The 288,358-nt window shown below is 70.2% G+C and overlaps 1 protein-coding gene across 1 annotated transcript in view; it reads left to right on the top strand.

Annotated features, from left to right (window-relative positions):
* Nucleotides 1–280,470: 280,470 nt before the first annotated feature.
* Nucleotides 280,471–288,358, top strand: part of LOC139275513 (cell adhesion molecule 2-like) — a 414,901-nt gene continuing 407,013 nt past the window's right edge. Inside the window, exons 1-2 of the mRNA XM_070892683.1 lie at nt 280,471–280,906; nt 281,091–281,243. Of these exons, the coding sequence (XP_070748784.1) occupies nt 280,471–280,906; nt 281,091–281,243 (589 nt within the window). The remainder of the gene's footprint in view (nt 280,907–281,090; nt 281,244–288,358) is intronic.

Raw genomic sequence — 288,358 nt, 5'->3', positions numbered from 1 at the left:
GCGCTCTCCCTCTCCCGAGACGCCTCACGTACCCTCTCCCAGGACAGTCCGCGCTCCCTCTCCCGGGACATCGCCCGCTCCCTCTCCTGGGACACCGCACGCTCCCTCTCCCGGGACACCGCCCGCTCCCCGTCCCGGGACGCCGCGCGATCCCTCTCCTGGGACACCGCCCGCTCACTCTCCTGGGACACTGCCCGCTCCTCCTCCCGGGACACTGTGCGAGCCCTCTCCCGGGACACCGTCTGCTCCCTCCCCCGGGACACCGCGCGATACTCTCCCGGGACACCGCCCGCTCCATCTCCCGGGACACCGCACGCTCCCTCTCCCGGGACACCCCGTGCTCCCTCCCGCGGGACACCGCCCGCTCCCCCTCCTGGGACACCGTGCGATATTTCTCCCGGGACACCGTGCGATCCCTCTCCCGGGACACCGCCCGCTCCCTCCCCCGGGACACCGCCCGCTCCCCCTCCTGGGACACCGTCTGCTTCCTCTCCCGGTACACCCGCCCGCTCCCTCTCCCGGGACACCGCCCGCTCCCTCTCCCGGGACACCATGCGATCCCTCTCCCAGGACACCCCGCGCTCCCTCTCTCGGGACACCCTGTGCTCCCTCTCCCGGTACACCCGCCCGCTCCCTCCCCCGGGACACCGTCCGCTCCCCCTCCCGGGACACCGCACGATACTCTCCCGGGACACCGCCCGCTCTCTGTCCCGGGACACCGCCCGCTCCCTCCACCGGGACACCGCCCGCTCCCACTCCCGGGACACCGCACGATACTCTCCCGGGACACCGCCCGCTCCTTCTCCCGGGACACCGCCCCCTCCCTCTCCCGGGACACCGCCCGCTCTCTCCCAGGACACCGCTCGTTCCCTCTTCCGGGACACCGCGCGATCCTTCTCCCGGAACACCGTCCGCTCCCTCTCCCGGGACACCCTGCACTCCCTCTCCCGGGACACCGCTCGCTGCATCTCCCGGAACTTCGCGCTCTCCCTCTCCCGAGACGCCTCATGTACCCTCTCCCAGGACAGCCCGCGCTCCCTCTCCCGGGACACCGCCCACTCCGTCTCCCGGCACACCACCCGCTCCCTCCACCGGGACAAAGCCCGCTCCCAATTCCGGGACACCGTGCGATCCCTCTCCCGGGACACCCTGCGCTCCCTCTCCCGGGACACCGCCCGCTCCCTCCCCCGGGACACCGCCCGCTCCCCCTCCTGGGACACCGTCTGCTTCCTCTCCCGGTACACCCGCCCGCTCCCTCTCCCGGGACACCGCTCGCTGCATCTCCCGGAACTTCGCGCTCTCCCTCTCCCGAGACGCCTCACGTACCCTCTCCCAGGACAGTCCGCGCTCCCTCTCCCGGGACATCGCCCGCTCCCTCTCCTGGGACACCGCACGCTCCCTCTCCCGGGACACCGCCCGCTCCCCGTCCCGGGACGCCGCGCGATCCCTCTCCTGGGACACCGCCCGCTCACTCTCCTGGGACACTGCCCGCTCCCTCTCCCGGGACAAAGCCCGCTCCCCCTCCTAGGACACCGTCTGCTTCCTCTCCCGGGACACCCTGCGCTCCCTCTCCCGGGACACCTCCCGCTCCCTCCACCGGGACAAAGCCCGCTCCCCCTCCTGGGACACCGTCTGCTTCCTCTCCCGGGACACCCTGCGCTCCCTCTCCCGGGACACCGCCCGCTCCCTCCCCCGGGACACCGCCCGCTCCCCCTCCTGGGACACCGTCTGCTTCCTCTCCCGGTACACCCGCCCGCTCCCTCTCCCGGGACACCGCCCGCTCCCTCTCCCGGGACACCCTGCACTCCCTCTCCCGGGACACCGCTCGCTGCATCTCCCGGAACTTCGCGCTCTCCCTCTCCCGAGACGCCTCACGTACCCTCTCCCGGGACACCGCCCGCTCCCTCTCCCGGGACACCGCACGCTCCCTCTCCCGGGACACCCCGCGCTCCCTCCCGCGGGACACCGCCCGGTCCCCCTCCTGGGACACCGTGTGATCCCTCTCCCGGGACATCGCGCGATCCCTCTCCCGGGACATCGCGCGATCCCTCCCCTGGGACACCGCGCTATCCCCCTCCTGGGACACTGCCCGCTCCCTCTCCCGGGACACCGCCCCCTCCCTCTCCCGGGACATCGCGCGATCCCTCCCCTGGGACACCGCGCGATCTTTCTCCCGGGACATCCTGCGCTCCCTCTCCCGGGACACCGCCCCCTCCCTCTCCCGGGACACCGCCCACTCTCTCCCCGGACACCGCATGCTCCCTCTTCCGGGACACCACCCGCTCCCTCTCCCAGGACATCGCGCGCTCCCTCTCCATCTCGCGGGGTCCGCCCGCTACCTCTCCTTTTCCCGGGACAACCCCGATCCCTTTCCCGGGACACCGTCCGCTTCCTCTCCCGGTACACCCGCCCACTCGCTCTCACGGGACACCGCCTGCTCCCTCTCCCGGGACTCCGCGCGATACTTTTCCCGGGACACCACCCGCTCTCTCCCAGGACACCGCTCGTTCCCTCTTCCGGGACACCGTGCGATCCTTCTCCCGGAACACCGCCCGCTCCCTCTCCCAGGACACCCTGCACTCCCTCTCCCGGGACACCGCTCGCTGCATCTCCCGGAACTTCGCGCTCTCCCTCTCCCGAGACGCCTCACGTACCCTCTCCCAGGACAGTCCGCGCTCCCTCTCCCGGGACATTGCCCGCTCCCTCTCCTGGGACACCGCACGCTCCATCTCCCGGGACACCGCCCGCTCCCCGTCCCGGGACGTCGCCCGAACCCTCTCCTGGGACACCGCCCGCTCGCTCTCCCGGGACACCGCCCGCTCCCCCTCCCGGGACACCGCGCGATGCTTCTCCCGGGACACCGTGCGATTCCTCTCCCGTGACACCGCCCGCTCCTTCTTTCGGGACACAGCCCTCTCTCTCCCCGGACACCGCATGCTCCCTCTTCCGGGACACCGCCCGCTCCCTCTCCCAGGACACCCTGCACTCCCTCTCCCGGGACACCGCTCGCTGCATCTCCCGGAACTTCGCGCTCTCCCTCTCCCGAGACGCCTCACGTACCCTCTCACAGGACAGTCCGCGCTCCCTCTCCCGGGACATCGCCCGCTCCCCGTCCCGGGACGCCGCGCGATCCCTCTCCTGGGACACCGCCCGCTCACTCTCCTGGGACACTGCCCGCTCCTCCTCCCGGGACAGTGTGCGAGCCCTCTCCCGGGACACCTTCTGCTCCCTCCCCCGGGACACCGCGCGATACTCTCCCGGGACACCGCCCGCTCCCTCTCCCGGGACACCGCACGCTCCCTCTCCCGGGACACCCCGCGCTCCCTCCCGCGGGACACCGCCCGCTCCCCCTCCTGGGACACCGTGCGATATCTCTCCCGGGACACCGTGCGATCCCTCTTCCGGGACATCGCGCGATCCCTCCCCTGGGACACCGCGCTATCCCCCTCCTGGGACACTGCCCGCTCCCTCTCCCGGGACACCGCCCCCTCCCTCTCCCGGGACATCGCGCGATCCCTCCCCTGGGACACCGCGCGATCTTTCTCCCGGGACATCCTGCGCTCCCTCTCCCGGGACACCGCCCCCTCCCTCTCCCGGGACACCGCCCTCTCTCTCCCCGGACACCGCATGCTCCCTCTTCCGGGACACCACCCGCTCCCACTCCCAGGACATCGCGCGCTCCCTCTCCATCTCGCGGGGTCCGCCCGCTACCTCTCCTTTTCCCGGGACAACCCCGATCCCTTTCCCGGGACACCGTCCGCTTCCTATCCCGGTACACCCGCCCGCTCCCTCCCCCGGGACACCGTCCGCTCCCCGTCCCGGGACACCGCACGATACTCTCCCGGGACACCGCCCGCTCTCTCTCCCGGGACACCGCCCGCTCCCTCCACTCCCGGGACACCGCACGATACTCTCCCGGGACACCGCCCGCTCCTTCTCCCGGGACACCGCCCCCTCCCTCTCCCGGGACACCGCCCGCTCTCTCCCAGGACACCGCTCGTTCCCTCTTCCGGGACACCGCGCGATCCTTCTCCCGGAATACCGCCCGCTCCCTCTCCCGGGACACCCTGCACTCCCTCTCCCGGGACACCGCTCGCTGCATCTCCCGGAACTTCGCGCTCTCCCTCTCCCGAGACGCCTCACGTACCCTCTCCCAGGACAGCCCGCGCTCCCTCTCCCGGGACACCGCCCACTCCGTCTCCCGGGACAACACCCGCTCCCTCCACCGGGACAAAGCCCGCTCCCAATTCCGGGACACCGTCCGCTCCCTCTCCCGGGACACCGCCCGCTCCCTCCCCCGGGACACCGCCCGCTCCCCCTCCTGGGACACCGTCTGCTTCCTCTCCCGGTACACCCGCCCGCTCCCTCTCCCGGGACACCGCCCGCTCCCTCTCCCGGGACACCCTGCACTCCCTCTCCCGGGTCACCGCTCGCTGCATCTCCCGGAACTTCGCGCTCTCCCTCTCCCGAGACGCCTCACGTACCCTCTCCCAGGACAGTCCGCGCTCCCTCTCCCGGGACATCGCCCGCTCCCTCTCCTGGGACACCGCACGCTCCCTCTCCCGGGACACCGCCCGCTCCCCGTCCCGGGACGCCGCGCGATCCCTCTCCTGGGACACCGCCCGCTCACTCTCCTGGGACACTGCCCGCTCCTCCTCCCGGGACACTGTGCGAGCCCTCTCCCGGGACACCGTCTGCTCCCTCCCCCGGGACACCGCGCGATACTCTCCCGGGACACCGCCCGCTCCATCTCCCGGGACACCGCACGCTCCCTCTCCCGGGACACCCCGTGCTCCCTCCCGCGGGACACCGCCCGCTCCCCCTCCTGGGACACCGTGCGATATTTCTCCCGGGACACCGTGCGATCCCTCTCCCGGGACATCGCGCGATCCCTCCCCTGGGACACCGCGCTATCCCCCTCCTGGGACACTGCCCGCTCCCTCTCCCGGGACACCGCCCCCTCCCTCTCCCGGGACATCGCGCGATCCCTCCCCTGGATCACCGCGCGATCTTTCTCCCGGGACATCCTGCGCTCCCTCTCCCGGGACCCCGTCCGGTCCCTCTCCCGGGACACCGCCCTCTCTCTCCCCGGACACCGCATGCTCCCTCTTCCGGGACACCACCCGCTCCCTCTCCCAGGACATCGCGCGCAACCTCTCCATCTCGCGGGGTCCGCCCGCTACCTCTCCTTTTCCCGGGACAACCCCGATCCCTTTCCCGGGACACCGTCCACTTCCTCTCCCGGTACACCCGCCCACTCGCTCTCACGGGACACCGCCTGCTCCCTCTCCCGGGACTCCGCGCGATACTTTTCCCGGGACACCGCCCGCTCTCTCTCCAGGATACCGCTCGTTCCCTCTTCCGGGACACCGCGCGATCCTTCTCCCGGAACACCGCCCACTCCCTCTCCCAGGACACTCTGCACTCCCTCTCCCGGGACACCGCTCGCTGCAACTCCCGGAACTTCGCGCTCTCCCTCTCCCGAGACGCCTCACGTACCCTCTCCCAGGACAGTCCGCGCTCCCTCTCCCGGGACATCGCCCGCTCCCTCTCCAGGGACACCGCACGCTCCCTCTCCCGGGGCACCGCCCGCTCCCCGTCCCGGGACGCCGCCCGCTCCCCCTCCCGGGACACCGCGCGATGCTTCTCCCGGGACACCGTGCGATTCCTCTCCCGTGACACCGCCCGCTCCCTCTCCCGGGACACCGCCCGCACCCCATCCCGGGACACCGTGCGATACTTCTCCCGGGACATCGCCCGCTCCCTCCCCCGGGACACAGCCCGCTCCCCATCCCGGGACACCGCGCGATTCTTCTCCCGGGACACCATGCGATCCTTCTCCCGGGACACCCCGCGCTCCTTCTCCCGGGACACCGCCCCCTCCCTCTCCCGGGACACCGCCCGCCCTCTCCCGGGACACCGCTCTTTCCCTCTTCCGGGACACCGCGCGATCCTTCTCCCGGAACACCGCCCGCTCCCTCTCCCGGGACACCCTGCACTCCCTCTCCTGGGACACCGCTCGCTGCATCTCCCGGAACTTCGCGCTCTTCCTCTCCCGAGACGCCTCATGTACCCTCTCCCAGGACAGCCCGCGCTCCCTCTCCTGGGACACCGCCCGCTCCCTCTCCTGGGACACCCCGCGCTCCCTCTCCCGGGACACCCCGCGCTCCTTCTCCCGGGACACCATGCGATCCCTCTCCCTGGACACCCCCCGCTCCCTCTTCCGGGACACCGCCCGCTCCCTCCCCCGGGACACCGCCCGCTCCCCCTCCCGGGACACCGCGCGATACTTCTCCCGGGACACCGCCCGCTCCCTCCCCCGGGACCCCGTCCGCTCCCCCTCCCGGGACACCGCGCGATACTTCTCCCGGGACACCGCCCGCTCCCTCCCCCGGGACCCCGTCCGCTCCATCTCCCGGGACACCGCGCGATACTTCTCCCGGGACACCGCCCGCTCCCTCCCCCGGGACACCGTCCGCTCCCCATCCCGGGACCCCGCGCGATACTTCTCCCAGGACATCGCCCGCTCCCTCTCCTGGGACACCGCCCGCTCCCCCTCCCGGAACACCGTGCGATACTTTTTCCGGGACACCATGCAATCCCTCTCCCAGGCCACCACCCGCTCCCTCCACCGGGACACCCCGCGATCCCTTTCCAGGGACACCGCCCGCTCCCCGTCCTGGGACACCGCGCGATCCCACTCCCGGGACAGCGCACGCTACCTCTCCCGGGACACCGCCCGCTCCCTCTCCCGGGACACCGCATGCTCCCTCTCCTGGGACACCACGCGCTCCCTCCCGCGGGACACCGCGCGATACTCTCCCGGGACACCGCCCGCTCCCCCTCCTGGGACACCGTGCGATATCTCTCCCGGGACACCGTGCGATCCCTCTCACGGGACATCGCGCGATCCCTCCCCTGGGACACCGTGCGATCCCCCTCCTGGGACATCGTGCGATATCTCTCCTGGGACACCGCCCCCTTCCTCTCCCGGGACATCGCGCGATCCCTCCCCTGGGACACCGCGCGATCCTTCTTCTGGGACATTCTGCGCTCCCTCTCCCGGGACACCGCCCGCTCCCTCTCCCGGAGCACCGCCTGCTCCCCCTCCCGGACACCGCTCGCTCCCTATCCTGGGACGCCAGTCACTCCCTCTCCCGGGATACCGCCCGCTCCCCCTCCCGTGACACCGCGCGATACTTCTCCCGGGACACCATGCGATCCCTCTCCCGGGACACCGCCCGCTCCCTCTCCCGGGACACCGCTCGCTGCATCTCCCGGAACTTCGCGCTCTCCCTCTCCCGAGACGCCTCACGTACCCTCTCCCAGGACAGTCCGCGCTCCCTCTCCCGGGACATCGCCCGCTCCCTCTCCTGGGACACCGCACGCTCCCTCTCCCGGGACACCGCCCGCTCCCCGTCCCGGGACGCCGCGCGATCCCTCTCCTGGGACACCGCCCGCTCACTCTCCTGGGACACTGCCCGCTCCCTCTCCCGGGACAAAGCCCGCTCCCCCTCCTGGGACACCGTCTGCTTCCTCTCCCGGGACACCCTGCGCTCCCTCTCCCGGGACACCTCCCGCTCCCTCCACCGGGACAAAGCCCGCTCCCCCTCCTGGGACACCGTCTGCTTCCTCTCCCGGGACACCCTGCGCTCCCTCTCCCGGGACACCGCCCGCTCCCTCCCCCGGGACACCGCCCGCTCCCCCTCCTGGGACACCGTCTGCTTCCTCTCCCGGTACACCCGCCCGCTCCCTCTCCCGGGACACCGCCCGCTCCCTCTCCCGGGACACCCTGCACTCCCTCTCCCGGGACACCGCTCGCTGCATCTCCCGGAACTTCGCGCTCTCCCTCTCCCGAGACGCCTCACGTACCCTCTCCCGGGACACCGCCCGCTCCCTCTCCCGGGACACCGCACGCTCCCTCTCCCGGGACACCCCGCGCTCCCTCCCGCGGGACACCGCCCGCTCCCCCTCCTGGGACACCGTGTGATCCCTCTCCCGGAACATCGCGCGATCCCTCTCCCGGGACATCGCGCGATCCCTCCCCTGGGACACCGCGCTATCCCCCTCCTGGGACACTGCCCGCTCCCTCTCCCGGGACACCGCCCCCTCCCTCTCCCGGGACATCGCGCGATCCCTCCCCTGGGACACCGCGCGATCTTTCTCCCGGGACATCCTGCGCTCCCTCTCCCGGGACACCGCCCCCTCCCTCTCCCGGGACACCGCCCACTCTCTCCCCGGACACCGCATGCTCCCTCTTCCGGGACACCACCCGCTCCCTCTCCCAGGACATCGCGCGCTCCCTCTCCATCTCGCGGGGTCCGCCCGCTACCTCTCCTTTTCCCGGGACAACCCCGATCCCTTTCCCGGGACACCGTCCGCTTCCTCTCCCGGTACACCCGCCCACTCGCTCTCACGGGACACCGCCTGCTCCCTCTCCCGGGACTCCGCGCGATACTTTTCCCGGGACACCACCCGCTCTCTCCCAGGACACCGCTCGTTCCCTCTTCCGGGACACCGTGCGATCCTTCTCCCGGAACACCGCCCGCTCCCTCTCCCAGGACACCCTGCACTCCCTCTCCCGGGACACCGCTCGCTGCATCTCCCGGAACTTCGCGCTCTCCCTCTCCCGAGACGCCTCACGTACCCTCTCCCAGGACAGTCCGCGCTCCCTCTCCCGGGACATTGCCCGCTCCCTCTCCTGGGACACCGCACGCTCCATCTCCCGGGACACCGCCCGCTCCCCGTCCCGGGACGCCGCCCGAACCCTCTCCTGGGACACCGCCCGCTCGCTCTCCCGGGACACCGCCCGCTCCCCCTCCCGGGACACCGCGCGATGCTTCTCCCGGGACACCGTGCGATTCCTCTCCCGTGACACCGCCCGCTCCTTCTTTCGGGACACAGCCCTCTCTCTCCCCGGACACCGCATGCTCCCTCTTCCGGGACACCGCCCGCTCCCTCTCCCAGGACACCCTGCACTCCCTCTCCCGGGACACCGCTCGCTGCATCTCCCGGAACTTCGCGCTCTCCCTCTCCCGAGACGCCTCACGTACCCTCTCACAGGACAGTCCGCGCTCCCTCTCCCGGGACATCGCCCGCTCCCCGTCCCGGGACGCCGCGCGATCCCTCTCCTGGGACACCGCCCGCTCACTCTCCTGGGACACTGCCCGCTCCTCCTCCCGGGACAGTGTGCGAGCCCTCTCCCGGGACACCTTCTGCTCCCTCCCCCGGGACACCGCGCGATACTCTCCCGGGACACCGCCCGCTCCCTCTCCCGGGACACCGCACGCTCCCTCTCCCGGGACACCCCGCGCTCCCTCCCGCGGGACACCGCCCGCTCCCCCTCCTGGGACACCGTGCGATATCTCTCCCGGGACACCGTGCGATCCCTCTTCCGGGACATCGCGCGATCCCTCCCCTGGGACACCGCGCTATCCCCCTCCTGGGACACTGCCCGCTCCCTCTCCCGGGACACCGCCCCCTCCCTCTCCCGGGACATCGCGCGATCCCTCCCCTGGGACACCGCGCGATCTTTCTCCCGGGACATCCTGCGCTCCCTCTCCCGGGACACCGCCCCCTCCCTCTCCCGGGACACCGCCCTCTCTCTCCCCGGACACCGCATGCTCCCTCTTCCGGGACACCACCCGCTCCCACTCCCAGGACATCGCGCGCTCCCTCTCCATCTCGCGGGGTCCGCCCGCTACCTCTCCTTTTCCCGGGACAACCCCGATCCCTTTCCCGGGACACCGTCCGCTTCCTATCCCGGTACACCCGCCCGCTCCCTCCCCCGGGACACCGTCCGCTCCCCGTCCCGGGACACCGCACGATACTCTCCCGGGACACCGCCCGCTCTCTCTCCCGGGACACCGCCCGCTCCCTCCACCGGGACACCGCCCGCTCCCACTCCCGGGACACCGCACGATACTCTCCCGGGACACCGCCCGCTCCTTCTCCCGGGACACCGCCCCCTCCCTCTCCCGGGACACCGCCCGCTCTCTCCCAGGACACCGCTCGTTCCCTCTTCCGGGACACCGCGCGATCCTTCTCCCGGAACACCGCCCGCTCCCTCTCCCGGGACACCCTGCACTCCCTCTCCCGGGACACCGCTCGCTGCATCTCCCGGAACTTCGCGCTCTCCCTCTCCCGAGACGCCTCACGTACCCTCTCCCAGGACAGCCCGCGCTCCCTCTCCCGGGACACCGCCCACTCCGTCTCCCGGGACAACACCCGCTCCCTCCACCGGGACAAAGCCCGCTCCCAATTCCGGGACACCGTCCGCTCCCTCTCCCGGGACACCGCCCGCTCCCTCCCCCGGGACACCGCCCGCTCCCCCTCCTGGGACACCGTCTGCTTCCTCTCCCGGTACACCCGCCCGCTCCCTCTCCCGGGACACCGCCCGCTCCCTCTCCCGGGACACCCTGCACTCCCTCTCCCGGGTCACCGCTCGCTGCATCTCCCGGAACTTCGCGCTCTCCCTCTCCCGAGACGCCTCACGTACCCTCTCCCAGGACAGTCCGCGCTCCCTCTCCCGGGACATCGCCCGCTCCCTCTCCTGGGACACCGCACGCTCCCTCTCCCGGGACACCGCCCGCTCCCCGTCCCGGGACGCCGCGCGATCCCTCTCCTGGGACACCGCCCGCTCACTCTCCTGGGACACTGCCCGCTCCTCCTCCCGGGACACTGTGCGAGCCCTCTCCCGGGACACCGTCTGCTCCCTCCCCCGGGACACCGCGCGATACTCTCCCGGGACACCGCCCGCTCCATCTCCCGGGACACCGCACGCTCCCTCTCCCGGGACACCCCGTGCTCCCTCCCGCGGGACACCGCCCGCTCCCCCTCCTGGGACACCGTGCGATATTTCTCCCGGGACACCGTGCGATCCCTCTCCCGGGACACCGCCCGCTCCCTCCCCCGGGACACCGCCCGCTCCCCCTCCTGGGACACCGTCTGCTTCCTCTCCCGGTACACCCGCCCGCTCCCTCTCCCGGGACACCGCCCGCTCCCTCTCCCGGGACACCCTGCACTCCCTCTCCCGGGTCACCGCTCGCTGCATCTCCCGGAACTTCGCGCTCTCCCTCTCCCGAGACGCCTCACGTACCCTCTCCCAGGACAGTCCGCGCTCCCTCTCCCGGGACATCGCCCGCTCCCTCTCCTGGGACACCGCACGCTCCCTCTCCCGGGACACCGCCCGCTCCCCGTCCCGGGACGCCGCGCGATCCCTCTCCTGGGACACCGCCCGCTCACTCTCCTGGGACACTGCCCGCTCCTCCTCCCGGGACACTGTGCGAGCCCTCTCCCGGGACACCGTCTGCTCCCTCCCCCGGGACACCGCGCGATACTCTCCCGGGACACCGCCCGCTCCATCTCCCGGGACACCGCACGCTCCCTCTCCCGGGACACCCCGTGCTCCCTCCCGCGGGACACCGCCCGCTCCCCCTCCTGGGACACCGTGCGATATTTCTCCCGGGACACCGTGCGATCCCTCTCCCGGGACATCGCGCGATCCCTCCCCTGGGACACCGCGCTATCCCCCTCCTGGGACACTGCCCGCTCCCTCTCCCGGGACACCGCCCCCTCCCTCTCCCGGGACATCGCGCGATCCCTCCCCTGGATCACCGCGCGATCTTTCTCCCGGGACATCCTGCGCTCCCTCTCCCGGGACCCCGTCCTGTCCCTCTCCCGGGACACCGCCCTCTCTCTCCCCGGACACCGCATGCTCCCTCTTCCGGGACACCACCCGCTCCCTCTCCCAGGACATCGCGCGCAACCTCTCCATCTCGCGGGGTCCGCCCGCTACCTCTCCTTTTCCCGGGACAACCCCGATCCCTTTCCCGGGACACCGTCCACTTCCTCTCCCGGTACACCCGCCCACTCGCTCTCACGGGACACCGCCTGCTCCCTCTCCCGGGACTCCGCGCGATACTTTTCCCGGGACACCGCCCGCTCTCTCCCAGGATACCGCTCGTTCCCTCTTCCGGGACACCGCGCGATCCTTCTCCCGGAACACCGCCCACTCCCTCTCCCAGGACACTCTGCACTCCCTCTCCCGGGACACCGCTCGCTGCAACTCCCGGAACTTCGCGCTCTCCCTCTCCCGAGACGCCTCACGTACCCTCTCCCAGGACAGTCCGCGCTCCCTCTCCCGGGACATCGCCCGCTCCCTCTCCAGGGACACCGCACGCTCCCTCTCCCGGGGCACCGCCCGCTCCCCCTCCCGGGACACAACGCGATGCTTCTCCCGGGACACCGTGCGATTCCTCTCCCGTGACACCGCCCGCTCCCTCTCCCGGTACACCGCCCGCACCCCATCCCGGGACACCGTGCGATACTTCTCCCGGGACATCGCCCGCTCCCTCCCCCGGGACACAGCCCGCTCCCCATCCCGGGACACCGCGCGATTCTTCTCCCGGGACACCATGCGATCCTTCTCCCGGGACACCCCGCGCTCCTTCTCCCGGGACACCGCCCCCTCCCTCTCCCGGGACACCGCCCGCCCTCTCCCGGGACACCGCTCTTTCCCTCTTCCGGGACACCGCGCGATCCTTCTCCCGGAACACCGCCCGCTCCCTCTCCCGGGACACCCTGCACTCCCTCTCCTGGGACACCGCTCGCTGCATCTCCCGGAACTTCGCGCTCTTCCTCTCCCGAGACGCCTCATGTACCCTCTCCCAGGACAGCCCGCGCTCCCTCTCCTGGGACACCGCCCGCTCCCTCTCCTGGGACACCCCGCGCTCCCTCTCCCGGGACACCCCGCGCTCCTTCTCCCGGGACACCATGCGATCCCTCTCCCTGGACACCCCCCGCTCCCTCTTCCGGGACACCGCCCGCTCCCTCCCCCGGGACACCGCCGGCTCCCCCTCCCGGGACACCGCGCGATACTTCTCCCGGGACACCGCCCGCTCCCTCCCCCGGGACCCCGTCCGCTCCCCCTCCCGGGACACCGCGCGATACTTCTCCCGGGACACCGCCCGCTCCCTCCCCCGGGACACCGTCCGCTCCCCATCCCGGAACCCCGCGCGATACTTCTCCCAGGACATCGCCCGCTCCCTCTCCTGGGACACCGCCCGCTCCCCCTCCCGGAACACCGTGCGATACTTTTTCCGGGACACCATGCAATCCCTCTCCCAGGCCACCACCCGCTCCCTCCACCGGGACACCCCGCGATCCCTTTCCAGGGACACCGCCCGCTCCCCGTCCTGGGACACCGCGCGATCCCACTCCCGGGACAGCGCACGCTACCTCTCCCGGGACACCGCCCGCTCCCTCTCCCGGGACACCGCATGCTCCCTCTCCTGGGACACCCCGCGCTCCCTCCCGCGGGACACCGCGCGATACTCTCCCGGGACACCGCCCGCTCCCCCTCCTGGGACACCGTGCGATATCTCTCCCGGGACACCGTGCGATCCCTCTCACGGGACATCGCGCGATCCCTCCCCTGGGACACCGTGCGATCCCCCTCCTGGGACATCGTGCGATATCTCTCCTGGGACACCGCCCCCTTCCTCTCCCGGGACATCGCGCGATCCCTCCCCTGGGGCACCGCGCGATCCTTCTCCCGGGACATTCTGCGCTCCCTCTCCCGGGACACCGCCCGCTCCCTCTCCCGGAGCACCGCCTGCTCCCCCTCCCGGACACCGCTCGCTCCCTATCCTGGGACGCCAGTCACTCCCTCTCCCGGGACACCGCCCGCTCCCTCTCCCGGGACACGGCCCGCTCCCTCTCCCGGGACACCGCGCGATAATTCTCCCGGGACATCGCCCGCTCCCTCTCCCGGGACACCGCCCGCTCCCAATTCCGGGACACCGTGCGATCCCTCTCCCGGGACACCCTGCGCTTCCTCTCCTGGGACACCGCCCGCTCCCTCTCCCGGGACACCACCCACTCCCTCCCCCCGGGACACCGCCCGCTCCCCCTCCTGGGACACCGTCTGCTTCCTCTCCCGATACACCCGCCCGCTCCCTCTCCCGGGACACGGCCTGCTCCCTCTCCCGGGACACCGCTCGCTCCCTATCCCGGGACGCCAGTCACTCCCTCTCCCGGGATACCGCTCGCTCCCTCTCCTGGGACACCGCCGGCTCCCCCTCCCGGGACACCGCGCAATACTTCTCCCGGGACACCATGCGATCCCTCTCCCGGGACACCCCGCGCTCCCTCTCCCGGGACACCATGCGATCCCTCTCCCGGGACGCCGCGCGATACTTCTCCCGGGACACCGCCCGCTCCCTCCCCCGGGACACCCCGCGATCCCTTTCCCGGGACACCGCCCGCTCCCCGTCCTGGGACACCGTGCGATCCAACTCCCGGGACACCGCATGCTACCTCTCCCGGGACACTGCCTGCTCACTCTCCTGGGACACTGCCCGCTCCTCCTCCCGGGACACTGTGCGATCCCTCTCCCGGGACACCGTCCGCTCCCTCCCCCGGGACACCGCGCGATACTCTCCCGGGACACCGCCCGCTCCCTCTACTGGGACACCGCATGCTTCCTCTCCCGGGACACCCCGCGCTCCCTCCCGCGGGACACCGCGCGATACTCTCCCGGGACACCGCCCGCTCCCCCTCCTGGGACACCGTGTGATCCCTCTCACGGGACATCGCGCGATCCCTCCCCTGGGACACCGCGCGATCCCCCTCCTGGGACACCGTGCGATATCTCTCCTGGGACACCGCCCCCTCCCTCTCCCGGGATATCGCGCGATCCCTCCCCTGGGACACCGCGCGATCCTTCTCCCGGGACATTCTGCGCTCCCTCTCCCGGGACACCGCCCGCTCCCAATTCCGGGACACCGTGCGATACTTCTCCTGGGACACCATGCGATCCCTCTCCCGGGACACCGCGCGATCCCTCTCCCTGGACATCCTGCGCTCCCTCTCCCGGGACACCGCCCGCTCCCTCTCCTTTTCCCGGGACACCCCGCGATCCCTTTCCCAGGACACTGTCCGCTTCCTCTCCCGGGACACCGCCCGCTCTCTCTCCCAAGACACCGCGCGCTCCCTCTCCATCTCGCGGGGGAGCGCCCGCTACTCTCCTTTTCCCGGGACACCCCGCGATCCCTTTCCCGGGACACCGTCCGCTTCCTCTCCCGGTACACCCGCCCACTCCCTCTCCCGGGACACCGCCTGCTCCCTCTCCTGGGACACCCCGCGCTCCCTCTCCCGCGTCATTTTGTGCTCCCTCTCCGTCTCCTGGGACACCGTGTGATCCCTCTACCGGAACACCGCGCGATCCCTCTCCCGGGTCACCGCCCGCTCCCTGTCCCGGGATACCGCTCGGTCCCTCTCCCGGGACACCCCGCGCTCCCTCGCCATCTCGCGGGACACCGCCCGCTACCTATCCTTTTCCCGGACAACCCGCGATCCCTTTCCCGGGACACCGCCCGCTCCCTCCCCCGGGACACCGCCCGCTCCCCCTCCCGGGACACCGCGCGATACTTCTCCCGGGACACCGCCCGCTCCCTCCCCCGAGACCCCGTCCGCTCCCCCTCCCGGGACACCGCGCGATACTTCTCCCGGGACACCGCCCGCTCCCTCTCCCGGGACACAGCCCGCTCCCTCCACCGGGGCACCGCCCGCTCCCACTCCCGGGACAAGGTGCGATCCCTCTCCCGGGACACCCTGCGCTCCCTCTCCCGGGACACCCTGCGCTCCCTCTCCCGGGACACTGCCCGCTCCCTCCCCCGGGACACCGCCCGCTCCCTCCCCCGGACACCGCCCGCTCCCTCCCCCGGGACACCGCCCGCTCCCCCTCCTGGGACACTGTCTGCTTCCTCTCCCGGTACACTCGCCCGCTCCCTCTCCTGGGACACTGCCCGCTCCCTCCACCGGGACACCACCCGCTCCCACTCCCGGGACACCTTGCGATCCCTCAACCGGGACACCCTGCGCTCCGCCTCCCGGGACACCAGGCGATACTTCTCCCGGGACACCATGCGATCCCTCTCCTGGGACACCCCGCGCTCCCTCTCCCGGTACACCGCCCGCTCCTTCCCCGGGACACCGCCCGCTCCCTCCCCTAGGACACCGTCCGCTCCCCTTCCCGGGACACTGCCCGCTCCCTCTCCTGGGACACCGCCCGCTCCCTCTCCTGGGTCACTGTCCGCTCCCTCCACCGGGACACCACCCGCTCCCACTCCCGGGACACCTTGCGATCCCTCTGCCGGGACACCCTGCGCTCCCTCTCCTGGGACACCGCCTGCTCCCTCCCCCGGGACACCGGCCGTTCCCTCTCTCGGGACACCCCACGATCCCTCTCCATCTCGCGGGACACCGCCCGCTACCTCTCCTTTTCCCGGGACACCCGCGATCCCTTTCCCGGCACACTGCCCGCTCCCCATCCTGAGACACCGCGCGATCCCTCTCCCGGGACACCGCCCGCTCCCCCTCCTGGGACAACGTCCGCTTCCTCTCCTGGGACACCGCCCGCTCCCTCCACCGGGACACCGCCCGCTCCCCCTCCTGCAACAACGTCCGCTTCCTCTCCCGGTACACCCGCCCACTCCCTCTCCCGGAACACCGCCTGCTCCCTCTCCCGGGACACCGCTCGCTCCCTATCCCGGGACGCCTGTCGCTCCCTCTCCCGGGATACCGCTCGCTCCCTCTCCTGGGACACCGCCCGCTCCCTCTCCCGGGTCACCTCCTGCTCCCTATCCTTCTCCCGGGACACCGCCCACTGCCGGGATACCCCGAGCTTCCTCACCCTCTCCTGGGACAACGCGCGCTCACTCTCCCGTGACACCGCGCGTTCTCTCTCAGGAAACCCCGCGCTCCCTCTCCTGGGAAACCGCTCGCTCTCTCTCCCCGGACACCATCTATTCCCTATCACTCTCCCGGGACACCACCTGCTCCCTCTCCCGGGACACCACGCGCTCCCTCTCCTGGGACACCGCCTGCTCCCCGTCCCGGGACACTGCGCGATCCCTCTCCCGGACACCTCGTGCTCTCTCTCCACCTCGCGGGATACCGCCCGCTACCTCTCCATCTCCCGGGACACCCCGTGACCCCTCTCCCGGGACACCGTCCGCACCCTCTCCCGGTACACCGGCCGCTCCCTCTCCCGGGACATCGCACCCTCCCTCTCCCGGGACTGTGCCCACTCCCTCTCCCGGGACTCCGCCCACTCCCTCTCCCGAGACTCCGCCCGCTCCCTCTCCTGGTACAATGTCCGCTCCCCCTCCAGGGACGTCGCGATCTTCTCGCGGGACGACACCCTCTCCCTCTCCCGTGACGCCTCGCGCACCCTCTCCCGGAATTCCGACTATGTTCCCTCTCCCGCGACCGCCTTTGCTCCCTCTCCCGGGACCCCGAGCGATCCCTCTCCCGGGACACCGCCTGCTCCCACTCCCGGGACACCGCTCGCTCCCTATCCCGGGACGCCAGTCGCTCCCTCTCCCGGAATACCGCTCGCTCCCTCTCCTGGGACACCGCCCGCTCCCCCTCCCGGAACACCGCGATACTTTTCCCGGGACACCGCCCGCTCCTCCTCCCGGGACACCGTGCGATCCCTCCCCCGGGACACCGCGCGATACTCTCCTGGGACACCCCGCGCTCCCTCCCGCGGGACACCACCCGCTCCCCCTCCTGGGACACCGTGCGATCCCTCTCCCGGGACACCGCCCCCTCCCTCTCCCGGGACACCGTGCGATCCCTCTCCCGGGACACCGTGCGATCCCTCTCCCGGGACACCGCGCGATCCCCCTCCCGGGACATCGCGCGATCCCTCCCCTGGGACACCGCGCGATCCTTCTCCCGGGACATTCTGCGCTCCCTCTCCCGGGACACCGCCCCCTCCCTCAACCGGGACACCGCCCTCTCTCTCCCCGGACACTGCATGTTCCCTCTTCCGGGACACCGCCCGCTCCCACTCCCGGGACACCTTGCGATCCCACTCCCGGGACACCTTGCGCTCCCTCTCCCGGGACAGCGCCTGCTCCCTCCCCCGGGACACCGGCCGTTCCCTCCATCGGGACACCCCGCGATCCCTCTCCATCTCGCGGGACAACGCCCGCTACCTCTTCTTTTCCCGGGACACCCGCGATCCCTTTCCCGGCACACCGCCCGCTCCCCATCCTGGGACACCGCGCGATCCCTCTCCCGGGACACCGCCTGCTCCCTCTCCCGGGACACCGCCCGCTCCCTCTCCTGGGACACCGCCCGCTCCCTCCACCGGGACACCGCCCGCTCCCCCTCCTGCAACAACGTCCGCTTCCTCTCCCGGTACACCCGCCCACTCCCTCTCCCGGAACACCGCCTGCTCCCTCTCCCGGGACACCGCTCGCTCCCTATCCCGGGCCGCCAGTCGCTCCCTCTCCCGGGATACCGCTCGCTCCCTCTCCTGGGACACCGCCCGCTCTCTCTCCTGGGTCACCTCCCGCTCCCTATCATTTTCCCGGGACACCGCCCACTGCCGGGATACCCCGAGCTTCCTCACCCTCTCCTGGGACAACGCGCGCTCACTCTCCCGGAACACCCCACGCTCCTGTCTCCTGGGACACCCCGCGCTCCCTCTCCCGGGACCTCGAGCGATCCATCTCCCGGGACACCGCCTGCTCCCTCTCCCGGGACACCGCTCGCTCCCTATCCCGGGACGCGAGTCGCTCCCTCTTCCGGAATACCGCTCGGTTTCTCTCCTGGGACACCGCCCGCTCCCCCTCCCGGTACGCCGCGCGATCCCTCTCCCAGGACACCGCCCGCTCTCTCTCCCGGGACACCGCCCGCTCCCTCTCCCGGGACACCGCCCGCTCCCCCTCCCGGGGCACCGCCCGCTCTCTCTCCCGGGACACCGCCCGCTCTCTCTCCCGGGACACCGCCCGCTCCCTTTCCCGGGACACCGCCCGCTCCCCCTCCCGGGGCACCGCGCGATGCTTCTCCCTGGACACCATGCGATCCCTCTCCCGGGACACCGCCCGCTCCCCATCCCGGGACAACGCGCGATACTTCTCCCGGGACACCGCCCGCTCCCACCCCCGGGACACAGCCCGCTCCCCGTCCCGGGACACCGCCCGCTCCCCATCCCGGGACACCGCCCGCTCCCACCCCCGGGACACAGCCCGCTCCCCGTCCCGGGACACCGCCCACTCCCCCTCCTGGGACACCGTGCGATATCTCTCCCAGGACACCGCGCGATCCTTCTCCCGGGACATCCTGCGCTCCCTCTCCCGGGACACTGCCCCCTCCCTCTCCCGGGACACCGCCCTCTCTCTCCCCGGACACCGCATGCTCCCTCTTCCGGGACACCGCCCGCTCCCTCTCCCAGGACATCGCGCGCTCCCTCTCCATCTCGCGGGGTCCGCCCGCTACCTCTCCTTTTCCCGGGACAACCCCGATCCCTTTCCCGGGACACCGCCTGCTCCCTCTCCCGGGACTCAGCGCGATACTTTTCCCGGGATACCTCCCGCTCCCTCCCCCGGGACACCGTCCGCTCCCCCTCCCGGGACACCGCACGATACTCTCCCGGGACACCGCCCGCTCCCTCTCCCGGGACACCGCCCGCTCCCTCCACCGGGACACCGCCCGCTCCCACTCCCGGGACACCGCACGATACTCTCCCGGGACACCGACGGCTCCTTCTCCCGGGACACGGCCACATCCCTCTCCTGGGACACCGCCCGCCCTCTCCCGGGACACCGCTCTTTCCCTCTTCCGGGACACCGCGCGATCCTTCTCCCGGAACACCGCCCGCTCCCTCTCCCGGGACACCCTGCACTCCCTCTCCCGGGACACCGCTCGCTGCATCTCCCGGAACTTCGCGCTCTCCCTCTCCCGAGACGCCTCACGTACCCTCTCCCAGGACAGCCCGCGCTCCCTCTCCCGGGACACCGCCCGCTCCCTCCCCTGGGACACCGCGCGATCCTTCTCCCGGGACATTCTGCGCTCCCTCTCCCGGGACACCGCCCCCTCCCTCAACCGGGACACCGCCCTCTCTCTCCCCAGACACTGCATGTTCCCTCTTCCGGGACACCGCCCGCTCCCACTCCCGGGACACCTTGCGATCCCACTCCCGGGACACCTTGCGCTCCCTCTCCCGGGACAGCGCCTGCTCCCTCCCCCGGGACACCGGCCGTTCCCTCCATCGGGACACCCCGCGATCCCTCTCCATCTCACGGGACAACGCCCGCTACCTCTTCTTTTCCCGGGACACCCGCGATCCCTTTCCCGGCACACCGCCCGCTCCCCATCCTGGGACACCGCGCGATCCCTCTCCCGGGACACCGCCTGCTCCCTCTCCCGGGACACCGCCCGCTCCCTCTCCTGGGACACCGCCCGCTCCCTCCACCGGGACACCGCCCGCTCCCCCTCCTGCAACAACGTCCGCTTCCTCTCCCGGTACACCCGCCCACTCCCTCTCCCGGAACACCGCCTGCTCCCTCTCCCGGGACACCGCTCGCTCCCTATCCCGGGCCGCCAGTCGCTCCCTCTCCCGGGATACCGCTCGCTCCCTCTCCTGGGACACCGCCCGCTCTCTCTCCTGGGTCACCTCCCGCTCCCTATCATTTTCCCGGGACACCGCCCACTGCCGGGATACCCCGAGCTTCCTCACCCTCTCCTGGGACAACGCGCGCTCACTCTCCCGGAACACCCCACGCTCCTGTCTCCTGGGAGACCCCGCGCTCCCTCTCCCGGGACCTCGAGCGATCCATCTCCCGGGACACCGCCTGCTCCCTCTCCCGGGACACCGCTCGCTCCCTATCCCGGGACGCGAGTCGCTCCCTCTTCCGGAATACCGCTCGGTTTCTCTCCTGGGACACCGCCCGCTCCCCCTCCCGGTACGCCGCGCGATCCCTCTCCCAGGACACCGCCCGCTCTCTCTCCCGGGACACCGCCCGCTCCCTCTCCCGGGACACCGCCCGCACCCCCTCCCGGGGCACCGCCCGCTCTCTCTCCCGGGACACCGCCCGCTCCCTTTCCCGGGACACCGCCCGCTCCCCCTCCCGGGGCACCGCGCGATGCTTCTCCCTGGACACCATGCGATCCCTCTCCCGGGACACCGCCCGCTCCCCATCCCGGGACAACGCGCGATACTTCTCCCGGGACACCGCCCGCTCCCACCCCCGGGACACAGCCCGCTCCCCGTCCCGGGACACCGCCCGCTCCCCATCCCGGGACACCGCGCGATACTTCTCCCGGGACACCCCGCGCTCCCTCTCCCGGGACACCATGCGATCCCTCTCCCAGGACACCTCGCGCTCCCTCTCCCGGGACACCCCGCGCTCCCTCTTCTGGGACACCGCCCGCTCCCTCCCCCGGGACCCCGTCAGCTCCCCCTCCCGGGACACCGCGCGATACTTCTCCCGGGACACCGCCCGCTCCCTCCCCCAGGACACCCCGCGATCCCTTTCCCGGGACACCGCCCGCTCCCCGTCCTGGGACACCGCGCGATCCCACTCCCGGGACACCGCACGCTCCCTCTCCCGGGACACCGCCCGCTCACTCTCCTGGGACACTGCCCGCTCCTCCTCCCGGGACACTGTGCGATCTCTCTCTCGGGACACTGTCCGCTCCCTCCCCCGGGACACCGCCCGCTCCCTCTCCCGGGACACCGCACGCTCCCTCTCCCGGGACACCCCGCGCTCCCTCCCGCGGGACACCGCCCACTCCCCCTCCTGGGACACCGTGCGATATCTCTCCCGGGACACCGTGCGATCCCTCTCCCGGGACATCGCGCGATCCCTCACCTGGGACACTGCCCGCTCCATCTCCCAGGACACCGCCCCCTCCCTCTCCCGGGACATCGCGCGATCCCTCCCCTGGGACACCGCGCGATCCTTCTCCTGGGACATCCTGCGCTCCCTCTCCCGGGACACTGCCCCCTCCCTCTCCCGGGACACCGCCCTCTCTCTCCCCGGACACCGCATGCTCCCTCTTCCGGGACACCGCCCGCTCCCTCTCCCAGGACATCGCGCGCTCCCTCTCCATCTCGCGGGGTCCGCCCGCTACCTCTCCTTTTCCCGGGACAACCCCGATCCCTTTCCCGGGACACCGCCTGCTCCCTCTCCCGGGACTCAGCGCGATACTTTTCCCGGGATACCTCCCGCTCCCTCCCCCGGGACACCGTCCGCTCCCCCTCCCGGGACACCGCACGATACTCTCCCGGGACACCGCCCGCTCCCTCTCCCGGGACACCGCCCGCTCCCTCCACCGGGACACCGCTCTTTCCCTCTTCCGGGACACCGCGCGATCCTTCTCCCGGAACACCGCCCGCTCCCTCTCCCGGGACACCCTGCACTCCCTCTCCCGGGACACCGCTCGCTGCATCTCCCGGAACTTCGCGCTCTCCCTCTCCCGAGACGCCTCACGTACCCTCTCCCAGGACAGCCCGCGCTCCCTCTCCCGGGACACCGCCCGCTCCCTCTCCTGGGACACCCCGCGCTCCCTCTCCCGGGACACCCCGCGCTCCTTCTCCCGGGACACCATGCGATCCCTCTCCCTGGACACCCCGCACTCCCTCTTCCGGGACACCGCCCGCTCCCTCCCCCGGGACACCGCCCGCTCCCCCTCCCGGGACACCGCGCGATACTTCTCCCGGGACACCGCCCGCTCTCTCCCCCGGGACCCCGTCCGCTCCCCCTCCCGGGACACCGCGCGATACTTCTCCCGGGACACCGCCCGCTCCCTCCCCCGGGACACCGTCCGCTCCCCATCCCGGGACCCCGCGCGATACTTCTCCCAGGACATCGCCCGCTCCCTCTCCCGGGACACCGCCCGCTCCCCCTCCCGGAACACCGCGCGATACTTTTTCCGGGACACCATGCGATCCCTCTCCCAGGCCACCACCCGCTCCCTCCCCCGGGACACCCCGCGATCCCTTTCCCGGGACACCGCCCGCTCCCCGTCCTGGGACACCGCGCGATCCCACTCCCGGGACAGCGCACGCTACCTCTCCCGGTACACCGCCCGCTCCCTCTCCCGGGACACCGCATGCTCACTCTCCTGGGACACCCCGCGCTCCCTCCCGCGGGACACCGCGCGATACTCTCCCGGGACACCGCCCGCTCCCCCTCCTGGGACACCGTGCGATATCTCTCCCGGGACACCGTGCGATCCCTCTCACGGGACATCACGCGATCCCTCCCCTGGGACACCGCGCGATCCCCCTCCTGGGACACCGTGCGATATCTCTCCTGGTACACCGCTCCCTCCCTCTCCCGGGACATCGCGCGATCCCTCCCCTGGGACACCGCGCGATCCTTCTCCCGGGACATTCTGCGCTCCCTCTCCCGGGACACCGCCCGCTCCCTCTCCCGGGGCACCGCCTGCTCCCCCTCCCGGACACCGCTCGCTCCCTATCCTGGGATGCCAGTCACTCCCTCTCCCGGGATACCGCCCGCTCCCCCTCCCGGGACACCGCGCGATACTTCTCCCGGGACACCATGCGATCCTTCTCCCGGGACACCCCGCACTCCCTCTTCCGGGATACCGCCCGCTCCCCCTTCCGGGACACCGCGCGATACTTCTCCCGGGACACCGCCCGCTCCCTCGCCCGGGACACCGTCCGCTCCCCATCCCGGGACCCCGCGCGATACTTCTCCCGGGACACCATGCGATCCTTCTCCCGGGACACCCCGCGCTCCTTCTCCCGGGACACCGCCCCCTCCCTCTCCCGGGACACCGCCGCCCTCTCCCGGGACACCGCTCTTTCCCTCTTCCGGGACACCGCGCGATCCTTCTCCCGGAACACCGCCCGCTCCCTCTCCCGGGACACCCTGCACTCCCTCTCCTGGGACACCGCTCGCTGCATCTCCCGGAACTTCGCGCTCTCCCTCTCCCGAGACGCCTCACGTACCCTCTCCCAGGACAGCCCGCGCTCCCTCTCCTGGGACACCGCCCGCTCCCTCTCCTGGGACACCCCGCGCTCCCTCTCCCGGGACACCCCGCGCTCCTTCTCCCGGGACACCATGCGATCCCTCTCCTGGGACACCCCGCGCTCCCTCTCCCGGGACACCCCGCGCTCCTTCTCCCGGGACACCATGCGATCCCTCTCCCTGGACACCCCCCGCTCCCTCTTCCGGGACACCGCCCGCTCCCTCCCCCGGGACACCGCCCGCTCCCCCTCCCGGGACACCGCGCGATACTTCTCCCGGGACACCGCCCGCTCCCTCCCCCGGGACCCCGTCCGCTCCCCCTCCCGGGACACCGCGCGATACTTCTCCCGGGACACCGCCCGCTCCCTCCCCCGGGACCCCGTCCGCTCCATCTCCCGGGACACCGCGCGATACTTCTCCCGGGACACCGCCCGCTCCCTCCCCCGGGACCCCGTCCGCTCCATCTCCCGGGACACCGCGCGATACTTCTCCCGGGACACCGCCCGCTCCCTCCCCCGGGACACCATCCGCTCCCCATCCCGGGACCCCGCGCGATACTTCTCCCAGGACATCGCCCGCTCCCTCTCCTGGGACACCGCCCGCTCCCCCTCCCGGAACACCGTGCGATACTTTTTCCGGGACACCATGCAATCCCTCTCCCAGGCCACCACCCGCTCCCTCCACCGGGACACCCCGCGATCCCTTTCCAGGGACACCGCCCGCTCCCCGTCCTGGGACACCGCGCGATCCCACTCCCGGGACAGCGCACGCTACCTCTCCCGGGACACCGCCCGCTCCCTCTCCCGGGACACCGCATGCTCCCTCTCCTGGGACACCACGCGCTCCCTCCCGCGGGACACCGCGCGATACTCTCCCGGGACACCGCCCGCTCCCCCTCCTGGGACACCGTGCGATATCTCTCCCGGGACACCGTGCGATCCCTCTCACGGGACATCGCGCGATCCCTCCCCTGGGACACCGTGCGATCCCCCTCCTGGGACATCGTGCGATATCTCTCCTGGGACACCGCCCCCTTCCTCTCCCGGGACATCGCGCGATCCCTCCCCTGGGACACCGCGCGATCCTTCTCCCGGGACATTCTGCGCTCCCTCTCCCGGGACACCGCCCGCTCCCTCTCCCGGAGCACCGCCTGCTCCCCCTCCCGGACACCGCTCGCTCCCTATCCTGGGACGCCAGTCACTCCCTCTCCCGGGATACCGCCCGCTCCCCCTCCCGTGACACCGCGCGATACTTCTCCCGGGACACCATGCGATCCCTCTCCCGGGACACCGCCCGCTCCCTCTCCCGGGACACGGCCCGCTCCCTCTCCCGGGACACCGCGCGATAATTCTCCTGGGACATCGCCCGCTCCCTCTCCCGGGACACCGCCCGCTCCCAATTCCGGGACACCGTGCGATCCCTCTCCCGGGACACCCTGCGCTTCCTCTCCCGGGACACCGCCCGCTCCCTCTCCCGGGACACCACCCACTCCCTCCCCCGGGACACCGCCCGCTCCCCCTCCTGGGACACCGTCTGCTTCCTCTCCCGATACACCCGCCCGCTCCCTCTCCCGGGACACGGCCTGCTCCCTCTCCCGGGACACCGCTCGCTCCCTATCCCGGGACGCCAGTCACTCCCTCTCCCGGGATACCGCTCGCTCCCTCTCCTGGGACACCGCCGGCTCCCCCTCCCGGGACACCGCGCAATACTTCTCCCGGGACACCATGCGATCCCTCTCCCGGGACACCCCGCGCTCCCTCTCCCGGGACACCATGCGATCCCTCTCCCGGGACGCCGCGCGATACTTCTCCCGGGACACCGCCCGCTCCCTCCCCCGGGACACCCCGCGATCCCTTTCCCGGGACACCGCCCGCTCCCCGTCCTGGGACACCGTGCGATCCAACTCCCGGGACACCGCATGCTACCTCTCCCGGGACACTGCCTGCTCACTCTCCTGGGACACTGCCCGCTCCTCCTCCCGGGACACTGTGCGATCCCTCTCCCGGGACACCGTCCGCTCCCTCCCCCGGGACACCGCGCGATACTCTCCCGGGACACCGCCCGCTCCCTCTACTGGGACACCGCATGCTTCCTCTCCCGGGACAGCCCGCGCTCCCTCCCGCGGGACACCGCGCGATACTCTCCCGGGACACCGCCCGCTCCCCCTCCTGGGACACCGTGTGATCCCTCTCACGGGACATCGCGCGATCCCTCCCCTGGGACACCGCGCGATCCCCCTCCTGGGACACCGTGCGATATCTCTCCTGGGACACCGCCCCCTCCCTCTCCCGGGATATCGCGCGATCCCTCCCCTGGGACACCGCGCGATCCTTCTCCCGGGACATTCTGCGCTCCCTCTCCCGGGACACCGCCCGCTCCCAATTCCGGGACACCGTGCGATACTTCTCCTGGGACACCATGCGATCCCTCTCCCGGGACACCGCGCGATCCCTCTCCCTGGACATCCTGCGCTCCCTCTCCCGGGACACCGCCCGCTCCCTCTCCTTTTCCCGGGACACCCCGCGATCCCTTTCCCAGGACACTGTCCGCTTCCTCTCCCGGGACACCGCCCGCTCTCTCTCCCAAGACACCGCGCGCTCCCTCTCCATCTCGCGGGGGAGCGCCCGCTACTCTCCTTTTCCCGGGACACCCCGCGATCCCTTTCCCGGGACACCGTCCGCTTCCTCTCCCGGTACACCCGCCCACTCCCTCTCCCGGGACACCGCCTGCTCCCTCTCCTGGGACACCCCGCGCTCCCTCTCCCGCGTCATTTTGTGCTCCCTCTCCGTCTCCTGGGACACCGTGTGATCCCTCTACCGGAACACCGCGCGATCCCTCTCCCGGGTCACCGCCCGCTCCCTGTCCCGGGATACCGCTCGGTCCCTCTCCCGGGACACCCCGCGCTTCCTCTCCATCTCGCGGGACACCGCCCGCTACCTATCCTTTTCCCGGGACAACCCGCGATCCCTTTCCCGGGACACCGCCCGCTCCCTCCCCCGGGACACCGCCCGCTCCCCCTCCCGGGACACCGCGCGATACTTCTCCCGGGACACCGCCCGCTCCCTCCCCCGAGACCCCGTCCGCTCCCCCTCCCGGGACACCGCGCGATACTTCTCCCGGGACACCGCCCGCTCCCTCTCCCGGGACACAGCCCGCTCCCTCCACCGGGGCACCGCCCGCTCCCACTCCCGGGACAAGGTGCGATCCCTCTCCCGGGACACCCTGCGCTCCCTCTCCCGGGACACCCTGCGCTCCCTCTCCCGGGACACTGCCCGCTCCCTCCCCCGGGACACCGCCCGCTCCCTCCCCCGGACACCGCCCGCTCCCTCCCCCGGGACACCGCCCGCTCCCCCTCCTGGGACACTGTCTGCTTCCTCTCCCGGTACACTCGCCCGCTCCCTCTCCTGGGACACTGCCCGCTCCCTCCACCGGGACACCACCCGCTCCCACTCCCGGGACACCTTGCGATCCCTCAACCGGGACACCCTGCGCTCCGCCTCCCGGGACACCGCGCGATACTTCTCCCGGGACACCATGCGATCCCTCTCCTGGGACACCCCGCGCTCCCTCTCCCGGTACACCGCCCGCTCCTTCCCCGGGACACCGCCCGCTCCCTCCCCTAGGACACCGTCCGCTCCCCTTCCCGGGACACTGCCCGCTCCCTCTCCTGGGACACCGCCCGCTCCCTCTCCTGGGTCACTGTCCGCTCCCTCCACCGGGACACCACCCGCTCCCACTCCCGGGACACCTTGCGATCCCTCTGCCGGGACACCCTGCGCTCCCTCTCCTGGGACACCGCCTGCTCCCTCCCCCGGGACACCGGCCGTTCCCTCTCTCGGGACACCCCACGATCCCTCTCCATCTCGCGGGACACCGCCCGCTACCTCTCCTTTTCCCGGGACACCCGCGATCCCTTTCCCGGCACACTGCCCGCTCCCCATCCTGAGACACCGCGCGATCCCTCTCCCGGGACACCGCCCGCTCCCCCTCCTGGGACAACGTCCGCTTCCTCTCCTGGGACACCGCCCGCTCCCTCCACCGGGACACCGCCCGCTCCCCCTCCTGCAACAACGTCCGCTTCCTCTCCCGGTACACCCGCCCACTCCCTCTCCCGGAACACCGCCTGCTCCCTCTCCCGGGACACCGCTCGCTCCCTATCCCGGGACGCCTGTCGCTCCCTCTCCCGGGATACCGCTCGCTCCCTCTCCTGGGACACCGCCCGCACCCTCTCCCGGGTCACCTCCTGCTCCCTATCCTTCTCCCGGGACACCGCCCACTGCCGGGATACCCCGAGCTTCCTCACCCTCTCCTGGGACAACGCGCGCTCACTCTCCCGTGACACCGCGCGTTCTCTCTCAGGAAACCCCGCGCTCCCTCTCCTGGGAAACCGCTCGCTCTCTCTCCCCGGACACCATCTATTCCCTATCACTCTCCCGGGACACCACCTGCTCCCTCTCCCGGGACACCACGCGCTCCCTCTCCTGGGACACCGCCTGCTCCCCGTCCCGGGACACTGCGCGATCCCTCTCCCGGACACCTCGTGCTCTCTCTCCACCTCGCGGGATACCGCCCGCTACCTCTCCATCTCCCGGGACACCCCGTGACCCCTCTCCCGGGACACCGTCCGCACCCTCTCCCGGTACACCGGCCGCTCCCTCTCCCGGGACATCGCACCCTCCCTCTCCCGGGACTGTGCCCACTCCCTCTCCCGGGACTCCGCCCACTCCCTCTCCCGAGACTCCGCCCGCTCCCTCTCCTGGTACAATGTCCGCTCCCCCTCCAGGGACGTCGCGATCTTCTCGCGGGACGACACCCTCTCCCTCTCCCGTGACGCCTCGCGCACCCTCTCCCGGAATTCCGACTATGTTCCCTCTCCCGCGACCGCCTTTGCTCCCTCTCCCGGGACTCCGAGCGATCCCTCTCCCGGGACACCGCCTGCTCCCACTCCCGGGACACCGCTCGCTCCCTATCCCGGGACGCCAGTCGCTCCCTCTCCCGGAATACCGCTCGCTCCCTCTCCTGGGACACCGCCCGCTCCCCCTCCCGGAACACCGCGATACTTTTCCCGGGACACCGCCCGCTCCTCCTCCCGGGACACCGTGCGATCCCTCCCCCGGGACACCGCGCGATACTCTCCTGGGACACCCCGCGCTCCCTCCCGCGGGACACCACCCGCTCCCCCTCCTGGGACACCGTGCGATCCCTCTCCCGGGACACCGCCCCCTCCCTCTCCCGGGACACCGCGCGATCCCTCTCCCGGGACACCGCGCGATCCCTCTCCCGGGACATCCTGCGCTCCCTCTCCCGGGACACCGCCCGCTCCCTCTCCTTTTCCCGGGACACCCTGCGATCCCTTTCCCAGGACACTGTCCGCTTCCTCTCCCAGGACACCGCCCGCTCCCTCTCCCAGGACACCGCGCGCTCCCTCTCCATCTCGCGGGGGACCGCCCGCTACTCTCGTTTTCCCGGGACACCCCGCGATCCCTTTCCCGGGACACCGTCCGCTTCCTCTCCCGGTACACCCGACCACTCCCTCTCCCGGGACACCGCCTGCTCCCTCTCCTGGGACACCCCGCGCTCCCTCTCCCGCGTCATTTTGTGCTCCCTCTCCGTCTCCTGGGACACCGTGTGATCCCTCTACCGGAACACCGCGCGATCCCTCTCCCGGGTCACCGCCCGCTCCCTGTCCCGGGATACCGCTCGGTCCCTCTCCCGGGACACCCCGCGCTCCCTCTCCATCTCGCGGGACACCGCCCACTACCTCTCCTTTTCCCGGGACACCCCGCGCTCCCTCTCCCGGAACCCCGCCCGCTCCCTCCCCCGGGACACCGCCCGCTCCACCTCCCGGGTCACCGCGCGATACTTCTCCCGGGACACCGCCCGCTCCCTCCCCCGGGACCCCATCCACTCCCCCTCCCGGGACACCGCGCGATACTTCTCCCGGGACACCACCCGCTCCCTCTCCCGGGACACAGCCCGCTCCCTCCACCGGGGCACCGCCCGCTCCCACTCCCGGGACACCGCGCGATCCCTCTCCCGGGTCACCGCCCGCTCCCTGTCCCGGGATACCGCTCGGTCCCTCTCCGGGGACACCCCGCGCTCCCTCTCCATCTCGCGGGACACCGCCCGCTACCTCTCCTTTTCCCGGGACACCCCGCGCTCCCTCTCCCGGAACCCCGCCCGCTCCCTCCCACGGGACACCGCCCGCTCCACCTCCCGGGTCACCGCGCGATACTTCTCCCGGGACACCGCCCGCTCCCTCCCCCGGGACCCCGTCCACTCCCCCTCCCGGGACACCGCGCGATACTTCTCCCGGGACACCGCCCGCTCCCTCCCCCGGGACACCGCCCGCTCCCTCCCCCGGACACCGCCCGCTCCCTCCCCCGGGACACCGCCCGCTCCCCCTCCTGGGACACTGTCTGCTTCCTCTCCCGGTACACTCGCCCGCTCCCTCTCCTGGGACACTGCCCGCTCCCTCCACCGGGACACCACCCGCTCCCACTCCCGGGACACCTTGCGATCCCTCTACCGGGACACCCTGCGCTCCGCCTCCCGGGACACCGCGCGATACTTCTCCCGGGACACCATGCGAACCCTCTCCTGGGACACCCCGCGCTCCCTCTCCCGGTACACCGCCCGCTCCTTCCCCGGGACACCGCCCGCTCCCTCCCCCAGGACACCGTCCGCTCCCCTTCCCGGGACACTGCCCGCTCCCTCTCCTGGGACACCGCCCGCTCCCTCTCCTGGGTCACTGTCCGCTCCCTCCACCGGGATACCACCCGCTCCCACTCCCGGGACACCTTGCGATCCCTCTGCCGGGACACCCTGCGCTCCCTCTCCTGGGACACCGCCTGCTCCCTCCCCCGGGACACCGGCCGTTCCCTCTCCCGGGACACCCCACGATCCCTCTCCATCTCGCGGGACACCGCCCGCTACCTCTCCTTTTCCCGGGACACCCGCGATCCCTTTCCCGGCACACTGCCCGCTCCCCATCCTGAGACACCGCGCGATCCCTCTCCCGGGACACCGCCCGCTCCCCCTCCTGGGACAACGTCCGCTTCCTCTCCTGGGACACCGCCCACTCCCCCTCCTGCAACAACGTCCGCTTCCTCTCCTGGTACACCCGCCCACTCCCTCTCCCGGAACACCGCCTGCTCCCTCTCCCGGGACACCGCTCGCTCCCTATCCCGGGACGCCTGTCGCTCCCTCTCCCGGGATACCGCTCGCTCCCTCTCCTGGGACACCGCCCGCTCCCTCTCCCGGGTCACCTCCTGCTCCCTATCCTTCTCCCGGGACACCGCCCACTGCCGGGATACCCCGAGCTTCCTCACCCTCTCCTGGGACAACGCGCGCTCACTCTCCCGTGACACCGCGCGTTCTCTCTCTCAGGAAACCCCGCGCTCCCTCTCCTGGGAAACCGCTCGCTCTCTCTCCCCGGACACCATCTATTCCCTATCACTCTCCCGGGACACCACCTGCTCCCTCTCCCGGGACACCACGCGCTCCCTCTCCTGGGACACCGCCTGCTCCCCGTCCTGGGACACTGCGCGATCCCTCTCCCGGACACCTCGTGCTCTCTCTCCATCTCGCGGGACACCGCCCGCTACCTCTCCATCTCCCGGGACACCCCGCGACCCCTCTCCCGGGACACCGTCCGCACCCTCTCCCGGTACACCGGCCGCTCCCTCTCCCGGGACATCGCACCCTCCCTCTCCCGGGACTGTGCCCACTCCCTCTCCCGGGACTCCGCCCACTCCCTCTCCCGAGACTCCGCCCGCTCCCTCTCCTGGTACAATGTCCGCTCCCCCTCCAGGGACGTCGCGATCTTCTCGCGGGACGACACCCTCTCCCTCTCCCGTGACGCCTCGCGCACCCTCTCCCGGAATTCCGACTATGTTCCCTCTCCCGCGACCGCCTTTGCTCCCTCTCCCGGGACCCCGAGCGATCCCTCTCCCGGGAAACCGCCTGCTCCCACTCCCGGGACACCGCTCGCTCCCTATCCCGGGACGCCAGTCGCTCCCTCTCCCGGAATACCGCTCGCTCCCTCTCCTGGGACACCGCCCGCTCCCCCTCCCGGAACACCGCGATACTTTTCCCGGGACACCGCCCGCTCCCCCTCCTGGGACACCGTGCGATCCCTCTCCCGGGACACCGCCCCCTCCCTCTCCCGGGACACCGCGCGATCCCTCTCCCGGGACACCGCGCGATCCCTCTCCCGGGACATCCTGCGCTCCCTCTCCCGGGACACCGCCCGCTCCCTCTCCTTTTCCCGGGACACCCTGCGATCCCTTTCCCAGGACACTGTCCGCTTCCTCTCCCGGGACACCGCCCGCTCCCTCTCCCAGGACACCGCGCGCTCCCTCTTCATCTCGCGGGGGACCGCCCGCTACTCTCCTTTTCCCGGGACACCCCGCGATCCCTTTCCCGGGACACCGTCCGCTTCCTCTCCCGGTACACCCGACCACTCCCTCTCCCGGGACACCGCCTGCTCCCTCTCCTGGGACACCCCGCGCTCCCTCTCCCGCGTCATTTTGTGCTCCCTCTCCGTCTCCTGGGACACCGTGTGATCCCTCTACCGGAACACCGCGCGATCCCTCTCCCGAGTCACCGCCCGCTCCCTGTCCCGGGATACCGCTCGGTCCCTCTCCCGGGACACCCCGCGCTCCCTCTCCATCTCGCGGGACACCGCCCGCTACCTCTCCTTTTCCCGGGACACCCCGCGCTCCCTCTCCCGGAACCCCGCCCGCTCCCTCCCCCGGGACACCGCCCGCTCCACCTCCCGGGTCACCGCGCGATACTTCTCCCGGGACACCGCCCGCTCCCTCCCCCGGGACCCCGTCCACTCCCCCTCCCGGGACACCGCGCGATACTTCTCCCGGGACACCACCCGCTCCCTCTCCCGGGACACAGCCCGCTCCCTCCACCGGGGCACCGCCCGCTCCCACTCCCGGGACACCGTGCGATCCCTCTCCCAGGACACCCTGCGCTCCCTCTCCCGGGACACCGCCCGCTCCCTCCCCCGGGACACCGCCCGCTCCCTCCCCCGGACACCGCCCGCTCCCTCCCCCGGGACACCGCCCGCTCCCCCTCCTGGGACACTGTCTGCTTCCTCTCCCGGTACACTCGCCCGCTCCCTCTCCTGGGACACTGCCCGCTCCCTCCACCGGGACACCACCCGCTCCCACTCCCGGGACACCTTGCGATCCCTCAACCGGGACACCCTGCGCTCCGCCTCCCGGGACACCGCGCGATACTTCTCCCGGGACACCATGCGATCCCTCTCCTGGGACACCCCGCGCTCCCTCTCCCGGTACACCGCCCGCTCCTTCCCCGGGACACCGCCCGCTCCCTCCCCTAGGACACCGTCCGCTCCCCTTCCCGGGACACTGCCCGCTCCCTCTCCTGGGACACCGCCCGCTCCCTCTCCTGGGTCACTGTCCGCTCCCTCCACCGGGACACCACCCGCTCCCACTCCCGGGACACCTTGCGATCCCTCTGCCGGGACACCCTGCGCTCCCTCTCCTGGGACACCGCCTGCTCCCTCCCCCGGGACACCGGCCGTTCCCTCTCTCGGGACACCCCACGATCCCTCTCCATCTCGCGGGACACCGCCCGCTACCTCTCCTTTTCCCGGGACACCCGCGATCCCTTTCCCGGCACACTGCCCGCTCCCCATCCTGAGACACCGCGCGATCCCTCTCCCGGGACACCGCCCGCTCCCCCTCCTGGGACAACGTCCGCTTCCTCTCCTGGGACACCGCCCGCTCCCTCCACCGGGACACCGCCCGCTCCCCCTCCTGCAACAACGTCCGCTTCCTCTCCCGGTACACCCGCCCACTCCCTCTCCCGGAACACCGCCTGCTCCCTCTCCCGGGACACCGCTCGCTCCCTATCCCGGGACGCCTGTCGCTCCCTCTCCCGGGATACCGCTCGCTCCCTCTCCTGGGACACCGCCCGCACCCTCTCCCGGGTCACCTCCTGCTCCCTATCCTTCTCCCGGGACACCGCCCACTGCCGGGATACCCCGAGCTTCCTCACCCTCTCCTGGGACAACGCGCGCTCACTCTCCCGTGACACCGCGCGTTCTCTCTCAGGAAACCCCGCGCTCCCTCTCCTGGGAAACCGCTCGCTCTCTCTCCCCGGACACCATCTATTCCCTATCACTCTCCCGGGACACCACCTGCTCCCTCTCCCGGGACACCACGCGCTCCCTCTCCTGGGACACCGCCTGCTCCCCGTCCTGGGACACTGCGCGATCCCTCTCCCGGACACCTCGTGCTCTCTCTCCACCTCGCGGGATACCGCCCGCTACCTCTCCATCTCCCGGGACACCCCGTGACCCCTCTCCCGGGACACCGTCCGCACCCTCTCCCGGTACACCGGCCGCTCCCTCTCCCGGGACATCGCACCCTCCCTCTCCCGGGACTGTGCCCACTCCCTCTCCCGGGACTCCGCCCACTCCCTCTCCCGAGACTCCGCCCGCTCCCTCTCCTGGTACAATGTCCGCTCCCCCTCCAGGGACGTCGCGATCTTCTCGCGGGACGACACCCTCTCCCTCTCCCGTGACGCCTCGCGCACCCTCTCCCGGAATTCCGACTATGTTCCCTCTCCCGCGACCGCCTTTGCTCCCTCTCCCGGGACTCCGAGCGATCCCTCTCCCGGGACACCGCCTGCTCCCACTCCCGGGACACCGCTCGCTCCCTATCCCGGGACGCCAGTCGCTCCCTCTCCCGGAATACCGCTCGCTCCCTCTCCTGGGACACCGCCCGCTCCCCCTCCCGGAACACCGCGATACTTTTCCCGGGACACCGCCCGCTCCTCCTCCCGGGACACCGTGCGATCCCTCCCCCGGGACACCGCGCGATACTCTCCTGGGACACCCCGCGCTCCCTCCCGCGGGACACCACCCGCTCCCCCTCCTGGGACACCGTGCGATCCCTCTCCCGGGACACCGCCCCCTCCCTCTCCCGGGACACCGCGCGATCCCTCTCCCGGGACACCGCGCGATCCCTCTCCCGGGACATCCTGCGCTCCCTCTCCCGGGACACCGCCCGCTCCCTCTCCTTTTCCCGGGACACCCTGCGATCCCTTTCCCAGGACACTGTCCGCTTCCTCTCCCAGGACACCGCCCGCTCCCTCTCCCAGGACACCGCGCGCTCCCTCTCCATCTCGCGGGGGACCGCCCGCTACTCTCGTTTTCCCGGGACACCCCGCGATCCCTTTCCCGGGACACCGTCCGCTTCCTCTCCCGGTACACCCGACCACTCCCTCTCCCGGGACACCGCCTGCTCCCTCTCCTGGGACACCCCGCGCTCCCTCTCCCGCGTCATTTTGTGCTCCCTCTCCGTCTCCTGGGACACCGTGTGATCCCTCTACCGGAACACCGCGCGATCCCTCTCCCGGGTCACCGCCCGCTCCCTGTCCCGGGATACCGCTCGGTCCCTCTCCCGGGACACCCCGCGCTCCCTCTCCATCTCGCGGGACACCGCCCACTACCTCTCCTTTTCCCGGGACACCCCGCGCTCCCTCTCCCGGAACCCCGCCCGCTCCCTCCCCCGGGACACCGCCCGCTCCACCTCCCGGGTCACCGCGCGATACTTCTCCCGGGACACCGCCCGCTCCCTCCCCCGGGACCCCATCCACTCCCCCTCCCGGGACACCGCGCGATACTTCTCCCGGGACACCACCCGCTCCCTCTCCCGGGACACAGCCCGCTCCCTCCACCGGGGCACCGCCCGCTCCCACTCCCGGGACACCGCGCGATCCCTCTCCCGGGTCACCGCCCGCTCCCTGTCCCGGGATACCGCTCGGTCCCTCTCCGGGGACACCCCGCGCTCCCTCTCCATCTCGCGGGACACCGCCCGCTACCTCTCCTTTTCCCGGGACACCCCGCGCTCCCTCTCCCGGAACCCCGCCCGCTCCCTCCCACGGGACACCGCCCGCTCCACCTCCCGGGTCACCGCGCGATATTTCTCCCGGGACACCGCCCGCTCCCTCCCCCGGGACCCCGTCCACTCCCCCTCCCGGGACACCGCGCGATACTTCTCCCGGGACACCGCCCGCTCCCTCCCCCGGGACACCGCCCGCTCCCTCCCCCGGACACCGCCCGCTCCCTCCCCCGGGACACCGCCCGCTCCCCCTCCTGGGACACTGTCTGCTTCCTCTCCCGGTACACTCGCCCGCTCCCTCTCCTGGGACACTGCCCGCTCCCTCCACCGGGACACCACCCGCTCCCACTCCCGGGACACCTTGCGATCCCTCTACCGGGACACCCTGCGCTCCGCCTCCCGGGACACCGCGCGATACTTCTCCCGGGACACCATGCGAACCCTCTCCTGGGACACCCCGCGCTCCCTCTCCCGGTACACCGCCCGCTCCTTCCCCGGGACACCGCCCGCTCCCTCCCCCAGGACACCGTCCGCTCCCCTTCCCGGGACACTGCCCGCTCCCTCTCCTGGGACACCGCCCGCTCCCTCTCCTGGGTCACTGTCCGCTCCCTCCACCGGGATACCACCCGCTCCCACTCCCGGGACACCTTGCGATCCCTCTGCCGGGACACCCTGCGCTCCCTCTCCTGGGACACCGCCTGCTCCCTCCCCCGGGACACCGGCCGTTCCCTCTCCCGGGACACCCCACGATCCCTCTCCATCTCGCGGGACACCGCCCGCTACCTCTCCTTTTCCCGGGACACCCGCGATCCCTTTCCCGGCACACTGCCCGCTCCCCATCCTGAGACACCGCGCGATCCCTCTCCCGGGACACCGCCCGCTCCCCCTCCTGGGACAACGTCCGCTTCCTCTCCTGGGACACCGCCCACTCCCCCTCCTGCAACAACGTCCGCTTCCTCTCCTGGTACACCCGCCCACTCCCTCTCCCGGAACACCGCCTGCTCCCTCTCCCGGGACACCGCTCGCTCCCTATCCCGGGACGCCTGTCGCTCCCTCTCCTGGGACACCGCCCGCTCCCTCTCCCGGGTCACCTCCTGCTCCCTATCCTTCTCCCGGGACACCGCCCACTGCCGGGATACCCCGAGCTTCCTCACCCTCTCCTGGGACAACGCGCGCTCACTCTCCCGTGACACCGCGCGTTCTCTCTCTCAGGAAACCCCGCGCTCCCTCTCCTGGGAAACCGCTCGCTCTCTCTCCCCGGACACCATCTATTCCCTATCACTCTCCCGGGACACCACCTGCTCCCTCTCCCGGGACACCACGCGCTCCCTCTCCTGGGACACCGCCTGCTCCCCGTCCTGGGACACTGCGCGATCCCTCTCCCGGACACCTCGTGCTCTCTCTCCATCTCGCGGGACACCGCCCGCTACCTCTCCATCTCCCGGGACACCCCGCGACCCCTCTCCCGGGACACCGTCCGCACCCTCTCCCGGTACACCGGCCGCTCCCTCTCCCGGGACATCGCACCCTCCCTCTCCCGGGACTGTGCCCACTCCCTCTCCCGGGACTCCGCCCACTCCCTCTCCCGAGACTCCGCCCGCTCCCTCTCCTGGTACAATGTCCGCTCCCCCTCCAGGGACGTCGCGATCTTCTCGCGGGACGACACCCTCTCCCTCTCCCGTGACGCCTCGCGCACCCTCTCCCGGAATTCCGACTATGTTCCCTCTCCCGCGACCGCCTTTGCTCCCTCTCCCGGGACCCCGAGCGATCCCTCTCCCGGGAAACCGCCTGCTCCCACTCCCGGGACACCGCTCGCTCCCTATCCCGGGACGCCAGTCGCTCCCTCTCCCGGAATACCGCTCGCTCCCTCTCCTGGGACACCGCCCGCTCCCCCTCCCGGAACACCGCGATACTTTTCCCGGGACACCGCCCGCTCCCCCTCCTGGGACACCGTGCGATCCCTCTCCCGGGACACCGCCCCCTCCCTCTCCCGGGACACCGCGCGATCCCTCTCCCGGGACACCGCGCGATCCCTCTCCCGGGACATCCTGCGCTCCCTCTCCCGGGACACCGCCCGCTCCCTCTCCTTTTCCCGGGACACCCTGCGATCCCTTTCCCAGGACACTGTCCGCTTCCTCTCCCGGGACACCGCCCGCTCCCTCTCCCAGGACACCGCGCGCTCCCTCTTCATCTCGCGGGGGACCGCCCGCTACTCTCCTTTTCCCGGGACACCCCGCGATCCCTTTCCCGGGACACCGTCCGCTTCCTCTCCCGGTACACCCGACCACTCCCTCTCCCGGGACACCGCCTGCTCCCTCTCCTGGGACACCCCGCGCTCCCTCTCCCGCGTCATTTTGTGCTCCCTCTCCGTCTCCTGGGACACCGTGTGATCCCTCTACCGGAACACCGCGCGATCCCTCTCCCGAGTCACCGCCCGCTCCCTGTCCCGGGATACCGCTCGGTCCCTCTCCCGGGACACCCCGCGCTCCCTCTCCATCTCGCGGGACACCGCCCGCTACCTCTCCTTTTCCCGGGACACCCCGCGCTCCCTCTCCCGGAACCCCGCCCGCTCCCTCCCCCGGGACACCGCCCGCTCCACCTCCCGGGTCACCGCGCGATACTTCTCCCGGGACACCGCCCGCTCCCTCCCCCGGGACCCCGTCCACTCCCCCTCCCGGGACACCGCGCGATACTTCTCCCGGGACACCACCCGCTCCCTCTCCCGGGACACAGCCCGCTCCCTCCACCGGGGCACCGCCCGCTCCCACTCCCGGGACACCGTGCGATCCCTCTCCCAGGACACCCTGCGCTCCCTCTCCCGGGACACCGCCCGCTCCCTCCCCCGGGACACCGCCCGCTCCCTCCCCCGGACACCGCCCGCTCCCTCCCCCGGGACACCGCCCGCTCCCCCTCCTGGGACACTGTCTGCTTCCTCTCCCGGTACACTCGCCCGCTCCCTCTCCTGGGACACTGCCCGCTCCCTCCACCGGGACACCACCCGCTCCCACTCCCGGGACACCTTGCGATCCCTCAACCGGGACACCCTGCGCTCCCTCTCCCGGGACACCGCCTGCTCCCTCCCCCGGGACACCGGCCGTTCCCTCTCCCGGGATACCCCGCGATCCCTCTCCATCTCGCGGAACACCGCCCGCTACCTCTCCTTTTCCCGGGACACCCGCGATCCCTTTCCCGGCACACCGCCCGCTCCCCGTCCTGGGACACCGCGCGATCCCTCTCCCGGGACACCGCCTGCTCCCTCTCCCAGGACACCGCCCGCTCCCTCTCCTGGGACACCGCCCGCTCCCTCCACCGGGACACCGCCCGCTCCCCCTCCTGGGACAACGTCCACTTCCTCTCCCAGTACACCCGTCCACTCCCTCTCCCGGAACACCGCCCGCTCCCTCTCCCGTGACACCGCGCGCTCTCTCTCTCAGGAAACCCCGCGCTCCTTCTCCCGGGACACCATCTGTTCCCTGTCACTCTCCCGGGACACCGCCTGCTCCCTCTCCCGGGACACCACGCGCTCCCTCTCCCAGGACACCGCTCGCTCTCTCTACCAGGACACCGCTCGCTCCCTCTCCCGGGACACCGCATGCTTCCTCTCCCCGGACACCATCTGTTCCCTGTCACTCTCCTGTGACACCGCGCGCTCTCTCTCTCAGGAAACCTCGCGCTCCTTCTCCCGGGACACCATCTGTTCCCTGTCACTCTCCCGGAACACCGCCTGCTCCCTGTCCCGGGACACCACGCGCTCCCTCTCCCGGAACCCCGCCCGCTCCCTCCCCCGGGAAACCGCTCGCTCCCTCTCCCAGGACACCGCTCGCTCTCTCTACCGGGACACCGCCCGCTCCCACTCCCGGGACACCGCGCGCTCCCTCTCCCGGGACACCGCCCGCTCCCTCCACCGGGACACCGCCCGCACCCACTCCGGGGACACTGTGCGATCCCTCTCCCGGGACCCCTGCGCTCCCTCTCCCGGGACACCGCCCGCTCCCTCCCCCGGGACACCGCCCGGTCGCTCTCCCGGGACACCCCGCGCTCCCTCTCCATCTTGCGGGACACCGCCCGCGACCTCTCCTTTTCCCGGGACACCCCGCGATCCCTTTCCCGGGACACCGCCCACTCCCTCTCCTGGGACACCGCCCGCTCCCCCTCACGGGACACCGCACGATACTTCTCCCGGGACACCATGCGATCCCTCTCCCGGGACACCCCGCGCTCCCTCTCCCGGGACACCGCGCGATACTTCTCCCGGGACACCGCCCGCTTCCTCCCCCGGGACACCGTCCACTCCCCCTCCCGGGACACCGCGCGATGCTTCTCCCGGGACACAGCCCGCTCCCTCTACCGCGCCACCGTGCGTTTCCTCTCCCGGGACACCCTGCGCTCCCTCTCCCGGGACACCCTGCGCTCCCTCTCCCGGGACACCGCCCGCTCCCTCTCCCGGGACCCCGAGCGATCCCTCTCCCAGGACCCCACGCGATCCCTCTCCCGGGACCCCGCGCTCACTCTCCCGGGACACTGCCCGCTACCTCTCCTCCCGGGACACCGCCCGCCACCTCTCCTGGGATTCCCTGTGCATCCTGTCCCGCGACACCGCCCGCTCCCTCTCCCGGGACACCGCGTGCTCCCTCTCCCGGGACACCCCGCGCTCACTCTCCCGGGACACCGCCTGCTCCCTTTCCCGGGACACCCTGTTCCCCCTCTCCCGGGATGCTCTGCGCTTCCACTCCCGGGACACCGCCCACTCCCTCTCCCGGGACACCACACCCTCCCCCTCACGGGACACGGCCCGCTCTCTGTCCCGGGACACCGCCCGCTCCCTCTCCCGGGACACCGCTCGCTCCCTCTCCCGGGACACCGCTCGCTCCCTCTCCCGGGACACTGCGCGATCCCTCTCCCGGGACACCGCCCGCTCCCTCTCCCGGGACACCGCGCGATCCCTCTCCCGGGACACCGCCCGCTCCCTCTCCCGGGACACCGCCCCCTCCCTCTCCCGGGATATCGCGCGATCCCTCCCCTGGGACACCGCGCGATCCTTCTCCCGGGACATTCTGCGCTCCCTCTCCCGGGACACCGCCCGCTCCCAATTCCGGGACACCGTGCGATACTTCTCCTGGGACACCATGCGATCCCTCTCCCGGGACACCGCGCGATCCCTCTCCCTGGACATCCTGCGCTCCCTCTCCCGGGACACCGCCCGCTCCCTCTCCTTTTCCCGGGACACCCCGCGATCCCTTTCCCAGGACACTGTCCGCTTCCTCTCCCGGGACACCGCCCGCTCTCTCTCCCAAGACACCGCGCGCTCCCTCTCCATCTCGCGGGGGAGCGCCCGCTACTCTCCTTTTCCCGGGACACCCCGCGATCCCTTTCCCGGGACACCGTCCGCTTCCTCTCCCGGTACACCCGCCCACTCCCTCTCCCGGGACACCGCCTGCTCCCTCTCCTGGGACACCTCGCGCTCCCTCTCCCGCGTCATTTTGTTCTCCCTCTCCGTCTCCTGGGACACCGTGTGATCCCTCTACCGGAACACCGCGCGATCCCTCTCCCGGGTCACCGCCCGCTCCCTGTCCCGGGATACCGCTCGGTCCCTCTCCCGGGACACCCCGCGCTCCCTCTCCATCTCGCGGGACACCGCCCGCTACCTATCCTTTTCCCGGGACAACCCGCGATCCCTTTCCCGGGACACCGCCCGCTCCCTCCCCCGGGACACCGCCCGCTCCCCCTCCCGGGACACCGCGCGATACTTCTCCCGGGACACCGCCCGCTCCCTCCCCCGAGACCCCGTCCGCTCCCCCTCCCGGGACACCGCGCGATACTTCTCCCGGGACACCGCCCGCTCCCTCTCCCGGGACACAGCCCGCTCCCTCCACCGGGGCACCGCCCGCTCCCACTCCCGGGACAAGGTGCGATCCCTCTCCCGGGACACCCTGCGCTCCCTCTCCCGGGACACCCTGCGCTCCCTCTCCCGGGACACTGCCGGCTCCCTCCCCCGGGACACCGCCCGCTCCCTCCCCCGGACACCGCCCGCTCCCTCCCCCGGGACACCGCCCGCTCCCCCTCCTGGGACACTGTCTGCTTCCTCTCCCGGTACACTCGCCCGCTCCCTCTCCTGGGACACTGCCCGCTCCCTCCACCGGGACACCACCCGCTCCCACTCCCGGGACACCTTGCGATCCCTCAACCGGGACACCCTGCGCTCCCTCTCCCGGGACACCCTGCGCTCCCTCTCCTGGGACACCGCCTGCTCCCTCCCCCGGGACACCGGCCGTTCCCTCTCTCGGGACACCCCACGATCCCTCTCCATCTCGCGGGACACCGCCCGCTACCTCTCCTTTTCCCGGAACACCCGCGATCCCTTTCCCGGCACACTGCCCGCTCCCCATCCTGAGACACCGCGCGATCCCTCTCCCGGGACACCGCCCGCTCCCTCTCCTTTTCCCGGGACACCCCGCGATCCCTTTCCCAGGACACTGTCCGCTTCCTCTCCCGGGACACCGCCCGCTCTCTCTCCCAAGACACCGCGCGCTCCCTCTCCATCTCGCGGGGGAGCGCCCGCTACTCTCCTTTTCCCGGGACACCCCGCGATCCCTTTCCCGGGACACCGTCCGCTTCCTCTCCCGGTACACCCGCCCACTCCCTCTCCCGGGACACCGCCTGCTCCCTCTCCTGGGACACCCCGCGCTCCCTCTCCCGCGTCATTTTGTGCTCCCTCTCCGTCTCCTGGGACACCGTGTGATCCCTCTACCGGAACACCGCGCGATCCCTCTCCCGGGTCACCGCCCGCTCCCTGTCCCGGGATACCGCTCGGTCCCTCTCCCGGGACACCCCGCGCTTCCTCTCCATCTCGCGGGACACCGCCCGCTACCTATCCTTTTCCCGGGACAACCCGCGATCCCTTTCCCGGGACACCGCCCGCTCCCTCCCCCGGGACACCGCCCGCTCCCCCTCCCGGGACACCGCGCGATACTTCTCCCGGGACACCGCCCGCTCCCTCCCCCGAGACCCCGTCCGCTCCCCCTCCCGGGACACCGCGCGATACTTCTCCCGGGACACCGCCCGCTCCCTCTCCCGGGACACAGCCCGCTCCCTCCACCGGGGCACCGCCCGCTCCCACTCCCGGGACAAGGTGCGATCCCTCTCCCGGGACACCCTGCGCTCCCTCTCCCGGGACACCCTGCGCTCCCTCTCCCGGGACACTGCCCGCTCCCTCCCCCGGGACACCGCCCGCTCCCTCCCCCGGACACCGCCCGCTCCCTCCCCCGGGACACCGCCCGCTCCCCCTCCTGGGACACTGTCTGCTTCCTCTCCCGGTACACTCGCCCGCTCCCTCTCCTGGGACACTGCCCGCTCCCTCCACCGGGACACCACCCGCTCCCACTCCCGGGACACCTTGCGATCCCTCAACCGGGACACCCTGCGCTCCGCCTCCCGGGACACCGCGCGATACTTCTCCCGGGACACCATGCGATCCCTCTCCTGGGACACCCCGCGCTCCCTCTCCCGGTACACCGCCCGCTCCTTCCCCGGGACACCGCCCGCTCCCTCCCCTAGGACACCGTCCGCTCCCCTTCCCGGGACACTGCCCGCTCCCTCTCCTGGGACACCGCCCGCTCCCTCTCCTGGGTCACTGTCCGCTCCCTCCACCGGGACACCACCCGCTCCCACTCCCGGGACACCTTGCGATCCCTCTGCCGGGACACCCTGCGCTCCCTCTCCTGGGACACCGCCTGCTCCCTCCCCCGGGACACCGGCCGTTCCCTCTCTCGGGACACCCCACGATCCCTCTCCATCTCGCGGGACACCGCCCGCTACCTCTCCTTTTCCCGGGACACCCGCGATCCCTTTCCCGGCACACTGCCCGCTCCCCATCCTGAGACACCGCGCGATCCCTCTCCCGGGACACCGCCCGCTCCCCCTCCTGGGACAACGTCCGCTTCCTCTCCTGGGACACCGCCCGCTCCCTCCACCGGGACACCGCCCGCTCCCCCTCCTGCAACAACGTCCGCTTCCTCTCCCGGTACACCCGCCCACTCCCTCTCCCGGAACACCGCCTGCTCCCTCTCCCGGGACACCGCTCGCTCCCTATCCCGGGACGCCTGTCGCTCCCTCTCCCGGGATACCGCTCGCTCCCTCTCCTGGGACACCGCCCGCTCCCTCTCCCGGGTCACCTCCTGCTCCCTATCCTTCTCCCGGGACACCGCCCACTGCCGGGATACCCCGAGCTTCCTCACCCTCTCCTGGGACAACGCGCGCTCACTCTCCCGTGACACCGCGCGTTCTCTCTCAGGAAACCCCGCGCTCCCTCTCCTGGGAAACCGCTCGCTCTCTCTCCCCGGACACCATCTATTCCCTATCACTCTCCCGGGACACCACCTGCTCCCTCTCCCGGGACACCACGCGCTCCCTCTCCTGGGACACCGCCTGCTCCCCGTCCCGGGACACTGCGCGATCCCTCTCCCGGACACCTCGTGCTCTCTCTCCACCTCGCGGGATACCGCCCGCTACCTCTCCATCTCCCGGGACACCCCGTGACCCCTCTCCCGGGACACCGTCCGCACCCTCTCCCGGTACACCGGCCGCTCCCTCTCCCGGGACATCGCACCCTCCCTCTCCCGGGACTGTGCCCACTCCCTCTCCCGGGACTCCGCCCACTCCCTCTCCCGAGACTCCGCCCGCTCCCTCTCCTGGTACAATGTCCGCTCCCCCTCCAGGGACGTCGCGATCTTCTCGCGGGACGACACCCTCTCCCTCTCCCGTGACGCCTCGCGCACCCTCTCCCGGAATTCCGACTATGTTCCCTCTCCCGCGACCGCCTTTGCTCCCTCTCCCGGGACCCCGAGCGATCCCTCTCCCGGGACACCGCCTGCTCCCACTCCCGGGACACCGCTCGCTCCCTATCCCGGGACGCCAGTCGCTCCCTCTCCCGGAATACCGCTCGCTCCCTCTCCTGGGACACCGCCCGCTCCCCCTCCCGGAACACCGCGATACTTTTCCCGGGACACCGCCCGCTCCTCCTCCCGGGACACCGTGCGATCCCTCCCCCGGGACACCGCGCGATACTCTCCTGGGACACCCCGCGCTCCCTCCCGCGGGACACCACCCGCTCCCCCTTCTGGGACACCGTGCGATCCCTCTCCCGGGACACCGCCCCCTCCCTCTCCCGGGACAGCGCGCGATCCCTCTCCCGGGACACCGCGCGATCCCTCTCCCGGGACATCCTGCGCTCCCTCTCCCGGGACACCGCCCGCTCCCTCTCCTTTTCCCGGGACACCCTGCGATCCCTTTCCCAGGACACTGTCCGCTTCCTCTCCCAGGACACCGCCCGCTCCCTCTCCCAGGACACCGCGCGCTCCCTCTCCATCTCGCGGGGGACCGCCCGCTACTCTCGTTTTCCCGGGACACCCCGCGATCCCTTTCCCGGGACACCGTCCGCTTCCTCTCCCGGTACACCCGACCACTCCCTCTCCCGGGACACCGCCTGCTCCCTCTCCTGGGACACCCCGCGCTCCCTCTCCCGCGTCATTTTGTGCTCCCTCTCCGTCTCCTGGGACACCGTGTGATCCCTCTACCGGAACACCGCGCGATCCCTCTCCCGGGTCACCGCCCGCTCCCTGTCCCGGGATACCGCTCGGTCCCTCTCCCGGGACACCCCGCGCTCCCTCTCCATCTCGCGGGACACCGCCCACTACCTCTCCTTTTCCCGGGACACCCCGCGCTCCCTCTCCCGGAACCCCGCCCGCTCCCTCCCCCGGGACACCGCCCGCTCCACCTCCCGGGTCACCGCGCGATACTTCTCCCGGGACACCGCCCGCTCCCTCCCCCGGGACCCCGTCCACTCCCCCTCCCGGGACACCGCGCGATACTTCTCCCGGGACACCACCCGCTCCCTCTCCCGGGACACAGCCCGCTCCCTCCACCGGGGCACCGCCCGCTCCCACTCCCGGGACACCGCGCGATCCCTCTCCCGGGTCACCGCCCGCTCCCTGTCCCGGGATACCGCTCGGTCCCTCTCCGGGGACACCCCGCGCTCCCTCTCCATCTCGCGGGACACCGCCCGCTACCTCTCCTTTTCCCGGGACACCCCGCGCTCCCTCTCCCGGAACCCCGCCCGCTCCCTCCCACGGGACACCGCCCGCTCCACCTCCCGGGTCACCGCGCGATACTTCTCCCGGGACACCGCCCGCTCCCTCCCCCGGGACCCCGTCCACTCCCCCTTCCGGGACACCGCGCGATACTTCTCCCGGGACACCGCCCGCTCCCTCCCCCGGGACACCGCCCGCTCCCTCCCCCGGACACCGCCCGCTCCCTCCCCCGGGACACCGCCCGCTCCCCCTCCTGGGACACTGTCTGCTTCCTCTCCCGGTACACTCGCCCGCTCCCTCTCCTGGGACACTGCCCGCTCCCTCCACCGGGACACCACCCGCTCCCACTCCCGGGACACCTTGCGATCCCTCTACCGGGACACCCTGCGCTCCGCCTCCCGGGACACCGCGCGATACTTCTCCCGGGACACCATGCGAACCCTCTCCTGGGACACCCCGCGCTCCCTCTCCCGGTACGCCGCCCGCTCCTTCCCCGGGACACCGCCCGCTCCCTCCCCCAGGACACCGTCCGCTCCCCTTCCCGGGACACTGCCCGCTCCCTCTCCTGGGACACCGCCCGCTCCCTCTCCTGGGTCACTGTCCGCTCCCTCCACCGGGATACCACCCGCTCCCACTCCCGGGACACCTTGCGATCCCTCTGCCGGGACACCCTGCGCTCCCTCTCCTGGGACACCGCCTGCTCCCTCCCCCGGGACACCGGCCGTTCCCTCTCCCGGGACACCCCACGATCCCTCTCCATCTCGCGGGACACCGCCCGCTACCTCTCCTTTTCCCGGGACACCCGCGATCCCTTTCCCGGCACACTGCCCGCTCCCCATCCTGAGACACCGCGCGATCCCTCTCCCGGGACACCGCCCGCTCCCCCTCCTGGGACAACGTCCGCTTCCTCTCCTGGGACACCGCCCACTCCCCCTCCTGCAACAACGTCCGCTTCCTCTCCTGGTACACCCGCCCACTCCCTCTCCCGGAACACCGCCTGCTCCCTCTCCCGGGACACCGCTCGCTCCCTATCCCGGGACGCCTGTCGCTCCCTCTCCCGGGATACCGCTCGCTCCCTCTCCTGGGACACCGCCCGCTCCCTCTCCCGGGTCACCTCCTGCTCCCTATCCTTCTCCCGGGACACCGCCCACTGCCGGGATACCCCGAGCTTCCTCACCCTCTCCTGGGACAACGCGCGCTCACTCTCCCGTGACACCGCGCGTTCTCTCTCTCAGGAAACCCCGCGCTCCCTCTCCTGGGAAACCGCTCGCTCTCTCTCCCCGGACACCATCTATTCCCTATCACTCTCCCGGGACACCACCTGCTCCCTCTCCCGGGACACCACGCGCTCCCTCTCCTGGGACACCGCCTGCTCCCCGTCCTGGGACACTGCGCGATCCCTCTCCCGGACACCTCGTGCTCTCTCTCCATCTCGCGGGACACCGCCCGCTACCTCTCCATCTCCCGGGACACCCCGCGACCCCTCTCCCGGGACACCGTCCGCACCCTCTCCCGGTACACCGGCCGCTCCCTCTCCCGGGACATCGCACCCTCCCTCTCCCGGGACTGTGCCCACTCCCTCTCCCGGGACTCCGCCCACTCCCTCTCCCGAGACTCCGCCCGCTCCCTCTCCTGGTACAATGTCCGCTCCCCCTCCAGGGACGTCGCGATCTTCTCGCGGGACGACACCCTCTCCCTCTCCCGTGACGCCTCGCGCACCCTCTCCCGGAATTCCGACTATGTTCCCTCTCCCGCGACCGCCTTTGCTCCCTCTCCCGGGACCCCGAGCGATCCCTCTCCCGGGAAACCGCCTGCTCTCACTCCCGGGACACCGCTCGCTCCCTATCCCGGGACGCCAGTCGCTCCCTCTCCCGGAATACCGCTCGCTCCCTCTCCTGGGACACCGCCCGCTCCCCCTCCCGGAACACCGCGATACTTTTCCCGGGACACCGCCCGCTCCCCCTCCTGGGACACCGTGCGATCCCTCTCCCGGGACACCGCCCCCTCCCTCTCCCGGGACACCGCGCGATCCCTCTCCCGGGACACCGCGCGATCCCTCTCCCGGGACATCCTGCGCTCCCTCTCCCGGGACACCGCCCGCTCCCTCTCCTTTTCCCGGGACACCCTGCGATCCCTTTCCCAGGACACTGTCCGCTTCCTCTCCCGGGACACCGCCCGCTCCCTCTCCCAGGACACCGCGCGCTCCCTCTTCATCTCGCGGGGGACCGCCCGCTACTCTCCTTTTCCCGGGACACCCCGCGATCCCTTTCCCGGGACACCGTCCGCTTCCTCTCCCGGTACACCCGACCACTCCCTCTCCCGGGACACCGCCTGCTCCCTCTCCTGGGACACCCCGCGCTCCCTCTCCCGCGTCATTTTGTGCTCCCTCTCCGTCTCCTGGGACACCGTGTGATCCCTCTACCGGAACACCGCGCGATCCCTCTCCCGAGTCACCACCCGCTCCCTGTCCCGGGATACCGCTCGGTCCCTCTCCCGGGACACCCCGCGCTCCCTCTCCATCTCGCGGGACACCGCCCGCTACCTCTCCTTTTCCCGGGACACCCCGCGCTCCCTCTCCCGGAACCCCGCCCGCTCCCTCCCCCGGGACACCGCCCGCTCCACCTCCCGGGTCACCGCGCGATACTTCTCCCGGGACACCGCCCGCTCCCTCCCCCGGGACCCCGTCCACTCCCCCTCCCGGGACACCGCGCGATACTTCTCCCGGGACACCACCCGCTCCCTCTCCCGGGACACAGCCCGCTCCCTCCACCGGGGCACCGCCCGCTCCCACTCCCGGGACACCGTGCGATCCCTCTCCCAGGACACCCTGCGCTCCCTCTCCCGGGACACCGCCCGCTCCCTCCCCCGGGACACCGCCCGCTCCCTCCCCCGGACACCGCCCGCTCCCTCCCCCGGGACACCGCCCGCTCCCCCTCCTGGGACACTGTCTGCTTCCTCTCCCGGTACACTCGCCCGCTCCCTCTCCTGGGACACTGCCCGCTCCCTCCACCGGGACACCACCCGCTCCCACTCCCGGGACACCTTGCGATCCCTCAACCGGGACACCCTGCGCTCCCTCTCCCGGGACACCGCCTGCTCCCTCCCCCGGGACACCGGCCGTTCCCTCTCCCGGGATACCCCGTGATCCCTCTCCATCTCGCGGAACACCGCCCGCTACCTCTCCTTTTCCCGGGACACCCGCGATCCCTTTCCCGGCACACCGCCCGCTCCCCGTCCTGGGACACCGCGCGATCCCTCTCCCGGGACACCGCCTGCTCCCTCTCCCAGGACACCGCCCGCTCCCTCTCCTGGGACACCGCCCGCTCCCTCCACCGGGACACCGCCCGCTCCCCCTCCTGGGACAACGTCCACTTCCTCTCCCAGTACACCCGTCCACTCCCTCTCCCGGAACACCGCCCGCTCCCTCTCCCGTGACACCGCGCTCTCTCTCTCTCAGGAAACCCCGCGCTCCTTCTCCCGGGACACCATCTGTTCCCTGTCACTCTCCCGGGACACCGCCTGCTCCCTCTCCCGGGACACCACGCGCTCCCTCTCCCAGGACACCGCTCGCTCTCTCTACCAGGACACCGCTCGCTCCCTCTCCCGGGACACCGCATGCTCCCTCTCCCCGGACACCATCTGTTCCCTGTCACTCTCCTGTGACACCGCGCGCTCTCTCTCTCAGGAAACCTCGCGCTCCTTCTCCCGGGACACCATCTGTTCCCTGTCACTCTCCCGGAACACCGCCTGCTCCCTGTCCCGGGACACCACGCGCTCCCTCTCCCGGAACCCCGCCCGCTCCCTCCCCCGGGAAACCGCTCGCTCCCTCTCCCAGGACACCGCTCGCTCTCTCTACCGGGACACCGCCCGCTCCCACTCCCGGGACACCGCGCGCTCCCTCTCCCGGGACACCGCCCGCTCCCTCCACCGGGACACCGCCCGCACCCACTCCGGGGACACTGTGCGATCCCTCTCCCGGGACCCCTGCGCTCCCTCTCCCGGGACACCGCCCGCTCCCTCCCCCGGGACACCGCCCGGTCGCTCTCCCGGGACACCCCGCGCTCCCTCTCCATCTTGCGGGACACCGCCCGCGACCTCTCCTTTTCCCGGGACACCCCGCGATCCCTTTCCCGGGACACCGCCCGCTCCCTCTCCTGGGACACCGCCCGCTCCCCCTCACGGGACACCGCACGATACTTCTCCCGGGACACCATGCGATCCCTCTCCCGGGACACCCCGCGCTCCCTCTCCCGGGACACCGCGCGATACTTCTCCCGGGACACCGCCCGCTTCCTCCCCCGGGACACCGTCCACTCCCCCTCCCGGGACACCGCGCGATGCTTCTCCCGGGACACAGCCCGCTCCCTCTACCGCGCCACCGTGCGTTTCCTCTCCCGGGACACCCTGCGCTCCCTCTCCCGGGACACCCTGCGCTCCCTCTCCCGGGACACCGCCCGCTCCCTCTCCCGGGACCCCGAGCGATCCCTCTCCCAGGACCCCACGCGATCCCTCTCCCGGGACCCCGCGCTCACTCTCCCGGGACACTGCCCGCTACCTCTCCTCCCGGGACACCGCCCGCCACCTCTCCTGGGACACACGTGCCCCCTCTCCTGGGACACCCTGCGCATCCTGTCCCGCGACACCACCCGCTCCCTCTCCCGGGACACCGCGTGCTCCCTCTCCCGGGACACCCCGCGCTCACTCTCCCGGGACACCGCCTGCTCCCTTTCCCGGGACACTCTGTTCCCCCTCTCCCGGGATGCTCTGCGCTTCCACTCCCGGGACACCGCCCACTCCCTCTCCCGGGACACCACACCCTCCCCCTCACGGGACACGGCCCGCTCTCTGTCCCGGGACACCGCCCGCTCCCTCTCCCGGGACACCGCTCGCTCCCTCTCCCGGGACACCGCTCGCTCCCTCTCCCGGGACACTGCGCGATCCCTCTCCCGGGACACCGCCCGCTCCCTCTCCCGGGACACCGCGCGATCCCTCTCCCGGGACACCGCCCGCTCCCTCTCCCGGGACACCGCCCCCTCCCTCTCCCGGGATATCGCGCGATCCCTCCCCTGGGACACCGCGCGATCCTTCTCCCGGGACATTCTGCGCTCCCTCTCCCGGGACACCGCCCGCTCCCAATTCCGGGACACCGTGCGATACTTCTCCTGGGACACCATGCGATCCCTCTCCCGGGACACCGCGCGATCCCTCTCCCTGGACATCCTGCGCTCCCTCTCCCGGGACACCGCCCGCTCCCTCTCCTTTTCCCGGGACACCCCGCGATCCCTTTCCCAGGACACTGTCCGCTTCCTCTCCCGGGACACCGCCCGCTCTCTCTCCCAAGACACCGCGCGCTCCCTCTCCATCTCGCGGGGGAGCGCCCGCTACTCTCCTTTTCCCGGGACACCCCGCGATCCCTTTCCCGGGACACCGTCCGCTTCCTCTCCCGGTACACCCGCCCACTCCCTCTCCCGGGACACCGCCTGCTCCCTCTCCTGGGACACCTCGCGCTCCCTCTCCCGCGTCATTTTGTTCTCCCTCTCCGTCTCCTGGGACACCGTGTGATCCCTCTACCGGAACACCGCGCGATCCCTCTCCCGGGTCACCGCCCGCTCCCTGTCCCGGGATACCGCTCGGTCCCTCTCCCGGGACACCCCGCGCTCCCTCTCCATCTCGCGGGACACCGCCCGCTACCTATCCTTTTCCCGGGACAACCCGCGATCCCTTTCCCGGGACACCGCCCGCTCCCTCCCCCGGGACACCGCCCGCTCCCCCTCCCGGGACACCGCGCGATACTTCTCCCGGGACACCGCCCGCTCCCTCCCCCGAGACCCCATCCGCTCCCCCTCCCGGGACACCGCGCGATACTTCTCCCGGGACACCGCCCGCTCCCTCTCCCGGGACACAGCCCGCTCCCTCCACCGGGGCACCGCCCGCTCCCACTCCCGGGACAAGGTGCGATCCCTCTCCCGGGACACCCTGCGCTCCCTCTCCCGGGACACCCTGCGCTCCCTCTCCCGGGACACTGCCGGCTCCCTCCACCGGGACACCGCCCGCTCCCTCCCCCGGACACCGCCCGCTCCCTCCCCCGGGACACCGCCCGCTCCCCCTCCTGGGACACTGTCTGCTTCCTCTCCCGGTACACTCGCCCGCTCCCTCTCCTGGGACACTGCCCGCTCCCTCCACCGGGACACCACCCGCTCCCACTCCCGGGACACCTTGCGATCCCTCAACCGGGACACCCTGCGCTCCGCCTCCCGGGACACCGCGCGATACTTCTCCCGGGACACCATGCGATCCCTCTCCTGGGACACCCCGCGCTCCCTCTCCCGGTACACCGCCCGCTCCTTCCCCGGGACACCGCCCGCTCCCTCCCCTAGGACACCGTCCGCTCCCCTTCCCGGGACACTGCCCGCTCCCTCTCCTGGGACACCGCCCACTCCCTCTCCTGGGTCACTGTCCGCTCCCTCCACCGGGACACCACCCGCTCCCACTCCCGGGACACCTTGCGATCCCTCTGCCGGGACACCCTGCGCTCCCTCTCCTGGGACACCGCCTGCTCCCTCCCCCGGGACACCGGCCGTTCCCTCTCTCGGGACACCCCACGATCCCTCTCCATCTCGCGGGACACCGCCCGCTACCTCTCCTTTTCCCGGGACACCCGCGATCCCTTTCCCGGCACACTGCCCGCTCCCCATCCTGAGACACCGCGCGATCCCTCTCCCGGGACACCGCCCGCTCCCCCTCCTGGGACAACGTCCGCTTCCTCTCCTGGGACACCGCCCGCTCCCTCCACCGGGACACCGCCCGCTCCCCCTCCTGCAACAACGTCCGCTTCCTCTCCCGGTACACCCGCCCACTCCCTCTCCCGGAACACCGCCTGCTCCCTCTCCCGGGACACCGCTCGCTCCCTATCCCGGGACGCCTGTCGCTCCCTCTCCCGGGATACCGCTCGCTCCCTCTCCTGGGACACCGCCCGCTCCCTCTCCCGGGTCACCTCCTGCTCCCTATCCTTCTCCCGGGACACCGCCCACTGCCGGGATACCCCGAGCTTCCTCACCCTCTCCTGGGACAACGCGCGCTCACTCTCCCGTGACACCGCGCGTTCTCTCTCAGGAAACCCCGCGCTCCCTCTCCTGGGAAACCGCTCGCTCTCTCTCCCCGGACACCATCTATTCCCTATCACTCTCCCGGGACACCACCTGCTCCCTCTCCCGGGACACCACGAGCTCCCTCTCCTGGGACACCGCCTGCTCCCCGTCCCGGGACACTGCGCGATCCCTCTCCCGGACACCTCGTGCTCTCTCTCCACCTCGCGGGATACCGCCCGCTACCTCTCCATCTCCCGGGACACCCCGTGACCCCTCTCCCGGGACACCGTCCGCACCCTCTCCCGGTACACCGGCCGCTCCCTCTCCCGGGACATCGCACCCTCCCTCTCCCGGGACTGTGCCCACTCCCTCTCCCGGGACTCCGCCCACTCCCTCTCCCGAGACTCCGCCCGCTCCCTCTCCTGGTACAATGTCCGCTCCCCCTCCAGGGACGTCGCGATCTTCTCGCGGGACGACACCCTCTCCCTCTCCCGTGACGCCTCGCGCACCCTCTCCCGGAATTCCGACTATGTTCCCTCTCCCGCGACCGCCTTTGCTCCCTCTCCCGGGACCCCGAGCGATCCCTCTCCCGGGACACCGCCTGCTCCCACTCCCGGGACACCGCTCGCTCCCTATCCCGGGACGCCAGTCGCTCCCTCTCCCGGAATACCGCTCGCTCCCTCTCCTGGGACACCGCCCGCTCCCCCTCCCGGAACACCGCGATACTTTTCCCGGGACACCGCCCGCTCCTCCTCCCGGGACACCGTGCGATCCCTCCCCCGGGACACCGCGCGATACTCTCCTGGGACACCCCGCGCTCCCTCCCGCGGGACACCACCCGCTCCCCCTCCTGGGACACCGTGCGATCCCTCTCCCGGGACACCGCCCCCTCCCTCTCCCGGGACACCGCGCGATCCCTCTCCCGGGACACCGCGCGATCCCTCTCCCGGGACATCCTGCGCTCCCTCTCCCGGGACACCGCCCGCTCCCTCTCCTTTTCCCGGGACACCCTGCGATCCCTTTCCCAGGACACTGTCCGCTTCCTCTCCCGGGACACCGCCCGCTCCCTCTCCCAGGACACCGCGCGCTCCCTCTCCATCTCGCGGGGGACCGCCCGCTACTCTCGTTTTCCCGGGACACCCCGCGATCCCTTTCCCGGGACACCGTCCGCTTCCTCTCCCGGTACACCCGACCACTCCCTCTCCCGGGACACCGCCTGCTCCCTCTCCTGGGACACCCCGCGCTCCCTCTCCCGCGTCATTTTGTGCTCCCTCTCCGTCTCCTGGGACACCGTGTGATCCCTCTACCGGAACACCGCGCGATCCCTCTCCCGGGTCACCGCCCGCTCCCTGTCCCGGGATACCGCTCGGTCCCTCTCCCGGGACACCCCGCGCTCCCTCTCCATCTCGCGGGACACCGCCCGCTACCTCTCCTTTTCCCGGGACACCCCGCGCTCCCTCTCCCGGAACCCCGCCCGCTCCCTCCCCCGGGACACCGCCCGCTCCACCTCCCGGGTCACCGCGCGATACTTCTCCCGGGACACCGCCCGCTCCCTCCCCCGGGACCCCGTCCACTCCCCCTCCCGGGACACCGCGCGATACTTCTCCCGGGACACCACCCGCTCCCTCTCCCGGGACACAGCCCGCTCCCTCCACCGGGGCACCGCCCGCTCCCACTCCCGGGACACCGCGCGATCCCTCTCCCGGGTCACCGCCCGCTCCCTGTCCCGGGATACCGCTCGGTCCCTCTCCGGGGACACCCCGCGCTCCCTCTCCATCTCGCGGGACACCGCCCGCTACCTCTCCTTTTCCCGGGACACCCCGCGCTCCCTCTCCCGGAACCCCGCCCGCTCCCTCCCACGGGACACCGCCCGCTCCACCTCCCGGGTCACCGCGCGATACTTCTCCCGGGACACCGCCCGCTCCCTCCCCCGGGACCCCGTCCACTCCCCCTCCCGGGACACCGCGCGATACTTCTCCCGGGACACCGCCCGCTCCCTCCCCCGGGACACCGCCCGCTCCCTCCCCCGGACACCGCCCGCTCCCTCCCCCGGGACACCGCCCGCTCCCCCTCCTGGGACACTGTCTGCTTCCTCTCCCGGTACACTCGCCCGCTCCCTCTCCTGGGACACTGCCCGCTCCCTCCACCGGGACACCACCCGCTCCCACTCCCGGGACACCTTGTGATCCCTCTACCGGGACACCCTGCGCTCCGCCTCCCGGGACACCGCGCGATACTTCTCCCGGGACACCATGCGAACCCTCTCCTGGGACACCCCGCGCTCCCTCTCCCAGGACACCGTCCGCTCCCCTTCCCGGGACACTGCCCGCTCCCTCCACCGGGACACCACCCGCTCCCACTCCCGGGACACATTGCGATCCCTCTACCGGGACACCCTGCGCTCCCTCTCCTGGGACACCGCCTGCTCCCTCCCCCGGGACACCGGCCGTTCCCTCTCCCGGGACACCCCACGATCCCTCTCCATCTCGCGGGACACCGCCCGCTACCTCTCCTTTTCCCGGGACACCCGCGATCCCTTTCCCGGCACACTGCCCGCTCCCCATCCTGAGACACCGCGCGATCCCTCTCCCGGGACACCGCCCGCTCCCCCTCCTGGGACAACGTCCGCTTCCTCTCCTGGGACACCGCCCACTCCCCCTCCTGCAACAACGTCCGCTTCCTCTCCTGGTACACCCGCCCACTCCCTCTCCCGGAACACCGCCTGCTCCCTCTCCCGGGACACCGCTCGCTCCCTATCCCGGGACGCCTGTCGCTCCCTCTCCCGGGATACCGCTCGCTCCCTCTCCTGGGACACCGCCCGCTCCCTCTCCCGGGTCACCTCCTGCTCCCTATCCTTCTCCCGGGACACCGCCCATTGCCGGGATACCCCGAGCTTCCTCACCCTCTCCTGGGACAACGCGCGCTCACTCTCCCGTGACACCGCGCGTTCTCTCTCTCAGGAAACCCCGCGCTCCCTCTCCTGGGAAACCGCTCGCTCTCTCTCCCCGGACACCATCTATTCCCTATCACTCTCCCGGGACACCACCTGCTCCCTCTCCCGGGACACCACGCGCTCCCTCTCCTGGGACACCGCCTGCTCCCCGTCCTGGGACACTGCGCGATCCCTCTCCCGGACACCTCGTGCTCTCTCTCCATCTCGCGGGACACCGCCCGCTACCTCTCCATCTCCCGGGACACCCCGCGACCCCTCTCCCGGGACACCGTCCGCACCCTCTCCCGGTACACCGGCCGCTCCCTCTCCCGGGACATCGCACCCTCCCTCTCCCGGGACTGTGCCCACTCCCTCTCCCGGGACTCCGCACACTCCCTCTCCCGAGACTCCGCCCGCTCCCTCTCCTGGTACAATGTCCGCTCCCCCTCCAGGGACGTCGCGATCTTCTCGCGGGACGACACCCTCTCCCTCTCCCGTGACGCCTCGCGCACCCTCTCCCGGAATTCCGACTATGTTCCCTCTCCCGCGACCGCCTTTGCTCCCTCTCCCGGGACCCCGAGCGATCCCTCTCCCGGGAAACCGCCTGCTCCCACTCCCGGGACACCGCTCGCTCCCTATCCCGGGACGCCAGTCGCTCCCTCTCCCGGAATACCGCTCGCTCCCTCTCCTGGGACACCGCCCGCTCCCCCTCCCGGAACACCGCGATACTTTTCCCGGGACACCGCCCGCTCCCCCTCCTGGGACACCGTGCGATCCCTCTCCCGGGACACCGCCCCCTCCCTCTCCCGGGACACCGCGCGATCCCTCTCCCGGGACACCGCGCGATCCCTCTCCCGGGACATCCTGCGCTCCCTCTCCCGGGACACCGCCCGCTCCCTCTCCTTTTCCCGGGACACCCTGCGATCCCTTTCCCAGGACACTGTCCGCTTCCTCTCGCGTGGACCGCCCGCTACTCTCCTTTTCCCGGGACACCCCGCGATCCCTTTCCCGGGACACCGTCCGCTTCCTCTCCCGGTACACCCGACCACTCCCTCTCCCGGGACACCGCCTGCTCCCTCTCCTGGGACACCCCGCGCTCCCTCTCCCGCGTCATTTTGTGATCCCTCTCCGTCTCCTGGGACACCGTGTGATCCCTCTACCGGAACACCGCGCGATCCCTCTCCCGGGTCACCGCCCGCTCCCTGTCCCGGGATACCGCTCGGTCCCTCTCCCGGGACACCCCGCGCTCCCTCTCCATCTCGCGGGACACCGCCCGCTACCTCTCCTTTTCCCGGGACACCCCGCGCTCCCTCTCCCGGAACCCCGCCCGCTCCCTCCCCCGGGACACCGCCCGCTCCACCTCCCGGGTCACCGCGCGATACTTCTCCCGGGACACCGCCCGCTCCCTCCCCCGGGACCCCGTCCACTCCCCCTCCCGGGACACCGCGCGATACTTCTCCCGGGACACCACCCGCTCCCTCTCCCGGGACACAGCCCGCTCCCTCCACCGGGGCACCGCCCGCTCCCACTCCCGGGACACCGCGCGATCCCTCTCCCGGGTCACCGCCCGCTCCCTGTCCCGGGATACCGCTCGGTCCCTCTCCGGGGACACCCCGCGCTCCCTCTCCATCTCGCGGGACACCGCCCGCTACCTCTCCTTTTCCCGGGACACCCCGCGCTCCCTCTCCCGGAACCCCGCCCGCTCCCTCCCACGGGACACCGCCCGCTCCACCTCCCGGGTCACCGCGCGATACTTCTCCCGGGACACCGCCCGCTCCCTCCCCCGGGACCCCGTCCACTCCCCCTCCCGGGACACCGCGCGATACTTCTCCCGGGACACCGCCCGCTCCCTCCCCCGGGACACCGCCCGCTCCCTCCCCCGGACACCGCCCGCTCCCTCCCCCGGGACACCGCCCGCTCCCCCTCCTGGGACACTGTCTGCTTCCTCTCCCGGTACACTCGCCCGCTCCCTCTCCTGGGACACTGCCCGCTCCCTCCACCGGGACACCACCCGCTCCCACTCCCGGGACACCTTGCGATCCCTCTACCGGGACACCCTGCGCTCCGCCTCCCGGGACACCGCGCGATACTTCTCCCGGGACACCATGCGAACCCTCTCCTGGGACACCCCGCGCTCCCTCTCCCAGGACACCGTCCGCTCCCCTTCCCGGGACACTGCCCGCTCCCTCCACCGGGACACCACCCGCTCCCACTCCCGGGACACCTTGCGATCCCTCTACCGGGACACCCTGCGCTCCCTCTCCTGGGACACCGCCTGCTCCCTCCCCCGGGACACCGGCCGTTCCCTCTCCCGGGACACCCCACGATCCCTCTCCATCTCGCGGGACACCGCCCGCTACCTCTCCTTTTCCCGGGACACCCGCGATCCCTTTCCCGGCACACTGCCCGCTCCCCATCCTGAGACACCGCGCGATCCCTCTCCCGGGACACCGCCCGCTCCCCCTCCTGGGACAACGTCCGCTTCCTCTCCTGGGACACCGCCCACTCCCCCTCCTGCAACAACGTCCGCTTCCTCTCCTGGTACACCCGCCCACTCCCTCTCCCGGAACACCGCCTGCTCCCTCTCCCGGGACACCGCTCGCTCCCTATCCCGGGACGCCTGTCGCTCCCTCTCCCGGGATACCGCTCGCTCCCTCTCCTGGGACACCGCCCGCTCCCTCTCCCGGGTCACCTCCTGCTCCCTATCCTTCTCCCGGGACACCGCCCATTGCCGGGATACCCCGAGCTTCCTCACCCTCTCCTGGGACAACGCGCGCTCACTCTCCCGTGACACCGCGCGTTCTCTCTCTCAGGAAACCCCGCGCTCCCTCTCCTGGGAAACCGCTCGCTCTCTCTCCCCGGACACCATCTATTCCCTATCACTCTCCCGGGACACCACCTGCTCCCTCTCCCGGGACACCACGCGCTCCCTCTCCTGGGACACCGCCTGCTCCCCGTCCTGGGACACTGCGCGATCCCTCTCCCGGACACCTCGTGCTCTCTCTCCATCTCGCGGGACACCGCCCGCTACCTCTCCATCTCCCGGGACACCCCGCGACCCCTCTCCCGGGACACCGTCCGCACCCTCTCCCGGTACACCGGCCGCTCCCTCTCCCGGGACATCGCACCCTCCCTCTCCCGGGACTGTGCCCACTCCCTCTCCCGGGACTCCGCACACTCCCTCTCCCGAGACTCCGCCCGCTCCCTCTCCTGGTACAATGTCCGCTCCCCCTCCAGGGACGTCGCGATCTTCTCGCGGGACGACACCCTCTCCCTCTCCCGTGACGCCTCGCGCACCCTCTCCCGGAATTCCGACTATGTTCCCTCTCCCGCGACCGCCTTTGCTCCCTCTCCCGGGACCCCGAGCGATCCCTCTCCCGGGAAACCGCCTGCTCCCACTCCCGGGACACCGCTCGCTCCCTATCCCGGGACGCCAGTCGCTCCCTCTCCCGCAATACCGCTCGCTCCCTCTCCTGGGACACCGCCCGCTCCCCCTCCCGGAACACCGCGATACTTTTCCCGGGACACCGCCCGCTCCCCCTCCTGGGACACCGTGCGATCCCTCTCCCGGGACACCGCCCCCTCCCTCTCCCGGGACACCGCGCGATCCCTCTCCCGGGACACCGCGCGATCCCTCTCCCGGGACATCCTGCGCTCCCTCTCCCGGGACACCGCCCGCTCCCTCTCCTTTTCCCGGGACACCCTGCGATCCCTTTCCCAGGACACTGTCCGCTTCCTCTCGCGGGGGACCGCCCGCTACTCTCCTTTTCCCGGGACACCCCGCGATCCCTTTCCCGGGACACCGTCCGCTTCCTCTCCCGGTACACCCGACCACTCCCTCTCCCGGGACACCGCCTGCTCCCTCTCCTGGGACACCCCGCGCTCCCTCTCCCGCGTCATTTTGTGCTCCCTCTCCGTCTCCTGGGACACCGTGTGATCCCTCTACCGGAACACCGCGCGATCCCTCTCCCGAGTCACCGCCCGCTCCCTGTCCCGGGATACCGCTCGGTCCCTCTCCCGGGACACCCCGCGCTCCCTCTCCATCTCGCGGGACACCGCCCGCTACCTCTCCTTTTCCCGGGACACCCCGCGCTCCCTCTCCCGGAACCCCGCCCGCTCCCTCCCCCGGGACACCGCCCGCTCCACCTCCCGGGTCACCGCGCGATACTTCTCCCGGGACACCGCCCGCTCCCTCCCCCGGGACCCCGTCCACTCCCCCTCCCGGGACACCGCGCGATACTTCTCCCGGGACACCACCCGCTCCCTCTCCCGGGACACAGCCCGCTCCCTCCACCGGGGCACCGCCCGCTCCCACTCCCGGGACACCGTGCGATCCCTCTCCCAGGACACCCTGCGCTCCCTCTCCCGGGACACCGCCCGCTCCCTCCCCCGGGACACCGCCCGCTCCCTCCCCCGGACACCGCCCGCTCCCTCCCCCGGGACACCGCCCGCTCCCCCTCCTGGGACACTGTCTGCTTCCTCTCCCGGTACACTCGCCCGCTCCCTCTCCTGGGACACTGCCCGCTCCCTCCACCGGGACACCACCCGCTCCCACTCCCGGGACACCTTGCGATCCCTCAACCGGGACACCCTGCGCTCCCTCTCCCGGGACACCGCCTGCTCCCTCCCCCGGGACACCGGCCGTTCCCTCTCCCGGGATACCCCGCGATCCCTCTCCATCTCGCGGAACACCGCCCGCTACCTCTCCTTTTCCCGGGACACCCGCGATCCCTTTCCCGGCACACCGCCCGCTCCCCGTCCTGGGACACCGCGCGATCCCTCTCCCGGGACACCGCCTGCTCCCTCTCCCAGGACACCGCCCGCTCCCTCTCCTGGGACACCGCCCGCTCCCTCCACCGGGACACCGCCCGCTCCCCCTCCTGGGACAACGTCCACTTCCTCTCCCAGTACACCCGTCCACTCCCTCTCCCGGAACACCGCCCGCTCCCTCTCCCGTGACACCGCGCTCTCTCTCTCTCAGGAAACCCCGCGCTCCTTCTCCCGGGACACCATCTGTTCCCTGTCACTCTCCCGGGACACCGCCTGCTCCCTCTCCCGGGACACCACGCGCTCCCTCTCCCAGGACACCGCTCGCTCTCTCTACCAGGACACCGCTCGCTCCCTCTCCCGGGACACCGCATGCTCCCTCTCCCCGGACACCATCTGTTCCCTGTCACTCTCCTGTGACACCGCGCGCTCTCTCTCTCAGGAAACCTCGCGCTCCTTCTCCCGGGACACCATCTGTTCCCTGTCACTCTCCCGGAACACCGCCTGCTCCCTGTCCCGGGACACCACGCGCTCCCTCTCCCGGAACCCCGCCCGCTCCCTCCCCCGGGAAACCGCTCGCTCCCTCTCCCAGGACACCGCTCGCTCTCTCTACCGGGACACCGCCCGCTCCCACTCCCGGGACACCGCGCGCTCCCTCTCCCGGGACACCGCCCGCTCCCTCCACCGGGACACCGCCCGCACCCACTCCGGGGACACTGTGCGATCCCTCTCCCGGGACCCCTGCGCTCCCTCTCCCGGGACACCGCCCGCTCCCTCCCCCGGGACACCGCCCGGTCGCTCTCCCGGGACACCCCGCGCTCCCTCTCCATCTTGCGGGACACCGCCCGCGACCTCTCCTTTTCCCGGGACACCCCGCGATCCCTTTCCCGGGACACCGCCCGCTCCCTCTCCTGGGACACCGCCCGCTCCCCCTCCCGGGACACCGCACGATACTTCTCCCGGGACACCATGCGATCCCTCTCCCGGGACACCCCGCGCTCCCTCTCCCGGGACACCGCGCGATACTTCTCCCGGGACACCCCGCGCTCCCTCTCCCGGGACACCGTGCGATGCTTCTCCCAGGACACCGCCCGCTTCCTCCCCCGGGACACCGTCCACTCCCCCTCCCGGGACACCGCGCGATGCTTCTCCCGGGACACAGCCCGCTCCCTCTACCGCGCCACCGTGCGTTTCCTCTCCCGGGACACCCTGCGCTCCCTCTCCCGGGACACCCTGCGCTCCCTCTCCCGGGACACCGCCCGCTCCCTCTCCCGGGACCCCGAGCGATCCCTCTCCCAGGACCCCACGCGATCCCTCTCCCGGGACCCCGCGCTCACTCTCCCGGGACACTGCCCGCTACCTCTCCTCCCGGGACACCGCCCGCCACCTCTCCTGGGACACCCGTGCCCCCTCTCCTGGGACACCCTGCGCATCCTGTCCCGCGACACCGCCCGCTCCCTCTCCCGGGACACCGCGTGCTCCCTCTCCCGGGACACCCCGCGCTCACTCTCCCGGGACACCGCCTGCTCCCTTTCCCGGGACACCCTGTTCCCCCTCTCCCGGGATGCTCTGCGCTTCCACTCCCGGGACACCGCCCACTCCCTCTCCCGGGACACCACACCCTCCCCCTCACGGGACACGGCCCGCTCTCTGTCCCGGGACACCGCCCGCTCCCTCTCCCGGGACACCGCTCGCTCCCTCTCCCGGGACACCGCTCGCTCCCTCTCCCGGGACACTGCGCGATCCCTCTCCCGGGACACCGCCCGCTCCCTCTCCCGGGACACCGCGCGATCCCTCTCCCGGGACACCGCCCGCTCCCTCTCCCGGGACACCGCCCGCTCCCTTTCCCGGGACACCCTGTTCCCCCTCTCCCGCGACACCAACTGCTACTTCTCACTGTCCCGGGATACACCGAGCTCCCTCTCCCGGGAAACTCCAGGATCCCTCTCCCGGGTCAATGCCCGCTCTCTCTACCTCACGCGGGACATCGCCCGCTCCCTCACCTAAGCCCAGACAACGCGAGCTCCTTTTCCTGGGACACCGCCCATTGTCTCTTGCTGAACACTGCGCGCTTCCTCTCCCGGGACACCGCTCGCTCCCTCTCCCGGGTCGCCAGTCGCACCCTATCCTTCTCCCGGGACACCGCCCACTCCCTCTCCCTCTCTCGGGACACCGCACACTCCCTCTCCTGGGACACCCTGAGCTCCCTCACCCTCTCCTGGGACAACGCGCGCTCACTCTCCCGTGACACCGCGCTCTCTCTCTCAGGAAACCCCGTGCTCCCTCTCCCGGGAAACCGCTCGTTCCCTCTCCCAGGACACCGCTCGCTCTCTCTACCAGGACACCGTTCGCTCTCTCTCCCGGGACGCCGCATGCTCCCTCTCTCCGGACACCATCCGCTTCCTGTCACTCTCCCGGGACACCGCCTGCTCCCTCTCCCAGGACACCACGCGCTCCCTCTCCTGGGACACTGGCTGCTCCCTCTCCCTGGACAGCGCGCTCTCCCTCCCCTGGGACACCGCCCACTCCCTCTCCCGGGACACCGCCCGCTCCCTCTCCCGGGACATCACCCGATCCCTCTCCCGGGCCACCACCCGCTCCCTCTCCCGGGACACCGCGCGCGCTCTCCCGCGACACCAAACGCTACTTCTCACTGTCCCGGTACACACCGCACTCCCTCTCCCGGAAAACTCCACGATTCCTCTCCCGGGTAAACGCACGCTCCCTCTCCCTCTCGCGGGACACCGCCTGCTCCCTCACCTCCACCCGGACAACGCGCACTCCCTTTCCCGGGACACCGGCCACTGTCTCTTGCTGAACACCACGCGCTCCCTCTCCCGGGACACCGCGCGCGCCCTCTCCCGGGATATCGTTCGCTCCCTCTCCTGGGACACCGCCTGCTCCCTCTCCCAGGTCACCCCGAGCTTCCTCACCCTCTCTCAGGAAACCCCGCGCTCCCTCTCCCGGGAAACCGCTCGCTCCCTCTCCCAGGACACCGCTCGCTCTCTCTACCGGGACACCGCCCGCTCACTCTCCCGGGACACCACGCGCTCCCTCTCCCGGGACACCGCGTGCGCCCTCTCCCAGGACACCGCTCGCTCCCTATCCCGGGACGCCAGTCGCTCCCTCTCCCGGGATACCGCTCGCTCCCTCTCCTGGTACACCGCCTGCTCCCTCTCCCGGATCACTTCCCGCTCCCTATCCTTCTCCCGGGACACCGCCCACTCCCTCTCCCGGGACACCCCGAGCACCCTCACCCTCTCCTGGAACAAAGCGCGCTCACTCTCCCGTGACACCGCGCGCTCTCTCTCTCAGGAAACCCCGTGCTCCCTCTCCCGGGAAACCGCTCGCTCCCTCTCCCAGGACACCGCTCGCTCTCTCTCTCGGGACGCCGCATGCTCCCTCACCCCGGACACCATCTGTTCCCTGTCACTCTCCCGGGACACCGCCTGCTCCCTCTCCCGGGACACCACGCGCTCCCTCTCCCAGGACACTGCCCACTCACTCTCCTGGGACACCACGTGCTTCCTCTCCCAGGACACGGCCCGCTCCCTCTCCCGGGATATCACTCGCTCCCTCTCCTGGGACACTGCCCGCTCCCTATCCTTCTCCCGGGACACTGCCCACTCCCTCTGCCGGGACACCCCGAGCTTCCTCACCCTCTCCCAGGACACGGCACGCTCCCTGTCCCGGGACACCGCACGCTCCCTCTCCCGGAACACCGCGCACTCCCTCTCCCGGGACACCACCCAATCCTGCTCCCGGGACACCGCTCGCTCACTCTCCCGTGATACCGCGCGCTCTCTCTCTCAGGAAACCCCGCGCTCCCTCTCCCGGGAAACCGCTCGCTCCCTCTCCCAGGACACCGCTCGCTCTCTCTACCGGGACACCGCCCGCTCCCTATCCTTCTCCCGGGACACCGCCCACTCCCTCTGCCGGGACACCCCGAGCTTCCTCACCCTCTCCCAGGACACGGCACGCTCCCTGTCCCGGGACACCGCACGCTCCCTCTCCCGGAACACCGCGCACTCCCTCTCCCGGGACACCACCCAATCCTGCTCCCGGGACACCGCTCGCTCCCTCTCCCGGGACGCCGCATGCTCCCTCTCTCCGGACACCATCCGCTTCCTGTCACTCTCCCGGGAAACCGCTCGCTCCCTCTCCCAGGACACCACGCGCTCCCTCTTCCGGGACACCGCCTGCTCCCCCTCCCGGGACACCACGTGCTCCCTCTCACAGGACACGGCCCGCTCCCTCTCCCGGGAAAACGCTCACTCCCTCTCCTGGGACACCGCACGCTCCCTATCCTTCTCCCGGGACACCGCCCACTCCCTCTGCCGGGACACCCCGAGCTTCCTCACCCTCTCCCAGGACACGGCCCGCTCCCTCTCCCGGGACACCACCCAATCCTGCTCCCGGGACACCGCACACTTCTTCTCCCGGGACACAGTCCGATCCCTCTCCCGGGACACCGCCCGTTTCCTCTCCCAGTACAACGCCCGCTCACTCTCCCGGGACAATACGCACTCCCTCTCCCGGGACGCCAGTCGATCCCTATCCTTCTCCCGGGACACCGCCCACTCCCTCTCCCGGGACACCGCCCGCTCCCTCTCCCGGGACACCGCCCGATCCCTCTCCCGGGCCACCATCCGCTCCCTCTCCCGGGACACCGCACGCTCTCTCTCCCGCGACACCAACTGCTACTTCTCACTGTCCCGGTACACACCGCGCTTCGTCTCCCGGGAAACTCCATGATCCCTCTCCCTGGTCAATGCCCGCTCTCTCTCCCTCTCGCGGGACATCGCCCGCTCCATCACCGTCGCCCGGACAACGCGCGCTCCCTTTCCCGGGACACCGGCCACTGTCTCTTGCTGAACACCACGCGCTCCCTCTCCCGGGACACCGTGCGCGCCCTCTCCCGGGACACCGCTCGCTCCGTATCCCGGGACGCCAGTCGCTCCCTCTCCCGGGCTACCGCTCGCTCCCTCTCCTGGGACACCGCCCGCTCCCTCTCCCGGGACGCCAGTCGCTCCCTCTCCCGGGATATCGCTCGCTCCATCTCCTGGGACACCTCCCACTCCCTATCCTTCTCCCAGGACACCGCCCACTCCCTCTGCCGGGACACCCGAGCTTCCTCACCCTCTCCTGGGACAACGCGTGCTCACTCTCCCGTGACATCGCGCACTCTCTCGCTCAGGAAACCCCGTGCTCCCTCTCCCGGGAAACCGCTCGTTCCCTCTCCCAGGACACCGCTCGCTCTCTCTACCAGGACACCGTTCGCTCTCTCTCCCGGGACGCCGCATGCTCCCTCTCTCCGGACACCATCCGCTTCCTGTCACTCTCCCGGGACACCGCCTGCTCCCTCTCCCAGGACACCACGCGCTCCCTCTCCTGGGACACTGGCTGCTCCCTCTCCCTGGACAGCGCGCTCTCCCTCCCCTGGGACACCGCCCACTCCCTCTCCCGGGACACCGCCCGCTCCCTCTCCCGGGACATCACCCGATCCCTCTCCCGGGCCACCACCCGCTCCCTCTCCCGGGACACCGCGCGCGCTCTCCCGCGACACCAAACGCTACTTCTCACTGTCCCGGTACACACCGCACTCCCTCTCCCGGAAAACTCCACGATTCCTCTCCCGGGTAAACGCACACTCCCTCTCCCTCTCGCGGGACACCGCCTGCTCCCTCACCTCCACCCGGACAACGCGCACTCCCTTTCCCGGGACACCGGCCACTGTCTCTTGCTGAACACCACGCGCTCCCTCTCCCGGGACACCGCGCGCGCCCTCTCCCGGGATATCGTTCGCTCCCTCTCCTGGGACACCGCCTGCTCCCTCTCCCAGGTCACCCCGAGCTTCCTCACCCTCTCTCAGGAAACCCCGCGCTCCCTCTCCCGGGAAACCGCTCGCTCCCTCTCCCAGGACACCGCTCGCTCTCTCTACCGGGACACCGCCCGCTCACTCTCCCGGGACACCACGCGCTCCCTCTCCCGGGACACCGCGTGCGCCCTCTCCCAGGACACCGCTCGCTCCCTATCCCGGGACGCCAGTCGCTCCCTCTCCCGGGATACCGCTCGCTCCCTCTCCTGGTACACCGCCTGCTCCCTCTCCCGGATCACCTCCCGCTCCCTATCCTTCTCCCGGGACACCGCCCACTCCCTCTCCCGGGACACCCCGAGCACCCTCACCCTCTCCTGGAACAAAGCGCGCTCACTCTCCCGTGACACCGCGCGCTCTCTCTCTCAGGAAACCCCGTGCTCCCTCTCCCGGGAAACCGCTCGCTCCCTCTCCCAGGACACCGCTCGCTCTCTCTCTCGGGACGCCGCATGCTCCCTCACCCCGGACACCATCTGTTCCCTGTCACTCTCCCGGGACACCGCCTGCTCCCTCTCCCGGGACACCACGCGCTCCCTCTCCCAGGACACTGCCCACTCACTCTCCTGGGACACCACGTGCTTCCTCTCCCAGGACACGGCCCGCTCCCTCTCCCGGGATATCACTCGCTCCCTCTCCTGGGACACCGCCCGCTCCCTATCCTTCTCCCGGGACACCGCCCACTCCCTCTGCCGGGACACCCCGAGCTTCCTCACCCTCTCCCAGGACACGGCACGCTCCCTGTCCCGGGACACCGCACGCTCCCTCTCCCGGAACACCGCGCACTCCCTCTCCCGGGACACCACCCAATCCTGCTCCCGGGACACCGCTCGCTCACTCTCCCGTGATACCGCGCGCTCTCTCTCTCAGGAAACCCCGCGCTCCCTCTCCCGGGAAACCGCTCGCTCCCTCTCCCAGGACACCACTCGCTCTCTCTACCGGGACACCGCCCGCTCCCTATCCTTCTCCCGGGACACCGCCCACTCCCTCTGCCGGGACACCCCGAGCTTCCTCACCCTCTCCCAGGACACGGCACGCTCCCTGTCCCGGGACACCGCACGCTCCCTCTCCCGGAACACCGCGCACTCCCTCTCCCGGGATACCACCCAATCCTGCTCCCGGGACACCGCTCGCTCCCTCTCCCGGGACGCCGCATGCTCCCTCTCTCCGGACACCATCCGCTTCCTGTCACTCTCCCGGGAAACCGCTCGCTCCCTCTCCCAGGACACCACGCGCTCCCTCTTCCGGGACACCGCCTGCTCCCCCTCCCGGGACACCACGTGCTCCCTCTCACAGGACACGGCCCGCTCCCTCTCCCGGGAAAACGCTCACTCCCTCTCCTGGGACACCGCACGCTCCCTATCCTTCTCCCGGGACACCGCCCACTCCCTCTGCCGGGACACCCCGAGCTTCCTCACCCTCTCCCAGGACACGGCCCGCTCACTCTCCCGGGACAATACGCACTCCCTCTCCCGGGACGCCAGTCGCTCCCTATCCTTCTCCCGGGACACCGCCCACTCCCTCTCCCGGGACACCGCCCGCTCCCTCTCCCGGGACACCGCCCGATCCCTCTCCCGGGCCACCATCCGCTCCCTCTCCCGGGACACCGCACGCTCTCTCTCCCGCGACACCAACTGCTACTTCTCACTGTCCCGGTACACACCGCGCTTCGTCTCCCGGGAAACTCCATGATCCCTCTCCCTGGTCAATGCCCGCTCTCTCTCCCTCTCGCGGGACATCGCCCGCTCCATCACCGTCGCCCGGACAACGCGCGCTCCCTTTCCCGGGACACCGGCCACTGTCTCTTGCTGAACACCACGCGCTCCCTCTCCCGGGACACCGTGCGCGCCCTCTCCCGGGACACCGCTCGCTCCGTATCCCGGGACGCCAGTCGCTCCCTCTCCCGGGCTACCGCTCGCTCCCTCTCCTGGGACACCGCCCGCTCCCTCTCCCGGGACGCCAGTCGCTCCCTCTCCCGGGATATCGCTCGCTCCATCTCCTGGGACACCTCCCACTCCCTATCCTTCTCCCAGGACACCGCCCACTCCCTCTGCCGGGACACCCGAGCTTCCTCACCCTCTCCTGGGACAACGCGTGCTCACTCTCCCGTGACATCGCGCACTCTCTCGCTCAGGAAACCCCGTGCTCCCTCTCCCGGGAAACCGCTCGCTCCCTCTCCCAGGACACCGCTCGCTCCCTCTCCCGGGACGCCGCATGCTCCCTCTCTCCGGACACCATCCGCTTCTTGTCACTCTCCCGGGACACCGCTCGCTCCGTATCCCGGGACGCCAGTCGCTCCCTCTCCCGGGCTACCGCTCGCTCCCTCTCCTGGGACACCGCCCGCTCCCTCTCCCGGGACGCCAGTCGCTCCCTCTCCCGGGATATCGCTCGCTCCATCTCCTGGGACACCGCCCGCTCCCTCTCCCGGGTCACCTCCCACTCCCTATCCTTCTCCCAGGACACTGCCCACTCCCTCTGTCGGGACACCCGAGCTTCCTCACCCTCTCCTGGGACAACGCGTGCTCACTCTCCCGTGACATCGCGCGCTCTCTCTCTCAGGAAACCCCGTGCTCCCTCTCCCAGGACACGGCCCGCTCCCTCTCCCGGAACACCGCCCTTTTCCTCTCCCGGGACCAGGCCCACTCCCTCTCTCTCTCCCGGGACAATGCCTGCTCCGTCTCCCGGGACACCGCCCCACCCATCTCCCGGGTCACCGCCCGCTTCCACTCCCGGCACACCGCCCGCTCCCTGACCCTCTCCCCAGACACTTCCCGCTTCCTCTCCCTGGACACCGCCCGCTTCTTCTCCAGGGACACCCCGCGCTCCCTCTCACAGGACACCGCGCGATCCCTCTCCCGGGACACCGCGCGATCCCTCTCCCGGGGCACCGCCCGCTCCCTCTCCTGGGACACTGGCCGCTCCCTCTCCCAGGACACCGCGCATTCCCTGTCCCGGGACACCGCGCGATCCTTCTCCCGGGACACCCCGTGCTCACTCTCAGGGGACACCCTGTGCTCCCTCTCCCAGGACACCGCTCGGTCCCTCTCCCGGGACACCGTGCTCTCCCTCTCATGGGACACCGTGCGCTCCCTCTCCCGGAACACCGCGCGCTCCCTCTCCCAGGACACCGCACACAGTTCTTCTCCCGGGACACCGCCCGATCCCACTCCCGGGACACCGCACACTTCTTCTCCCGGGACACAGCCCAATTCCTCTCCCGGGACACACCGCGCTCTCTCTCTCAGGAAACCCCGCGCTCCCTCTCCTGGGAAACCGCTTGCTCCCTCTCCCAGGACACCGCTCGCTCTCTCCACCGGGACACCGCTCACTCCCTCTCCCGGGACGCCGCACGCTCCCTCTCCCCGGTCGCCATCCACTCCCTGTCACTCTCCCGGGACACCGCTGCTCCCTCTCCCAGGACACCACGCGCTCCCTCTCCCGGGACACCGCCCGCTCTCTCTCCCAGGAATACCGCCCGCCCCCTCTCCCAGTGTGATATATCCACAGAGCACAGCACACACAGCTTCCTAACATGGCAGGCAGCTCTCTCGGAAGTCTCCAGAAATCTGCCTCGTTCTGTTTATTATTAACCCTGCACTTACAGTACACAATACGTCCACATCCACAGTGTGGAGCTACAAACATTACACGCTTACAGACATTACGCTTCTCCCTCCTTAATGTAGAAGCCATCATAACAAACATCATACATAACTCTCATGTTGATACATAACACAGGATATAAACTTTTTTTTTCCCATATTTACAAATTTAACTTTACCACTTGTTTTCTGTTTCGAAGAGGATAACTTCGGTCTCGAACAGAACCTTCCAAACATGGTGTCGAATCTAAACTCATTCAAGGCTCATCCTGAGGAACATTTTCCTCCACGGAATTTCCTTGATTTTCATTTGAACTCACTCTAACTTCAGGCTCTTTTTTTTCCTGACTCGGACTCAGACTTTCATTCTGATTCTCTCCTGGATTTGCTTCCAGTACATTGGATTTAGGATTTGCTACTGGTATATCAAAACTATCTGATGAGTCAAAAATAATTGAATCATTCCCACCTTCAACTCCTTCCATGTCTGTAGGTAAAATATGATCAAGATGAACAAACCGAACCTGTCCATTATCAAACATCTTTACCAAATATGTGCGAGGACCACATATCTTCACCACTCTTCCTAGTAACCATTTTAACCATTTATGGTGGTGGTTCTTCACTCTCACCTTCTGGTTTAATTTCACACTTCTCTCTTTTACTCTACCTCTATCATGATTCTCTTTCTGTCTTAATTGTGTCTCTTCTGCGGACTGTGCCACATTTGGCTTTAACAACGAGAATCTGGTTCGTGGCTGTCGTTTGAGAAACAACTCTGCTGGTGTTCTACCAGTAGTTGTATGAGGAGTATTTCGAAATGTAATCAAACAATTAGCTAATCTGTGATCAAATGACAACTGTCGTTTCCTTGGATTTGGATCGAACATTTGTTTTATGAGGGCACGTTTTACAATTTGTACAGTGCGCTCTGCTGCACCATTCGAAGCAGGATGGTATGGTGGAACCTTGGTATGTTTCACACCATTTTTGCTCGTGAATTGTGCAAATTCTTCTGAACGAAAGTGTGGTCCATTATCCAAAACAATTTCTTCAGGGAGGCCAAATGCAGAAAATAATTTTCGTAAAATGTCCAATGTTTTACTTGTTGTTATTTTCCACATTGGAAACATCTCAACCCACTTCGAATGGCTATCAATCACAATGAATAATTGTTGTCCTTCTAACTCAGCAAAATCAATATGTAGCCTTTGCCATACCCTGGGAGGCCATTTCCATGGCTGTAATGGTACTGGTGGTGGTTGCTTGCTTACCGATTGACATGTTGTACACTGACTCACGATGTACTCTATATCTTTATCAAGACCTGACCAGCATAAATAACTGTGTGCAAAACTCTTGGTCAAGCACATTCCCAGGTGCTGGTCATTGAGGTCTCCTAATAATTTGGACCTGAATTTATTTGGTATAACCACTCTTGCACCCCACATGATACAATCTTTATCGACTGATAATTCATTCCTATGAATGAAGAATGGATGTGTATCTCTGTCTGTTACCTGGTTTGGCCATCCATTTGTAATATAATCATACACCGTTGACATCACTGGGTCACGTTTGGTTGCTCTACCAATCTCTTCAGCTGTGACTGGCAGTTCACCAATGTATGAAAAATGAAACACTTCTTCCCTATCGGGTGTAACTTGTGATGGGGAAGGCAATCTAGACATTGCATCAGCATTACTGTGATCAGCTGATCATCTGTATTCAATATCATATGTATATGCTGACAAAAGCAAAGCCCATCTCTGCATCCGCTCTGCAGCTAATGGTGGAACTGGGGACTTTGGATGGAGGATTGCTGTTAGGGGCTTAAGGTCCATAACGATGGTAAACTTACGACCATACAAGTATTTGTGAAACTTCTTGACCCCAAAAATTAATGCCAAAGCTTCCCTTTCAATTTGCGCAGAATTACTCTCACTGGCACTGAGAGTGTGTGAAGCAAAAGCAATTGGTCTCTCCTCCCCACTACGTGATACATGAGAAATTACGGAGAGGCATCACATGCTAACGTAATCTCCTTAGGTATGCCATAACGAACTAACATGGTGCTCTCTACCAATTTGCTTTTACACTCCTTGAATGCTGTATCGCATTCTTTTGACCACTTCCAATGGACCTGTTTTTTCAAAAGTTCATTCAGTGGATGTAATAGTGTAGCCAAATTTGGTAGGAACTTCCCATAATAGTTCAAAAGACCCAAGAATGAATGAAGTTCAGTGACATTCCTGGGAGTGGGTGCATTTCTAATTGCATCCAATTTTTCCACGGTTGGATATAAACCATCTTTGTCTACTCTGTACCCTAAGCACTCCACTGAGTTTTTAAATAACACACTTACGAGCAGACACTCGTACTCTGTGCTTCTCTAGCCGTTTGAGGGCTTAATTCAATATGTTATTATGAATTTGCCTATTTGGTGCTGAAATTAGTATATCATCCAAATAACATACTACCCCTTCAATATCTTGCAAAATCTGGTTCATCATTCCTTGGAACATGGCAGGGGCGGAAGACACTCCAAGCGGTAGCTTATTAAATTGATATAGGCCTAGATGAGTATTTAGTCAAACATGACTTGGACTCCTCATCTAGTTCATGCTGTAAGTAGGCATTCGTTAGATCCAGTTTTGAGAAGATCTGACCACCTGTCAGTGTTGTGAACAAATCTTCTATATTTGGCAATATATTGGGAACATTACCCTCCAGAACCTGGTTTACGGTTACTTTATAACCACTACACAATCTTACCTTATCATCGGACTTAGGTGCAACAACAATGGGTGTAGCCCAATTACATTGATCTATCTTCCAAATAATGTTCTCAGTCTCTAGTCTTTTGAGTTCTTGCTCAACTTTCTCCTCGAGTGCATATGGTACGGAACGTGGCTTGTAGTAAATCGATCTAGCGTCCTTCTGTACCCTGACACTCGCCTTGAAGCCTTGGATCGGACTGCCCGTTTCGCAGAACACCTTCGGATACTTCTTGATAACCTCATCCGTTGATGAAAATCTCACTTCCACACAGAAAATCTTACTCCAATCCAGCTTCAGTGAGCTCAACCAATTTCTTCCTAGTAAGGCAGGCTTGTCTCCTTTCACTACTATTAGAGGCAAGTTCTGAAATTGATCTTTATACTTCAACGGTACGGTGATACGACCTACCACAGGAATTTTCTCTCCCGAGTAGCCTCGCAGCTCTATCTTGGATTTCTCCAGTTGAAAATCACGCAATTTGTCGCGGTATAGTGACTCCAGTACTACACTCACGGGTGCACCCGTGTCAATTTCAATTGGTATCTTGAATCCCCCAACATCTATGTGGATTTTGCTGCTTCCCGAATCGCTGTCCGTTAACCTCGTGCTCCTGATGACGTGTAACTCTAACATCTCCTCGTCCTGTTGTTGTTCTTCCATGCTATGTAGTCACTTGGGATTTCTAATCATAGCTTTGAACGCTGGACTCATAGCTTTAAAAGCTGGTTTACCCTTCAGTCGGCATGCCTTCGCAAGATGCCCAGTCTTCCTGCAGAAGAAACACTCTGCCTTCACGTCTGGACAACTTTGAGCAATGTGTTGTCCCAGGCACCTATAGCATAACTTCGACGCTCTGTTAGAATTTCCAGTTTCTGAGACTTTGGGCCCCCACTGTCTTTTACCTTGAACCTGCAGGTGATTTACCTCGGTTGACTGACGACCGTAATCATTATTTAATTCTCGGGAATATTGTTCGGCCATGCCCATCGATCTCGCTGTCTGACAAGCAATCTCAAAAGTCAAGTCATCCGTCATCAATAGCTTCCTTCTGATCGCATCATTTTTCACCCCACAAACAAACCGATCCCGTAATGCTCGGTTTTGAAAGTTTCCAAAATTACAGTGCATCAATAGCTTTTTTAATGCTACGATGTAATCACTGATACTTTCATCAAGCTTTTGATTCCGAATCCCGAAACGATAGCTTTCAGCAATTTCTAACGGTTTGGGGATACAGTGCTGCTCCAGCTTTGTTAAAATCTCTTTAAGCGTTGTGTCCTTTGGCTCGTCAGGCACAAGCAGATTTACAAAAGTGTCATTTAATATCGGACCTGCCTCCGAAAAGAAGATCGCTTTCTTACGTTCCAACACAGACCGGTTCTGGACTGCATTGTCTGGAACTTCGATTATGTTATTTGCAGTGAAATACATTTCTCGACGATCCATATACGCTTTAAAACATTCCCGGTCTTGTCTATATTCACCCAAATGTCCCAATATACCTGCCATTTTAATCTCTAGCTGTTCACGCCGTGTGCTGTATTTTACCTCAGATTTTTGTAGCTTTTTTCAAAGACAGAAACTTCCAAAGTCTTCTGTCGGCTGGCTGAATCCTTCACCAACAAAATTTAAACTTTAAATCATCCGAAAAATCCCATTCTCGTCGCCAAATGTGATATTTTCACAGAGCACAGCAGACACAGCTTCCTAACATGGCAGGCAGCTCTCTCGGAAGTCTCCAGAAATCTGCCTCATTCTGTTTATTATTAACCCAGCACTTGCAGTACACAATACGGCCACATCCACAGTGTGGCGCTACAAACATTACAAACTTACAGACATTACACCCAGGACACCGTTCGCTCCCTCTCTCGGGCACCGCCCGCTCCCTCTCCCGGGACACAGCCCGCTCCTTCTCCCGGGACACCGCCCGCTCCCTCTCCCGGGACACAGCATGCTCCCTCTCCCGGGACATGGCCCGCTCCTTCTCCCATGACCCGGCCCGCTCCCTCTCCTGGGCCATGGCCCGCTCCTTCTCCCGGGCCACGGCCTGCTCCCTCTCGCGGGACATCGCCCGCTCCCTCTCCTGGGACACCGCGCGCTCCCCCTCCCAGGACACCGCCTGCTCCTTCACCCTCTCCCGGGACACGGGCGCTCCCGCTCCCGGGACATCCCGCGCTCCCTCTCCCTGGAAATACCGCACTCCCTCTCCCGGGACACCGCCCGCTGCCTCTCCTGGGACACCCCGCGCTCCCCCTCCCGGGACACTGCTCGCTTCCTCTGCTTTGACACCACCCGCTCGCTCTCCGGGGACACCGCCCGCCCCCTCTCCCGGGATACGGCCTCTCCTTCTCCCGGGACACCGTGCGCTCCCTCTCCCGGGATACAGCCTGCTCCATCTCCCAGAACACCCAGCGCTCCCCCACCCCGGACGCACGTGCTCCCGCTCCATCTCCCGGGACAACCTGCGCTACTTCTCCCGGGACACACCGCGCTCCCTCTCCTGCGACACGGCCCGCACCCTCTCCCGGGACACCGCGCTCCCTCTCCTGGGACACTGCGTGCTCCCTCTCCTGGGACACTGCCCGCTTTCACTCCCGGGACACGGCCCGCTCCCTCTTCCTCTCCCGAGACACCCCGCGCTACCTCTCCCGGGACAGCGTCCACTCCCTCTCCCGGGACACGGCCTCTCCCTCTCCAGGGACACCGCCTGCTCCCTCATCCTCTCCCGGGACACGGCCGCTCCCGCTCCTGGGACATCCCGCGCTCCCACTCCCTGGAATCGCCGCACTCCCTCTACCGGTACACCGCCCGCTCCCTCTCTCGAGACACCGCCCACTCCCTCTGCCGGGACAAGGCCTCTCGCACTCCCGGGACACCACCCGATCCCTCTCACGGGAGACGGCCACTCCCTCTCCCGGAAACCCCGCGCTCCCTCTCCCAGGACACCCCGCGCTCCCTCACTCCGGACGCACGTGCTCACGCTCATCTACTGGGACAACCTGCGCTCCTTCTCCTGGGACACGGCCTGTACCCTCTCCCAGGACAACCCGTGCTCCCTCACTCCGGACGCACGTGCTCCCGTTCCATCTACTGGGACAACCTGCGCTCCTTCTCCTGGGACACCGCCCGCTCCCTCTCCTGGGAGATGGCCGCTCTCTCTCTCCTGGGACACCCCGCGCTCTCTCTCCCGGGTCACGGCGCGCTCCCTGTCTCGGAGCACCGCCCGCTCCCTCTCCCGGGAAACATCGGCTCCTTCTCCCAGGACACGGCCCGCTCCTTCTCCCGGGACACCGCCCGGACCCTCTCCTGAGAGGCGATACCTCCCTCTCCCGGGACACAGCCCACTCCTTCTCCCGGAACACCGCCCGCTCCCTCTCCCGGAACACGGCCCGCTCCCTCTCCCGGGACACGGCCCGCTCCCTCTCCAGGGACACGACCTGCTCCCTCTCCAGGGACACCGCCCGCTCCCTCTCCGGGTACACCGCGCACTCCCCCTCCCGGGACACCGCCCGCTCGCTCTCCCTTCCGGGACACCGCCCGCTCCCTCTCCCGGGACACCATGCGCTCTCTCTCCCGGGACAATGCCCGCTCCCTGTCGCGGGAAACCCCGCGCTCCCTCTCCCAAGACACACCGCGCTCCTTCTCCCGGGACACACCGCGCTCCCTCTCCCAAGACACTCCGCGCTACTTCTCCCGGGACACACCGCGCTCCCTCTCCCAAGACACACCGCGCTCCTTCTCCCGGGACACACCGCGCTCCCTCTCCCAAGACACACCGCGCTCCCTCTCCCGGAAAACGCCCCGCGCGCTCTCCTGGGACACCGCGCGCTCTCTCTCCCGGGACACCTCCCGATAACTCTCCCAGGACACGACCTGATCCCTCTCCCGGGACATGGCCCGCTCCTTCTCCCGGGACACGACCCACTCCCTCTCCCGGGACACCGCCTGCTCCCTCTCCCGGGACACAGCCCGCTCCTTCTCCCGGGACACCGCCCGCTCCCTCTCCCGGGACATGGCCCTCTTCTTCTCCCGGGACCCGGCCCGCTCCCTCTCATGGGCCACGCCCCGCTCCCCCTCCCTGGACACACTGCGCTCCCTCTCCCCGTACACCGCCCGCTCCCTCTCCTGGGATACCCCGTGCTCCTCCTCCCAGGACACCGCCTGCTCCTTCACCCTCTCCCGGGACACGGGCGCTCCCCCTCCCGGGACATCACGCGCTCCCTCTCCCTGGAAACACCGCACTCCCTCTCCCGGGACACCGCCCGCTGCCTCTCCTGGGACACCCCGCGCTCCCCCTCCCGGGACACAGCTCGCTTCTTCTGCTGGGACACCACCCGCTCGATCTCCGGGGACACCGCCCGCTCCCTCTCCCGGGACACGGCCTTTCCCTCTCCCGGGACATGGCCTCTCCCTCTCCCGGGACACATCGCGCTCCCTCTCCCGGGATACCACCCGCTCCCTCTCCCAGGACACCAAGTGCTCCCTCACCCCGACTGCACGTGCTCCCGTTCCATCTCCCGGGACACGGCGCGCTCCCTCTCCTGCGACACACCGCGCTCGCTCTCCTGGGACACTCCGTGCTACCTGTCCCGCGACACACTGCACTCCCTCTCCAGCGACGCCGCACGCTCCCTCTCCGGGGACACCACACGCTCCACCTCGCGGGTCAGCGCCCGCTCGCTCTCTCTCTCCCGGGACACCGCCTACTCCCTCTCCCACTCCCGGGACGCGCCCCGTTCCCTCTCCCGGGACACCACGCACTCCCTCTCCTGGGACACCACCCGCTCCCTCTCCCGGGACACCTCCTTCTCCCTCTCCCGGGACACCGCACGCTCCCTCTCCCGGGACACCGCACGCTCCCTCTCCCGGGACAATGGTGCTCCCTCTCCCGGGACACCGCCCGCTTCCTCTCCCGCGACACCGCACGCTCCCTCTCCCGGGACACCGCCCGATCCCTCTCCCGGGAGTCAGCCCGCTCCTTCTCTCGGGACACCGCCCGCTCCCTCTCTCGGGAGACGGCCGCTCCCTCTCCCGGGACACCGCCTGCTCCCTCTCCCGGGACACAGCCCGCTCCTTCTCCCGGGACACCGCCCGCTCCCTCTCCCGGGACATGGCCCTCTTCTTCTCCCGGGACCCGGCCCGCTCCCTCTCATGGGCCACGCCCCGCTCCCCCTCCCTGGACACACTGCGCTCCCTCTCCCCGTACACCGCCCGCTCCCTCTCCTGGGATACCCCGTGCTCCTCCTCCCAGGACACCGCCTGCTCCTTCACCCTCTCCCGGGACACGGGCGCTCCCCCTCCCGGGACATCACGCGCTCCCTCTCCCTGGAAACACCGCACTCCCTCTCCCGGGACACCGCCCGCTGCCTCTCCTGGGACACCCCGCGCTCCCCCTCCCGGGACACAGCTCGCTTCTTCTGCTGGGACACCACCCGCTCGTTCACCGGGGACACCGCCCGCTCCCTCTCCCGGGACACGGCCTTTCCCTCTCCCGGGACATGGCCTCTCCCTCTCCCGGGACACATCGCGCTCCCTCTCCCGGGATACCACCCGCTCCCTCTCCCAGGACACCAAGTGCTCCCTCACCCCGACTGCACGTGCTCCCGTTCCATCTCCCGGGACACGGCGCGCTCCCTCTCCTGCGACACACCGCGCTCGCTCTCCTGGGACACTCCGTGCTACCTGTCCCGCGACACACTGCACTCCCTCTCCAGCGACGCCGCACGCTCCCTCTCCGGGGACACCACACGCTCCACCTCGCGGGTCAGCGCCCGCTCGCTCTCTCTCTCCCGGGACACCGCCTACTCCCTCTCCCACTCCCGGGACGCGCCCCGTTCCCTCTCCCGGGACACCACGCACTCCCTCTCCTGGGACACCACCCGCTCCCTCTCCCGGGACACCTCCTTCTCCCTCTCCCGGGACACCGCACGCTCCCTCTCCCGGGACACCGCACGCTCCCTCTCCCGGGACAATGGTGCTCCCTCTCCCGGGACACCGCCCGCTTCCTCTCCCGCGACACCGCACGCTCCCTCTCCCGGGACACCGCCCGATCCCTCTCCCGGGAGTCAGCCCGCTCCTTCTCTCGGGACACCGCCCGCTCCCTCTCTCGGGAGACGGCCGCTCCCTCTCCCGGGACACCGCCCGCTCCCTCGCCCGGGACACGGCGCGCTCCCTCTCCCGGGACACGGCCAGCTCCATTTCCCGGGACACGGTCCACTCCCTCGCCCGGGTCACCGCCCGCTCCCCCTCCTGGCACACAGCCAGCTCCCTCTCCCGGGACACCGCTCGCTCCCTCTTCCGGGACACCGTGCACTTCCTCGCCCGGGGCACTGCCCGCTCCCTTTCCTGGGACAACGCCCGTTTCCTGTCGCGGGACACCCCGCGCTCCCTCTCCCGGGACACCGCCCGATCCCGCTCCCGGGAGTCAGCCCTCTCCTTCTCTCGGGACACCACCCGCTCCCTCTCTCGGGACACGGCGCGCTCCCTCTCTCAGGACACGGCCAGCTCCATTTCCCGGGACACGGCCCGCTCCCTCTCCCAGGACACCGCCCGCTCGTTCTCCAGGGACACGGCCCGTTCCCTCTCCCGGGACAGGGCCTGATCCCTCTCCCGGGACACACCGCGCTCCCTCTCCCGGGACACTCCGTGCTCCCTGTCCCGCGACACACTGCACTCCCTCTCCCGCGATGCCGCACGCTCCCTCTCCGGGGACACCGCACGCTCCACCTCCCGGGACACTGCCCGCTCGCTCTCTCTCTCCCGGGACATCGCCTACTCCCTCTCCCACTCCCGGGACATGCCTCACTCCCTCTCCCGGGACACCACGTGCTCCTTCTCCCAGGACACCGCCTGCTCCCTCTCGCGGGACAACGCCCGCTCGCTCTCTCTCTCCCGGGACACCGCCTACTCCCTCTCCCTCTCCCGGGACGCGCCCCGCTTCCTCTCCCAGGACACCATGCGCTCCCTCTCCCGGGACACCACCCGCTCCCTCTCCCGGGACACCTCCTTCTCCTTCTCCCGGGACATCGCACGCTCCCTCTGCCGGGACACCGCACGCTCCCTCTCCCGCGACACTGCGCGCTCCCTCTCCCGGGACACCGCCCGATCCCTCTCCCGGGAGTCAGCCCTCTCCTTCTCTCGGGACACCGCCCGCTCCCTCTCCCGGTACACGGCGCGCTCCCTCTCTCGGGACACGGCCAGCTCCATTTCCCGGGACACGGCCCGCTCCCTCTCCCAGGACACCGCCCGCTCGCTCTCCAGGGACACGGCCCGTTCCCTCTCCCGGGACAGGGCCTGAGCCCTCTCTCGTGACACCGCGCTCCCTCTCCCGGGACACTCCGTGCTCCCTGTCCCGCGACACACTGCACTCGCTCTCCCGCAACGCCGCACGCTCCCTCTCCGGGGACACCGCACGCTCCACCTCCCGGGACACCGCCCGCTCGCTCTCTCTCTCCCAGGACACCGCCTACTCCCTCTCCCACTCCCGGGACACGCCCCACTCCCTCTCCCGGGACACCACGTGCTCCTTCTCCCAGGACACCACCCGCTCCCTCTCCCGGGACAACGCCCGCTCGCTCTCTCCCGGGACACCGCCCGCTCGCTCTCTCCCGGGACAACGCCCGCTCGCTCTCTCCCAGGACACCGCCTACTCCCTCTCCCACACCCGGGACGCGGCCCGCTTCCTCTCCCAGGACACCATGCGCTCCCTCTCCCGGGACACCATCCGCTCCCTCTCCCGGGGCATCCCGCGCTCCCTCTCCCGGGACACCGTGCGCTCTCTCTTCTGGGACAATGCCCGCTCCCTGTCGCGGGAAACCCCGCGCTCCCTCTCCCAAGACACACTGCGCTCCTTCTCCCGGGACACACTGCGCTCCCTCTCCCAAGACACTCCGCGCTACTTCTCCCGGGACACACCGCGCTCCCTCTCCCAAGACGAACCGCGCTCCTTCTCCCGGGACACGGCCAGCTCCATTTCCCGGGACACGGCCCACTCCCTCTCCCGGGACACCGTGCGCTTCCTCGCCCGGAGCACTGCCCGCTCCCTTTCCTGGGACAACGCCCGTTTCCTGTCGCGGGACACCCCGCGCTCCCTCTCCCGAGACACAGCGCGCTCCCTCTCCCGGGACACACCGCGCTCCCTCTCACGGGACACTCCGTGCTCCCTGTTCCGGGACACACTGCACTCCCTCTCCCGCGACGCCGCACGCTCCGACTCCGGGGACACCGCACGCTCCACCTCCCGGAACACCGCCCGCTCGCTCTCTCTCTCCCGGGACACCGCCTACTCCCTCTCCCACTCCCGGGACACGGCCCACTCCCTCTCCCGGGACACCACGCGCTCCTTCTCCCAGGACACCGCCCGCTCCCTCGCCCGGGACAACGCCCGCTCGCTCTCTCTCTCCCGGGACACCGCCTGCTCTCTGTCCCACACCCGGGACACGCCCCGCTTCCTCTCCCAGGACACCATGCGCTCCCACTCCCGGGACACCACCCGCTCCCTCTCCCGGGACACCTCCTTCTCCTTCTCCCGGGACATCGCACGCTGCCTCTGCCGGGACACCGCACGCTCCCTCTCCCGCACACCGCGCGCTCCCTCTCCCGGGACACCGCCCGATCCCGCTCCCAGGAGTCAGCCCTCTCCTTCTCTCGGTACACCGCCCACTCCCTCTCCCGGGACACGGCGCGCTCCCTATCTCGGGACACGGCCAGCTCCATTTCCCGGGACACGGCCCGCTCCCTCTCCCAGGACACCGCCTGATCCCTCTCCCGGGACACACTGCGCTCCCTCTCCCGGGACACTCCGTGCTCCCTGTCCCACGACACAGTGCACTCCCCCTCCCGCGACACCGCACGCTCCCTCTCCGGGGACACCGCACGCTCCACCTCCCGGGACACCGCCTGCTCGCTCTCTCTCTCCCAGGACACCGCCTACTCCCTCTCCCACTCCCGGGACACGCCCCACTCCCTCTCCCGGGACACCACGCGCTCCTTCTCCCAGGACACCGCCCGCTCCCTCTCCCGGGACAACGCCCGCTCGCTCTCTCTCTCCCGGGACACCGCCTACTCCCTCCCCCACACCCGGGACGCACCCCGCTTCCTCTCCCAGGACACCAAGCGCTTCCTCGCCCGGGGCACTGCCCGCTCCCTTTCCTGGGACAACATCGTTTCCTGTCGCGGGACACCCCGCGCTCCCTCTCCCGAGACACAGCGCGCTCCCTCTCCCGGGACACACCGCGCTCCCTCTCACGGGACACTCCGTGCTCCCTGTTCCGGGACACACTGCACTCCCTTTCCCGCGACGCCGCACGCTCCCACTCCGGGGACACCGCACGCTCCACCTCCCGGAACACCGCCCGCTCGCTCTCTCTCTCCCGGGACACCGCCTACTCCCTCTCCCACTCCCGGGACACGGCCCACTCCCTCTCCCGGGACACCACGCGCTCCTTCTCCCAGGACACCGCCCGCTCCCTCTCCCGGGACAACGCCCGCTCGCTCTCTCTCTCCCGGAACACCGCCTACTCCCTCTCCCACACCCGGGACGCGCCCCGCTTCCTCTCCCAGGACACCATGCGCTCCCTCTCCCGAGACACCACCCGCTCCCTCTCCCGGGACAACGCCCGCTCGCTCTCTCTCTCCCGGGACACCGCCTGCTCTCTCTCCCACACCCGGGACGCGCCCCGCTTCCTCTCCCAGGACACCATGCGCTCCCTCTCCCGAGACACCACCCGCTCCCTCTCCCGGGACACCTCCTTCTCCTTCTCCCGGGACATCGCACGCTCCCTCTGCCGGGACACCGCACGCTCCCTCTCCCGCGACACCGCGCGCTCCCTCTCCCGGGACACCGCCCGATCCCTCTCCCGGGAGTCAGCCCTCTCCTCTCGGTACACCGCCCACTCCCTCTCCCGGGACACGGCGCGCTCCCTCTCTCGGGACACGGCCAGCTCCATTTCCCGGGACACGGCCCGCTCCCTCTCCCAGGACACCGCCCGCTCGCTCTCCAGGGACACGGCCTGTTCCCTCTCCCGGGACAGGGCCTGATCCCTCTCCCGGGACACACCGCGCTCCCTCTCCCGGGACACTCCATGCTCCCTGTCCCGCGACACACTGCACTCCCTCTCCCGCGACGCCGCACGCTCCCTCTCCAGGGACACCGCACGCTCCACCTCCCGGGACACCGCCCGCTCGCTCTCTCTCCCCCAGGACACCGCCTACTCCCTTTCCCACTCCCGGGACACGCCCCACTCCCTCTCCCGGGACACCACGCGCTCCTTCTCCCAGGACACCGCCCGCTCCCTCTCCCGGGACAACGCTCGCTCGCTCTCTCCCGGGACACCGCCTACTCCCTCTCCCACACCCGGGACGCGCCCCGCTTCCTCTCCCAAGACACCATGCGCTCCCTCTCCCGGGACACCATCCGCTCCCTCTCCCGGGACACCTCCTTCTCCTTCTCCCGGGACATCGCACGCTCCCCCTGCCGGGACACCGCACGCTCCCTCTCCCGCGACACCGCGCGCTCCCTCTCCCGGGACACCGCCATATCCCTCTCCCGGGAGTCAGCCCTCTCCTTCTCTCGGGACACCGCCCGCTCCCTCTCCCGGGACACGGCGCGGTCCCTCTCCCGGGACACGGCCAGCTCCATTTCCCGGGACACGGCCCGCTCCCTCTCCCAGGACACCGCCCGCTCGCTCTCCAGGGACACGGCCCATTCCCTCTCCCGGGACAACGTCCGCTCCCTCTCCCTGGGACAACGCTCGCTCGCTCTCTCCCGGGACACCGCCTACTCCCTCTCCCACACCCGGGACGCGCCCCGCTTCCTCTCCCAAGACACCATGCGCTCCCTCTCCCGGGACACCATCCGCTCCCTCTCCCGGGACACCTCCTTCTCCTTCTCCCGGGACATCGCACGCTCCCCCTGCCGGGACACCGCACGCTCCCTCTCCCGCGACACCGCGCGCTCCCTCTCCCGGGACACCGCCATATCCCTCTCCCGGGAGTCAGCCCTCTCCTTCTCTCGGGACACCGCCCGCTCCCTCTCCCGGGACACGGCGCGGTCCCTCTCCCGGGACACGGCCAGCTCCATTTCCCGGGACACGGCCCGCTCCCTCTCCCAGGACACCGCCCGCTCGCTCTCCAGGGACACGGCCCATTCCCTCTCCCGGGACAACGTCCGCTCCCTCTCCCTGGGACAACGCTCGCTCGCTCTCTCCCGGGACACCGCCTACTCCCTCTCCCACACCCGGGACGCGCCCCGCTTCCTCTCCCAAGACACCATGCGCTCCCTCTCCCGGGACACCATCCGCTCCCTCTCCCGGGACACCTCCTTCTCCTTCTCCCGGGACATCGCACGCTCCCCCTGCCGGGACACCGCACGCTCCCTCTCCCGCGACACCGCGCGCTCCCTCTCCCGGGACACCGCCATATCCCTCTCCCGGGAGTCAGCCCTCTCCTTCTCTCGGGACACCGCCCGCTCCCTCTCCCGGGACACGGCGCGGTCCCTCTCCCGGGACACGGCCAGCTCCATTTCCCGGGACACGGCCCGCTCCCTCTCCCAGGACACCGCCCGCTCGCTCTCCAGGGACACGGCCCATTCCCTCTCCCGGGACAACGTCCGCTCCCTCTCCCTGGGACACCGCCCGCTCCCTCTCCCGGGACATGGCCCGCTCCCTCTCCCGGGACACCGCCCGCTCCCTCTCCCGGGACACCACCCACTCGTTCTCCCGGGACCCGGCCCGCTCCCTCTCCTGGGCCACGGCCCGCTCCACCTCCCTGGACACACTGCGCTCCCTCTCCCCGGACACCGCCCGCTCCCTCTCCTGGGATACCCCGTGCTCCCCCTCCCAGGACACCGCCTGCTCCTTCACCCTCTCCCGGGACACGGGCGCTCCCCCTCCCGGGACATCTCGCGCTCCCTCTCCCTGGAAACACCGCACTCCCTCTTCCGGGACACCGCCCGCTGCCTCTCCTGGGACACCCCGCGCTCCCCCTCCCGGGACACAGCTCGCTTCCTCTGCTGGGACACCACCCGCTCGTTCTCCGGGGACACCGCCCGCTCCCTCTCCCGGGACACGGCGCGCTCCCTCTCCCGGGACACAGCCAGCTCCATTTCCCGGGACACGGCCCGCTCCCTCTCCCAGGACACCGCCCGCTCGCTCTCCAGGGACACGGCCAGCTCCATTTCCCGGGACAACGTCCGCTCCCACTCCCGGAACAACGTCCGCTCCCTCTCCTGGGACACCGCGCACGACTTCTCCCGGGACACCGCCCGCTCCCTCTCCCGGGACATGGCCCGCTCCTTCTCCCGGGACATCGCCCGTTTCTTCTCCTGGATACACCGCGCTCCCTCTCCCGGGACACCGCCTGCTCCTTCACCCTCTCTCAGGACACGGCCGCTCCCGCTCCCGGGGCATCCCGCGCTCCCGGGGCATCCCGCGCTCCCGGGACATCCCGCGCTCCCTCTCCCGGGACACCGCCCGCTCCCTCTCCCGGGACACCACCCACTCGCTCTCCCGGGACACAGCCTCTCCCTCTCCCAGGACACCGCCCGCTCCCTCTCCCGGGACACTGCCCACTCCCTCTCCCGGGACACGGCCTGATCCTTCTGCCGGGACACTGCCGGCTCCCTCTCCCGGCAGACAGCACCCTCCTTTTTCCAGGACACCACTCGCTCCCTCTCCGACACAGCCCTCTCCTTCTCCCGGGACACCGCCCGCTCGCTCTCCAGGGACACGGCCCGTTCCCTCTCCCGGGACAACGTCCGCTCCCTCTCCCGGGACACCGCCCGCTCCCTCTCCCGGGACACAGCCCGCGATTTCTCCCGGGACACCGCCCGCTCCCTCTCCCGGGACATGGCCCGCTCCTTCTCCCGGGTCATCGCCCGTTCCCTCTCCTGGGACACCGCGCACTCCCTCTCCCTGGATACACCGCGCTCCCTCTCCCGGGACACCGCCTGCTCCTTCACCCTCTCTCAGGACACGGCCGCTCCCGCTCCCAGGGCATCCCGTGCTCCCGGGACATCCCGCGCTCCCTCTCCCGGGACACCGCCCGCTCCCTCTCCCGGGACACCACCCACTCGCTCTCCCGGGACACAGCCTCTCCCTCTCCCGGGACACCACCCGCTCCCTCTCCCGGGACACTGCCCACTCCCTCTCCCGGGACAGGGCCTGATCCCTCTCCCGGGACACGGCCTGATCCCTCTCCCGGGACACGGCCTGATCCCTCTCCCGGTACACGGCCTGATCCTTCTCCCGGGACACTGCCGGCTCCCTCTCCCGGCACACAGCACCCTCCTTCTTCCTGGACACCACTCACTCCCTCTCCCGGGACACAGCCCTCTCCTTCTCCCGGGACACCGCCCGCTCGCTCTCCAGGGACACGGCCCGTTCCCTCTCCAGGGACAACGTCCGCTCCCTCTCCCGGGACACCGCCCGCTCCCTCTCCCGGGACACAGCCCGCGACTTCTCCCGGGACACCGCCTGCTCCCTCTCCCGGGACATGGCCCGCTCCTTCTCCCGGGACATCGCACGTTCCCTCTCCTGGGACACCGCGCGCTCCCTCTCCCTGGATACACCGCGCTCCCTCTCCCAAGACACTCCGCGCTACTTCTCCCGGGACACACCGCGCTCCCTCTCCCAAGACGAACCGCGCTCCTTCTCCCGGGACACGGCCAGCTCCATTTCCCGGGACACGGCCCACTCCCTCGCCCGGGACACCGTCCGCTCCCCATCCTGGCACACAGCCTGCTCCCTCTCCCGGGACACCGCTCGCTCCCTCTCCCGGGACACCGTGCGCTTCCTCGCCCGGAGCACTGCCCGCTCCCTTTCCTGGGACAACGCCCGTTTCCTGTCGCGGGACACCCCGCGCTCCCTCTCCCGAGACACAGCGCGCTCCCTCTCCCGGGACACACCGCGCTCCCTCTCACGGGACACTCCGTGCTCCCTGTTCCGGGACACACTGCACTCCCTTTCCCGCGACGCCGCACGCTCCCACTCCGGGGACACCGCACGCTCCACCTCCCGGAACACCGCCCGCTCGCTCTCTCTCTCCCGGGACACCGCCTACTCCCTCTCCCACTCCCGGGACACGGCCCACTCCCTCTCCCGGGACACCACGCGCTCCTTCTCCCAGGACACCGCCCGCTCCCTCTCCCGGGACAACGCCCGCTCGCTCTCACTCTCTCGGGACACCGCCTACTCTCTGTCCCACACCCGGGACACGCCACGCTTCCTCTCCCAGGACACCATGCGCTCCCACTCCCGGGACACCACCCGCTCCCTCTCCCGGGACACCTCCTTCTCCTTCTCCCAGGACATCGCACGCTCCCTCTGCCGGGACACCGCACGCTCCCTCTCCCGCGACACCGCGCGCTCCCTCTCCCGGGACACCGCCCGATCCCGCTCCCGGGAGTCAGCCCTCTCCTTCTCTCGGGACACCGCCCGCTCCCTCTCCCAGGACACGGCGCGCTCCCTATCTCGGGACACGGCCAGCTCCATTTCCCGGGACACGGCCCGCTCCCTCTCCCAGGACACCGCCTGATTCCTCTCCCGGGACAAACCGCGCTCCCTCTCCCGGGACACTCCGTGCTCCCTGTCCCACGACACACTGCAATCCCCCTCCCGCGACGCCGCACGCTCCCTCTCCGGGGACACCGCACGCTCCACCTCCCGGGACACCGCCTGCTCGCTCTCTCTCTCCCAGGACACCGCCTACTCCCTCTCCCACTCCCGGGACACGCCCCACTCCCTCTCCCGGGACACCACGTGCTCCTTCTCCCAGGACACCGCCCACTCCCTCTCCCGGGACAACGCCCGCTCGCTCTCTCTCTCCCGGGACACCGCCTACTCTCTGTCCCACACCCGGGACACGCCCCGCTTCCTCTCCCAGGACACCATGCGCTCCCACTCCCGGGACACCACCTGCTCCCTCTCCCGGGACACCTCCTTCTCCTTCTCCCGGGACATTGCACGCTCCCTCTGCCGGGACACCGCACGCTCCCTCTCCCGCACACCGCGCGCTCCCTCTCCCGGGACACCGCCCGATCCCGCTCCCGGGAGTCAGCCCTCTCCTTCTCTCGGGACACCGCCCGCTCCCTCTCCCAGGACACGGCGCGCTCCCTCTCTCGGGACACGGCCAGCTCCATTTCCCGGGACACGGCCCGCTCCCTCTCCCAGGACACCGCCTGATTCCTCTCCCGGGACACACCGCGCTCCCTCTCCCGGGACACTCCGTGCTCCCTGTCCCACGACACACTGCACTCCCCCTCCCGCGACGCCGCACGCTCCCTCTCCGGGGACACCGCACGCTCCTTCACCCTCTCCCGGGACACGGGCGCTCCCCCTCCCGGGACATCCCGCGCTCCCTCTCCCTGGAAACACCGCACTCCCTCTCCTGGGACACCGCCCGCTGTCTCTCCTGGGACACCCCGCGCTCCCCCTCCCGGGACACAGCTCGCTTCCTCTGCTGGGACACCACCCGCTCGTTCTCCGGGGACACCGCCCGCTCCCTCTCCCGGGACACGGCCTTTCCCTCTCCCGGGACACCGCGCGCTCCCTCTCCCGGGATACTGCCTGCTCCATCTCCCAGGACACCCCGCGCTCCCTCACCCCGAACGCACGTGCTCCCACTCCATCTCCCGGGACAACCTGTGCTCCTTCTCCCGGGACACACCGCGCTCCCTCTCCTGCGACACGGCCCGCACCCTCTCCCGGGACACCGCGCTCCCTCTCCTGGGACACTGCCCGCTCTCACTCCCGGGACACGGCCCGCTCCCTCTCCCTCTCCCGAGACACCCCGCGCTACCTCTCCCAGGACAGCGTCCACTCCCTCTCCCGGAACACGGCCTCTCCGTCTCCGGGGACACCGCCCACTCCCTCTCCCGGGACAACGCCCGCTCGCTCTCTCTCTCCCAGGACACCGCCTACTCCCTCTCCCACTCCCGGGACACGCCCCACTCCCTCTCCCGGGACACCCCGCGCTCCTTCTCCCAGGACACCGCCCGCTCCCTCTCCCGGGACAACGCCCGCTCGCTCTCTCTCACCCGGGACACCGCCTGCTCTCACTCCCACACCCGGGAAGCGCCCCGCTTCCTCTCCCAGGACACCATGCGCTCCCTCTCCCGAGACACCACCCGCTCCCTCTCCCGGGACACCTCCTTCTCCTTCTCCCAGGACATCGCACGCTCCCTCTGCCGGGACACCGCACGCTCCCTCTCCCGCGACACCGCGCGCTCCCTCTCCCGGGACACCGCCCGCTCCCTCTCCCGGGACACGGCGCGCTCCCTCTCTCGGGACATGGCCAGCTCCATTTCCCGGGACACGGCCCACTCCCTCTCCCAGGACACCGCCCGCTCGCTCTCCAGGGACACGGCCCGTTCCCTCTCCCGGGACAGGGGCTGATCCCTCTCCCGGGACAAACCGCGCTCCCTCTCCCGGGACACTCCGTGCTCCCTGTCCCGCGACACACTGCACTCCCTCTCCCGCGACGCCGCACGCTCCCTCTCCGGGGACACCGCACGCTCCACCTCCCGGGACACCGCCCGCTCGCTCTCTCTCTCCCAGGACACCGCCTACTCCCTCTCCCACTCCCGGGACACGCCCCACTCCCTCTCCCGGGACACCACGCGCTCCTTCTCCCAGGACACCGCCCGCTCCCTCTCCCGGGACAACGCCCGCTCGCTCTCTCTCTCCCGGGACACCGCCTACTCTCTCTCCCACACCCGGGACACGCCCCGCTTCCTCTCCCAGGACACCACTCGCTCCCTCTCCCGGGACAACGCCCACTCGCTCTCTCTCTCCCGGGACACCGCCTACTCCCTCTCCCACACCCGGGACGCGCCCCGCTTCCTCTCCCAGGACACCATGCGCTTCCTCGCCCGGGGCACTGCCCGCTCCCTTTCCTGGGACAACGCCCGTTTCCTGTCGCGGGACACCCCGCGCTCCCTCTCCCGAGACACAGCGCGCTCCCTCTCCCGGGACACACCGCGCTCCCTCTCCCGGGACACTCCGTGCTCCCTGTTCCGGGACACACTGCACTCCCTCTCCCGGGACACCGCCCGCTCGCTCTCTCTCTCGCGGGACACCGCCTACTCCCTCTCCCACTCCCGGGACACGCCCCACTTCCTCTCCCGGGTCACCACGCGCTCCTTCTCCCAGGACACCGCCCGCTCCCTCTCCCGGGACAACGCCCGCTCGCTCTCTCTCTCCCGGGACACCGCCTACTCCCTCTCCCACACCCGGGACGCGCCCCGCTTCCTCTCCCAGGACACCATGCGCTCCCTCTCCCGGGACACCACCCGCTCCCTCTCCCGGGACACTTCCTTCTCCTTCTCCCGGGACATCGCACGCTCCCTCTGCCGGGACACCGCCCGCTCGCTCTCCAGGGACACGGCCCGTTCCCTCTCCCGGGACAGGGGCTGATCCCTCTCCGGGGACACCGCACGCTCCACCTCCCGGGACACCGCCCGCTCGCTCTCTCTCTCCCAGGACACCGCCTACTCCCTCTCCCACTCCCGGGACACGCCCCACTCCCTCTCCCGGGACACCACGTGCTCCTTCTCCCAGGACACCACCCGCTCCCTCTCCCGGGACACCGCCCGCTCCCTCTCCCGGGACACTGCCAACTCCCTCTCCCGGGACAGAGCCTGATCCCTCTCCCGGGACATGGCCTGATCCTTCTCCCGGGACACTGCCGGCTCCCTCTCCCGGGAGACAGCACCCTCCTTCTTCCAGGACACCACTCGCTCCCTCTCCCGGGACACAGCCCTCTCCTTCTCCCGGGACACCGCCCGCTCGCTCTCCAGGAACACGGCCCGTTCCCTCTCCCGGGACACAGCCCGCGACTTCTCCCGGGACACCGCAAGCTCCCTCTCCCGGGACATGGCCCGCTCCTTCTCCCGGGACATCGCCCGTTCCCTCTCCTGGGACACTGCGCGCTCCCTCTCCCTGGATACACCGCGCTCCCTCTCCCGGGACACCGCCTGCTCCTTCACCCTCTCTCAGGACACGGCCGCTCCCGCTCCCGGGGCATGCCGCGCTCCCGGGACATCCCGCGCTACCTCTCCCGGGACACCGCCCGCTCCCTCCCCCGGGACACCGCCCGCTCCCTCTCCCGGGACACCACCCACTCGCTCTCCTGGGACACAGCCTCTCCCTCTCCCGGGACACCGCCCACTCCCTCTCCCGGGACAGGGCCTGATCCCTCTCCCGGGACACGGCCTGATCCTTCTCCCGGGACACTGCCGGCTCCCTCTCCCGGCACACAGCACCCTCCTTCTTCCAGGACACCACTCGCTCCCTCTCCCGGGACACAGCCCTCTCCTTCTCCCAGGACACCGCCCGCTCGCTCTCCAGGGACACGGCCCGTTCCCTCTCCCGGGACAACGTCCGCTCCCTCTCCCGGGACACCGCCCGCTCCCTCTCCCGGGACATGGCCCGCTCCTTCTCCCGGGACATCGCCCGTTCCCTCTCCTGGGACACCGCGCGCTCCCTCTCCCTGGATACACCGCGCTCCCTCTCCCGGGACACCGCCTGCTCCTTCACCCTCTCTCAGGACATGGCCACTCCCGCTCCCGGGGCATCCCGCGCTCCCGGGACATCCAGCGCTCCCTCTCCCGGGACACCGCCCGCTCCCTCTCCCGGGACACCACCCACTCGCTCTCCCGGGACACAGCCTCTCCCTCTCCCGGGACACTGCCCACTCCCTCTCCCGGGACAGGGCCTGATCCCTCTCCCGGGACGAGGCCTGATCCCTCTCCCGGGACACGGCCTGATCCTTCTCCCGGGACACCGCCCGCTCGCTCTCCAGGGACACGGCCCGTTCCCTCTCCCGGGACAACGTCCGCTCCCTCTCCCGGGACACCGCCTACTCCCTCTCCCACTCCCGGGACACGTCCCACTCCCTCTCCCGGGACACCCCGCGCTCCCTCTCCCGGGACACCACTCGCTCCCTCTCCCGGGACACAGCCCTCTCCTTCTCCCGGGACACCGCCCGCTCGCTCTCCAGGAACACGGCCCGTTCCCTCTCCCGGGACACAGCCCGCGACTTCTCCCGGGACACCGCAAGCTCCCTCTCCCGGGACATGGCCCGCTCCTTCTCCCGGGACATCGCCCGTTCCCTCTCCTGGGACACTGCGCGCTCCCTCTCCCTGGATACACCGCGCTCCCTCTCCCGGGACACCGCCTGCTCCTTCACCCTCTCTCAGGACACGGCCGCTCCCGCTCCCGGGGCACGCCGCGCTCCCGGGACATCCCGCGCTACCTCTCCCGGGACACCGCCCGCTCCCTCTCCCGGGACACCGCCCGCTCCCTCTCCCGGGACACCACCCACTCGCTCTCCTGGGACACAGCCTCTCCCTCTCCCGGGACACCGCCCACTCCCTCTCCCGGGACAGGGCCTGATCCCTCTCCCGGGACACGGCCTGATCCTTCTCCCGGGACACTGCCGGCTCCCTCTCCCGGCACACAGCACCCTCCTTCTTCCAGGACACCACTCGCTCCCTCTCCCGGGACACAGCCCTCTCCTTCTCCCAGGACACCGCCCGCTCGCTCTCCAGGGACACGGCCCGTTCCCTCTCCCGGGACAACGTCCGCTCCCTCTCCCGGGACACCGCCCGCTCCCTCTCCCGGGACATGGCCCGCTCCTTCTCCCGGGACATCGCCCGTTCCCTCTCCTGGGACACCGCGCGCTCCCTCTCCCTGGATACACCGCGCTCCCTCTCCCGGGACACCGCCTGCTCCTTCACCCTCTCTCAGGACATGGCCACTCCCGCTCCCGGGGCATCCCGCGCTCCCGGAACATCCAGCGCTCCCTCTCCCGGGACACCGCCCGCTCCCTCTCCCGGGACACCACCCACTCGCTCTCCCGGGACACAGCCTCTCCCTCTCCCGGGACACTGCCCACTCCCTCTCCCGGGACAGGGCCTGATCCCTCTCCCGGGACACTCCCTCTCCCACTCCCGGGACACGTCCCACTCCCTCTCCCGGGACACCCCGCGCTCCCTCTCCCGGGACACCACCCGCTCCCTCTCCCGGGACACCTCCTTCTCCTTCTCCCGGGACATCGCACGCTCCCTCTGCCGGGACACCGCACGCTCCCTCTCCCGCGACACCGCGCGCTCCCTCTCCCGGGACACCGCCCGATCCCGATCCCGCTCCTGGGAGTCAGCCCTCTCCTTCTCTCGGGACACCGCCCGCTCCCTCTCCCGGGACACGGCGCGCTCCCTCTCTCGGGACACAGTCAGCTCCATTTCCCGGGACACGGCCCGCTCCCTCTCCCAGGACACCGCCCGCTCGCTCTCCAGGGACACGGCCCGTTACCTCTCCCGGGACAGGGCCTGATCCCTCTCCCGGGACACACCGCGCTCCCTCTCCCGGGACACTCCGTGCTCCCTGTCCCGCGACACACTGCACTCCCTCTCCCGCGACGCCGCACGCTCCCTCTCCGGGGACACTGCACGCTCCACCTCCCGGGACACCGCCCGCTCGCTCTCTCTCTCCCAGGACACCGCCTACTCCCTCTCCCACTCCCGGGACACGCCCCACTCCCTCTCCCGGGACACCACGTGCTCCTTCTCCCAGGACACCACCCGCTCCCTCTCCCGGGACACCACCCGCTCCCTCTCCCGGGACAACGCCCGCTCGCTCTCTCTCTCCCGGGACACCGCCTACTCCCTCTCCCACACCCGGGACGCGCCCCGCTTCCTCTCCCAGGACACCACTCGCTCCCTCTCCCGGGACACAGCCCTCTCCTTCTCCCGGGACACCGCCCGCTCGCTCTCCAGGAACACGGCCCGTTCCCTCTGCCGGGACAGGGCCTGATCCCTCTCCCGGGACACACCGCGCTCCCTCTCCCGGGACACTCCGTGCTCCCTATCCCGCGACACACTGCACTCCCTCTCCCGCGACGCCGCACGCTCCCTCTCCGGGGACACCGCACGCTCCACCTCCCGGGACACCGCCCGCTCGCTCTCTCTCTCCCAGGACACCGCCTACTCCCTCTCCCACTCCCGGGACATGCCCCACTCCCTCTCCCGGGACACCACGCGCTCCTTCTCCCAGGACACCACCCGCTCCCTCTTACGGGACAACGCCCGCTCGCTCTCTCTCTCCCGGGACACCGCCTACTCCCTCTCCCACACCCGGGACGCGCCCCGCTTCCTCTCCCAGGACACCACTCGCTCCCTCTCCCGGGACACAGCCCTCTCCTTCTCCCGGGACACCGCCCGCTCGCTCTCCAGGAACACGGCCCGTTCCCTCTCCCGGGACAACGTCCGCTCCCTCTCCCGGGACACCGCCCGCTCCCTCTCCCGGGACATGGCCCACTCCCTCTCCCGGGACACAGCCCGCTCCTTCTCCCGGGACACCGCCCGCTCCCTCTCCCGAGACATGGCCCGCTTCTTCTCTCGGGACCCGGCCCGCTCCCTATCCTGGGCCACGGCCCGCTCCCCCTCCCTGGACACACTGCGCTCCCTCTCCTCGGACACCGCCCGCTCCCTCTCCTGGGATACCCCGTGCTCCCCCTCCCAGTACTCCGCCTGCTCCTTCACGCTCTCCCGGGACACGGGCGCTCCTCCTCCCGGGACATCCCGCGCTCCCTCTCCCTGGAAACACCGCACTCCCTCTCCTGGGACACCGCCCGCTGTCTCTCCTGGGAAACCCCGCGCTCCCCCTCCCGGGACACAGCTCGCTTCCTCTGCTGGGACACCACCCGCTCGTTCTCCGGGGACACCGCCCGCTCCCTCTCCCGGGACACGGCCTCTCCCTCTCCCGGGACACCGCGCGCTCCCTCTCCCGGGATACTGCCTGCTCCATCTCCCAGGACACCCCGCGCTCCCTCACCCCGAACGCACGTGCTCCCACTCCATCTCCCGGGATAACCTGTGCTCCTTCTCCCGGGACACACCGCGCTCCCTCTCCTGCGACACGGCCCGCACCCTCTCCCGGGACACCGCGCTCCCTCTCCTGGGACACTGCGTGCTCCCTCTCCTGGGACACTGCCCGCTCTCACTCCCGGGACACGGCCTGCTCCCTCTCCCTCTCCCGAGACACCCCGCGCTACCTCTCCCAGGACAGCGTCCACTCCCTCTCCCGGAACACGGCCTCTCCGTCTCCGGGGACACCGCCCACTCCCTCTCCCGGGACAACGCCCGCTCGCTCTCTCTCTCCCAGGACACCGCCTACTCCCTCTCCCACTCCCGGGACACGCCCCACTCCCTCTCCCGGGACACCCCGCGCTCCTTCTCCCAGGACACCGCCCGCTCCCTCTCCCGGGACAACGCCCGCTCGCTCTCTCTCACCCGGGACACCGCCTGCTCTCACTCCCACACCCGGGAAGCGCCCCGCTTCCTCTCCCAGGACACCATGCGCTCCCTCTCCCGAGACACCACCCGCTCCCTCTCCCGGGACACCTCCTTCTCCTTCTCCCAGGACATCGCACGCTCCCTCTGCCGGGACACCGCACGCTCCCTCTCCCGCGACACCGCGCGCTCCCTCTCCCGGGACACCGCCCGCTCCCTCTCCCGGGACACGGCGCGCTCCCTCTCTCGGGACATGGCCAGCTCCATTTCCCGGGACACGGCCCACTCCCTCTCCCAGGACACCGCCCGCTCGCTCTCCAGGGACACGGCCCGTTCCCTCTCCCGGGACAGGGGCTGATCCCTCTCCCGGGACAAACCGTGCTCCCTCTCCCGGGACACTCCGTGCTCCCTGTCCCGCGACACACTGCACTCCCTCTCCCGCGACGCCGCACGCTCCCTCTCCGGGGACACCGCACGCTCCACCTCCCGGGACACCGCCCGCTCGCTCTCTCTCTCCCAGGACACCGCCTACTCCCTCTCCCACTCCCGGGACACGCCCCACTCCCTCTCCCGGGACACCACGTGCTCCTTCTCCCAGGACACCACCCGCTCCCTCTCCCGGGACACCGCCCGCTCCCTCTCCCGGGACACTGCCCACTCCCTCTCCCGGGACAGGGCCTGATCCCTCTCCCGGGACATGGCCTGATCCCTCTCCCGGGACACGGCCTGATCCTTCTCCCGGGACACTGCCGGCTCCCTCTCCCGGGAGACAGCACCCTCCTTCTTCCAGGACACCACTCGCTCCCTCTCCCGGGACACAGCCCTCTCCTTCTCCCGGGACACCGCCCGCTCGCTGTCCAGGAACACGGCCCGTTCCCTCTCCCGGGACAACGTCCGCTCCCTCTCCCGGGACACCGCCCGCTCCCTCTCCCGGGACATGGCCCACTCCCTCTCCCGGGACACAGCCCGCTCCTTCTCCCGGGACACCGCCCGCTCCCTCTCCCGAGACATGGCCCGCTTCTTCTCTCGGGATCCGGCCCGCTCCCTCCCCTGGGCCACGGCCTGCTCCCCCTCCCTGGACACACTGCGCTCCCTCTCCCCGGACACCGCCCGCTCCCTCTCCTGGGATACCCCGTGCTCCCCCTCCCAGTACTCCGCCTGCTCCTTCACCCTCTCCCGGGACACGTGCGCTCCCCCTCCCGGGACATCCCGCGCTCCCTCTCCCTGGAAACACCGCACTCCCTCTCCCGGGACACCGCCCGCTGTCTCTCCTGGGACACCCCGCGCCTCCCCTCCCGGGACACAGTTCGCTTCCTCTGCTGGGACACCACCCGCTCGTTCTCCGGGGACACCGCCCGCTCCCTCTCCCGGGACACGGCCTCTCCCTCTCCCGGGACACCGCGCGCTCCCTCTCCCGGGATACTGCCTGCTCCATCTCCCAGGACACCCCGCGCTCCCTCACCCCGAACGCACGTGCTCCCACTCCATCTCCCGGGACAACCTGTGCTCCTTCTCCCGGGACACACCGCGCTCCCTCTCCTGCGACACGGCCCGCACCCTCTCCCGGGACCCCGCGCTCCCTCTCCTGGGACACTGCGTGCTCCCTCTCCTGGGACACTCCCCGCTACCTCTCCCGGGACATCGCACGCTCTCTCTCCCGGGACACCGCGCGATCCCTCTCCCGGAACACCACTCGATCCCTCCCCTGGGACATTGTGCGATCCTTCTCCCGTAACACCACCCACTCCCTCTCCTGGGATACCGCCCGCTCCCTCTCCCAATACAGCGCCCGCCCCCTCTCCCGGGACACCCAGCGCACCCTCTCCCGGGATACCGCCCGCTCCCTCTCCCGGTACAACGCTGCCTCACTCTCCCGGAACACCGCCCACTCTCTCCCGGGACACCGCAAGCTCCCTCTTCCTGGACACCGCCAGCTCACTCTCCCAGGACACGCTCGCTCCCTCTCCATCTCGCGGGAAACCGCCCGCTACCTCTCCTCTTCCCGTACACCCTGCAATCCCTTTCCCGGGACACCATCTGCTCCCTCTCCCGGGACACCGCCCGCTCCCTCTCCCGGGACTCCGCCCGCTCCCTCTCCCGGGACACCACCCGCTCCCTCTCCAGGGACACCACTCGATCCCTCCCCTGGGACACTGAGCGATCCTTCTCCCAGGACACTGCCCGCTCCATCTCCTGGGACACCGCCCACTCCCTCTCCCTGGATACACCGCGCTCCCTCTCCCGGGACACCGCCTGCTCCTTCACCCTCTCTCAGGACATGGCCGCTCCCGCTCCCGGGGCATCCGCGCTCCCGGGACATCCCGCGCTCCCTCTCTCGGGACACCGCCCGCTCCCTCTCCCGGGACACCACCCACTCGCTCTCCCGGGACACAGCCTCTCCCTCTCCCGGGACACCGCCAGCTCCCTCTCCCGGGACACTGCCCACTCTTTCTCCCGGGACAGGGCCTGATCCCTCTCCCGGGACACGGCCTGATCCCTCTCCCGGGACACGACCTGATCCTTCTCCCGGGACACTGCCGGCTCCCTCTCCCGGCACACAGCACCCTCCTTCTTCCAGGACACCACTCGCTCCCTCTCCCGGGACACAGCCCTCTCCTTCTCCCGGGACACCGCCCGCTCCCTCTCCAGGGACACGGCCCGCTCCCTCGCCCAGGACACACCGCGCTCCCTCTCCCAGGACACTGCCCGCTCCCCCTCCTGGCACACAGCCTGCTCCCTCTCCCGGGACACCGCTCGCTCCCTCTCCCGGGACACCGTGCGCTTCCTCACCTGGGGCACCGCCCGCTCCCTTTCCCGGGACAACGCTCGTTTCCTGTCGCGGGACACCATGTGCTCCCTCTCCCGAGACACAGCGCGCTCCCTCTCCCGGGACACAGCGCGCTCCCTCTCCCGGGACACTCCGTGCTCCCTGTTCCGGGCCACATTGCACTCCCTTTCCCGCGACGCCGCACGCTCCCTCTCCGGGGACACCGCACGCTCCACCTCCCGGGACACCGCCCGCTCGCTCTCTCTCTCCCGGGACACCGCCTACTGCCTCTCCCTCTCCCGGGACACCACGCGCTCCTTCTCCCGGAACACCACTCGCTCACTCTCCCGGGACACCTCCCGCTCCCTCTCCCGGGACATCGTACGCTCCCTCTCCCGGGACAGCACCGCTCCCTCTCCGAGGACACCGTCCGCTCCTTCTCCCGGGACACCCCGCACTGCCTCTCCCGGGACGTCATCTGCTCCCACTCCCGGGACAACACCCACTCCCCCTCCCGGGACAATGCTCGCTCCCTCTGCCGGGACACCACCCGCTCCCTCTCCCGGGTCACGGCCATTCCCTCTCCCAGGACACTCCGCGCTCCCTCACCCCGGACGCACGTGCTCCCACTCCATCTCCCGGGACAACCTGCGCTCCTTCTCCCGATACACCTCCCGCTCCCTCTCCCGGGACACACCGCGATCCCTCTCCCGGGACACCCCGCACTGCCTCTCCCGGGACGTCATCTACTCCCCCTCCCTCTACCAGGACACAGCGTGTTCCCTCTCCCAGTACACCGCCCGCTCCTTCTCCTGGGACACGGCCCGCTCCTTCTCCCAGGACACATGCCCGCTTCCTCTCCTGGGAGGCGGCCCCTCCCTCTCCCGGGACACGGCCCGCGACTTCTCCCGCGACACCGCCCGCTCCCTCTCTCAGGACATGGCCCGCTCCTTCTCCCGGGACATCGCCCGTTCCCTCTCCCGGGACACTGCCCACTCCCTCTCTCGGGACAGGGCCTGAACCCTCTCCCGGGACACGGCCTGATCCCTCTCCCGGGACACGGCCTGATCCTTCTCCCGGGACACTGCCGGCTCCCTCTCCCGGCACACATCACCCTCCTTCTTCCAGGACACCACTCGCTCCCTCTCCCGGGACAACGTCCGCTCCCTCTCCAGGGACACCGCCCGATCCCTCTCCCGGGAGTCAGCCCTCTCCTTCTCCCGGGACACCGCCCGCTCCCTCTCCCGGGACACGGCGCGCTCCCTCTCTCGGGACACGGCCAGCTCCATTTCCCGGGACACGGCCCGCTCCCTCTCCCAGGACACCGCCCGCTCGCTCTCCAGGGACACGGCCCGTTCCGTCTCCCGGGACACTCCGTGCTCCCTGTCCCGCGACACACTGCACTCCCTCTCCCGCGATGCCGCATGCTCCCTCTCCGGGGACACCGCACACTCCACCTCCCGGGACACCGCCCGCTCGCTCTCTCTCTCCCAGGACACCGCCTACTCCCTCTCCCACTCCCGGGACACGCCCCACTCCCTCTCCCGGGACACCACGTGCTCCTTCTCCCAGGACACCACCCGTTCCCTCTCCCGGGACTCCGCCCGCTCCCTCTCCCGGGACACTGCCCACTCCCTCTCCCGGGACAGGGCCTGATCCCTCTCCCGGGACACGGCCTGATCCCTCTCCCGGGACACGGCCTGATCCTTCTCCCGGGACACTGCCAGCTCCCTCTCCCGGGAGACAGCACCCTCCTTCTTCCAGGACACCACTCGCTCCCTCTCCCGGGACACAGCCCTCTCCTTCTCCCGGGACACCGCCCGCTCGCTCTCCAGGAACACGGCCCGTTCCCTCTCCCGGGACAACGTCCGCTCCCTCTCCCGGGACATGGCCCGCTCCTTCTCCCGGGACATCGCCCGTTCCCTCTCCTGGGACACCGCGCACTCCCTCTCCCTGGATACACCGCGCTCCCTCTCCCGGGACACCGCCTGCTCCTTCACTCTCTCTCAGGACACGGCCGCTCCCGCTCCCGGGGCATACCGCGCTCCCGGGACATCCCGCGCTCCCTCTCCCGGGACACCGCCCGCTCCCTCTCCCGGGACACCACCCACTCGCTCTCCCGGGACACAGCCTCTCCCTCTCCCGGGACACCGCCCGCTCCCTCTCCCGGGACACTGCCCACTCCCTCTCCCGGGACACGGCCTGATCCCTCTCCCGGGACACGGCCTGATCCTTCTCCCAGGACACTGCCGGCTCCCTCTCCCGGCACACAGCACCCTCCTTCTTCCAGGACACCACTCGCTCCCTCTCCCGGGACACAGCCCTCTCTTTCTCCCGGGACACCGCCCGCTCGCTCTCCAGGGACACGGCCCGTTCCCTCTCCCGGGACAACGTCCGCTCCCTCTCCCGGGACACAGCCCGCGACTTCTCCCGGGACACCGCAAGCTCCCTCTCCCGCGACACCGCGCGCTCCCTCTCTCGGGACACCGCCCGATCCCTCTGCCGGGAGTCAGCCCTCTCCTTCTCTCGGGACACCGCCCGCTCCCTCTCCCGGGACACGGCGCGCTCCCTCTCTCGGGACACGGCCAGCTCCATTTCCCGGGACACGGCCCGCTCCATCTCCCATGACACCGCCTGCTCGCTCTCCAGGGACACGGCCCGTTCCCTCTCCCGGGACAGGGGCTGATCCCTCTCCCGGGACACACCGCGCTCCCTCTCCCGGGACACTCCGTGCTCCCTGTCCCGCGACACACTGCACTCCCTCTCCCGCAACGCCGCACGCTCCCTCTCCAGGGACACCGCACGCTCCACCTCCCGGGACACCGCCCGCTCGCTCTCTCTCTCCCAGGACACCGCCTACTCCCTCTCCCACTCCCGGGACACGCCCCACTCCCTCTCCCGGGACACCACATGCTCCTTCTCCCAGGACACCAACCGCTCCCTCTCCCGGGACACCGCCCGCTCCCTCTCCCGGGACACTGCCAACTCCCTCTCCCGGGACAGGGCCTGATCCCTCTCCCGGGACACGGCCTGATCCTTCTCCCGGGACACTGCCGGCTCCCTCTCCCGGGAGACAGCACCCTCCTTCTTCCAGGAACCACTCGCTCCCTCTCCCGGGACACAGCCCTCTCCTTCTCCCGGGACACCGCCCGCTCGCTCTCCAGGAACACGGCCCGTTCCCTCTCCCGGGACACAGCCCGCGACTTCTCCCGGGACACCGCAAGCTCCCTCTCCCGGGACATGGCCCGCTCCTTCTCCCGGGACATCGCCCGTTCCCTCTCCTGGGACACCGCGCGCTCCCTCTCCCTGGATACACCGCGCTCCCTCTCCCGGGACACCGCCTGCTCCTTCACCCTCTCTCAGGACACGGCCGCTCCCGCTCCCGGGGCATGCCGCGCTCCCGGGACATCCCGCGCTCCCTCTCCCGGGACACCGCCCGCTCCCTCTCCCGGGACACCACCCACTCGCTCTCCCGGGACACAGCCTCTCCCTCTCCCGGGACACCGCCCACTCCCTCTCCCGGGACAGGGCCTGATCCCTCTCCCGGGACAGGGCCTGATCCTTCTCCCGGGACACTGCCGGCTCCCTCTCCCGGCACACAGCACCCTCCTTCTTCCAGGACACCACTCGCTCCCTCTCCCGGGACACAGCCCTCTCCTTCTCCCAGGACACCGCCCGCTCGCTCTCCAGGGACACGGCCCGTTCCCTCTCCCGGGACAACGTCCGCTCCCTCTCCCGGGACACCGCCCGCTCCCTCTCCCGGGACATGGCCCGCTCCTTCTCCCGGGACATCGCCCGTTCCCTCTCCTGGGACACCGCGCACTCCCTCTCCCTGGATACACCGCGCTCCCTCTCCCGGGACACCGCCTGCTCCTTCACCCTCTCTCAGGACATGGCCACTCCCGCTCCCGGGGCATCCCGCGCTCCCGGGACATCCAGCGCTCCCTCTCCCGGGACACCGCCCGCTCCCTCTTCCGGGACACCACCCACTCGCTCTCCCGGGACACAGCCTCTCCCTCTCCCGGGACACCGCCCGCTCCCTCTCCCGGGACAGGGCCTGATCCCTCTCCCGGGACGAGGCCTGATCCCTCTCCCGGGACACGGCCTGATCCTTCTCTAGGGACACCGCCCGCTCGCTCTCCAGGGACACGGCCCGTTCCCTATCCCGGGACAACGTCCGCTCCCTCTCCCGGGACACCGCCTACTCCCTCTCCCACTCCCGGGACACGTCCCACTCCCTCTCCCGGGACACCCCGCGCTCCTTCTCCCAGGACACCGCCCGCTCCCTCTCCCGGGACAACGCCCGCTCGCTCTCTCTCTCCCGGGACACCGCCTACTCTCTCTCCAACACCCGGGAAGCGCCCCGCTTCCTCTCCCAGGACACCATGCGCTCCCTCTCCCGAGACACCACCCGCTCCCTCTCCCGGGACACCTCCTTCTCCTTCTCCCGGGACATCGCACGCTCCCTCTGCCGGGACACCGCACGCTCCCTCTCCCGCGACACCGCGCGCTCCCTCTCCCGGGACACCGCCCGATCCCGATCCCGCTCCTGGGAGTCAGCCCTCTCCTTCTCTCGGGACACCGCCCGCTCCCTCTCCCGGGACACGGCGCGCTCCCTCTCTCGGGACACAGCCAGCTCCATTTCTCGGGACACGGCCCGCTCCCTCTCCCAGGACACCGCCCGCTCGCTCTCCAGGGACACGGCCCGTTCCCTCTCCCGGGACAGGGCCTGATCCCTCTCCCGGGACACACCGCGCTCCCTCTCCCGGGACACTCCGTGCTCCCTGTCCCGTGACACACTGCACTCCCTCTCCCGCGACGCCGCACGCTCCCTCTCCAGGGACACCGCACGCTCCTTCTCCCAGGACACCGCCCGCTCCCTCTCCCGGGACAACGCCCGCTCGCTCTCTCTCTCCCGGGACACCGCCTACTCTCTCTCCCACACCCGGGAAGCGCCCCGCTTCCTCTCCCAGGACACCATGCGCTCCCTCTCCCGGGACACCACCCGCTCCCTCTCCCGGGACACCTCCTTCTCCTTCTCCCGGGACATCGCACGCTCCCTCTGCCGGGACACCGCACGCTCCCTCTCCCGCGACACCGCGCGCTCCCTCTCCCGGGACACCGCCCGATCCCTCTCCCGGGAGTCAGCCCTCTCCTTCTCTCGGGACACCGCCCGCTCCCTCTCCCGGGACACGGCGCGCTCCCTCTCTCGGGACACGGCCAGCTCCATTTCCCGGGACACGGCCCGCTCCCTCTCTCGGGACACGGCCAGCTCCATTTCCCGGGACACGGCGCGCTCCCTCTCTCGGGACACGGCCAGCTCCATTTCCCGGGACACGGCCCGCTCCCTCTCCCAGGACACCGCCCGCTCGCTCTCCAGGGACACGGCCCGTTCCCTCTCCCGGAACAGGGCCTGATCCCTCTCCCGGGACACACCGCGCTCCCTCTCCCGGGACACTCCGTGCTCCCTGTCCCGCGACACACTGCACTCCCTCTCCCGCGACGCCGCACGCTCCCTCTCCGGGGACACCGCACGCTCCACCTCCCGGGACACCGCCCGCTCGCTCTCTCTCTCCCAGGACACCGCCTACTCCCTCTCCCACTCCCGGGACACGCCCCACTCCCTCTCCCGGGACACCACGTGCTCCTTCTCCCAGGACACCGCCCGCTCCCTCTCCCGGGACACCGCCCGCTCCCTCTCCCGGGACAACGCCCACTCGCTCTCTCTCTCCCGGGATACCGCCTACTCCCTCCCCCACACCCGGGACGCACCCCGCTTCCTCTCCCAGGACACCATGCGCTTCCTCGCCCGGGGCACTGCCCGCTCCCTTTCCTGGGACAACGCCCGTTTCCTGTCGCGGGACACCCCGCGCTCCCTCTCCCGAGACACAGCGCGCTCCCTCTCCCGGGACACACCGCGCTCCCTCTCCCGGGACACTCCGTGCTCCCTGTTCCGGGACACACTGCACTCCCTCTCCCGGGACACCGCCCGCTCGCTCTCTCTCTCGCGGGACACCGCATACTCCCTCTCCCACTCCCGGGACACGCCCCACTCCCTCTACCGGGTCACCACGCGCTCCTTCTCCCAGGACACCGCCCGCTCGCTCTCCCGGGACAACGCCCGCTCGCTCTCTCTCTCCCAGGACACCGCCCGCTCGCTCTCCCGGGACAACGCCCGCTCGCTCTCTCTCTCCCAGGACACCGCCCGCTCGCTCTCCCGGGACAACGCCCGCTCGCTCTCTCTCTCCCGGGACACCGCCTACTCCCTCTCCCACACCCGGGACGCGCCCCGCTTCCTCTCCCAGGACACAACCCGCTCCCTCTCCCGGGACACCTCCTTCTCCTTCTCCCGGGACATCGCACGCTCCCTCTGGCGGGACACCGCACGCTCCCTCTCCCGCGACACCGCGCGCTCCCTCTCCCGGGACACCGCCCGATCCCTCTCCCGGGAGTCAGCCCTCTCCTTCTCTCGGGACACCGCCTGCTCCCTCTCCCGGGACACGGCGCGCTCCCTCTCTCGGGACACGGCCAGCTCCATTTCCCGGGACAAGGCCCACTCACTCTCCCATGACACCGCCCGCTCGCTCTCCAGGGACACGGCCCGTTCCCTCTCCCGGGACAGGGGCTGATCCCTCTCCCGGGACACACCGCGCTCCCTCTCCCGGGACACTCCGTGCTCCCTGTCCCGCGACACACTGCACTCCCTCTCCCGCGACGCCGCACGCTCCCTCTCCAGGGACACCGCACGCTCCTTCTCCCAGGACACCGCCCGCTCCCTCTCCCGGGACAACGCCCGCTCGCTCTCTCTCTCCCGGGACACCGCCTACTCTCTCTCCCACACCCGGGAAGCGCCCCGCTTCCTCTCCCAGGACACCATGCGCTCCCTCTCCCGGGACACCACCCGCTCCCTCTCCCGGGACACCTCCTTCTCCTTCTCCCGGGACATCGCACGCTCCCTCTGCCGGGACACCGCACGCTCCCTCTCCCGCGACACCGCGCGCTCCCTCTCCCGGGACACCGCCCGATCCCTCTCCCGGGAGTCAGCCCTCTCCTTCTCTCGGGACACCGCCCGCTCCCTCTCCCGGGACACGGCGCGCTCCCTCTCTCGGGACACGGCCAGCTCCATTTCCCGGGACACGGCCCGCTCCCTCTCTCGGGACACGGCCAGCTCCATTTCCCGGGACACGGCGCGCTCCCTCTCTCGGGACACGGCCAGCTCCATTTCCCGGGACACGGCCCGCTCCCTCTCCCAGGACACCGCCCGCTCGCTCTCCAGGGACACGGCCCGTTCCCTCTCCCGGAACAGGGCCTGATCCCTCTCCCGGGACACACCGCGCTCCCTCTCCCGGGACACTCCGTGCTCCCTGTCCCGCGACACACTGCACTCCCTCTCCCGCGACGCCGCACGCTCCCTCTCCGGGGACACCGCACGCTCCACCTCCCGGGACACCGCCCGCTCGCTCTCTCTCTCCCAGGACACCGCCTACTCCCTCTCCCACTCCCGGGACACGCCCCACTCCCTCTCCCGGGACACCACGTGCTCCTTCTCCCAGGACACCGCCCGCTCCCTCTCCCGGGACACCGCCCGCTCCCTCTCCCGGGACAACGCCCACTCGCTCTCTCTCTCCCGGGATACCGCCTACTCCCTCCCCCACACCCGGGACGCACCCCGCTTCCTCTCCCAGGACACCATGCGCTTCCTCGCCCGGGGCACTGCCCGCTCCCTTTCCTGGGACAACGCCCGTTTCCTGTCGCGGGACACCCCGCGCTCCCTCTCCCGAGACACAGCGCGCTCCCTCTCCCGGGACACACCGCGCTCCCTCTCCCGGGACACTCCGTGCTCCCTGTTCCGGGACACACTGCACTCCCTCTCCCGGGACACCGCCCGCTCGCTCTCTCTCTCGCGGGACACCGCATACTCCCTCTCCCACTCCCGGGACACGCCCCACTCCCTCTCCCGGGTCACCACGCGCTCCTTCTCCCAGGACACCGCCCGCTCGCTCTCCCGGGACAACGCCCGCTCGCTCTCTCTCTCCCGGGACACCGCCCGCTCGCTCTCCCGGGACAACGCCCGCTCGCTCTCTCTCTCCCAGGACACCGCCCGCTCGCTCTCCCGGGACAACGCCCGCTCGCTCTCTCTCTCCCGGGACACCGCCTACTCCCTCTCCCACACCCGGGACGCGCCCCGCTTCCTCTCCCAGGACACAACCCGCTCCCTCTCCCGGGACACCTCCTTCTCCTTCTCCCGGGACATCGCACGCTCCCTCTGGCGGGACACCGCACGCTCCCTCTCCCGCGACACCGCGCGCTCCCTCTCCCGGGACACCGCCCGATCCCTCTCCCGGGAGTCAGCCCTCTTCTTCTCTCGGGACACCGCCTGCTCCCTCTCCCGGGACACGGCGCGCTCCCTCTCTCGGGACACGGCCAGCTCCATTTCCCGGGACAAGGCCCACTCACTCTCCCATGACACCGCCCGCTCGCTCTCCAGGGACACGGCCCGTTCCCTCTCCCGGGACAGGGGCTGATCCCTCTCCCGGGACACACCGCGCTCCCTCTCCCGGGACACTCCGTGCTCCCTGTCCCGCGACACACTGCACTCCCTCTCCCGCGACGCCGCACGCTCCCTCTCCGGGGACACCGCACGCTCCACCTCCCGGGACACCGCCCGCTCGCTCTCTCTCTCCCAGGACACCGCCTACTCCCTCTCCCACTCCCGGGACACGCCCCACTCCCTCTCCCGGGACACCACGTGCTCCTTCTCCCAGGACACCACCCGCTCCCTCTCCCGGGACACCGCCCGCTCCCTCTCCAGGGACACTGCCAACTCCCTCTCCCGGGACAGGGCCTGATCCCTCTCCCGGGACACGGCCTGATCCTTCTCCCGGGACACTGCCTTCTCCCTCTCCCGGGAGACAGCACCCTCCTTCTTCCAGGACACCACTCGCTCCCTCTCCCGGGACACAGCCCTCTCCTTCTCCCGGGACACCGCCCGCTCGCTCTCCAGGAACACGGCCCGTTCCCTCTCCCGGGACACAGCCCGCGACTTCTCCCGGGACACCGCAAGCTCCCTCTCCCGGGACATGGCCCGCTCCTTCTCCCGGGACATCGCCCGTTCCCTCTCCTGGGACACCGCCTGCTCCTTCACCCTCTCTCAGGACACGGCCGCTCCCGCTCCCGGGGCATGCCGCGCTCCCGGGACATCCCGCGCTACCTCTCCCGGGACACCGCCCGCTCCCTCTCCCGAGACACCGCCCGCTCCCTCTCCCGGGACACCACCCACTCGCTCTCCTGGGACACAGCCTCTCCCTCTCCCGGGACACCGCCCACTCCCTCTCCCGGGACAGGGCCTGATCCCTCTCCCGGGACACGGCCTGATCCTTCTCCCGGGACACTGCCGGCTCCCTCTCCCGGCACACAGCACCCTCCTTCTTCCAGGACACCACTCGCTCCCTCTCCCGGGACACAGCCCTCTCCTTCTCCCAGGACACCGCCCGCTCGCTCTCCAGGGACACGGCCCGTTCCCTCTCCCGGGACAACGTCCGCTCCCTCTCCCGGGACACCGCCCGCTCCCTCTCCCGGGACATGGCCCGCTCCTTCTCCCGGGACATCGCCCGTTCCCTCTCCTGGGACACCGCGCGCTCCCTCTCCCTGGATACACCGCGCTCCCTCTCCCGGGACACCGCCTGCTCCTTCACCCTCTCTCAGGACATGGCCACTCCCGCTCCCGGGGCATCCCGCGCTCCCGGGACATCCAGCGCTACCTCTCCCGGGACACCGCCCGCTCCCTCTCCCGGGACACCACCCACTCGCTCTCCCGGGACACAGCCTCTCCCTCTCCCGGGACACTGCCCACTCCCTCTCCCGGGACAGGGCCTGATCCCTCTCCCGGGACGAGGCCTGATCCCTCTCCCGGGACACGGCCTGATCCTTCTCCCGGGACACCGCCCGCTCGCTCTCCAGGGACACGGCCCGTTCCCTCTCCCGGGACAACGTCCGCTCCCTCTCCCGGGACACCGCCTACTCCCTCTCCCACTCCCAGGACACGTCCCACTCCCTCTCCCGGGACACCCTGCGCTCCCTCTCCCGGGACACCACCCGCTCCCTCTCCCGGGACACCTCCTTCTCCTTCTCCCGGGACATCGCACGCTCCCTCTGCCGGGACACCGCACGCTCCCTCTCCCGCGACACCGCGCGCTCCCTCTCCCGGGACACCGCCCGATCCCGATCCCGCTCCTGGGAGTCAGCCCTCTCCTTCTCTCGGGACACCGCCCGCTCCCTCTCCCGGGACACGGCGCGCTCCCTCTCTCGGGACACAGTCAGCTCCATTTCCCGGGACACGGCCCGCTCCCTCTCCCAGGACACCGCCCGCTCGCTCTCCAGGGACACGGCCCGTTACCTCTCCCGGGACAGGGACTGATCCCTCTCCCGGGACACACCGCGCTCCCTCTCCCGGGACACTCCGTGCTCCCTGTCCCGCGACACACTGCACTCCCTCTCCCGCGACGCCGCACGCTCCCTCTCCGGAGACACCGCACGCTCCACCTCCCGGGACACCGCCCGCTCGCTCTCTCTCTCCCAGGACACCGCCTACTCCCTCTCCCACTCCCGGGACACGCCCCACTCCCTCTCCCGGGACACCACGTGCTCCTTCTCCCAGGACACCACCCGCTCCCTCTCCCGGGACACCACCCGCTCCCTCTCCCGGGACAACGCCCGCTCGCTCTCTCTCTCCCGGGACACCGCCTACTCCCTCTCCCACACCCGGGACGCGCACCGCTTCCTCTCCCAGGACACCACTCGCTCCCTCTCCCGGGACACTGCCCTCTCCTTCTCCCGGGACACCGCCCGCTCGCTCTCCAGGAACACGGCCCGTTCCCTCTGCCGGGACAGGGCCTGATCACTCTCCCGGGACACAGCCCGCTCCCTCTCCCGGGACACTCCGTGCTCCCTATCCCGCGACACACTGCACTCCCTCTCCCGCGACGCCGCACGCTCCCTCTCCAGGGACACCGCACGCTCCACCTCCCGGGACACCGCCCGCTCGCTCTCTCTCTCCCAGGACACCGCCTACTCCCTCTCCCACTCCCGGGACATGCCCCACTCCCTCTCCCGGGACACCACGTGCTCCTTCTCCCAGGACACCGCCCGCTCCCTCTCCCGGGACAACGCCCGCTCGCTCTCTCTCTCCCGGGACACCGCCTACTCCCTCTCCCACACCCGGGACGCGCCCCGCTTCCTCTCCCAGGACACCACTCGCTCCCTCTCCCGGGACACAGCCCTCTCCTTCTTCGGGACACCGCCCGCTCGCTCTCCAGGAACACGGTCCGTTCCCTCTCCCGGGACAACGTCCGCTCCCTCTCCCGGGACACCGCCCGCTCCCTCTCCCGGGACATGGCCCACTCCCTCTCCCGGGACACAGCCCGCTCCTTCTCCCGGGACACCGCCCGCTCCCTCTCCCGAGACATGGCCCGCTTCTTCTCTCGGGACCCGGCCCGCTCCCTATCCTGGGCCACACCCGCTCCCCCTCCCTGGACACACTGCGCTCCCTCTCCTCGGACACCGCCCGCTCCCTCTCCTGGGATACCCCGTGCTCCCCCTCCCAGTACTCCGCCTGCTCCTTCACGCTCTCCCGGGACACGGGCGCTCCTCCTCCCGGGACATCCCGCGCTCCCTCTCCCTGGAAACACCGCACTCCCTCTCCTGGGACACCGCCCGCTGTCTCTCCTGGGACACCCCGCGCTCCCCCTCCCGGGACACAGCTCGCTTCCTCTGCTGGGACACCACCCGCTCGTTCTCCGGGGACACCGCCCGCTCCCTCTCCCGGGACACGGCCTCTCCCTCTCCCGGGACACCGCGCGCTCCCTCTCCCGGGATACTGCCTGCTCCATCTCCCAGGACACCCCGCGCTCCCTCACCCCGAACGCACGTGCTCCCACTCCATCTCCCGGGATAACCTGTGCTCCTTCTCCCGGGACACACCGCGCTCCCTCTCCTGCGACACGGCCCGCACCCTCTCCCGGGACACCGCGCTCCCTCTCCTGGGACACTGCGTGCTCCCTCTCCTGGGACACTGCCCGCTCTCACTCCCGGGACACGGCCTGCTCCCTCTCCCTCTCCCGAGACACCCCGCGCTACCTCTCCCAGGACAGCGTCCACTCCCTCTCCCACTCCCGGGACACGCCCCACTCCCTCTCCCGGGACACCCCGCGCTCCTTCTCCCAGGACACCGCCCGCTCCCTCTCCCGGGACAACGCCCGCTCGCTCTCTCTCACCCGGGACACCGCCTGCTCTCTCTCCCACACCCGGGAAGCGCCCCGCTTCCTCTCCCAGGACACCATGCGCTCCCTCTCCCGAGACACCACCCGCTCCCTCTCCCGGGACACCTCCTTCTCCTTCTCCCAGGACATCGCACGCTCCCTCTGCCGGGACACCGCACGCTCCCTCTCCCGCGACACCGCGCGCTCCCTCTCCCGGGACACCGCCCGCTCCCTCTCCCGGGACACGGCGCGCTCCCTCTCTCGGGACACGGCCAGCTCCATTTCCCGGGACACGGCCCACTCCCTCTCCCAGGACACCGCCCGCTCGCTCTCCAGGGACACGGCCCGTTCCCTCTCCCGGGACAGGGGCTGATCCCTCTCCCGGGACAAACCGCGCTCCCTCTCCCGGGACACTCCGTGCTCCCTGTCCCGCGACACACTGCACTCCCTCTCCCGCGACGCCGCACGCTCCCTCTCCGGGGACACCGCACGCTCCACCTCCCGGGACACCGCCCGCTCGCTCTCTCTCTCCCAGGACACCGCCTACTCCCTCTCCCACTCCCGGGACACGCCCCACTCCCTCTCCCGGGACACCACGTGCTCCTTCTCCCAGGACACCACCCGCTCCCTCTCCCGGGACACCGCCCGCTCCCTCTCCAGGGACACTGCCAACTCCCTCTCCCGGGACAGGGCCTGATCCCTCTCCCGGGACACGGCCTGATCCTTCTCCCGGGACACTGCCTTCTCCCTCTCCCGGGAGACAGCACCCTCCTTCTTCCAGGACACCACTCGCTCCCTCTCCCGGGACACAGCCCTCTCCTTCTCCCGGGACACCGCCCGCTCGCTCTCCAGGAACACGGCCCGTTCCCTCTCCCGGGACACAGCCCGCGACTTCTCCCGGGACACCGCAAGCTCCCTCTCCCGGGACATGGCCCGCTCCTTCTCCCGGGACATCGCCCGTTCCCTCTCCTGGGACACCGCCTGCTCCTTCACCCTCTCTCAGGACACGGCCGCTCCCGCTCCCGGGGCATGCCGCGCTCCCGGGACATCCCGCGCTACCTCTCCCGGGACACCGCCCGCTCCCTCTCCCGAGACACCGCCCGCTCCCTCTCCCGGGACACCACCCACTCGCTCTCCTGGGACACAGCCTCTCCCTCTCCCGGGACACCGCCCACTCCCTCTCCCGGGACAGGGCCTGATCCCTCTCCCGGGACACGGCCTGATCCTTCTCCCGGGACACTGCCGGCTCCCTCTCCCGGCACACAGCACCCTCCTTCTTCCAGGACACCACTCGCTCCCTCTCCCGGGACACAGCCCTCTCCTTCTCCCAGGACACCGCCCGCTCGCTCTCCAGGGACACGGCCCGTTCCCTCTCCCGGGACAACGTCCGCTCCCTCTCCCGGGACACCGCCCGCTCCCTCTCCCGGGACATGGCCCGCTCCTTCTCCCGGGACATCGCCCGTTCCCTCTCCTGGGACACCGCGCGCTCCCTCTCCCTGGATACACCGCGCTCCCTCTCCCGGGACACCGCCTGCTCCTTCACCCTCTCTCAGGACATGGCCACTCCCGCTCCCGGGGCATCCCGCGCTCCCGGGACATCCAGCGCTACCTCTCCCGGGACACCGCCCGCTCCCTCTCCCGGGACACCACCCACTCGCTCTCCCGGGACACAGCCTCTCCCTCTCCCGGGACACTGCCCACTCCCTCTCCCGGGACAGGGCCTGATCCCTCTCCCGGGACGAGGCCTGATCCCTCTCCCGGGACACGGCCTGATCCTTCTCCCGGGACACCGCCCGCTCGCTCTCCAGGGACACGGCCCGTTCCCTCTCCCGGGACAACGTCCGCTCCCTCTCCCGGGACACCGCCTACTCCCTCTCCCACTCCCAGGACACGTCCCACTCCCTCTCCCGGGACACCCTGCGCTCCCTCTCCCGGGACACCACCCGCTCCCTCTCCCGGGACACCTCCTTCTCCTTCTCCCGGGACATCGCACGCTCCCTCTGCCGGGACACCGCACGCTCCCTCTCCCGCGACACCGCGCGCTCCCTCTCCCGGGACACCGCCCGATCCCGATCCCGCTCCTGGGAGTCAGCCCTCTCCTTCTCTCGGGACACCGCCCGCTCCCTCTCCCGGGACACGGCGCGCTCCCTCTCTCGGGACACAGTCAGCTCCATTTCCCGGGACACGGCCCGCTCCCTCTCCCAGGACACCGCCCGCTCGCTCTCCAGGGACACGGCCCGTTACCTCTCCCGGGACAGGGCCTGATCCCTCTCCCGGGACACACCGCGCTCCCTCTCCCGGGACACTCCGTGCTCCCTGTCCCGCGACACACTGCACTCCCTCTCCCGCGACGCCGCACGCTCCCTCTCCGGAGACACCGCACGCTCCACCTCCCGGGACACCGCCCGCTCGCTCTCTCTCTCCCAGGACACCGCCTACTCCCTCTCCCACTCCCGGGACACGCCCCACTCCCTCTCCCGGGACACCACGTGCTCCTTCTCCCAGGACACCACCCGCTCCCTCTCCCGGGACACCACCCGCTCCCTCTCCCGGGACAACGCCCGCTCGCTCTCTCTCTCCCGGGACACCGCCTACTCCCTCTCCCACACCCGGGACGCGCACCGCTTCCTCTCCCAGGACACCACTCGCTCCCTCTCCCGGGACACTGCCCTCTCCTTCTCCCGGGACACCGCCCGCTCGCTCTCCAGGAACACGGCCCGTTCCCTCTGCCGGGACAGGGCCTGATCACTCTCCCGGGACACAGCCCGCTCCCTCTCCCGGGACACTCCGTGCTCCCTATCCCGCGACACACTGCACTCCCTCTCCCGCGACGCCGCACGCTCCCTCTCCAGGGACACCGCACGCTCCACCTCCCGGGACACCGCCCGCTCGCTCTCTCTCTCCCAGGACACCGCCTACTCCCTCTCCCACTCCCGGGACATGCCCCACTCCCTCTCCCGGGACACCACGTGCTCCTTCTCCCAGGACACCGCCCGCTCCCTCTCCCGGGACAACGCCCGCTCGCTCTCTCTCTCCCGGGACACCGCCTACTCCCTCTCCCACACCCGGGACGCGCCCCGCTTCCTCTCCCAGGACACCACTCGCTCCCTCTCCCGGGACACAGCCCTCTCCTTCTTCGGGACACCGCCCGCTCGCTCTCCAGGAACACGGTCCGTTCCCTCTCCCGGGACAACGTCCGCTCCCTCTCCCGGGACACCGCCCGCTCCCTCTCCCGGGACATGGCCCACTCCCTCTCCCGGGACACAGCCCGCTCCTTCTCCCGGGACACCGCCCGCTCCCTCTCCCGAGACATGGCCCGCTTCTTCTCTCGGGACCCGGCCCGCTCCCTATCCTGGGCCACACCCGCTCCCCCTCCCTGGACACACTGCGCTCCCTCTCCTCGGACACCGCCCGCTCCCTCTCCTGGGATACCCCGTGCTCCCCCTCCCAGTACTCCGCCTGCTCCTTCACGCTCTCCCGGGACACGGGCGCTCCTCCTCCCGGGACATCCCGCGCTCCCTCTCCCTGGAAACACCGCACTCCCTCTCCTGGGACACCGCCCGCTGTCTCTCCTGGGACACCCCGCGCTCCCCCTCCCGGGACACAGCTCGCTTCCTCTGCTGGGACACCACCCGCTCGTTCTCCGGGGACACCGCCCGCTCCCTCTCCCGGGACACGGCCTCTCCCTCTCCCGGGACACCGCGCGCTCCCTCTCCCGGGATACTGCCTGCTCCATCTCCCAGGACACCCCGCGCTCCCTCACCCCGAACGCACGTGCTCCCACTCCATCTCCCGGGATAACCTGTGCTCCTTCTCCCGGGACACACCGCGCTCCCTCTCCTGCGACACGGCCCGCACCCTCTCCCGGGACACCGCGCTCCCTCTCCTGGGACACTGCGTGCTCCCTCTCCTGGGACACTGCCCGCTCTCACTCCCGGGACACGGCCTGCTCCCTCTCCCTCTCCCGAGACACCCCGCGCTACCTCTCCCAGGACAGCGTCCACTCCCTCTCCCACTCCCGGGACACGCCCCACTCCCTCTCCCGGGACACCCCGCGCTCCTTCTCCCAGGACACCGCCCGCTCCCTCTCCCGGGACAACGCCCGCTCGCTCTCTCTCACCCGGGACACCGCCTGCTCTCTCTCCCACACCCGGGAAGCGCCCCGCTTCCTCTCCCAGGACACCATGCGCTCCCTCTCCCGAGACACCACCCGCTCCCTCTCCCGGGACACCTCCTTCTCCTTCTCCCAGGACATCGCACGCTCCCTCTGCCGGGACACCGCACGCTCCCTCTCCCGCGACACCGCGCGCTCCCTCTCCCGGGACACCGCCCGCTCCCTCTCCCGGGACACGGCGCGCTCCCTCTCTCGGGACACGGCCAGCTCCATTTCCCGGGACACGGCCCACTCCCTCTCCCAGGACACCGCCCGCTCGCTCTCCAGGGACACGGCCCGTTCCCTCTCCCGGGACAGGGGCTGATCCCTCTCCCGGGACAAACCGCGCTCCCTCTCCCGGGACACTCCGTGCTCCCTGTCCCGCGACACACTGCACTCCCTCTCCCGCGACGCCGCACGCTCCCTCTCCGGGGACACCGCACGCTCCACCTCCCGGGACACCGCCCGCTCGCTCTCTCTCTCCCAGGACACCGCCTACTCCCTCTCCCACTCCCGGGACACGCCCCACTCCCTCTCCCGGGACACCACGTGCTCCTTCTCCCAGGACACCACCCGCTCCCTCTCCCGGGACACCGCCCGCTCCCTCTCCCGGGACACTGCCCACTCCCTCTCCCGGGACAGGGCCTGATCCCTCTCCCGGGACATGGCCTGATCCCTCTCCCGGGACACGGCCTGATCCTTCTCCCGGGACACTGCCGGCTCCCTCTCCCGGGAGACAGCACCCTCCTTCTTCCAGGACACCACTCGCTCCCTCTCCCGGGACACAGCCCTCTCCTTCTCCCGGGACACCGCCCGCTCGCTCTCCAGGAACACGGCCCGTTCCCTCTCCCGGGACAACGTCCGCTCCCTCTCCCGGGACACCGCCCGCTCCCTCTCCCGGGACATGGCCCACTCCCTCTCCCGGGACACAGCCCGCTCCTTCTCCCGGGACACCGCCCGCTCCCTCTCCCCGGACACCGCCCGCTCCCTCTCCTGGGATACCCCGTGCTCCCCCTCCCAGTAATCCGCCTGCTCCTTCACCCTCTCCCGGGACACGTGCGCTCCCCCTCCCGGGACATCCCGCGCTCCCTCTCCCTGGAAACACCGCACTCCCTCTCCCGGGACACCGCCCGCTGTCTCTCCTGGGACACCCCGCACCCCCCCTCCCGGGACACAGTTCGCTTCCTCTGCTGGGACACCACCCGCTCGTTCTCCGGGGACACCGCCCGCTCCCTCTCCCGGGACACGGCCTCTCCCTCTCCCGGGACACCGCGCGCTCCCTCTCCCGGGATACTGCCTGCTCCATCTCCCAGGACACCCCGCGCTCCCTCACCCCGAACGCACATGCTCCCACTCCATCTCCCGGGACAACCTGTGCTCCTTCTCCCGGGACACACCGCGCTCCCTCTCCTGCGACACGGCCCGCACCCTCTCCCGGGACCCCGCGCTCCCTCTCCTGGGACACTGCGTGCTCCCTCTCCTGGGACACTCCCCGCTACCTCTCCCGGGACATCGCACGCTCTCTCTCCCGGGACACCGCGCGATCCCTCTCCCGGAACACCACTCGATCCCTCCCCTGGGACATTGTGCGATCCTTCTCCCGTAACACCACCCACTCCCTCTCCTGGGATACCGCCCGCTCCCTCTCCCAATACAGCGCCCGCCCCCTCTCCCGGGACACCCAGCGCACCCTCTCCCGGGATACCGCCCGCTCCCTCTCCCGGTACAACGCTGCCTCACTCTCCCGGAACACCGCCCACTCTCTCCCGGGACACCGCAAGCTCCCTCTTCCTGGACACCGCCCGCTCACTCTCCCAGGACACGCTCGCTCCCTCTCCATCTCGCGGGAAACCGCCCGCTACCTCTCCTCTTCCCGTACACCCTGCAATCCCTTTCCCGGGACACCATCTGCTCCCTCTCCCGGGACACCGCCCGCTCCCTCTCCCGGGACTCCGCCCGCTCCCTCTCCCGGGACACCACCCGCTCCCTCTCCAGGGACACCACTCGATCCCTCCCCTGGGACACTGAGCGATCCTTCTCCCAGGACACTGCCCGCTCCATCTCCTGGGACACCGCCCACTCCCTCTCCCTGGATACACCGCGCTCCCTCTCCCGGGACACCGCCTGCTCCTTCACCCTCTCTCAGGACATGGCCGCTCCCGCTCCCGGGGCATCCGCGCTCCCGGGACATCCCGCGCTCCCTCTCTCGGGACACCGCCCGCTCCCTCTCCCGGGACACCACCCACTCGCTCTCCCGGGACACAGCCTCTCCCTCTCCCGGGACACCGCCAGCTCCCTCTCCCGGGACACTGCCCACTCTTTCTCCCGGGACAGGGCCTGATCCCTCTCCCGGGACACGGCCTGATCCCTCTCCCGGGACACGGCCTGATCCTTCTCCCGGGACACTGCCGGCTCCCTCTCCCGGCACACAGCACCCTCCTTCTTCCAGGACACCACCCGCTCCCTCTCCCGGGACACAGCCCTCTCCTTCTCCCGGGACACCGCCCGCTCCCTCTCCAGGGACACGGCCCGCTCCCTCGCCCAGGACACACCGCGCTCCCTCTCCCAGGACACTGCCCGCTCCCCCTCCTGGCACACAGCCTGCTCCCTCTCCCGGGACACCGCTCGCTCCCTCTCCCGGGACACCGTGCGCTTCCTCACCTGGGGCACCGCCCGCTCCCTTTCCCGGGACAACGCTCGTTTCCTGTCGCGGGACACCACGTGCTCCCTCTCCCGAGACACAGCGCGCTCCCTCTCCCGGGACACAGCGCGCTCCCTCTCCCGGGACACTCCGTGCTCCCTGTTCCGGGCCACATTGCACTCCCTTTCCCGCGACGCCGCACGCTCCCTCTCCGGGGACACCGCACGCTCCACCTCCCGGGACACCGCCCGCTCGCTCTCTCTCTCCCGGGACACCGCCTACTGCCTCTCCCTCTCCCGGGACACCACGCGCTCCTTCTCCCGGAACACCACTCGCTCACTCTCCCGGGACACCTCCCGCTCCCTCTCCCGGGACATCGTACGCTCCCTCTCCCGGGACAGCACCGCTCCCTCTCCGAGGACACCGTCCGCTCCTTCTCCCGGGACACCCCGCACTGCCTCTCCCGGGACGTCATCTGCTCCCACTCCCAGGACAACACCAACTCCCCCTCCCGGGACAATGCTCGCTCCCTCTGCCGGGACACCACCCGCTCCCTCTCCCGGGTCACGGCCATTCCCTCTCCCAGGACACTCCGCGCTCCCTCACCCCGGACGCACGTGCTCCCACTCCATCTCCCGGGACAACCTGCGCTCCTTCTCCCGATACACCTCCCGCTCCCTCTCCCGGGACACACCGCGATCCCTCTCCCGGGACACCCCGCACTGCCTCTCCCGGGACGTCATCTACTCCCCCTCCCTCTACCAGGACACAGCGTGTTCCCTCTCCCAGTACACCGCCCGCTCCTTCTCCTGGGACACGGCCCGCTCCTTCTCCCAGGACACATGCCCGCTTCCTCTCCTGGGAGGCGGCCCCTCCCTCTCCCGGGACACGGCCCGCGACTTCTCCCGCGACACCGCCCGCTCCCTCTCTCAGGACATGGCCCGCTCCTTCTCCCGGGACATCGCCCGTTCCCTCTCCCGGGACACTGCCCACTCCCTCTCTCGGGACAGGGCCTGAACCCTCTCCCGGGACACGGCCTGATCCCTCTCCCGGGACACGGCCTGATCCTTCTCCCGGGACACTGCCGGCTCCCTCTCCCGGCACACATCACCCTCCTTCTTCCAGGACACCACTCGCTCCCTCTCCCGGGACAACGTCCGCTCCCTCTCCAGGGACACCGCCCGATCCCTCTCCCGGGAGTCAGCCCTCTCCTTCTCCCGGGACACCGCCCGCTCCCTCTCCCGGGACACGGCGCGCTCCCTCTCTCGGGACACGGCCAGCTCCATTTCCCGGGACACGGCCCGCTCCCTCTCCCAGGACACCGCCCGCTCGCTCTCCAGGGACACGGCCCGTTCCCTCTCCCGGGATACTCCGTGCTCCCTGTCCCGCGACACACTGCACTCCCTCTCCCGCGATGCCGCATGCTCCCTCTCCGGGGACACCGCACACTCCACCTCCCGGGACACCGCCCGCTCGCTCTCTCTCTCCCAGGACACCGCCTACTCCCTCTCCCACTCCCGGGACACGCCCCACTCCCTCTCCCGGGACACCACGTGCTCCTTCTCCCAGGACACCACCCGCTCCCTCTCCCGGGACTCCGCCCGCTCCCTCTCCCGGGACACTGCCCACTCCCTCTCCCGGGACAGGGCCTGATCCCTCTCCCGGGACACGGCCTGATCACTCTCCCGGGACACGGCCTGATCCTTCTCCCGGGACACTGCCAGCTCCCTCTCCCGGGAGACAGCACCCTCCTTCTTCCAGGACACCACTCGCTCCCTCTCCCGGGACACAGCCCTCTCCTTCTCCCGGGACACCGCCCGCTCGCTCTCCAGGAACACGGCCCGTTCCCTCTCCCGGGACAACGTCCGCTCCCTCTCCCGGGACACCGCCCGCTCCCTCTCCCGGGACACAGCTCGCGACTTCTCCCGGGACACCGCCCGCTCCCTCTCCCGGGACATGGCCCGCTCCTTCTCCCGGGACATCGCCCGTTCCCTCTCCTGGGACACCGCGCACTCCCTCTCCCTGGATACACCGCGCTCCCTCTCCCGGGACACCGCCTGCTCCTTCACTCTCTCTCAGGACACGGCCGCTCCCGCTCCCGGGGCATACCGCGCTCCCGGGACATCCCGCGCTCCCTCTCCCGGGACACCGCCCGCTCCCTCTCCCGGGACACCACCCATTCGCTCTCCCGGGACACAGCCTCTCCCTCTCCCGGGACACCGCCCGCTCCCTCTCCCGGGACACTGCCCACTCCCTCTCCCGGGACACGGCCTGATCCCTCTCCCGGGACACGGCCTGATCCCTCTCCCGGGACACGGCCTGATCCTTCTCCCAGGACACTGCCGGCTCCCTCTCCCGGCACACAGCACCCTCCTTCTTCCAGGACACCACTCGCTCCCTCTCCCGGGACACAGCCCTCTCTTTCTCCCGGGACACCGCCCGCTCGCTCTCCAGGGACACGGCCCGTTCCCTCTCCCGGGACAACGTCCGCTCCCTCTCCCGGGACACAGCCCGCGACTTCTCCCGGGACACCGCAAGCTCCCTCTCCCGCGACACCGCGCGCTCCCTCTCCCGGGACACCGCCCGATCCCTCTGCCGGGAGTCAGCCCTCTCCTTCTCTCGGGACACCGCCCGCTCCCTCTCCCGGGACACGGCGCGCTCCCTCTCTCGGGACACGGCCAGCTCCATTTCCCGGGACACGGCCCGCTCCCTCTCCCATGACACCGCCTGCTCGCTCTCCAGGGACACGGCCCGTTCCCTCTCCCGGGACAGGGGCTGATCCCTCTCCCGGGACACACCGCGCTCCCTCTCCCGGGACACTCCGTGCTCCCTGTCCCGCGACACACTGCACTCCCTCTCCCGCGACGCCGCACGCTCCCTCTCCGGGGACACCGCACGCTCCACCTCCCGGGACACCGCCCGCTCGCTCTCTCTCTCCCAGGACACCGCCTACTCCCTCTCCCACTCCCGGGACACGCCCCACTCCCTCTCCCGGGACACCACATGCTCCTTCTCCCAGGACACCACCCGCTCCCTCTCCCGGGACACCGCCCGCTCCCTCTCCCGGGACACTGCCAACTCCCTCTCCCGGGACAGGGCCTGATCCCTCTCCCGGGACTCGGCCTGATCCTTCTCCCGGGACACTGCCGGCTCCCTCTCCCGGGAGACAGCACCCTCCTTCTTCCAGGAACCACTCGCTCCCTCTCCCGGGACACAGCCCTCTCCTTCTCCCGGGACACCGCCCGCTCGCTCTCCAGGAACACGGCCCGTTCCCTCTCCCGGGACACAGCCCGCGACTTCTCCCGGGACACCGCAAGCTCCCTCTCCCGGGACATGGCCCGCTCCTTCTCCCGGGACATCGCCCGTTCCCTCTCCTGGGACACCGCGCGCTCCCTCTCCCTGGATACACCGCGCTCCCTCTCCCGGGACACCGCCTGCTCCTTCACCCTCTCTCAGGACACGGCCGCTCCCGCTCCCGGGGCATGCCGCGCTCCCGGGACATCCCGCGCTCCCTCTCCCGGGACACCGCCCGCTCCCTCTCCCGGGACACCACCCACTCGCTCTCCCGGGACACAGCCTCTCCCTCTCCCGGGACACCGCCCACTCCCTCTCCCGGGACAGGGCCTGATCCCTCTCCCGGGACACGGCCTGATCCTTCTCCCGGGACACTGCCGGCTCCCTCTCCCGGCACACAGCACCCTCCTTCTTCCAGGACACCACTCGCTCCCTCTCCCGGGACACAGCCCTCTCCTTCTCCCAGGACACCGCCCGCTCGCTCTCCAGGGACACGGCCCGTTCCCTCTCCCGGGACAACGTCCGCTCCCTCTCCCGGGACACCGCCCGCTCCCTCTCCCGGGACATGGCCCGCTCCTTCTCCCGGGACATCGCCCGTTCCCTCTCCTGGGACACCGCGCACTCCCTCTCCCTGGATACACCGCGCTCCCTTTCCCGGGACACCGCCTGCTCCTTCACCCTCTCTCAGGACATGGCCACTCCCGCTCCCGGGGCATCCCGCGCTCCCGGGACATCCAGCGCTCCCTCTCCCGGGACACCGCCCGCTCCCTCTTCCGGGACACCACCCACTCGCTCTCCCGGGACACAGCCTCTCCCTCTCCCGGGACACCGCCCGCTCCCTCTCCCGGGACAGGGCCTGATCCCTCTCCCGGGACGAGGCCTGATCCCTCTCCCGGGACACGGCCTGATCCTTCTCCCGGGACACCGCCCGCTCGCTCTCCAGGGACACGGCCCGTTCCCTATCCCGGGACAACGTCCGCTCCCTCTCCCGGGACACCGCCTACTCCCTCTCCCACTCCCGGGACACGTCCCACTCCCTCTCCCGGGACACCCCGCGTTCCTTCTCCCAGGACACCGCCCGCTCCCTCTCCCGGGACAACGCCCGCTCGCTCTCTCTCTCCCGGGACACCGCCTGCTCTCTCTCCAACACCCGGGAAGCGCCCCGCTTCCTCTCCCAGGACACCATGCGCTCCCTCTCCCGAGACACCACCCGCTCCCTCTCCCGGGACACCTCCTTCTCCTTCTCCCGGGACATCGCACGCTCCCTCTGCCGGGACACCGCACGCTCCCTCTCCCGCGACACCGCGCGCTCCCTCTCCCGGGACACCGCCCGATCCCGATCCCGCTCCTGGGAGTCAGCCCTCTCCTTCTCTCGGGACACCGCCCGCTCCCTCTCCCGGGACACGGCGCGCTCCCTCTCTCGGGACACAGCCAGCTCCATTTCCCGGGACACGGCCCGCTCCCTCTCCCAGGACACCGCCCGCTCGCTCTCCAGGGACACGGCCCGTTCCCTCTCCCGGGACAGGGCCTGATCCCTCTCCCGGGACACACCGCGCTCCCTCTCCCGGGACACTCCGTGCTCCCTGTCCCGCGACACACTGCACTCCCTCTCCCGCGACGCCGCACGCTCCCTCTCCAGGGACACCGCACGCTCCTTCTCCCAGGACACCGCCCGCTCCCTCTCCCGGGACAACGCCCGCTCGCTCTCTCTCTCCCGGGACACCGCCTACTCTCTCTCCCACACCCGGGAAGCGCCCCGCTTCCTCTCCCAGGACACCATGCGCTCCCTCTCCCGGGACACCACCCGCTCCCTCTCCCGGGACACCTCCTTCTCCTTCTCCCGGGACATCGCACGCTCCCTCTGCCGGGACACCGCACGCTCCCTCTCCCGCGACACCGCGCGCTCCCTCTCCCGGGACACCGCCCGATCCCTCTCCCGGGAGTCAGCCCTCTCCTTCTCTCGGGACACCGCCCGCTCCCTCTCCCGGGACACGGCGCGCTCCCTCTCTCGGGACACGGCCAGCTCCATTTCCCGGGACACGGCCCGCTCCCTCTCTCGGGACACGGCCAGCTCCATTTCCCGGGACACGGCGCGCTCCCTCTCTCGGGACACGGCCAGCTCCATTTCCCGGGACACGGCCCGCTCCCTCTCCCAGGACACCGCCCGCTCGCTCTCCAGGGACACGGCCCGTTCCCTCTCCCGGAACAGGGCCTGATCCCTCTCCCGGGACACACCGCGCTCCCTCTCCCGGGACACTCCGTGCTCCCTGTCCCGCGACACACTGCACTCCCTCTCCCGCGACGCCGCACGCTCCCTCTCCGGGGACACCGCACGCTCCACCTCCCGGGACACCGCCCGCTCGCTCTCTCTCTCCCAGGACACCGCCTACTCCCTCTCCCACTCCCGGGACACGCCCCACTCCCTCTCCCGGGACACCACGTGCTCCTTCTCCCAGGACACCGCCCGCTCCCTCTCCCGGGACACCGCCCGCTCCCTCTCCCGGGACAACGCCCACTCGCTCTCTCTCTCCCGGGACACCGCCTACTCCCTCTCCCACACCCGGGACGCGCCCCGCTTCCTCTCCCAGGACACCACTCGCTCCCTCTCCCGGGACACAGCCCTCTCCTTCTCCCGGGACACCGCCCGCTCGCTCTCCAGGAACACGGCCCGTTCCCTCTCCCGGGACAACGTCCGCTCCCTCTCCCGGGACACCGCGCGCTCCCTCTCCCTGGATACACCGCGCTCCCTCTCCCGGGACACCGCCTGCTCCTTCACCCTCTCTCAGGACACGGCCGCTCCCGCTCCCGGGGCATGCCGCGCTCCCGGGACATCCCGCGCTCCCTCTCCCGGGACACCGCCCGCTCCCTCTCCCGGGACACCACCCACTCGCTCTCCCGGGACACAGCCTCTCCCTCTCCCGGGACACCGCCCACTCCCTCTCCCGGGACAGGGCCTGATCCCTCTCCCGGGACACGGCCTGATCCTTCTCCCGGGACACTGCCGGCTCCCTCTCCCGGCACACAGCACCCTCCTTCTTCCAGGACACCACTCGCTCCCTCTCCCGGGACACAGCCCTCTCCTTCTCCCAGGACACCGCCCGCTCGCTCTCCAGGGACACGGCCCGATCCCTCTCCCGGGACAACGTCCGCTCCCTCTCCCGGGACACCGCCCGCTCCCTCTCCCGGGACATGGCCCGCTCCTTCTCCCGGGACATCGCCCGTTCCCTCTCCTGGGACACCGCGCGCTCCCTCTCCCTGGATACACCGCGCTCCCTCTCCCGGGACACCGCCTGCTCCTTCACCCTCTCTCAGGACATGGCCACTCCCGCTCCCGGGGCATCCCGCGCTCCCGGGACATCCAGCGCTCCCTCTCCCGGGACACCGCCTGCTCCCTCTCCCAGGAAACCACCCACTCGCTCTCCCGGGACACAGCCTCTCCCTCTCCCGGGACACCGCCCGCTCCCTCTCCCGGGACACTGCCCACTCCCTCTCCCGGGACAGGGCCTGATCCCTCTCCCGGGACGAGGCCTGATCCCTCTCCCGGGACACGGCCTGATCCTTCTCCCGGGACACCGCCCGCTCGCTCTCCAGGGACACGGCCCGTTCCCTATCCCGGGACAACGTCCGCTCCCTCTCCCGGGACACCGCCTACTCCCTCTCCCACTCCCGGGACACGTCCCACTCCCTCTCCCGGGACACCCCGCGCTCCTTCTCCCAGGACACCGCCCGCTCCCTCTCCCGGGACAACGCCCGCTCGCTCTCTCTCTCCCGGGACACCGCCTACTCTCTCTCCCACACCCGGGAAGCGCCCCGCTTCCTCTCCCAGGACACCATGCGCTCCCTCTCCCGAGACACCACCCGCTCCCTCTCCCGGGACACCTCCTTCTCCTTCTCCCGGGACATCGCACGCTCCCTCTGCCGGGACACCGCACGCTCCCTCTCCCGCGACACCGCGCGCTCCCTCTCCCGGGACACCGCCCGATCCCGATCCCGCTCCTGGGAGTCAGCCCTCTCCTTCTCTCGGGACACCGCCCGCTCCCTCTCCCGGGACACGGTGCGCTCCCTCTCTCGGGACACAGCCAGCTCCATTTCCCGGGACACGGCCCGCTCCCTCTCCCAGGACACCGCCCGCTCGCTCTCCAGGGACACGGCCCGTTCCCTCTCCCGGGACAGGGCCTGATCCCTCTCCCGGGACACACCGCGCTCCCTCTCCCGGGACACTCCGTGCTCCCTGTCCCGCGACACACTGCACTCCCTCTCCCGCGACGCCGCACGCTCCCTCTCCAGGGACACCGCACGCTCCACCTCCCGGGACACCGCCCGCTCGCTCTCTCTCTCCCAGGACACCGCCTACTCCCTCTCCCACTCCCAGGACATGCCCCACTCCCTCTCCCGGGACACCACGCGCTCCTTCTCCCAGGACACCAGCCGCTCCCTCTCCCGGGACAACGCCCGCTCGCTCTCTCTCTCCCGGGACACCGCCTACTCCCTCTCCCACACCCGGGACGCGCCCCGCTTCCTCTCCCAGGACAACGTCCGCTCCCTCTCCCGGGACACCGCCCGCTCCCTCTCCCGGGACATGGCCCACTCCCTCTCCCGGGACACAGCCCGCTCCTTCTCCCGGGACACCGCCCGCTCCCTCTCCCGAGACATGACCCGCTTCTTCTCTCGGGATCCGGCCCGCTCCCTCCCCTGGGCCACGGCCTGCTCCCCCTCCCTGGACACACTGCGCTCCTTCTCCCGGGACACCGCCCGCTCGCTCTCCAGGAACACGGCCCGTTCCCTCTCCCGGGACAACGTCCGCTCCCTCTCCCGGGACACCGACCGCTCCCTCTCCCGGGATATGGCCCACTCCCTCTCCCGGGACACAGCCCGCTCCTTCTCCCGGGACAACGCCCGCTCACTCTCTCTCTCCCAGGACACCGCCTACTCCCTCTCCCACTCCCGGGACACGCCCCACTCCCTCTCCCGGGACACCCCGCGCTCCTTCTCCCAGGACACCGCCCGCTCCCTCTCCCGGGACAACGCCCGCTCGCTCTCTCTCACCCGGGACACCGCCTGCTCTCTCTCCCACACCCGGGAAGCGCCCCGCTTCCTCTCCCAGGACACCATGCGCTCCCTCTCCCGAGACACCACCCGCTCCCTCTCCCGGGACACCTCCTTCTCCTTCTCCCGGGACATCGCACGCTCCATCTGCCGGGACACCGCACGTTCCCTCTCCCGCGACACCGCGCGCTCCCTCTCCCGGGACACCGCCCGCTCCCTCTCCCGGGACACGGCGCGCTCCCTCTCTCGGGACACGGCCAGCTCCATTTCCCGGGACACGGCCCACTCCCTCTCCCAGGACACCGCCCGCTCGCTCTCCAGGGACACGGCCCGTTCCCTCTCCCGCGACAGGGGCTGATCCCTCTCCCGGGACACACCGCGCTCCCTCTCCCGGGACACTCCGTGCTCCCTGTCCCGCGACACACTGCACTCCCTCTCCCGCGACGCCGCACGCTCCCTCTCCGGGGACACCGCACGCTCCACCTCCCGGGACACCGCCCGCTCGCTCTCTCTCTCCCAGGACACCGCCTACTCCCTCTCCCACTCCCGGGACACGCCCCACTCCCTCTCCCGGGACACCACGTGCTCCTTCTCCCAGGACACCACCCGCTCCCTCTCCCGGGACACCGCCCGCTCCCTCTCCCGGGACACTGCCCACTCCCTCTCCCGGGACAGGGCCTGATCCCTCTCCCGGGACATGGCCTGATCCCTCTCCCGGGACACGGCCTGATCCTTCTCCCGGGACACTGCCGGCTCCCTCTCCCGGGAGACAGCACCCTCCTTCTTCCAGGACACCACTCGCTCGCTCTCCAGGAACACGGCCCGTTCCCTCTCCCGGGACAACGTCCGCTCCCTCTCCCGGGACACCGCCCGCTCCCTCTCCCGGGACATGGCCCACTCCCTCTCCCGGGACACAGCCCGCTCCTTCTCCCGGGACACCGCCCGCTCCCTCTCCCGAGACATGACCCGCTTCTTCTCTCGGGATCCGGCCCGCTCCCTCCCCTGGGCCACGGCCTGCTCCCCCTCCCTGGACACACTGCGCTCCCTCTTCCCGGACACCGCCCGCTCCCTCTCCTGGGATACCCCGTGCTCCCCCTCCCAGTACTCCGCCTGCTCCTTCACCCTCTCCCGGGACACGGGCGCTCCTCCTCCCGGGACATCCCGCGCTCCCTCTCCCTGGAAACACCGCACTCCCTCTCCCGGGAGACCGCCCGCTGTCTCTCCTGGGACACCCCGCGCTCCCCCTCCCGGGACACAGCTCGCTTCCTCTGCTGGGACACCACCCGCTCGTTCTCCGGGGACACCGCCCGCTCCCTCTCCCGGGACACGGCCTCTCCCTCTCCCGGGACACCACGCGCTCCCTCTCCCGGGATACTGCCTGCTCCATCTCCCAGGACACCCCGCGCTCCCTCACCCCGAACGCACGTGCTCCCACTCCATCTCCCGGGACAACCTGTGCTCCTTCTCCCGGGACACACCGCGCTCCCTCTCCTGCGACACGGCCCGCACCCTCTCCCGGGACACCGTGCTCCCTCTCCTGGGACACTGCGTGCTCCCTCTCCTGGGACACTGCCCGCTCTCACTCCCGGGACATGGCCCGCTCCCTCTCCCTCTCCCGAGACACCCCGCGCTACCTCTCCCAGGACAGCGTCCACTCCCTCTCCCGGAACACGGCCTCTCCGTCTCCGGGGACACCGCCCACTCCCTCTCCCGGGACAACGCCCGCTCGCTCTCTCTCTCCCGGGACACCGCCTACTCCCTCTCCCACTCCCGGGACACGCCCCACTCCCTTTCCCGGGACACCCCGCGCTCCTTCTCCCAGGACACCGCCCGCTCCCTCTCCCGGGACAACGCCCGCTCGCTCTCTCTCACCCGGGACACCGCCTGCTCTCTCTCCCACACCCGGGAAGCGCCCCGCTTCCTCTCCCAGGACACCATGCGCTCCCTCTCCCGAGACACCACCCGCTCCCTCTCCCGGGACACCTCCTTCTCCTTCTCCCAGGACATCGCACGCTCCCTCTGCCGGGACACCGCACGCTCCCTCTCCCGCGACACCGCGCGCTCCCTCTCCCGGGACACCGCCCGCTCCCTCTCCCGGGACACGGCGCGCTCCCTCTCTCGGGACACGGCCAGCTCCATTTCCCGGGACACGGCCCACTCCCTCTCCCAGGACACCGCCCGCTCGCTCTCCAGGGACACGGCCCGTTCCCTCTCCCGGGACAGGGGCTGATCCCTCTCCCGGGACAAACCGCGCTCCCTCTCCCGGGACACTCCGTGCTCCCTGTCCCGCGACACACTGCACTCCCTCTCCCGCGACGCCGCACGCTCCCTCTCCGGGGACACCGCACGCTCCACCTCCCGGGACACCGCCCGCTCGCTCTCTCTCTCCCAGGACACCGCCTACTCCCTCTCCCACTCCCGGGACACGCCCCACTCCCTCTCCCGGGACACCACGTGCTCCTTCTCCCAGGACACCACCCGCTCCCTCTCCCGGGACACCGCCCGCTCCCTCTCCCGGGACACTGCCCACTCCCTCTCCCGGGACAGGGCCTGATCCCTCTCCCGGGACATGGCCTGATCCCTCTCCCGGGACACGGCCTGATCCTTCTCCCGGGACACTGCCGGCTCCCTCTCCCGGGAGACAGCACCCTCCTTCTTCCAGGACACCACTCGCTCCCTCTCCCGGGACACAGCCCTCTCCTTCTCCCGGGACACCGCCCGCTCGCTCTCCAGGAACACGGCCCGTTCCCTCTCCCGGGACAACGTCCGCTCCCTCTCCCGGGACACCGCCCGCTCCCTCTCCCGGGACATGGCCCACTCCCTCTCCCGGGACACAGCCCGCTCCTTCTCCCGGGACACCGCCCGCTCCCTCTCCCCGGACACCGCCCGCTCCCTCTCCTGGGATACCCCGTGCTCCCCCTCCCAGTAATCCGCCTGCTCCTTCACCCTCTCCCGGGACACGTGCGCTCCCCCTCCCGGGACATCCCGCGCTCCCTCTCCCTGGAAACACCGCACTCCCTCTCCCGGGACACCGCCCGCTGTCTCTCCTGGGACACCCCGCACCCCCCCTCCCGGGACACAGTTCGCTTCCTCTGCTGGGACACCACCCGCTCGTTCTCCGGGGACACCGCCCGCTCCCTCTCCCGGGACACGGCCTCTCCCTCTCCCGGGACACCGCGCGCTCCCTCTCCCGGGATACTGCCTGCTCCATCTCCCAGGACACCCCGCGCTCCCTCACCCCGAACGCACATGCTCCCACTCCATCTCCCGGGACAACCTGTGCTCCTTCTCCCGGGACACACCGCGCTCCCTCTCCTGCGACACGGCCCGCACCCTCTCCCGGGACCCCGCGCTCCCTCTCCTGGGACACTGCGTGCTCCCTCTCCTGGGACACTCCCCGCTACCTCTCCCGGGACATCGCACGCTCTCTCTCCCGGGACACCGCGCGATCCCTCTCCCGGAACACCACTTGATCCCTCCCCTGGGACATTGTGCGATCCTTCTCCCGTAACACCACCCACTCCCTCTCCTGGGATACCGCCCGCTCCCTCTCCCAATACAGCGCCCGCCCCCTCTCCCGGGACACCCAGCGCACCCTCTCCCGGGATACCGCCCGCTCCCTCTCCCGGTACAACGCTGCCTCACTCTCCCGGAACACCGCCCACTCTCTCCCGGGACACCGCAAGCTCCCTCTTCCTGGACACCGCCCGCTCACTCTCCCAGGACACGCTCGCTCCCTCTCCATCTCGCGGGAAACCGCCCGCTACCTCTCCTCTTCCCGTACACCCTGCAATCCCTTTCCCGGGACACCATCTGCTCCCTCTCCCGGGACACCGCCCGCTCCCTCTCCCGGGACTCCGCCCGCTCCCTCTCCCGGGACACCACCCGCTCCCTCTCCAGGGACACCACTCGATCCCTCCCCTGGGACACTGAGCGATCCTTCTCCCAGGACACTGCCCGCTCCATCTCCTGGGACACCGCCCACTCCCTCTCCCTGGATACACCGCGCTCCCTCTCCCGGGACACCGCCTGCTCCTTCACCCTCTCTCAGGACATGGCCGCTCCCGCTCCCGGGGCATCCGCGCTCCCGGGACATCCCGCGCTCCCTCTCTCGGGACACCGCCCGCTCCCTCTCCCGGGACACCACCCACTCGCTCTCCCGGGACACAGCCTCTCCCTCTCCCGGGACACCGCCAGCTCCCTCTCCCGGGACACTGCCCACTCTTTCTCCCGGGACAGGGCCTGATCCCTCTCCCGGGACACGGCCTGATCCCTCTCCCGGGACACGGCCTGATCCTTCTCCCGGGACACTGCCGGCTCCCTCTCCCGGCACACAGCACCCTCCTTCTTCCAGGACACCACCCGCTCCCTCTCCCGGGACACAGCCCTCTCCTTCTCCCGGGACACCGCCCGCTCCCTCTCCAGGGACACGGCCCGCTCCCTCGCCCAGGACACACCGCGCTCCCTCTCCCAGGACACTGCCCGCTCCCCCTCCTGGCACACAGCCTGCTCCCTCTCCCGGGACACCGCTCGCTCCCTCTCCCGGGACACCGTGCGCTTCCTCACCTGGGGCACCGCCCGCTCCCTTTCCCGGGACAACGCTCGTTTCCTGTCGCGGGACACCACGTGCTCCCTCTCCCGAGACACAGCGTGCTCCCTCTCCCGGGACACAGCGCGCTCCCTCTCCCGGGACACTCCGTGCTCCCTGTTCCGGGCCACATTGCACTCCCTTTCCCGCGACGCCGCACGCTCCCTCTCCGGGGACACCGCACGCTCCACCTCCCGGGACACCGCCCGCTCGCTCTCTCTCTCCCGGGACACCGCCTACTGCCTCTCCCTCTCCCGGGACACCACGCGCTCCTTCTCCCGGAACACCACTCGCTCACTCTCCCGGGACACCTCCCGCTCCCTCTCCCGGGACATCGTACGCTCCCTCTCCCGGGACAGCACCGCTCCCTCTCCGAGGACACCGTCCGCTCCTTCTCCCGGGACACCCCGCACTGCCTCTCCCGGGACGTCATCTGCTCCCACTCCCAGGACAACACCAACTCCCCCTCCCGGGACAATGCTCGCTCCCTCTGCCGGGACACCACCCGCTCCCTCTCCCGGGTCACGGCCATTCCCTCTCCCAGGACACTCCGCGCTCCCTCACCCCGGACGCACGTGCTCCCACTCCATCTCCCGGGACAACCTGCGCTCCTTCTCCCGATACACCTCCCGCTCCCTCTCCCGGGACACACCGCGATCCCTCTCCCGGGACACCCCGCACTGCCTCTCCCGGGACGTCATCTACTCCCCCTCCCTCTACCAGGACACAGCGTGTTCCCTCTCCCAGTACACCGCCCGCTCCTTCTCCTGGGACACGGCCCGCTCCTTCTCCCAGGACACATGCCCGCTTCCTCTCCTGGGAGGCGGCCCCTCCCTCTCCCGGGACACGGCCCGCGACTTCTCCCGCGACACCGCCCGCTCCCTCTCTCAGGACATGGCCCGCTCCTTCTCCCGGGACATCGCCCGTTCCCTCTCCCGGGACACTGCCCACTCCCTCTCTCGGGACAGGGCCTGAACCCTCTCCCGGGACACGGCCTGATCCCTCTCCCGGGACACGGCCTGATCCTTCTCCCGGGACACTGCCGGCTCCCTCTCCCGGCACACATCACCCTCCTTCTTCCAGGACACCACTCGCTCCCTCTCCCGGGACAACGTCCGCTCCCTCTCCAGGGACACCGCCCGATCCCTCTCCCGGGAGTCAGCCCTCTCCTTCTCCCGGGACACCGCCCGCTCCCTCTCCCGGGACACGGCGCGCTCCCTCTCTCGGGACACGGCCAGCTCCATTTCCCGGGACACGGCCCGCTCCCTCTCCCAGGACACCGCCCGCTCGCTCTCCAGGGACACGGCCCGTTCCCTCTCCCGGGATACTCCGTGCTCCCTGTCCCGCGACACACTGCACTCCCTCTCCCGCGATGCCGCATGCTCCCTCTCCGGGGACACCGCACACTCCACCTCCCGGGACACCGCCCGCTCGCTCTCTCTCTCCCAGGACACCGCCTACTCCCTCTCCCACTCCCGGGACACGCCCCACTCCCTCTCCCGGGACACCACGTGCTCCTTCTCCCAGGACACCACCCGCTCCCTCTCCCGGGACTCCGCCCGCTCCCTCTCCCGGGACACTGCCCACTCCCTCTCCCGGGACAGGGCCTGATCCCTCTCCCGGGACACGGCCTGATCACTCTCCCGGGACACGGCCTGATCCTTCTCCCGGGACACTGCCAGCTCCCTCTCCCGGGAGACAGCACCCTCCTTCTTCCAGGACACCACTCGCTCCCTCTCCCGGGACACAGCCCTCTCCTTCTCCCGGGACACCGCCCGCTCGCTCTCCAGGAACACGGCCCGTTCCCTCTCCCGGGACAACGTCCGCTCCCTCTCCCGGGACACCGCCCGCTCCCTCTCCCGGGACACAGCTCGCGACTTCTCCCGGGACACCGCCCGCTCCCTCTCCCGGGACATGGCCCGCTCCTTCTCCCGGGACATCGCCCGTTCCCTCTCCTGGGACACCGCGCACTCCCTCTCCCTGGATACACCGCGCTCCCTCTCCCGGGACACCGCCTGCTCCTTCACTCTCTCTCAGGACACGGCCGCTCCCGCTCCCGGGGCATACCGCGCTCCCGGGACATCCCGCGCTCCCTCTCCCGGGACACCGCCCGCTCCCTCTCCCGGGACACCACCCATTCGCTCTCCCGGGACACAGCCTCTCCCTCTCCCGGGACACCGCCCGCTCCCTCTCCCGGGACACTGCCCACTCCCTCTCCCGGGACACGGCCTGATCCCTCTCCCGGGACACGGCCTGATCCCTCTCCCGGGACACGGCCTGATCCTTCTCCCAGGACACTGCCGGCTCCCTCTCCCGGCACACAGCACCCTCCTTCTTCCAGGACACCACTCGCTCCCTCTCCCGGGACACAGCCCTCTCTTTCTCCCGGGACACCGCCCGCTCGCTCTCCAGGGACACGGCCCGTTCCCTCTCCCGGGACAACGTCCGCTCCCTCTCCCGGGACACAGCCCGCGACTTCTCCCGGGACACCGCAAGCTCCCTCTCCCGCGACACCGCGCGCTCCCTCTCCCGGGACACCGCCCGATCCCTCTGCCGGGAGTCAGCCCTCTCCTTCTCTCGGGACACCGCCCGCTCCCTCTCCCGGGACACGGCGCGCTCCCTCTCTCGGGACACGGCCAGCTCCATTTCCCGGGACACGGCCCGCTCCCTCTCCCATGACACCGCCTGCTCGCTCTCCAGGGACACGGCCCGTTCCCTCTCCCGGGACAGGGGCTGATCCCTCTCCCGGGACACACCGCGCTCCCTCTCCCGGGACACTCCGTGCTCCCTGTCCCGCGACACACTGCACTCCCTCTCCCGCGACGCCGCACGCTCCCTCTCCGGGGACACCGCACGCTCCACCTCCCGGGACACCGCCCGCTCGCTCTCTCTCTCCCAGGACACCGCCTACTCCCTCTCCCACTCCCGGGACACGCCCCACTCCCTCTCCCGGGACACCACATGCTCCTTCTCCCAGGACACCACCCGCTCCCTCTCCCGGGACACCGCCCGCTCCCTCTCCCGGGACACTGCCAACTCCCTCTCCCGGGACAGGGCCTGATCCCTCTCCCGGGACTCGGCCTGATCCTTCTCCCGGGACACTGCCGGCTCCCTCTCCCGGGAGACAGCACCCTCCTTCTTCCAGGAACCACTCGCTCCCTCTCCCGGGACACAGCCCTCTCCTTCTCCCGGGACACCGCCCGCTCGCTCTCCAGGAACACGGCCCGTTCCCTCTCCCGGGACACAGCCCGCGACTTCTCCCGGGACACCGCAAGCTCCCTCTCCCGGGACATGGCCCGCTCCTTCTCCCGGGACATCGCCCGTTCCCTCTCCTGGGACACCGCGCGCTCCCTCTCCCTGGATACACCGCGCTCCCTCTCCCGGGACACCGCCTGCTCCTTCACCCTCTCTCAGGACACGGCCGCTCCCGCTCCCGGGGCATGCCGCGCTCCCGGGACATCCCGCGCTCCCTCTCCCGGGACACCGCCCGCTCCCTCTCCCGGGACACCACCCACTCGCTCTCCCGGGACACAGCCTCTCCCTCTCCCGGGACACCGCCCACTCCCTCTCCCGGGACAGGGCCTGATCCCTCTCCCGGGACACGGCCTGATCCTTCTCCCGGGACACTGCCGGCTCCCTCTCCCGGCACACAGCACCCTCCTTCTTCCAGGACACCACTCGCTCCCTCTCCCGGGACACAGCCCTCTCCTTCTCCCAGGACACCGCCCGCTCGCTCTCCAGGGACACGGCCCGTTCCCTCTCCCGGGACAACGTCCGCTCCCTCTCCCGGGACACCGCCCGCTCCCTCTCCCGGGACATGGCCCGCTCCTTCTCCCGGGACATCGCCCGTTCCCTCTCCTGGACACCGCGCACTCCCTCTCCCTGGATACACCGCGCTCCCTTTCCCGGGACACCGCCTGCTCCTTCACCCTCTCTCAGGACATGGCCACTCCCGCTCCCGGGCATCCCGCGCTCCGGGACATCCAGCGCTCCCTCTCCCGGGACACCGCCCGCTCCCTCTTCCGGGACACCACCCACTCGCTCTCCCGGGACACAGCCTCTCCCTCTCCCGGGACACCGCCCGCTCCCTCTCCCGGACAGGGCCTGATCCCTCTCCCCGGGACGAGGCCTGATCCCTCTCCCGGGACACGGCCTGATCCTTCTCCGGGACACCGCCCGCTCGCTCTCCAGGGACACGGCCCGTTCCCTATCCCCGGGACAACGTCCGCTCCCTCTCCCGGGACACCGCCTACTCCCTCTCCCACTCCCGGGACACGTCCCACTCCCTCTCCCGGGACACCCCGCGTTCCTTCTCCCAGGACACCGCCCGCTCCCTCTCCCGGGACAACGCCCGCTCGCTCTCTCTCTCCCGGGACACCGCCTGCTCTCTCTCCAACACCCGGGGAAGCGCCCCGCTTCCTCTCCCAGGACACCATGCGCTCCCTCTCCCGAGACACCACCCGCTCCCTCTCCCGGGACACCTCCTTCTCCTTCTCCCGGGACATCGCACGCTCCCTCTGCCGGGACACCGCACGCTCCTCTCCCGCGACACCGCGCGCTCCCTCTCCCGGGACACCGCCCGATCCCGATCCCGCTCCTGGGAGTCAGCCCTCTCCTTCTCTCGGGACACCGCCCGCTCCCTCTCCCGGGACACGGCGCGCTCCCTCTCTCGGGACACAGCCAGCTCCATTTCCCGGGACACGGCCCGCTCCCTCTCCCAGGACACCGCCCGCTCGCTCTCCAGGGACACGGCCCGTTCCCTCTCCGGGACAGGGCCTGATCCCTCTCCCGGGACACACCGCGCTCCCTCTCCCGGGACACTCGTGCTCCCTGTCCCGCGACACACTGCACTCCCTCTCCCGCGACGCCGCACGCTCCCTCTCCAGGGACACCGCACGCTCCTTCTCCCAGGACAGGACACCGCCCGCTCCCTCTCCCGGGACAACGCCCGCTCGCTCTCTCTCTCCCGGGACACCGCCTACTCTCTCTCCCACACCCGGGAAGCGCCCCGCTTCCTCTCCCAGGACACCATGCGCTCCCTCTCCCGGGACACCACCCGCTCCCTCTCCCGGGACACCTCCTTCTCCTTCTCCCGGGACATCGCACGCTCCCTCTGCCGGGACACCGCACGCTCCCTCTCCCGCGACACCGCGCGCTCCCTCTCCCGGGACACCGCCCGATCCCTCTCCCGGGAGTCAGCCCTCTCCTTCTCTCGGGACACCGCCCGCTCCCTCTCCCGGGACACGGCGCGCTCCCTCTCTCGGGACACGGCCAGCTCCATTTCCCGGGACACGGCCCGCTCCCTCTCTCGGGACACGGCCAGCTCCATTTCCCGGGACACGGCGCGCTCCCTCTCTCGGGACACGGCCAGCTCCATTTCCCGGGACACGGCCCGCTCCCTCTCCCAGGACACCGCCCGCTCGCTCTCCAGGGACACGGCCCGTTCCCTCTCCCGGAACAGGGCCTGATCCCTCTCCCGGGACACACCGCGCTCCCTCTCCCGGGACACTCCGTGCTCCCTGTCCCGCGACACACTGCACTCCCTCTCCCGCGACGCCGCACGCTCCCTCTCCGGGGACACCGCACGCTCCACCTCCCGGGACACCGCCCGCTCGCTCTCTCTCTCCCAGGACACCGCCTACTCCCTCTCCCACTCCCGGGACACGCCCCACTCCCTCTCCCGGGACACCACGTGCTCCTTCTCCCAGGACACCGCCCGCTCCCTCTCCCGGGACACCGCCCGCTCCCTCTCCCGGGACAACGCCCACTCGCTCTCTCTCTCCCGGGACACCGCCTACTCCCTCTCCCACACCCGGGACGCGCCCCGCTTCCTCTCCCAGGACACCACTCGCTCCCTCTCCCGGGACACAGCCCTCTCCTTCTCCCGGGACACCGCCCGCTCGCTCTCCAGGAACACGGCCCGTTCCCTCTCCCGGGACAACGTCCGCTCCCTCTCCCGGGACACCGCGCGCTCCCTCTCCCTGGATACACCGCGCTCCCTCTCCCGGGACACCGCCTGCTCCTTCACCCTCTCTCAGGACACGGCCGCTCCCGCTCCCGGGGCATGCCGCGCTCCCGGGACATCCCGCGCTCCCTCTCCCGGGACACCGCCCGCTCCCTCTCCCGGGACACCACCCACTCGCTCTCCCGGGACACAGCCTCTCCCTCTCCCGGGACACCGCCCACTCCCTCTCCCGGGACAGGGCCTGATCCCTCTCCCGGGACACGGCCTGATCCTTCTCCCGGGACACTGCCGGCTCCCTCTCCCGGCACACAGCACCCTCCTTCTTCCAGGACACCACTCGCTCCCTCTCCCGGGACACAGCCCTCTCCTTCTCCCAGGACACCGCCCGCTCGCTCTCCAGGGACACGGCCCGATCCCTCTCCCGGGACAACGTCCGCTCCCTCTCCCGGGACACCGCCCGCTCCCTCTCCCGGGACATGGCCCGCTCCTTCTCCCGGGACATCGCCCGTTCCCTCTCCTGGGACACCGCGCGCTCCCTCTCCCTGGATACACCGCGCTCCCTCTCCCGGGACACCGCCTGCTCCTTCACCCTCTCTCAGGACATGGCCACTCCCGCTCCCGGGGCATCCCGCGCTCCCGGGACATCCAGCGCTCCCTCTCCCGGGACACCGCCTGCTCCCTCTCCCAGGAAACCACCCACTCGCTCTCCCGGGACACAGCCTCTCCCTCTCCCGGGACACCGCCCGCTCCCTCTCCCGGGACACTGCCCACTCCCTCTCCCGGGACAGGGCCTGATCCCTCTCCCGGGACGAGGCCTGATCCCTCTCCCGGGACACGGCCTGATCCTTCTCCCGGGACACCGCCCGCTCGCTCTCCAGGGACACGGCCCGTTCCCTATCCCGGGACAACGTCCGCTCCCTCTCCCGGGACACCGCCTACTCCCTCTCCCACTCCCGGGACACGTCCCACTCCCTCTCCCGGGACACCCCGCGCTCCTTCTCCCAGGACACCGCCCGCTCCCTCTCCCGGGACAACGCCCGCTCGCTCTCTCTCTCCCGGGACACCGCCTACTCTCTCTCCCACACCCGGGAAGCGCCCCGCTTCCTCTCCCAGGACACCATGCGCTCCCTCTCCCGAGACACCACCCGCTCCCTCTCCCGGGACACCTCCTTCTCCTTCTCCCGGGACATCGCACGCTCCCTCTGCCGGGACACCGCACGCTCCCTCTCCCGCGACACCGCGCGCTCCCTCTCCCGGGACACCGCCCGATCCCGATCCCGCTCCTGGGAGTCAGCCCTCTCCTTCTCTCGGGACACCGCCCGCTCCCTCTCCCGGGACACGGTGCGCTCCCTCTCTCGGGACACAGCCAGCTCCATTTCCCGGGACACGGCCCGCTCCCTCTCCCAGGACACCGCCCGCTCGCTCTCCAGGGACACGGCCCGTTCCCTCTCCCGGGACAGGGCCTGATCCCTCTCCCGGGACACACCGCGCTCCCTCTCCCGGGACACTCCGTGCTCCCTGTCCCGCGACACACTGCACTCCCTCTCCCGCGACGCCGCACGCTCCCTCTCCAGGGACACCGCACGCTCCACCTCCCGGGACACCGCCCGCTCGCTCTCTCTCTCCCAGGACACCGCCTACTCCCTCTCCCACTCCCAGGACATGCCCCACTCCCTCTCCCGGGACACCACGCGCTCCTTCTCCCAGGACACCAGCCGCTCCCTCTCCCGGGACAACGCCCGCTCGCTCTCTCTCTCCCGGGACACCGCCTACTCCCTCTCCCACACCCGGGACGCGCCCCGCTTCCTCTCCCAGGACAACGTCCGCTCCCTCTCCCGGGACACCGCCCGCTCCCTCTCCCGGGACATGGCCCACTCCCTCTCCCGGGACACAGCCCGCTCCTTCTCCCGGGACACCGCCCGCTCCCTCTCCCGAGACATGACCCGCTTCTTCTCTCGGGATCCGGCCCGCTCCCTCCCCTGGGCCACGGCCTGCTCCCCCTCCCTGGACACACTGCGCTCCTTCTCCCGGGACACCGCCCGCTCGCTCTCCAGGAACACGGCCCGTTCCCTCTCCCGGGACAACGTCCGCTCCCTCTCCCGGGACACCGACCGCTCCCTCTCCCGGGATATGGCCCACTCCCTCTCCCGGGACACAGCCCGCTCCTTCTCCCGGGACAACGCCCGCTCACTCTCTCTCTCCCAGGACACCGCCTACTCCCTCTCCCACTCCCGGGACACGCCCCACTCCCTCTCCCGGGACACCCCGCGCTCCTTCTCCCAGGACACCGCCCGCTCCCTCTCCCGGGACAACGCCCGCTCGCTCTCTCTCACCCGGGACACCGCCTGCTCTCTCTCCCACACCCGGGAAGCGCCCCGCTTCCTCTCCCAGGACACCATGCGCTCCCTCTCCCGAGACACCACCCGCTCCCTCTCCCGGGACACCTCCTTCTCCTTCTCCCGGGACATCGCACGCTCCATCTGCCGGGACACCGCACGTTCCCTCTCCCGCGACACCGCGCGCTCCCTCTCCCGGGACACCGCCCGCTCCCTCTCCCGGGACACGGCGCGCTCCCTCTCTCGGGACACGGCCAGCTCCATTTCCCGGGACACGGCCCACTCCCTCTCCCAGGACACCGCCCGCTCGCTCTCCAGGGACACGGCCCGTTCCCTCTCCCGCGACAGGGGCTGATCCCTCTCCCGGGACACACCGCGCTCCCTCTCCCGGGACACTCCGTGCTCCCTGTCCCGCGACACACTGCACTCCCTCTCCCGCGACGCCGCACGCTCCCTCTCCGGGGACACCGCACGCTCCACCTCCCGGGACACCGCCCGCTCGCTCTCTCTCTCCCAGGACACCGCCTACTCCCTCTCCCACTCCCGGGACACGCCCCACTCCCTCTCCCGGGACACCACGTGCTCCTTCTCCCAGGACACCACCCGCTCCCTCTCCCGGGACACCGCCCGCTCCCTCTCCCGGGACACTGCCCACTCCCTCTCCCGGGACAGGGCCTGATCCCTCTCCCGGGACATGGCCTGATCCCTCTCCCGGGACACGGCCTGATCCTTCTCCCGGGACACTGCCGGCTCCCTCTCCCGGGAGACAGCACCCTCCTTCTTCCAGGACACCACTCGCTCGCTCTCCAGGAACACGGCCCGTTCCCTCTCCCGGGACAACGTCCGCTCCCTCTCCCGGGACACCGCCCGCTCCCTCTCCCGGGACATGGCCCACTCCCTCTCCCGGGACACAGCCCGCTCCTTCTCCCGGGACACCGCCCGCTCCCTCTCCCGAGACATGACCCGCTTCTTCTCTCGGGATCCGGCCCGCTCCCTCCCCTGGGCCACGGCCTGCTCCCCCTCCCTGGACACACTGCGCTCCCTCTTCCCGGACACCGCCCGCTCCCTCTCCTGGGATACCCCGTGCTCCCCCTCCCAGTACTCCGCCTGCTCCTTCACCCTCTCCCGGGACACGGGCGCTCCTCCTCCCGGGACATCCCGCGCTCCCTCTCCCTGGAAACACCGCACTCCCTCTCCCGGGAGACCGCCCGCTGTCTCTCCTGGGACACCCCGCGCTCCCCCTCCCGGGACACAGCTCGCTTCCTCTGCTGGGACACCACCCGCTCGTTCTCCGGGGACACCGCCCGCTCCCTCTCCCGGGACACGGCCTCTCCCTCTCCCGGGACACCACGCGCTCCCTCTCCCGGGATACTGCCTGCTCCATCTCCCAGGACACCCCGCGCTCCCTCACCCCGAACGCACGTGCTCCCACTCCATCTCCCGGGACAACCTGTGCTCCTTCTCCCGGGACACACCGCGCTCCCTCTCCTGCGACACGGCCCGCACCCTCTCCCGGGACACCGTGCTCCCTCTCCTGGGACACTGCGTGCTCCCTCTCCTGGGACACTGCCCGCTCTCACTCCCGGGACATGGCCCGCTCCCTCTCCCTCTCCCGAGACACCCCGCGCTACCTCTCCCAGGACAGCGTCCACTCCCTCTCCCGGAACACGGCCTCTCCGTCTCCGGGGACACCGCCCACTCCCTCTCCCGGGACAACGCCCGCTCGCTCTCTCTCTCCCGGGACACCGCCTACTCCCTCTCCCACTCCCGGGACACGCCCCACTCCCTTTCCCGGGACACCCCGCGCTCCTTCTCCCAGGACACCGCCCGCTCCCTCTCCCGGGACAACGCCCGCTCGCTCTCTCTCTCCCGGGACACCGCCTGCTCTCTCTCCCACACCCGGGAAGCGCCCCGCTTCCTCTCCCAGGACACCATGCGCTCCCTCTCCCGAGACACCACCCGCTCCCTCTCCCGGGACACCTCCTTCTCCTTCTCCCGGGACATCGCACGCTCCCTCTGCCGGGACACCGCACGCTCCCTCTCCCGCGACACCGCGCGCTCCCTCTCCCGGGACACCGCCCGCTCCCTCTCCCGGGACACGGCGCGCTCCCTCTCTCGGGACACGGCCAGCTCCATTTCCCGGGACACGGCCCACTCCCTCTCCCAGGACACCGCCCGCTCGCTCTCCAGGGACACGGCCCGTTCCCTCTCCCGGGACAGGGGCTGATCCCTCTCCCGGGACACACCGCGCTCCCTCTCCCGGGACACTCCGTGCTCCCTGTCCCGCGACACACTGCACTCCCTCTCCCGCGACGCCGCACGCTCCCTCTCCGGGGACACCGCACGCTCCACCTCCCGGGACACCGCCCGCTCGCTCTCTCTCTCCCAGGACACCGCCTACTCCCTCTCCCACTCCCGGGACACGCCCCACTCCCTCTCCCGGGACACCACGTGCTCCTTCTCCCAGGACACCACCCGCTCCCTCTCCCGGGACACCGCCCGCTCCCTCTCCCGGGACACTGCCCACTCCCTCTCCCGGGACAGGGCCTGATCCCTCTCCCGGGACATGGCCTGATCCCTCTCCCGGGACACGGCCTGATCCTTCTCCCGGGACACTGCCGGCTCCCTCTCCCGGGAGACAGCACCCTCCTTCTTCCAGGACACCACTCGCTCCCTCTCCCGGGACACAGCCCTCTCCTTCTCCCGGGACACCGCCCGCTCGCTCTCCAGGAACACGGCCCGTTCCCTCTCCCGGGACAACGTCCGCTCCCTCTCCCGGGACACCGCCCGCTCCCTCTCCCGGGACATGGCCCACTCCCTCTCCCGGGACACAGCCCGCTCCTTCTCCCGGGACACCGCCCGCTCCCTCTCCCGAGACATGACCCGCTTCTTCTCTCGGGACCCGGCCCGCTCCCTCCCCTGGGCCACGGCCTGCTCCCCCTCCCTGGACACACTGCGCTCCTTCTCCCGGGACACCGCCCGCTCGCTCTCCAGGAACACGGCCCGTTCCCTCTCCCGGGACAACGTCCGCTCCCTCTCCCGGGACACCGACCGCTCGCTCTCCCGGGATATGGCCCACTCCCTCTCCCGGGACACAGCCCGCTCCTTCTCCCGGGACAACGCCCGCTCACTCTCTCTCTCCCAGGACACCGCCTACTCCCTCTCCCACTCCCGGGACACGCCCCACTCCCTCTCCCGGGACACCCCGCGCTCCTTCTCCCAGGACACCGCCCGCTCCCTCTCCCGGGACAACGCCCGCTCGCTCTCTCTCACCCGGGACACCGCCTGCTCTCTCTCCCACACCCGGGAAGCGCCCCGCTTCCTCTCCCAGGACACCATGCGCTCCCTCTCCCGAGACACCACCCGCTCCCTCTCCCGGGACACCTCCTTCTCCTTCTCCCGGGACATCGCACGCTCCATCTGCCGGGACACCGCACGTTCCCTCTCCCGCGACACCGCGCGCTCCCTCTCCCGGGACACCGCCCGCTCCCTCTCCCGGGACACGGCGCGCTCCCTCTCTCGGGACACGGCCAGCTCCATTTCCCGGGACACGGCCCACTCCCTCTCCCAGGACACCGCCCGCTCGCTCTCCAGGGACACGGCCCGTTCCCTCTCCCGCGACAGGGGCTGATCCCTCTCCCGGGACACACCGCGCTCCCTCTCCCGGGACACTCCGTGCTCCCTGTCCCGCGACACACTGCACTCCCTCTCCCGCGACGCCGCACGCTCCCTCTCCGGGGACACCGCACGCTCCACCTCCCGGGACACCGCCCGCTCGCTCTCTCTCTCCCAGGACACCGCCTACTCCCTCTCCCACTCCCGGGACACGCCCCACTCCCTCTCCCGGGACACCACGTGCTCCTTCTCCCAGGACACCACCCGCTCCCTCTCCCGGGACACCGCCCGCTCCCTCTCCCGGGACACTGCCCACTCCCTCTCCCGGGACAGGGCCTGATCCCTCTCCCGGGACATGGCCTGATCCCTCTCCCGGGACACGGCCTGATCCTTCTCCCGGGACACTGCCGGCTCCCTCTCCCGGGAGACAGCACCCTCCTTCTTCCAGGACACCACTCGCTCCCTCTCCCGGGACACAGCCCTCTCCTTCTCCTGGGACACCGCCCGCTCGCTCTCCAGGAACACGGCCCGTTCCCTCTCCCGGGACAACGTCCGCTCCCTCTCCCGGGACACCGCCCGCTCCCTCTCCCGGGACATGGCCCACTCCCTCTCCCGGGACACAGCCCGCTCCTTCTCCCGGGACACCGCCCGCTCCCTCTCCCGAGACATGACCCGCTTCTTCTCTCGGGATCCGGCCCGCTCCCTCCACCGGGACAAGGCCTGCTCCCCCTCCCTGGACACACTGCGCTCCCTCTTCCCGGACACCGCCCGCTCCCTCTCCTGGGATACCCCGTGCTCCCCCTCCCAGTACTCCGCCTGCTCCTTCACCCTCTCCCGGGACACGGGCGCTCCTCCTCCCGGGACATCCCGCGCTCCCTCTCCCTGGAAACACCGCACTCCCTCTCCCGGGAGACCGCCCGCTGTCTCTCCTGGGACACCCCGCGCTCCCCCTCCCGGGACACAGCTCGCTTCCTCTGCTGGGACACCACCCGCTCGTTCTCCGGGGACACCGCCCGCTCCCTCTCCCGGGACACGGCCTCTCCCTCTCCCGGGACACCGCGCGCTCCCTCTCCCGGGATACTGCCTGCTCCATCTCCCAGGACACCCCGCGCTCCCTCACCCCGAACGCACGTGCTCCCACTCCATCTCCCGGGACAACCTGTGCTCCTTCTCCCGGGACACACCGCGCTCCCTCTCCTGCGACACGGCCCGCACCCTCTCCCGGGACACCGCGCTCCCTCTCCTGGGACACTGCGTGCTCCCTCTCCTGGGACACTGCCCGCTCTCACTCCCGGGACATGGCCCGCTCCCTCTCCCTCTCCCGAGACACCCCGCGCTACCTCTCCCAGGACAGCGTCCACTCCCTCTCCCGGAACACGGCCTCTCCGTCTCCGGGGACACCGCCCACTCCCTCTCCCGGGACAACGCCCGCTCGCTCTCTCTCTCCCGGGACACCGCCTACTCCCTCTCCCACTCCCGGGACACGCCCCACTCCCTTTCCCGGGACACCCCGCGCTCCTTCTCCCAGGACACCGCCCGCTCCCTCTCCCGGGACAACGCCCACTCGCTCTCTCTCTCCCGGGACACCGCCTGCTCTCTCTCCCACACCCGGGAAGCGCCCCGCTTCCTCTCCCAGGACACCATGCGCTCCCTCTCCCGAGACACCACCCGCTCCCTCTCCCGGGACACCTCCTTCTCCTTCTCCCGGGACATCGCACGCTCCCTCTGCCGGGACACCGCACGCTCCCTCTCCCGGGACACCGCCCGCTCCCTCTCCCGGGACACCGCCCGCTCCCTCTCCCGGGACACGGCGCGCTCCCTCTCTCGGGACACGGCCAGCTCCATTTCCCGGGACACGGCCCACTCCCTCTCCCAGGACACCGCCCGCTCGCTCTCCAGGGACACGGCCCGTTCCCTCTCCCGGGACAGGGGCTGATCCCTCTCCCGGGACACACCGCGCTCCCTCTCCCGGGACACTCCGTGCTCCCTGTCCCGCGACACACTGCACTCCCTCTCCCGCGACGCCGCACGCTCCCTCTCCGGGGACACCGCACGCTCCACCTCCCGGGACACCGCCCGCTCGCTCTCTCTCTCCCAGGACACCGCCTACTCCCTCTCCCACTCCCGGGACACGCCCCACTCCCTCTCCCGGGACACCACGTGCTCCTTCTCCCAGGACACCACCCGCTCCCTCTCCCGGGACACCGCCCGCTCCCTCTCCCGGGACACTGCCCACTCCCTCTCCCGGGACAGGGCCTGATCCCTCTCCCGGGACATGGCCTGATCCCTCTCCCGGGACACGGCCTGATCCTTCTCCCGGGACACTGCCGGCTCCCTCTCCCGGGAGACAGCACCCTCCTTCTTCCAGGACACCACTCGCTCCCTCTCCCGGGACACAGCCCTCTCCTTCTCCCGGGACACCGCCCGCTCGCTCTCCAGGAACACGGCCCGTTCCCTCTCCCGGGACAACGTCCGCTCCCTCTCCCGGGACACCGCCCGCTCCCTCTCCCGGGACATGGCCCACTCCCTCTCCCGGGACACAGCCCGCTCCTTCTCCCGGGACACCGCCCGCTCCCTCTCCCGAGACATGACCCGCTTCTTCTCTCGGGACCCGGCCCGCTCCCTCCCCTGGGCCACGGCCTGCTCCCCCTCCCTGGACACACTGCGCTCCTTCTCCCGGGACACCGCCCGCTCGCTCTCCAGGAACACGGCCCGTTCCCTCTCCCGGGACAACGTCCGCTCCCTCTCCCGGGACACCGACCGCTCCCTCTCCCGGGATATGGCCCACTCCCTCTCCCGGGACACAGCCCGCTCCTTCTCCCGGGACAACGCCCGCTCACTCTCTCTCTCCCAGGACACCGCCTACTCCCTCTCCCACTCCCGGGACACGCCCCACTCCCTCTCCCGGGACACCCCGCGCTCCTTCTCCCAGGACACCGCCCGCTCCCTCTCCCGGGACAACGCCCGCTCGCTCTCTCTCACCCGGGACACCGCCTGCTCTCTCTCCCACACCCGGGAAGCGCCCCGCTTCCTCTCCCAGGACACCATGCGCTCCCTCTCCCGAGACACCACCCGCTCCCTCTCCCGGGACACCTCCTTCTCCTTCTCCCGGGACATCGCACGCTCCATCTGCCGGGACACCGCACGTTCCCTCTCCCGCGACACCGCGCGCTCCCTCTCCCGGGACACCGCCCGCTCCCTCTCCCGGGACACGGCGCGCTCCCTCTCTCGGGACACGGCCAGCTCCATTTCCCGGGACACGGCCCACTCCCTCTCCCAGGACACCGCCCGCTCGCTCTCCAGGGACACGGCCCGTTCCCTCTCCCGCGACAGGGGCTGATCCCTCTCCCGGGACACACCGCGCTCCCTCTCCCGGGACACTCCGTGCTCCCTGTCCCGCGACACACTGCACTCCCTCTCCCGCGACGCCGCACGCTCCCTCTCCGGGGACACCGCACGCTCCACCTCCCGGGACACCGCCCGCTCGCTCTCTCTCTCCCAGGACACCGCCTACTCCCTCTCCCACTCCCGGGACACGCCCCACTCCCTCTCCCGGGACACCACGTGCTCCTTCTCCCAGGACACCACCCGCTCCCTCTCCCGGGACACCGCCCGCTCCCTCTCCCGGGACACTGCCCACTCCCTCTCCCGGGACAGGGCCTGATCCCTCTCCCGGGACATGGCCTGATCCCTCTCCCGGGACACGGCCCGATCCTTCTCCCGGGACACTGCCGGCTCCCTCTCCCGGGAGACAGCACCCTCCTTCTTCCAGGACACCACTCGCTCCCTCTCCCGGGACACAGCCCTCTCCTTCTCCCGGGACACCGCCCGCTCGCTCTCCAGGAACACGGCCCGTTCCCTCTCCCGGGACAACGTCCGCTCCCTCTCCCGGGACACCGCCCGCTCCCTCTCCCGGGACATGGCCCACTCCCTCTCCCGGGACACAGCCCGCTCCTTCTCCCGGGACACCGCCCGCTCCCTCTCCCGAGACATGACCCGCTTCTTCTCTCGGGATCCGGCCCGCTCCCTCCCCTGGGCCACGGCCTGCTCCCCCTCCCTGGACACACTGCGCTCCCTCTTCCCGGACACCGCCCGCTCCCTCTCCTGGGATACCCCGTGCTCCCCCTCCCAGTACTCCGCCTGCTCCTTCACCCTCTCCCGGGACACGGGCGCTCCTCCTCCCGGGACATCCCGCGCTCCCTCTCCCTGGAAACACCGCACTCCCTCTCCCGGGAGACCGCCCGCTGTCTCTCCTGGGACACCCCGCGCTCCCCCTCCCGGGACACAGCTCGCTTCCTCTGCTGGGACACCACCCGCTCGTTCTCCGGGGACACCGCCCGCTCCCTCTCCCGGGACACGGCCTCTCCCTCTCCCGGGACACCGCGCGCTCCCTCTCCCGGGATACTGCCTGCTCCATCTCCCAGGACACCCCGCGCTCCCTCACCCCGAACGCACGTGCTCCCACTCCATCTCCCGGGACAACCTGTGCTCCTTCTCCCGGGACACACCGCGCTCCCTCTCCTGCGACACGGCCCGCACCCTCTCCCGGGACACCGCGCTCCCTCTCCTGGGACACTGCGTGCTCCCTCTCCTGGGACACTGCCCGCTCTCACTCCCGGGACATGGCCCGCTCCCTCTCCCTCTCCCGAGACACCCCGCGCTACCTCTCCCAGGACAGCGTCCACTCCCTCTCCCGGAACACGGCCTCTCCGTCTCCGGGGACACCGCCCACTCCCTCTCCCGGGACAACGCCCGCTCGCTCTCTCTCTCCCGGGACACCGCCTACTCCCTCTCCCACTCCCGGGACACGCCCCACTCCCTTTCCCGGGACACCCCGCGCTCCTTCTCCCAGGACACCGCCCGCTCCCTCTCCCGGGACAACGCCCGCTCGCTCTCTCTCTCCCGGGACACCGCCTGCTCTCTCTCCCACACCCGGGAAGCGCCCCGCTTCCTCTCCCAGGACACCATGCGCTCCCTCTCCCGAGACACCACCCGCTCCCTCTCCCGGGACACCTCCTTCTCCTTCTCCCGGGACATCGCACGCTCCCTCTGCCGGGACACCGCACGCTCCCTCTCCCGCGACACCGCGCGCTCCCTCTCCCGGGACACCGCCCGCTCCCTCTCCCGGGACACGGCGCGCTCCCTCTCTCGGGACACGGCCAGCTCCATTTCCCGGGACACGGCCCACTCCCTCTCCCAGGACACCGCCCGCTCGCTCTCCAGGGACACGGCCCGTTCCCTCTCCCGGGACAGGGGCTGATCCCTCTCCCGGGACACACCGCGCTCCCTCTCCCGGGACACTCCGTGCTCCCTGTCCCGCGACACACTGCACTCCCTCTCCCGCGACGCCGCACGCTCCCTCTCCGGGGACACCGCACGCTCCACCTCCCGGGACACCGCCCGCTCGCTCTCTCTCTCCCAGGACACCGCCTACTCCCTCTCCCACTCCCGGGACACGCCCCACTCCCTCTCCCGGGACACCACGTGCTCCTTCTCCCAGGACACCACCCGCTCCCTCTCCCGGGACACCGCCCGCTCCCTCTCCCGGGACACTGCCCACTCCCTCTCCCGGGACAGGGCCTGATCCCTCTCCCGGGACATGGCCTGATCCCTCTCCCGGGACACGGCCTGATCCTTCTCCCGGGACACTGCCGGCTCCCTCTCCCGGGAGACAGCACCCTCCTTCTTCCAGGACACCACTCGCTCCCTCTCCCGGGACACAGCCCTCTCCTTCTCCCGGGACACCGCCCGCTCGCTCTCCAGGAACACGGCCCGTTCCCTCTCCCGGGACAACGTCCGCTCCCTCTCCCGGGACACCGCCCGCTCCCTCTCCCGGGTCATGGCCCACTCCCTCTCCCGGGACACAGCCCGCTCCTTCTCCCGGGACACCGCCCGCTCCCTCTCCCGAGACATGACCCGCTTCTTCTCTCGGGACCCGGCCCGCTCCCTCCCCTGGGCCACGGCCTGCTCCCCCTCCCTGGACACACTGCGCTCCCTCTCCCCGGACACCGCCCGCTCCCTCTCCTGGGATACCCCGTGCTCCCCCTCCCAGTACTCCGCCTGCTCCTTCACCCTCTCCCGGGACACGGGCGCTCCTCCTCCCGTGACATCCCGCGCTCCCTCTCCCTGGAAACACCGCACTCCCTCTCCCGGGACACCGCCCGCTGTCTCTCCTGGGACACCCCGCGCTCCCCCTCCCGGGACACAGCTCGCTTCCTCTGCTGGGACACCACCCGCTCGTTCTCCGGGGACACCGCCCGCTCCCTCTCCCGGGACACGGCCTCTCCCTCTCCCGGGACACCGCGCGCTCCCTCTCCCGGGATACTGCCTGCTCCATCTCCCAGGACACCCCGCGCTCCCTCACCCCGAACGCACGTGCTCCCACTCCATCTCCCGGGACAACCTGTGCTCCTTCTCCCGGGACACACCGCGCTCCCTCTCCTGCGACACGGCCCGCACCCTCTCCCGGGACACCGCGCTCCCTCTCCTGGGACACTGCGTGCTCCCTCTCCTGGGACACTGCCCGCTCTCACTCCCGGGACACGGCCCGCTCCCTCTCTCTCTCCCGAGACACCCCGCGCTACCTCTCCCAGGACAGCGTCCACTCCCTCTCCCGGAACACGGCCTCTCCGTCTCCGGGGACACCGCCCACTCCCTCTCCCGGGACAACGCCCGCTCGCTCTCTCTCTCCCAGGACACCGCCTACTCCCTCTCCCACTCAAGGGACACGCCCCACTCCCTCTCCCGGGACACCCCGCGCTCCTTCTCCCAGGACACCGCCCGCTCCCTCTCCCGGGACAACGCCCGCTCGCTCTCTCTCACCCGGGACACCGCCTGCTCTCTCTCCCACACCCGGGAAGCGCCCCGCTTCCTCTCCCAGGACACCATGCGCTCCCTCTCCCGAGACACCACCCGCTCCCTCTCCCGGGACACCTCCTTCTCCTTCTCCCGGGACATCGCATGCTCCCTCTGCCGGGACACCGCACGCTCCCTCTCCCGCGACACCGCGCGCTCCCTCTCCCGGGACACCGCCCGCTCCCTCTCCCGGGACACAGCCCGCTCCCTCTCCCGGGACATGGCCCACTCCCTCTCCCGGGACACAGCCCGCTCCTTCTCCGGGACACCGCCCGCTCCCTCTCGCGAGACATGGCCCGCTTCTTCTCTCGGGACCCGGCCCGCTCCCTACCCTGGGCCACGGCCTGCTCCCCCTCCCTGGACACACTGCGCTCGCTCTCCCCGGACACCGCCCGCTCCCTCTCCTGGGATACCCCGTGCTCCCCCTCCCAGTACTCCGCCTGCTCCTTCGCCCTCTCCCGGGACACGGGTGCTCCTCCTCCCGGGACATCCCGCGCTCCCTCTCCCTGGAAACACCGCACTCCCTCTCCCGGGACACCGCCTGCTGTCTCTCCTGGGACACCCCGCGCTCCCCCTCCCGGGACACAGCTCGCTTCCTCTGCTGGGACACCACCCGCTCGTTCTCCGGGGACACCGCCCGCTCCCTCTCCCGGGACACGGCCTCTCCCTCTCCCGGGACACCGCGCGCTCCCTCTCCCGGGATACTGCCTGCTCCATCTCCCAGGACACCCCACGCTCCCTCACCCCGAACGCACGTGCTCCCACTCCATCTCCCGGGACAACCTGTGCTCCTTCTCCCGGGACACACCGCGCTCCCTCTCCTGCGACACGGCCCGCACCCTCTCCCGGGACACCGCGCTCCCTCTCCTGGGACACTGCCCGCTCTCACTCCCGGGACACGGCCCGCTCCCTCTCCCTCTCCCGAGACACCCCGCGCTACCTCTCCCAGGACAGCGTCCACTCCCTCTCCCGGAACACGGCCTCTCCGTCTCCGGGGACACCGCCCACTCCCTCTCCCGGGACAACGCCCGCTCGCTCTCTCTCTCCCGGGACACCGCCTACTCCCTCTCCCACTCCCGGGACACGCCCCACTCCCTTTCCCGGGACACCCCGCGCTCCTTCTCCCAGGACACCGCCCGCTCCCTCTCCCGGGACAACGCCCGCTCGCTCTCTCTCTCCCGGGACACCGCCTGCTCTCTCTCCCACACCCGGGAAGCGCCCCGCTTCCTCTCCCAGGACACCATGCGCTCCCTCTCCCGAGACACCACCCGCTCCCTCTCCCGGGACACCTCCTTCTCCTTCTCCCGGGACATCGCACGCTCCCTCTGCCGGGACACCGCACGCTCCCTCTCCCGCGACACCGCGCGCTCCCTCTCCCGGGACACCGCCCGCTCGCTCTCCAGGGACACGGCCCGTTCCCTCTCCCGGGACAGGGGCTGATCCCTCTCCCGGGACACACCGCGCTCCCTCTCCCGGGACACTCCGTGCTCCCTGTCCCGCGACACACTGCACTCCCTCTCCCGCGACGCCGCACGCTCCCTCTCCGGGGACACCGCCCGCTCCACCTCCCGGGACACCGCCCGCTCGCTCTCTCTCTCCCAGGACACCGCCTACTCCCTCTCCCACTCCCGGGACACGCCCCACTCCCTCTCCCGGGACACCACGTGCTCCTTCTCCCGGGACACCGCCCGCTCCCTCTCCCGGGACACAGCCCGCGACTTCTCCCGGGACACCGCCCGCTCCTCCTCCCGGGACATCGCCCGTTCCCTCTCCTGGGACACCCCGCGCTCCCTCTCCCTGGATACAGCGCGCTCCCTCTCCCGGGACACCGCCTGCTCCTTCACCCTCTCTCAGGACATGGCCGCTCCCGCTCCCGTAGCATCCCGCGCTCCCGGGACATCCCGCGCTCCCTCTCCCGGACACCGCCCGCTCCCTCTCCCGGAACACCACCCACTCGCTCTCCCGGGACACAGCCTCTCCCTCTCCCGGGACACCGCCTGCTCCCTCTCCCGGGACACTGCCCACTCCCTCTCCCAGGACAGGGCCTGATCCCTCTCCCAGGACGAGGCCTGATCCCTCTCCCGGGACACGGCCTGATCCTTCTCCCGGGACACTGCCAGCTCCCTCTCCCGGCACACAGCACCCTCCTTCTTCCAGGACACCACTCGCTCCCTCTCCCGGGACACAGCCCTCTCCTTCTCCCGGGACACCGCCCGCTCGCTCTCCAGGGACACGGCCCGTTCCCTCTCCCGGGACAACGTCCGCTCCCTCTCCCGGGACATGGCCCACTCCCTCTCCCGGGACATGGCCCACTCCCTCTCCCGGGACACGGCCCGTTCCCTCTCCCGGGACAACGTCCACTCCCTCTCCCGGGACACCGCCTACTCCCTCTCCCACTCCCGGGACACGCCCCACTCCCTCTCCCAGGACACCCCGCGCTCCTTCTCCCAGGACACCGCCCGCTCCCTCTCCCGGGACAACACCCGCTCGCTCTCTCTCTCTCTCGGGACACCGCCTACTCTCTCTCCCACACCCGGGAAGCGCCCCGCTTCCTCTCCCAGGACACCATGCGCTCCCTCTCCCGGGACACCACCCGCTCCCTCTCCCGGGACACCTCCTTCTCCTTCTCCCGGGACATCGCACGCTCCCTCTGCCGGGACACCGCACGCTCCCTCTCCCGCGACACCGCGCGCTCCCTCTCCCGGGACACCGCCCGATCCCTCTCCCGGGAGTCAGCCCTCTCCTTCTCTCGGGACACCGCCCGCTCCCTCTCCCGGGACACGGCGCGCTCCCTCTCTCGGGACACGGCCAGCTCCATTTCCCGGGACACGGCCCGCTCCCTCTCCCAGGACACCGCCCGCTCGCTCTCCAGGGACACGGCCCGTTCCCTCTCCCGGGACAGGGGCTGATCCCTCTCCCGGGACACACCGCGCTCCCTCTCCCGGGACACTCCGTGCTCCCTGTCCCGCGACACACTGCACTCCCTCTCCCGCGACGCCGCACGCTCCCTCTCCGGGGACACCGCACGCTCCACCTCCCGGGACACCGCCCGCTCGCTCTCTCTCTCCCAGGACACCGCCTACTCCCTCTCCCACTCCCGGGACACGCCCCACTCCCTCTCCCGGGACACCACGTGCTCCTTCTCCCAGGACACCACCCGCTCCCTCTCCCGGGACACCGCCCGCTCCCTCTCCCGGGACACTGCCCACTCCCTCTCCCGGGACAGGGCCTGATCCCTCTCCCGGGACATGGCCTGATCCCTCTCCCGGGACACGGCCTGATCCTTCTCCCGGGACACTGCCGGCTCCCTCTCCCGGGAGACAGCACCCTCCTTCTTCCAGGACACCACTCGCTCCCTCTCCCGGGACACAGCCCTCTCCTTCTCCCGGGACACCGCCCGCTCGCTCTCCAGGAACACGGCCCGTTCCCTCTCCCGGGACAACGTCCGCTCCCTCTCCCGGGACACCGCCCGCTCCCTCTCCCGGGACATGGCCCACTCCCTCTCCCGGGACACAGCCCGCTCCTTCTCCCGGGACACCGCCCGCTCCCTCTCCCGAGACATGACCCGCTTCTTCTCTCGGGACCCGGCCCGCTCCCTCCCCTGGGGCACGGCCTGCTCCCCCTCCCTGGACACACTGCGCTCCCTCTCCCCGGACACCGCCCGCTCCCTCTCCTGGGATACCCCGTGCTCCCCCTCCCAGTACTCCGCCTGCTCCTTCACCCTCTCCCGGGACACGGGCGCTCCTCCTCCCGGGACATCCCGCGCTCCCTCTCCCTGGAAACACCGCACTCCCTCTCCCGGGAGACCGCCCGCTGTCTCTCCTGGGACACCCCGCGCTCCCCCTCCCGGGACACAGCTCGCTTCCTCTGCTGGGACACCACCCGCTCGTTCTCCGGGGACACCGCCCGCTCCCTCTCCCGGGACACGGCCTCTCCCTCTCCCGGGACACCGCGCGCTCCCTCTCCCGGGATACTGCCTGCTCCATCTGCCAGGACACCCCGCGCTCCCTCACCCCGAACGCACGTGCTCCCACTCCATCTCCCGGGACAACCTGTGCTCCTTCTCCCGGGACACACCGCGCTCCCTCTCCTGCGACACGGCCCGCACCCTCTCCCGGGACACCGCGCTCCCTCTCCTGGGACACTGCGTGCTCCCTCTCCTGGGACACTGCCCGCTCTCACTCCCGGGACATGGCCCGCTCCCTCTCCCTCTCCCGAGACACCCCGCGCTACCTCTCCCAGGACAGCGTCCACTCCCTCTCCCGGAACACGGCCTCTCCGTCTCCGGGGACACCGCCCACTCCCTCTCCCGGGACAACGCCCGCTCGCTCTCTCTCTCCCGGGACACCGCCTACTCCCTCTCCCACTCCCGGGACACGCCCCACTCCCTTTCCCGGGACACCCCGCGCGCCTTCTCCCAGGACACCGCCCGCTCCCTCTCCCGGGACAACGCCCGCTCGCTCTCTCTCTCCCGGGACACCGCCTGCTCTCTCTCCCACACCCGGGAAGCGCCCCGCTTCCTCTCCCAGGACACCATGCGCTCCCTCTCCCGAGACACCACCCGCTCCCTCTCCCGGGACACCTCCTTCTCCTTCTCCCGGGACATCGCACGCTCCCTCTGCCGGGACACCGCACGCTCCCTCTCCCGCGACACCGCGCGCTCCCTCTCCCGGGACACCGCCCGCTCCCTCTCCCGGGACACGGCGCGCTCCCTCTCTCGGGACACGGCCAGCTCCATTTCCCGGGACACGGCCCACTCCCTCTCCCAGGACACCGCCCGCTCGCTCTCCAGGGACACGGCCCGTTCCCTCTCCCGGGACAGGGGCTGATCCCTCTCCCGGGACACACCGCGCTCCCTCTCCCGGGACACTCCGTGCTCCCTGTCCCGCGACACACTGCACTCCCTCTCCCGCGACGCCGCACGCTCCCTCTCCGGGGACACCGCACGCTCCACCTCCCGGGACACCGCCCGCTCGCTCTCTCTCTCCCAGGACACCGCCTACTCCCTCTCCCACTCCCGGGACACGCCCCACTCCCTCTCCCGGGACACCACGTGCTCCTTCTCCCAGGACACCACCCGCTCCCTCTCCCGGGACACCGCCCGCTCCCTCTCCCGGGACACTGCCCACTCCCTCTCCCGGGACAGGGCCTGATCCCTCTCCCGGGACATGGCCTGATCCCTCTCCCGGGACACGGCCTGATCCTTCTCCCGGGACACTGCCGGCTCCCTCTCCCGGGAGACAGCACCCTCCTTCTTCCAGGACACCACTCGCTCCCTCTCCCGGGACACAGCCCTCTCCTTCTCCCGGGACACCGCCCGCTCGCTCTCCAGGAACACGGCCCGTTCCCTCTCCCGGGACAACGTCCGCTCCCTCTCCCGGGACACCGCTCGCTCCCTCTCCCGGGTCATGGCCCACTCCCTCTCCCGGGACACAGCCCGCTCCTTCTCCCGGGACACCGCCCGCTCCCTCTCCCGAGACATGGCCCGCTTCTTCTCTCGGGACCCGGCCCGCTCCCTCCCCTGGGCCACGGCCTGCTCCCCCTCCCTGGACACACTGCGCTCCCTCTCCCCGGACACCGCCCGCTCCCTCTCCTGGGATACCCCGTGCTCCCCCTCCCAGTACTCCGCCTGCTCCTTCACCCTCTCCCGGGACACGGGCGCTCCTCCTCCCGTGACATCCCGCGCTCCCTCTCCCTGGAAACACCGCACTCCCTCTCCCGGGACACCGCCTGCTGTCTCTCCTGGGACACCCCGCGCTCCCCCTCCCGGGACACAGCTCGCTTCCTCTGCTGGGACACCACCCGCTCGTTCTCCGGGGACACCGCCCGCTCCCTCTCCCGGGACACGGCCTCTCCCTCTCCCGGGACACCGCGCGCTCCCTCTCCCGGGATACTGCCTGCTCCATCTCCCAGGACACCCCGCGCTCCCTCACCCCGAACGCACGTGCTCCCACTCCATCTCCCGGGACAACCTGTGCTCCTTCTCCCGGGACACACCGCGCTCCCTCTCCTGCGACACGGCCCGCACCCTCTCCCGGGACACCGCGCTCCCTCTCCTGGGACACTGCGTGCTCCCTCTCCTGGGACACTGCCCGCTCTCACTCCCGGGACACGGCCCGCTCCCTCTCTCTCTCCCGAGACACCCCGCGCTACCTCTCCCAGGACAGCGTCCACTCCCTCTCCCGGAACACGGCCTCTCTGTCTCCGGGGACACCGCCCACTCCCTCTCCCGGGACAACGCCCGCTCGCTCTCTCTCTCCCAGGACACCGCCTACTCCCTCTCCCACTCAAGGGACACGCCCCACTCCCTCTCCCGGGACACCCCGCGCTCCTTCTCCCAGGACACCGCCCGCTCCCTCTCCCGGGACAACGCCCGCTCGCTCTCTCTCACCCGGGACACCGCCTGCTCTCTCTCCCACACCCGGGAAGCGCCCCGCTTCCTCTCCCAGGACACCATGCGCTCCCTCTCCCGAGACACCACCCGCTCCCTCTCCCGGGACACCTCCTTCTCCTTCTCCCGGGACATCGCATGCTCCCTCTGCCGGGACACCGCACGCTCCCTCTCCCGCGACACCGCGCGCTCCCTCTCCCGGGACACCGCCCGCTCCCTCTCCCGGGACACAGCCCGCTCCCTCTCCCGGGACATGGCCCACTCCCTCTCCCGGGACACAGCCCGCTCCTTCTCCGGGACACCGCCCGCTCCCTCTCCCGAGACATGGCCCGCTTCTTCTCTCGGGACCCGGCCCGCTCCCTACCCTGGGCCACGGCCTGCTCCCCCTCCCTGGACACACTGCGCTCGCTCTCCCCGGACACCGCCCGCTCCCTCTCCTGGGATACCCCGTGCTCCCCCTCCCAGTACTCCGCCTGCTCCTTCGCCCTCTCCCGGGACACGGGTGCTCCTCCTCCCGGGACATCCCGCGCTCCCTCTCCCTGGAAACACCGCACTCCCTCTCCCGGGACACCGCCTGCTGTCTCTCCTGGGACACCCCGCGCTCCCCCTCCCGGGACACAGCTCGCTTCCTCTGCTGGGACACCACCCGCTCGTTCTCCGGGGACACCGCCCGCTCCCTCTCCCGGGACACGGCCTCTCCCTCTCCCGGGACACCGCGCGCTCCCTCTCCCGGGATACTGCCTGCTCCATCTCCCAGGACACCCCACGCTCCCTCACCCCGAACGCACGTGCTCCCACTCCATCTCCCGGGACAACCTGTGCTCCTTCTCCCGGGACACACCGCGCTCCCTCTCCTGCGACACGGCCCGCACCCTCTCCCGGGACACCGCGCTCCCTCTCCTGGGACACTGCCCGCTCTCACTCCCGGGACACGGCCCGCTCCCTCTCCCTCTCCCGAGACACCCCGCGCTACCTCTCCCAGGACAGCGTCCACTCCCTCTCCCGGAACACGGCCTCTCCGTCTCCGGGGACACCGCCCACTCCCTCTCCCGGGACAACGCCCGCTCGCTCTCTCTCTCCCGGGACACCGCCTACTCCCTCTCCCACTCCCGGGACACGCCCCACTCCCTTTCCCGGGACACCCCGCGCTCCTTCTCCCAGGACACCGCCCGCTCCCTCTCCCGGGACAACGCCCGCTCGCTCTCTCTCTCCCGGGACACCGCCTGCTCTCTCTCCCACACCCGGGAAGCGCCCCGCTTCCTCTCCCAGGACACCATGCGCTCCCTCTCCCGAGACACCACCCGCTCCCTCTCCCGGGACACCTCCTTCTCCTTCTCCCGGGACATCGCACGCTCCCTCTGCCGGGACACCGCACGCTCCCTCTCCCGCGACACCGCGCGCTCCCTCTCCCGGGACACCGCCCGCTCCCTCTCCCGGGACACGGCGCGCTCCCTCTCTCGGGACACGGCCAGCTCCATTTCCCGGGACACGGCCCACTCCCTCTCCCAGGACACCGCCCGCTCGCTCTCCAGGGACACGGCCCATTCCCTCTCCCGGGACAGGGGCTGATCCCTCTCCCGGGACACACCGCGCTCCCTCTCCCGGGACACTCCGTGCTCCCTGTCCCGCGACACACTGCACTCCCTCTCCCGCGACGCCGCACGCTCCCTCTCCGGGGACACCGCACGCTCCACCTCCCGGGACACCGCCCGCTCGCTCTCTCTCTCCCAGGACACCGCCTACTCCCTCTCCCACTCCCGGGACACGCCCCACTCCCTCTCCCGGGACACCACGTGCTCCTTCTCCCGGGACACCGCCCGCTCCCTCTCCCGGGACACAGCCCGCGACTTCTCCCGGGACACCGCCCGCTCCTCCTCCCGGGACATCGCCCGTTCCCTCTCCTGGGACACCGCGCGCTCCCTCTCCCTGGATACAGCGCGCTCCCTCTCCCGGGACACCGCCTGCTCCTTCACCCTCTCTCAGGACATGGCCGCTCCCGCTCCCGTAGCATCCCGCGCTCTCGGGACATCCCGCGCTCCCTCTCCCGGACACCGCCCGCTCCCTCTCCCGGAACACCACCCACTCGCTCTCCCGGGACACAGCCTCTCCCTCTCCCGGGACACCGCCCGCTCCCTCTCCCGGGACACTGCCCACTCCCTCTCCCAGGACAGGGCCTGATCCCTCTCCCGGGACGAGGCCTGATCCCTCTCCCGGGACACGGCCTGATCCTTCTCCCGGGACACTGCCAGCTCCCTCTCCCGGCACACAGCACCCTCCTTCTTCCAGGACACCACTCGCTCCCTCTCCCGGGACACAGCCCTCTCCTTCTCCCGGGACACCGCCCGCTCGCTCTCCAGGGACACGGCCCGTTCCCTCTCCCGGGACAACGTCCGCTCCCTCTCCCGGGACATGGCCCACTCCCTCTCCCGGGACATGGCCCACTCCCTCTCCCGGGACACGGCCCGTTCCCTCTCCCGGGACAACGTCCACTCCCTCTCCCGGGACACCGCCTACTCCCTCTCCCACTCCCGGGACACGCCCCACTCCCTCTCCCAGGACACCCCGCGCTCCTTCTCCCAGGACACCGCCCGCTCCCTCTCCCGGGACAACACCCGCTCGCTCTCTCTCTCCCGGGACACCGCCTACTCTCTCTCCCACACCCGGGACGCGCCCCGCTTCCTCTCCCAGGACACCATGCGCTCCCTCTCCCGAGACACCACCCGCTCCCTCTCCCGGGACACCTCCTTCTCCTTCTCCCGGGACATCGCACGCTCCCTCTGCCGGGACACCGCACGCTCCCTCTCCCGCGACACCGCGCGCTCCCTCTCCCGGGACACCGCCCGATCCCTCTCCCGGGAGTCAGCCCTCTCCTTCTCTCGGGACACCGCCCGCTCCCTCTCCCGGGACACGGCGCGCTCCCTCTCTCGGGAAACGGCCAGCTCCATTTCCCGGGACACGGCCCGCTCCCTCTCCCAGGACACCGCCCGCTCGCTCTCCAGGGACACGGCCCGTTCCCTCTCCCGGGACAGGGGCTGATCCCTCTCCCGGGACACACCGCGCTCCCTCTCCCGGGACACTCCGTGCTCCCTGTCCCGCGACACAGTGCACTCCCTCTCCCGCGACGCCGCACGCTCCCTCTCCGGGGACACCGCACGCTCCACCTCCCGGGACACCGCCCGCTCGCTCTCTCTCTCCCAGGACACCGCCTACTCCCTCTCCCACTCCCGGGACACGCCCCACTCCCTCTCCCGGGACACCACGTGCTCCTTCTCCCAGGACACCACCCGCTCCCTCTCCCGGGACACCGCCCGCTCCCTCTCCCGGGACACTGCCCACTCCCTCTCCCGGGACAGGGCCTGATCCCTCTCCCGGGACATGGCCTGATCCCTCTCCCGGGACACGGCCTGATCCTTCTCCCGGGACACTGCCGGCTCCCTCTCCCGGGAGACAGCACCCTCCTTCTTCCAGGACACCACTCGCTCCCTCTCCCGGGACACAGCCCTCTCCTTCTCCCGGGACACCGCCCGCTCGCTCTCCAGGAACACGGCCCGTTCCCTCTCCCGGGACAACGTCCGCTCCCTCTCCCGGAACACCGCCCGCTCCCTCTCCCGGGACATGGCCCACTCCCTCTCCCGGGACACAGCCCGCTCCTTCTCCCGGGACACCGCCCGCTCCCTCTCCCGAGACATGGCCCGCTTCTTCTCTCGGGATCCGGCCCGCTCCCTCCCCTGGGCCACGGCCTGCTCCCCCTCCCTGGACACACTGCGCTCCCTCTCCCCGGACACCGCCCGCTCCCTCTCCTGGGATACCCCGTGCTCCCCCTCCCAGTACTCCGCCTGCTCCTTCACCCTCTCCCGGGACACCGCGCTCCCTCTCCTGGGACACTGCGTGCTCCCTCTCCTGGGACACTGCCCGCTCTCACTCCCGGGACACGGCCCGCTCCCTCTCCCTCTCCCGAGACACCCCGCGCTACCTCTCCCAGGACAGCGTCCACTCCCTCTCCCGGAACACGGCCTCTCCGTCTCCGGGGACACCGCCCACTCTCTCTCCCGGGACAACGCCCGCTCGCTCTCTCTCTCCCAGGACACCGCCTACTCCCTCTCCCACTCCCGGGACACGCCCCACTCCCTCTCCCGGGACACCACGTGCTCCTTCTCCCAGGACACCACCCGCTCCCTCTCCCGGGACACCGCCCGCTCCCTCTCCCGGGACACTGCCCACTCCCTCTCCCGGGACAGGGCCTGATCCCTCTCCCGGGACATGGCCTGATCCCTCTCCCGGGACACGGCCTGATCCTTCTCCCGGGACACTGCCGGCTCCCTCTCCCGGGAGACAGCACCCTCCTTCTTCCAGGACACCACTCGCTCCCTCTCCCGGGACACAGCCCTCTCCTTCTCCCGGGACACCGCCCGCTCGCTCTCCAGGAACACGGCCCGTTCCCTCTCCCGGGACAACGTCCGCTCCCTCTCCCGGGACACCGCCCGCTCCCTCTCCCGGGATACTGCCTGCTCCATCTCCCAGGACACCCCGCGCTCCCTCACCCCGAACGCACGTGCTCCCACTCCATCTCCCGGGACAACCTGTGCTCCTTCTCCCGGGACACACCGCGCTCCCTCTCCTGCGACACGGCCCGCACCCTCTCCCGGGACACCGCGCTCCCTCTCCTGGGACACTGCGTGCTCCCTCTCCTGGGACACTGCCCGCTCTCACTCCCGGGACACGGCCCGCTCCCTCTCCCTCTCCCGAGACACCCCGCGCTACCTCTCCCAGGACAGCGTCCACTCCCTCTCCCGGAACACGGCCTCTCCGTCTCCGGGGACACCGCCCACTCTCTCTCCCGGGACAACGCCCGCTCGCTCTCTCTCTCCCAGGACACCGCCTACTCCCTCTCCCACTCCCGGGACACGCCCCACTCCCTCTCCCGGGACACCCCGCGCTCCTTCTCCCAGGACACCGCCCGCTCCCTCTCCCGGGACAACGCCCGCTCGCTCTCTCTCACCCGGGACACCGCCTGCTCTCTCTCCCACACCCGGGAAGCGCCCCGCTTCCTCTCCCAGGACACCATGCGCTCCCTCTCCCGAGACACCACCCGCTCCCTCTCCCGGGACACCTCCTTCTCCTTCTCCCGGGACATCGCACGCTCCCTCTGCCGGGACACCGCACGCTCCCCCATCCGTGACACCGCGCGCTCCCTCTCCCGGGACACCGCCCGCTCCCTCTCCCGGGACACGGCGCGCTCCCTCTCTCGGGACTCGGCCAGCTCCATTTCCCGGGACACGGCCCACTCCCTCTCCCAGGACACCGCCCGCTCGCTCTCCAGGGACACGGCCCGTTCCCTCTCCCGGGACAGGGGCTGATCCCTCTCCCGGGACACACCGCGCTCCCTCTCCCGGGACACTCCGTGCTCCCTGTCCCGCGACACACTGCATTCCCTCTCCCGCGACGCCGCACGCTCCCTCTCCGGGGACACCGCATGCTCCACCTCCCGGGACACCGCCCGCTCGCTCTCTCTCTCCCAGGACACCGCCTACTCCCTCTCCCACTCCCGGGACACGCCCCATTCCCTCTCCCGGGACACCACGTGCTCCTTCTCCCAGGACACCACCCGCTCCCTCTCCCGGGACACCGCCCGCTCCCTCTCCCGGGACACTGCCCACTCCCTCTCCCGGGACAGGGCCTGATCCCTCTCCCGGGACATGGCCTGATCCCTCTCCCGGGACACGGCCTGATCCTTCTCCCGGGACACTGCCGGCTCCCTCTCCCGGGAGACAGCACCCTCCTTCTTCCAGGACACCACTCGCTCCCTCTCCCGGGACACAGCCCTCTCCTTCTCCCGGGACACCGCCCGCTCGCTCTCCAGGAACACGGCCCGTTCCCTCTCCCGGGACAACGTCCGCTCCCTCTCCCGGGACACCGCCCGCTCCCTCTCCCGGGACATGGCCCACTCCCTCTCCCGGGACACAGCCCGCTCCTTCTCCCGGGACACCGCCCGCTCCCTCTCCCGAGACATGGCCCGCTTCTTCTCTCGGGACCCGGCCCGCTCCCTATCCTGGGCCACGGCCTGCTCCCCCTCCCTGGACACACTGCGCTCCCTCTCCCCGGACAACGCCCGCTCCCTCTCCTGGGATACCCCATGCTCCCCCTCCCAGTACTCCGCCTGCTCCTTCACCCTCTCCCGGGACACGGGCGCTCCTCCTCCCGGGACATCCCGCGCTCCCTCTCCCTGGAAACACCGCACTCCCTCTCCCGGGACACCGCCCGCTGTCTCTCCTGGGACACCCCGCGCCTCCCCTCCCGGGACACAGCTCGCTTCCTCTGCTGGGACACCACCCGCTCGTTCTCCGGGGACACCGCCCGCTTCCTCTCCCGGGACACGGCCTCTCCCTCTCCCGGGACACCGCGCGCTCCCTCTCCCGGGATACTGCCTGCTCCATCTCCCAGGACACCCCGCGCTCCCTCACCCCGAACGCACGTGCTCCCACTCCATCTCCCGGGACAACCTGTGCTCCTTCTCCCGGGACACACCGCGCTCCCTCTCCTGCGACATGGCCCGCACTCTCTCCCGGGACACCGCGCTCCCTCTCCTGGGACACTGCGTGTTCCCTCTCCTGGGACACTGCCTGCTCCATCTCCCAGGACACCCCGCGCTCCCTCACCCCGAACGCACGTGCTCCCACTCCATCTCCCGGGATAACCTGTGCTCCTTCTCCCGGGACACACCGCGCTCCCTCTCCTGCGACACGGCCCGCACCCTCTCCCGGGACACCGCGCTCCCTCTCCTGGGACACTGCCCGCTCTCACTCCCGGGACACGGCCCGCTCCCTCTCCCTCTCCCGAGACACCCCGCGCTCCCCCTCCCGGGACACAGCTCGCTTCCTCTGCTGGGACACCACCCGCTCGTTCTCCGGGGACACCGCCCGCTCCCTCTCCCGGGACACGGCCTCTCCCTCTCCCGGGACACCGCGCGCTCCCTCTCCCGGGATACTGCCTGCTCCATCTCCCAGGACACCCCGCGCTCCCTCACCCCGAACGCACGTGCTCCCACTCCATCTCCCGGGACAACCTGTGCTCCTTCTCCCGGGACACACCGCGCTCCCTCTCCTGCGACACGGCCCGCACCCTCTCCCGGGACACCCCGCACCCTCTCCCGGGACACCGCGCTCCCTCTCCTGGGACACTGCCCGCTCTCACTCCCGGGACACGGCCCGCTCCCTCTCCCTCTCCCGAGACACCCCGCGCTACCTCTCCCAGGACAGCGTCCACTCCCTCTCCCGGAACACGGCCTCTCCGTCTCCGGGGACACCGCCCACTCCCTCTCCCGGGACAACGTCCGCTCCCTCTCCCGGGACACCGCCCGCTCCCTCTCCCGGGACATGGCCCGCTCCTTCTCCCGGGACATCGCCCGTTCCCTCTCCTGGGACACCGCGCGCTCCCTCTCCCTGGATACACCGCGCTCCCTCTCCCGGGACACCGCCTGCTCCTTCACCCTCTCTCAGGACATGGCCACTCCCGCTCCCGGGGCATCCCGCGCTCCCGGGACATCCAGCGCTCCCTCTCCCGGGACACCGCCTGCTCCCTCTCCCGGGACACCACCCACTCGCTCTCCCGGGACACAGCCTCTCCCTCACCCGGGACACCGCCCGCTCCCTCTCCCGGGACACTGCCCACTCCCTCTCCCGGGACAGGGCCTGATCCCTCTCCCGGGACGAGGCCTGATCCCTCTCCCGGGACACGGCCTGATCCTTCTCCCGGGACACCGCCCGCTCGCTCTCCAGGGACACGGCCCGTTCCCTATCCCGGGACAACGTCCGCTCCCTCTCCCGGGACACCGCCTACTCCCTCTCCCACTCCCGGGACACGTCCCACTCCCTCTCCCGGGACACCCCGCGCTCCTTCTCCCAGGACACCGCCCGCTCCCTCTCCCGGGACAACGCCCGCTCGCTCTCTCTCTCCCGGGACACCGCCTACTCTCTCTCCCACACCCGGGAAGCGCCCCGCTTCCTCTCCCAGGACACCATGCGCTCCCTCTCCCGAGACACCACCCGCTCCCTCTCCCGGGACACCTCCTTCTCCTTCTCCCGGGACATCGCACGCTCCCTCTGCCGGGACACCGCACGCTCCCTCTCCCGCGACACCGCGCGCTCCCTCTCCCGTGACACCGCCCGATCCCGATCCCGCTCCTGGGAGTCAGCCCTCTCCTTCTCTCGGGACACCGCCCGCTCCCTCTCCCGGGACACGGTGCGCTCCCTCTCTCGGGACACAGCCAGCTCCATTTCCCGGGACACGGCCCGCTCCCTCTCCCAGGACACCGCCCGCTCGCTCTCCAGGGACACGGCCCGTTCCCTCTCCCGGGACAGGGCCTGATCCCTCTCCCGGGACACACCGCGCTCCCTCTCCCGGGACACTCCGTGCTCCCTGTCTCGCGACACACTGCACTCCCTCTCCCGCGACGCCGCACGCTCCCTCTCCGGGGACACCGCACGCTCCACCTCCCGGGACACCGCCCGCTCGCTCTCTCTCTCCCAGGACACCGCCTACTCCCTCTCCCACTCCCGGGACATGCCCCACTCCCTCTCCCGGGACACCACGCGCTCCTTCTCCCAGGACACCAGCCGCTCCCTCTCCCGGGACAACGCCCGCTCGCTCTCTCTCTCCCGGGACACCGCCTACTCCCTCTCCCACACCCGGGACGCGCCCCGCTTCCTCTCCCAGGACACCACTCGCTCCCTCTCCCGGGACACAGCCCTCTCCTTCTCCCGGGACACCGCCCGCTCGCTCTCCAGGAACACGGCCCGTTCCCTCTCCCGGGACAACGTCCGCTCCCTCTCCCGGGACACCGACCGCTCCCTCTCCCGGGATATGGCCCACTCCCTCTCCCGGGACACAGCCCGCTCCTTCTCCCGGGACAACGCCCGCTCGCTCTCTCTCTCCCAGGACACCGCCTACTCCCTCTCCCACTCCCGGGACACGCCCCACTCCCTCTCCCGGGACACCCCGCGCTCCTTCTCCCAGGACACCGCCCGCTCCCTCTCCCGGGACACAGCTCGCTTCCTCTGCTGGGACACCACCCGCTCGTTCTCCGGGGACACCGCCCGCTCCCTCTCCCGGGACACGGCCTCTCCCTCTCCCGGGACACCGCGCGCTCCCTCTCCCGGGATACTGCCTGCTCCATCTCCCAGGACACCCCGCGCTCCCTCACCCCGAACGCACGTGCTCCCACTCCATCTCCCGGGACAACCTGTGCTCCTTCTCCCGGGACACACTGCGCTCCCTCTCCTGCGACACGGCCCGCACCCTCTCCCGGGACACCGCGCTCCCTCTCCTGGGACACTGCGTGCTCCCTCTCCTGGGACACTGCCCGCTCTCACTCCCGGAACATGGCCCGCTCCCTCTCCCTCTCCCGAGACACCCCGCGCTACCTCTCCCAGGACAGCGTCCACTCCCTCTCCCGGAACACGGCCTCTCCGTCTCCGGGGACACCGCCCACTCCCTCTCCCGGGACAACGCCCGCTCGCTCTCTCTCTCCCGGGACACCGCCTACTCCCTCTCCCACTCCCGGGACACGCCCCACTCCCTTTCCCGGGACACCCCGCGCTCCTTCTCCCAGGACACCGCCCGCTCCCTCTCCCGGGACAACGCCCGCTCGCTCTCTCTCTCCCGGGACACCGCCTGCTCTCTCTCCCACACCCGGGAAGCGCCCCGCTTCCTCTCCCAGGACACCATGCGCTCCCTCTCCCGAGACACCACCCGCTCCCTCTCCCGGGACACCTCCTTCTCCTTCTCCCGGGACATCGCACGCTCCCTCTGCCGGGACACCGCACGCTCCCTCTCCCGCGACACCGCGCGCTCCCTCTCCCGGGACACCGCCCGCTCCCTCTCCCGGGACACGGCGCGCTCCCTCTCTCGGGACACGGCCAGCTCCATTTCCCGGGACACGGCCCACTCCCTCTCCCAGGACACCGCCCGCTCGCTCTCCAGGGACACGGCCCGTTCCCTCTCCCGGGACAGGGGCTGATCCCTCTCCCGGGACACACCGCGCTCCCTCTCCCGGGACACTCCGTGCTCCCTGTCCCGCGACACACTGCACTCCCTCTCCTGCGACGCCGCACGCTCCCTCTCCGGGGACACCGCACGCTCCACCTCCCGGGACACCGCCCGCTCGCTCTCTCTCTCCCAGGACACCGCCTACTCCCTCTCCCACTCCCGGGACACGCCCCACTCCCTCTCCCGGGACACCACGTGCTCCTTCTCCCAGGACACCACCCGCTCCCTCTCCCGGGACACCGCCCGCTCCCTCTCCCGGGACACTGCCCACTCCCTCTCCCGGGACAGGGCCTGATCCCTCTCCCGGGACATGGCCTGATCCCTCTCCCGGGACACGGCCTGATCCTTCTCCCGGGACACTGCCGGCTCCCTCTCCCGGGAGACAGCACCCTCCTTCTTCCAGGACACCACTCGCTCCCTCTCCCGGGACACAGCCCTCTCCTTCTCCCGGGACACCGCCCGCTCGCTCTCCAGGAACACGGCCCGTTCCCTCTCCCGGGACAACGTCCGCTCCCTCTCCCGGGACACCGCCCGCTCCCTCTCCCGGGTCATGGCCCACTCCCTCTCCCGGGACACAGCCCGCTCCTTCTCCCGGGACACCGCCCGCTCCCTCTCCCGAGACATGGCCCGCTTCTTCTCTCGGGATCCGGCCCGCTCCCTCCCCTGGGCCACGGCCTGCTCCCCCTCCCTGGACACACTGCGCTCCCTCTCCCCGGACACCGCCCGCTCCCTCTCCTGGGATACCCCGTGCTCCCTCTCCCAGTACTCCGCCTGCTCCTTCACCCTCTCCCGGGACACGGGCGCTCCTCCTCCCGGGACATCCCGCGCTCCCTCTCCCTGGAAACACCGCACTCCCTCTCCCGGGACACCGCCCGCTGTCTCTCCTGGGACACCCCGCGCTCCCCCTCCCGGGACACAGCTCGCTTCCTCTGCTGGGACACCACCCGCTCGTTCTCCGGGGACACCGCCCGATCCCTCTCCCGGGACATGGCCTCTCCCTCTCCCGGGACACCGCGCGCTCCCTCTCCCGGGATACTGCCTGCTCCATCTCCCAGGACACCCCGCGCTCCCTCACCCCGAACGCACGTGCTCCCACTCCATCTCCCGGGACAACCTGTGCTCCTTCTCCCGGGACACACCGCGCTCCCTCTCCTGCGACACGGCCCGCACCCTCTCCCGGGACACCGCGCTCCCTCTCCTGGGACACTGCGTGCTCCCTCTCCTGGGACACTGCCCGCTCTCACTCCCGGGACACGGCCCGCTCCCTCTCTCTCTCCCGAGACACCCCGCGCTACCTCTCCCAGGACAGCGTCCACTCCCTCTCCCGGAACACGGCCTCTCCGTCTCCGGGGACACCGCCCACTCCCTCTCCCGGGACAACGCCCGCTCGCTCTCTCTCTCCCAGGACACCGACTACTCCCTCTCCCACTCAAGGGACACGCCCCACTCCCTCTCCCGGGACACCCCGCGCTCCTTCTCCCAGGACACCGCCCGCTCCCTCTCCTGGGACAACGCCCGCTCGCTCTCTCTCACCCGGGACACCGCCTGCTCTCTCTCCCACACCCGGGAAGCGCCCCGCTTCCTCTCCCAGGACACCATGCGCTCCCTCTCCCGAGACACCACCCGCTCCCTCTCCCGGGACACCTCCTTCTCCTTCTCCCGGGACATCGCATGCTCCCTCTGCCGGGACACCGCACGCTCCCTCTCCCGCGACACCGCGCGCTCCCTCTCCCGGGACACCGCCCGCTCCCTCTCCCGGGACACAGCCCGCTCCCTCTCCCGGGACATGGCCAACTCCCTCTCCCGGGACACAGCCCGCTCCTTCTCCGGGACACCGCCCGCTCCCTCTCCCGAGACATGGCCCGCTTCTTCTCTCGGGACCCGGCCCGCTCCCTCCCCTGGGCCACGGCCTGCTCCCCCTCCCTGGACACACTGCGCTCGCTCTCCCCGGACACCGCCCGCTCCCTCTCCTGGGATACCCCGTGCTCCCCCTCCCAGTACTCCGCCTGCTCCTTCGCCCTCTCCCGGGACACGGGTGCTCCTCCTCCCGGGACATCCCGCGCTCCCTCTCCCTGGAAACACCGCACTCCCTCTCCCGGGACACCGCCCGCTGTCTCTCCTGGGACACCCCGCGCTCCCCCTCCCGGGACACAGCTCGCTTCCTCTCCCGGGACACCGCGCGCTCCCTCTCCCGGGATACTGCCTGCTCCATCTCCCAGGACACCCCACGCTCCCTCACCCCGAACGCATGTGCTCCCACTCCATCTCCCGGGACAACCTGTGCTCCTTCTCCCGGGACACACCGCGCTCCCTCTCCTGCGACACGGCCCGCACCCTCTCCCGGGACACCGCGCTCCCTCTCCTGGGACACTGCCCGCTCTCACTCCCGGGACACGGCCCGCTCCCTCTCCCTCTCCCGAGACACCCCGCGCTACCTCTCCCAGGACAGCGTCCACTCCCTCTCCCGGAACACGGCCTCTCCGTCTCCGGGGACACCGCCCACTCCCTCTCCCGGGACAACGCCCGCTCGCTCTCTCTCTCCCGGGACACCGCCTACTCCCTCTCCCACTCCCGGGACACGCCCCACTCCCTTTCCCGGGACACCCCGCGCTCCTTCTCCCAGGACACCGCCCGCTCCCTCTCCCGGGACAACGCCCGCTCGCTCTCTCTCTCCCGGGACACCGCCTGCTCTCTCTCCCACACCCGGGAAGCGCCCCGCTTCCTCTCCCAGGACACCATGCGCTCCCTCTCCCGAGACACCACCCGCTCCCTCTCCCGGGACACCTCCTTCTCCTTCTCCCGGGACATCGCACGCTCCCTCTGCCGGGACACCGCACGCTCCCTCTCCCGCGACACCGCGCGCTCCCTCTCCCGGGACACCGCCCGCTCCCTCTCCCGGGACACGGCGCGCTCCCTCTCTCGGGACACGGCCAGCTCCATTTCCCGGGACACGGCCCACTCCCTCTCCCAGGACACCGCCCGCTCGCTCTCCAGGGACACGGCCCGTTCCCTCTCCCGGGACAGGGGCTGATCCCTCTCCCGGGACACACCGCGCTCCCTCTCCCGGGACACTCCGTGCTCCCTGTCCCGCGACACACTGCACTCCCTCTCCCGCGACGCCGCACGCTCCCTCTCCGGGGACACCGCACGCTCCACCTCCCGGTACACCGCCCGCTCGCTCTCTCTCTCCCAGGACACCGCCTACTCCCTCTCCCACTCCCGGGACACGCCCCACTCCCTCTCCCGGGACACCACGTGCTCCTTCTCCCAGGACACCACCCGCTCCCTCTCCCGGGACACCGCCCGCTCCCTCTCCCGGGACACTGCCCACTCCCTCTCCCGGGACAGGGCCTGATCCCTCTCCCGGGACATGGCCTGATCCCTCTCCCGGGACACGGCCTGATCCTTCTCCCGGGACACTGCCGGCTCCCTCTCCCGGGAGACAGCACCCTCCTTCTTCCAGGACACCACTCGCTCCCTCTCCCGGGACACAGCCCTCTCCTTCTCCCGGGACACCGCCCGCTCGCTCTCCAGGAACACGGCCCGTTCCCTCTCCCGGGACAACGTCCGCTCCCTCTCCCGGGACACCGCCCGCTCCCTCTCCCGGGACATGGCCCACTCCCTCTCCCGGGACACAGCCCGCTCCTTCTCCCGGGACACCGCCCGCTCCCTCTCCCGAGACATGGCCCGCTTCTTCTCTCGGGACCCGACCCGCTCCCTATCCTGGGCCACGGCCTGCTCCCCCTCCCTGGACACACTGCGCTCCCTCTCCCCGGACAACGCCCGCTCCCTCTCCTGGGATACCCCATGCTCCCCCTCCCAGTACTCCGCCTGCTCCTTCACCCTCTCCCGGGACACGGGCGCTCCTCCTCCCGGGACATCCCGCGCTCCCTCTCCCTGGAAACACCGCACTCCCTCTCCCGGGACACCGCCCGCTGTCTCTCCTGGGACACCCCGCGCTCCCCCTCCCGGGACACAGCTCGCTTCCTCTGCTGGGACACCACCCGCTCGTTCTCCGGGGACACCGCCCGCTTCCTCTCCCGGGACACGGCCTCTCCCTCTCCCGGGACACCGCGCGCTCCCTCTCCCGGGATACTGCCTGCTCCATCTCCCAGGACACCCCGCTCTCCCTCACCCCGAACGCACGTGCTCCCACTCCATCTCCCGGGACAACCTGTGCTCCTTCTCCCGGGACACACCGCGCTCCCTCTCCTGCGACATGGCCCGCACTCTCTCCCGGGACACCGCGCTCCCTCTCCTGGGACACTGCGTGTTCCCTCTCCTGGGACACTGCCTGCTCCATCTCCCAGGACACCCCGCGCTCCCTCACCCCGAACGCACGTGCTCCCACTCCATCTCCCGGGACAACCTGTGCTCCTTCTCCCGGGACACACCGCGCTCCCTCTCCTGCGACACGGCCCGCACCCTCTCCCGGGACACCGCGCTCCCTCTCCTGGGACACTGCCCGCTCTCACTCCCGGGACACGGCCCGCTCCCTCTCCCTCTCCCGAGACACCCCGCGCTCCCCCTCCCGGGACACAGCTCGCTTCCTCTGCTGGGACACCACCCGCTCGTTCTCCGGGGACACCGCCCGCTCCCTCTCCCGGGACACGGCCTCTCCCTCTCCCGGGACACCGCGCGCTCCCTCTCCCGGGATACTGCCTGCTCCATCTCCCAGGACACCCCGCGCTCCCTCACCCCGAACGCACGTGCTCCCACTCCATCTCCCGGGACAACCTGTGCTCCTTCTCCCGGGACACACCGCGCTCCCTCTCCTGCGACACGGCCCGCACCCTCTCCCGGGACACCCCGCACCCTCTCCCGGGACACCGCGCTCCCTCTCCTGGGACACTGCCCGCTCTCACTCCCGGGACACGGCCCGCTCCCTCTCCCTCTCCCGAGACACCCCGCGCTACCTCTCCCAGGACAGCGTCCACTCCCTCTCCCGGAACACGGCCTCTCCGTCTCCGGGGACACCGCCCACTCCCTCTCCCGGGACAACGTCCGCTCCCTCTCCCGGGACACCGCCCGCTCCCTCTCCCGGGACATGGCCCGCTCCTTCTCCCGGGACATCGCCCGTTCCCTCTCCTGGGACACCGCGCGCTCCCTCTCCCTGGATACACCGCGCTCCCTCTCCCGGGACACCGCCTGCTCCTTCACCCTCTCTCAGGACATGGCCACTCCCGCTCCCGGGGCATCCCGCGCTCTCGGGACATCCAGCGCTCCCTCTCCCGGGACACCGCCTGCTCCCTCTCCCGGGACACCACCCACTCGCTCTCCCGGGACACAGCCTCTCCCTCACCCGGGACACCGCCCGCTCCCTCTCCCGGGACACTGCCCACTCCCTCTCCCGGGACAGGGCCTGATCCCTCTCCCGGGACGAGGCCTGATCCCTCTCCCGGGACACGGCCTGATCCTTCTCCCGGGACACCGCCCGCTCGCTCTCCAGGGACACGGCCCGTTCCCTATCCCGGGACAACGTCCGCTCCCTCTCCCGGGACACCGCCTACTCCCTCTCCCACTCCCGGGACACGTCCCACTCCCTCTCCCGGGACACCCCGCGCTCCTTCTCCCAGGACACCGCCCGCTCCCTCTCCCGGGACAACGCCCGCTCGCTCTCTCTCTCCCGGGACACCGCCTACTCTCTCTCCCACACCCGGGAAGCGCCCCGCTTCCTCTCCCAGGACACCATGCGCTCCCTCTCCCGAGACACCACCCGCTCCCTCTCCCGGGACACCTCCTTCTCCTTCTCCCGGGACATCGCACGCTCCCTCTGCCGGGACACCGCACGCTCCCTCTCCCGCGACACCGCGCGCTCCCTCTCCCGGGACACCGCCCGATCCCGATCCCGCTCCTGGGAGTCAGCCCTCTCCTTCTCTCGGGACACCGCCCGCTCCCTCTCCCGGGACACGGTGCGCTCCCTCTCTCGGGACACAGCCAGCTCCATTTCCCGGGACACGGCCCGCTCCCTCTCCCAGGACACCGCCCGCTCGGTCTCCAGGGACACGGCCCGTTCCCTCTCCCGGGACAGGGCCTGATCCCTCTCCCGGGACACACCGCGCTCCCTCTCCCGGGACACTCCGTGCTCCCTGTCTCGCGACACACTGCACTCCCTCTCCCGCGACGCCGCACGCTCCCTCTCCGGGGACACCGCACGCTCCACCTCCCGGGACACCGCCCGCTCGCTCTCTCTCTCCCAGGACACCGCCTACTCCCTCTCCCACTCCCGGGACATGCCCCACTCCCTCTCCCGGGACACCACGCGCTCCTTCTCCCAGGACACCAGCCGCTCCCTCTCCCGGGACAACGCCCGCTCGCTCTCTCTCTCCCGGGACACCGCCTACTCCCTCTCCCACACCCGGGACGCGCCCCGCTTCCTCTCCCAGGACACCACTCGCTCCCACTCCCGGGACACAGCCCTCTCCTTCTCCCGGGACACCGCCCGCTCGCTCTCCAGGAACACGGCCCGTTCCCTCTCCCGGGACAACGTCCGCTCCCTCTCCCGGGACACCGACCGCTCCCTCTCCCGGATATGGCCCACTCCCTCTCCCGGGACACAGCCCGCTCCTTCTCCCGGGACAACGCCCGCTCGCTCTCTCTCTCCCAGGACACCGCCTACTCCCTCTCCCACTCCCGGGACACGCCCCACTCCCTCTCCCGGGACACCCCGCGCTCCTTCTCCCAGGACACCGCCCGCTCCCTCTCCCGGGACACAGCTCGCTTCCTCTGCTGGGACACCACCCGCTCGTTCTCCGGGGACACCGCCCGCTCCCTCTCCCGGGACACGGCCTCTCCCTCTCCCGGGACACCGCGCGCTCCCTCTCCCGGGATACTGCCTGCTCCATCTCCCAGGACACCCCGCGCTCCCTCACCCCGAACGCACGTGCTCCCACTCCATCTCCCGGGACAACCTGTGCTCCTTCTCCCGGGACACACTGCGCTCCCTCTCCTGCGACACGGCCCGCACCCTCTCCCGGGACACCGCGCTCCCTCTCCTGGGACACTGCGTGCTCCCTCTCCTGGGACACTGCCCGCTCTCACTCCCGGAACATGGCCCGCTCCCTCTCCCTCTCCCGAGACACCCCGCGCTACCTCTCCCAGGACAGCGTCCACTCCCTCTCCCGGAACACGGCCTCTCCGTCTCCGGGGACACCGCCCACTCCCTCTCCCGGGACAACGCCCGCTCGCTCTCTCTCTCCCGGGACACCGCCTACTCCCTCTCCCACTCCCGGGACACGCCCCACTCCCTTTCCCGGGACACCCCGCGCTCCTTCTCCCAGGAAACCGTCCGCTCCCTCTCCCGGGACAACGCCCGCTCGCTCTCTCTCTCCCGGGACACCGCCTGCTCTCTCTCCCACACCCGGGAAGCGCCCCGCTTCCTCTCCCAGGACACCATGCGCTCCCTCTCCCGAGACACCACCCGCTCCCTCTCCCGGGACACCTCCTTCTCCTTCTCCCGGGACATCGCACGCTCCCTCTGCCGGGACACCGCACGCTCCCTCTCCCGCGACACCGCGCGCTCCCTCTCCCGGGACACCGCCCGCTCCCTCTCCCGGGACACGGCGCGCTCCCTCTCTCGGGACACGGCCAGCTCCATTTCCCGGGACACGGCCCACTCCCTCTCCCAGGACACCGCCCGCTCGCTCTCCAGGGACACGGCCCGTTCCCTCTCCCGGGACAGGGGCTGATCCCTCTCCCGGGACACACCGCGCTCCCTCTCCCGGGACACTCCGTGCTCCCTGTCCCGCGACACACTGCACTCCCTCTCCTGCGACGCCGCACGCTCCCTCTCCGGGGACACCGCACGCTCCACCTCCCGGGACACCGCCCGCTCGCTCTCTCTCTCCCAGGACACCGCCTACTCCCTCTCCCACTCCCGGGACACGCCCCACTCCCTCTCCCGGGACACCACGTGCTCCTTCTCCCAGGACACCACCCGCTCCCTCTCCCGGGACACCGCCCGTTCCCTCTCCCGGGACACTGCCCACTCCCTCTCCCGGGACAGGGCCTGATCCCTCTTCCGGGACATGGCCTGATCCCTCTCCCGGGACACGGCCTGATCCTTCTCCCGGGACACTGCCGGCTCCCTCTCCCGGGAGACAGCACCCTCCTTCTTCCAGGACACCACTCGCTCCCTCTCCCGGGACACAGCCCTCTCCTTCTCCCGGGACACCGCCCGCTCGCTCTCCAGGAACACGGCCCGTTCCCTCTCCCGGGACAACGTCCGCTCCCTCTCCCGGGACACCGCCCGCTCCCTCTCCCGGGTCATGGCCCACTCCCTCTCCCGGGACACAGCCCGCTCCTTCTCCCGGGACACCGCCCGCTCCCTCTCCCGAGACATGGCCCGCTTCTTCTCTCGGGATCCGGCCCGCTCCCTCCCCTGGGCCACGGCCTGCTCCCCCTCCCTGGACACACTGCGCTCCCTCTCCCCGGACACCGCCCGCTCCCTCTCCTGGGATACCCCGTGCTCCCTCTCCCAGTACTCCGCCTGCTCCTTCACCCTCTCCCGGGACACGGGCGCTCCTCCTCCCGGGACATCCCGCGCTCCCTCTCCCTGGAAACACCGCACTCCCTCTCCCGGGACACCGCCCGCTGTCTCTCCTGGGACACCCCGCGCTCCCCCTCCCGGGACACAGCTCGCTTCCTCTGCTGGGACACCACCCGCTCGTTCTCCGGGGACACCGCCCGATCCCTCTCCCGGGACATGGCCTCTCCCTCTCCCGGGACACCGCGCGCTCCCTCTCCCGGGATACTGCCTGCTCCATCTCCCAGGACACCCCGCGCTCCCTCACCCCGAACGCACGTGCTCCCACTCCATCTCCCGGGACAACCTGTGCTCCTTCTCCCGGGACACACCGCGCTCCCTCTCCTGCGACACGGCCCGCACCCTCTCCCGGGACACCGCGCTCCCTCTCCTGGGACACTGCGTGCTCCCTCTCCTGGGACACTGCCCGCTCTCACTCCCGGGACACGGCCCGCTCCCTCTCTCTCTCCCGAGACACCCCGCGCTACCTCTCCCAGGACAGCGTCCACTCCCTCTCCCGGAACACGGCCTCTCCGTCTCCGGGGACACCGCCCACTCCCTCTCCCGGGACAACGCCCGCTCGCTCTCTCTCTCCCAGGACACCGCCTACTCCCTCTCCCACTCAAGGGACACGCCCCACTCCCTCTCCCGGGACACCCCGCGCTCCTTCTCCCAGGACACCGCCCGCTCCCTCTCCCGGGACAACGCCCGCTCGCTCTCTCTCACCCGGGACACCGCCTGCTCTCTCTCCCACACCCGGGAAGCGCCCCGCTTCCTCTCCCAGGACACCATGCGCTCCCTCTCCCGAGACACCACCCGCTCCCTCTCCCGGGACACCTCCTTCTCCTTCTCCCGGGACATCGCATGCTCCCTCTGCCGGGACACCGCACGCTCCCTCTCCCGCGACACCGCGCGCTCCCTCTCCCGGGACACCGCCCGCTCCCTCTCCCGGGACACAGCCCGCTCCCTCTCCCGGGACATGGCCCACTCCCTCTCCCGGGACACAGCCCGCTCCTTCTCCGGGACACCGCCCGCTCCCTCTCCCGAGACATGGCCCGCTTCTTCTCTCGGGACCCGGCCCGCTCCCTCCCCTGGGCCACGGCCTGCTCCCCCTCCCTGGACACACTGCGCTCGCTCTCCCCGGACACCGCCCGCTCCCTCTCCTGGGATACCCCGTGCTCCCCCTCCCAGTACTCCGCCTGCTCCTTCGCCCTCTCCCGGGACACGGGTGCTCCTCCTCCCGGGACATCCCGCGCTCCCTCTCCCTGGAAACACCGCACTCCCTCTCCCGGGACACCGCCCGCTGTCTCTTCTGGGACACCCCGCGCTCCCCCTCCCGGGACACAGCTCGCTTCCTCTGCTGGGACACCACCCGCTCGTTCTCCGGGGACACCGCCCGCTCCCTCTCCCGGGACACGGCCTCTCCCTCTCCCGGGACACCGCGCGCTCCCTCTCCCGGGATACTGCCTGCTCCATCTCCCAGGACACCCCACGCTCCCTCACCCCGAACGCATGTGCTCCCACTCCATCTCCCGGGACAACCTGTGCTCCTTCTCCCGGGACACACCGCGCTCCCTCTCCTGCGACACGGCCCGCACCCTCTCCCGGGACACCGCGCTCCCTCTCCTGGGACACTGCCCGCTCTCACTCCCGGGACACGGCCCGCTCCCTCTCCCTCTCCCGAGACACCCCGCGCTACCTCTCCCAGGACAGCGTCCACTCCCTCTCCCGGAACACGGCCTCTCCGTCTCCGGGGACACCGCCCACTCCCTCTCCCGGGACAACGCCCGCTCGCTCTCTCTCTCCCGGGACACCGCCTACTCCCTCTCCCACTCCCGGGACACGCCCCACTCCCTTTCCCGGGACACCCCGCGCTCCTTCTCCCAGGACACCGCCCGCTCCCTCTCCCGGGACAACGCCCGCTCGCTCTCTCTCTCCCGGGACACCGCCTGCTCTCTCTCCCACACCCGGGAAGCGCCCCGCTTCCTCTCCCAGGACACCATGCGCTCCCTCTCCCGAGACACCACCCGCTCCCTCTCCCGGGACACCTCCTTCTCCTTCTCCCGGGACATCGCACGCTCCCTCTGCCGGGACACCGCACGCTCCCTCTCCCGCGACACCGCGCGCTCCCTCTCCCGGGACACCGCCCGCTCCCTCTCCCGGGACACGGCGCGCTCCCTCTCTCGGGACACGGCCAGCTCCATTTCCCGGGACACGGCCCACTCCCTCTCCCAGGACACCGCCCGCTCGCTCTCCAGGGACACGGCCCGTTCCCTCTCCCGGGACAGGGGCTGATCCCTCTCCCGGGACACACCGCGCTCCCTCTCCCGGGACACTCCGTGCTCCCTGTCCCGCGACACACTGCACTCCCTCTCCCGCGACGCCGCACGCTCCCTCTCCGGGGACACCGCACGCTCCACCTCCCGGTACACCGCCCGCTCGCTCTCTCTCTCCCAGGACACCGCCTACTCCCTCTCCCACTCCCGGGACACGCCCCACTCCCTCTCCCGGGACACCACGTGCTCCTTCTCCCAGGACACCACCCGCTCCCTCTCCCGGGACACCGCCCGCTCCCTCTCCCGGGACACTGCCCACTCCCTCTCCCGGGACAGGGCCTGATCCCTCTCCCGGGACATGGCCTGATCCCTCTCGCGGGACACGGCCTGATCCTTCTCCCGGGACACTGCCGGCTCCCTCTCCCGGGAGACAGCACCCTCCTTCTTCCAGGACACCACTCGCTCCCTCTCCCGGGACACAGCCCTCTCCTTCTCCCGGGACACCGCCCGCTCGCTCTCCAGGAACACGGCCCGTTCCCTCTCCCGGGACAACGTCCGCTCCCTCTCCCGGGACACCGCCCGCTCCCTCTCCCGGGACATGGCCCACTCCCTCTCCCGGGACACAGCCCGCTCCTTCTCCCGGGACACCGCCCGCTCCCTCTCCCGAGACATGGCCCACTTCTTCTCTCGGGATCCGGCCCGCTCCCTCCCCTGGGCCACGGCCTGCTCCCCCTCCCTGGACACACTGCGCTCCCTCTCCCCGGACACTGCCCGCTCCCTCTCCTGGGATACCCCGTGCTCCCCCTCTCAGTACTCCGCCTGCTCCTTCACCCTCTCCCGGGACACGGGCGCTCCTCCTCCCGGGACATCCCGCGCTCCCTCTCCCTGGAAACACCGCACTCCCTCTCCCGGGACACCGCCCGCTGTCTCTCCTGGGACACCCCGCGCTCCCCCTCCCGGGACACAGCTCGCTTCCTCTGCTGGGACACCACCCGCTCGTTCTCCGGGGACACCGCCCGCTCCCTCTCCCGGGACACGGCCTCTCCCTCTCCCGGGACACCGCGCGCTCCCTCTCCCGGGATACTGCCTGCTCCATCTGCCAGGACACCCCGCGCTCCCTCACCCCGAACGCACGTGCTCCCACTCCATCTCCCGGGACAACCTGTGCTCCTTCTCCCGGGACACACCGCGCTCCCTCTCCTGCGACACGGCCCGCACCCTCTCCCGGGACACCGCGCTCCCTCTCCTGGGACACTGCGTGCTCCCTCTCCTGGGACACTGCCCGCTCTCACTCCCGGGACACGGCCCGCTCCCTCGCCCTCTCCCGAGACACCCCGCGCTACCTCTCCCAGGACAGCGTCCACTCCCTCTCCCGGAACACGGCCTCTCCGTCTCCGGGGACACCGCCCACTCCCTCTCCCGGGACAACGCCCGCTCGCTCTCTCTCTCCCGGGACACCGCCTACTCCCTCTCCCACTCCCGGGACACGCCCCACTCCCTTTCCCGGGACACCCCGCGCTCCTTCTCCCAGGACACCGCCCGCTCCCTCTCCCGGGACAACGCCCGCTCGCTCTCTCTCTCCCGGGACACCGCCTGCTCTCTCTCCCACACCCGGGAAGCGCCCCGCTTCCTCTCCCAGGACACCATGCGCTCCCTCTCCCGAGACACCACCCGCTCCCTCTCCCGGGACACCTCCTTCTCCTTCTCCCGGGACATCGCACGCTCCCTCTGCCGGGACACCGCACGCTCCCTCTCCCGCGACACCGCGCGCTCCCTCTCCCGGGACACCGCCCGCTCCCTCTCTCGGGACACGGCGCGCTCCCTCTCTCGGGACACGGCCAGCTCCATTTCCCGGGACACGGCCCACACCCTCTCCCAGGACACCGCCCGCTCGCTCTCCAGGGACACGGCCCGTTCCCTCTCCCGGGACACTCGGTGCTCCCTGTCCCGCGACACACTGCACTCCCTCTCCCGCGACGCCGCACGCTCCCTCTCCGGGGACACCGCACGCTCCACCTCCCGGGACACCGCATGCTCCACCTCCCGGGACACCGCCCGCTCGCTCTCTCTCTCCCAGGACACCGCCTACTCCCTCTCCCACTCCCGGGACACGCCCCACTCCCTCTCCCGGGACACCACGTGCTCCTTCTCCCAGGACACCACCCGCTCCCTCTCCCGGGACACCGCCCGCTCCCTCTCCCGGGACACTGCCCACTCCCTCTCCCGGGACAGGGCCTGATCCCTCTCCCGGGACATGGCCTGATCCCTCTCCCGGGACACGGCCTGATCCTTCTCCCGGGACACTGCCGGCTCCCTCTCCCGGGAGACAGCACCCTCCTTCTTCCAGGACACCACTCGCTCCCTCTCCCGGGACACAGCCCTCTCCTTCTCCCGGGACACCGCCCGCTCGCTCTCCAGGAACACGGCCCGTTCCCTCTCCCGGGACAACGTCCGCTCCCTCTCCCGGGACACCGCCCGCTCCCTCTCCCGGGACATGGCCCACTCCCTCTCCCGGGACACAGCCCGCTCCTTCTCCCGGGACACCGCCCGCTCCCTCTCCCGAGACATGGCCCGCTTCTTCTCTCGGGATCCGGCCCGCTCCCTCCCCTGGGCCACGGCCTGCTCCCCCTCCCTGGACACACTGCGCTCCCTCTCCCCGGACAACGCCCGCTCCCTCTCCTGGGATACCCCATGCTCCCCCTCCCAGTACTCCGCCTGCTCCTTCACCCTCTCCCGGGACACGGGCGCTCCTCCTCCCGGGACATCCCGCGCTCCCTCTCCCTGGAAACACCGCACTCCCTCTCCCGGGACACCGCCCGCTGTCTCTCCTGGGACACCCCGCGCTCCCCCTCCCGGGACACAGCTCGCTTCCTCTGCTGGGACACCACCCGCTCGTTCACCGGGGACACCGCCCGCTTCCTCTCCCGGGACACGGCCTCTCCCTCTCCCGGGACACCGCGCGCTCCCTCTCCCGGGATACCGCCTGCTCCATCTCCCAGGACACCCCGCGCTCCCTCACCCCGAACGCACGTGCTCCCACTCCATCTCCCGGGACAACCTGTGCTCCTTCTCCCGGGACACACCGCGCTCCCTCTCCTGCGACATGGCCCGCACTCTCTCCCGGGACACCGTGCTCCCTCTCCTGGGACACTGCGTGCTCCCTCTCCTGGGACACTGCCCGCTCTCACTCCCGGGACACGGCCCGCTCCCTCGCCCTCTCCCGAGACACCCCGCGCTACCTCTCCCAGGACAGCGTCCACTCCCTCTCCCGGAACACGGCCTCTCCGTCTCCGGGGACACCGCCCACTCCCTCTCCCGGGACAACGCCCGCTCGCTCTCTCTCTCTCGGGACACCGCCTACTCCCTCTCCCACTCCCGGGACACGCCCCACTCCCTTTCCCGGGACACCCCGCGCTCCTTCTCCCAGGACACCGCCCGCTCCCTCTCCCGGGACAACGCCCGCTCGCACTCTCTCTCCCGGGACACCGCCTGCTCTCTCTCCCACACCCGGGAAGCGCCCCGCTTCCTCTCCCAGGACACCATGCGCTCCCTCTCCCGAGACACCACCCGCTCCCTCTCCCGGGACACCTCCTTCTCCTTCTCCCGGGACATCGCACGCTCCCTCTGCCGGGACACCGCACGCTCCCTCTCCCGCGACACCGCGCGCTCCCTCTCCCGGACACCGCCCGCTCCCTCTCCCGGGACACGGCGCGCTCCCTCTCTCGGGACACATCCAGCTCCATTTCCCGGGACACGGCCCACTCCCTCTCCCAGGACACCGCCCGCTCGCTCTCCAGGGACACGGCCCGTTCCCTCTCCCGGGACAGGGGCTGATCCCTCTCCCGGGACACACCGCGCTCCCTCTCCCGGGACACTCCGTGCTCCCTGTCCCGCGACACACTGCACTCCCTCTCCCGCGACTCCGCACGCTCCCTCTCCGGGGACACCGCACGCTCCACCTCCCGGTACACCGCCCGCTCGCTCTCTCTCTCCCAGGACACCGCCTACTCCCTCTCCCACTCCCGGGACACGCCCCACTCCCTCTCCCGGGACACCACGTGCTCCTTCTCCCAGGACACCACCCGCTCCCTCTCCCGGGACACCGCCCGCTCCCTCTCCCGGGACACTGCCCACTCCCTCTCCTGGGACAGGGCCTGATCCCTCTCCCGGGACATGGCCTGATCCCTCTCCCGGGACACGGCCTGATCCTTCTCCCGGGACACTGCCGGCTCCCTCTCCCGGGAGACAGCACCCTCCTTCTTCCAGGACACCACTCGCTCCCTCTCCCGGGACACAGCCCTCTCCTTCTCCCGGGACACCGCCCGCTCGCTCTCCAGGAACACGGCCCGTTCCCTCTCCCGGGACAACGTCCGCTCCCTCTCCCGGGACACCGCCCGCTCCCTCTCCCGGGACATGGCCCACTCCCTCTCCCGGGACACAGCCCGCTCCTTCTCCCGGGACACCGCCCGCTCCCTCTCCCGAGACATGGCCCGCTTCTTCTCTCGGGATCCGGCCCGCTCCCTCCCCTGGGCCACGGCCTGCTCCCCCTCCCTGGACACACTGCGCTCCCTCTCCCCGGACACCGCCCGCTCCCTCTCCTGGGATACCCCGTGCTCCCCCTCCCAGTACTCCGCCTGCTCCTTCACCCTCTCCCGGGACACGGGCGCTCCTCCTCCCGGGACATCCCGCGCTCCCTCTCCCTGGAAACACCGCACTCCCTCTCCCGGGACACCGCCTGCTCTCTCTCCCACACCCGGGAAGCGCCCCGCTTCCTCTCCCAGGACACCATGCGCTCCCTCTCCCGGGACACCACCCGCTCCCTCTCCCGGGACACCTCCTTCTCCTTCTCCCGGGACATCGCACGCTCCCTCTGCCGGGACACCGCACGCTCCCTCTCCCGCGACACCGCGCGCTCCCTCTCCCGGGACACCGCCCGCTCCCTCTCCCGGGACACGGCCTCTCCCTCTCCCGGGACACCGCGCGCTCCCTCTCCCGGGATACTGCCTGCTCCATCTCCCAGGACACCCCGCGCTCCCTCACCCCGAACGCACGTGCTCCCACTCCATCTCCCGGGACAACCTGTGCTCCTTCTCCCGGGACACACCGCGCTCCCTCTCCTGCGACACGGCCCGCACCCTCTCCCGGGACACCGCCCTCCCTCTCCTGGGACACTGCGTGCTCCCTCTCCTGGGACACTGACCGCTCTCACTCCCGGGACACGGCCCGCTCCCTCTCCCTCTCCCGAGACACCCCGCGCTACCTCTCCCAGGACAGCGTCCACTCCCTCTCCCGGAACACGGCCTCTCCGTCTCCGGGGACACCGCCCACTCCCTCTCCCGGGACAACGCCCGCTCGCTCTCTCTCTCCCAGTACACCGCCTACTCCCTCTCCCACTCCCGGGACACGCCCCACTCCCTCTCCCGGGACACCCCGCGCTCCTTCTCCCAGGACACCGCCCGCTCCCTCTCCCGGGACAACGCCCGCTCGCTCTCTCTCTCCCGGGACACCGTCTGCTCTCTCTCCCACACCCGGGAAGCGCCCCGCTTCCTCTCCCAGGACACCATGCGCTCCCTCTCCCGAGACACCACCCGCTCCCTCTCCCGGGACACCTCCTTCTCCTTCTCCCGGGACATCGCACGCTCCCTCTGCCGGGACACCGCACGCTCCCTCTCCCGCGACACCGCGCGCTCCCTCTCCCGGGACACCGCCCGCTCCCTCTCCCGGGACACGGCGCGCTCCCTCTCTCGGGACACGGCCAGCTCCATTTCCCGGGACACGGCCCACTCCCTCTCCCAGGACACCGCCCGCTCGCTCTCCAGGGACACGGCCCGTTCCCTCTCCCGGGACAGGGGCTGATCCCTCTCCCGGGACACACCGCGCTCCCTCTCCCGGGACACTCCGTGCTCCCTGTCCCGCGACACACTGCACTCCCTCTCCCGCGACGCCGCACGCTCCCTCTCCGGGGACACCGCCCGCTCCACCTCCCGGGACACCGCCCGCTCGCTCTCTCTCTCCCAGGACACCGCCTACTCCCTCTCCCACTCCCGGGACACGCCCCACTCCCTCTCCCGGGACACCACGTGCTCCTTCTCCCAGGACACCACCCGCTCCCTCTCCCGGGACACCGCCCGCTCCCTCTCCCGGGACACTGCCCACTCCCTCTCCCGGGACAGGGCCTGATCCCTCTCCCGGGACATGGCCTGATCCCTCTCCCGGGACACGGCCTGATCCTTCTCCCGGGACACTGCCGGCTCCCTCTCCCGGGAGACAGCACCCTCCTTCTTCCAGGACACCACTCGCTCCCTCTCCCGGGACACAGCCCTCTCCTTCTCCCGGGACACCGCCCGCTCGTTCTCCAGGAACACGGCCCGTTCCCTCTCCCGGGACAACGTCCGCTCCCTCTCCCGGGACACCGCCCGCTCCCTCTCCCGGGACATGGCCCACTCCCTCTCCCGGGACACAGCCCGCTCCTTCTCCCGGGACACCGCCCGCTCCCTCTCCCGAGACATGGCCCGCTTCTTCTCTCGGGACCCGGCCCGCTCCCTCCCCTGGGCCACGGCCTGCTCCCCCTCCCTGGACACACTGCGCTCCCTCTCCCCGGACACCGCCCGCTCCCTCTCCTGGGATACCCCGTGCTCCCCCTCCCAGTACTCCGCCTGCTCCTTCACCCTCTCCCGGGACACGGGCGCTCCTCCTCCCGTGACATCCCGCGCTCCCTCTCCCTGGAAACACCGCACTCCCTCTCCCGGGACACCGCCCGCTGTCTCTCCTGGGACACCCCGCGCTCCCCCTCCCGGGACACAGCTCGCTTCCTCTGCTGGGACACCACCCGCTCGTTCTCCGGGGACACCGCCCGCTCCCTCTCCCGGGACACGGCCTCTCCCTCTCCCGGGACACCGCGCGCTCCCTCTCCCGGGATACTGCCTGCTCCATCTCCCAGGACACCCCGCGCTCCCTCACCCCGAACGCACGTGCTCCCACTCCATCTCCCGGGACAACCTGTGCTCCTTCTCCCGGGACACACCGCGCTCCCTCTCCTGCGACACGGCCCGCACCCTCTCCCGGGACACCGCGCTCCCTCTCCTGGGACACTGCGTGCTCCCTCTCCTGGGACACTGCCCGCTCTCACTCCCGGGACACGGCCCGCTCCCTCGCCCTCTCCCGAGACACCCCGCGCTACCTCTCCCAGGACAGCGTCCACTCCCTCTCCCGGAACACGGCCTCTCCGTCTCCGGGGACACCGCCCATTCCCTCTCCCGGGACAACGCCCGCTCGCTCTCTCTCTCCCAGGACACCGCCTACTCCCTCTCCCACTCAAGGGACACGCCCCACTCCCTCTCCCGGGACACCCCGCGCTCCTTCTCCCAGGACACCGCCCGCTCCCTCTCCCGGGACAACGCCCGCTCGCTCTCTCTCACCCGGGACACCGCCTGCTCTCTCTCCCACACCCGGGAAGCGCCCCGCTTCCTCTCCCAGGACACCATGCGCTCCCTCTCCCGAGACACCACCCGCTCCCTCTCCCGGGACACCTCCTTCTCCTTCTCCCGGGACATCGCATGCTCCCTCTGCCGGGACACCGCACGCTCCCTCTCCCGCGACACCGCGCGCTCCCTCTCCCGGGACATGGCCCACTCCCTCTCCCGGGACACAGCCCGCTCCTTCTCCCGGGACACCGCCCGCTCCCTCTCCCGAGACATGGCCCGCTTCTTCTCTCGGGACCCGGCCCACTCCCTACCCTGGGCCACGGCCTGCTCCCCCTCCCTGGACACACTGCGCTCGCTCTCCCCGGACACCGCCCGCTCCCTCTCCTGGGATACCCCGTGCTCCCCCTCCCAGTACTCCGCCTGCTCCTTCGCCCTCTCCCGGGACACGGGTGCTCCTCCTCCCGGGACATCCCGCGCTCCCTCTCCCTGGAAACACCTCACTCCCTCTCCCGGGACACCGCCTGCTGTCTCTCCTAGGACACCCCGCGCTCCCCCTCCCGGGACACAGCTCGCTTCCTCTGCTGGGACACCACCCGCTCGTTCTCCGGGGACACCGCCCGCTCCCTCTCCCGGGACACGGCCTCTCCCTCTCCCGGGACACCGCGCGCTCCCTCTCCCGGGATACTGCCTGCTCCATCTCCCAGGACACCCCACGCTCCCTCACCCCGAACGCACGTGCTCCCACTCCATCTCCCGGGACAACCTGTGCTCCTTCTCCCGGGACACACCGCGCTCCCTCTCCTGCGACACGGCCCGCACCCTCTCCCGGGACACCGCGCTCCCTCTCCTGGGACACTGCCCGCTCTCACTCCCGGGACACGGCCCGCTCCCTCTCCCTCTCCCGAGACACCCCGCGCTACCTCTCCCAGGACAGCGTCCACTCCCTCTCCCGGAACACGGCCTCTCCGTCTCCGGGGACACCGCCCACTCCCTCTCCCGGGACAACGCCCGCTCGCTCTCTCTCTCCCGGGACACCGCCTACTCCCTCTCCCACTCCCGGGACACGCCCCACTCCCTTTCCCGGGACACCCCGCGCTCCTTCTCCCAGGACACCGCCCGCTCCCTCTCCCGGGACAACGCCCGCTCGCTCTCTCTCTCCCGGGACACCGCCTGCTCTCTCTCCCACACCCGGGAAGCGCCCCGCTTCCTCTCCCAGGACACCATGCGCTCCCTCTCCCGAGACACCACCCGCTCCCTCTCCCGGGACACCTCCTTCTCCTTCTCCCGGGACATCGCACGCTCCCTCTGCCGGGACACCGCACGCTCCCTCTCCCGCGACACCGCGCGCTCCCTCTCCCGGGACATCGTCCGCTCCCTCTCCCGGGACACGGCGCGCTCCCTCTCTCGGGACACGGCCAGCTCCATTTCCCGGGACACGGCCCACTCCCTCTCCCAGGACACCGCCCGCTCGCTCTCCAGGGACACGGCTCGTTCCCTCTCCCGGGACAGGGGCTGATCCCTCTCCCGGGACACACCGCGCTCCCTCTCCCGGGACACTCCGTGCTCCCTGTCCCGCGACACACTGCACTCCCTCTCCGGCGACGCCGCACGCTCCCTCTCCGGGGACACCGCCCGCTCCACCTCCCGGGACACCGCCCGCTCGCTCTCTCTCTCCCAGGACACCGCCTACTCCCTCTCCCACTCCCGGGACACGCCCCACTCCCTCTCCCGGGACACCACGTGCTCCTTCTCCCGGGACACCGCCCGCTCCCTCTCCCGGGACACAGCCCGCTCCTCCTCCCGGGACACTGCCCACTCCCTCTCCCGGGACAGGGCCTGATCCCTCTCCCGGGACATCGCCCGTTCCCTCTCCTGGGACACCGCGCGCTCCCTCTCCCTGGATACAGCGCGCTCCCTCTCCCGGGACACCGCCTGCTCCTTCACCCTCTCTCAGGACATGGCCGCTCCCGCTCCCGTAGCATCCCGCGCTCCCGGGACATCCCGCGCTCCCTCTCCCGGACACCGCCCGCTCCCTCTCCCGGAACACCACCCACTCGCTCTCCCGGGACACAGCCTCTCCCTCTCCCGGGACACCGCCCGCTCCCTCTCCCGGGACACTGCCCACTCCCTCTCCCAGGACAGGGCCTGATCCCTCTCCCGGGACGAGGCCTGATCCCTCTCCCGGGACACGGCCTGATCCTTCTCCCGGGACACTGCCAGCTCCCTCTCCCGGCACACAGCACCCTCCTTCTTCCAGGACACCACTCGCTCCCTCTCCCGGGACACAGCCCTCTCCTTCTCCCGGGACACCGCCCGCTCGCTCTCCAGGGACACGGCCCGTTCCCTCTCCCGGGACAACGTCCGCTCCCTCTCCCGGGACATGGCCCACTCCCTCTCCCGGGACATGGCCCACTCCCTCTCCCGGGACACGGCCCGTTCCCTCTCCCGGGACAACGTCCACTCCCTCTCCCGGGACACCGCCTACTCCCTCTCCCACTCCCGGGACACGCCCCACTCCCTCTCCCAGGACACCCCGCGCTCCTTCTCCCAGGACACCGCCCGCTCCCTCTCCCGGGACAACACCCGCTCGCTCTCTCTCTCCCGGGACACCGCCTACTCTCTCTCCCACACCCGGGACGCGCCCCGCTTCCTCTCCCAGGACACCATGCGCTCCCTCTCCCGAGACACCACCCGCTCCCTCTCCCGGGACACCTCCTTCTCCTTCTCCCGGGACATCGCACGCTCCCTCTGCCGGGACACCGCACGCTCCCTCTCCCGCGACACCGCGCGCTCCCTCTCCCGGGACACCGCCCGATCCCTCTCCCGGGAGTCAGCCCTCTCCTTCTCTCGGGACACCGCCCGCTCCCTCTCCCGGGACACGGCGCGCTCCCTCTCTCGGGAAACGGCCAGCTCCATTTCCCGGGACACGGCCCGCTCCCTCTCCCAGGACACCGCCCGCTCGCTCTCCAGGGACACGGCCCGTTCCCTCTCCCGGGACAGGGGCTGATCCCTCTCCCGGGACACACCGCGCTCCCTCTCCCGGGACACTCCGTGCTCCCTGTCCCGCGACACAGTGCACTCCCTCTCCCGCGACGCCGCACGCTCCCTCTCCGGGGACACCGCACGCTCCACCTCCCGGGACACCGCCCGCTCGCTCTCTCTCTCCCAGGACACCGCCTACTCCCTCTCCCACTCCCGGGACACGCCCCACTCCCTCTCCCGGGACACCACGTGCTCCTTCTCCCAGGACACCACCCGCTCCCTCTCCCGGGACACCGCCCGCTCCCTCTCCCGGGACACTGCCCACTCCCTCTCCCGGGACAGGGCCTGATCCCTCTCCCGGGACATGGCCTGATCCCTCTCCCGGGACACGGCCTGATCCTTCTCCCGGGACACTGCCGGCTCCCTCTCCCGGGAGACAGCACCCTCCTTCTTCCAGGACACCACTCGCTCCCTCTCCCGGGACACAGCCCTCTCCTTCTCCCGGGACACCGCCCGCTCGCTCTCCAGGAACACGGCCCGTTCCCTCTCCCGGGACAACGTCCGCTCCCTCTCCCGGAACACCGCCCGCTCCCTCTCCCGGGACATGGCCCACTCCCTCTCCCGGGACACAGCCCGCTCCTTCTCCCGGGACACCGCCCGCTCCCTCTCCCGAGACATGGCCCGCTTCTTCTCTCGGGATCCGGCCCGCTCCCTCCCCTGGGCCACGGCCTGCTCCCCCTCCCTGGACACACTGCGCTCCCTCTCCCCGGACACCGCCCGCTCCCTCTCCTGGGATACCCCGTGCTCCCCCTCCCAGTACTCCGCCTGCTCCTTCACCCTCTCCCGGGACACCGCGCTCCCTCTCCTGGGACACTGCGTGCTCCCTCTCCTGGGACACTGCCCGCTCTCACTCCCGGGACACGGCCCGCTCCCTCTCCCTCTCCCGAGACACCCCGCGCTACCTCTCCCAGGACAGCGTCCACTCCCTCTCCCGGAACACGGCCTCTCCGTCTCCGGGGACACCGCCCACTCTCTCTCCCGGGACAACGCCCGCTCGCTCTCTCTCTCCCAGGACACCGCCTACTCCCTCTCCCACTCCCGGGACACGCCCCACTCCCTCTCCCGGGACACCACGTGCTCCTTCTCCCAGGACACCACCCGCTCCCTCTCCCGGGACACCGCCCGCTCCCTCTCCCGGGACACTGCCCACTCCCTCTCCCGGGACAGGGCCTGATCCCTCTCCCGGGACATGGCCTGATCCCTCTCCCGGGACACGGCCTGATCCTTCTCCCGGGACACTGCCGGCTCCCTCTCCCGGGAGACAGCACCCTCCTTCTTCCAGGACACCACTCGCTCCCTCTCCCGGGACACAGCCCTCTCCTTCTCCCGGGACACCGCCCGCTCGCTCTCCAGGAACACGGCCCGTTCCCTCTCCCGGGACAACGTCCGCTCCCTCTCCCGGGACACCGCCCGCTCCCTCTCCCGGGATACTGCCTGCTCCATCTCCCAGGACACCCCGCGCTCCCTCACCCCGAACGCACGTGCTCCCACTCCATCTCCCGGGACAACCTGTGCTCCTTCTCCCGGGACACACCGCGCTCCCTCTCCTGCGACACGGCCCGCACCCTCTCCCGGGACACCGCGCTCCCTCTCCTGGGACACTGCGTGCTCCCTCTCCTGGGACACTGCCCGCTCTCACTCCCGGGACACGGCCCGCTCCCTCTCCCTCTCCCGAGACACCCCGCGCTACCTCTCCCAGGACAGCGTCCACTCCCTCTCCCGGAACACGGCCTCTCCGTCTCCGGGGACACCGCCCACTCTCTCTCCCGGGACAACGCCCGCTCGCTCTCTCTCTCCCAGGACACCGCCTACTCCCTCTCCCACTCCCGGGACACGCCCCACTCCCTCTCCCGGGACACCACGTGCTCCTTCTCCCAGGACACCACCCGCTCCCTCTCCCGGGACACCGCCCGCTCCCTCTCCCGGGACACTGCCCACTCCCTCTCCCGGGACAGGGCCTGATCCCTCTCCCGGGACATGGCCTGATCCCTCTCCCGGGACACGGCCTGATCCTTCTCCCGGGACACTGCCGGCTCCCTCTCCCGGGAGACAGCACCCTCCTTCTTCCAGGACACCACTCGCTCCCTCTCCCGGGACACAGCCCTCTCCTTCTCCCGGGACACCGCCCGCTCGCTCTCCAGGAACACGGCCCGTTCCCTCTCCCGGGACAACGTCCGCTCCCTCTCCCGGGACACCGCCGCTCCCTCTCCCGGGTCATGGCCCACTCCCTCTCCCGGGACACAGCCCGCTCCTTCTCCCGGGACACCGCCCGCTCCCTCTCCCGAGACATGGCCCGCTTCTTCTCTCGGGACCCGGCCCGCTCCCTCCCCTGGGCCACGGCCTGCTCCCCCTCCCTGGACACACTGCGCTCCCTCTCCCCGGACACCGCCCGCTCCCTCTCCTGGGATACCCCGTGCTCCCTCTCCCAGTACTCCGCCTGCTCCTTCACCCTCTCCCGGGACACGGGCGCTCCTCCTCCCGGGACATCCCGCGCTCCCTCTCCCTGGAAACACCGCACTCCCTCTCCCGGGACACCGCCCGCTGTCTCTCCTGGGACACCCCGCGCTCCCCCTCCCGGGACACAGCTCGCTTCCTCTGCTGGGACACCACCCGCTCGTTCTCCGGGGACACCGCCCGATCCCTCTCCCGGGACATGGCCTCTCCCTCTCCCGGGACACCGCGCGCTCCCTCTCCCGGGATACTGCCTGCTCCATCTCCCAGGACACCCCGCGCTCCCTCACCCCGAACGCACGTGCTCCCACTCCATCTCCCGGGACAACCTGTGCTCCTTCTCCCGGGACACACCGCGCTCCCTCTCCTGCGACACGGCCCGCACCCTCTCCCGGGACACCGCGCTCCCTCTCCTGGGACACTGCGTGCTCCCTCTCCTGGGACACTGCCCGCTCTCACTCCCGGGACACGGCCCGCTCCCTCTCTCTCTCCCGAGACACCCCGCGCTACCTCTCCCAGGACAGCGTCCACTCCCTCTCCCGGAACACGGCCTCTCCGTCTCCGGGGACACCGCCCACTCCCTCTCCCGGGACAACGCCCGCTCGCTCTCTCTCTCCCAGGACACCGCCTACTCCCTCTCCCACTCAAGGGACACGCCCCACTCCCTCTCCCGGGACACCCCGCGCTCCTTCTCCCAGGACACCGCCCGCTCCCTCTCCCGGGACAACGCCCGCTCGCTCTCTCTCACCCGGGACACCGCCTGCTCTCTCTCCCACACCCGGGAAGCGCCCCGCTTCCTCTCCCAGGACACCATGCGCTCCCTCTCCCGAGACACCACCCGCTCCCTCTCCCGGGACACCTCCTTCTCCTTCTCCCGGGACATCGCATGCTCCCTCTGCCGGGACACCGCACGCTCCCTCTCCCGCGACACCGCGCGCTCCCTCTCCCGGGACACCGCCCGCTCCCTCTCCCGGGACACAGCCCGCTCCCTCTCCCGGGACATGGCCCACTCCCTCTCCCGGGACACAGCCCGCTCCTTCTCCGGGACACCGCCCGCTCCCTCTCCCGAGACATGGCCCGCTTCTTCTCTCGGGACCCGGCCCGCTCCCTCCCCTGGGCCACGGCCTGCTCCCCCTCCCTGGACACACTGCGCTCGCTCTCCCCGGACACCGCCCGCTCCCTCTCCTGGGATACCCCGTGCTCCCCCTCCCAGTACTCCGCCTGCTCCTTCGCCCTCTCCCGGGACACGGGTGCTCCTCCTCCCGGGACATCCCGCGCTCCCTCTCCCTGGAAACACCGCACTCCCTCTCCCGGGACACCGCCCGCTGTCTCTCCTGGGACACCCCGCGCTCCCCCTCCCGGGACACAGCTCGCTTCCTCTGCTGGGACACCACCCGCTCGTTCTCCGGGGACACCGCCCGCTCCCTCTCCCGGGACACGGCCTCTCCCTCTCCCGGGACACCGCGCGCTCCCTCTCCCGGGATACTGCCTGCTCCATCTCCCAGGACACCCCACGCTCCCTCACCCCGAACGCACGTGCTCCCACTCCATCTCCCGGGACAACCTGTGCTCCTTCTCCCGGGACACACCGCGCTCCCTCTCCTGCGACACGGCCCGCACCCTCTCCCGGGACACCGCGCTCCCTCTCCTGGGACACTGCCCGCTCTCACTCCCGGGACACGGCCCGCTCCCTCTCCCTCTCCCGAGACACCCCGCGCTACCTCTCCCAGGACAGCGTCCACTCCCTCTCCCGGAACACGGCCTCTCCGTCTCCCAGGACACCGCCCGCTCCCTCTCCCGGGACAACGCCCGCTCGCTCTCTCTCTCCCGGGACACCGCCTGCTCTCTCTCCCACACCCGGGAAGCGCCCCGCTTCCTCTCCCAGGACACCATGCGCTCCCTCTCCCGAGACACCACCCGCTCCCTCTCCCGGGACACCTCCTTCTCCTTCTCCCGGGACATCGCACGCTCCCTCTGCCGGGACACCGCACGCTCCCTCTCCCGCGACACCGCGCGCTCCCTCTCCCGGGACACCGCCCGCTCCCTCTCCCGGGACACGGCGCGCTCCCTCTCTCGGGACACGGCCAGCTCCATTTCCCGGGACACGGCCCACTCCCTCTCCCAGGACACCGCCCGCTCGCTCTCCAGGGACACGGCCCGTTCCCTCTCCCGGGACAGGGGCTGATCCCTCTCCCGGGACACACCGCGCTCCCTCTCCCGGGACACTCCGTGCTCCCTGTCCCGCGACACACTGCACTCCCTCTCCCGCGACGCCGCACGCTCCCTCTCCGGGGACACCGCACGCTCCACCTCCCGGTACACCGCCCGCTCGCTCTCTCTCTCCCAGGACACCGCCTACTCCCTCTCCCACTCCCGGGACACGCCCCACTCCCTCTCCCGGGACACCACGTGCTCCTTCTCCCAGGACACCACCCGCTCCCTCTCCCGGGACACCGCCCGCTCCCTCTCCCGGGACACTGCCCACTCCCTCTCCCGGGACAGGGCCTGATCCCTCTCCCGGGACATGGCCTGATCCCTCTCCCGGGACACTGCCGGCTCCCTCTCCCGGGAGACAGCACCCTCCTTCTTCCAGGACACCACTCGCTCCCTCTCCCGGGACACAGCCCTCTCCTTCTCCCGGGACACCGCCCGCTCGCTCTCCAGGAACACGGCCCGTTCCCTCTCCCGGGACAACGTCCGCTCCCTCTCCCGGGACACCGCCCGCTCCCTCTCCCGGGACATGGCCCACTCCCTCTCCCGGGACACAGCCCGCTCCTTCTCCCGGGACACCGCCCGCTCCCTCTCCCGAGACATGGCCCACTTCTTCTCTCGGGATCCGGCCCGCTCCCTCCCCTGGGCCACGGCCTGCTCCCCCTCCCTGGACACACTGCGCTCCCTCTCCCCGGACACTGCCCGCTCCCTCTCCTGGGATACCCCGTGCTCCCCCTCTCAGTACTCCGCCTGCTCCTTCACCCTCTCCCGGGACACGGGCGCTCCTCCTCCCGGGACATCCCGCGCTCCCTCTCCCTGGAAACACCGCACTCCCTCTCCCGGGACACCGCCCGCTGTCTCTCCTGGGACACCCCGCGCTCCCCCTCCCGGGACACAGCTCGCTTCCTCTGCTGGGACACCACCCGCTCGTTCTCCGGGGACACAGCCCGCTCCCTCTCCCGGGACACCGAGCGCTCCCTCTCCTTCTCACGATACACAGTCCGCTTCCTGTCCCGGGACACGGCCGCTCCCTCTCCCGCGACACCTCGCGCTCCCTCTCCTGGGACACCGCCCACTCCCTCTCTTGGGACACGGCCTTTCGCTCTCCCGGGATACCGCCGTTCCCTCTCACGGGAGACGGCCTCTCCCTCTCCCGGGACACAACGTGCTACCTCTCCCGGGACACCGTGCGCTCCCTCTTCCGGGACACCGCCCGCTCCGTCTCCCTTGACACCGCGCGCTCCCTCTCACGGGACATCGCCCGCTTCTTCTCCCGGGACACCGCCCGCTCCCTCTCCCGGGACACCACGCGCTCCCTCTCCCGGGACACCGCGCGCTCCCTCACCCGTGACTCAGCCGCTCCCTCTCCCGGGACACCACGCGCTCCCTCTACAAGGACACCGCCTATCACTCTACTGGGAAACCGTGCGCTCCCTCTCCCGGGACACGGCCTTTCACTCTCCCGGGATACCGCCCGTTCCCTCTCACGGGAGACGGCCTCTCCCTTTCCCGGGACACCCCGTGCTACCTCTCCCGGGACACCGACCGCTCCGTCTCCCTTGACACCGCGCGCTCCCTCTCACGGGACATGGCCTCTCGCTCTCCCTGGACACCGCTCCCTCTCCTGGGACACGGCCCGCTCCCTCGCCCGGTACACAGCCCGCTCCCTCTCCCGGGACACAGCCCGCTCCCTCTCCCGGGACACAGCCCGCTCCCCCTCCCGGGACACAGCCCACTCCCTCTCCCGGCACACGGCCCGCTCCTTCTCCCGGGACACTGCCCGCTTCTTCTCCCGGGACACGGCCCGCTCTCCCTCTCCCGGGACACCGCCCGCTCCCTCTCCCGGGACACCGCCCGCTCCCTCTCCCGGAACTCAGCCCACTCCCTCTCCCAGGACATGCCCCGCTTCCTCTCCCGGGACACCGCCCGCTCCCTCTCCCGGAATTCGGCCCACTCTATCTCCCAGGACATGCCCCTCTTCCTCTCCCGGGACACCGCCCGCTCCCTCTCCCGGGACACCGCCCGCTCCCTCTCCCGGGACACCGCCCGCTCCCTCTCCCGGAACACGGCCCGCTCCCTCTCCCAGGACATGCCCCGCTTCCTCTCTCGGGACACCGCCCGCTCCCTCTCCCGGGACACCGCCCGCTCCCTCTCCCGGGACACCGCCCGCTCCCTCTCCCGGAACTCGGCCCACTCGCTCTCCCGGGACATGCCCCGCTCCTTCTCCCGGGACACCGACCGCTCCGTCTCCCTTGACACCGCGCGCTCCCTCTCACGGGACACGGCCTCTCCCTCTCCCGGGACACAGCCCGCTCCCTCTCCCGGGACACAGCCCGCTCCCTCTCCCGGGACACCGCCCGCTCCCTCTCCCGGAACTCAGCCCACTCCCTCTCCCAGGACATGCCCCGCTTCCTCTCCCGGGACACCGCCCGCTCCCTCTCCCGGAATTCGGCCCACTCCATCTCCCAGGACATGCCCCTCTTCCTCTCCCGGGACACCGCCCGCTCCCTCTCCCGGGACACCGCCCGCTCCCTCTCCCGGAACACGGCCCGCTCCCTCTCCCAGGACATGCCCCGCTTCCTCTCTCGGGACACCGCCCGCTCCCTCTCCCGGGACACCGCCCGCTCCCTCTCCCGGGACACCGCCCGCTCCCTCTCCCGGAACTCGGCCCACTCGCTCTCCCGGGACATGCCCCGCTCCTTCTCCCGGGACACCGACCGCTCCGTCTCCCTTGACACCGCGCGCTCCCTCTCACGGGACACGGCCTCTCCCTCTCCCGGGACACAGCCCGCTCCCTCTCCCTGGACACAGCCCGCTCCCTCTCCCGGCACACGGCCCGCTCCCTCTCCCGGGAGACGGCTGCTCCATCTCCCAGGACGCCGCCCGCTCACTCTCCCGGGACACAGCTCGCTCCTTCTCCCGGGACACCGCCCACTCCCTCTCCCGGAACACGGCCCGCTCCCTTTCCTGGGACACAGCCCGCTCCCACTCCCGGGACACCGAGCGCTCCCTCTCCTCCCGATACACGGTCCGCTTCCTCTCCCGGGACACGGCCGCTCCCTCTCCCGCGACACCTCGCGCTCCCTCTCCTGGGACACCGCCCACTCCCTCTCTTGGGACACAGCCTTTCGCTCTCCCGGGATAACGCCGTTCCCTCTCACGGGAGACGGCCTCGCCCTCTCCCGGGACACAACGTGCTACCTCTCCCGGGACACCGTGCGCTCCCTCTCCCGGGACACCGCCCGCTCCGTCTCCCTTGACACCGCGCGCTCCCTCTCACGGGACATCGCCCACTTCTTCTCCTGGGACACCGCCCGCTCCCTCTCCCGGGACACCGCGCGCTCCCTCTCCCGGGACACCGCGCGCTCCCTCTCCCGTGACTCAGCCGCTCCCTCTCCTGGGACACCACCCGCTCCCTCTCCTGGGACACCGCCCGCTCCCTCTCCCGGGACTCTGCCCGCTGCTTCTCCCGCGACTCGGCCTCTCACTCTCCTGGGACACAACTCGCTCCTTCTCCCGGGACACCGCCCACTCCCTCTCCCGGAACACCGCCCGCTCCCTCTCCCGGGACACAGCCCGCTCCCTCTCCCGGGACACCGCCCGCTCCCTCTCCCGGGACGCGGACCGCTCCCTCTCCCGGGACAGGGCCCGCTCTCCCTCTCCCGGGACACCACCCGCTCCCTCTCCTGGAACACCGCACGCTCCCTCTTTCGGGATACCACGCTCACTCTCCCGGGACACAGCGCACGTTCCCTCTCCCGGGACACCGCCCACTCCCTCTCCCGGAACACGGCCCGCTCCCTCTCCCGGGACACAGCCCGCTCCCTCTCCCGGGACACGGTCCGCTTCCTGTCCCGGGACACGGCCGCTCCCTCTCCCGCGACACCTCGCGCTCCCTCTCCTGGGACACCGCCCACTCCCTCTCTTGGGACACGGCCTTTCGCTCTCCCGGGATACCGCCGTTCCCTCTCACGGGAGACGGCCTCTCCCTCTCCCGGGACACAACGTGCTACCTCTCCCGGGACACCGTGCGCTCCCTCTCCCGGGACACCGCCCGCTCCGTCTCCCTTGACACCGCGCGCTCCCTCTCACGGGACATCGCCCGCTCCCTCTCCCGGGACACCGCGCGCTCCCTCTCCCGGGACACCGCGCGCTCCCTCTCCCGTGACTCAGCCGCTCCCTCTCCCGGGACACCACCCGCTCCCTCTCCCGGGACACCGCCCGCTCCCTCTCCCGGGACACCGCCTGCTCCGTCTCCCGGGACACCGACCGCTCCCTCTCCCGGGACACAGCCTCTCGCTCTCTCGGGAGTCGGCCGCTCTCTCTCCCGGGACACACCGCGCTCCCTCTCCCAGAACACCGCGCGCCCCCTCTCACGGGACACCGCGCGCTACCTCTCCTGGGACTCCACACACTCCCTCTCCCGGGACACTGCGCGCTCCCTCTCCCTGGACACACCGCGCTCCCTCTCCCTGGACACACCGCACGTTCCCTCTCCTGGGACACCCCGCGCTCCCTCTACCGGGACACCGCCTATCACTCTACTGGGAAACCGTGCGCTCCCTCTCCCGGGACACGGCCTTTCACTCTCCCGGGATACCGCCCGTTCCCTCTCACGGGAGACGGCCTCTCCCTTTCCCGGGACACCCCGTGCTACCTCTCCCGGGACACCGACCGCTCCGTCTCCCTTGACACCGCGCGCTCCCTCTCACGGGACATGGCCTCTCGCTCTCCCTGGACACCGCTCCCTCTCCTGGGACACGGCCCGCTCCCTCGCCCGGTACACAGCCCGCTCCCTCTCCCGGGACACAGCCCGCTCCCTCTCCCGGGACACAGCCCGCTCCCCCTCCCGGGACACAGCCCGCTCCCTCTCCCGGCACACGGCCCGCTCCTTCTCCCGGGACACTGCCCGCTTCTTCTCCCGGGACACGGCCCGCTCTCCCTCTCCCGGGACACCGCCCGCTCCCTCTCCCGGGACACCGCCCGCTCCCTCTCCCGGAACTCAGCCCACTCCCTCTCCCAGGACATGCCCCGCTTCCTCTCCCGGGACACCGCCCGCTCCCTCTCCCGGAATTCGGCCCACTCTATCTCCCAGGACATGCCCCTCTTCCTCTCCCGGGACACCGCCCGCTCCCTCTCCCGGGACACCGCCCGCTCCCTCTCCCGGGACACCGCCCGCTCCCTCTCCCGGAACACGGCCCGCTCCCTCTCCCAGGACATGCCCCGCTTCCTCTCTCGGGACACCGCCCGCTCCCTCTCCCGGGACACCGCCCGCTCCCTCTCCCGGGACACCGCCCGCTCCCTCTCCCGGAACTCGGCCCACTCGCTCTCCCGGGACATGCCCCGCTCCTTCTCCCGGGACACCGACCGCTCCGTCTCCCTTGACACCGCGCGCTCCCTCTCACGGGACACGGCCTCTCCCTCTCCCGGGACACAGCCCGCTCCCTCTCCCGGGACACAGCCCGCTCCCTCTCCCGGCACACGGCCCGCTCCCTCTCCCGGGAGACGGCTGCTCCATCTCCCAGGACGCCGCCCGCTCACTCTCCCGGGACACAGCTCGCTCCTTCTCCCGGGACACCGCCCACTCCCTCTCCCGGAACACGGCCCGCTCCCTTTCCTGGGACACAGCCCGCTCCCACTCCCGGGACACCGAGCGCTCCCTCTCCTCCCGATACACGGTCCGCTTCCTCTCCCGGGACACGGCCGCTCCCTCTCCCGCGACACCTCGCGCTCCCTCTCCTGGGACACCGCCCACTCCCTCTCTTGGGACACAGCCTTTCGCTCTCCCGGGATAACGCCGTTCCCTCTCACGGGAGACGGCCTCGCCCTCTCCCGGGACACAACGTGCTACCTCTCCCGGGACACCGTGCGCTCCCTCTCCCGGGACACCGCCCGCTCCGTCTCCCTTGACACCGCGCGCTCCCTCTCACGGGACACGGCCTCTCCCTCTCCCGGGACACAGCCCGCTCCCTCTCCCGGGACACAGCCCGCTCCCTCTCCCGGCACACGGCCCGCTCCCTCTCCCGGGAGACGGCTGCTCCATCTCCCAGGACGCCGCCCGCTCACTCTCCCGGGACACAGCTCGCTCCTTCTCCCGGGACACCGCCCACTCCCTCTCCCGGAACACGGCCCGCTCCCTTTCCTGGGACACAGCCCGCTCCCACTCCCGGGACACCGAGCGCTCCCTCTCCTCCCGATACACGGTCCGCTTCCTCTCCCGGGACACGGCCGCTCCCTCTCCCGCGACACCTCGCGCTCCCTCTCCTGGGACACCGCCCACTCCCTCTCTTGGGACACAGCCTTTCGCTCTCCCGGGATAACGCCGTTCCCTCTCACGGGAGACGGCCTCGCCCTCTCCCGGGACACAACGTGCTACCTCTCCCGGGACACCGTGCGCTCCCTCTCCCGGGACACCGCCCGCTCCGTCTCCCTTGACACCGCGCGCTCCCTCTCACGGGACATCGCCCGCTTCTTCTCCTGGGACACCGCACGCTCCCTCTCCCGGGACACCGCGCGCTCCCTCTCCCGGGACACCGCGCGCTCCCTCTCCCGTGACTCAGCCGCTCCCTCTCCTGGGACACCACCCGCTCCCTCTCCTGGGACACCGCCCGCTCCCTCTCCCGGGACTCTGCCCGCTGCTTCTCCCGCGACTCGGCCTCTCACTCTCCTGGGACACAGCTCGCTCCTTCTCCCGGGACACCGCCCACTCCCTCTCCCGGAACACCGCCCGCTCCCTCTCCCGGGACACCGCCCGCTCCCTCTCCCGGGACACCGCCCGCTCCTTCTCCCGGGACGCGGACCGCTCCCTCTCCCGGGACAGGGCCCGCTCTCCCTCTCCCGGAACACCGCCCGCTCCCTCTCCCGGAACACGGCCCGCTCTCTCTCCCGGGACACGGCCAGCTCCCTCTCCTGGGACACCCCGCGCTCCCTCTCCCGGGACACCGCCCGCTCAATCACCCTCTCCCGGGACACGGCCATTCTTGCTCCCGGGACACCCCGCGCTCCCTATCCCTGGACACACCGCGCTCCCTCTCCCGGGACACCTCCCGCTCCCTCTCCTTTGACACCCTGGGCTCCCTCTCCCGGGACACCACCCGCTCCCTCTCCCAGGACACCGCGTGCTCCCTCTCCTGGAACACCGCACGCTCCCTCTTTCGGGATACCACGCTCACTCTCCCGGGACACAGCGCACGTTCCCTCTCCCGGGACACCGCCCACTCCCTCTCCCGGAACACGGCCCGCTCCCTCTCCCGGGACACAGCCCGCTCCCTCTCCCGGGACACGGTCCGCTTCCTGTCCCGGGACACGGCCGCTCCCTCTCCCGCGACACCTCGCGCTCCCTCTCCTGGGACACCGCCCACTCCCTCTCTTGGGACACGGCCTTTCGCTCTCCCGGGATACCGCCGTTCCCTCTCACGGGAGACGGCCTCTCCCTCTCCCGGGACACAACGTGCTACCTCTCCCGGGACACCGTGCGCTCCCTCTCCCGGGACACCGCCCGCTCCTTCTCCCTTGACACCGCGCGCTCCCTCTCACGGGACATCGCCCGCTCCCTCTCCCGGGACACCGCGCGCTCCCTCTCCCGGGACATCGCGCGCTCCCTCTCCCGTGACTCAGCCGCTCCCTCTCCCGGGACACCACCCGCTCCCTCTCCCGGGACACCGCCCGCTCCCTCTCCCGGGACACCGCCTGCTCCGTCTCCCGGGACACCGACCGCTCCCTCTCCCGGGACACAGCCTCTCGCTCTCTCGGGAGTCGGCCGCTCTCTCTCCCGGGACACCGCGTGCTCCATCTCCCGGGACACCGCGCGCTCCCTCTCCCGGGACACCGCGCGCTCCCTCTCTCGGGACACCACGCTCACTCTCCCTGGACACACCGCACGTTCCCTCTCCCGGGACACCAACCGCACCCTCTCCCGGGACACACTGCACTCCCACTCCTGGGACACCACGCGCTCCCTCTCCCGGGACACAGCTTCTCGCTCTCTCGGGAGACGGCCGCTCTCTCTCCTGTGACACCGCCCGCTCCCTCTCCCGGGACACCGCCTGCTCCGTCTCCCGGGACACCGACCGCTCCCTCTCCCGGGACACAGCCTCTCGCTCTCTCGGGAGTCGGCCGCTCTCTCTCCCGGGACACACCGCGCTCCCTCTCCCAGAACACCGCGCGCCCCCTCTCACGGGACACTGCGCGCTACCTCTCCTGGGACTCCACACACTCCCTCTCCCGGGACACCGCGCGCTCCCTCTCCCTGGACACACCGCGCTCCCTCTCCCTGGACACACCGCACGTTCCCTCTCCCGGGACACCCCGCGCTCCCTCTCCCAGGACACTGCCCGCTCCCTCTCCCGGGACACCGTGCGCTCCCTATCCCTGGACACACCGCGCTCCCTCTCCCGGGACACCGCCCGCTCCCTCTCCTGGGACACCCCGCGCTCCCTCTACCGGGACACCGCCTATCACTCTACTGGGAAACCGTGCGCTCCCTCTCCCGGGACACGGCCTTTCACTCTCCCGGGATACCGCCCGTTCCCTCTCACGGGAGACGGCCTCTCCCTTTCCCGGACACCCCGTGCTACCTCTCCCGGGACACCGACCGCTCCGTCTCCCTTGACACCGCGCGCTCCCTCTCACGGGACATGGCCTCTCGCTCTCCCTGGACACCGCTCCGTCTCCTGGGACACGGCCCGCTCCCTCGCCCGGTACACAGCCCGCTCCCTCTCCCGGGACACAGCCCGCTCCCTCTCCCGGGACACAGCCCGCTCCCCCTCCCGGGACACAGCCCGCTCCCTCTCCCGGCACACGGCCCGCTCCTTCTCCCGGGACACTGCCCGCTTCTTCTCCCGGGACACGGCCCGCTCTCCCTCTCCCGGGACACCGCCCGCTCCCTCTCCCGGAACTCAGCCCACTCCCTCTCCCAGGACATGCCCCGCTTCCTCTCCCGGGACACCGCCCGCTCCCTCTCCCGGAATTCGGCCCACTCCATCTCCCAGGACATGCCCCTCTTCCTCTCCCGGGACACCGCCCGCTCCCTCTCCCGGGACACCGCCCGCTCCCTCTCCCGGGACACCGCCCGCTCCCTCTCCCGGAACACGGCCCGCTCCCTCTCCCAGGACATGCCCCGCTTCCTCTCTCGGGACACCGCCCGCTCCCTCTCCCGGGACACCGCCCGCTCCCTCTCCCGGGACACCGCCCGCTCCCTCTCCCGAAACTCGGCCCACTCGCTCTCCCGGGACATGCCCCACTCCTTCTCCCGGGACACCGACCGCTCCGTCTCCCTTGACACCGCGCGCTCCCTCTCACGGGACACGGCCTCTCCCTCTCCCGGGACACAGCCCGCTCCCTCTCCCGGGACACAGCCCGCTCCCTCTCCCGGCACACGGCCCGCTCCCTCTCCCGGGAGACGGCTGCTCCATCTCCCAGGACGCCGCCCGCTCACTCTCCCGGGACACAGCTCGCTCCTTCTCCCGGGACACCGCCCACTCCCTCTCCCGGAACACGGCCCGCTCCCTTTCCTGGGACACAGCCCGCTCCCACTCCCGGGACACCGAGCGCTCCCTCTCCTCCCGATACACGGTCCGCTTCCTCTCCCGGGACACGGCCGCTCCCTCTCCCGCGACACCTCGCGCTCCCTCTCCTGGGACACCGCCCACTCCCTCTCTTGGGACACAGCCTTTCGCTCTCCCGGGATAACGCCGTTCCCTCTCACGGGAGACGGCCTCGCCCTCTCCCGGGACACAACGTGCTACCTCTCCCGGGACACCGTGCGCTCCCTCTCCCGGGACACCGCCCGCTCCGTCTCCCTTGACACCGCGCGCTCCCTCTCACGGGACATCGCCCGCTTCTTCTCCTGGGACACCGCCCGCTCCCTCTCCCGGGACACCGCGCGCTCCCTCTCCCGGGACACCGCGCGCTCCCTCTCCCGTGACTCAGCCGCTCCCTCTCCTGGGACACCACCCGCTCCCTCTCCTGGGACACCGCCCGCTCCCTCTCCCGGGACTCTGCCCGCTGCTTCTCCCGCGACTCGGCCTCTCACTCTCCTGGGACACAGCTCGCTCCTTCTCCCGGGACACCGCCCACTCCCTCTCCCGGAACACCGCCCGCTCCCTCTCCCGGGACACAGCCCGCTCCCTCTCCCGGGACACCGCCCGCTCCCTCTCCCGGGACGCGGACCGCTCCCTCTCCCGGGACAGGGCCCGCTCTCCCTCTCCCGGGACACCGCCCGCTCCCTCTCCCGGAACACGGCCCGCTCTCTCTCCCGGGACACGGCCAGCTCCCTCTCCTGGGACACCCCGCGCTCCCTCTCCCGGGACACCGCCCGCTCAATCACCCTCTCCCGGGACACGGCCATTCTTGCTCCCGGGACACCCCGCGCTCCCTATCCCTGGACACACCGCGCTCCCTCTCCCGGGACACCTCCCGCTCCCTCTCCTTTGACACCCTGGGCTCCCTCTCCCGGGACACCACCCGCTCCCTCTCCCAGGACACCGCGTGCTCCCTCTCCTGGAACACCGCACGCTCCCTCTTTCGGGATACCACGCTCACTCTCCCGGGACACAGCGCACGTTCCCTCTCCCGGGACACCGCCCACTCCCTCTCCCGGAACACGGCCCGCTCCCTCTCCCGGGACACAGCCCGCTCCCTCTCCCGGGACACGGTCCGCTTCCTGTCCCGGGACACGGCCGCTCCTTCTCCCGCGACACCTCGCGCTCCCTCTCCTGGGACACCGCCCACTCCCTCTCTTGGGACACGGCCTTTCGCTCTCCCGGGATACCGCCGTTCCCTCTCCCGGGACACAACGTGCTACCTCTCCCGGGACACCGTGCGCTCCCTCTCCCGGGACACCGCCCGCTCCTTCTCCCTTGACACCGCGCGCTCCCTCTCACGGGACATCGCCCGCTCCCTCTCCCGGGACACCGCGCGCTCCCTCTCCCGGGACATCGCGCGCTCCCTCTCCCGTGACTCAGCCGCTCCCTCTCCCGGGACACCACCCGCTCCCTCTCCCGGGACACCGCCCGCTCCCTCTCCCGGGACACCGCCTGCTCCGTCTCCCGGGACACCGACCGCTCCCTCTCCCGGGACACAGCCTCTCGCTCTCTCGGGAGTCGGCCGCTCTCTCTCCCGGGACACCGCGCGCTCCATCTCCCGGGACACCGCGCGCTCCCTCTCCCGGGACACCGCGCGCTCCCTCTCTCGGGACACCACGCTCACTCTCCCTGGACACACCGCACGTTCCCTCTCCCGGGACACCAACCGCACCCTCTCCCGGGACACACTGCACTCCCACTCCTGGGACACCACGCGCTCCCTCTCCCGGGACACAGCCTCTCGCTCTCTCGGGAGACGGCCGCTCTCTCTCCTGTGACACCGCCCGCTCCCTCTCCCGGGACACCGCCTGCTCCGTCTCCCGGGACACCGACCGCTCCCTCTCCCGGGACACAGCCTCTCGCTCTCTCGGGAGTCGGCCGCTCTCTCTCCCGGGACACACCGCGCTCCCTCTCCCAGAACACCGCGCGCCCCCTCTCACGGGACACCGCGCGCTACCTCTCCTGGGACTCCACACACTCCCTCTCCCGGGACACCGCGCGCTCCCTCTCCCTGGACACACCGCGCTCCCTCTCCCTGGACACACCGCACGTTCCCTCTCCCGGGACACCCCGCGCTCCCTCTCCCAGGACACTGCCCGCTCCCTCTCCCGGGACACCGTGCGCTCCCTATCCCTGGACACACCGCGCTCCCTCTCCCGGGACACCGCTCGCTCCCTCTCCTGGGACACCCCGCGCTCCCTCTACCGGGACACCGCCTATCACTCTACTGGGAAACCGTGCGCTCCCTCTCCCGGGACACGGCCTTTCACTCTCCCGGGATACCGCCCGTTCCCTCTCACGGGAGACGGCCTCTCCCTTTCCCGGACACCCCGTGCTACCTCTCCCGGGACACCGACCGCTCCATCTCCCTTGACACCGCGCGCTCCCTCTCACGGGACATGGCCTCTCGCTCTCCCTGGACACCGCTCCGTCTCCTGGGACACGGCCCGCTCCCTCGCCCGGTACACAGCCCGCTCCCTCTCCCGGGACACAGCCCGCTCCCTCTCCCGGGACACAGCCCGCTCCCCCTCCCGGGACACAGCCCGCTCCCTCTCCCGGCACACGGCCCGCTCCTTCTCCCGGGACACTGCCCGCTTCTTCTCCCGGGACACGGCCCGCTCTCCCTCTCCCGGGACACCGCCCGCTCCCTCTCCCGGAACTCAGCCCACTCCCTCTCCCAGGACATGCCCCGCTTCCTCTCCCGGGACACCGCCCGCTCCCTCTCCCGGAATTCGGCCCACTCCATCTCCCAGGACATGCCCCTCTTCCTCTCCCGGGACACCGCCCGCTCCCTCTCCCGGGACACCGCCCGCTCCCTCTCCCGGGACACCGCCCGCTCCCTCTCCCGGAACACGGCCCGCTCCCTCTCCCAGGACATGCCCCGCTTCCTCTCTCGGGACACCGCCCGCTCCCTCTCCCGGGACACCGCCCGCTCCCTCTCCCGGGACACCGCCCGCTCCCTCTCCCGGAACTTGGCCCACTCGCTCTCCCGGGACATGCCCCGCTCCTTCTCCCGGGACACCGACCGCTCCGTCTCCCTTGACACCGCGCGCTCCCTCTCACGGGACACGGCCTCTCCCTCTCCCGGGACACAGCCCGCTCCCTCTCCCGGGACACAGCCCGCTCCCTCTCCCGGCACACGGCCCGCTCCCTCTCCCGGGAGACGGCTGCTCCATCTCCCAGGACGCCGCCCGCTCACTCTCCCGGGACACAGCTCGCTCCTTCTCCCGGGACACCGCCCACTCCCTCTCCCGGAACACGGCCCGCTCCCTTTCCTGGGACACAGCCCGCTCCCACTCCCGGGACACCGAGCGCTCCCTCTCCTCCCGATACACGGTCCGCTTCCTCTCCCGGGACACGGCCGCTCCCTCTCCCGCGACACCTCGCGCTCCCTCTCCTGGGACACCGCCCACTCCCTCTCTTGGGACACAGCCTTTCGCTCTCCCGGGATAACGCCGTTCCCTCTCACGGGAGACGGCCTCGCCCTCTCCCGGGACACAACGTGCTACCTCTCCCGGGACACCGTGCGCTCCCTCTCCCGGGACACCGCCCGCTCCGTCTCCCTTGACACCGCGCGCTCCCTCTCACGGGACATCGCCCGCTTCTTCTCCTGGGACACCGCCCGCTCCCTCTCCCGGGACACCGCGCGCTCCCTCTCCCGGGACACCGCGCGCTCCCTCTCCCGTGACTCAGCCGCTCCCTCTCCTGGGACACCACCCGCTCCCTCTCCTGGGACACCGCCCGCTCCCTCTCCCGGGACTCTGCCCGCTGCTTCTCCCGCGACTCGGCCTCTCACTCTCCTGGGACACAGCTCGCTCCTTCTCCCGGGACACCGCCCACTCCCTCTCCCGGAACACCGCCCGCTCCCTCTCCCGGGACACAGCCCGCTCCCTGTCCCGGGACACCGCCCGCTCCCTCTCCCGGGACGCGGACCGCTCCCTCTCCCGGGACAGGGCCCGCTCTCCCTCTCCCGGGACACCGCCCGCTCCCTCTCCCGGAACACGGCCCGCTCTCTCTCCCGGGACACGGCCAGCTCCCTCTCCTGGGACACCCCGCGCTCCCTCTCCCGGGACACCGCCCGCTCAATCACCCTCTCCCGGGACACGGCCATTCTTGCTCCCGGGACACCCCGCGCTCCCTATCCCTGGACACACCGCGCTCCCTCTCCCGGGACACCTCCCGCTCCCTCTCCTTTGACACCCTGGGCTCCCTCTCCCGGGACACCACCCGCTCCCTCTCCCAGGACACCGCGTGCTCCATCTCCCGGGACACCGCGCGCTCCCTCTCCCGGGACACCGCGCGCTCCCTCTCCCGGGACACAGCCCGCTCCCCCTCCCGGGACACAGCCCGCTCCCTCTCCCGGCACACGGCCCGCTTCTTCTCCCGGGACACGGCCCGCTCTCCCTCTCCCGGGACACCGCCCGCTCCCTCTCCCGGGACACCGCCCGCTCCCTCTCCCGGAACTCAGCCCACTCCCTCTCCCAGGACATGCCCCGCTTCCTCTCCCGGGACACCGCCCGCTCCCTCTCCCGGAATTCGGCCCACTCTGTCTCCCAGGACATGCCCCTCTTCCTCTCCCGGGACACCGCCCGCTCCCTCTCCCGGGACACCGCCCGCTCCCTCTCCCGGGAAACCGCCCGCTCCCTCTCCCGGAACACGGCCCGCTCCCTCTCCCAGGACATGCCCCGCTTCCTCTCTCGGGACACCGCCCGCTCCCTCTCCCGGGACACCGCCCGCTCCCTCTCCCGGGACACCGCCCGCTCCCTCTCCCGGAACTCGGCCCACTCGCTCTCCCGGGACATGCCCCGCTCCTTCTCCCGGGACACCGACCGCTCCGTCTCCCTTGACACCGCGCGCTCCCTCTCACGGGACACGGCCTCTCCCTCTCCCGGGACACAGCCCGCTCCCTCTCCCGGGACACAGCCCGCTCCCTCTCCCGGCACACGGCCCGCTCCCTCTCCCGGGAGACGGCTGCTCCATCTCCCAGGACGCCGCCCGCTCACTCTCCCGGGACACAGCTCGCTCCTTCTCCCGGGACACCGCCCACTCCCTCTCCCGGAACACGGCCCGCTCCCTTTCCTGGGACACAGCCCGCTCCCACTCCCGGGACACCGAGCGCTCCCTCTCCTCCCGATACACGGTCCGCTTCCTCTCCCGGGACACGGCCGCTCCCTCTCCCGCGACACCTCGCGCTCCCTCTCCTGGGACACCGCCCACTCCCTCTCTTGGGACACAGCCTTTCGCTCTCCCGGGATAACGCCGTTCCCTCTCACGGGAGACGGCCTCGCCCTCTCCCGGGACACAACGTGCTACCTCTCCCGGGACACCGTGCGCTCCCTCTCCCGGGACACCGCCCGCTCCGTCTCCCTTGACACCGCGCGCTCCCTCTCACGGGACACGGCCTCTCCCTCTCCCGGGACACAGCCCGCTCCCTCTCCCGGGACACAGCCCGCTCCCTCTCCCGGCACACGGCCCGCTCCCTCTCCCGGGAGACGGCTGCTCCATCTCCCAGGACGCCGCCCGCTCACTCTCCCGGGACACAGCTCGCTCCTTCTCCCGGGACACCGCCCACTCCCTCTCCCGGAACACGGCCCGCTCCCTTTCCTGGGACACAGCCCGCTCCCACTCCCGGGACACCGAGCGCTCCCTCTCCTCCCGATACACGGTCCGCTTCCTCTCCCGGGACACGGCCGCTCCCTCTCCCGCGACACCTCGCGCTCCCTCTCCTGGGACACCGCCCACTCCCTCTCTTGGGACACAGCCTTTCGCTCTCCCGGATAACGCCGTTCCCTCTCACGGGAGACGGCCTCGCCCTCTCCCGGGACACAACGTGCTACCTCTCCCGGGACACCGTGCGCTCCCTCTCCCGGGACACCCCCCGCTCCGTCTCCCTTGACACCGCGCGCTCCCTCTCACGGGACATCGCCCGCTTCTTCTCCTGGGACACCGCCCGCTCCCTCTCCCGGGACACCGCGCGCTCCCTCTCCCGGGACACCGCGCGCTCCCTCTCCCGTGACTCAGCCGCTCCCTCTCCTGGGACACCACCCGCTCCCTCTCCTGGGACACCGCCCGCTCCCTCTCCCGGGACTCTGCCCGCTGCTTCTCCCGCGACTCGGCCTCTCACTCTCCTGGGACACAGCTCGCTCCTTCTCCCGGGACACCGCCCACTCCCTCTCCCGGAACACCGCCCGCTCCCTCTCCCGGGACACAGCCCGCTCCCTCTCCCGGGACACCGCCCGCTCCCTCTCCCCGGGACGCGGACCGCTCCCTCTCCCGGGACAGGGCCCGCTCTCCCTCTCCCGGGACACCGCCCGCTCCCTCTCCCGGAACACGGCCCGCTCTCTCTCCCGGGACACGGCCAGCTCCCTCTCCTGGGACACCCCGCGCTCCCTCTCCCGGGACAACCGCCCGCTCAATCACCTCTCCCGGGACACGGCCATTCTTGCTCCCGGGACACCCCGCGCTCCCTATCCCTGGACACACCGCGCTCCCTCTCCCGGGACACCTCCCGCTCCCTCTCCTTTGACACCCTGGGCTCCCTCTCCCGGGACACCACCCGCTCCCTCTCCCAGGACACCGCGTGCTCCCTCTCCTGGAACACCGCACGCTCCCTCTTTCGGGATACCACGCTCACTCTCCCGGGACACAGCGCACGTTCCCTCTCCCGGGACACCGCCCACTCCCTCTCCCGGAACACGGCCCGCTCCCTCTCCCGGGACACAGCCCGCTCCCTCTCCCGGGACACGGTCCGCTTCCTGTCCCGGGACACGGCCGCTCCCTCTCCCGCGACACCTCGCGCTCCCTCTCCTGGGACACCGCCCACTCCCTCTCTTGGGACACGGCCTTTCGCTCTCCCGGGATACCGCCGTTCCCTCTCACGGGAGACGGCCTCTCCCTCTCCCGGGACACAACGTGCTACCTCTCCCGGGACACCGTGCGCTCCCTCTCCCGGGACACCGCCCGCTCCTTCTCCCTTGACACCGCGCGCTCCCTCTCACGGGACATCGCCCGCTCCCTCTCCCGGGACACCGCGCGCTCCCTCTCCCGGGACATCGCGCGCTCCCTCTCCCGTGACTCAGCCGCTCCCTCTCCCGGGACACCACCCGCTCCCTCTCCCGGGACACCGCCCGCTCCCTCTCCCGGGACACCGCCTGCTCCGTCTCCCGGGACACCGACCGCTCCCTCTCCCGGGACACAGCCTCTCGCTCTCTCGGGAGTCGGCCGCTCTCTCTCCCGGGACACCGCGCGCTCCATCTCCCGGGACACCGCGCGCTCCCTCTCCCGGGACACCGCGCGCTCCCTCTCTCGGGACACCACGCTCACTCTCCCTGGACACACCGCACGTTCCCTCTCCCGGGACACCAACCGCACCCTCTCCCGGGACACACTGCACTCCCACTCCTGGGACACCACGCGCTCCCTCTCCCGGGACACAGCCTCTCGCTCTCTCGGGAGACGGCCGCTCTCTCTCCTGTGACACCGCCCGCTCCCTCTCCCGGGACACCGCCTGCTCCGTCTCCCGGGACACCGACCGCTCCCTCTCCCGGGACACAGCCTCTCGCTCTCTCGGGAGTCGGCCGCTCTCTCTCCCGGGACACACCGCGCTCCCTCTCCCAGAACACCGCGCGCCCCCTCTCACGGGACACCGCGCGCTACCTCTCCTGGGACTCCACACACTCCCTCTCCCGGGACACCGCGCGCTCCCTCTCCCTGGACACACCGCGCTCCCTCTCCCTGGACACACTGCACGTTCCCTCTCCCGGGACACCCCGCGCTCCCTCTCCCAGGACACTGCCCGCTCCCTCTCCCGGGACACCGTGCGCTCCCTATCCCTGGACACACCGCGCTCCCTCTCCCGGGACACCGCCCGCTCCCTCTCCTGGGACACCCCGCGCTCCCTCTACCGGGACACCGCCTATCACTCTACTGGGAAACCGTGCGCTCCCTCTCCCGGGACACGGCCTTTCACTCTCCCGGGATACCGCCCGTTCCCTCTCACGGGAGACGGCCTCTCCCTTTCCCGGACACCCCGTGCTACCTCTCCCGGGACACCGACCGCTCCGTCTCCCTTGACACCGCGCGCTCCCTCTCACGGGACATGGCCTCTCGCTCTCCCTGGACACCGCTCCGTCTCCTGGGACACGGCCCGCTCCCTCGCCCGGTACACAGCCCGCTCCCTCTCCCGGGACACAGCCCGCTCCCTCTCCCGGGACACAGCCCGCTCCCCCTCCCGGGACACAGCCCGCTCCCTCTCCCGGCACACGGCCCGCTCCTTCTCCCGGGACACTGCCCGCTTCTTCTCCCGGGACACGGCCCGCTCTCCCTCTCCCGGGACACTGCCCGCTCCCTCTCCCGGGACACTGCCCACTCCCTCTCCCGGGACACGGCCCGCTCTCTCTCCCAGGTCACCGCCCGCTCCCTCTCCCGCGACAGCTCACGCTCCCTCTCCCGGGACACCGCGCGCTCCCTCTCCCGGGACACCGCGTGCTCCATCTCCCGGAACTCTGCGTGCTCCCTCTTTCGGGACACCACTCTCCCTCTCCCTGGACAAAGCGCACGTTCACTCTCCCGGGACACCACCCGCTCCCTCTCCCGGGACACACCGCGCTCCCACTCCTGGGACACCACGCGCTCCCTCTCCTGGGATACCATGCATTCCCTCTCCCGGGACACGGCCTCTCGCTCTCTCGGGAGACGGCTGCTCTCTCTCCTGGGACACCCCGTGCTATCTCTCCTGGGTCACGGCGCACTCCCTCTCTCGGGACACCGCCCGCTCCCTCTCCCGGGACACTGCCCGCTCCCTCTCCCGGGACACCGCCCGCTCCCTCTCCCGGAACTCGGCCCACTCCATCTCCCAGGACATGCCCCTCTTCCTCTCCCGGGACACCGCCCGCTCCCTCTCCCGGGATACCGCCCGCTCCCTCTCCCGGGACACCGCCCGCTCCCTCTCCCGGAACACGGCCCGCTCCCTCTCCCAGGACATGCCCCGCTTCCTCTCTCGGGACACCGCCCGCTCCCTCTCCCGGGACACCGCCCGCTCCCTCTCCCGGAACTCGGCCCACTCGCTCTCCCGGGACATGCCCCGCTCCTTCTCCCGGGACACCGACCGCTCCGTCTCCCTTGACACCGCGCGCTCCCTCTCACGGGACACGGCCTCTCCCTCTCCCGGGACACAGCCCGCTCCCTCTCCCGGGACACAGCCCGCTCCCTCTCCCGGCACACGGCCCGCTCCCTCTCCCGGGAGACGGCTGCTCCATCTCCCAGGACGCCGCCCGCTCACTCTCCCGGGACACAGCTCGCTCCTTCTCCCGGGACACCGCCCACTCCCTCTCCCGGAACACGGCCCGCTCCCTTTCCCGGGACACAGCCCGCTCCCTCTCCCGGGACACCGAGCGCTCCCTCTCCTTCTCCCGATACACGGTCCGCTTCCTCTCCCGGGACACGGCCGCTCCCTCTCCCGCGACACCTCGCGCTCCCTCTCCTGGGACACCGCCCACTCCCTCTCTTGGGACACGGCCTTTCGCTCTCCCGGGATACCGCCGTTCCCTCTCACGGGAGACGGCCTCGCCCTCTCCTGGGACACAACGTGCTACCTCTCCCGGGACACCGTGCGCTCCCTCTCCCGAGACACCGCCCGCTCCGTCTCCCTTGACACCGCGCGCTCCCTCTCACGGGACATCGCCCGCTTCTTCTCCTGGGACACCGCCCGCTCCCTCTCCCGGGACACCGCGCGCTCCCTCTCCCGGGACACCGCGCGCTCCCTCTCCCGGGACACCGCGCGCTCCCTCTCCCGTGACTCAGCCGCTCCCTCTCCTGGGACACCACCCGCTCCCTCTCCTGGGACACTGCCCGCTGCTTCTCCCGCGACTCGGCCTCTCACTCTCCTGGGACACAGCTCGCTCCTTCTCCCGTGACACCGCCCACTCCCTCTCCCGGAACACCGCCCGCTCCCTCTCCCGGAACACGGACCGCTCCCTCTCCCGGGACACGGCCAGCTCCCTCTCCTGGGACACCGCCCGCTCCCTCTCCCGGGACACCGCCCGCTCAATCACCCTCTCCCGGGACACGGCCATTCTTGCTCCCGGGACACCCCGCGCTCCCTATCCCTGGACACACCGCGCTCCCTCTCCCGGGACACCTCCCGCTTCCTCTCCTTTGACACCCTGGGCTCCCTCTCCCGGGACACCACCCGCTCCCTCTCCCAGGACACCGCGTGCTCCCTCTCCTGGAACACCGCACGCTCCCTCTTTCGGGACACCACGCTCACTCTCCCGGGACACAGCGCACGTTCCCTCTCCCGGGACACCGCCCACTCCCTCTCCCGGAACACGGCCCGCTCCCTCTCCCGGGACACAGCCCGCTCCCTCTCCCGGGACACGGCCCGCTCCCTCTCCCGGGACACAGCCCGCTCCCTCTCCCGGGACACCGAGCGCTCCCTCTCCTTCTCCCGATACACGGTCCGCTTCCTGTCCCGGGACACGGCCGCTCCCTCTCCCGCGACACCTCGCGCTCCCTCTCCTGGGACACCGCCCACTCCCTCTCTTGGGACACGGCCTTTCGCTCTCCCGGGATACCGCCGTTCCCTCTCACGGGAGACGGCCTCTCCCTCTCCCGGGACACAACATGCTACCTCTCCCGGGACACCGTGCGCTCCCTCTCCCGGGACACCGCCCGCTCCGTCTTCCTTGACACCGCGCGCTCCCTCTCACGGGACATCGCCCGCTTCTTCTCTCGGGACACCGCCCGCTCCCTCTCCCGGGACACCGCGCGCTCCCTCTCCCGGGACACCGCGCGCTCCCTCACCCGTGACTCAGCCGCTCCCTCTCCCGGGACACCACCCGCTCCCTCTCCCGGGACACCGCCCTCTACCTCTCCCGGGACTCTGCCCGCTGCTTCTCCCAGGACTCGGCCTCTCCATCTCCCGGGACACCGCGCGCTCCCTCTCCCGGGACACCGCGCGCTCCCTCACCCGTGACTCAGCCGCTCCCTCTCCCGGGACACCACCCGCTCCCTCTCCCGGGACACCGCCCTCTACCTCTCCCGGGACTCTGCCCGCTGCTTCTCCCAGGACTCGGCCTCTCCATCTCCCGGGACACCGCGCGCTCCCTCTCCCGGGACACCGCGCGCTCACTCTCCCTGGACACACCGCGCGCTCCCTCTCCCGGGACACCGCGCGCTCACTCTCTCGGGACACCACGCTCACTCTCCCTGGACACACCGCACGTTCCCTCTCCCGGGACACCAACCGCACCCTCTCCCGGGACACACTGCGCTCCCACTCCTGGGACACCACGCGCTCCCTCTCCTGGGATACCACGCGCTCCCTCTCCCGAGACACAGCCTCTCGCTCTCTCGGGAGACGGCCGCTCTCTCTCCTGTGACACCGCCCGCTCCCTCTCCCGGGACACCGCCTGCTCCGTCTCCCGGGACACCGACCGCTCCCTCTCCCGGGACACAGCCTCTCGCTCTCTCGGGAGTCGGCCGCTCTCTCTCCCGGGACACACCGCGCTCCCTCTCCCAGAACACCGCGCGCCCCCTCTCACGGGACACCGCGCGCTACCTCTCCTGGGACTCCACACACTCCGTCTCCCGGGACACCGCCCGCTCCCTCTCCCGGGACACACCACGCTTCCTCTCCCAGTACACCGCACACTCCCTCTCCCGGGATTATGCGCGCTCCCTCTCCCTGGACACACCGCGCTCCCTCTCCCTGGACACACCGCACGTTCCTTCTCCCGGGACAACCCGCGCTCCCTCTCCCAGGACACTGCCCGCTCCCTCTCCCGGGACACCGTGCGCTCCCTATCCCTGGACACACCGCGCTCCCTCTCCCGGGACACCGCCCGATCCCTCTCCTGGGACACCCCGCGCTCCCTCTACCGGGACACCGCCTATCCCTCTACTGGGAAACCGTGCGCTCCCTCTCCCGGGACACGGCCTTTCACTCTCCCGGGATACCGCCCGTTCCCTCTCACGGGAGACGGCCTCTCCCTTTCCCGGGACACCCCGTGCTACCTCTCCCGGGACACCGACCGCTCCGTCTCCCTTGACACCGCGCGCTCCCTCTCACGGGACATGGCCTCTCGCTCTCCCTGGACACCGCTCCCTCTCCTGGGACACGGCCCGCTCCCTCGCCCGGTACACAGCCCGCTCCCTCTCCCGGGACACAGCCCGCTCCCTCTCCCGGGACACAGCCCGCTCCCCCTCCCGGGACACAGCCCGCTCCCTCTCCCGGCACACGGCCCGCTCCTTCTCCCGGGACACTGCCCGCTTCTTCTCCCGGGACACGGCCCGCTCTCCCTCTCCCGGGACACTGCCCGCTCCCTCTCCCGGGACACTGCCCGCTCCCTCTCCCGGGACACGGCTCGCTCTCTCTCCCAGGTCACCGCCCGCTCCCTCTCCCGCGACACCTCACGCTCCCTCTCCCGGGACACCGCGCGCTCCCTCTCCCGGGACACCGCGTGCTCCATCTCCTTGAACTCTGCGTGCTCCCTCTTTCGGGACACCACGCTCCCTCTCCCTGGACAAAGCGCACGTTCCCTCTCCCGGGACACCACCCGCTCCCTCTCCCGGGACACACCGCGCTCCCACTCCTGGGACACCACGCGCTCCCTCTCCTGGGATACCATGCGTTCCCTCTCCCGGGACACGGCCTCTCGCTCTCTCGGGAGACGGCTGCTCTCTCTCCTGGGACACCCCGTGCTATCTCTCCTGGGTCACGGCGCACTCCCTCTCTCGGGACACCGCCCGCTCCCTCTCCCGGAACTCAGCCCACTCCCTCTCCCAGGACATGCCCCGCTTCCTCTCCCGGGACACCGCCCGCTCCCTCTCCCGGAACTCGGCCCACTCCATCTCCCAGGACATGCCCCTCTTCCTCTCCCGGGACACCGCCCGCTCCCTCTCCCGGGACACCGCCCGCTCCCTCTCCCGGGACACCGCCCGCTCCCTCTCCCGGAACACGGCCCACTCCCTCTCCCAGGACATGCCCCGCTTCCTCTCTCGGGACACCGCCCGCTCCCTCTCCCGGGACACCGCCCGCTCCCTCGCCCGGGACACCGCCCGCTCCCTCTCCCGGAACTCGGCCCACTCGCTCTCCCGGGACATGCCCCGCTCCTTCTCCCGGGACACCGACCGCTCCGTCTCCCTTGACACCGCGCGCTCCCTCTCACGGGACACGGCCTCTCCCTCTCCCGGGACACAGCCCGCTCCGTCTCCCGGCACACGGCCCGCTCCCTCCCCCGGGAGACGGCTGCTCCATCTCCCAGGACACCGCCCGCTCACTCTCCCGGGACACAGCTCGCTCCTTCTCCCTGGACACCGCCCTCTCCCTCTCCCGGAACACGGCCCGCTCCCTTTCCCGGGACACAGCCCGCTCCCTCTCCCGGGACACCGAGCGCTCCCTCTCCTTCTCCCGATACACGGTCCGCTTCCTCTCCCGGGACACGGCCGCTCCCTCTCCCGCGACACCTCGCGCTCCTTCTCCTGGGACACCGCCCACTCCCTCTCTTGGGACACGGCCTTTCGCTCTCCCGGGATACCGCCGTTCCCTCTCACGGGAGACGGCCTCGCCTTCTCCCGGGACACAACGTGCTACCTCTCCCGGGACACCGTGCGCTCCCTCTCCCGGGACACCGCCCGCTCCGTCTCCCTTGACACCGCGCGCTCCCTCTCACGGGACATCGCCCGCTTCTTCTCCCGGGACACCGCCCGCTCCCTCTCCCTGGACACACCGCACGTTCCCTCTCCCGGGACACCAACCGCACCCTCTCCCGGGACACACTGCGCTCCCACTCCTGGGACACCACGCGCTCCCTCTCCTGGGATACCACGCGCTCCCTCTCCCGGGACACAGCCTCTCGCTCTCTCGGGAGACGGCCGCTCTCTCTCCTGTGACACCGCCCGCTCCCTCTCCCGGGACACCGCCTGCTCCGTCTCCCGGGACACCGACCGCTCCCTCTCCCGGGACACAGCCTCTCGCTCTCTCGGGAGTCGGCCGCTCTCTCTCCCGGGACACACCGCGCTCCCTCTCCCAGAACACCGCGCGCCCCCTCTCACGGGACACCGCGCGCTACCTCTCCTGGGACTCCACACACTCCGTCTCCCGGGACACCGCCCGCTCCCTCTCCCGGGACACACCACGCTTCCTCTCCCAGTACACCGCACACTCCCTCTCCCGGGATTATGCGCGCTCCCTCTCCCTGGACACACCGCGCTCCCTCTCCCTGGACACACCGCACGTTCCTTCTCCCGGGACAACCCGCGCTCCCTCTCCCAGGACACTGCCCGCTCCCTCTCCCGGGACACCGTGCGCTCCCTATCCCTGGACACACCGCGCTCCCTCTCCCGGGACACCGCCCGATCCCTCTCCTGGGACACCCCGCGCTCCCTCTACCGGGACACCGCCTATCCCTCTACTGGGAAACCGTGCGCTCCCTCTCCCGGGACACGGCCTTTCACTCTCCCGGGATACCGCCCGTTCCCTCTCACGGGAGACGGCCTCTCCCTTTCCCGGGACACCCCGTGCTACCTCTCCCGGGACACCGACCGCTCCGTCTCCCTTGACACCGCGCGCTCCCTCTCACGGGACATGGCCTCTCGCTCTCCCTGGACACCGCTCCCTCTCCTGGGACACGGCCCGCTCCCTCGCCCGGTACACAGCCCGCTCCCTCTCCCGGGACACAGCCCGCTCCCTCTCCCGGGACACAGCCCGCTCCCCCTCCCGGAACACAGCCCGCTCCCTCTCCCGGCACACGGCCCGCTCCTTCTCCCGGGACACTGCCCGCTTCTTCTCCCGGGACACGGCCCGCTCTCCCTCTCCCGGGACACTGCCCGCTCCCTCTCCCGGGACACTGCCCGCTCCCTCTCCCGGGACACGGCTCGCTCTCTCTCCCAGGTCACCGCCCGCTCCCTCTCCCGCGACACCTCACGCTCCCTCTCCCGGGACACCGCGCGCTCCCTCTCCCGGGACACCGCGTGCTCCATCTCCTTGAACTCTGCGTGCTCCCTCTTTCGGGACACCACGCTCCCTCTCCCTGGACAAAGCGCACGTTCCCTCTCCCGGGACACCACCCGCTCCCTCTCCCGGGACACACCGCGCTCCCACTCCTGGGACACCACGCGCTCCCTCTCCTGGGATACCATGCGTTCCCTCTCCCGGGACACGGCCTCTCGCTCTCTCGGGAGACGGCTGCTCTCTCTCCTGGGACACCCCGTGCTATCTCTCCTGGGTCACGGCGCACTCCCTCTCTCGGGACACCGCCCGCTCCCTCTCCCGGAACTCAGCCCACTCCCTCTCCCAGGACATGCCCCGCTTCCTCTCCCGGGACACCGCCCGCTCCCTCTCCCGGAACTCGGCCCACTCCATCTCCCAGGACATGCCCCTCTTCCTCTCCCGGGACACCGCCCGCTCCCTCTCCCGGGACACCGCCCGCTCCCTCTCCCGGGACACCGCCCGCTCCCTCTCCCGGAACACGGCCCACTCCCTCTCCCAGGACATGCCCCGCTTCCTCTCTCGGGACACCGCCCGCTCCCTCTCCCGGGACACCGCCCGCTCCCTCGCCCGGGACACCGCCCGCTCCCTCTCCCGGAACTCGGCCCACTCGCTCTCCCGGGACATGCCCCGCTCCTTCTCCCGGGACACCGACCGCTCCGTCTCCCTTGACACCGCGCGCTCCCTCTCACGGGACACGGCCTCTCCCTCTCCCGGGACACAGCCCGCTCCGTCTCCCGGCACACGGCCCGCTCCCTCCCCCGGGAGACGGCTGCTCCATCTCCCAGGACACCGCCCGCTCACTCTCCCGGGACACAGCTCGCTCCTTCTCCCGGGACACCGCCCTCTCCCTCTCCCGGAACACGGCCCGCTCCCTTTCCCGGGACACAGCCCGCTCCCTCTCCCGGGACACCGAGCGCTCCCTCTCCTTCTCCCGATACACGGTCCGCTTCCTCTCCCGGGACACGGCCGCTCCCTCTCCCGCGACACCTCGCGCTCCTTCTCCTGGGACACCGCCCACTCCCTCTCTTGGGACACGGCCTTTCGCTCTCCCGGGATACCGCCGTTCCCTCTCACGGGAGACGGCCTCGCCTTCTCCCGGGACACAACGTGCTACCTCTCCCGGGACACCGTGCGCTCCCTCTCCCGGGACACCGCCCGCTCCGTCTCCCTTGACACCGCGCGCTCCCTCTCACGGGACATCGCCCGCTTCTTCTCCCGGGACACCGCCCGCTCCCTCTCCCGGGACACCGCGCGCTCCCTCTCCCGGGACACCGCGCGCTCCCTCTCCCGTGACTCAGCCGCTCCCTCTCCCGGGACACCACCCGCTCCCTCTCCCGGGACACCGCCCGCTCCCTCTCCCGGGACACCGCCTGCTCCGTCTCCCGGGACACCGACCGCTCCCTCTCCCGGGACACAGCCTCTCGCTCTCTCGGGAGTTGGCCGCTCTCTCTCCCGGGACACCGCGCGCTCCATCTCCCGGGACACCACGCGCTCCCTCTCCTGGGATACCACGCGCTCCCTCTCCCGGGACACAGCCTCTCGCTCTCTCGGGAGACGGCCGCTCTCTCTCCTGTGACACCGCCCGCTCCCTCTCCCGGGACACCGCCTGCTCCGTCTCCCGGGACACCGACCGCTCCCTCTCCCGGGACACAGCCTCTCGCTCTCTCGGGAGTCGGCCGCTCTCTCTCCCGGGACACACCGCGCTCCCTCTCCCAGAACACCGCGCGCCCCCTCTCACGGGACACCGCGCGCTACCTCTCCTGGGACTCCACACACTCCGTCTCCCGGGACACCGCCCGCTCCCTCTCCCGGGACACACCACGCTTCCTCTCCCAGTACACCGCACACTCCCTCTCCCGGGATTATGCGCGCTCCCTCTCCCTGGACACACCGCGCTCCCTCTCCCTGGACACACCGCACGTTCCTTCTCCCGGGACAACCCGCGCTCCCTCTCCCAGGACACTGCCCGCTCCCTCTCCCGGGACACCGTGCGCTCCCTATCCCTGGACACACCGCGCTCCCTCTCCCGGGACACCGCCCGATCCCTCTCCTGGGACACCCCGCGCTCCCTCTACCGGGACACCGCCTATCCCTCTACTGGGAAACCGTGCGCTCCCTCTCCCGGGACACGGCCTTTCACTCTCCCGGGATACCGCCCGTTCCCTCTCACGGGAGACGGCCTCTCCCTTTCCCGGGACACCCCGTGCTACCTCTCCCGGGACACCGACCGCTCCGTCTCCCTTGACACCGCGCGCTCCCTCTCACGGGACATGGCCTCTCGCTCTCCCTGGACACCGCTCCCTCTCCTGGGACACGGCCCGCTCCCTCGCCCGGTACACAGCCCGCTCCCTCTCCCGGGACACAGCCCGCTCCCTCTCCCGGGACACAGCCCGCTCCCCCTCCCGGAACACAGCCCGCTCCCTCTCCCGGCACACGGCCCGCTCCTTCTCCCGGGACACTGCCCGCTTCTTCTCCCGGGACACGGCCCGCTCTCCCTCTCCCGGGACACTGCCCGCTCCCTCTCCCGGGACACTGCCCGCTCCCTCTCCCGGGACACGGCTCGCTCTCTCTCCCAGGTCACCGCCCGCTCCCTCTCCCGCGACACCTCACGCTCCCTCTCCCGGGACACCGCGCGCTCCCTCTCCCGGGACACCGCGTGCTCCATCTCCTTGAACTCTGCGTGCTCCCTCTTTCGGGACACCACGCTCCCTCTCCCTGGACAAAGCGCACGTTCCCTCTCCCGGGACACCACCCGCTCCCTCTCCCGGGACACACCGCGCTCCCACTCCTGGGACACCACGCGCTCCCTCTCCTGGGATACCATGCGTTCCCTCTCCCGGGACACGGCCTCTCGCTCTCTCGGGAGACGGCTGCTCTCTCTCCTGGGACACCCCGTGCTATCTCTCCTGGGTCACGGCGCACTCCCTCTCTCGGGACACCGCCCGCTCCCTCTCCCGGAACTCAGCCCACTCCCTCTCCCAGGACATGCCCCGCTTCCTCTCCCGGGACACCGCCCGCTCCCTCTCCCGGAACTCGGCCCACTCCATCTCCCAGGACATGCCCCTCTTCCTCTCCCGGGACACCGCCCGCTCCCTCTCCCGGGACACCGCCCGCTCCCTCTCCCGGGACACCGCCCGCTCCCTCTCCCGGAACACGGCCCACTCCCTCTCCCAGGACATGCCCCGCTTCCTCTCTCGGGACACCGCCCGCTCCCTCTCCCGGGACACCGCCCGCTCCCTCGCCCGGGACACCGCCCGCTCCCTCTCCCGGAACTCGGCCCACTCGCTCTCCCGGGACATGCCCCGCTCCTTCTCCCGGGACACCGACCGCTCCGTCTCCCTTGACACCGCGCGCTCCCTCTCACGGGACACGGCCTCTCCCTCTCCCGGGACACAGCCCGCTCCGTCTCCCGGCACACGGCCCGCTCCCTCCCCCGGGAGACGGCTGCTCCATCTCCCAGGACACCGCCCGCTCACTCTCCCGGGACACAGCTCGCTCCTTCTCCCGGGACACCGCCCTCTCCCTCTCCCGGAACACGGCCCGCTCCCTTTCCCGGGACACAGCCCGCTCCCTCTCCCGGGACACCGAGCGCTCCCTCTCCTTCTCCCGATACACGGTCCGCTTCCTCTCCCGGGACACGGCCGCTCCCTCTCCCGCGACACCTCGCGCTCCTTCTCCTGGGACACCGCCCACTCCCTCTCTTGGGACACGGCCTTTCGCTCTCCCGGGATACCGCCGTTCCCTCTCACGGGAGACGGCCTCGCCTTCTCCCGGGACACAACGTGCTACCTCTCCCGGGACACCGTGCGCTCCCTCTCCCGGGACACCGCCCGCTCCGTCTCCCTTGACACCGCGCGCTCCCTCTCACGGGACATCGCCCGCTTCTTCTCCCGGGACACCGCCCGCTCCCTCTCCCGGGACACCGCGCGCTCCCTCTCCCGGGACACCGCGCGCTCCCTCTCCCGTGACTCAGCCGCTCCCTCTCCCGGGACACCACCCGCTCCCTCTCCCGGGACACCGCCCGCTCCCTCTCCCGGGACACCGCCTGCTCCGTCTCCCGGGACACCGACCGCTCCCTCTCCCGGGACACAGCCTCTCGCTCTCTCGGGAGTTGGCCGCTCTCTCTCCCGGGACACCGCGCGCTCCATCTCCCGGGACACCGCGCGCTCCCTCTCCCGGGACACCGCGCGCTCCCTCTCTCGGGACACCACGCTCACTTTCCCTGGACACACCGCACGTTCCCTCTCCCGGGACACCAACCGCACCCTCTCCCGGGACACACTGCACTCCCACTCCTGGGACACCACGCGATTCCTCTCCCGGGACACAGCCTCTCGCTCTCTCGGGAGACGGCCGCTCTCTCTCCTGTGACACCGCCCGCTCCCTCTCCCGGGACACCGCCTGCTCCGTCTCCCGGGACACCGACCGCTCCCTCTCCCGGGACACAGCCTCTCGCTCTCTCGGGAGTCGGCCGCTCTCTCTCCCGGGAGACACCGCGCTCCATCTCCCAGAACACCGCGCGACCCCTCTCACGGGACACCGCGCGCTACCTCTCCTGGGACTCCACACACTCCCTCTCCCGGGACACCGCGCGCTCCCTCTCCCTGGACACACCGCACTCCCTCTCCCTGGACACACCGCACGTTCCCTCTCCCGGGACACCCCGCGCTCCCTCTCCCAGGACACTGCCCGCTCCCTCTCCCGGGACACCGTGCGCTCCCTATCCCTGGACACACCGCGCTCCCTCTCCCGGGACACCGCCCGCTCCCTCTCCTGGGACACCCCGCGCTCCCTCTACCGGGACACCGCCTATCCCTCTACTGGGAAACCGTGCGCTCCCTCTCCCGGGACACGGCCTTTCACTCTCCCGGGATACCGCCCGTTCCCTCTCACGGGAGACGGCCTCTCCCTTTCCCGGGACACCCCGTGCTACCTCTCCCGGGACACCGACCGCTCCGTCTCCCTTGACACCGCGCGCTCCCTCTCACGGGACATGGCCTCTCGCTCTCCCTGGACACCGCTCCCTCTCCTGGGACACGGCCCGCTCCCTCGCCCGGTACACAGCCCGCTCCCTCTCCCGGGACACAGCCCGCTCCCTCTCCCGGGACACAGCCCACTCCCCCTCCCGGGACACAGACCGCTCCCTCTCCCGGCACACGGCCCGCTCCTTCTCCCGGGACACTGCCCGCTTATTCTCCCAGGACACGGCCCGCTCTCCCTCTCCCGGGACACTGCCCGCTCCCTCTCCCGGGACACTGCCCGCTCCCTCTCCCTGGACACGGCCCGCTCTCTCTCCCAGGTCACCACCCGCTCCCTCTCCCGCGACACCTCACGCTCCCTCTCCCGGGACACCGCGCGCTCCCTCTCCCGGGACACCGCGTGCTCCATCTCCCGGAACTCTGCGTGCTCCCTCTTTCGGGACACCACTCTCCCTCTCCCTGGACAAAGCGCACGTTCCCTCTCCCGGGACACCACCCGCTCCCTCTCCCGGGACACACCGCGCTCCCACTCCTGGGACACCACGCGCTCCCTCTCCTGGGATACCATGCGTTCCCTCTCCCGGGACACGGCCTCTCGCTCTCTCGGGAGACGTCTGCTCTCTCTCCTGGGACACCCCGTGCTATCTCTCCTGGGTCACGGCGCACTCCCTCTCTCGGGACACCGCCCGCTCCCTCTCCCGGGACACCGCCCGCTCCCTCTCCCGGGACACCGCCCGCTCCCTCTCCCGGAACTCAGCCCACTCCCTCTCCCAGGACATGCCCCGCTTCCTCTCCCGGGACACCGCCCGCTCCCTCTCCCGGAATTCGGCCCACTCCATCTCCCAGGACATGCCCCTCTTCCTCTCCCGGGACACCGCCCGCTCCCTCTCCCGGGACACCGCCCGCTCCCTCTCCCGGGACACCGCCCGCTCCCTCTCCCGGAACACGGCCCGCTCCCTCTCCCAGGACATGCCCCGCTTCCTCTCTCGGGACACCGCCCGCTCCCTCTCCCGGGACACCGCCCGCTCCCTCTCCCGGGACACCGCCCGCTCCCTCTCCCGGAACTCGGCCCACTCGCTCTCCCGGGACATGCCCCGCTCCTTCTCCCGGGACACCGACCGCTCCGTCTCCCTTGACACCGCGCGCTCCCTCTCACGGGACACGGCCTCTCCCTCTCCCGGGACACAGCCCGCTCCCTCTCCCGGGACACAGCCCGCTCCCTCTCCCGGCACACGGCCCGCTCCCTCTCCCGGGAGACGGCTGCTCCATCTCCCAGGACGCCGCCCGCTCACTCTCCCGGGACACAGCTCGCTCCTTCTCCCGGGACACCGCCCACTCCCTCTCCCGGAACACGGCCCGCTCCCTTTCCTGGGACACAGCCCGCTCCCACTCCCGGGACACCGAGCGCTCCCTCTCCTCCCGATACACGGTCCGCTTCCTCTCCCGGGACACGGCCGCTCCCTCTCCCGCGACACCTCGCGCTCCCTCTCCTGGGACACCGCCCACTCCCTCTCTTGGGACACAGCCTTTCGCTCTCCCGGGATAACGCCGTTCCCTCTCACGGGAGACGGCCTCGCCCTCTCCCGGGACACAACGTGCTACCTCTCCCGGGACACCGTGCGCTCCCTCTCCCGGGACACCGCCCGCTCCGTCTCCCTTGACACCGCGCGCTCCCTCTCACGGGACATCGCCCGCTTCTTCTCCTGGGACACCGCCCGCTCCCTCTCCCGGGACACCGCGCGCTCCCTCTCCCGGGACACCGCGCGCTCCCTCTCCCGTGACTCAGCCGCTCCCTCTCCTGGGACACCACCCGCTCCCTCTCCTGGGACACCGCCCGCTCCCTTTCCCGGGACTCTGCCCGCTGCTTCTCCCGCGACTCGGCCTCTCACTCTCCTGGGACACAGCTCGCTCCTTCTCCCGGGACACCGCCCACTCCCTCTCCCGGAACACCGCCCGCTCCCTCTCCCGGGACACAGCCCGCTCCCTCTCCCGGGACACCACCCGCTCCCTCTCCTGGGACACCGCCCGCTCCCTTTCCCGGGACTCTGCCCGCTGCTTCTCCCGCGACTCGGCCTCTCACTCTCCTGGGACACAGCTCGCTCCTTCTCCCGGGACACCGCCCACTCCCTCTCCCGGAACACCGCCCGCTCCCTCTCCCGGGACACAGCCCGCTCCCTCTCCCGGGACACCGCCCGCTCCCTCTCCCGGGACGCGGACCGCTCCCTCTCCCGGGACAGGGCCCGCTCTCCCTCTCCCGGGACACCGCCCGCTCCCTCTCCCGGAACACGGCCCGCTCTCTCTCCCGGGACACGGCCAGCTCCCTCTCCTGGGACACCCCGCGCTCCCTCTCCCGGGACATCGCCCGCTCAATCACCCTCTCCCGGGACACGGCCATTCTTGCTCCCGGGACACCCCGCGCTCCCTATCCCTGGACACACCGCGCTCCCTCTCCCGGGACACCTCCCGCTCCCTCTCCTTTGACACCCTGGGCTCCCTCTCCCGGGACACCACCCGCTCCCTCTCCCAGGACACCGCGTGCTCCCTCTCCTGGAACACCGCACGCTCCCTCTTTCGGGATACCACGCACACTCTCCCGGGACACAGCGCACGTTCCCTCTCCCGGGACACCGCCCACTCCCTCTCCCGGAACACGGCCCGCTCCCTCTCCCGGGACACAGCCCGCTCCCTCTCCCGGGACACGGTCCGCTTCCTGTCCCGGGACACGGCCGCTCCCTCTCCCGGGACACCGCGCGCTCCCTCTCTCGGGACACCACGCTCACTCTCCCTGGACACACCGCACGTTCCCTCTCCCGGGACACCAACCGCACCCTCTCCCGGGACACACTGCACTCCCACTCCTGGGACACCACGCGATCCCTCTCCCGGGACACAGCCTCTCGCTCTCTCGGGAGACGGCCGCTCTCTCTCCTGTGACACCGCCCGCTCCCTCTCCCGGGACACCGCCTGCTCCGTCTCCCGGGACACCGACCGCTCCCTCTCCCGGGACACAGCCTCTCGCTCTCTCGGGAGTCGGCCGCTCTCTCTCCCGGGAGACACCGCGCTCCATCTCCCAGAACACCGCGCGACCCCTCTCACGGGACACCGCGCGCTACCTCTCCTGGGACTCCACACACTCCCTCTCCCGGGACACCGCGCGCTCCCTCTCCCTGGACACACCGCACTCCCTCTCCCTGGACACACCGCACGTTCCCTCTCCCGGGACACCCCGCGCTCCCTCTCCCAGGACACTGCCCGCTCCCTCTCCCGGGACACCGTGCGCTCCCTATCCCTGGACACACCGCGCTCCCTCTCCCGGGACACCGCCCGCTCCCTCTCCTGGGACACCCCGCGCTCCCTCTACCGGGACACCGCCTATCCCTCTACTGGGAAACCGTGCGCTCCCTCTCCCGGGACACGGCCTTTCACTCTCCCGGGATACCGCCCGTTCCCTCTCACGGGAGACGGCCTCTCCCTTTCCCGGGACACCCCGTGCTACCTCTCCCGGGACACCGACCGCTCCGTCTCCCTTGACACCGCGCGCTCCCTCTCACGGGACATGGCCTCTCGCTCTCCCTGGACACCGCTCCCTCTCCTGGGACACGGCCCGCTCCCTCGCCCGGTACACAGCCCGCTCCCTCTCCCGGGACACAGCCCGCTCCCTCTCCCGGGACACAGCCCACTCCCCCTCCCGGGACACAGCCCGCTCCCTCTCCCGGCACACGGCCCGCTCCTTCTCCCGGGACACTGCCCGCTTATTCTCCCAGGACACGGCCCGCTCTCCCTCTCCCGGGACACTGCCCGCTCCCTCTCCCGGGACACTGCCCGCTCCCTCTCCCGGGACACGGCCCGCTCTCTCTCCCAGGTCACCACCCGCTCCCTCTCCCGCGACACCTCACGCTCCCTCTCCCGGGACACCGCGCGCTCCCTCTCCCGGGACACCGCGTGCTCCATCTCCCGGAACTCTGCGTGCTCCCTCTTTCGGGACACCACTCTCCCTCTCCCTGGACAAAGCGCACGTTCCCTCTCCCGGGACACCACCCGCTCCCTCTCCCGGGACACACCGCGCTCCCACTCCTGGGACACCACGCGCTCCCTCTCCTGGGATACCATGCGTTCCCTCTCCCGGGACACGGCCTCTCGCTCTCTCGGGAGACGTCTGCTCTCTCTCCTGGGACACCCCGTGCTATCTCTCCTGGGTCACGGCGCACTCCCTCTCTCGGGACACCGCCCGCTCCCTCTCCCGGGACACCGCCCGCTCCCTCTCCCGGGACACCGCCCGCTCCCTCTCCCGGAACTCAGCCCACTCCCTCTCCCAGGACATGCCCCGCTTCCTCTCCCTGGACACCGCCCGCTCCCTCTCCCGGAATTCGGCCCACTCCATCTCCCAGGACATGCCCCTCTTCCTCTCCCGGGACACCGCCCGCTCCCTCTCCCGGGACACCGCCCGCTCCCTCTCCCGGGACACCGCCCGCTCCCTCTCCCGGAACACGGCCCGCTCCCTCTCCCAGGACATGCCCCGCTTCCTCTCTCGGGACACCGCCCGCTCCCTCTCCCGGGACACCGCCCGCTCCCTCTCCCGGGACACCGCCCGCTCCCTCTCCCGGAACTCGGCCCACTCGCTCTCCCGGGACATGCCCCGCTCCTTCTCCCGGGACACCGACCGCTCCGTCTCCCTTGACACCGCGCGCTCCCTCTCACGGGACACGGCCTCTCCCTCTCCCGGGACACAGCCCGCTCCCTCTCCCGGGACACAGCCCGCTCCCTCTCCCGGCACACGGCCCGCTCCCTCTCCCGGGAGACGGCTGCTCCATCTCCCAGGACGCCGCCCGCTCACTCTCCCGGGACACAGCTCGCTCCTTCTCCCGGGACACCGCCCACTCCCTCTCCCGGAACACGGCCCGCTCCCTTTCCTGGGACACAGCCCGCTCCCACTCCCGGGACACCGAGCGCTCCCTCTCCTCCCGATACACGGTCCGCTTCCTCTCCCGGGACACGGCCGCTCCCTCTCCCGCGACACCTCGCGCTCCCTCTCCTGGGACACCGCCCACTCCCTCTCTTGGGACACAGCCTTTCGCTCTCCCGGGATAACGCCGTTCCCTCTCACGGGAGACGGCCTCGCCTTCTCCCGGGACACAACGTGCTACCTCTCCCGGGACACCGTGCGCTCCCTCTCCCGGGACACCGCCCGCTCCGTCTCCCTTGACACCGCGCGCTCCCTCTCACGGGACATCGCCCGCTTCTTCTCCTGGGACACCGCCCGCTCCCTCTCCCGGGACACCGCGCGCTCCCTCTCCCGGGACACCGCGCGCTCCCTCTCCCGTGACTCAGCCGCTCCCTCTCCTGGGACACCACCCGCTCCCTCTCCTGGGATACCGCCCGCTCCCTTTCCCGGGACTCTGCCCGCTGCTTCTCCCGCGACTCGGCCTCTCACTCTCCTGGGACACAGCTCGCTCCTTCTCCCGGGACACCGCCCACTCCCTCTCCCGGAACACCGCCCGCTCCCTCTCCCGGGACACCGCCCGCTCCCTCTCCCGGGACGCGGACCGCTCCCTCTCCCGGGACAGGGCCCGCTCTCCCTCTCCCGGGACACCGCCCGCTCCCTCTCCCGGAACACGGCCCGCTCTCTCTCCCGGGACACGGCCAGCTCCCTCTCCTGGGACACCCCGCGCTCCCTCTCCCGGGACACCGCCCGCTCAATCACCCTCTCCCGGGACACGGCCATTCTTGCTCCCGGGACACCCCGCGCTCCCTATCCCTGGACACACCGCGCTCCCTCTCCCGGGACACCTCCCGCTCCCTCTCCTTTGACACCCTGGGCTCCCTCTCCCGGGACACCACCCGCTCCCTCTCCCAGGACACCGCGTGCTCCCTCTCCTGGAACACCGCACGCTCCCTCTTTCGGGATACCACGCACACTCTCCCGGGACACAGCGCACGTTCCCTCTCCCGGGACACCGCCCACTCCCTCTCCCGGAACACGGCCCGCTCCCTCTCCCGGGACACAGCCCGCTCCCTCTCCCGGGACACGGTCCGCTTCCTGTCCCGGGAAACGGCCGCTCCCTCTCCCGGGACACCGCGCGCTCCCTCTCTCGGGACACCACGCTCACTCTCCCTGGACACACCGCACGTTCCCTCTCCCGGGACACCAACCGCACCCTCTCCCGGGACACACTGCACTCCCACTCCTGGGACACCACGCGATCCCTCTCCCGGGACACAGCCTCTCGCTCTCTCGGGAGACGGCCGCTCTCTCTCCTGTGACACCGCCCGCTCCCTCTCCCGGGACACCGCCTGCTCCGTCTCCCGGGACACCGACCGCTCCCTCTCCCGGGACACAGCCTCTCGCTCTCTCGGGAGTCGGCCGCTCTCTCTCCCGGGAGACACCGCGCTCCATCTCCCAGAACACCGCGCGACCCCTCTCACGGGACACCGCGCGCTACCTCTCCTGGGACTCCACACACTCCCTCTCCCGGGACACCGCGCGCTCCCTCTCCCTGGACACACCGCACTCCCTCTCCCTGGACACACCGCACGTTCCCTCTCCCGGGACACCCCGCGCTCCCTCTCCCAGGACACTGCCCGCTCCCTCTCCCGGGACACCGTGCGCTCCCTATCCCTGGACACACCGCGCTCCCTCTCCCGGGACACCGCCCGCTCCCTCTCCTGGGACACCCCGCGCTCCCTCTACCGGGACACCGCCTATCCCTCTACTGGGAAACCGTGCGCTCCCTCTCCCGGGACACGGCCTTTCACTCTCCCGGGATACCGCCCGTTCCCTCTCACGGGAGACGGCCTCTCCCTTTCCCGGGACACCCCGTGCTACCTCTCCCGGGACACCGACCGCTCCGTCTCCCTTGACACCGCGCGCTCCCTCTCACGGGACATGGCCTCTCGCTCTCCCTGGACACCGCTCCCTCTCCTGGGACACGGCCCGCTCCCTCGCCCGGTACACAGCCCGCTCCCTCTCCCGGGACACAGCCCGCTCCCTCTCCCGGGACACAGCCCACTCCCCCTCCCGGGACACAGCCCGCTCCCTCTCCCGGCACACGGCCCGCTCCTTCTCCCGGGACACTGCCCGCTTATTCTCCCAGGACACGGCCCGCTCTCCCTCTCCCGGGACACTGCCCGCTCCCTCTCCCGGGACACTGCCCGCTCCCTCTCCCGGGACACGGCCCGCTCTCTCTCCCAGGTCACCACCCGCTCCCTCTCCCGCGACACCTCACGCTCCCTCTCCCGGGACACCGCGCGCTCCCTCTCCCGGGACACCGCGTGCTCCATCTCCCGGAACTCTGCGTGCTCCCTCTTTCGGGACACCACTCTCCCTCTCCCTGGACAAAGCGCACGTTCCCTCTCCCGGGACACCACCCGCTCCCTCTCCCGGGACACACCGCGCTCCCACTCCTGGGACACCACGCGCTCCCTCTCCTGGGATACCATGCGTTCCCTCTCCCGGGACACGGCCTCTCGCTCTCTCGGGAGACGTCTGCTCTCTCTCCTGGGACACCCCGTGCTATCTCTCCTGGGTCACGGCGCACTCCCTCTCTCGGGACACCGCCCGCTCCCTCTCCCGGGACACCGCCCGCTCCCTCTCCCGGGACACCGCCCGCTCCCTCTCCCGGAACTCAGCCCACTCCCTCTCCCAGGACATGCCCCGCTTCCTCTCCCGGGACACCGCCCGCTCCCTCTCCCGGAATTCGGCCCACTCCATCTCCCAGGACATGCCCCTCTTCCTCTCCCGGGACACCGCCCGCTCCCTCTCCCGGGACACCGCCCGCTCCCTCTCCCGGGACACCGCCCGCTCCCTCTCCCGGAACACGGCCCGCTCCCTCTCCCAGGACATGCCCCGCTTCCTCTCTCGGGACACCGCCCGCTCCCTCTCCCGGGACACCGCCCGCTCCCTCTCCCGGGACACCGCCCGCTCCCTCTCCCGGAACTCGGCCCACTCGCTCTCCCGGGACATGCCCCGCTCCTTCTCCCGGGACACCGACCGCTCCGTCTCCCTTGACACCGCGCGCTCCCTCTCACGGGACACGGCCTCTCCCTCTCCCGGGACACAGCCCGCTCCCTCTCCCGGGACACAGCCCGCTCCCTCTCCCGGCACACGGCCCGCTCCCTCTCCCGGGAGACGGCTGCTCCATCTCCCAGGACGCTGCCCGCTCACTCTCCCGGGACACAGCTCGCTCCTTCTCCCGGGACACCGCCCACTCCCTCTCCCGGAACACGGTCCGCTCCCTTTCCTGGGACACAGCCCGCTCCCACTCCCGGGACACCGAGCGCTCCCTCTCCTCCCGATACACGGTCCGCTTCCTCTCCCGGGACACGGCCGCTCCCTCTCCCGCGACACCTCGCGCTCCCTCTCCTGGGACACCGCCCACTCCCTCTCTTGGGACACAGCCTTTCGCTCTCCCGGGATAACGCCGTTCCCTCTCACGGGAGACGGCCTCGCCCTCTCCCGGGACACAACGTGCTACCTCTCCCGGGACACCGTGCGCTCCCTCTCCCGGGACACCGCCCGCTCCGTCTCCCTTGACACCGCGCGCTCCCTCTCACGGGACATCGCCCGCTTCTTCTCCTGGGACACCGCCCGCTCCCTCTCCCGGGACACCGCGCGCTCCCTCTCCCGGGACACCGCGCGCTCCCTCTCCCGCGACACCTCGCGCTCCCTCTCCTGGGACACCGCCCACTCCCTCTCTTGGGACACAGCCTTTCGCTCTCCCGGGATAACGCCGTTCCCTCTCACGGGAGACGGCCTCGCCCTCTCCCGGGACACAACGTGCTACCTCTCCCGGGACACCGTGCGCTCCCTCTCCCGGGACACCGCCCGCTCCGTCTCCCTTGACACCGCGCGCTCCCTCTCACGGGACATCGCCCGCTTCTTCTCCTGGGACACCGCCCGCTCCCTCTCCCGGGACACCGCGCGCTCCCTCTCCCGGGACACCGCGCGCTCCCTCTCCCGTGACTCAGCCGCTCCCTCTCCTGGGACACCACCCGCTCCCTCTCCTGGGACACCGCCCGCTCCCTTTCCCGGGACTCTGCCCGCTGCTTCTCCCGCGACTCGGCCTCTCACTCTCCTGGGACACAGCTCGCTCCTTCTCCCGGGACACCGCCCACTCCCTCTCCCGGAACACCGCCCGCTCCCTCTCCCGGGACACAGCCCGCTCCCTCTCCCGGGACACCGCCCGCTCCCTCTCCCGGGACGCGGACCGCTCCCTCTCCCGGGACAGGGCCCGCTCTCCCTCTCCCGGGACACCGCCCGCTCCCTCTCCCGGAACACGGCCCGCTCTCTCTCCCGGGACACGGCCAGCTCCCTCTCCTGGGACACCCCGCGCTCCCTCTCCCGGGACACCGCCCGCTCAATCACCCTCTCCCGGGACACGGCCATTCTTGCTCCCGGGACACCCCGCGCTCCCTATCCCTGGACACACCGCGCTCCCTCTCCCGGGACACCTCCCGCTCCCTCTCCTTTGACACCCTGGGCTCCCTCTCCCGGGACACCACCCGCTCCCTCTCCCAGGACACCGCGTGCTCCCTCTCCTGGAACACCGCACGCTCCCTCTTTCGGGATACCACGCACACTCTCCCGGGACACAGCGCACGTTCCCTCTCCCGGGACACCGCCCACTCCCTCTCCCGGAACACGGCCCGCTCCCTCTCCCGGGACACAGCCCGCTCCCTCTCCCGGGACACGGTCCGCTTCCTGTCCCGGGACACGGCCGCTCCCTCTCCCGCGACACCTCGCGCTCCCTCTCCTGGGACACCGCCCACTCCCTCTCTTGGGACACGGTCTTTCGCTCTCCCGGGATACCGCCGTTCCCTCTCACCGGAGACGGCCTCTCCCTCTCCCGGGACACAACGTGCTACCTCTCCCGGGACACCGTGCGCTCCCTCTCCCGGGACACCGCCCGCTCCGTCTCCCTTGACACCGCGCGCTCCCTCTCACGGGACATCGCCCGCTTCTTCTCCCGGGACACCGCCCGCTCCCTCTCCCGGGAAACCACGCGCTCCCTCTCCCGGGACACCGCGCGCTCCCTCACCCGTGACTCATCCGCTCCCTCTCCCGGGACACCACCCGCTCCCTCTCCCGGACACCACCCTCTACCTCTCCCGGGACTCTGCCCGCTGCTTCTCCCAGGACTCGGCCTCTCCATCTACCGGGACACCGCGCGCTCCCTCTCCCGGGACACCGCGCGCTCACTCTCCCTGGACACACCGCACGTTCCCTCTCCCGGGACAACAACCGCACCCTCTCCCGGGACACACTGCGCTCCCACTCCTGGGACACCACGCGCTCCCTCTCCTGGGATACCACGCGCTCCCTCTCCCGGGACACAGCCTCTCGCTCTCTCGGGAGACGGCCGCTCTCTCTCTTGTGACACCGCCCGCTCCCTCTCCCGGGACACCGCCTGCTCCGTCTCCCGGGACACCGACCGCTCCCTCTCCCGGGACACAGCCTCTCGCTCTCTCGGGAGTCGGCCGCTCTCTCTCCCGGGACACACCGCGCTCCCTCTCCCAGAACACCGCCCGCTCCCTCTCCCGGGACACACCACGCTTCCTCTCCCAGTACACCGCACACTCCCTCTCCCGGGATTATGCGCGCTGCCTCTCCCTGGACACACCGCGCTCCCTCTCCCTGGACACACCGCACGTTCCTTCTCCCGGGACAACCCGCGCTCCCTCTCCCAGGACACTGCGCGCTCCCTCTCCCTGGACACACCGCACGTTCCTTCTCCCGGGACAACCCGCGCTCCCTCTCCCGGGACACGGCTCGCTCTCTCGCCCAGGTCACCGCCCGCTCCCTCTCCCGCGACACCTCACGCTCCCTCTCCCGGGACACCGCGCGCTCCCTCTCCCGGGACACCGCGTGCTCCATCTCCCGGAACTCTGCGTGCTCCCTCTTTCGGGACACCACTCTCCCTCTCCCTGGACAAAGCGCACGTTCCCTCTCCCGGGACACCACCCGCTCCCTCTCCCGGGACACACCGCGCTCCCACTCCTGGGACACCACGCGCTCCCTCTCCTGGGATACCATGCGTTCCCTCTCCCGGGACACGGCCTCTCGCTCTCTCGGGAGACGTCTGCTCTCTCTCCTGGGACACCCCGTGCTATCTCTCCTGGGTCACGGCGCACTCCCTCTCTCGGGACACCGCCCGCTCCCTCTCCCGGGACACCGCCCGCTCCCTCTCCCGGGACACCGCCCGCTCCCTCTCCCGTAACTCAGCCCACTCCCTCTCCCAGGACATGCCCCGCTTCCTCTCCCGGGACACCGCCCGCTCCCTCTCCCGGAACTCGGCCCACTCCCTCTCCCAGGACATGCCCCTCTTCCTCTCCCGGGACACCGCCCGCTCCCTCTCCCGGAACTCGGCCCACTCCATCTCCCAGGACATGCCCCTCTTCCTCTCCCGGGACACCGCCCGCTCCCTCTCCCGGGACACCGCCCGCTCCCTCTCCCGGGACACCGCCCGCTCCCTCTCCCGGAACACGGCCCGCTCCCTCTCCCAGGACATGCCCCGCTTCCTCTCTCGGGACACCGCCCGCTCCCTCTCCCGGGACACCGCCCGCTCCCTCTCCCGGGACACCGCCCGCTCCCTCTCCCGGAACTCGGCCCACTCGCTCTCCCGGGACATGCCCCGCTCCTTCTCCCGGGACACCGACCGCTCCATCTCCCTTGACACCGCGCGCTCCCTCTCACGGGACACGGCCTCTCCCTCTCCCGGGACACCGCCCGCTCCCTCTCCCGGGACACCGCCCGCTCCCTCTCCCGGGACACCGCCCGCTCCCTCTCCCGGAACACGGCCCACTCCCTCTCCCAGGACATGCCCCGCTTCCTCTCTCGGGACACCGCCCGCTCCCTCTCCCGGGACACCGCCCGCTCCCTCTCCCGGGACACCGCCCGCTCCCTCTCCCGGAACTCGGCCCACTCGCTCTCCCGGGACATGCCCCGCTCCTTCTCCCGGGACACCGACCGCTCCGTCTCCCTTGACACCGCGCGCTCCCTCTCACGGGACACGGCCTCTCCCTCTCTCGGGACACAGCCCGCTCCCTCTCCCGGCACACGGCCCGCTCCCTCTCCCGGGAGACGGCTGCTCCATCTCCCAGGACACCGCCCGCTCACTCTCCCGGGACACAGCTCGCTCCTTCTCCCGGGACACCGCCCACTCCCTCTCCCGGAACACGGCCCGCTCCCTTTCCCGGGACACAGCCCGCACCCTCTCCCGGGACACCGAGCGCTCCCTCTCCTTCTCCCGATACACGGTCCGCTTCCTCTCCCGGGACACGGCCGCTCCCTCTCCCGCGACACCTCGCGCTCCCTCTCCTGGGACACCGCCCACTCCCTTTCTTGGGACACGGCCTTTCGCTCTCCCGGGATACCGCCGTTCCCTCTCACGGGAGACGGCCTCGCCCTCTCCCGGGACACAACGTGCTACCTCTCCCGGGACACCGCCCGCTCCGTCTCCCTTGACACCGCGCGCTCCCTCTCACGGGACATCGCCCGCTTCTTCTCCCGGGACACCACCCGCTCCCTCTCCCGGGACACCGCGCGCGCCCTCTCCCGGGACACCGCGCGCTCCCTCTCCCGTGACTCAGCCGCTCCCTCTCCCGGGACACCACCCGCTCCCTCTCCCGGGACACCGCCCGCTCCCTCTCCCGGGACACCGCCTGCTCCGTCTCCCGGGACACCGACCGCTCCCTCTCCCGGGACACAGCCTCTCGCTCTCTCGGGAGTCGGCCGCTCTCTCTCCCGGGACACCGCGCGCTCCATCTCCCGGGACACCGCGCGCTCCCTCTCCCGGGACACCGCGCGCTCCCTCTCTCGGGACACCACGCTCACTCTCCCTGGACACACCGCACGTTCCCTCTCCCGGGACACCAACCGCACCCTCTCCCGGGACACACTGCACTCCCACTCCTGGGACACCACGCGCTCCCTCTCCCGGGACACAGCCTCTCGCTCTCTCGGGAGACGGCCGCTCTCTCTCCTGTGACACCGCCCGCTCCCTCTCCCGGAACACCGCCTGCTCCGTCTCCCGGGACACCGACCGCTCCCTCTCCCGGGACACAGCCTCTCGCTCTCTCGGGAGTCGGCCGCTCTCTCTCCCGGGACACACCGCGCTCCCTCTCCCAGAACACCGCGCGACCCCTCTCACGGGACACCGCGCGCTACCTCTCCTGGGACTCCACACACTCCCTCTCCCGGGTCACCGCGCGCTCCCTCTCCCTGGACACACCGCACTCCCTCTCCCTGGACACACCGCACGTTCCCTCTCCCGGGACACCCCGCGCTCCCTCTCCCAGGACACTGCCCGCTCCCTCTCCCGGGACACCGTGCGCTCCCTATCCCTGGACACACCGCGCTCCCTCTCCCGGGACACCGCCCGCTCCCTCTCCTGGGACACCCCGCGCTCCCTCTACCGGGACACCGCCTATCCCTCTACTGGGAAACCGTGCGCTCCCTCTCCCGGGACACGGCCTTTCACTCTCCCGGGATACCGCCCGTTCCCTCTCACGGGAGACGGCCTCTCCCTTTCCCGGGACACCCCGTGCTACCTCTCCCGGGACACCGACCGCTCCGTCTCCCTTGACACCGCGCGCTCCCTCTCACGGGACATGGCCTCTCGCTCTCCCTGGACACCGGTCCCTCTCCTGGGACACGGCCCGCTCCCTCGCCCGGTACACAGCCCGCTCCCTCTCCCGGGACACAGCCCGCTCCCTCTCCCGGGACACAGCCCGCTCCCCCTCCCGGGACACAGCCCGCTCCCTCTCCCGGCACACGGCCCGCTCCTTCTCCCGGGACACTGCCCGCTTCTTCTCCCGGGACACGACCCGCTCTCCCTCTCCCGGGACACTGCCCGCTCCCTCTCCCGGGACACTGCCCGCTCCCTCTCCCGGGACATGGCCCGCTCTCTCTCCCAGGTCACCGCCCGCTCCCTCTCCCGCGACACCTCACGCTCCCTCTCCCGGGACACCGCGCGCTCCCTCTCCCGGGACACCGCGTGCTCCATCTCCCGGAACTCTGCGTGCTCCCTCTTTCGGGACACCACTCTCCCTCTCCCTGGACAAAGCGCACGTTCCCTCTCCCGGGACACCACCCGCTCCCTCTCCCGGGACACACCGCGCTCCCACTCCTGGGACACCACGCGCTCCCTCTCCTGGGACACCATGCGTTCCCTCTCCCGGGACACGGCCTCTCGCTCTCTCGGGAGACGGCTGCTCTCTCTCCTGGGACACCCCGTGCTATCTCTCCTGGGTCACGGCGCACTCCCTCTCTCGGGACACCGCCCGCTCCCTCTCCCGGGACACTGCCCGCTCCCTCTCCCGGGACACCGCCCGCTCCCTCTCCCGGAACTCAGCCCACTCCCTCTCCCAGGACATGCCCGCTTCCTCTCCCGGGACACCGCCCGCTCCCTCTCCCTGAACTCGGCCCACTCCATCTCCCAGGACATGCCCCTCTTCCTCGCCCGGGACACCGCCCGCTCCCTCTCCCGGGACACCGCCCGCTCCCTCTCCCGGGACACCGCCCGCTCCCTCTCCCGGAACACGGCCCGCTCCCTCTCCCAGGACATGCCCCGCTTCCTCTCTCGGGACACCGCCCGCTCCCTCTCCCGGGACACCGCCCGCTCCCTCTCCCGGGACACCGCCCGCTCCCTCTCCCGGGACACCGCCCGCTCCCTCTCCCGGGACACCGCCCGCTCCCTCTCCCGGAACTCGGCCCACTCGCTCTCCCGGGACATGCCCCGCTCCTTCTCCCGGGACACCGACCGCTCCGTCTCCCTTGACACCGCGCGCTCCCTCTCACGGGACACGGCCTCTCCCTCTCCCGGGACACAGCCCGCTCCCTCTCCCGGGACACAGCCCGCTCCCTCTCCCGGCACACGGCCCGCTCCCTCTCCCGGGAGACGGCTGCTCCATCTCCCAGGACGCCGCCCGCTCACTCTCCCGGGACACAGCTCGCTCCTTCTCCCGGGACACCGCCCACTCCCTCTCCCGGAACACGGCCCGCTCCCTTTCCTGGGACACAGCCCGCTCCCACTCCCGGGACACCGAGCGCTCCCTCTCCTCCCGATACACGGTCCGCTTCCTCTCCCGGGACACGGCCGCTCCCTCTCCCGCGACACCTCGCGCTCCCTCTCCTGGGACACCGCCCACTCCCTCTCTTGGGACACGGCCTTTCGCTCTCCCGGGATACCGCCGTTCCCTCTCACGGGAGACGGCCTCGCCCTCTCCCGGGACACAACGTGCTACCTCTCCCGGGACACCGTGCGCTCCCTCTCCCGGGACACCGCCCGCTCCGTCTCCCTTGACACCGCGCGCTCCCTCTCACGGGACATCGACCACTTCTTCTCCTGGGACACCGCCCGCTCCCTCTCCCGGGACACCGCGCGCTCCCTCTCCCGGGACACCGCGCGCTCCCTCTCCCGTGACTCAGCCGCTCCCTCTCCTGGGACACCACCCGCTCCCTCTCCTGGGACACCGCCCGCTCCCTCTCCCGGGACTCTGCCCGCTGCTTCTCCCGCGACTCGGCCTCTCACTCTCCTGGGACACAGCTCGCTCCTTCTCCCGGGACACCGCCCACTCCCTCTCCCGGAACACCGCCCGCTCCCTCTCCCGGGACACCGCCCGCTCCCTCTCCCGGGACACCGCCCGCTCCCTCTCCCGGGACACCGCCCGCTCCCTCTCCCGGAACACGGCCCGCTCCCTCTCCCAGGACATGCCCCGCTTCCTCTCTCGGGACACCGCCCGCTCCCTCTCCCGGGACACCGCCCGCTCCCTCTCCCGGGACACCGCCCGCTCCCTCTCCCGGGACACCACCCGCTCCCTCTCCCGGGACACCGCCCGCTCCCTCTCCCGGAACTCGGCCCACTCGCTCTCCCGGGACATGCCCCGCTCCTTCTCCCGGGACACCGACCGCTCCGTCTCCCTTGACACCGCGCGCTCCCTCTCACGGGACACGGCCTCTCCCTCTCCCGGGACACAGCCCGCTCCCTCTCCCGGGACACAGCCCGCTCCCTCTCCCGGCACACGGCCCGCTCCCTCTCCCGGGAGACGGCTGCTCCATCTCCCAGGACGCCGCCCGCTCACTCTCCCGGGACACAGCTCGCTCCTTCTCCCGGGACACCGCCCACTCCCTCTCCCGGAACACGGCCCGCTCCCTTTCCTGGGACACAGCCCGCTCCCACTCCCGGGACACCGAGCGCTCCCTCTCCTCCCGATACACGGTCCGCTTCCTCTCCCGGGACACGGCCGCTCCCTCTCCCGCGACACCTCGCGCTCCCTCTCCTGGGACACCGCCCACTCCCTCTCTTGGGACACGGCCTTTCGCTCTCCCGGGATACCACCGTTCCCTCTCACGGGAGACGGCCTCGCCCTCTCCCGGGACACAACGTGCTACCTCTCCCGGGACACCGTGCGCTCCCTCTCCCGGGACACCGCCCGCTCCGTCTCCCTTGACACCGCGCGCTCCCTCTCACGGGACATCGACCACTTCTTCTCCTGGGACACCGCCCGCTCCCTCTCCCGGGACACCGCGCGCTCCCTCTCCCGGGACACCGCGCGCTCCCTCTCCCGTGACTCAGCCGCTCCCTCTCCTGGGACACCACCCGCTCCCTCTCCTGGGACACCGCCCGCTCCCTCTCCCGGGACTCTGCCCGCTGCTTCTCCCGCGACTCGGCCTCTCACTCTCCTGGGACACAGCTCGCTCCTTCTCCCGGGACACCGCCCACTCCCTCTCCCGGAACACCGCCCGCTCCCTCTCCCGGGACACAGCCCGCTCCCTCTCCCGGGACACCGCCCGCTCCCTCTCCCGGGACGCGGACCGCTCCCTCTCCCGGGACAGGGCCCGCTCTCCCTCTCCCGGGACACCGCCCGATCCCTCTCCCGGAACACGGCCCGCTCCCTCTCCCGGGACACGGCCAGCTCCCTCTCCTGGGACACCCCGCGCTCCCTCTCCCGGGACACCGCCCGCTCAATCACCCTCTCCCGGGACACGGCCATTCTTGCTCCCAGGACACCCCGCGCTCCCTATCCCTGGACACACCGCGCTTCCTCTCCCGGGACACCTCCCGCTCCCTCTCCTTTGACACCCTGGCTCCCTCTCCCGGGACACCACCCGCTCCCTCTCCCAGGACACCCCGTGCTCCCTCTCCTGGAACACCGCACGCTCCCTCTTTCGGGACACCACGCTCACTCTCCCGGGACACAGCGCACGTTCCCTCTCCCGGGACACCGCCCACTCCCTCTCCCGGAACACGGCCCGCTCCCTCTCCCGGGACACAGCCCGCTCCCTCTCCCGGGACACGGCCCGCTCCCTCTCCCGGGACACAGCCCGCTCCCTCTCCCGGGACACCGAGCGCTCCCTCTCCTTCTCCCGATACACGGTCCGCTTCCTGTCCCGGGACACGGCCGCTCCCTCTCCCGCGACACCTTGCGCTCCCTCTCCTGGGACACCGCCCACTCCCTCTCTTGGGACACGGCCTTTCGCTCTCCCGGGATACCGCCGTTCCCTCTCACGGGAGACGGCCTCTCCCTCTCCCGGGACACAACGTGCTACCTCTCCCGGGACACCGCCCGCTCCGTCTCCCTTGACACCGCGTGCTCCCTCTCACGGGACATCGCCCGCTTCTTCTCCCGGGACACCGCCCGCTCCCTCTCCCGGGACACCACGCGCTCCCTCTCCCGGGACACCGCGCGCTCCCTCACCCGTGACTCAGCCGCTCCCTCTCCCGGGACACCACCCGCTCCCTCTCCCGGGACACCGCCCTCTACCTCTCCCGGGACTCTGCCCGCTGCTTCTCCCAGGACTCGGCCTCTCCATCTCCCGGGACACCGCGCGCTCCCTCTCCCGGGACACCGCGCGCTCACTCTCCCTGGACACACCGCGCGCTCCCTCTCCCGGGACACCGCGCGCTCACTCTCTCGGGACACCACGCTCACTCTCCCTGGACACACCGCACGTTCCCTCTCCCGGGACACCAACCGCACCCTCTCCCGGGACACACTGCGCTCCCACTCCTGGGACACCACGCGCTCCCTCTCCTGGGATACCACGCGCTCCCTCTCCCGGGACACAGCCTCTCGCTCTCTCGGGAGTCGGCCGCTCTCTCTCCCGGGACACACCGCGCTCCCTCTCCCAGAACACCGCGCGACCCCTCTCAAGGGACACCGCGCGCTACCTCTCCTGGGACTCCACACACTCCCTCTCCCGGGACACCGCGCGCTCCCTCTCCCTGGACACACCGCACTCCCTCTCCCTGGACACACCGCACGTTCCCTCTCCCGGGACACCCCGCGCTCCCTCTCCCAGGACACTGCCCGCTCCCTCTCCCGGGACACCGTGCGCTCCCTATCCCTGGACACACCGCGCTCCCTCTCCCGGGACACCGCCCGCTCCCTCTCCTGGGACACCCCGCGCTCCCTCTACCGGGACACCGCCTATCCCTCTACTGGGAAACCGTGCGCTCCCTCTCCCGGGACACGGCCTTTCACTCTCCCGGGATACCGCCCGTTCCCTCTCACGGGAGACGGCCTCTCCCTTTCCCGGGACACCCCGTGCTACCTCTCCCGGGACACCGACCGCTCCGTCTCCCTTGACACCGCGCGCTCCCTCTCACGGGACATGGCCTCTCGCTCTCCCTGGACACCGCTCCCTCTCCTGGGACACGGCCCGCTCCCTCGCCCGGTACACAGCCCGCTCCCTCGCCCGGTACACAGCCCGCTCCCTCTCCCTTGACACCGCGCGCTCCCTCTCACGGGACATGGCCTCTCGCTCTCCCTGGACACCGCTCCCTCTCCTGGGACACCGCCCACTCCCTCTCTTGGGACACGGCCTTTCGCTCTCCCGGGATACCGCCGTTCCCTCTCACGGGAGACGGCCTCTCCCTCTCCCGGGACACAACGTGCTACCTCTCCCGGGACACCGTGCGCTCCCTCTCCCGGGACACCGCCCGCTCCGTCTCCCTTGACACCGCCCGCTCCCTCTCCCGGGACATCGTCCGCTTCTTCTCCCGGGACACCGCCCGCTCCCTCTCCCAGGACACCGCCCGCTCCCTCTCCCGGGACACCGCGCGCTCCCTCTCCCGGGACACCACCCGCTCCCTCTCCCAGGACACCGCCCGCTCCCTCTCCCGGGACTCTGCCCGCTGCTTCTCCCAGGACTCGGCCTCTCCCTCTCCTGGGACACCGCCCGCTCCCTCTCCCGCGACACCTCACGCTCCCTCTCCCGGGACACCGCGCGCTCCCTCTCCCTGACACCGCGTGCTCCATCTCCCGGAACTCTGCGTGCTCCCTCTTTCGGGACACCACGCTCACTCTGCCTGGACACAGCGCACGTTCCCTCTCCCGGGACACCACCCGCTCCCTCTCCCGGGACACACCGCGCTCCCACTCCTGGGACACCACGCGCTCCCTCTCCTGGGATACCATGCGTTCCCTCTCCCGGGACACGGCCTCTCGCTCTCTCGGGAGACGGCTGCTCTCTCTCCTGGGACACCCCGTGCTATCTCTCCTGGGTCACGGCGCACTCCCTCTCTCGGGGCACCGCCCGCTCCCTCTGCCGGGACACCGCCCGCTCCCTCTCCCGGGACACCGCCCGCTCCCTCTCCCGGAACTCAGCCCACTCCCTCTCCCAGGACATGCCCCGCTTCCTCTCCCGGGACACCGCCCGCTCCCTCTCCCGGAACTCGGCCCACTCCCTCTCCCAGGACATGCCCCTCTTCCTATCCCGGGACACCGCCCGCTCCCTCTCCCGGGACACCGCCCGCTCCCTCTCCCGGGACACCGCCCGCTCCCTCTCCCGGAACACGGCCCACTCCCTCTCCCAGGACATGCCCCGCTTCCTCTCTCGGGACACCGCCCGCTCCCTCTCCCGGGACACCGCCCGCTCCCTCTCCCGGGACACCGCCTGCTCCCTCTCCCGGAACTCGGCCCACTTGCTCTCCCGGGACATGCCCCGCTCCTTCTCCCGGGACACCGACCGCTCCGTCTCCCTTGACACCGCGCGCTCCCTCTCACGGAACATGGCCTCTCCCTCTCCCGGGACACAGCCCGCTCCCTCTCCCGGGACACAGCCCGCTCCCTCCCCCGGCACACGGCCCGCTCCCTCTCCCGGGAGACGGCTGCTCCATCTCCCAGGACGCCGCCCGCTCACTCTCCCGGGACACAGCTCGCTCCTTCTCCTGGGACACCGCCCGCTCCCTCTCCTGGGACACCGCCCGCTCCCTTTCCCGGGACACAGCCCGCTCCCTCTCACGGGACTCTGCCTGCTGCTTCTCCCGCGACTCGGCCTCTCACTCTCCTGGGACACAGCTCGCTCCTTCTCCCGGGACACCGCCCACTCCCTCTCCCGCAACACCGCCCACTCCCTCTCCCGGGACACAGCCCGCTCCCTCTCCCGGGACACCGCCCGCTCCCTCTCCCGGGACGCGGACCGCTCCCTCTCCCGGGACAGGGCCCGCTCTCCCTCTCCCGGGACACCGCCCGCTACCTCTCCCGGAACACAGCCCGCTCCCTCTCCCGGGACACGGCCAGCTCCCTCTCCTGGGACACCCCGCGCTCCCTCTCCCGGGACACCGCCCGCTCAATCACCCTCTCCCGGGACACGGCCATTCTTGCTCCCGGGACACCCCGCGCTCCCTATCCCTGGACACACCGCGCTCCCTCTCCCGGGACTCCTCCCGCTCCATCTCCTTTGACACCCCGGGCTCCCTCTCCCGGGACACCACCCGCTCCCTCTCCCAGGACACCGCGTGCTCCCTCTCCCGGAACACCGCACGCTCCCACTTTCGGGACACCACGCTCCCTCTCCCTGGACACAGCGCACGTTCCCTCTCCCGGGACACCACCCGCTCCTTCTCCCGGGTCCCTGCCCGCTTTCCCTCTCCCGGGACACGGCCCGCTCCCTCTCCCGGGAGACGGCTGCTCCATCTCCCAGGACGCCGCCCGCTCACTCTCCCGGGACACAGCTCAATCCTTCTCCCGGGACACCGCCCACTCCCTCTCCCGGAACACGGCCCGCTCCCTCTCCCGGGACACCGAGCGCTCCCTCTCCTTCTCCCGATACACGGTCCGCTTCCTCTCCCGGGACACGGCCGCTCCCTCTCCCGCGACACCTCGCGCTCCCTCTCCTGGGACACCGCCCACTCCCTCTCTTGGGACACGGCCTTTCGCTCTCCCGGGATACCGCCGTTCCCTCTCACGGGAGACGGCCTCTCCCTCTCCCAGGACACACCGTGCTACCTCTCCCGGGACACCGTGCGCTCCGTCTCCCGGGACACCGCCCGCTCCGTCTCCCTTGACACCGCGCGCTCCCTCTCACGGGACATCGCCCGCTTCTTCTCCCGGGACACCGCCCGCTCCCTCTCCCGGGACACCGCGCGCTCCCTCTCCCGGGACACCGCGAGCTCCTTCTCCCGTGACTCAGCCGCTCCCTCTCCCGGGACACCACCCGCTCCCTCTCCCGGTACACCGCCCGCTCCCTCTCCCGGGACTCTGCCCGCTGCTTCTCCCAGGACTCGGCCTCTCCCTCTCCTGGGACACCGCGCGCTCCATCTCCCGGGACACCGCGCGCTCCCTCTCCCGGGACACCGCGCGCTCCCTCTCTCAGGACACCACGCTCACTCTCCCTGGACACACCGCACGTTCCCTCTCCCGGGACACCAACCGCACCCTCTCCCGGGACACACTGCACTCCCACTCCTGGGACACCACGCGCTCCCTCTCCCGGGATACCACGCGCTCCCTCTCCCGGGACACAGCCTCTCGCTCTCTCGGGAGACGGCCGCTCTCTCTCCTGTGACACCGCCCGCTCCCTCTCCCGGGACACCGCCTGCTCCGTCTCCCGGGACACCGACCGCTCCCTCTCCCGGGACACAGCCTCTCGCTCTCTCGGGAGTCGGCCGCTCTCTCTCCCGGGACACACCGCGCTCCCTCTCCCAGAACACCGCGCGCCCCCTCTCACGGGACACCGCGCGCTACCTCTCCTGGGACTCCACACACTCCCTCTCCCGGGACACCGCCCGCTCCCTCTCCCGGGACACACAGCGCTCCCTCTCCCTGGACACACCGCACGTTCCCTCTCCCGGGACACCCCGCGCTCCCTATCCCTGGACACACCGCGCTCCCTCTCCCGGGACACCGCACGCTCCCTCTCCTGGGACACCCCGCGCTCCCTCTACCGGGACACCGCCTATCCCTCTACTGGGAAACCGTGCGCTCCCTCTCCCGGGACACGGCCTTTCACTCTCCCGGGATACCGCCCGTTCCCTCTCACGGGAGACGGCCTCTCCCTTTCCCGGGACACCCCGTGCTACCTCTCCCGGGACACCGACCGCTCCGTCTCCCTTGACACCGCGCGCTCCCTCTCACGGGACATGGCCTCTCGCTCTCCCTGGACACCGCTCCCTCTCCTGGGACACGGCCCGCTCCCTCGCCCGGTACACAGCCCGCTCCCTCTCCCGGGACACAGCCCGCTCCCTCTCCCGGGACACAGCCCGCTCCCCCTCCCGGGACACAGCCCGCTCCTTCTCCCGGGACACTGCCCGCTTCTTCTCCCGGGACACGGCGCGCTCTCCCTCTCCCGGGACACTGCCCGCTCCCTCTCCCGGGACACTGCCCGCTCCTTCTCTCCCGGGACACGGCCCGCTCTCTCTCCCAGGTCACCGCCCGCTCCCTCTCCCGCGACACCTCACGCTCCCTCTCCCGGGACACCGCGCGCTCCCTCTCCCGGGACACCGCGTGCTCCATCTCCCGGAACTCTGCGTGCTCCCTCTTTAGGGACACCACGCTCACTCTGCCTGGACACAGCGCACGTTCCCTCTCCCGGGACACCACCCGCTCCCTCTCCCGGGACACACCGCGCTCCCACTCCTGGGACACCACGCGCTCCCTCTCCTGGGATACCATGCGTTCCCTCTCCCGGGACACGGCCTCTCGCTCTCTCGGGAGACGGCTGCTCTCTCTCCTGGGACACCCCGTGCTATCTCTCCTGGGTCACGGCGCACTCCCTCTCTCGGGACACCGCCGGCTCCCTCTCCCGGGACACCGCCGGCTCCCTCTCCCGGGACACCGCCCGCTCCCTCTCCCGGAACTCGGCCCACTCGCTCTCCCAGGACATGCCCCTCTTCCTCTCCCGGGACACCGCCCGCTCCCTCTCCCGGGACACCGCCCGCTCCCTCTCCCGGGACACCGCCCGCTCCCTCTCCCGGGACACCGCCCGCTCCCTCTCCCGGGACACCGCCCGCTCCCTCTCCCGGGACACCGCCCGCTCCCTCTCCCGGGACACCGCCCGCTCCCTCTCCCGGAACTCGGCCCACTCGCTCTCCCAGGACATGCCCCTCTTCCTCTCCCGGGACACCGCCCGCTCCCTCTCCCGGGACACCGCCCGCTCCCTCTCCCGGGACACCGCCCGCTCCCTCTCCCGGAACACGGCCCACTCCCTCTCCCGGGACACCGCCCGCTCCCTCTCCCGGGACACCGCCCGCTCCCTCTCCCGGGACACCGCCCGCTCCCTCTCCCGGGACACCGCCCGCTCCCTCTCCCGGAACTCGGCCCACTCGCTCTCCCAGGACATGCCCCGCTCCTTCTCCCGGGACACCGACCGCTCCGTCTCCCTTGAGACCGCGCGCTCCCTCTCACGGGACACGGCCTCTCCCTCTCCCGGGACACAGCCCGCTCCCTCTCCCGGGACACAGCCCGCTCCCTCTCCCGGAACTCAGCCCACTCCCTCTCCCAGGACATGCCCCGCTTCCTCTCCCGGGACACCGCCCGCTCACTCTCCCGGGACACCGCCCGCTCCCTCTCCCGGGACACCGCCCGCTCCCTCTCACGGGACACGGCCTCTCCCTCTCCCGGGACACAGCCCGCTCCCTCTCCCGGGACACAGCCCGCTCCCTCTCCCGGCACACGGCCCGCTCCCTCTCCCGGGAGACGGCTGCTCCATCTCCCAGGACGCCGCCCGCTCACTCTCCCGGGACACAGCTCGCTCCTTCTCCCGGGACACCGCCCGCTCCCTCTCCCGGAACACGGCCCGCTCCCTTTCCCGGGACACAGCCCGCTCCCTCTCCCGGGACACCGAGCGCTCCCTCTCCTTCTCCCGATACACGGTCCGCTTCCTCTCCCGGGACACGGCCGCTCCCTCTCCCGCGACACCTCACGCTCCCTCTCCTGGGACACCGCCCACTCCCTCTCTTGGGACACGGCCTTTCGCTCTACCGGGATACCGCCGTTCCCTCTCACGGGAGACGGCCTCTCCCTCTCTCGGGAGTCGGCCGCTCTCTCTCCCGGGACACACCGCGCTCCCTCTCCCAGAACACCGCGCGCCCCCTCTCACGGGACACCGCGCGCTACCTCTCCTGGGACTCCACACACTCCCTCTCCCGGGACACCGCGCGCTCCCTCTCCCGGGACACACCACGCTCCCTCTCCCAGGACACCGCACACTCCCTCTCCCGGGGTTATGCGCGCTCCCTCTCCCTGGACACTCCGCGCTCCCTCTCCCTGGACACACCGCACGTTCCCTCTCCCGGGACACCCCGCGCTCCCTCTCCCAGGACACTGCCTGCTCCCTCTCCCGGGACACCGTGCGCTCCCTATCCCTGGACACACCGCGCTCCCTCTCCCGGGACACCGCCCGCTCCCTCTCCTGGGACACCCCGCGCTCCCTCTACCGGGACACCGCCTATCCCTCTACTGGGAAACCGTGCGCTCCCTCTCCCGGGACACGGCCTTTCACTCTCCCGGGATACCGCCCGTTCCCTCTCACGGGAGACGGCCTCTCCCTTTCCCGGGACACCCCGTGCTACCTCTCCCGGGACACCGACCGCTCCGTCTCCCTTGACACCGTGCGCTCCCTCTCACGGGACATGGCCTCTCGCTCTCCCTGGACACCGCTCCCTCTCCTGGGACACGGCCCGCTCCCTCGCCCGGTACACAGCCCGCTCCCTCTCCCGGGACACAGCCCGCTCCCTCTCCCGGGACACTGCCCGCTCCCTCTCCCGGGACACTGCCCGCTCCCTCTCCCGGGACACGGCCCGCTCTCTCTCCCAGGTCACCGCCCGCTCCCTCTCCCGCGACACCTCACGCTCCCTCTCCCGGGACACCGCGCGCTCCCTCTCCCGGGACACCGCCCGCTCCCTCTCCCGGAACTCGGCCCACACGCTCTCCCGGGACATGCCCCGCTCCTTCTCCCGGGACACCGACCGCTCCGTCTCCCTTGACACCGCGCGCTCCCTCTCACGGGACACGGCCTCTCCCTCTCCCAGGACACAGCCCGCTCCCTCTCCCGGGACACAGCCCGCTCCCTCTCCCGTTACACAGCCCGCTCCCCCTCCCGGCACACGGCCCGCTCCTTCTCCCGGGACACTGCCCGCTTCTTCTCCCGGGACACGGCCCGCTCTCCCTCTCCCGGGACGCTGCCCGCTCCCTCTCCCGGGACACTGCCCGCTCCCTCTCCCGGGACACGGCCCGCTCTCTCTCCCAGGTCACCGCCCGCTCCCTCTCCCGCGACACCTCACGCTCCCTCTCCCGGGACACAGCGCACGTTCCCTCTCCCGGGACACCACCCGCTCCCTCTCCCAGGACACACCGCGCTCCCACTCCTGGGACACCACGCGCTCCCTCTCCTGGGATACCATGCGTTCCCTCTCCCGGGACACGGCCTTTCGCTCTCTCGGGAGACGGCTGCTCTCTCTCCTGGGACACCCCGTGCTATCTCTCCTGGGTCACGGCGCACTCCCTCTCTCGGGACACCGCCCGCTCCCTCTCCCGGGACACCGCCCGCTCCCTCTCCCAGGACACCGCCCGCTCCCTCTCCCGGAACACCGTCCGCTCCCTCTCCCGGAACTCAGCCCACTCCCTCTCCCAGGACATGCCCCGCTTCCTCTCCCGGGACACCGCCCGCTCCCTCTCCCGGGACACCGCCCGCTCCCTCTCCCGGGATTATGCGCGCTCCCTCTCCCTGGACACACCGCGCTCCCTCTCCCTGGACACACCGCACGTTCCCTCTCCCGGGACACCCCGCGCTCCCTCTCCCAGGACACTGCCCGCTCCCTCTCCCGGGACACCGTGCGCTCCCTATCCCTGGACACACCGCGCTCCCTCTCCCGGGACACCGCCCGCTCCCTCTCCTGGGACACCCCGCGCTCCCTCTACCGGGACACCGCCTATCCCTCTACTGGGAAACCGTGCGCTCCCTCTCCCGGGACACGGCCTTTCACTCTCCCGGGATACCGCCCGTTCCCTCTCACGGGAGACGGCCTCTCCCTTTCCCGGGACACCCCGTGCTACCTCTCCCGGGACACCGACCGCTCCGTCTCCCTTGACACCGCGCGCTCCCTCTCACGGGACATGGCCTCTCGCTCTCCCTGGACACCGCTCCCTCTCCTGGGACACGGCCCGCTCCCTCGCCCGGTACACAGCCCGCTCCCTCTCCCGGGACACAGCCCGCTCCCCCTCCCGGGACACAGCCCGCTCCCTCTCCCGGCACACGGCCCGCTCCTTCTCCCGGGACACTGCCCGCTTCTTCTCCCGGGACACGGCCCGCTCTCCCTCTCCCGGGACACTGCCCGCTCCCTCTCCCGGGACACTGCCCGCTCCCTCTCCCGGAACTCTGCGTGCTCCCTCTTTCGGGACACCACGCTCCCTCTGCCTGGACACAGCGCACGTTCCCTCTCCCGGGACACCACCCGCTCCCTCTCCCGGGACACACAGCGCTCCCACTCCTGGGACACCACGCGCTCCCTCTCCTGGGATACCATGCGTTCCCTCTCCCGGGACACGGCCTCTCGCTCTCTCGGGAGACGTCTGCTCTCTCTCCTGGGACACCCCGTGCTATCTCTCCTGGGTCACGGCGCACTCCCTCTCTCGGGACACCGCCCGCTCCCTCTCCCGGGACACCCCGCGCTCCCTCTACCGGGACACCGCCTATCCCTCTACTGGGAAACCGTGCGCTCCCTCTCCCGGGACACGGCCTTTCACTCTCCCGGGATACCGCCCGTTCCCTCTCACGGGAGACGGCCTCTCCCTTTCCCGGGACACCCCGTGCTACCTCTCCCGGGACACCGACCGCTCCGTCTCCCTTGACACCGTGCGCTCCCTCTCACGGGACATGGCCGCTCGCTCTCCCTGGACACCGCTCCCTCTCCTGGGACACGGCCCGCTCCCTCGCCCGGTACACAGCCCGCTCCCTCTCCCGGGACACAGCCCGCTCCCCCTCCCGGGACACAGCCCGCTCCCTCTCCCGGCACACGGCCCGCTCCTTCTCCCGGGACACTGCCCGCTTCTTCTCCCGGGACACCGCCCGCTCCCTCTCCCGCGACACCTCACGCTCCCTCTCCCGGGACACAGCGCGCGCTCCATCTCCCGGAACTCTGCGTGCTCCCTCTTTCGGGACACCACGCTCCCTCTGCCTGGACACAGCGCACGTTCCCTCTCCCGGGACACCACCCGCTCCCTCTCCCGGGACACACCGCGCTCCCACTCCTGGGACACCACGCGCTCCCTCTCCTGGGATACCATGCGTTCCCTCTCCCGGGACACGGCCTCTCGCTCTCTCGGGAGACGGCTGCTCTCTCTCCTGGGACACCCCGTGCTATCTCTCCTGGGTCACGGCGCACTCCCTCTCTCGGGACACCGCCCGCTCCCTCTCCCGGGACACCGCCCGCTCCCTCTCCCGGGACACCGCCCGCTCCCTCTCCCGGAACTCAGCCCACTCCATCTCCCAGGACATGCCCCGCTTCCTCTCCCGGGACACTGCTCGCTCCCTCTCCCGGAACTCGGCCCACTCCATCTCCCAGGACATGCCCCTCTTCCTCTCCCGGGACACCGCCCGCTCCCTCTCCCAGGACATGCCCCGCTTCCTCTCCCGGGACACCGCCCGCTCCCTCTCCCGGAACTCGGCCCACTCCATCTCCCAGGACATGCCCCGCTTCCTCTCCCGGGACACCGCCCGCTCCCTCTCCCGGGACACCGCCCGCTCCCTCTCCCGGGACACCGCCCGCTCCCTCTCCCGGAACACGGCCCGCTCCCTCTCCCAGGACATGCCCCGCTTCCTCTCTCGGGACACCGCCCGCTCCCTCTCCCGGGACACCGCCCGCTCCCTCTCCCGGGACACCGCCCGCTCCCTCTCCCGGAACTCGGCCCACTCGCTCTTCCGGGACATGCCCCGCTCCTTCTCCCGGGACACCGACCGCTCCGTCTCCCTTGACACCGCGCGCTCCCTCTCACGGGACACGGCCTCTCCCTCTCCCGGGACACAGCCCGCTCCTTCTCCCAGGACACAGCCCGCTCCCTCTCCCGGCACACGGCCCGCTCCCTCTCCCGGGAGACGGCTGCTCCATCTCCCAGGATGCCGCCCGCTCACTCTCCCGGGACACAGCTCGCTCCTTCTCCTGGGACACCGCCCGCTCTCTCTCCCGGGAGACGGCTGCTCCATCTCCCAGGATGCCGCCCGCTCCCTCTCCTGGGGCACCGCCCGCTCCCTCTCCTGGGACACCGCCCGCTCCCTCTCCCGGGACTCTGCCCGCTGCTTCTCCCGCGACTCGGCCTCTCACTCTCCTGGGACACAGCTCGCTCCTTCTCCCGGGACACCGCCCACTCCCTCTCCCGGAACACCGCCCACTCCCTCTCCCGGGACACAGCCCGCTCCCTCTCCCGGGACACCGCCCGCTCCCTCTCCCGGGACGCGGACCGCTCCCTCTCCCGGGACAGGGCCCGCTCTCCCTCTCCCGGGCCACCGCCCGCTCCCTCTCCCGGAACACGGCCCGCTCCCTCGCCCGGGACACGGCCAGCTCCCTCTCCTGGGACACACCGCGCTCCCTCTCCCGGGACACCGCCCGCTCAATCACCCTCTCCCGGGACACGGCCATTCTTGCTCCCGGGACACCCCGCGCTCCCTATCCCTGGACACACCGCGCTCCCTCTCCCGGGACACCTCCCGCTCCCTCACCTTTGACACCCCGGGCTCCCTCTCCCGGGACACCACCCGCTCCCTCTCCCAGGACACCGCGTGCTCCCTCTCCCGGAACACCGCACGCTCCCTCTTTCGGGCCACCACGCTCCCTCTCCCTGGACACAGCGCACGTTCCCTCTCCCGGGACACCACCCGCTCCTTCTCCCGGGTCCCTGCCCGCTTTCCCTCTCCGGGGACACAGCCCGCTCCGTCTCCCGGGAGACGGCTGCTCCATCTCCCAGGACGCCGCCCGCTCACTCTCCCGGGACACAGCTCACTCCTTCTCCCGGGACACCGCCCACTCCCTCTCCCGGAACACGGCCCGCTCCCTTTCCCGGGACACAGCCCGCTCCCTCTCCCGGGACACCGAGCGCTCCCTCTCCTTCTCCCGATACACGGTCCGCTTCCTCTCCCGGGACATGGCCGGTCCCTCTCCCGCGACACCTCGCGCTCCCTCTCCTGGGACACCGCCCACTCCCTCTCTTGGGACACGGCCTTTCGCTCTCCCGGGATACCGCCGTTCCCTTTCATGGGAGACGGCCTCTCCCTCTCCCGGGACACAACGTGCTACCTCTCCCGGGACACCGTGCGCTCCCTCTCCCGGGACACCGCCCGCTCCGTCTCCCTTGACACCGCGCGCTCCCTCTCACGGGACATCGCCCGCTTCTTCTCCCGGGACACCGCCCGCTCCCTCTCCCGGGACACAGCGCGCTCCCTCTCCCGGGACACCGCGCGCTCCCTCTCCCGTGATCAGCCGCTCCCTCTCCTGGGACACCACCCGCTCCCTCTCCCGGGATTATGCGCGCTCCCTCTCCCTGGACACACCCCGCTCCCTCTCCCGGGACACTGCCCGCTGCTTCTCCCGGGACACGGCCTCTCCCTCTCCCGGGACACCGCGCGCTCCCTCTCTCGGGACACCACGCTCCCTCTCCCTGGACACACCGCACGTTCCCTCTCCCGGGACACACTGCGCTCCCTCTCCCAGGACACTGCCCGCTCCTTCTCCCGGGACACCGCGCGCTCCCTCTCCCGGGACACCGCGTGCTCCATCTCCCGGAACACTGCGCGCTCCCTCTTTCGGGACACCACGCTCCCTCTCCCTGGACACAGCGCACGTTCCCTATCCCGGGACACCACCCGCTCCTCCCGGGTCCCCGTCCGCTTTCCCTCTCCCAGGACACGGCCCGCTCCCTCTCCCGGGACACGGCTGCTCCATCTCCCAGGACGCCGCCCGCTAACTCTCCCGGGACACAGCGCGCTCCTTCTCCCGGGACACCGCGTGCTCCATCTCCCGGAACACTGCGCGCTCCTTCTTTCAGGACACCACGCTCCCTCTCCCTGGACACAGCACACGTTCCCTATCCCGGGACACCACCCGCTCCTTCTCCCGGGACACCGCCCGCTCCCTCTCCAGGGAAATGGCCGCTCCATCTTCCAGGACGCCGCCTGCTCACACTCCCGGGACACCGCCCGCTCTCTCTCCCGGAACACGGCCCACTCCCTCTCCCAGGACACCGCCCGCTCACCCTCCCGGGACACTGCCCGCTCCCTCTCCCGGAACTCGGCCCAATTGCTCTCCCGGGACACGCCCCGCTCCTTCTCCCGGGACACCGACTGCTCCGTCTCCTGGGACACCGCGCGCCCCCTCTCCCGGGACATGGCTCGCTCCTTCTACCGGGACACGCCCCGCTCCTTCTCCCGGGACACCGCGCGCTCCCTCTCCCGGGATACCGCGCGCTCCCTCTCCCGGGACACCGCGCGTTCCCTCTCCCGGGACACCGCGCGCTCCCGCTCTCTCTCCCGGGACACCGTGCGCTCCCTCTTCCAGGACACCGCGTGCTCCCTCTCCCGGAACACCGCACGCTCCCTCTTTCGGGACACCATGCTCCCTCTCCCTGGACACAGCGCACGTTCCCTCTCCCGGGACACCACCCGCTCCTTCTCCCGGGTCCCTGCCCGCTTTCCCTCTCCCGGGACACGGCCCGCTCCCTCTCCCGGGAGACGGCTGCTCCATCTCCCAGGACGCCGCCCGCTCACTCTCCCGGGACACAGCTCACTCCTTCTCCCGGGACACCGCCCACTCCCTCTCCCGGAACACGGCCCGCTCCCTTTCCCGGGACACAGCCCGCTCCCTCTCCCGGGACACCGAGCGCTCCCTCTCCTTCTCCCGATACACGGTCCGCTTCCTCTCCCGGGACACGGCCGCTCCCTCTCCCGCGACACCTCGCGCTCCCTCTCCTGGGACACCGCCCACTCCCTCTTTTGGGACACGGCCTTTCGCTCTCCCGGGATACCGCCGTTCCCTCTCACGGGAGACGGCCTCTCCCTCTCCCGGGACACAACGTGCTACCTCTCCCGGGACACCGTGCGCTCCCTCTCCCGGGACACCGCCCGCTCCGTCTCCCTTGACACCGCGCGCTCCCTCTCACGGGACATCGCCCGCTTCTTCTCCCGGGACACCGCCCGCTCCCTCTCCCGGGACACCGCGCGCTCCCTCTCCCGGGACACCGCGCGCTCCCTCTCCCAGGACACTACCGGCTCCCTCTCCCGGGACACCGCCCACACCCTCTCCCGGGACACAGCCCGCTCCCTCTCCCGGGACACTGCCCGCTGCTTCTCCCAGGACACGGCCTCTCCCTCTCCCGGGACACCGCCGCTCTCTCTCCCGGGAGACGGCCACTCCCTCTCCCGGGACACCGCGCGCTCCCTCTCCCGGGACACCGCGTGCTCTATCTCCCGGAACACTGCGCGCTCCCTCTTTCGGGACACCACGCTCCCTCTCCCTGGACACAGCGCACGTTCCCTATCCCGTGTCACCACCCGCTCCTCCCGGGTCCCCGCCCGCTTTCCCTCTCCCAGGACACGGCCTTTCCCTCTCGCGGGATACCGCCCGTTCCCTCTCACGGGAGACGGCCTCTCCCTCTCCCGGGACACCCAGTGCGACCTCTCCCGAGACACCGTGCGCTCCTTCTCCCGGGACACCGCACGCTCCGTCTCCCTTGACACCGCCCGCTCCCTCTCACAGGACATCGCCCGCTTCTTCTCCCGGGACACCGCCCGCTCCCTCTCCCGGGACACCGCGCGCGCCCTCTCCCGGGACACCGCCCGCTCCCTCTCCCGGGTCACTGCCCGCTCCGTCTCCCGGGACACACCGCGCTCCCTCTCCCAGGACACCGCGCGCCCCCTCTCACGGGACACCGCGCGCTCCCTCTCCTGGGACACCGCACGCTCCCTCTCCCGGGATTATGCGCGCTCCCTCTCCCAGGACACTGCCCGCTCCCTCTCCCGGGACACCCCGCGCTCCCTCTCCCAGGACACTACCCGCTCCCTCTCCCGGGACACCGCCCACACCCTCTACCGGGATACAGCCCGCTCCCTCTCCCGGGACACTGCCCGCTGCTTCTCCCAGGACACGGCCTCTCCCTCTCCCGGGACACCGCCGCTCTCTCTCCCGGGAGACGGCCACTCCCTCTCCCGGGACACCCCGCGCTCCCTCTCCCAGGACACTACCCGCTCCCTCTCCCGGGACACCGCCCACACCCTCTACCGGGATACAGCCCGCTCCCTCTCCCGGGACACTGCCCGCTGCTTCTCCCAGGACACGGCCCGCTCCCTCTCCCGGGAGATGGCTGCTCCATCTCCCAGGACGCCGCCCGCTAACTCTCCCGGGACACCGCGCGCTCCCTCTCCCGGGACACCGCGTGCTCCATCTCCCGGAACACTGCGCGCTCCCTCTTTCGGGACACCACGCTCCCTCTCCCTGGACACAGCGCACGTTCCCTATCCCGGGACACCACCCGCTCCTTCTCCCGGGTCCCCGCCCGCTTCGCCTCTCCCAGGACACGGCCCGCTCCCTCTCCCGGGAGATGGCTGCTCCATCTCCCAGGACGCCGCCCGCTAACTCTCCCGGGACACAGCGCGCTCCTTCTCCCGGGACACCGCGTGCTCCATCTCCCGGAACACTGCGCGCTCCCTCTTTCGGGACACCAGGCTACCTCTCCCTGGACACAGCGCATGTTCCCTATCCCGGGACACTATCCGCTCCTTCTACCGGGTCCCCGCCTGCTTTCCCTCTCCCGGAACACGGCCCGCTCCCTCTCCCGGGACATGGCCCGCTCCCTCTCCCGGGACACCGAGCGCTCCCTCTCCCTCTCCCGATATACGGTCCGCTCCCTCTCCCGGGACTCCTCCCGCTCCCTCTCCCGGGACACCGCCCGCTCCCTCTCCCGGGACAATGCCCGCTCCCTGTCGCGGGACACCCAGCGCTCCCTCTCCCAAGACACACTGCGCTCCCTCTCCCGGGATACACCGCGCTCCCTCTAGCGGGACACACCGCACTCCCTCTCCCGGGATGCGCCCCGCTCCCTCTTCTGGGACACCGCACGCTCATTCTCCCATGACACCATCCGCTCCTTCTCCCGGGACACCGCCCGCTCCCTCTCCCGGGACACGGCCCGCTCCTTCTCCTGGGTCAGGGGCTGCTCTCCTTCTCCCGGGACACCGCGCGCCCCCTCTCCCGGGATACCGCGCGCTCCCTCTCCCGGGACACCGCGCGTTCCCTCTCCCGGGACACCGCGCGCTCCCGCTCTCTCTCCCGGGACACCGTGCGCTCCCTCTCCCGGGACACCGCCCGCTCCGTCTCCCTTGACACCGCGCGCTCCCTCTCACAGGACATCGCCCGCTTCTTCTCCCGGGACACCGCCCGCTCCCTCTCCCGGGACACCGCGCGCGCCCTCTCCCGGGACACCGCCCGCTCCCTCTCCCGGGACACTGCCCGCTCCGTCTCCCGGGACACACCGCGCTCCCTCTCCCAGGACACCGCGCGCCCCCTCTCACGGGACACCGCGCGCTCCCTCTCCTGGGACACCGCACGCTCCCTCTCCCGGGATTATGCGCGCTCCCTCTCCCTGGACACACCGCGCTCCCTCTCCCTGGACACACCGCACGTTCCCTCTCCCGCGACACCCAGCGCTCCCTCTCCCAGGACACTGCCCGCTCCCTCTCCCGGGACACCCAGCGCTCCCTCTCCCAGGACACTACCCACTCCCTCTCCCGGGACACCGCCCACACCCTCTCCCGGGACACCGCCCACACCCTCTCCCGGGACACTGCCCGCTGCTTCTCCCAGGACACGGCCTCTCCCTCTCCCGGGACACCGCCGCTCTCTCTCCCGGGAGACGGCCACTCCCTCTCCCGGGACACCGCGTGCTCCATCTCCCGGAACACTGCGCGCTCCCTCTTTCGGGACACCACGCTCCCTCTCCCTGGACACAGCGCACGTTCCCTATCCCGGGACTCCACCCGCTCCTTCTCCCGGGTCCCCGCCCGCTTCGCCTCTCCCAGGACACGGCCCGCTCCCTCTCCCGGGAGATGGCTGCTCCATCTCCCAGGACGCCGCCCGCTAACTCTCCCGGGACACAGCGCGCTCCTTCTCCCGGGACAACGCATGCTCCATCTCCCGGAACACTGCGCGCTCCCTCTTTCGGGACACCACGCTCCCTCTCCCTGGACACAGCGCACGTTCCTTATCCCGGGACACCATCCGCTCCTTCTCCCGGGTCCCCGCCTGCTTTCCCTCTCCCGGAACACGGCCCGCTCCCTCTCCCGGGACATGGCCCGCTCCCTCTCCCGGGACACCGAGCGCTCCCTCTCCCTCTCCCGATATACGGTCCGCTCCCTCTCCCGGGACACGGTCCGCTCCCTCTCCCGGGACACGGCCCGCTCCCTCTCCCGGGACACCGCCCGCTCCCTCTCCCGGGACGCGGACCGCTCCCTCTCCCGGGACAGGGCCCGCTCTCCCTCTCCCGGGACACCGCCCGCTCCCTCTCCCGGAACACGGCCCGCTCCCTCTCCCGGGACACGGCCAGCTCCCTCTCCTGGGACACCCCGCGCTCCCTCTCCCGGGACACCGCCCGCTCAATCACCCTCTCCCGGGACACGGCCATTCTTGCTCCCGGGACACCCCGCGCTCCCTATCCCTGGACACACCGCGCTCCCTCTCCCGGGACACCTCCCGCTCCCTCTCCTTTGACACCCCGGGCTCCCTCTCCCGGGACACCACCCGCTCCCTCTTCCAGGACACCGCGTGCTCCCTCTCCCGGAACACCGCACGCTCCCTCTTTCGGGACACCACGCTCCCTCTCCCTGGACACAGCGCACGTTCCCTCTCCCGGGACACCACCCGCTCCTTCTTCCGCGTCCCTGCCCGCTTTCCCTCTCCCGGGACACGGCCCGCTCCCTCTCCCGGGAGACGGCTGCTCCATCTCCAAGGACGCCGCCCGCTCACTCTCCCGGGACACAGCTCACTCCTTCTCCCGGGACACCGCCCACTCCCTCTCCCGGAACACGGCCCGCTCCCTTTCCCGGGTCACAGCCCGCTCCCTCTCCCGGGACACCGAGTGCTCCCTCTCCTTCTCCCGATACACGGTCCGCTTCCTCTCCCGGGACACGGCCGCTCCCTCCCGCGACACCTCGCGCTCCCTCTCCTGGGACACCGCCCACTCCCTCTCTTGGGACACGGCCTTTCGCTCTCCCGGGATACCGCCGTTCCCTCTCACGGGAGACGGCCTCTCCCTCTCCCGGGACACAACGTGCTACCTCTCCGGGACACCGTGCGCTCCCTCTCCCGGGACACCGCCCGCTCCGTCTCCCTTGACACCGCGCGCTCCCTCTCACGGGACATCGCCCGCTTCTTCTCCCGGGACACCGCCCGCTCCCTCTCCCGGGACACCGCGCGCTCCCTCTCCCGGGACACCGCGCGCTCCCTCTCCCGTGACTCAGCCGCTCCCTCTCCCGGGACACCACCCGCTCCCTCTCCCGGGATTATGCGCGCTCCCTCTCCCTGGACACACCCCGCTCCCTCTCCCGGGACACTGCCCGCTGCTTCTCCCGGGACACGGCCTCTCCCTCTCCCGGGACACCGCGCGCTCCCTCTCTCGGGACACCACGCTCCCTCTCCCTGGACACACCGCACGTTCCCTCTCCCGGGACACACTGCGCTCCCTCTCCCAGGACACTGCCCGCTCCCTCTCCCGGGACACCCCGCGCTCCCTCTCCCAGGACACTACCGGCTCCCTCTCCCGGGACACCGCCCACACCCTCTCCCGGGACACAGCCCGCTCCCTCTCCCGGGACACTGCCCGCTGCTTCTCCCAGGACACGGCCTCTCCCTCTCCTGGGACACCGCCGCTCTCTCTCCCGGGAGACGGCCACTCCTTCTCCCGGGACACCGCGCGCTCCCTCTCCCGGGACACCGCGTGCTCCATCTCCCGGAACACTGCGCGCTCCCTCTTTCGTGACACCACGCTCCCTCTCCCTGGACACAGCGCACGTTCCCTATCCCGGGACACCACCCGCTCCTCCCGGGTCCCCGCCCGCTTTCCCTCTCCCAGGACACGGCCTTTCGCTCTCGCGGGATACCGCCCGTTCCCTCTCACGGGAGACGGCCTCTCCCTCTCCCGGGACACCCAGTGCGACCTCTCTCGAGACACCGTGCGCTCCCTCTCGCGGGACACCGCACGCTCCGTCTCCCTTGACACCGTGCGCTCCCTCTCACAGGACATCGCCCGCTTCTTCTCCCGGGACACCGCCCGCTCCCTCTCCCGGGACACCGCGCGCGCCCTCTCCCGGGACACCGCCCGCTCCCTCTCCCGGGTCACTGCCCGCTCCGTCTCCCGGGACACACCGCGCTCCCTCTCCCAGGACACCGCGCGCCCCCTCTCACGGGACACCGCGCGCTCCCTCTCCTGGGACACCGCACGCTCCCTCTCCTGGGATTATGCGCGCTCCCTCTCCCAGGACACTGCCCGCTCCCTCTCCCGGGACACCCCGCGCTCCCTCTCCCAGGACACTACCCGCTCCCTCTCCCGGGACACCGCCCACACCCTCTCCCGGGACACAGCCCGCTCCCTCTCCCGGGACACTGCCCGCTGCTTCTCCCAGGACCAGGCCTCTCCCTCTCCCGGGACACCGCCGCTCTCTCTCCCGGGAGACGGCCACTCCCTCTCCCGGGACACCGCGCGCTCCCACTCCCGGGACACCGCGTGCTCCATCTCCCGGAACACTGCGCGCTCCCTCTTTCGGGACACCACGCTCCCTCTCCCTGGACACAGCGCACGTTCCCTATCCCGGGACACCACCCGCTCCTTCTCCCGGGTCCCCGCCCGCTTCGCCTCTCCCAGGACACGGCCCGCTCCCTCTCCCGGGAGATGGCTGCTCCATCTCCCAGGACGCCGCCCGCTAACTCTCCCGGGACACAGCGCGCTCCTTCTCCCGGGACACCGCGTGCTCCATCTCCCGGAACACTGCGCGCTCCCTCTTTCGGGACACCACGCTCCCTCTCCCTGGACACAGCGCACGTTCCCTATCCCGGGACACCACCCGCTCCTTCTCCCGGGTCCCCGCCTGCTTTCCCTTTCCCGGAACACGGCCCGCTCCCTCTCCCGGGACATGGCCCGCTCCCTCTCCCGGGACACCGAGCGCTCCCTCTCCCTCTCCCGATATACGGTCCGCTCCCTCTCCCGGGACTCCTCGCGCTCCCTCTCCCGGGACACCGCCCGCTCCCTCTCCCGGGACAATGCCCGCTCCCTGTCGCGGGACACCCGGCGCTCCCTCTCCCAAGACACACTGCGCTCCCTCTCCCGGGATACACCGCGCTCCCTCGAGCGGGACACACCGCACTCCCTCTCCCGGGATGCGCCCCGCTCCCTCTTCGGGGACTCTTCACGCTCACTCTCCCATGACACCGTCCGCTCCTTCTCCTGGGACACCGCCCGCTCACCCTCCCGGGACACCGCCCGCTCACCCTCCCGGAACACCGCCCGCTCTCTCTCCCGGAACACGGCCCACTCCCTCTCCCAGGACGCCGCCCGCTCACCCTCCCGGGACACCGCCCAATCCCTCTCCCGGAACACGGCCCACTCCCTCTCCCGGGACACTGCCCGCTCCCTCTCCCGGAACTCGGCCCACTCGCTCTCCCGGGACACGCCCCGCTCCTTCTCCCGGGACACCGACTGCTCCGTCTCCTGGGACACAGCCCGCTCCCTCTCCCGGGACACGGCCCGCTCCTTCTACCGGGACAGGGCCTGCTCTCCTTCTCCCGGGACACCGCGCGCCCCCTCTCCTGGGACACCGCGCGCTCCCTCTCCTGGGACACCGCGTGCTCCCGCTCTCTTTCCCGGGAAACCGACCGCTCCCTCATCGGGACACCGTGCGCTCCCTGTCCCGGGACACTGTGCGCTCCCTCTCCTGTTACACCCTGTGCTACCTCTCCCGGGACACCCTGTGCTACCTCTCCCGGGACACCGTGCGCTCCCTCTCCCGGGACACCGCCCGCTCCGTCTCCCGGGACACTGCGCGCTCCCTCTCCTGGGACACCCTGTGCTACCTCTCCCGGGACACCGTGCGCTCCCTCTCCCGGGACACCGCCCGCTCCGTCTCCCTTGACACCGCGCGCTCCCTGTCACGGGACATCGCCAGCTTCTTCTCCCGGGACACCGCCCGCTCCCTCTCCCGGGACACCGCGCGCGCCCTCTCCCGGGACACCGCCCGCTCCCTCTCCCGGGACACGGCCCGCTCCTTCTCCTGGGTCAGGGGCTGCTCTCCTTCTCCCGGGACACCGCGCGCCCCCTCTCCCGGGATACCGCGCGCTCCCTCTCCCGGGACACCGCGCGTTCCCTCTCCCGGGACACCGCGCGCTCCCTCTCCCGGGACACCGCCCGCTCCGTCTCCCTTGACGCCGCGCACTCCCTCTCACAGGACATCGCCCGCTTCTTCTCCCGGGACACCGCCCGCTCCCTCTCCCGGCACACCGCGCGCGCCCTCTCCCGGGACACCGCCCGCTCCCTCTCCCGGGACACTGCCCGCTCCGTCTCCCGGAACACACCGCGCTCCCTCTCCCAGGACACCGCGCGCCCCCTCTCACGGGACACCGCGCGCTCCCTCTCCCGGGACACCGCGTGCTCCATCTCCCGGAACACTGCGCACTCCCTCTTTCGGGACACCACGCTCCCTCTCCCTGGACACAGCGCACGTTCCCTATCCCGGGACACCACCCGCTCCTCCCGGGTCCCCGCCCGCTTTCCCTCTCCCAGGACACGGCCTTTCGCTCTCGCGGGATACCGCCCGTTCCCTCTCACGGGAGACGGCCTCTCCCTCTCCCGGGACACCCAGTGCGACCTCTCCCGAGACACCGTGCGCTCCCTCTCCCGGGACACCGCACGCTCCGTCTCCCTTGACACCGCGCGCTCCCTCTCACAGGACATCGCCCGCTCCCTCTCCCGGGACACCGCCCGCTCCCTCTCCCGGGACACCGCGCGCGCCCTCTCCCGGCACACCGCCCGCTCCCTCTCCCGGGTCACTGCCCGCTCCGTCTCCCGGGACACACCGCGCTCCCTCTCCCAGGACACCGCGCGCCCCCTCTCACGGGACACCGCGCGCTCCCTCTCCTGGGACACCGCACGCTCCCTCTCCTGGGATTATGCGCGCTCCCTCTCCCAGGACACTGCCCGCTCCCTCTCCCGGGACACCCCGCGCTCCCTCTCCCAGGACACTACCCGCTCCCTCTCCCGGGACACCGCCCACACCCTCTCCCGGGACACAGCCCGCTCCCTCTCCCGGAACACTGCCCGCTGCTTCTCCCAGGACCAGGCCTCTCCCTCTCCCGGGACACCGCCGCTCTCTCACCCGGGAGACGGCCACTCCCTCTCCCGGGACACCGCGCGCTCCCACTCCCGGGACACCGCGTGCTCCATCTCCCGGAACACTGCGCGCTCCCTCTTTCGGGACACCACGCTCCCTCTCCCTGGACACAGCGCACGTTCCCTATCCCGGGACACCACCCGCTCCTTCTCCCGGGTCCCTGCCTGCTTTCCCTCTCCCAGGACACGGCCCGCTCCCTCTCCCGGGACATGGCCCGCTCCCTCTCCCGGGACACCGAGCGCTCCCTCTCCCTCTCCCGATATACGGTCCGCTCCCTCTCCCGGGACACGGCCCGCTCCCTCTCCCGCGACTCCTCGCGCTCCCTCTCCCGGGACACCGCCTGCTCCCTCTCCCGGGACAATGCCCACTCCCTGTCGCGGGACACCCGGCGCTCCCTCTCCCAAGACACACTGCGCTCCCTCTCCCGGGATACACCGCGCTCCCTCTCGCGGGACACACCGCACTCCCTCTCCCGGGATGCGCCCCGCTCCCTCTTCTGGGACTCCGCACGCTCACTCTCCCATGACACCGTCCGCTCCTTCTCCCGGGACACTGCCCGCTCCCTCTCCAGGGAAATGGCCGCTCCATCTCCCAGGACGCCGCCCGCTCACCCTCCCGGGACACCGCCCGCTCTCTCTCCCGGAACACGGCCCACTCCCTCTCCCAGGACACCGCGCGCTCCCTCTCCAGGGAAATGGCCGCTCCATCTCCCAGGACGCCGCCCGCTCACCCTCCCGGGACACCGTGCGCTCCCTCTCACAGGACATCGCCCGCTTCTTCTCCCGGGACACCGCCCGCTCCCTCTCCCGGGACACCGCGCGCGCCCTCTCCCGGGACACCGCCCGCTCCCTCTCCCGGGACACTGCCCGCTCCGTCTCCCGGGACACACCGCGCTCCCTCTCCCAGGACACCGCGCGCCCCCTCTCACGGGACACCGCACGCTCCCTCTCCTGGGACACCGCACACTCCCTCTCCCGGAATTATGCGCGTTCCCTCTCCCTGGACACACCGCGCTCCCTCTCCCTGGACACACCGCACGTTCCCTCTCCCGCGACACCCAGCGCTCCCTCTCCCAGGACACTGCCCGCTCCCTCTCCCGGGACACCCCGCACTCCCTCTCCCAAGACACTATCCGCTCCCTCTCCCGGGACACCGCCCACACCCTCTCCCGGGACACAGCCCGCTCCCTCTCCCGGGACACTGCCCACTGCTTCTCCCAGGACACGGCCTCTCCCTCTCCCGGGACACCGCGTGCTCCATCTCCCGGAACACTGCGCGCTCCCTCTTTCGGGACACCACCCGCTCCCTCTCCCTGGACACAGCGCACGTTCCCTATCCCGGGACACCACCCGCTCCTTCTCCCGGGTCCCCGCCCGCTTCGCCTCTCCCAGGACACGGCCCGCTCCCTGTCCCGGGAGATGGCTGCTCCATCTCCCAGGACGCCGCCCGCTAACTCTCCCGGGACACAGCGCGCACCTTCTCCCGGGACACCGCATGCTCCATCTCCCGGAACACTGCGCGCTCCCTCTTTCGGGACACCACGCTCCCTCTCCCTGGACACAGCGCACGTTCCCTATCCCGGGACACCAACCGCTACTTCTCCCGGGTCCCCGCCTGCTCTCCCTCTCCCGGAACACGGCCCGCTCCCTCTTCCGGGACATGGCCCGCTCCCTCTCCCGGGACACCGAGCGCTCCCTCTCTCTCTCCCGATATACGGTCCGCTCCCTCTCCCGGGACACGGCCCGCTCCCTCTCCCGCGACTCCTCGCGCTCCCTCTCCCGGGACACCGCCCGCTCCCTCTCCCGGGACAATGGCCGCTCCCTGTCGCGGGACACCCGGCGCTCCCTCTCCCAAGACACACTGCGCTCCCTCTCCCGGGATACACCGCGCTCCCTCTCGCGGGACACACCGCACTCCCTCTCCCGGGATGCGCCCCGCTCCCTCTTCTGGGACTCCGCACGCTCACTCTCCCATGACACCGTCCGCTCCTTCTCCCGGGACACCGCCCGCTCCCTCTCCAGGGAAATGGCCGCTCCATCTCCCAGGACGCCGCCCGCTCACCCTCCCGGGACACCGCCCGCTCCCTCTCCCGGAACACGGCCCACTCCCTCTCCCGGGACACTGCCCGCTCCCTCTCCCGGAACTCGGCCCACTCCCTCTCCCAGGACGCCGCCCGCTCACCCTCCCGGGACACCGCCCGCTCCCTCTCCCGGAACACGGCCCACTCCCTCTCCCGGGACACTGCCCGCTCCCTCTCCCGGAACTCGGCCCACTCGCTCTCCTGGGACACAGCCCGCTCCCTCTCCCGGGACACGGCCCGCTCCTTCTCCCGGGACAGGGCCTGCTCTCCTTCTCCCGGGACACCGCGCGCCCCCTCTCCTGGGACACCGCGCGCTCCCTCTCCTGGGACACCGCGTGCTCCCGCTCTCTCTCCCGGGACACCGACCGCTCCCTCATCGGGTCACCGTGCGGTCCCTGTCCCGGGACACTGCGCGCTCCCTCTCCTGTTACACCCTGTGCTACCTCTCCCGGGACACCGTGTGCTACCTCTCCCGGGACACCGTGCGCTCCCTCTCCCGGGACACCGCCCGCTCCGTCTCCCAGGACACTGCGCGCTCCCTCTCCTGGGACACCCTGTGCTACCTCTCCCGGGACACCGTGCGCTCCCTCTCCCGGGACACCGTGCGCTCCCTCTCCCGGGACACCACCCGCTCCGTCTCCCTTGACACCGCGCACTCCCTGTCACGGGACATCGCCAGCTTCTTCTCCCGGGACACCGCCCGCTCCCTCTCCCGGGACACCGCGCGCGCCCTCTCCCGGGACACCGCGCGTTCCCTCTCCCGGGACACCGCGCGCTCCCGCTCTCTCTTCCGGGACACCGACCGCTCCCTCTCCTGGGACACCGCCCACTCCCTCTCTCGGGACACGGCCTTTCGCTCTCCCGGGATACCGCCCGTTCCCTCTCACGGGAGACGGCCTCTCCCTCTCCCGGGACACCCCGTGCGACCTCTCCCGGGACACCGTGCGCTCCCTCTCCCGGGACACCGCCCGCTCCGTCTCCCTTGACACCGCGCGCTCCCTCTCACAGGTCATCGCCCGCTTCTTCTCCCGGGACACCGCCCGCTCCCTCTCCCGGGACACCGCCCGCTCCGTCTCCCGGGACACCGACCGCTCCCTCTCCCGGGACACACCGCGCTCCCTCTCCCAGGACACCGCGCGCCCCCTCTCACGGGATACCGCGCGCTCCCTCTCCTGGGACACCACACGCTCCCTCTCCCGGGATTATGCGCGCTCCCTCTCCCTGGACACACCGCGCTCCCTCTCCCTGGACACACCACACGTTACCTCTCCCGGGACACCCCGCGCTCCCTCTCCCAGGACATTGCCCGCCTCCTCTCCCGGGACATCGCCCACACCCTCTCCCGGGACACAGCCCGCTCCCTCTCCCGGGACACTGCCCGCTGCTTCTCCCAGGACACGGCCTCTCCCTCTCCCGGGACACCGTCGATCTCTCTCCCGGGAGACGGCCACTCCCTCTCCCGGGACACCACCCGCTCCTTCTCCCGGGTCCCCGCCTGCTTTCCCTCTCCCGGAACACGGCCCGCTCCCTCTCCCGGGACACGGCCCGCTCCCTCTCCCGGGACACCGAGCGCTCCCTCTCCCTCTCCCGATATACGGTCCGCTCCCTCTCCCGGGACACCGCGCGTTCCCTCTCCCGGGACACCGCGCGCTCCCGCTCCCTCTCCCGGGACACCGCCCGCTCCGTCTCCCTTGACACCGCGCGCTCCCTCTCACAGCACATCGCCCGCTTCTTCTCCCGGGACACCGCCCGCTCCCTCTCCCGGGATACCGCGCACGCCCTCTCCCGGGACACCGCCCGCTCCCTCTCCCGGGACACTGCCCGCTCCGTCTCCCGGGACACACCGCGCTCCCTCTCCCAGGACACCGCGCGCCCCCTCTCACGGGACACCGCACGCTCCCTTTCCGCACACTCCCTCTCCCGGGATTATGCGCGCTCCCTCTACCTGGACACACCGCGCTCCCTCTCCCTGGACACACCGCACGTTCCCTCTCCCGCGACACCCAGCGCTCCCTCTCCCAGAACACTGCCCGCTCCCTCTCCCGGGACACCCCGCACTCCCTCTCCCAGGACACTACCCGCTCCCTCTCCTGGGACACCGCCCACACCCTCTCCCGAGACACAGCCCGCTCCTTCTCCCGGGACACTGCCCGCTGCTTCTCCCAGGACACGGCCTCTCCCTCTCCCGGGACACCGCCGCTCTCTCTCCCGGGAGACGGCCACTCCCTCTCCCGGGACACCGCGTGCTCCATCTCCCGGAACACTGCGCGCTCCCTCTTTCGGGACACCACGCTCCCTCTCCCTGGACACAGCGCACGTTCCCTATCCCGGGACACCACCCGCTCCTTCTCCCGGGTCCCCGCCCGCTTCGCCTCTCCCAGGACACGGCCCGCTCCCTCTCCCGGGAGATGGCTGCTCCATCTCCCAGGACGCCGCCCGCTAACTCTCCCGGGACACAGCGCGCTCCTTCTCCCGGGACAACGCATGCTCCATCTCCCAGAACACTGCGCGCTCCCTCTTTCGGGACACCACGCTCCCTCTCCCTGGACACAGCGCACGTTCCCTATCCCGGGACACCACCCGCTCCTGCTCCCGGGTCCCCGCCTGCTTTCCCTCTCCCGGAACACGGCCCGCTCCCTCTCCCGGGACACCGAGCGCTCCCTCTCCCTCTCCCGATATACGGTCCGCTCCCTCTCCCGGGACACGGCCCGCTCCCTCTCCCGCGACTCCTCGCGCTCCCTCTCCCGGGACACCGCCCGCTCCCTCTCCCGGGACAATGCCCACTCCCTGTCGCGGGACACCCGGCACTCCCTCTCCCAAGACACACTGCGCTCCCTCTCCCGGGATACACCGCGCTCCCTCTCGCGGGACACACCGCACTCCCTCTCCCGGGATGCGCCCCGCTCCCTCTTCTGGGACGCCGCCCGCTCACCCTCCCGGGACACCGCCCACTCCCTCTCCCGGGACACCGCGCGCCTCCTCTCCCGGGACACCGCGCGCTCCCTCTCCCGGGACACCGTGCGCCTCCTCTCCCGGGACACCGCGCGCTCCCTCTCCCGGGACACCGCGCGTTCCCTCTCCCGGGACACCGCGCGCTCCCGCTCTCTCTCCCGGGACACCGTGCGCTCCCTCTCCCGGGACACCGCCCGCTCCGTCTCCCTTGACACCGTGCGCTCCCTCTCACAGGACATCGCCCGCTTCTTCTCCCGGGACACCGCCCGCTCCCTCTCCCGGGACACCGCGCGCGCCCTCTCCCGGGACACCGCCCGCTCCCTCTCCCGGGACACTGCCCGCTCCGTCTCCCGGGACACACCGCGCTCCCTCTCCCAGGACACCGCGCGACCCCTCTCACGGGACACCGCACGCTCCCTCTCCTGGGACACCGCACACTCCCTCTCCCGGAATTATGCGCGTTCCCTCTCCCTGGACACACCGCGCTCCCTCTCCCTGGACACACCGCACGTTCCCTCTCCCGCGACACCCAGCGCTCCCTCTCCCAGGACACTGCCCGCTCCCTCTCCCGGGACGCCCCGCACTCCCTCTCCCAAGACACTACCCGCTCCCTCTCCCGGGACACCGCCCACACCCTCTCCCGGGACACAGCCCGCTCCCTCTCCCGGGACACTGCCCGCTGCTTCTCCCAGGACACGGCCTCTCCCTCTCCCGGGACACCGCGTGCTCCATCTCCCGGAACACTGCGCGCTCCCTCTTTCGGGACACCACCCGCTCCCTCTCCCTGGACACAGCGCACGTTCCCTATCCCGGGACACCACCCGCTCCTTCTCCCGGGTCCCCGCCCGCTTCGCCTCTCCCAGGACACGGCCCGCTCCCTGTCCCGGGAGATGGCTGCTCCATCTCCCAGGACGCCGCCCGCTAACTCTCCCGGGACACAGCGCGCTCCTTCTCCCGGGACACCGCATGCTCCATCTCCCGGAACACTGCGCGCTCCCTCTTTCGGGACACCACGCTCCCTCTCCCTGGACACAGCGCACGTTCCCTATCCCGGGACACCAACCGCTACTTCTCCCGGGTCCCCGCCTGCTCTCCCTCTCCCGGAACACGGCCCGCTCCCTCTTCCGGGACATGGCCCGCTCCCTCTCCCGGGACACCGAGCGCTCCCTCTCTCTCTCCCGATATACGGTCCGCTCCCTCTCCCGGGACACGGCCCGCTCCCTCTCCCGCGACTCCTCGCACTCCCTCTCCCGGGACACCGCCCGCTCCCTCTCCCGGGACAATGGCCGCTCCCTGTCGCGGGACACCCGGCGCTCCCTCTCCCAAGACACACTGCGCTCCCTCTCCCGGGATACACCGCGCTCCCTCTCGCGGGACACACCGCACTCCCTCTCCCGGGATGCGCCCCGCTCCCTCTTCTGGGACTCCGCACGCTCACTCTCCCATGACACCGTCCGCTCCTTCTCCCGGGACACCGCCCGCTCCCTCTCCAGGGAAATGGCCGCTCCATCTCCCAGGACGCCGCCCGCTCACCCTCCCGGGACACCGCCCGCTCCCTCTCCCGGAACACAGCCCACTCCCTCTCCCGGGACACTGCCCGCTCCCTCTCCCGGAACTCGGCCCACTCCCTCTCCCAGGACGCCGCCCGCTCACCCTCCCGGGACACCGCCCGCTCCCTCTCCCGGAACACGGCCCACTCCCTCTCCCGGGACACTGCCCGCTCCCTCTCCCGGAACTCGGCCCACTCGCTCTCCCGGGACACGCCCCGCTCCTTCTCCCGGGACACCGACTGCTCCGTCTCCTGGGACACAGCCCGCTCCCTCTCCCGGGACACGGCCCGCTCCTTCTCCCGGGACAGGGCCTGCTCTCCTTCTCCCGGGACACCGCGCGCCCCCTCTCCTGGGACACCGCGCGCTCCCTCTCCTGGGACACCGCGTGCTCCCGCTCTCTCTCCCGGGACACCGACCGCTCCCTCATCGGGTCACCGTGCGGTCCCTGTCCCGGGACACTGCGCGCTCCCTCTCCTGTTACACCCTGTGCTACCTCTCCCGGGACACCGTGTGCTACCTCTCCCGGGACACCGCCCGCTCCGTCTCCCGGGACACTGCGCGCTCCCTCTCCTGGGACACCCTGTGCTACCTCTCCCGGGACACCGTGCGCTCCCTCTCCCGGGACACCGCCCGCCCGGTCTCCCTTGACACCGCGCGCTCCCTGTCACGGGACATCGCCAGCTCCCTCTCCCGGGACACCGCGCGCGCCCTCTACCGGGACACCGCGCGTTCCCTCTCCCGGGACACCGCGCGCTCCCGCTCTCTCTCCCGGGACACCGACCGCTCCCTCTCCTGGGACACCGCCCACTCCCTCTCCCGGGACACAGCCCGCTCACTCTCCCGGGACACTGTCCGCTGCTTCTCCCAGGACACGGCCTCTCCCTCTCCCGGGACACCGTCGCTCTCTCTCCCGGGAGACGGCCACTCCCTCTCCCGGGACACCGCGCGCTCCCTCTCCCGGGACACCGCGTTCTCCAACTCCCGGAACACTGCGCGCTCCCTCTTTCGGGACACCACGCTCCCTCTCCCTGGACACAGCGCATGTTCCCTATCCTGGGACACCACCCGCTCCTTCTCCCGGGTCCCCGCCCGCTTTCCCTCTCCCGGGACACGGCCCGCTCCCTCTCCCAGGACACTACCCGCTCCCTCTCCCGGGACACCGCCCACACCCTCTCCCGGGACACAGCCCGCTCCCTCTCCCAGGACACTGCCCGCTGCTTCTCCCAGGATACGGCCTCTCCCTCTCCCGGGACACCGCCGCTCTCTCTCCCGGGAGACGGCCACTCCCTCTCCCGGGATACCGCGCGCTCCCTCTCCCGGGACACTGCGTGCTCCATCTCCCGGAACACTGCGCGCTCCCTCTTTCGGGACACCACGCTCTCTCTCCCTGGACACAGCGCATGTTCCCTATCCCGGAACACGGCCCGCTCGCTCTCCCGGGACACGGCCCGCTCCCTGTCCCGGGACACCGAGCGCTCCCTCTCCCGGGACACCGCCCGCTCCCTCTCCCGGGATACCGCCCGCTCCCTCTTCCGGGACAATGCCCGCTCCCTGTCGCGGGACACCCGGCGCTCCCTCTCCCAAGACACACTACACTCCCTCTCCCGGGATACACCGCGCTCCCTCTCGCGGGACACACCGCACTCCCTCTCCCGGGACGCGCCCTGCTCCCTCTCCTGGGACACCGCGCGCTCACTCTCCAGGGACAATGGCCGCTCCCTGTCGCGGGACACCCGGCGCTCCCTCTCCCAAGACACACTGCGCTCCCTCTCCCGGGATACACCGCGCTCCCTCTCGCGGGACACACCGCACTCCCTCTCCCGGGATGCGCCCCGCTCCCTCTTCTGGGACTCCGCACGCTCACTCTCCCATGACACCGTCCGCTCCTTCTCCCGGGACACCGCCCGCTCCCTCTCCAGGGAAATGGCCGCTCCATCTCCCAGGCCGCCGCCCGCTCACCCTCCCGGGACAACGGCCGCTCTCTCTCCCGGAACACGGCCCACTCCCTCTCCCAGGACGCCGACCGCTCACCCTCCCGGGAAACCGCCCGCTCCCTCTCCCGGAACATGGCGCACTCCCTCTCCCGGGACATCGCCCGCTCCCTCTCCCGGAACTCGGCCCACTCGCTCTCCCGGGACACGTCCCGCTCCTTCTCCCGGGACACTGACCGCTCCGTTTCCTGGGACACAGCCCGCTCCCTCTCCCGGGACACGGCCCGCTCCTTCTCCTGGGACAGGGCCTGCTCTCCTTCTCTCGGGACACCGCGCGCCCCCTCTCCCGGGACACCGCGCGCTCCCTCTCCCGGGACACCGCGCGTTCGCTCTCCCGGGACACCGCGCGCTCCCGCTCTCTCTCCCGGGACACCGACCGCTCTCTCATCGGGACACCGTGCGCTCCCTCATCGGGACACTGTGCGCTCCCTGTCCCGGGACACTGCGCGCTCCCTCTCCTGTTACACCCTGTGCTACCTCTCCCGGGACACCGTGCGCTCCCTCTCCCGGGACACCACCCGCTCCGTCTCCCTTGACACCGCGCGCTCCCTGTCACGGGACATCGCCAGCTTCTTCTCCCGGGACATCGCCCGCTCCCTCTCCCGGGACACCGTGCGCGCCCTCTCCTGGGACACCGCACGCTCCCTCTCCCGGGATTATGCGCGCTCCCTCTCCCTGGACACACCGCGCTCCCTCTCCCTGGACACACCGCACGTTACCTCTCCCGGGACACCCCGCGCTCCCTCTCCCAGGACACTACCCGCTCCCTCTCCCGGGACACCGCCCACACCCTCTCCCGGGACACAGCCCGCTCCCTCTCCCGGGACACTGCCCGCTGCTTCTCCCAGGACACGGCCTCTCCCTCTCCCGGGACACCGTCGCTCTTTCTCCCGGGAGACGGCCACTCCCTCTCCCGGGACACCACCCGCTCCTTCTCCCGGGTCCCCGCCTGCTTTCTCTCTCCCGGAACACGGCCCGCTCCCTCTCCCGGGACACGGCCCGCTCCCTCTCCCGCGACTCCTCGCGCTCCCTCTCCCGGGACACCGCCCGCTCCCTCTCCTGGGACAATGCCCGCTCCCTGTCGCAGGACACCCGGCGCTCCCTCTCCCAAGACACACTGCGCTCCCTCTCCCGGGATACACCGCGCTCCCTCTCGCGGGACACACCGCACTCCCTCTCCCGGGATGCGCCCCGCTCCCTCTTCTGGGACTCCGCCCGCTCACTCTCCCATGACACCGTCCGCTCCTTCTCCCGGGACACCGCCCGCTCCCTCTCCAGGGAAATGGCCGCTCCATCTCCCAGGACGCCGCCCGCTCACCCTCCCGGGACACCGCCCGCTCTCTCTCCCGGAACACGGCCCACTCCCTCTCCTGTTACACCCTGTGCTACCTCTCCCGGTACACCCTGTGCTACCTCTCCCGGTACACCCTGTGCTACCTCTCCCGGGACACCGTGCGCTCCCTCTCCTGGGACACCACCCGCTCCGTCTCCCTTGACACCGCGCGCTTCCTGTCACGGGACATCGCCAGCTTCTTCTCCCGGGACACCGCCTGCTCCCTCTCCCGGGACACCGTGCGCGCCCTCTCCCGGGACACCGCCCGCGCCCTCTCCTGGGACACGGCCCGCTCCTTCTCCTGGGTCAGGGGCTGCTCTCCTTCTCCCGGGACACCGCGCGCCCCCTCTCCCGGGACACCGCGCGCTCCCTCTCCCGGGACACCGCGCGTTCCCTCTCCCGGGACACCGCGCGCTCCCGCTCTCTATCCCGGGACACCGACCGCTCCCTCTCCTGGGACACCGCCCACTCCCTCTCTCGGGACACGGCCTTTCGCTCTCTCGGGATACCGCCCGTTCCCTCTCACGGGAGACGGCCTCTCCCTCTCCCGGGACACCCCGTGCGACCTCTCCCGGGACACCGTGCGCTCCCACTCCCGGGACACCGCCCGCTCCGTCTCCCTTGACACCACGCGCTCCCTCTCACAGGACACCGCGCGCGCCCTCTCCCGGGACACCGCCCGCTCCCTCTCCCGGGACACCGCCCGCTCCCTCTCCCGGGACACCGCCCGCTCCGTCTCCCGGGACACCGACCGCTCCCTCTCCTGGGACACCGCACGCTCCCTCTCCCGCGATTATGCGCGCTCCCTCTCCCTGGACACACCGCGCTCCCTCTCCCTGGACACACCGCACGTTCCCTCTACCGCGACACCCAGCGCTCCCTCTCCCAGGACATTGCCCGCTCCCTCTCCCGGGACACCCCGTGCTCCCTCTCCCAGGACACTACCCGCTCCCTCTCCCGGCACACCGCCCACACCCTCTCCCGGGACACAGCCCGCTCACTCTCCCGGGACACTGCCCGCTGCTTCTCCCAGGACACGGCCTCTCCCTCTCCCGGGACACCGTCGCTCTCTCTCCCGGGAGACGGCCACTCCCTCTCCCGGGACACCGCGCGCTCCCTCTCCCGGGACACCGCGTTCTCCAACTCCCGGAACACTGCGCGCTCCCTCTTTCGGGACACCACGCTCCCTCTCCCTGGACACAGCGCATGTTCCCTATCCTGGGACACCACCCGCTCCTTCTCCCGGGTCCCCGCCCGCTTTCCCTCTCCCGGGACACGGCCCGCTCCCTCTCCCAGGACACTACCCGCTCCCTCTCCCGGGACACCGCCCACACCCTCTCCCGGGACACAGCCCGCTCCCTCTCCCGGGACACTGCCCGCTGCTTCTCCCAGGATACGGCCTCTCCCTCTCCCGGGACACCGCCGCTCTCTCTCCCGGGAGACGGCCACTCCCTCTCCCGGGATACCGCGCGCTCCCTCTCCCGGGACACTGCGTGCTCCATCTCCCGGAACACTGCGCGCTCCCTCTTTCGGGACACCACGCTCCCTCTCCCTGGACACAGCGCATGTTCCCTATCCCGGAACACGGCCCGCTCGCTCTCCCGGGACACGGCCCGCTCCCTGTCCCGGGACACCGAGCGCTCCCTCTCCCGGGACACCGCCCGCTCCCTCTCCCGGGATACCGCCCGCTCCCTCTTCCGGGACAATGCCCGCTCCCTGTCGCGGGACACCCGGCGCTCCCTCTCCCAAGACACACTACACTCCCTCTCCCGGGATACACCGCGCTCCCTCTCGCGGGACACACCGCACTCCCTCTCCCGGGACGCGCCCTGCTCCCTCTCCTGGGACACCGCGCGCTCACTCTCCAGGGAAATGGCCGCTCCATCTCCCAGGCCGCCGCCCGCTCACCCTCCCGGGACAACGGCCGCTCTCTCTCCCGGAACACGGCCCACTCCCTCTCCCAGGACGCCGACCACTCACCCTCCCGGGAAACCGCCCGCTCCCTCTCCCGGAACATGGCGCACTCCCTCTCCCGGGACATCGCCCGCTCCCTCTCCCGGAACTCGGCCCACTCGCTCTCCCGGGACACGTCCCGCTCCTTCTCCCGGGACACTGACCGCTCCGTTTCCTGGGACACAGCCCGCTCCCTCTCCCGGGACACGGCCCGCTCCTTCTCCTGGGACAGGGCCTGCTCTCCTTCTCTCGGGACACCGCGCGCCCCCTCTCCCGGGACACCGCGCGCTCCCTCTCCCGGGACACCGCGCGTTCGCTCTCCCGGGACACCGCGCGCTCCCGCTCTCTCTCCCGGGACACCGACCGCTCTCTCATCGGGACACCGTGCGCTCCCTCATCGGGACACCGTGCGCTCCCTGTCCCGGGACACTGCGCGCTCCCTCTCCTGTTACACCCTGTGCTACCTCTCCCGGGACACCGTGCGCTCCCTCTCCCGGGACACCACCCGCTCCGTCTCCCTTGACACCGCGCGCTCCCTGTCACGGGACATCGCCAGCTTCTTCTCCCGGGACATCGCCCGCTCCCTCTCCCGGGACACCGTGCGCGCCCTCTCCCGGGACACCACCCGCTCCCTCTCCCGGGACACGGCCCGCTCCTTCTCCTGGGTCAGGGGCTGCTCTCTTTCTCCCGGGACACCGCGCGCCCCCTCTCCCGGGACACCGCGCGCTCCCTCTCCCGGGACACCGCGCGTTCCCTCTCCCGGGACACCGCGCGCTCCCACTCTCTCTCCCGGGACACCGACCGCTCCCTCTCCTGGGACACCGCCCACTCCCTCTCTCGGGACACGGCCTTTCGCTCTCTCGGGATACCGCCCGTTCCCTCTCACGGGAGACGGCCTCTCCCTCTCCCGGGACACCCCGTGCGACCTCTCCCGGTTCACCGTGCGCTCCCTCTCCCGGGACACCGCCCGCTCCGTCTCCCTTGACACCGCGCGCTCCCTCTCACAGGACATCGCCCGCTTCTTCTCCCGGGACACCGCCCGCTCCCTCTCCCGGGACACCGCCCGCTCCCTCTCCCGGGACACCGGCCGCTCCCTCTCCCGGGACACCGCCCGCTCCGTCTCCCGGGACACCGACCGCTCCCTCTCCTGGGACACCGCACGCTCCCTCTCCCGGGATTATGCGCGCTCCCTCTCCCTGGACACACCGCGCTCCCTCTCCCTGGACACACCGCACGTTCCCTCTCCCGCGACACCCAGCGCTCCCTCTCCCAGGACATTGCCCGCTCCCTCTCCCGGGACACCCCGCGCTCCCTCTCCCAGGACACTACCCGCTCCCTCTCCCGGCACACCGCCCACATCCTCTCCCGGGACACAGCCCGCTCCCTCTCCCGGGACACTGCCCGCTGCTTCTCCCAGGACACGGCCTCTCCCTCTCCCGGGACACCGTCGCTCTCTCTCCCGGGAGACGGCCACTCCCTCTCCCGGGACACCGCGCGCTCCCTCTCCCGGGACACTGCGTGCTCCAACTCCCGGAACACTGCGCGCTTCCGCTTTCGGGACACCACGCTCCCTCTCCCTGGACACAGCGCATGTTCCCTATCCTGGGACACCACCCGCTCCTTCTCCCGGGTCCCCGCCCGCTTTCCCTCTCCCAGGACACGGCCCGCTCCCTCTCCCAGGACACTACCCGCTCCCTCTCCCGGGACACCGCCCGCACCCTCTCCCGGGACACAGCCCGCTCCCTCTCCCGGGACACTGCCCGCTGCTTCTCCCAGGACACGGCCTCTCCCTCTCCCGGGACACTGCCGCTCTCTCTCCCGGGAGACGGCCACTCCCTCTCCCGGGATACCGCGCGCTCCCTCTCCCGGGACACTGCGTGCTCCATCTCCCGGAACACTGCGCGCTCCCTCTTTCGGGACACCACGCTCCCTCTCCCTGGACACAGCGCATGTTCCCTATCCCGGGACACCACCCGCTCCTTCTCCCGGGTCCCCGCCCGCTTTCCCACTCCCGGGACACGGCCCGCTCCGTCGCCCGGAACACGGCCAGCTCCCTCTCCCGGGACACGGCCCGCTCCCTCTCCCGGAACATGACCCGCTCCCTCTCCCGGGACACCGCCCACTCCCTCTCCCGGAACACGGCCCGCTCCCTCTCCCGGGACACGGCACGCTCCCTGTCCCGGGACACCGAGCGCTCCCTCTCTCTCTCCCAATAAACGGTCCGCTCCCTCTCCCGGAACACAGCCCGCTCCCTCTCCCGGGACACGGCCCGCACCCTCTCCCGGGACACCGAGCGCTCCCTCTACCGGGACACCGCCCGCTCCCTCTTCCGGGACAATGGCCGCTCCCTGTCGCGGGACACCCGGCGCTCCCTCTCCCAAGACACACTACGCTCCCTCTCCCGGGATACACCGCGCTCCCTCTCGCGGGACACACCGCACTCCCTCTCCCGGGACGCGCCCTGCTCCCTCTCCTGGGACTCCGCACGCTCACTCTCCAGGGAAAGGGCCACTCCATCTCCCAGGACGCCGCCCGCTCACCCTCCCGGGACAACGGCCGCTCTCTCTCCCGGAACACGGCCCACTCCCTCTCCCAGGACGCCGACCGCTCACCCTCCCGGGACACCGCCCGCTCCCTCTCCCGGAACTCGGCCCACTCGCTCTCCCGGGACACGTCCCGCTCCTTCTCCCGGGACACTGACCGCTCCGTCTCCTGGGACACAGCCCGCTCCCTCTCCCGGGACACGGCCCGCTCCTTCTCCTGGGACAGGGCCTGCTCTCCTTCTCCCGGGACACCGCGCGCCCCCTCTCCCGGGACACCGCGCGCTCCCTCTCCCGGGACACCGCGCGCTCCCGCTCTCTCTCCCGGGACACCGACCGCTCTCTCACCGGGACACCGTGCGCTCCCTCATCGGGACACCGTGCGCTCCCTGTCCCGGGACACCACCAGTTCCCTCTCCCGGGACACGCTCGTTCCCTCTCCCGGGACACCTACCGCTCCCTCTCCCGTGACACCGCCCGCTCTGTCTCCCGGGACACCGCGCCCTCCCTCTCCCGGGACACAGCCCGCTACCTCTCCCGGGACACAACCCGCTCCCTCTCCCGGCACACGGCCTACTCCTTCTCCCGAAACACTGCCCGCTCCCTTTCCCGGGACATGGCCCGCACCTTCCCCCGGGACACCGCCCGGACCCTCTCCTGAGAGGCGGCCCCTCCCTCTCCCGGTACACAGCCCGCTCCTTCTCCCGGAACACCGTGCACTCCCTCTTTCGGGACACCACGCTCCCTCTCACTGGACACAGCGCACGTTCCCTCTCCCGGGCTACCACCCGCTCCCTCTCCTGGGACACACCGCGCTCCCACTCCCGGGACACGGCCCGCTCCCTCGCCTGGGAGAAGGCTGCTCCATCTCCCAGGACGCCGCCCGCTCACTCTCCCGGGACACAGCTCGCTCCTTCTCCCGGGACACTGCCCACTCCCTCTCCCGGAACACGGCCCGCTCCCTCTCCGGGAACACGGCACGCTCCCTCTCCCGCGATACCTCGCGCTCCCTCTCCCAGGACACCGCCTGCTCCCGCTCCCGGGACAACGCCCGCTCCCTCTCCCGGGACAATGTCCGCTCCCTGTCGCGGGACACCCGGCACTCCCTCTCCCAAGACACACCGCGCTCCCTCTCCCGGAATACACCACGCTCCCTCTCGCGGGACACACCGCACTCCCTCTCCCGGGACACGCCCCGCTCCCTCTCCTGGGACTCCGCACGCTCACTCTCCCTTGACACCGTCCGCTCCTTCTCCCAGGACACCGCCCGCTCCCTCTCCAGGGAAATGGCCGCTCCATCTCCCAGGATGCCGCCCGCTCACCCTCCTGGGACACCGCCCGCTCCCTCTCCCGGAACACGGCCCACTCCCTCTCCCGGAACACGGCCCACTCCCTCTCCCGTGACACGCCCCGCTCCTTCTCCCGGGACACCGACCGTTCCGTCTCCTGGGACACACTGCGCTCCCTCTCCCGGGACACGGCCCGCTCTCTCTCCCGGGTAACCGCCCGCTCCCTCTCCTGGGACATCGCGCACTCACTCTTGCTGGACACACCGCGCTCCCTCTCCCGGGACACCGCCCGCTCCCTCTCCTGGGACACGGCCAGCTCCCTCTCCTGGGACACCCCGCGCTTCCTCTCCCGGGACACCGCCCGCTCAATCACCCTCTCCCGGGACACGGCCGTTCATGCTCCCGGGACACCCCGCGCTCCCTATCACTGGACACACCGCACTCCCTCTCCCGGGACACCTCCCGCTCCCTCTCCTTTGACACCCCGGGCTCCCTCTCCCGGGACACCACCCGCTCGCTCTCCCGGTACACCGCCCGCTCCCTCTCCCGGGACACAGCCCGCTCCTTCTCCCGGGACACTGCCCGCTCCTTCTCCCGGGACACGGCCCGCTCTCCCTCTCCCGGGATACTGCCCGCTCCCTCTCCCGGGACACTGCCCGCTCCCTCTCCCGGGACACGGCCCGCTCTCTCTCCCGGGTCACCGCCCACTCCCTTTCCCGGGACACCGCGCACTACCTCTCGCTGGACACACTGCGCTCCCTCTCCCGGGACACGGCCCGCTCTCTCTCCCGGGTCACCGCCCGCTCCCTCACCTGGGACAGCGCGCACTCCCTCTCGCTGGACACACCGCGCTCCCTCTCCCGGGACACTGCCCGCTCCCTCTCCTGGGACACCCTGCGCTCCCTCTCCCGGGACTCCGCCTCTCCCTCTCCCGGGACACCCCGCGCTACATCTCCCGGGACACCGCCCGCTCCCTCTCCCGGGACACCGCCCGCTCCCTCTCACAGAACACCGCTGCTTCTTCTCCCGGGTCACGGCCTCTCCCTCTCCTGGGATACCGCCCGCTCCTTATCCCGGGAGATGGGCAATCACTCTCCCGGGACACCGCGCGGCCCCTCTCCCGGGACACCGCGAGGCCCCTCTCCCGGGACACCGCGCGTTCCCTCTCCCGGGACACCGACCGCTCCCTCACCGGGACACCGCGCACTCCCTCACCGGGACACCTTGCGCTCCCTGTCCCGGGACACCAACAGTTCCCTCTCCGGGTACACTGCCCACTCCCTCTCCCGGGACACCGCCCGCTCCGTCTCCCGGGACACCGCGCGCTCCCTCTCCCGGGACTCGGCCGCTCCGTCTCCCGGGACACCACGTGTTCCCTCTCCCGGGACATATCCCACTCCTTCTCCCCGGACACGGCCAGCTCCCTCTCCCGGGACACGGCCCGCTCCCTCTCCCGGGACACAGCCCGCTCCTTCTCCCAGGACACGGCCCGCTCCCTCTCCCGGAACAATGCCCACTCACTATCGCGGGACACCCGGCGCTCCCTCTCCCAAGACACACCGCGCTCCCTCTCCCGGGATACACCGCGCTCCCTCTCGCGGGACACACCGCACTCCCTCTCCCGGGACGTGCCCCGCTCCCTCTCCTGGGACTCCGCACGCTCACTCTCCCTTGACACCGCCCGCTCCTTCTCCCGGGACACCGCCCGCTCCCTCTCCCGGAACACGGCCCTCTCCCTCTCCCAGGACGCCACCCGCTCACCCTCCCGGGACACCGCCCGCTCCCTCTCCCGGAACCCAGCCCTCTCCCTCTCCCAGGACGCCGCCCGCTCACCCTCCCGGGACACAGCCCAATCCCTCTCCCAGCACACTGCCTGCTGCTTTTCCCGGGACGCGGCCTCTCCCTCTCCCGGGACACCACCCGCGCTCTCTCCCGGGAGACGGCCACTCCCTCTCCCGGGACACCGCACGCTCCCTCTCCCGGGACACCGCGTGCTCCCTCTCCCGGAACACCACCCGCTCCTTCTCCCAGGTCCCCGCCCGCTTTCCCTCTCCCGGGACACGGCCCGCTTACTCTCCCGCGACACCTAGCGCTCCCTCTCCCGGGACACCGCCCGCTTCCTCTCCCAGGACAACGCCCGCTCCCTCTCCCGGGACAATGCCCGCTCCCTGTCGAGGGACACCCGGCGCTCCCTCTCCCAAGACACACCGCGCTCCCTCTCCCGGGACACCGCGTGCTCCCTCTCCCGGAACACCACCAGCTCCTTCTCCCGGGTCGCCGCCCGCTTTCCCTCTCCTGGGACAGTGCCCGCTCCCTCTCCCGGGAGACGGCTGCTCCATCTCCCAGGACGCCGCCCGCTCACTCTCCCGGGACACAGCTCGCTCCTTCTCCCGGGACACCGCCCACTCCCTCTCCCGGAACACGGCCCGCTCCCTGTCGCGGGACACCCGGCGCTCCCTCTCCTTTGACACCCCGGGCTCACTCTCCCGGGACACCACCCGCTCGCTCTCCCGGGACACCACCCGCTCGCTCTCCCGGGACACCACCCGCTCCCTCTCCCGGGACACGGTCCGCTCCTTCTCCCGGGACAGGGCCCGCTCTCCCTCTCCCGGGACACCGCCTGCTCCCTCTCCCGGAACACGGCCCGCTCCCTCTCCCGGGACACGGCCAGCTCCCTCTCCTGGGACACCCCGCGCTTCCTCTCCCGGGACACCGCCCGCTCAATCACCCTCTCCCGGGACACGGCCGTTCATGCTCCCGGGACACCCCGCGCTTCCTATCACTGGACACACCGCGCTCCCTCTCCCGGGACACCTCCCGCTCGCTCTCCCGGGACACCACCCGCTCGCTCTCCCGGGACACCGCCCGCTCCCTCTCCCGGGACACGGTCCGCTCCTTCTCCCGGGACAGGGCCCGCTCTCCCTCTCCCGGGACACCGCCTGCTCCCTCTCCCGGAACACGGCCCGCTCCCTCTCCCAGGACACGGCCAGCTCCCTCTCCTGGGACACCCCGCGCTTCCTCTCCCGGGACACCGCCCGCTCAATCACCCTCTCCCGGGACACGGCCGTTCATGCTCCCGGGACACCCCGCGCTTCCTATCACTGTTCACACCGTGCTCCCTCTCCCGGGACACCTCCCACTCCCTCTCCTTTGACACCCCGGGCTCCCTCTCCCGGGACACCGCCCGCTCCCTCTCCCGGGACACGGCCTCTCGCTCTCCCTGGACACCGCTCACTCTCCCGGGACATGGCCCGCTCCCTCTCCCGGGACACAGCCCGCTCCCTCTCCTGGGACACAGCCCGCTCCCTCTCCCGGCACACGGCCCGCTCCTTCTCCCGGGACACTGCCCGCTCCCTCTCCCGGGACATGGCCCGCTCTCTCTCCCGGGTCACCGCCCACTCCCTTTCCCGGGACCCCGCGCACTACCTCTCGCTGGACACACTGCGCTCCCTCTCCCGGGACACGGCCCGCTCTCTCTCCCGGGTCACCGCCCGCTCCCTCTCCTGGGACATCGCGCACTCCCTCTCGCTGGACACACCGCGCTCCCTCTCCCGGGACACTGCCCGCTCCCTCTCCTGGGACACCCTGCGCTCCCTCTCCCGGGACTCCGCCTCTCCCTCTCACGGGAGACAGCCTCTCCCTCTCCCGGGACACCCCGCGCTACCTCTCCCGGGACACCGCCCGCTCCCTCTCACAGAACACCGCCGCTTCTTCTCCCGGGTCACAGCCTCTCCCTCTCCTGGGATACCGCCCGCTCCATAGCCCGGGAGATGGGCAATCACTCTCCCGGGACACCTTGCGCTCCCTGTCCCGGGACACCGACCGCTCCCTCACCGGGACACCTTGCGCTCCCTGTCCCGGGACACCAACAGTTCCCTTTCCGGGTACACCGCCCACTCCCTCTCCCGGGACACCGCCCGCTCCGTCTCCCGGGACACCGCGCGCTCCCTCTCACAGGACATTGCTCGCTCCCTCTCCCGGGACACCGCCCGCTCCCTCTCCCGGGACACCGCCCGCTCCCTCTCCCGGGACACAGCGCGCTCCCTCTGCCGGAACACCGCGCGCTCCATCGCCCGGGACTCGGCCGCTCCCTCTCCCGGGACATCACGTGTTCCCTCTCCCGGGACATATCCCACTCCTTCTCCCCGGACACGGCCAGCTCCCTCTCCCGGGACACGGCCCACTCCCTCTCCCGGGACACAGCCCGCTCCTTCTCCCAGGACACGGCCCGCTCCCTCTCCCGGGACAATGCCCACTCACTATCGCGGGACACCCGGCGCTCCCTCTCCCAAGACACACCGCGCTCCCTCTCCCGGGACACCCCGCGCTCCCTCTCCCGGGACACCGCCCGCTCCCTCTTACGGGACACCCCGCGCTCCCTCTCCCTTGACACCGCCCGCTCCCTCTTACGGGACACCCCGCGCTCCCTCTCCCGGGACACCGCCCGCTCCCTCTTACGGGACACCCCGCGCTCCCTCTCCCGGGACACCGCCCGCTCCCTCTTACAGGACACCCCGCGCTCCCTCTCCCGGGACACCACCCGCTCCCCCGCCCACTCCCTATCCCCGTCCACGGGACACAGCGGCTCCTTCTCCCGGGTCACGTGGGCATGGGCAGAGTCGCTGAAGAGCAGCAGGCGGTCGGTCCATACGACCCACACCTGTGGCTGAGCTGCGATTCCGATCGGACAAGACACGTCGGACTCATCCCCAGAATGTTGCTCGGGAATTGGGCCGTGTTTGTGGCTGCCGCCACGCCCCTCAGAGGGAACGTGTTTCACTTTGCACGTCAGCGCGATGCAAAGATGAAGAAAGAAAGCAGAGAGAGCAGCAGAGGCTGGGTCTTTCTGGGTGGAGCTGCCGGTGGCTGGGTTAGTCGATGGTTCGAGGGTGCTGATTCTTATTCCAGCCGCAGCAGCAACTGCTTAATTTTGATGCCTGGAACTGTGGAATTCGTGCTGAATTTTAATCAGCGGGGCCGGCTTGGCAGCAAGGAGAGCACAGCTCTCAGCAGGCCGGGCTCCAGCCATCGTCTGCCAATAGCTGGTGGCTGGAACATGTATTTCTAAATCTGCGTTACCCACTGACAGTGTACGATAAGATCAACTCACTCAGTAATTTGGGCAGCATAGAATCCTTATTAATGGTTAATATTCAAATGAATTTGCATGCACACAGCTCGCTGGGATGGTGTTGTTACACAACACTTAGTCTTCTGTCTTTCTTTCAGCCCTAAGGGATAACCGGATTGAACTGGTTCGATCTTCGTGGCATGAACTGAGCATCAACATCAGCGAGGTCACGCTGTCAGATGAAGGCCAGTACACGTGTTCCCTATTCACTATGCCCGTGAAGACTGCCAAAGCCTTTCTCGTAGTGCTGGGTGAGTATTACCGAGATTGACACCGAATGTACAGCACAGGAACAGGCCATTGGGCCCAACCGCTCCGTGCCGGGGTTGATGCTCCACACCAGCCTCCTCCCACCCCGCTCCATTTCACCCCGTCACCATATCCCTCTGTTCCTTTCTCCCTCATGTGTTTATCCAGCTTCCCCTTAAATGCATCGATACTGTGATAGATTCACAGAGCACACAGCGCACAAGCTGTGAAGATGGAGCAGCTTTCCCGAACTCTCTGTGGAAGCTGCTTCTTGTCAGGTGACCTGACGTGTTTATCAAACACTCTTGCTGCAGTAACACAATACGTCCACAGTGTGGAGCTGCGGACATTGCACTTCTCCCTCCTTAATGAAGAAGTTATTATAACAAACATCATACATAATTTGCATGCTTATACATAGCAAAGGATTTGAACTTACTTTGCCATATTTACAAATTAAGCTGAACCACTTGTTTTCTGTTTCGAAGAGGATACCTTTGCTCTTGAACAGAATCTTCCAAACATGATGTCGAATTCAAACTCATTCGAGGCTGATCCTGAGGAAAGTTTTCCTCCAAGGGATGCCCTGGATTTCCATTTGAACTCTCTCTAACACCAGACTGTTTGTTTTCCCAACTCGGACTCAGACTTAACTTCTGACTTTCTCTTGGATTTGTTTCCAGTACATTGGATGTAGGATTTGCTACTGGTGTATCAAAACTATCTGATGAGTCAGAAATAATTGAATCATTCCCACCTTCAACTCCTTCCAGGTCTGTAGGTAAAATAGGAACAAACATGAACAATATGAACAAACCTAACCTGTCCATTATCAAACATCTTGACCAAATATGTGCGAGGACCACATATCTTCACCACTCTTCCTGGTAACCATTTTAACCATTTATGGTGATGGTTCTTCACTCTCACCTTCTGGTTTAATTTCACACTTCTCTCTTTTACTCTACCTCTATCACGATTCTCTTTCTGTCTTAATTGTGTCTCTTCTGCGGACTGTGCCAAGTTTGGTTTTAATAACGAGAATCTGGTTCGTGGCTGTCGTTTGAGAAACAACGCTGCTGGTGTTCTACCAGTAGTTGTATGAGGAATATTACGGTACATTATTAGAAACTTTGCCAATTTGTGATCCAATGACAACTGTCGTTTCTTTGGATTTGGACCAACATCTGTTTGATGAGGGTGCATTTTACAATTTGTACAGTGCGCTCTGCTGCACCATTTGAAACAGGGTGGTACAGTGGAATCTTGGTATGTTTCACACCATTTTTGCTCGTGAATTGTGCAAATTCTTCTGAACGAAATTGTGGTCCATTATCAGAAACAATTCCGTCTGGGAGGCCAAATGAAGAAAATAAACTTCGCAAAATGTCGAATGTTTTACTTGTTGTTATTTTCCACATTGGGAACACCTTGACCCACTTCGAATGGCTATCAATCACAGTGAACAATTGTTGTCCTTCTAACTCAGCAAAATCAATATGTAGCCCTTGCCACATCCTGGGAGGCCATTTCCATGGCTGTAATGGTACTGGTGATGGTTGCTTGCTTACCGATTGACATGTCGTACACTGACTCATAATGTACTCTATATCTTTATCAAGACCTGGCCACCATAAGTAACTGCGTGCAAAACTCTTGGTCAAGCACATTCCCAGGTGCTCATCATGGAGATCTTCTAATAATTTGGACCTGAATTTATTTGGTATAACCACTCTTGCACCCCACATGATACAATCTTTATCGACTGATAATTCATTCCTACGAATGAAGAATGGATGAATATCTTTGTCTGTTATCTGGTTTGGCCATCCATTTGCAATATAATCATACACCTTTGACATCACTGGGTCACGTTTGGTTGCTCTACCAATCTCTTCAGCTGTGACTGGCAGTTCATCAATGTATGAAAAATAAAACACTTCTTCCCTATCGGGTGTAACTTGTGATGGTGAAGACAATCTAGACATAGCATCAGCATTACTGTGATCAGCTGATCATCTGTATTCAATATCATATGTATATGCTGACAAAATCAAAGCCCATCTCTGCATTCGGGCTGCAGCTAATGTTGGAACTGGGGACTTTGGAGGGAGGATTGCTTATGGTCCATAACGATAGTAACCTTATGACTATACAAGTATTTGTGGAACTTCTTGACCCCAAAAATTAATGCCAAAGCTTCCCTTTCGATTTGTGCATAATTACTCTCACTGGCACTGAGTGCGTGAAGCAAAAACAATTGGTCTCTCCTCCCCACTACGTAATACATGAGAGATCACTGCCCTAACTCCATACGGAAAGGCATCACATGCTAGCTTAATCTCCTTAGATACGTCATAGTGAACTAACATGGTGCTCTCTACCAATTTGCTTTTACACTCCTTGAATGCTGTATCGCATTCTTCTGACCACTTCCAATGGACCTGTTTTTCAATAGTTCATTCAGTGGATGTAATACTGTAGCCAAATTTGGTAGGAACTTCCCATAATAGTTCAAAAGACCCAAAAATGAACGAAGTTCAGTGACATTCCTGGGAGTGGGTGCATTTCTGATTGCATCCAGCTTTCCCATGGTTGGATGTAAACCATCTTTGTCTACTCTGTACCTTAAGTACGCCACTGAGTTTTGAAATAACTCACACTCACGAGCAGACACTCGTACTCTGTGCTTCTCTAGCCGTTTGAGGACTTCATTCAATATATTATTATGAATTTGCCTATTTGGTGCTGAAATCAGTATGTCATCCAACTATCATACTACCCCTTCAATACCTTGCAAAATCTGGTTCATCACCCCTTGGAATATGGCAGGGGCAAAAGACTCTCCAAGCGGTAGCCTATTAAATTGATATAGGCCTAGATGAGTATTTATAGTCAAACATGACTTGGACTCCTCATCTAGTTCAAGCTGTAGGTAGGCATTCATAAGATCCAGTTTTGAGAAGATCTGACCACCTTTCTGTTGAGAACAAATCTTCTACATTTGGCAATGTATTGGGGACATTACCCTCTAGAACCTGGTTTACGGTTACTTTATAATCACCACACAGTCTTACCTTACCATCGGACTTAGGTACAACAACAATGGGTGTAGCCTAATTACATCGATCTATCTTCGAAATAATGTTCTCCGTCTCTAGTCTTTTGAGTTCTTGCTCAGCTTTTTCCTTGAGTGCCTACAGTACAGAACATGGCTTACAGTAAACCGATTTAGCGTCCTTCTATACCCTGACACTCGCCTTGAAGCCTTGGATCGGACTGCTCATTTCGCAGAACACCTTTGGATCATTCTTGATGACATCATCCTTTGATGCAAATCTCGTTTCAACACGGAAAATCTCACTCCAATCCAGCTTCAGTGATCTCGACCAATTTCTTCCTAGTAAGACAGGCATGTCTCCTGCCACTACTATTAGAGGCAAGCTCTGAACTTGATCCTTGTATTTCACCGGTACGGTGATACGACCTACCACAGGAATGTTCTCTCCCGAGTTGCCTCGCAGCTCTATCTTGGATTTCTCCAATGGGAAATCACGCAATTTGTCGAGGTATAGCGACTCCGGTACTACACTCACGGATGCAATAGTGTCGATTTCCATGGGTTCCTGCAACATCTATGTAGCTAATGATACTTTTCGAATCACTGTCCGTTAACCTCGTGCTCCTGATGACGTTTAATTCTAACATCTCCTCATCCTGTTGTTGTTCTTCCATGCTATGTAGTCTCTGGGGATTTCTACTCATAGCTTTGAAAGCTGGTTTACCCTTCAGTCAGCATGCCTTCGCAAGATGCCCAGTTTTCCTGCAGAAGAAACACTCTGCCATCACATATGGACAACTTTGAGCAATGTGTTGTCCCCGGCACCGATAGTAGGCCTTCAATGCTCTGTTACAATTTCCAGTTTCTGAGACTTTGGGCCCCCACCGCCTTTTACTTTGAACCTGCAGGTGATTCACCTCGGTTGTCTGACGACTGAAAATATATGAAATTCTCGGGAATATTGGCTGACCATGCTCATCGACCTAGCTGTCTGACAAGCGATATCAAAAGTCAAGTTAGGCGTTGTCAATAACTTTCTTCTGATCGCATCATTTTTCATCCCACAAACAAAATGGGGTCTCAATGCTCGGTGCTAAAAGTTTACGAAATTACAGTGAATAGATAGCTTTTTTAATGCTACAATGTACTCACTGATATTTACATCCGCTTTCTGATTTCGTATACCGAAACGATAGCATTCAGCAATTTCCAAGCGTACAGGGTTGTAGTGCTGTTCCAGCTTAGTTAAAATCTCCTTAAGCATTGTCATTTGGCTCGGCAGACACCAGCAAATTTATCAGCGTTTCATACAACTCAGGCCCAGCTTCAGTTAAGAAAATGGCTCTTTTTCATTCCAACACCGTCCGGTTCTGGTCTGCATTCTCTGGGACTTCGATTATGTTATTTGCAGTGAAATACATTTCTAGCCGATCCACATAGACTTTGAATCTTTCCTGGTCACGTTTCTATTCCCCTAAATGCCCCATCACTCCCACAGGTGCAGCCATTTTGACTCTGGCAGTTCAACAGTGTGCTCGTAATTTACCTCGGATTTGTAGCTGTAATCAAAACAGAGAAGCTCTCAAAGTCGCTCTGTCAGCTGGCTGAATCCTTCACCAACAAAAATTTCAGCTTTGCTTTATCCAATTATCCCTTTTGTCGTCGCCATTTGTGATAGATTCACAGAGCACACAGCACACAAGCTTTTAAGAAGAAGCAGGTGACCTGACTTGTTTATTAAACACTCTTGCTGCAGTAACACAATACGTCCACAGTGTGGAGCTACAGACATTACATATACTATTCACCTTAACCACTCCCTGTGGCACCACTCTCTGGGTAAAGATATTCCTCCTGAATTTCCTATTGGATTTATTAGTGATTATCTTATATTGATGAGCCCTAGTTCTGGATTCCCCACATGGAAAGATTTTCTCTGCGTCGACCCTATCCAACCCCTTCATAATTTTAATGAGCTCTATTAGGTTGCCCCTCAGTCTTCCCTTTCCTAGAGTAAAGATCCCAACCTGTTCAGTACATTGGGAAGCTTATTTTCAAACAGGTGTTTATCAGTAAACATGCAACTGAAAGAGGGGGCTGAAATTCAGTCGCGCAAGAAAGCTGGTGCACCTGTGATTTTTTTTTCTGTACTTACCGCACGGATCCATGATGCAGTCGGAAGAGCGATTTCCAGGACTTTGAAATTTGTTCAAAGTCCTATAGGAAATCTCATAGTGGGGATGGGAGATCGACAGGAAGGCAGGCCGAAGGGCTGAATATGGGTCGGACCGGGATTCCGGCATTGTCAATCAGCGCTGGAGTAGTGGCGATGTCACAGAGCATGTGCGTCACCATGCGCTCTCCCCTCCGTTAAAGGGGAGAGAATCGGGCGTTTTAAATCTTCAGCCACTGGGGCCACCGGGGAGGGTTTCGGCCGGGCCAGTGGCCTGGCACTTGAGGGACATCACGAGCCAGGTGGAGAGCAGATAGCCCTTGTCACCGACCAGCCAGCCGCGAGCTTGAGGTGGAGGCTGGAAGAGTGTTGGCACACCGGTCTGGTGCAGGATGAAGTCATCGTGGCTGCTGCCAGGATAGCGGGCATTGACATTGAGGATTCACTGTCTGTGGTCGCACACCAACTGCACATTAAGTGAGTGGTAGCCTTTGCGGTTCCGGAAGATCTCAGGATTGTTATTCGGTGCCTGCAAAGCCACGTGTGTGCAGTCATTGGCACCCTGCACCAATGAGGAATCCCGCCATCCGCTATCACATACACACTAGTACTCCTCCTCTCTGGTGATGGGGAAGCCAATGTAGTCCCTTCTCCTACTGTAGAGAGTCTCTGTGACCTCTCGGATGCAGCGACGGACGGCGAACTGCAAGATGTTAGCAATGTCTCCTGTTGCAGACTGGAAGGATCCGCTGGTGAAGAAATTGAGGGGGGTGGGGCGGTGACCTTGACTGCCACTGGGAGAGCCGTGGTCGCCCTGGTCTGAGGCTGGAGGTCTGGTTGCAGGAGGTGTCAGAGTTCTGTGAAGCAGAGCCTAATAATACACTGCTACTCGCTTGATTGGAGGTAGGGGAAGAGCTCTCGGAATACCCTCGGAGGATAAGGCCTCCTGTTGAGAGCCCTGATGCTCCTCCTCCCACTGGCCACATGTTCCAATCTCTCTCGCTGCCTTCGCTCCCTCTGCCACAGATCCTGGAGGGTGAGGTTAGACTGCCAGTACAGCCCCCATGACTTTTAGCAAGTGTTATAGGTTGAAGCTTTGCAGAAATAATTGTGGAGTTTTATACTTGCTAGAACACTCTCTAATACTTAAGAACCATGAAATGAATAAGGAAAACTCTTGCAGTGGCAGGAAGTAGCACACAGCCACTCAAACTGCAAATCCCTGTCAGATGCCAGTGATTGGTGATGATCCCTTTAACTATCATTGCTGGAGCCGGCTGCCTGCTGCTGCATGCCAGCTCAACCTGTCGTTGCTTTCTCCATTGTAACGAAGTTGGGAGATCAGGCATCAAGTGAGCGTTGCACACTCACTGACGTCATGATCTCCGTGATGGTGAGGTCCCTGCCGATCGCGTTCAGCGGCAGCGCTACCCGGCAACAATATAGAACCGCCATCAGGTGTCATTGGAGCTCTCAATGGAGTTTTAGCACCATCCCGTGATGCAAACATGTGGCGCAAACCACACGAATTTCTCCTCCGTAACCTTCAGTCTCAGAGCCGGTACACAGATACCCAAGGTAGGGGTTGCCAACCTCCAGGACTGCAGTGGAGTCTCCAGGAATTAAAGATTAATCTCCAGAACATGCCAGGAGAAACCCGGAGAAAAATCATACAGGTGATTTAAACAAAATTGTGTTTTTAAAAAATTTCCGTTGAAGAATTTGTTTATTGATTGGAGATGGGAAAAAAGGCTGTTTGACTGAGAGTGAAGAATAATCCAATCAGTGGAGAGTCTGTTTGCTTTCCTATTGGCCGTGGGAAGGCGGGCCACCACAAGGATGGGCGTGTTGAACAACCAATGGCAGGAGTGTGGGTGGGGGGG

The sequence above is a fragment of the Pristiophorus japonicus genome, chromosome 11 (assembly GCF_044704955.1).
Source record: "Pristiophorus japonicus isolate sPriJap1 chromosome 11, sPriJap1.hap1, whole genome shotgun sequence".
NCBI classification, from domain to species: domain Eukaryota; kingdom Metazoa; phylum Chordata; class Chondrichthyes; family Pristiophoridae; genus Pristiophorus; species Pristiophorus japonicus.
The sequence above is the reverse complement of the archived record's forward strand: the minus strand, read 5'-3'. Positions and strand labels throughout refer to the sequence as shown.